General features: G+C 40.2%; 3 protein-coding genes across 5 annotated transcripts; 2 read left to right on the top strand and 1 right to left on the bottom strand.

Moving 5' to 3' along the window:
- The first annotated feature begins 66,627 nt into the window (after positions 1-66,627).
- On the top strand, positions 66,628-216,574 carry DENND4C (DENN domain containing 4C). Of its 3 annotated transcripts, XM_047767590.1 has the most exons (33): positions 66,628-66,751; positions 105,692-106,013; positions 118,808-119,060; positions 120,100-120,169; positions 122,101-122,270; positions 126,424-126,662; positions 127,675-127,741; positions 129,794-129,852; positions 130,337-130,481; positions 134,794-134,969; positions 150,376-150,476; positions 151,332-151,550; positions 157,171-157,316; positions 158,649-158,684; positions 158,773-158,903; positions 161,623-161,755; positions 164,339-164,545; positions 170,770-170,898; positions 171,085-171,229; positions 171,505-171,651; positions 176,742-176,864; positions 177,706-177,852; positions 180,396-181,552; positions 189,979-190,156; positions 190,859-190,968; positions 191,256-191,431; positions 203,166-203,348; positions 204,385-204,580; positions 207,213-207,458; positions 208,033-208,150; positions 212,949-213,099; positions 214,727-214,791; positions 215,001-216,574. In XM_047767590.1, the coding sequence occupies exons 2-33, from the start codon at positions 105,709-105,711 to the stop codon at positions 215,135-215,137; spliced, it is 5,865 nt and encodes a 1,954-aa protein (XP_047623546.1). In that variant the 5' UTR covers positions 66,628-66,751; positions 105,692-105,708; the 3' UTR covers positions 215,138-216,574. The 3 variants fall into 3 exon arrangements, with proteins under 3 accessions (XP_047623546.1, XP_047623547.1, XP_047623548.1); XM_047767592.1 differs by lacking the exons at positions 66,628-66,751; positions 105,692-106,013; positions 120,100-120,169 and having other exon boundaries at positions 119,025-119,060; XM_047767591.1 differs by lacking the exons at positions 207,213-207,458; positions 208,033-208,150; positions 212,949-213,099; positions 214,727-214,791; positions 215,001-216,574 and adding an exon at positions 207,075-207,206.
- A 2,189-nt stretch (positions 216,575-218,763) lies between these two features.
- On the bottom strand, positions 218,764-222,028 carry RPS6 (ribosomal protein S6). Its single transcript, XM_047767589.1, has 6 exons — positions 221,939-222,028; positions 221,287-221,418; positions 220,542-220,752; positions 220,217-220,363; positions 219,004-219,161; positions 218,764-218,898 (listed from the first exon to the last, which is right to left on the bottom strand). Exons 1-6 carry the CDS (start codon positions 221,942-221,944, stop codon positions 218,803-218,805), a joined length of 750 nt encoding a protein of 249 aa, XP_047623545.1. The 5' UTR covers positions 221,945-222,028; the 3' UTR covers positions 218,764-218,802.
- A 29,853-nt stretch (positions 222,029-251,881) lies between these two features.
- ACER2 (alkaline ceramidase 2) lies at positions 251,882-281,894 on the top strand. The gene is made up of 6 exons (XM_047767588.1): positions 251,882-252,145; positions 261,624-261,738; positions 262,487-262,628; positions 269,186-269,323; positions 273,412-273,549; positions 277,715-281,894. The coding sequence occupies exons 1-6, from the start codon at positions 252,038-252,040 to the stop codon at positions 277,899-277,901; spliced, it is 828 nt and encodes a 275-aa protein (XP_047623544.1). The 5' UTR covers positions 251,882-252,037; the 3' UTR covers positions 277,902-281,894.
- The last annotated feature ends 1,739 nt before the right edge of the window (positions 281,895-283,633 follow it).

Genomic DNA, 283,633 nt, shown 5'->3' with positions numbered 1-283,633 from the left:
CTTCATAAAAGTGTTTTTATATCACCATATTATTTTATAACTTACTTTTTTCACTAAATATATCACCAACATTAAATATTCTGTAATTGTGTCCAGGTTGACTGTTTACCCAGATACCCACATGACTCCAATCTAAGCAACATGAATCTTTTTTTTGCTTCTTAGGGCTGTGCTAGGGGCTTATGGAAGTTCCTAGGCTAGGATTCAAGTTGGAGCTGCAGCTGGCAGCCTACACCACAGCCACAACACCACCATATCCGAGCAGCATCTGCAACCTACACTGAAGCTCATGGCAACACCAGATCCTTAACCTACTGATCGGGGCCAGGGATTGGAACCCGCATTTCATGAATACTAGTTGGGTTCATTACCACCACCGAGCCAAAACTGGAACTCCAACATAACTCTTTATTTGAATATATCTCTGAAGACAAAATACCTACAAACACTCAAAGAGGAAGTACAGAAACAACTCAGTTCGAAATTCAAAGTCTACAAATGTCAAAGCCCATTTAAGGATCAAGATAAAGCAATCCTAATCAAGGTCCCAGGACTTTGTTCCATGTTTCAATAAAAGGCTCTTTTTTAAACACAAATTTCCTCAAAAAACGTGAGTAAAAAAGAATGCCATCTAACAGAATGTGTGCTTAAATAAGGGAAGCAAACTCATTTATTATTTGCTTCTCAATATGTAGTCTACAGAACGCATTTTCATACTTTCATAAAGAAACATCATTGCTCTATGTGTCTTTAACCAGAAGATAAAGATACAGATGCCTAAAACCCTCAAGTTGCCATCAGGATTGAATAAAAGTAATTCATAGTCAAATGCCTTTGAGAAATACCAATAATAGAGCACCTATGTGAAGAAAAAAGAGAACCATCATAGTTATCTCTAAGTTGAAATAAAATGAGAAAGCAAAACTTTCTTATATAACTATTTCATATCTATTTTTATTGTATTTTATTATTTTATTTATTTTATAGCTGCACCTGAAGGATATGGAAGTTCCCTGGCTAGGGACTGAATCCTAGCCAATTCAGTCTGATTAGGTAGGAAATTGGGCAGATATAAATCTTGGAAAAAAGCAGAAGTCCCCTGGCTTCCTCATCCTGTGACTCCTTCTCTTGAGTCTGCAGGTACTATCTTCACCCATCAGAATGAAAGGTTTCCCTTCAGGTCCTCGCCCTCTTCCCCTAGTAACTTATTCCCATCCCTCATCCCCATATTTGATTTATCTTTGATTCCCCAGCCTACTCAGAAAATGGCTGATGGCCATAGGGGTTTAATCTAGTATTGACTCTTGTCAGGGACAACCTTCATTCTTAGTCAAAGACATGTGTTAGAACAGGACTGTTGGGAGTTCCCGTGGTGGCGTATTGGAAATGAATCCAAGTTAGGAAACATGAGGTTGTGGGTTCGATCTCTGGCCTGGCTCAGTGGGTTAAGGATCTGGCATTGCCATGAGCTGTGGTGTAGTTCGCAGATGTGGCTCAGATCTTGCATTGCTGTGGCTCTGGCGTACGCTGGAGGCTACAGCTCCAATTAGACCCCTACCCTGGGAACCTCCAAATGCTGTGGATGCAGCCCTAAAAAAAAAAAAAAAAAAAAAGACAAAAAGACCAAAAAAAACCAAAAAACAAAAAAAAAAACCCCAAACAAACCCTGAACTGTTACGCAGACCTCTCAAAATGTGGCTGAAGAATGTTGGAGGTGAAGTGAGGAAATTTTGTGCTCTTGAGCATGCAAATAATTTAGCAAAGTGCATATTGCCAGGGAGCCAAGAACCCATTTTCCAAGATGCACAAAGAACAATGCACTCACTATTCAGGGAGGCCCTGCCATGCAACAGACTTAAGAGAGGGAAAATTTATGACCCATGCTCTTGAAGAGATCTAAATATAGTTAACATCTGAGGATTTTTACTGTAGTAAAGGGACAAGGTAACAACACTCCGTCTCTCATTCTCTCTTGCTCTCTGTGAATGTACCTGCACACATAAGGTACAAATTCTCGCTAATCACCAGTCCGTCTGCTTACAGACATACATAGCTCCTTAATGATATTCTTCATTTCTTCACCAAATCAAGCACTGCTGCTCAAGCTCCCACTTTCTTTTGGCCTTTCTGGCTTTGGTATCCTCTACCTACTCTCCAGCCACACTTCCTGTCTCCACAGGGGCAAAGTAGCAGGAGGGGAGCATGACAGTGCTCCAGTCTGCTGCCTCTGAAGGTCACTTCCACAAGCCTCAGTTTTTTCATGTTGCTTCAAAATCTTCTCCACCATCCTTACCCTGCAGCCCTTCTTCCATGCATTACTTCTGGATCAACCATCCTAGAATATTGGCCCCTGAGGGCTTCCTGGTTTCTTTCCCAGTCAAGCACACATAAAAGGAACACCTGATTGTTTTGACAAGACATTCTCTCCGTTGAGGATAAACTCCTGACAGAGTCCTGGAAACTCATGGAAAAAGCCAGCCAAATCGCTGCCAGCCAATTCCAGGAAGAACAAAGCAAGAGCCTGCTCATTCCTCTGCCTCCTCACTGTCCTGCTCACAGCTTACAATGTCCCCATTCTCCTGATGACACCATTTCAACAGACTTGTAAACAGCTTCCTCCTTAGACTGGCATCTATGTGTTTATTATATTCCCTGCCAAACCATAGGGGTGACCTGAAGAAGGTGGTTTTTTTGGCCTGTGTAAATTCTGAGAATCTCCAGGCTGGCCAGCATAAAATAAACCCCAGAGCTGTGTTCACCCTGTGGTGCAGTGGGTTAAGAATCTGGCATTGCTGCAAGCTGTGGCATAGTTTGAAGCCATGGCTCTGATTTGATCCCTGGCCTGGGAACTTCCATATGTCTCAGGTGCAGCCAAAAAAAGAAAAAAGAAAAAACAAAACCCAGAGCCTTAATAAGGACAATGAAAAGTAGAGATGGAGAATGGTAGAATACAAATTATTTTAAACAAATTATTTTAAAAAGAACAAGAGTTTTCTTTTGTTCAGAGGGTTAAGGACTTGGGTTGTCACTGCAGTGGCTTGGGTTGCTGTTCTGGTGCGGGTTCGATACCTGGCCCAGGAACTTCTACATGCCTTGGTCACGGCAAAAAAAAAAAAAAGTAAAATAATTTCTAACACTGCTAAGAAAAAGTTCCTCAGAGAGCACCTACTGTTCAGACTAGGCTAACGTTACTATTTTTCTTTTTGGCAACACCCTCTGCATGTGGAAGTTGCAAGGGGCGGGGAGTGGGGGTGGGGGCAGAGATTGAACACATGTCACAGCAATGACCCAAGCCAACAGCAGTGACAACACCAGATGCTTAACCAGCTGAGCCACCAGAGAACTCCATAGGCTAATAGGCTAATGCTATTTAGATACATCTACTATGTTCTAATTTATCCCATTTCTACCTTCTGGAAACACTGAGAGGTAGAAAACATAACTTTTTCAACATTTTACTGTGAAGATTTTCAAATATACAGGGAAGTTGAAAGAATCTTTCACTGAAAACCCACCACCTAAATCTGCTCCCCTGCCTCACCCTATGGACGTTCCTAGACCAGAGATTAAACCAGTGCTGCAGCAGCAACCCAAGCCGCTGCAGTGATACAATACCAGGTACTTAACCCACTGTGCCACAAGAGAATTCCCCTACTACCTAAATTCTGTCACTACTAATTTGCTATATTTGCTTTAGATTTTATTCCCATTTTATTGCTGGGGGAAACTGTGTTAAATGGTGTAGGTAGTTTTGTTTCTTTTTTAAATTTTTTTCTTTTTAGGGCTGCACCTGCAGCACTAGGAGTTCCCAGGGTAGGAGTCAATCAGAGCTGCAGCTGCTGGCCTATACCACAGCCACCATAAGATGGAATCCAAGCAGCATCTGTGACCTATGCCCATAGGTTGTGGAAAATGCCAGGTCCTTAATTCACTGGGGGAGGCAGAGATTGAACCTGCATACCCACAGAAACTACATCCGGTTCTTAATCCGCTGAGCCACAACAGGACTCCAGATTGTGTAGGTAGTTTTTCTTTTTTTTCACTTCTCTTTAGGGCCGCACCTGCGGCATATGGAGGTTCCCAGGCTAGGAGTTGAATCGGAACTACAGCTGCCAGCCTATGCCACAGCCACAGCAACATCAGCTCCAAACTCAAATCCCACTGAACGAGGCCAGGGATTGAACGCATGTCCTCATGGATACTAGTCGGATTCATTTCCACTGTGCCACAATAGGAACTCCCTCTAACAATTCTTTTCTATTTCTTTTTTCTTTTTGGGGGGCCGCACCTGTAGCACATGGAAGTTCCCAGACTAGGGGTCACAGCTTTCTTTTCGAAAGCTCAGCTTTTATAAATGTGAGGAGAACAGACCAGACATCCAAGCAGACCCACCCTCTTCCTTTATCTCACCAGCCTATGTGGACAACCACCTTGCTACTCACAGTCGGATTCATGGACCAGCAGCATGATATCATAAATGTCCAACTTCAGGGAGTTCCCACTGTGGCGCAACAGGATCAGCTCTGTCTCTGCAGTGGCCGGTAGTGGGTTCAATCCCCAGCCTGGCTCAGTAGGTTAAAGATCCAGTGTTGCCACAGCTGTGTCATAGTTCACAAATCCAGCTTGGATTTGATCCCTGGCCCAAGAACTCCATAATATGCCAAGGAGCATCCAAAAAAGTAAAAGGGAAAAAAAAATGTCCAGTCTCAGGCCCATCCAGAACCACTGAATCGAAAATTTGCACATTATGTCCAGATCCCAGTGCCCAGTAGGGTAAGAACCATCCCAGCATATACTGTAGGTGAATAACAAGCCATCTTCCTAATCCAGACACTGTTCTGGAGTTTAAACCAAGGCTCTCTCTATTTTCCAGGATGGGGCTCTCATTTCAGAAAAATTCCGTGTACCATTAAAAAAATATTTTTAATTAATCCAAAAAAAAAAGTCTGCATTTTACCAGCTCCCTAGGTGATTCTTATGCACATGCCAGATCCCTACACTCTCACTTCCGCTATCATTAAAGTGAGGCCAATATGATCTGCAGGATAAAACCCAGGTGGAAATAAAAGAGCAATTAATGTCATGACTTTTAAGAACTACTTTTTCCTGTTTTCATTTTGTTTGCCTCTTCACTCCCCTTCTTTACTACCTATCCCATTTGTTGAACTCCTTCTCTGTACCAGAGACATTATTTCTAATGTCAAAAGATATTTTTATTCTTTTCTTTTTTCTTTTTAGGGCTGCACACACCCACGGCATATAGAAGTTCCCAGGCTAGGGGTTGAATTGGAGCTACAGCTGCCAGACTTCACCACAGCCACAGCAACTTGGGATCTGAGCCTCGTCTGCAAACTACACCACAGCTCATGGCAATGCTGGATCCTTAACCCACTGAGTGAGGCCAGGGTTAAAACCCACATCCTCAGGGGTACTAGTTTGATTCATTTCCGCTGAGTCACAATGGGAACTTCCTAAAGATATTTTTATTCTTTTTTTTTTTTTTTTCATTTTTGGCCACCTCATGGCATATGGAATTCCCAGGGCAGGGATCAGATCTGAGCCCTAAGCTGCAGCTGTAGCAACACCTTAATCCACTGTGCCAGGCCGGGGATCAAACCTGCATCCCAGCACTCCCAAGATGCCACCTATCCTGTTGTACCACAGCGGGAACTCCTGATGTTTTTATTCTTAATGTGCAGATGAGGCTCAGTGGGTTCGAAATCCACTCAAAGTTAAACAGCCGTAAATTTGAAGCACAGTCATAGCTCTTTTAAGGCCCACTGCCCTCTTCCCAATGAATGACACAGTCTCTTCAAACCCTGGCAAAAGTCTCAACCTAGACCTTGCCCACCTAGGCCATCTGTCTTAAGTTTTCCTGTCACCCAAGGCTTTTAGACTTGTCTCACCCTCTAAACCTTTTCACTGCTAGTTGATTGGATCTTGTTCTCTCAGCTCCCAAGCATCAATCAGGTACTCTAGTCATCTAAGGATAATGAGTGATACCTGTGCGTTGTAACTATGGTCTTCCATAGGCGGAGGTGAGAAGATGGCAGGCAAGTGAAGAAATATTTGGGCAGGTGGGAGGTACCCTGCCAGGGCATGCCCTGTTTCAATCCAAATGTTGCAGAAACTCGGCTTCTGTCCACCAGTGGTGAATAGAAACATGGAGACAGGGTTTTGGGAAAGGAAAGAAAAAAAATCCAACACTTTATTACTTTGCCAGGCAAAGGAAGCCACAGGATATTAATACCCTAAAGACTATGCCCTCCCTCAGGGGAGATTAGGAGGTGGTTTTATAGTTCTAAGAGTGAGAAATTTGGCCACAGAAAAGGATCAGGGTAGGCACAAGCTTGTATTTCTTATTCAAAGCTGGTCTTGGCATTCCCGTTGTGGTTCAGCAGTAATGAACCCAACCAGTAATCATTACGTCGAGGGGAGAACATGCAAAGACAGAAGGGAAAGCATTTGGGGGGAATGTCATATGTAGAGTTCTGTGTGGCTAATCTAGAAGGTGTGTTAGAGGCTGGGGGAGCAGGGGGTGGGGGGGAGATTAAGGAGGTAGGTTGGAAACGAGATTAACTGAAGTATGGGACTTGATTTGGTCAGAAGTAGGCAACTATTTTGCTACTTTGGCAGAGAAGACAGATCAAAGCAGACAGTGACTGGCATGAGAGAGGTGACAGATTCATACTGAGAATTAACCTCCGAGGACATGAAGATAAGTGGCTTTCAAACATTTTCGGTCATGAAATTCACTGTGCAAATGAGATCTTACTCAGCTGCGTAAACACAATGGATTCACGTTAAATTGTTCTGAGTGAGGAAAGCACTCAGTTGCTCCTCCCCTCTCATTTTCTTTCTGAGTGGATGCTGAAGATGCTTCTTTCTTGGAAATCTGTGATTAGTAGGGATCAGCAAACCATAACCAAATCCTGCCTGCCTCTTGTTTTTGAAAATAAAATCCTGTTAGAACACAGCCATGCCGGAGTTCCCATCATGGTGCAGCAAAAACGAATCCGACTAGAAACCATGAGGTTTTGGTTCTATCCCTGGCCTCATTCAGTGGGTTAAGGATCCAGCATTGTCGTGAGCTGTGGTTGCAGATGTGGCTCAGATCCTGAGTTGTGGTTGTGGCTGTGGCTGCGGCTGTAGCTCCGATTCAGACCCTGGCCTGGGAACCTCCATATGCTGCAGGTGCCGCCCTAAAAAGACCAAAAAAAAAAAAAAGGAACACAGCCATGCCCATTCGATTACATGTTATCTGCAGCTTCTTTCATGCTGCAATGACAGAGTTGAGTAATTGATGCAGAAACTATCCTGCCCTTTAGAGAAGAGGCCAAGCCCTCATCTAGAACATTGCTACTAAAAGGATGGTCCTTAGACCAGCTGCATAGGTCTGCACACATTATCACATATGCAAAAGAGAGCTCAGAGTGGAGAAAGTTGATTCTGGAGTCATTACATTGGAGGAGATAACTGGAACTCATGTGATACGACTAGGGGTCCAGGAAGAGAGTCCATCCAGAAAGAAAAGAAAGGAGGGTTGGAGAAAACCTTGAGCAGGCTGAAAGAGTCAGGAGAAATCACTTGGAAAATAACAGCCCTGGAGATCCTGTGGCACAGCAGGATCAACTGTTGTCTCTGGAGTGCTGGGACACAGGTTCAATACCCCAGTGGGTTAAAGTTTCCGGCATTGCCCTATCTGTGGCTTATGACAAAACTGTGGCTTGGATCTGACCCCTGGCCTTGGAACTGACCCCTAGCCTGGGAACTCCATATGCTGCAGGGCAGCCAAAAAAGAAAAAAAAAAATTTTAAAGTACCAGCCCTCGTTGGTATCAGTAAATCATGATACATTGAAAGATTTTTCTAAAGTTTTTAATGAAAAACCTGAAATATCCTACTCTCCTTCAATTGTCTTGAAATTTCACAATTTAGGAATCCAGGACAAAAGATACAGGATGGGAATTACAGTCTTGGCTCAGCAGTTAACGAACACAGCTAGAATCCATGAGGACTCAGGTTCGATCCCTGGCCTCACTCAGTGGGTAAGGATCCAGTGTTGCTGTGGCGTAGGCCAGAAGCTGTAGCTCTGATTGGACCCCTAGCCTGAGAACCTCCATATGCTGCAGTTGTGGCCCTAAAAAGGCAAAAGACAAAAAAAAAGATACAGGATGTGTGTATATCATCTTGTTTCCCATTGCATACAGCGTCCCTGTATACATCTTTCTTTACCTTCTTCAAAGCATTTTTTGAAGCCATTGAAATTTATTCTTAAAATGCAAATTCCTGTCTAAGAAGAAATGTACATAATGATGTGTATATCAGGTGGTACCATTCCAGAATCCCTGAGCCACACCTGAAAAAAACCCCACTTCATTTATTAAAATGTTACTTTAATTTACCTTATAAATAAATGATTTAGCAAATATTGTCTGGTATTTCCTTTATTCATAAGAAATAGACTATTCAGGGCATTCTCCACTATATACATGCCAGATAGGGATGCACTTCAGCATATGGATGTTTCCAGGCTAGGGGAACATAGCTACAGCCTGCTGGCCTACACCACAGCCACAGCAACACAAGAGCCACATTTGCAACCCACACCACAGCTCATGGCAACGCCAGATCCTTAATCCACTATTGAGGCCAGGGATCAAACCCGTATCCACCTGTATGCTAGTCAAACTCGTTTCCACTGTGCCACAATGGGAACTCCCTACATGCCAGATACTTTAATAGAACCCACAAAGGCATAAAGAAATGAAATAGATATAGTGGCAGTCACAATCTCAAGGAGCCTAAAACCTCTTGGAGGAAAAAGGATTGTAAACAACCAAATGCTCTATATTGCAGATACAATGTGACCTAACAGAGAATCATGCCCTGAGGACATAGCTGAAGGGGCAGCTCAGTGAACCTGGGTGTGGGACTGGAGCTGGTTGCAAGGAAGCTCTCATAAAGGAGGTGGCACTGAAACAGGACCTTCAAGAACGAGGAAGCTCTCATAAAGCAGGTGGCACTGAAGCAGGGTCCTCAAGAACAAGTGATGCGGAAGGGAAGCATGATGGTGAAGTGCATGATATACTTGGGAAAGCTTAGTCTAGTGAGGCTGGGACAAACGGTACATTGGAAAATGGTGGGAGATAAGGTTAGAAGGATAGATCTGGGAGATCCTTGAAAAGCTTGCTAAGGGGCTGAGCTACAGCAAAACTTCCCTGTTTAATAGCTATCCAGTATTACCTTAAGCAAACTACTGGACTTCTCTGAGCTTCAGTTTCTTTAATTATAAAAAGGTGATGACAATAATAATAATAGAACCCATCTCTTGTGAGTAACCCCAAAAAGGCTTGTAATAATAATACCTAGCATGTAGTAAGGGTTCAGTAAGTATTAATCATTAGTATTGCCACAGGATAAAAAAGATAGACAAGTGCTGTTTTCTTTGTCTGAGATGCAAGAGTGGTTTTAACTTTAAATGTATCTGCTAATATTTATCATGTATTCAAATATCTCAAATATCAACATACTAAAAATAATCGTTATACTATTCTGTCTGTAATACTATCAATAATTTCAGGGAATCACATTTCTAGGTGAAAGTTCACAGAGGAGCGTTACGTTCTTGCAACACAAACTAGACCAAAGTTCAGAGCTAAATAGAGTGGCTAAGATTTCCATTCATGTTATCATACCACCACTAAACCTTTTTACACCACAGAGTGGATGTAAAGTTTAACAGGAAATGACTCAAATTTAGAAAAAAGTTCATCCCATCCACAATGAAAAGTTGTGCAAGATAAAAATGTTGAGTGTTGGGAGTTCCCGTTGTGGCTCAGTGGTAACGAAACCAGCTAGTATCCATAAGGGCTCGGGTTTGATCCCTGGCTTTGCTCAGTGGGTTAAGTATCCGGCATTGCTGTGGCTGTGGTATAGGCCAGCAGCTGAAGCTGAAGCTCCAATTCAACCCCTATCCTGGGAACTTCTGTATGCCACTGTTTAGTTTAGTGTTAAGTGTCAATGCAGGATGTGGTGATCTACAGCTCATAATAATGGTGTGAAATCAGCCTTTGCAGGGGTCAGATCATCAGCTCACTTTAGAAAATCCTTTTCACTTGCTCTAGACACTTTCACCCTCCATGTTATTTCCTGAAGCACATTTACCTTAAACCAACAAGGAAAGAAAAACTTCTGAGTTTTTATATATATATATATATATATATTTTTTTTTGTCTTTTTGCCATTTCTTGGGCCGCTCCTGCAACAAGTGGAGGTTCCCAGGCTAGGGGTCCAATCGGAGCTGTAGCCACCAGCCTACGCCAGAGCCACAGCAACGCAGGATCTGAGCCGCGTCTGCAACCTACACCACAGCTCACGGCAACGCCAGATCTTTTAACCCACTGAGCAAGGGCAGGGATCGAACCCGCAACCTCATGGTTCTTAGTTGGATTCGTTAACCACTGCGCCACGACGGGAACTCCCTATATATATATATGTGTGTATATATATATATCTTTTTTTTTTTTTTTTTTGGCCGCACCCTTCACATGCACAAGTTTGGGGTCAGGGATTGAACCCATGCCGTATCAATGACAAACCTGCTGAATCGTTAGCCCAATGGGCCAACAGGAAACTCCTCAAGTGCTCTGAGTTTATTATTCCCTTTTTCTAGACTCTATCATCAGGGACATGGGAGCGTGGAAGAGGTTCCCAGCATCAACTAAAAAAATACAACCTGGAGTTCCCACTGTGGTGCAGCAGAAATCAATCCAACTAGGAACCATGAGTTTGTGAGTTCGATCCCTGGCCTCACTCAGTGGGTTAAGGATCTGGCATTGTCGTGAGCTGTGGTGTAGGTCGCAGACGCAGCTTGGATCCTTCGTTGCTCTGACTGTGGCCTAGGTTAGGCTCCTAGCCTGGGAACCCCCATAATCCGTGGGTGCAGCCTTAAATAAATAAATAAAAAATAAATTAAAAAATACAACCTGAAAGTTGATAGTTAAGTTTTATTTGGGGTGAAATTAGGACCTAAACCAGGGAGACAGCATCTCAGGTAGCCCTGATAAACCAATCCGAGGAGGTAAGGGGGGGAAACTAGGATATATATGTTTTTGCAACAAAGGGAAGGTATTAGGAAAAAAGATTTACAGATAACCAGATTTACAGAAGAAGATTTACAGAAAACTCTTTCTGTGGGAAGACTTAAAGGTCTGGGCTTACAGGAATCACTCCTTTGATATGCACCTCACACAGGAGCAACCCAAGCTGCTGCAGTAACAACATGGGATCCTTAACCTACTGTGCCACAAGTGAATTCCAGTTTATATCTTTTTATACTGTGTATCAATTAATACTGTGGCTATGGTTATTCTAATTCTTTTGTCCTTTAACCTTTACGCAAGAGTTAAGTGAGAGATGGGATTAAGATGGCAGAATGGAAGGACTGGAGCTCAACTTCTCTCCTAAAAACAACAAAATTCACAACTAAAGGCTGAGCAATCTTCAAGCAAATGGACCAGAAACCTTCAAAAAGATATCCTACTCCAGAAGACAAAGAGGAGGCCACATCAAGAGGTAGGAGGGGCGATTACATGATATAATTAACCCCATACCTCCCGGGTGTGAAGCCCCACAGACTGGAAAGTAACTGTATCACAGAGACTCAACTAGAGGAGTGAGAGTTCTGAGCCCCGTGTCAAATCCCCATGCCTGGGGATCTGGCATTGGGAGAAAGAGCCCCCAGAGCATCTGGCATTGAAGGCCAGTGGGGCTTGTGCGCAGAAGCTCCACGGGACCCAGGGAAACAGAGACCCCTTTCTTAAAAGGCACACACAGGAGTTCCCGTCGTGGCGCAGTGGTTAACGAATCCGACTAGGAACCATGAGGTTGCGGGTTCGGTCCCTGCCCTTGCTCAGTGGGTTAACGATCCGGCGTTGCTGTGACCTGTGGTGTAGGTCGCAGACGCGGCTCGGATCCTCCGTTGCTGTGGCTCTGGCATAGGCTGGTGGCTATGGCTCCGATTAGACCCCTAGCCTGGGAATTTCCACATGCTGCGGAAGCGGCCCAAGAAACAGCAAAAAAAAAAAAAAAAAAAAGGCACACACAGATTTTCATGTGCTCTGGGTCCCAGGGCAAAGCAATGTCTCCATGGGAATCTGGGTCAAACCTGACTGCAGTTCTTGGAGGACATCCTGGGAAAACAGGGGTGAATGTGGCTTGTTGTGAGCTTTGAAACCAAAGCTCTTGGAAATATTCAGCAGCGTGCCTTTCTCTGGAGGTGGCCATTTTGGGAAAATCTGGCCCCTCCCATCAGTGCTGAGAAGCCCCAGGGCAAACAACAATCCAGGTAGGATCAGTCCCAGCCTTCAGTAAACTTGCTGCCTAAAGGCCCCCAGGCACACAGCTGCTTCTAATCTCAGCCAGAGACAAAGCCCCACCCACCAGAGGGATAGGAATCAGCTCCACCTGCTAGTGGGCAGGCACCAGTCCCTCCCATTTGGAACCCTACAGCAAGCCCCCCGTAGCAACTTCAGCCACCAGGGGCGCAGCCGCCAGAGGTAAGAGAGGATACAACTCTATTATCTGTAAAAAAGGTCACCACACCAAAAACCTATAAAAATGAAAAGACAGAGAACTATAAGGGATAAGGGAGAAAGAAAAAAATCCAGAAAAACAGCTAAGTGATCAGGAGATTCTCAGCCTCCAGGAAAAAGACTTGAGACTGTTGGTGCTGAAGATGGTGCCAGACCACCCTGGCCCAAAACATCATCTTATCTTGCCTGGCCTTCTAGTCTATTAACCAGTCTCGTATGGAACCCCCCTCCACACCCCCCTTTCCTATTCTCAACACAGCATCCGTGTGATCCTCTGCTCACATGCTTCTAAGATGGTTCAACTCACTCATAATAAAATATAAAGACTAAAAGATTGGAATTTTTGTCATGGTTCAGCAGGTTAAGGACCCAATGTTGTCCCTGTGAGGGTTCAGGTTTGATGCCTGGTCTCAGTGCATTAAGTATCCGGCATTGCCGCAAGCTGCAGTGGAGGTCGCAGATGTGGCTCTGATGCAGTGTTGCCATGGCTGTGGCATAGGCCTCAGCCGCAGCTCTGATTTGAACCCTGGCCCTGCTGCAAGTGTGGCTGTAAAAAGAAAAAAAAAATCAAAAGACTTTAAGACATGGTATGGCTCCACTGCTTCTTTGATCTTAACTCCTACTCCTTACTGTTTGAAACACAGTGGCCTCCCTGCCATCCCAGAAGCATGCCAAGCTAGAAGATTGTAATGTATATCTCAAAAAAATGAGAACTCAAGCCAAAAAATTGTTTTGTTTTGTTTTTGTTGGTTTTTCTTTTCTTTTCTTTTCTTTTTTTTTTTTTTTTTTGCTTTTTAGGACCACACCCGTGGCATATGGAAGTTCTCAGGCTAGGAGTCTAATTGGAACTACAGCTGCCAACCTACACCACAGCCACAGCAACACGAGATCCAAGTCACACTGGCAACCCACACCGCCGCTCACGGCAATGCCAGATTCTTACCCTGCTGATCAAGGCCAGGAATCCAACTCGCAAGCTCATAGCTCCTAGTCGGATTCGTTTCCGCTGCACCACGAGGGGACTCCTAAATGTTTTAGGAGTGTGAAATTTGTACAACACAAAGTACTTCCTCAAATGATTGATTTAATAGAACTCTGAAACCAACAATTAGGAAAAAAACATTTTTTAAGCACAGGAAGCTCCCTTAATAAAACTGACAAGGTACTAAGCCAAAGAAGTTATCCAAAAATTAAAAAACCAGTGTTATATAAACCAGATCCTCAAGTAACAATAGGATAAAATGAAAAATCAATAACAGAAAAATAACTTAAGAATACAAACCACCCAACATTATATAGACTTAGATTTTCAAGGAAGGCATCAAAGCAATCCAAGGAGTAAAGTTATTTCAATAAATTATACTGAATAGAAAGTTCTTGCTTTGGTGTAGTGGGTTAATGATCTGTTGTTGCTTCTGGCGGCCTCAATCTCTGGCCAGGCAGCTTCCACATGCCACAGGTATGGCCAAAAGAGAGAGGAAAAAAAAAAAAAAAGTCACCCTTAAGGAAATAAAGAGGCAAGCCACACAATGGGGAAAAAAAATATATCAAAATATATATCAGATAAAAATCTGGTTTCTAAGGTATATAAGGAATTACTACAGCTCGATAATATAAAGACAAACAGGGAGTTCCCTTGGCTCGGTGGTTAATGAATCTGACTAGCATCCATGAGGACACAGGTTCAATCCCTGGACTTGCTCAGTAGGTTAAGGATCGGCATTGCCATGACCTATGCAGCTCAGATCCTATGTTGTGACTGTGGCGTAGGCCGGCGGCTACAGTTCCTATTTGACCCCTTGGCTAGGATTTTCCATATGCCACAGGTGTGGCCCTAAAAAGCAAAAAAATAAAAATAAAAAAATAAAAAGGCAAACAGCTCTTTGAAAAAAAAAAAATGGGCAAAAGAGTTCAGTAGACATTTTACCAAAGAAGGTAAGGGAGTGGCCCATGAAAAGACTCTCAACATCAATAGTGATCTGGAAAAATGAGATACCAACACACACACACACCTACCAGAATAGCTAAACTTTTTTTTTTCCCTCCATTTTAGGGCCGCACTCGCAGCATATGGAAATTCCCAGGCTGGGGGAGTTGAATCAGAGCTACAGCTGCTGGCCTACACCACAGCCACAGCCACACAGAATCTGAGCACCATCTTCGACCTACACCACAGCTCACAGCAATGCTGGAACCTTAACCCACTGAGTGAGGCCAGGGATCAAACCCGCATCCTCACGGATCCTAGTCAGGTTCGTTAACCACTGAGCCATGAAGGGAACTGCTAATAGCAAAACATTTTTAAATGGTGAGGCTGTGAAGCACCAAAAACTCATACATTGGTTGTGGCGACTAGACCTTAAAAGTATTTTAAGATCACCTATCTGTGAGTTTCCTCTAAATGTTCTTCGCATTGATCAACATACACAAAAACAGGTAAAAAAGAAAAAGATGAGGGAGGGGTGGTCACAGATGAGAAGTCGAAAATTTCCCAAGGACAGAGTGATAAAACAGAAAAACATCAGCAGCAGAGCACCTAACAGAGAAAAGGAGTAGCGATGTATAAGTGCCCACAATAGTGCCTGGCACAAAAGGCTGCATAGTATCTAAATACATTTATTAGCTGTAAAACAGGAGGAAAACTAAAGGAAAGGCCAGGTGTTCAATAAATGCTTATTAAATAAATGTCTAACTGCTTTAGTGACATATTAAATTAATTGGTTATAGATACTCTGTGCTAAATTCACAGTGCTGGCAGTTCCCGTAGTGGAGCAGTGGAAATGAATCTGACTAGGAACCATGAGGTTGCATGTTCAATCCCTGACCTTGCTCAGTGGCGTAAAGACCCGGCATTGCTGTGAGCTGTGGTGTGTGTCAGAAGACGCAGTTCAGCTCCTGCATTGTTGTGGCGTAGGCAGGCTGGCAGCTGTAGCTCTGATTCAACTACCTAGCCTGGGAACCTGCATATGCCACAATCCTAAAAATAAATAAATTCACAGTGCCTTTTTTTCATAATTCTATTTTTATTTTAGCCCGCTATTGTTTTAGTCCTATTGTTGAGGCACAAGGAGTATTCAGGATGTAATTGGATTCCTCATTTTCCGGGAATAACCACATGACAGGAAAATGAGAGTCTTTTACTGAAGGGCTTTTTAATGTGTGAAAATGAGAGCAAGGAGTTCCCATTGTGGCTCAGTGATAACAAAGCCCATTCGTATCCGTGAGGATTCAGGTTCAAGCCCTGGCCTTGCTCAGTGGGTTATGTATCTGGTGTTGCTGTGACTGTGGTGTAGGCCAGCAGCTGCAGGTCCAATTCAACCCCTAGCCTGGGAACTTCCGTATGCCACACACGTGCAGCAACCCCCCTCCCCCCTCAAAAAAAAGAGAAAGAGAGCAAATATGAGGGAAATTTTAAATTTCCCCTTGTGGGAAAATCTCTGTGCCTCATTTCCCCTGTGCAGGTTGCTAATTTGCTGAATTAGTTTATCCGATCTAGAGTTTTTGTGTGGTGTCTTTAGCATTTTTTCTATATAGTGTCCTGTCATGATCTACATAATGTGACGATTTTACCTCTTCCCAATTTAGATATCTTTTACTTCTTTTTCTTGTCTGATTGCTGTGGCTAGGACTTCCAATACTATGTTGAATAAAATGATCTTAAAGCTCTCCTTAAGAATGAAGGGAACTGGGAGTGGTGAAAGCCAGGAAAATATATGACAGAGGATGCCAGTACAATGCTCAAGAAGAAGTCACCTTCTGTGGGGGGTGGGGAGACCAGTTGCAGGTCTTGTGCACTGCAAGTGGCCCCAGCTGCCAGCTGTCACACTTAGCACCACCCCGCCTCCCTCAGGCCTATATTCCCTTCTACTCAAGACTGCCAAAATTGCATCATGCCACTTTTACTCATCCTAATAACAAATCTTATCAGTTTATTAACCTAGGACCTATAAATCATTTACCTGGCATGAACTTTTCTTCTCCTAGTTATCAGGGATGTATCCTACTTTTGTCCCTAGTAAATCTTTCACTGGAGTTTTCTGGAAAGCCCATCTTTAGAAGTTATATGTCAAGAAAATAGAGAACAGAATTGTTACTAATGAACTTAAATCATTTCTGAAAGTATTTTATGTGTAAACTGCTAACTGCTCAGAGTTGAGTATTGTGAGATCACAAAGATGTTTTTGTGCAGATGTGATATGTGTCAACCAGGAAATAAGTTCTCCAGAGATCTGTGTCATAAGACACAATGCTCTCTATGAGATTCTTTTTAAAGTAACACATGCTATTAAAAAAAAAAAAAAAAAAAGGAGTTCCCTTTGTGGCTCAGTGGTTAACGAATCCGACTAGAAACCATGAGGTTATGGGTTGGATCCCTGGCCTTGCTCAGTAGGTTAGGCATCCAGCGTTGCCGTGAGCTTTGGTATAGGTTGCACATGTGGCTCGGATCTGGTGTTGCTGTGGCTCTGGCGTAGGCTGGTGGCTGCGGCTCCAGTTAGACCCCTAGCCTGGGAACCTCCAAATGCCGTGGGTGTGGCCTTAAAAAGACAAAAATTAAAAAATAAAAATAAAAAAAGTCAAATAGTTCAAGAGTTTTAGAAAGTAGTAGGGTTTTTTGTTTGTTTGCTTGCTTTTTGGCCACACCTGCAATATTGGAAGTTCCCAGACCAGAGACTGAACCCACTGAACTACTGTGGCTCTGGTCCCACACCAGTGACCAGAGCCACAGTAGTGAAAATGCCTGATCCTTAAGCTGCTATGCCACAGGGAATGCCCTAGGAAGTGGTTCTTAATGCCAGCTTCATGTTAGAATCACATGGGAAGCTTTGAAAACAATGCCAGTGCCTGTGCCCTTCTCCCAGAGTTTCTCACTTAATTGACCGAAACTGGGCCCAGGTAACAGAAGTTTTAAAAGTTCTCCAGGTGATTCTAATATGCAACCAAGGCTGAGAACGACTTGTGTAGAATGTGGAAAAAACTCTCCCTTCTACCCTGATCCATTGGCCCTCAGTTCTCCTGCAAGATACACCCACAGTTGCCTGGCTGTCAAGAATCCATGTGATGTAGATAATTACCCTGCCTTTAAAAAGTATCTAGGACACTTATATATATATATATATCTATTCCCTGCACATGAATGTGATATAGTGAATAAGAGCGAGGGCTCTGAAATTCAGACTACCAGGATTTAAATCTTAGTTCTTCCAAGCGGTAGCTAGAAGTTGAACAACAGATTTAACTTCTCTCTGCCTGTTTTCTCATCTATAATGTGGTGAGTGAGTGCCTATCTCTGGGGTCTTTAGAAGATTAAATGAGAAACTCTATTTTAAATGGCTCAATAGGAGTTCTGTCGTGGTGCAGCGGAAACGAATCTGACTAGGAATCATGAGGTTGCAGGTTTGATTCTTGGCCTCGCTCAGTGGGTTAAGGATCTGGCATTGCCCTGAGCTGTTGTGTAGGTCACAGACATGGCTCCGATCCCGAGTTGCTGTGGCTCTGGCGTAGGCCAGCGGCTACAGGTCTGATCAGACTCCTAGCCCGGGAACCTCCATGTGCCACGGGTGCGGCCCTGGAAAAGACAAAAATAAATAAATAAATAAATAAATAAATAAATAAACTGCTCAATAAATGGTAACTGTTACAACTTGCTTCACTTTTCTGCATCTAGCAATTTTCTCATAATATATTTTACAGATAACTTTTATCAGTACCTATAAACATACTCCTTTTAACAACTGCATGGTAATTCACTGTAAGATGTATAATTTAACCAGCGCCTATTGACAGACATTTAGGTCAGTCCTAGTCTTTCGCTACCACAAACAACTGTGCGGTGAACATCTCCTTACACAGATATTTGTTCATGTGTTTGAGTACCCTATATTTTTAGGGAAAATGTCTAGAAGAATTTCTGTTTAAAATTTTGACAGAGTGCCAAATTGCCTTCCAGAAAGTATAAACTAGTGTACACTTCCCCTAAGAATGTATGAGGATGCCTATTACCCTAAACCAAATATGTTATCAAATTTGTGGATATCTGCCAATTTCCTACAATTTCGTGGGTTTTCTTGATAGTTTTAGTGTGCATATCTTTTTTTTTTTCTTTTTTTGGGGGGGAGGGACAAATGTGTGGCATATGGAAGTTTCCAGGCTAGGGGCTACACCGGAGCTCCAGTTGCCAGCCCAAGCCACAGCCACAGCAACTCCAAATCCAAGATGCATCTGTGACCTATGGCACATCTCAAGGCAACTCTGCATCCTTAACCCGCTGAGCAAGGCCAGGGATCAAACCCGAATCCTCATGGATACTAGTCAGGTTCTTAACTCTCTGAGCTACAAAAGGAACTCCCAGTATACATATCTTTTTTTTTTTTTTGGTCTTTTCTTGGGCCGCACCTGGGGCGTATGGAGGTTCCCAGACTAGGGGTCGAATCGGAGCTGTAGTGGCCAGTCCACGCCAGAGCCACTGCAACACGGGATCTGAGCCACATCTTTGATCTACACCACAGCCCATGGCAATGCCAGATCCTTAACCCATTGGGCAAGGCCAGGGATCAAACCCACAACCTCATGGTTCCTAGTCGGATTCGCTAACCACTGCACCACTATGGGAACTCTGCATATCTTTTATTAAATAGGAGATTCATAACCTTTTCTAGAATTTGGGGAGATGTTTGTAAATAAACACAATACAAAAGTATTGTGACAAAGATTTTTCTACAGTCCCCTGGGTTAGGAAGAGGGTCAGATAAGTCTCCACAGAAGAGTTGGCATTCCAGCAAGCCCTTGAAGGATGAGTGGGAATTCTGCCATGAAGTGCTTTGATCATAAACCAGATGTTCAACAACTGTATGTTGATGTAATTGGCAGAACGCATTTTCTAGATGGTTGAGGGGATTTGGGGCTACATATGGCAAGACACTGACGCACAAATTCCAATAAATGACTAAGCAAACCGCTGCAGACAGTGAGAAGGGCCAGGACCTGGAGGACCAAGCAGTAGCTTTATGATGAACAGCTGGTTTCTTACACTTCCTGGATGTTGAGTGACATCTAATGGCCAAATAGGAAAAAGAAGTCAGTATTTTCAGTATTTTATTTTCAAGGAAATATCCCTTGAAGAAACATAAGTGCTAGGAAGGGAGTAGGCACAGGTAGTTGTAGAAGTCCTGATAAAGGACCATAGATAAAGAGGGAAACTTAGGGGACATTGGGAGATCACTGTAAGTTAATAACAGTGCAAGAAAGCCATCAGCACAAGGCAGGCTTGCCTGACTAGTGGAGGCAAGAGAATTGCCTCAGGTCTTTGGGTGGGGGGATGGAAGGAGGCCTGCATTCAGAGTCAGACCAAGGGCAGGAGTTTGAGGACTCACCTTCTGCTGATTTGAATACACATCTTACCGGACACCAAGGAAGAGCTAGTGCTCCCAGAAAAGACGAGGCAGGCTTTTCCAACCCCCACACCCCTTGGAGGATAAAGCTGTGGCCCCTCCCCCACCCGGATGCTCCAGGCAGAGCTTCCATGGCTACCTGCTTGCACCTCTCACAAGCATCCTATCTTAAAAAATTTACTTCTTGCCTATCACTTTGTCTCTCACTGAATTCCTTCTCCGCAGAGACATGAAGAACCTGAACCTCAGTGAGTCCAGACACAGGGTGAGTGATTCTAATTTAAAACCATGGGTTTAAGTCCCAATCTGGCTTCAGGCTGTGTTCGAGTCCCAGCATGTGGGTTCAAGTCCCTATCTGTGTTCTGGCTAGGTTCAGGCCATTAGTGCTGTCAGTTTCATAAGCACAATGAAAAAAGAAAGTTTACCCCTAGACTTATGGAAAGACAGTCTTATTTTTTTCCCCTGTGAACAGAGCGGGGAGATTGAATAAAAAATTAATTCATTCTATGTGGTGCACTGAATGATAAAGGGAGAAAAATATTAGAATCGGAAGAAATCTTAGGCCAGATTCCAGCTCTTCATTTTATCAATGAGGAAATTTACTTCCTGAGAGAAATGATTTGCCCAAAGCTACATAGCTGGCGAGGAGTTCCCCTCCTGGTGTAGTGGGAAAGAATCTGGCTGGGAACCATGAGGTTGAGGGTTCGATCCCTGGCCTCAATCAGTGGGTCAAAGATCTGGTGTTGCTGTGAGCTGTGGTGTAGGTTGCAGACGTAGCTCGGATCCTGTGTTGCTGTGGCTGTGATGTAGGCTGGCAGCTGTAGCTCTGATTTGACCCCTAGCCTGGAAACCTCCATATGCCACAGGAGCAGCCCAAGAAATGACAAAAAGACAAAAAAAAAAAAAAGACCGGAAAAAAAAGAAGTTCTCTAATCCTCACAGAAATCCTATAATAGAAATTCTTTTTTTTTTTTTCCCGTCTTTTTAGGACCACACCGGTGTCATATGGAGGTTCCCAGGCTAGGGGTCTCATTGAAGGCTACAGCTGCCGGCCTACACCACAGACACAGCAACACTAGATCCGAGATGCATCTGCAACCTACACCACAGCTCAAAGCAACGCCAGATCCTTAACCCACTGAGCAAGGCCAGGGATCAAACCCAAAACCTCATGGTTCCTAGTCGGATTCATTTCCACTGAGCCACAACGGGAGCTCCCTTTAATACAAATTCTTTATCCTAATTTATAGATAAGAAAATTGAGAAACAGGCTTTTTAAAAGATTTTTTGTAGGAGTTCCCATTGTGGCTAGGAACCATGAGGTTGCAGGTTCGATCCCTGGCCTCTCTCAGTGGGTTAAGGATCTGGTGTTGCTGTGAGCTGTGGTATAGGTCGCAGATGCGGCTTGGATCTGGCATTGCTGTGGCTCTGGCATAGGCTGGCAGCTACAGCTCCATTTAGACCCCTAGCCTGGGAACCTCCATGTGCTGCAAGTGTAGCCCTCAAAAGACAAAAAAAAAAAAAATCTAATTTTATTTAAAAAATTTTTTATTACAGTATAGTTGATTTACAATGTTCTATCAATTTCTGCTGTATAGCAAAGTGATCCAGTCATACACATACATGCATTATTTTTCTCATATTATCCTCCATTATGTTCTATCCCAAGAGACTGAATATAATTCCCTGTCTTTTTTTTTTCCCGTCTTTTTAGGACCAGCAGGACTTCATTGCATATTCATTCTAAACATAATAGTTTGCATCTACTAACCCCAAACTCCCAGTCCATCCCACCCCCTCCTCCTCAGCAACCGCAGATTTTTCAGACTTTTAAGAAAGTCTTTTTTTTTTTTTTGGTCTTTTTAGGGCCACACCCACAGCATATGGAGGTTTCCAGGCTAGGGGTCAAATGGGCCTACACCACAGCCACAGCCACAGCCACAGCCACAGCAATGCTGGATACTTAACCCACCCATCAAGGCCAGGGATCAAACCTGTGTCCCTATGGATACTGGGGTTCGTTAACCACTGAGCCATGACTGGAACTCCAAGAGGGGTTTTTTTGTTTGTTTGGTTTTTGTTTTTTAAAGACCTTTAAGAGAGGCTTTTTAACTTGCCCAAGTTTACACAGATGGTTAAGTGTGTCCTTGTCTGTGTATTTTAACAAAAAGAAAAAATCAGGGAGATTTAACCTAGTCAGGAGATTCAGGCTGTATGTAAAAAAGAAACATAATTATTATCCATTGAATACAAGCTTCTGATCCATAAATGCCTCAGACCAATGCCATCTGCATGTCCAATAGGCACCTCAAATTCAACACATCCAGGGTCCCTGCCATGGCACAATAGTGTGGGCGGGCATCTCTACAGCACTAGGATGCAGGTTCTATCCCCAGCCCAGTGCAGTGGGTTAAGGTATAGTTGCAGCTGTGGCATAGTTCGCATGGCAGCTGGGATAGGAACTCTTCATGCTACAGGGCAGCCAAAAAAAAAAAAGAAAAAACAAATCAGCAGGTCCAACATCAAAGTCTTCCCTTCCCTTAGGCTATTCTTCCTATGTTTTTTTAATCTCAGTAAATACACCACTATTCACTAAATTACTCAGGCCATCAATTTTACCCAACATTGATTTTGGACAATGAGTGTAAAAGTCAACATACAAAAAAGGCAAATAAAAGCTTTGTATTGATATAAAAACATTTTTGATCTTGCAAAGCTCCTGGAAATTCTCAGATGTCACACAGTTTTAGAAACTACACTTTGAAAACTGCTCTTCTGGCTGTGAAATCTTCTGTTAGTGGTGGACGTTGCAAATGTCTTTCTTTTCCGGTCTATCATTTTCTCCAGTACATTCATTAAACAAGTAACATCCTGGGAGTTCTCTGGTGGTGCAGCAGGTTAAATATATGGAGTTGTCACTGCTTTGGCTTGAGTTTGATCCCTGGAGGCCAAAACCAAAAACAAACACACACAAAGAACAAATGATATCCTAATGTCCCCCCAGATCAATTTGCATTAGAATCACTTTAGGTGAAACAAATGCAGGTTCCCAGATACCCCACCCCATCTCTGCACCAAATGTACTTAATCAGAATGTGGAGAGGGGGTGATTTGCATTCTGAACAAGCTATGCGGGTGATTCTTAAGCATTCTGGTCCATCACTTCTAAAATCAGTCCTTTTAGAAATGCCTTTTTCTTTTTTTTTTTTTTTTTTTTGCCTTTTGTCTTTTTAGGGCTGTACCCATGGCATATGGAGGTTCCCAAGCTAGGGGTCTAATCGGAGCTGTAGCCACTGGTCTACGCCAGAGCCCCAACAACTCCAAATCCGAGCCGCGTCTGCGACCTACACCACAGCTCATGGCAACGCTGGAGCCTTAACCCACTGAGGGAGTCCAGGGATCAAACCCGCAAACTCATGGTTCCTAGTCGTATTTGTTAACCACTGAGCCACAACGGGAACTCCAGAAATGCCTATTTTTAAAGCATCTATGAAATCATGTTTTTTTCTTTGCCCAAGTTAAGTGGCTTTATTATTATTATTATTATTTTTGTCTTTTGTCTTTTTAGGGCCACACCCATGGCATGTGGAGGTTCCCAGGCTAGGGGTCTAATCAGAGCTACAGCTGCCGGCCTATGCCAGAGCCACAGCAATGCCATAATGGAGCCTCATCTGCAACTTATACCACAGCTCACAGCCAACGCCGGATCCTTAACCTGCTGAGCGAGGCCAGGGATCGAACCTGCAACCTCATGATTCCTAGTCTGATTCGTTTCTGCTGTGCCAAGACAGGAACTCCTTAAGTGGCTTTATTAAAGAACTTTAGGATTACAAAGGGCTTAAGAGTTGGCACTGGAGTCCTTCTAGACAAAGGTGAGCAAAATATTGATGAAACACTGGAGGTACTGTACCTGGCTAGAACTGTCTTCTTTTTTTCCTGTTTGGCCACCTAGGAAGTCTGACCTCTCACATTTCCAGCACAGGCCAGGAAACTATGGACAAGGAACATCACCTACCATTCCAGTAAATAAAGAATGTTTACAACCCAGTTCTACAAGCATCAAGCCATTAGCCACTGTAGCCACCCACCACCAATGGTGCACCAGTTAGGGGGAATTTAGGACAGAGAAAGACAGGAAGCATTCTGTGCTTTGGATCTGGCCCTAGAGAGTTAAGATGCACATCTAAGGAATAATTTCAATGAACCTAGGTCCTTGCATCTTCCCATATGTAGATTCATAGAAAGGCACTAAAATTGTTAACTTGAGATTTCTGATCTTTGTGATTAACAGTAATCTTTTGAGGAGTTCACATTGGGGCTCCGTGGAAATGAGTCTGACTAGTATCCATGAGGACACAGGTTCAATCCCTGGCTTCCCTCAGTGGGTTAAGAATCCCATGTTGTTGTGAGCTGTGGTGTAGGCGGCAGATGAGGCTTGAATCTGGTGTTGCTGTGTAGGCCAGAGGCTACAGTTCACCTCCATATGCCACGGGTGCCACCCTAAAAAGACAAAACAAACAAACAAACAAACCCAAAAGAGTAATCTTTTGATATTCAACTACATTTTTTTTCCAGCCAAAGACTCCTATATATTCTGACTCCTCCTTCTCCTTTACCTCTTTTTTTTTTTTTTTTAATCTTTTTAAGGCCTCACCTGCGGCATATGGAATTTCTCAGGCTAGGGGTCAAATCGAAGCTGCAGCTCATGGCAATGCCAGATCTGAGCTGCCTCTATGACCTACACCACAGCTCAAGGCAACACCAGATTGTTAACCCACTTAGCGAGTCCAGGGATTGAACTCATATCCTCTTGGATACTAGTTGAGTTCTTAACCTGCTGAGCTGCAACGGGAACTTCTCCTCCCTTATGTCTTTGGAACAGAGCCTTAGAGCTGAGAGGTTGTATCCTGGGTTACAGTCCTCAGTAAGATCCCCTAAATAAAACTTAACTTGTAGAGTTCCCTTATGATACAGCAGGTTAAGGATCTGGCATTGTCACTGTCACTGCCGTGGCACAGGTTTGAACCCTAGCCTGGGAATTTCCACATGCTGTGCTATAGCCCAAAAAAAAAAAAAAAAACCCACTAAACATGGAGTTTGCTTCGTGGCTCAGTGGTTAACGAATCCCACTAGGAACCATGAGGTTGCGGGTTTGATCCCTGGCCACAGGGGGTTAAGGATCTGGCGTTGCCGTGAGCTGTAGTGTAGGTCAAAGATGCAGCTCGGATCTGGCTTTGCTGTGGCTGTGGCGTAGGCCAGAGGTTACAGCTCCGATTACACCCCTAGCCTGGGAACCTCCATATGCCTCAGGTGTGGCCCTAGAAAAGACAAAAAGACAACAACAACAACAAAAACTTAAAAAAAAAAACAAAAACAAAACACAAGAAGTTCCCAAGTGGCACAACAGGTTAAGAATCTGGCTTTGGAGTTCCCGTCGTGGCGCAGTGGTTAACGAATCCGACTAGGAACCATGAGGTTGCGGGTTCGGTCCCTGCCCTTGCTCAGTGGGTTAACAATCCGGCGTTGCCGTGAGCTGTGGTGTAGGTTGCAGACGCGGCTCGGATCCCGCGTTGCTGTGGCTCTGGCGTAGGCCGGTGGCTGCAGCTCCGATTTGACCCCTAGCCTGGGAACCTCCATATGCCGCGGGAGCGGCCCAAGAAACAAGAAATAGCAACAACAACAACAACAAAAGACAAAAAAAAAAAAAAGAATCTGGCTTTGCTGAAGCTGTGGCACAGGTTCGGTCCTAGGCCTAGGAACTCCATATGCTTTGGGCACAGCCAAAACCAAAACCAAACCAAACTTAATTTGAAATTTTTAGGTTGAACAGAATCATTCCCATATCAGGACAATTGAGAGACAACACTGCTGTTTCCTTAACTCTTCTGTCCTTTATTTCCTTTTACAGTAACCCTGCAATATTTCAGAAATGGCATTTTGGCAGAAACAGGGGAAAATAAAGAAGTGAGGTCAGGGTAGGTATTAGCAAAAACTCTCTTTCCTAGGATGGTCTTCTTTTGTGTCAGCAACAAAGGTTTGCGAACTCTGATTTAGATGAATTAATTTCAAACATAAAAATTAGTTGTAGGAAGTAGATGGGCCCTGCGCTAAGAACAGCAGTGACTTGTGGGAGTTTTTTGTTTCTTTTTTTTCTTTTTAGGGCCACACTCATGGCATATGTAAGTTCCCAGGCTAGGGGTCCAATCAGAGCTACAGCTGCTGGCCTACACAGCAACACAAGATCTGAGCCACATCTGTGAACCACACCACAACTCACGACAACACTCCACCCTTAACCCACTAAGAGAGGCCTGAGATCGAACCTACATCATCATGGATGCTAGTCAGATTCATTACCACTGAGCCAGTAATTCTGGCACTTGTTAAGCTGAGTTAATTAGGCCTTGCTTCTCTTTTACACCTCAGGGAGAAAGTTAATGACAGGAGCTGAACTCTGCTGGAGTAAAAAAAAGATAACATGACCACATCAATCACTCCTAGGGTCAAGGATACCTCCCCAGTTACACATGTTCAGAAAGAATCCTAGGGTCAAAGAGGGAGGGTACACCAGGCCATAATAAGTCCTGTTAGATGTCCCATAACACTTTGCCCTGGAATCCATCTTGGCCAAAAGAGGCACATGCATATCAGGGAGGGCCCTGGGTGGGATCGGATATGAGAAATAAAAGAAGATAATTGGCCAAAGGAAAACGAAGACCCAGAGAAACTGTCTTATATAAGTGATTTAAATGCATTCCTCTTTTGGGTGTGTATTACTGTTTTGGTCATCCCCTGGCATCTGGAGTTCCTGGACCAAGGATTCAATCCAAGGCACAGCTTTGACCTATGCCACAGCTGAAGCAACACTAGATCCTTTAACCCTCTGTGCCAGGCCAGGGATTGAACCTATGCCTTGGCACTGCAGAGACACTGCCAATCCCATTGGACCACAGTGGGATTAAATAAACTACCCCTCTATGTGCTCTTCCACATGTTGTACTATGTCTCTAATAATAAACTTTGTACTTATTTTTACAGTTTTTGCCTCCTTGAAACATTCTTGCTTTCAACAGAGGGCAAGAATTAAGGCAATTCTTCTTTTAGCCTCTGGCTGTTCTACTGGCTAGGATTCCTGGTTTTCACCCAGGCTGCCCAGGTTCAATTCCTGAGCAGGCAATCAAGATCTTACTTCAAGCCATCACTAGCTGCTGTCTCTCTGAGATCAATAGCGCTAGTTAAAAATCACAGATTAGGAGTTCCCGTCGTGGCACAGTGGTTAACAAATCCGACTAGGAACCATGAGGTTGCGGGTTCGGTCCCTGCCCCTGCTCAGTGGGTTAAGGATCCGGCGTTGCCGTGAGCTGTGGTGTAGGTTGCAGACGCGGCTCGGATCCTGCGTTGCTGTGGCTCTGGCGTAGGCCAGTGGCTACAGCTCCGATTCGACCCCTAGCCTGGGAACCTCCATATGCCGCGGGAGCGGCCCAAAGAAATAGCAAAAAGACAAAAAATAAATAAATAAAAAAGTAAAAATCACAGATTAGGGAGTTCCCATTGTGACTCAGCTGTAACAAACCTGATTAGTATACATGAGGATGAGGGTTCAATCCCTGGCCTCGCTCAGTGGGTTAGGATCTAGCTTTGCCAGGAGCTGCAGTGTAGGTCACAGACTCGGCTCGAATCTGGTGTCTCTGTGGCTGTGGTGTAGGCTGGCAGTTATATCTCCAATTTCACGCCTAGCCTGGGATCTTCCATATGCCACAAGTATGGCCTTAAAAAGAAAAAAGAAAAAAAAAATCACAGATTACTGGATCCTTCTCTAAAGATAACAATTCCCTAAGCTTTATGATTCTAATGTTGGTCTAAACAATGACTTAAACTTGGCCAAGAAAAACTGCAAGAAACTGTAAGGATGTGTGGTCTCTTTTGAAATCTAGAGGCTGGTTACTGAATATTGACAGCTTTGTTTTCCCAATTACTGAAAATTATCCCTGATAGAAGGAATCGATTCATTTTGGAAAGAGTGTGTTCAGTAACTTCTGGAGCATGGAAACATTTTTTCCATTCTTGGTGTGCAAACAGATTGTTGGCCTTCTTCAGGGATGCAGGCCCAGACAAAATCTCAGCAGGCCCTTCCGGACAGCATTTTTCCACAGATGAAACTAGGTCAAGGAGAAAATTCAGAGCAGTTTGAGGAAGAAAAAAAAAAAAAAATAGAAATGCAACATAAAGCTGAGGAGGGAAGGGGGAGGAGAGACGTCCACCTGCTTTGTCTGCCCTGGTAAAGGCTGACGGCTTGTCACATGAATCTCTGGTCTTCCTGTTCTCTGCAGCTGCCTTCTGAGTCACTGCGGGTGGCCAGGGAGGGCCCTCTCACTGTCAGGGAACGTAAGAACAACTAACCACAGGACTTTAAGGTGAGGCCATCATGCGAGGCCAATTTCAAAATCAAAGAGCAAAGACATCATTGCCTATTCTTGTTTAAGAAGTTCTTTAATTTTGCCTGTGACTACAAATCAGCAAAAGGCACAAAAAACAAGACGATAAGTGGAATTTGCATCTGGTAAGGGAGAACTGGTGCCAGTCCTATTAGTCACTAAGATCATTTAAGGGTGGAGTGCACTAGCAGGATAAACATTAAACCAAAAGCAACACTTCCTTGTAACAGTTGAGGTTTCCTAAGAAATCTTTAAAATCTTGCTGCCTAGTCAGGCAAGTACTATAGTTAGAAAAGTCAGCCTTTACTTTTCTCTTTCCTTTGGCCTCAGCTTTTGCAGAATAACATTGGATATTATACTTGTGAATTAAGATTTCTCTAGTAAATATGCTTACATTGTATGAAGACCTCTACAAATTTTAAAATATTCAGTCTTTTTTTTTTCTTTTGGTGGCACCATGCCACCTAAGCCACAGATATGTGACAATGCTGGATCCTTAACCCACTGCACCAAATGGGAACTCCCACAGACATTCACTCTCTTAAATGGAAGCATTCAGGAACCACTCCAAGTAATAGAAATAGCACCAAGATGTAAAGCATTTGAACTTGGAGTCTTGCCTCTACTCCTCAGCCCAATGCCTAGATGCAAGAGGTGCTCTATAAAGACCTCACTATGTGATCAACCTATCAGTAGAACAGAGTTATAATAATTGATTCACTTCTCTTAGCCCCCACTTCCTTCCTTTCTTTCTTGCTTCCTTCCTTTCCTTCTCTTTCTTTCTTTCCTGGCAGCCCAATGGCGTATGGAGTTCCTGGACCAGGGATCAGAGCCAAGCACAGTTGCTGCAGCTGCAGCCAATGTTTGATCCTTAACCAATTGTACCAGGCTGTAGATCAAACCTGCGTTCCCTTGTACCACAGCAGGAACACCTCAGCCTCCATTTTCAATTCTGTGATCAGGAAGGAATCTTCTTCTATTTACCTAACAGAATTTTTGTGAGGATCAAATAAAATGTGTATTGAAGTTTTGCTTTCTTATATCAGAAAAATGCATTAAATATCTCTGAAAGGATAAGTAAGAACCTGGTCATCTCCAGTTAGGGGAATGGAGATACAGGGGTTATGGCTAGGCAAAAGATTTCCTTTTGATTGTATATAGTACTCTCTATTATATGAAAAAAATACATATGTAAGAATGACTAGTATGAAATTTAGGGTTCAGTAAAATCTCCACGAAAATTCAGAGGCATGTTATTTCATTTACACTCAGATCTGTTGTGCTGAATTAGAGTCTGAAATAGGTGCCTTCTATGTGAGAATTGAAATTACTCAGAAGAAAGCTGCATATCCTTCAGAGTTAACTTTCTTCTTTTTCAATTGAGGTATGATTGATTTACAATATTGTGTTAGTTTCAGGTGTATAGCAAAGTGATTCAGTTATATATACACACATACACATATATATATATATTCTATTAAAGATTCTTTTCTAAGAGTTCCCATCATGTCATAGCAGAAACAAATCCGACTAGGAACCATGAGGTTGCAGGTTTGACCCCTGGCCTTGCTCAGTGGGTTAAAGATCTGCCGTTGCTGTGTGCTGTGGTGTAAGTTGCAGATGCGGCTCGGATCTGGCATTGCTATGGCTCTGGTGTAGGCTGGCAGCTGTAGCCTTCGATGAGACTCCTAGCCTGGGAAACTCTATACCATAGGTGCAGCTCTAAAAAGCAAAAAAAAGAAGAAAATGATTCTTGGAGTTCCCGCCATGGCGCAGTGGTTAATGAATTCGACTAGGAACCATGAGGTCGCAGGTTTAATCCCTGGCCTTGCTCAGTGGGTTAAGGATCCTGCGTTGCCATGAGCTGTGGTGTAAGTTGCAGACATGGCTCAGATCCTGAATTGCTGTGGCTCTTTCATAGGCCGGTGGCTACGGCTCCAATTAGACCCCTAGCCTGGGAACCTCTATATGCCAAGGGAGCAAAGGCAAAAAGACAAAAAAAAAAAAAGTTTCTTTTCCATTAGAGACTATTACAAGATACTGAATATAGATCCCTGTGCTATACAGTAGGTTCTTTTATCTATTGTGTATATACAACAGGGTATATCTGTTAATTCCGAATTCCTAATTTATCTCTTCCTGCTCCCACTGTTCCCTTTAGTAACCATGAGTTGGTTGTCTGTGTCTGAGTTTGTTTCTGTTTTTTAAGAAACACATACATATATGTCACAAATTCTTTATCCATTCATTTGCCAATGAACATTTAGGTTGCTTTCATGTCTTGGCTATTATAAATAGTGCTGCTATGAACAGTGGAGTGCATGTATCTTTTTGGATTAGTGTTTTTGTTTTTTCCAGATATATATACATATGGAAGTGGAATTGCTGGATCATATGGTAGTTCTATTTTTAGTTTTTTAAAGAACCTCCATACTGTTCTCCATAGTAGCTGCACCAATTTACATTCCCACCAACAGTGCAGGAAGGTTCCCTTTTCTTCACACTCTAAGATCAATTTAATAGATGAGAAAAGTGAGGCAAAAGAAAATAACTAAACTGCCCAAGGTCACACAGTTACTATGTTGTTTTCCTAGGCTTCAGTTACTTCATCTGTAATGAGCTGGATAAGATAATAATTTCTGAAATGCAAGCTGGTGTGAGCCTCTGAAATTCTATAGTCTTAGGATTCCAAGTTGTGAGACAGGTTCTTCTACCATGAATTGTTCCTTCAGAACCAATTACATTCCTCTGAGACTCTTAAATATTTGAGGCCCACAGAAGGGCTTTAAAAAACAAAAAACAAAAAAATTTTTGACCATGTTCACTGCATGCAGAAGTTCCTAGGCTAGGGATCGAACCCGAACCTCAGAAGTGATAACCCCCACCCCCCGCCCGGGGTCCTTAAGCTGCTGCACCACCAGGGAATTCTCAGAGGGACATTTTAAGATGCAGTTGTTGGAGTTCGCATTGTGGCTCAGCAGTAGCAAACCAGCAAGTAACCATGAGGACAGGGGATCGATCCCTGGCCTCGCTCAGTGTGTTAAGGATCCGGCATGGCCACAAGCTGTGGTGTAGGTCGCAGATGCAGCTCTGATTTGGACCCCTAGTCCAGGACCTTCCATATGTGGCAGGTGCGGCAGTAAAAAGAAAAAAAAAGATGCAATTGTTTCAATTCACCAGTCAGGTGAGTCTGATAACCTTCCACCTATGTTCAACTACTGCCATTGACCCAGTGTTTGTTGATGTAATAAATAGTTTGGTGGTGGTTGCTTTGTAGTCAGAGAACAATGAGGTGATGGGAAGAGGTGAGAAAAAAATTTCCTTTGAGAAGATTATTTAATGGTGGAAGTAGCAAAAAGATACTGATTGTGCTTGTTCAATTCCTGTGAGTTTAAGAACAGGCAGGTTGCAGAAACAGCAGGTAATGACTGACTCAGTCAATATAATAGTGGTAAATTTGGAGCAATTTGTTCTTTTTCAAATGACATAAATCTATTAACAATATACAATTTTTTTTTGGTCTTTTTGCCTTTTCTAGGGCCCCTCCATGGCATATGGAGGTTCCCAGGCTAGGGGTCTAATTGGAGCTGTAGCCACCGGCCTATGCCAGAGCCACAGCAACACCAGATCCAAGCCCTGTCTGCGACCTACACCACAGCTCACGGCAACGCTGGATCCTTAATCCACTGAGCAAGGCCAGGGATCGAACCCACAACCTCATTGTTCCTGGTCAGATTCGTTAACCACTGAACCACGATGGGAACTCCAACAACATAACAAATTTTTGTTTTACAGTTAATTTGGTTTAAAGCATAATTTTTTGTGTAAAAAAACAAATCATTAGCCAAATAATTCTGGGATCGTTGTACAGACCTTGTAAACAGTAGAGCAATATTTTTTATAAAGATAACCAGTTCTTGAACTCTGACCAATTTATCATACACAGAGATGATTGCATCTCACATCAAAGAACAGGACTCCTTAATCTTCCTTATTTTATTGTTTCAAATAACATTTAAACTCAAGGATGGCTCACAATTTCCCTTGGTTTGAATTTCCCACACACATGGTTAGATTTCTTACCTCTCTGTGTATATAGCCCAACCTATAGAATGTGTTTTTCACTTAAAGAGAAAAAATTACTATGATTTTTAAAATAGGAATTATAATTTTGTTCTGCCTCTCATCTTTTCCTCTCTTTCAGCTTTATCCTCTCCCCCATTCACAATGTATCCTTTGCTTCAGTAATTCCCATTTCTTATTCCATAATACAGCAGAACTGTCACATCTCTATTCCTTGGTATATGCTGATTACCCTAACTGGAACACCTTCTCCTTTCTCTATCTCCAGCCCAAAGGCTAGTTTATTCATATTCACCTTTTAACAATCTGCTCATATATCGCTTCCTCCCAGAGTTTTTTGCTATTATAAAACTGCAATGATTATCACATATATATCCTTTATATATATGTTTGTGTGTGTGTGTGTGTGTATATATATATATATATATTTTTTTTTTTTTTTTTTTTTTTGCTTTTTAGGGCCACACCTGGGGGATATGGAAGTTACCAGGCTAGGGGGTGAATCGAGCTGCAGTTGCTGGCCTACACCACAGCTCATGGCAACGCTGGGTCCTTAACCCACTGAGCGATGCCAGGGATCTAACCCACATCCTCCTGGATCCTAGTCGGGTTCCTTAACCGTTGAGCCACAAAGGGAATTCCTGTCTTTTTTTCTTGTACATATCTTTGCACGCATTTCTGACTGTGCCCTGATTTGTGGAAATTATTAGAAGTGGAGAAGTTCCTGTCGTGGCTCAGTGATTAACGAATCCAACTAGGAACCATGAGGTTGCGGGTTCGATCCCTGGCCTTGCTCAGTGGGTTAAGGATCCAGCGTTGCCATGAGCTGTGGTGTAGGTCACAGACGCGGCTCGGATCCTGCATTGCTGTAGCTGTGGCGTAGGCTGGCGGCTACAGCTCCAATTAGACCCCTAGCCTGGGAACCTCCATATGCCATGGGAGGGGCCCTAGAAGAGGCAAAAAGACAAAAAAAAAAAGAAAGAAAGAAAGAAAAAAAGAAGAAGTGGAATAACTGGCATTCCCATTATGGCTCAGTGGTAACAAACCCAGCTAGTATCCATGAGGAGGAAGTTTCCATCCCTGGCCTTGCTCAGCGGGTTAAGGATCCAGAGTTGCCGTGAGCTGTGGTATAGTTCACAGACTAGGCTCAGATCCCTCCTTGCTGTGGCTGTGGTGTAGGCTGGCAGCTATAGCTCAGATTTAGCCCCTAGCCTGGGAACTTCCATATGCCATGGGCATGGCCCTAAAAAAAAAAAGACCAAAAAAAAATTTTTTTTAATTACTATAACAAAGATTATTTACTTGTGCACGGATCTTAATATATACACGATCTCTTTCTCTTAAAATAGTCAGGAATGATAAAATGTTTATAAAGTCGATCAGCTCCTAACTTGCAAAAGACAGTGCAAAAAACTGGCCCCTTCTGCTTCACCCTTCTTGTCCTGTATCTCCTGGTGCTGAACTGCTTCTTTTTCATACGTGGCTCTGTTCCTGTTTCAGCGAGAGCCTGTAAAGATCTGGCCCAGCTTCTTTTCTTTCTCTAGAAACCTCCTCTTCTACCTCCCAGTTGCCCTGCAGCTGTCCACCCATCTCACCCATCTCCTATCATTCATGCCAGATGGAGGTTTCAGGTTGTAGAATATAAGTGTAAGAGAAGCCAAATGGTCAGATTTCAGGAACTTCAAGGGGCTCTGGAGCTATGGTCTACTACATCAGTGGCTTTCAAAGTAATGCTGTAGGATTTTTCAGAGATGTTCAAATGGTCTCTAAAAAAAGAGAGGGAAGGGAAGAAAAAGCCAATGCTCCAGTTGCCCTGTCCTGCATGTCAACCAGGGTCCAGTTTGTCTGTTTTATATGTACTCTGCTCAAATAAGTTTTCATTTAAAGGAAAAATAAACATCCAAATACTCCAATGCTTTTTAAAAGTGTTAATATAATTTATAAGTTTGCCAAGCTTTGATGGACTGGACTAATAACCTCACCTCACCATCATGTTTCAACTTTGGTCTCTTTTGGAAAATGCATTCATTCATTTATTCTTAATGTGACATATTTACCCTGGTCTGCCTGAGACTTCCTTGGTTTTAGCAATGAAAGTTCTACGCCCTGGGAACCTCACTGATCCCAGGCAATGTTGCCCTATTCCATTCATTATTTCCATCCATTTGTTAAAAAAACAACATGGAGTTCCCGTTGTGGCACAGTGGGAACAAATCTGACTGGTACCCAGGAGAATACCGGCTCAATCCCTGGCCTTGCTCAGTGGGTCAGGGATCCGGCATTGCTATGAGCTGTGTTATAGGTCACAGACGAGGCTCAGATCCTGCATCGCTGTGGCTGTGGTGTAGGCCGGTGACTACAGCTCTGATTTGACCCCTAGTCCGGAAACTTCTTTATGCCACTGGTGCATAAAAAAGCAAACAACAGCCATTGCAATACACTGAGCTCCATAGAGATAGCATTGGGGCAGGTGAGAGCCAGATGGGTACTGGACGACTCTGCTTAGTTGAGGACAAATAATTAAACATGGGCAAAGGAGATCCTAAGAAGCTGAGAGGCAAAATGTCATCACAAGCCTTCTTTGTGCAAACTTGCCAGGAGGTGCACAAGAAGAAGCACCCAGATGCTTCAATCAACTTCTCAGAGTTTTTAAAGAAGTGCTCAGAGAGGTGAAAGACAGTAAGGGGGTTGTAAATTGGCATGGAAATTTAAAGCAGATTCTTATTGGTGCACAGCATAAACTGGTTATATATATGTGGGGATGGCACTTTTTTTTTTTCATTTTCAGTTGTCTCTGAAGCAGCTTATACAAAATTATTGTTGTTCTATTAACTGAATACCACTCTGTAATTGCAAAACAAGAAAAAAAAATTGCTGTTTTGTTGACATTCTAAACGACTCTAAGTAAAAACAAAACAAAACAAAAAACCGCTGGGAGTTTCTACCATGGCACAATGGGTTAAGAATCCAACTGCAGTGGTTCAGGTCACTTCAGAAGCACAGGTTTGATCCCTGGCCTGGTGCAATGGGTTAAAGGATCTGGTGTTGTTGCTGCTGCAGCATAAGTTGCAGCTGTGGCTCGGATTCAATCCCTGGTCTGGGAACTTCCATATGCTACCATAAAAACAAACAAAAAAAATACACATACACACACACACACACACCAAAAAAACCCCACAGATGCCAAGGCCAAATCCTCCCTAATCAGAATTCCTTGGACTAGGACTTCGGAATTTGTATTTTTATAAATTTCCCCAGATAACTCAGCTTGGCCAAGTTGGAGAACTAATACTCTGAGAGTTCCTTTTAGTCTCTCTGTTCAATGAAGGTTGATATTTCACAAAGGTCTATCGCCAGTCATCTCATCCTATGCACCGTGTCTGGACCATCTCATTAGCTTCAATAACCTCAACTATCATGTGACTATTAAGGATTTCCAAATATAACCCAAGCCTTTCTTCTGACCTTCATCCTATATTTCTACTCTCAGTCTGAACATCTCTACTGGGATATGCATTGACATTACAGAAGTAGGGAAAACCCAAATAATACCATACTTAATGGTAAAAGCCTGCTTTTTCCCTAACAGCAGAAGCAAGACAAGGATTTTCCACTTTTTTTTTTTTGTCTTTTTGTCTCTTCTAGGGCTGCACCCACGGCACATGGAGGCTCCCAGGCCAGGGGTCCAATCGGAACCGCAGATGCAGGTCTATGCCACAGCCACAGCAATGCCAGATCCCAGCCTCGTCTGCGACCCACACCACAGCCCATGACAATGCCGGATCCTTAACCCACTGAGCAAGGCCACGGATCAAACCCAAAACCTCATGGTTCCTAGTTGGATTCGTTAACTACTGAGCCACGATGGGAACTCCAGGATTTCCACTTTCGCCACTGCAATTCAACGTTGTGTTGGAGGTTCCAGCAATGGCAATTAAGCAATAAAAAGCAATGAAAAGGGATCCAGATTGGAAAAAAAGTAATATAATTCTGGTTTGCAGATGACCTGTTCTTATATATATAGCAAATCCTAAGAAATCCACTGCAAAAACTATTGAAACTAATAAATAAGTTCATTAAGGTTGTAGGGGAAAGATCAATTAGAAACAAAATCATGCACCAGTAAGGAACAGTCCAAAAATGGAATTAATAAAACAATTGCATTTATAATAGCATCAAAAAATAAAATACTTAGGAATACATTTAACAAAAGTGAAAACTACAAACATTGTTGAAAGAAATGTTAAAAGGCCTAGATAAATGGAAACACATCACATGTTCATAGATTGAAAGACTAATATTATTAATATGGTAATACTCCCCAAACTGATCTACACACTCAATACAACTCCTGTTAAAGTCCCATCTGTCTTTTTTGCAGAAATCAACAAGTTGATCCTAAAAATAATATAGAAATTCAAGGCATCCAGGATAGCTAATACTATATGGAAAAAGAAGAACAAAGTTGGATGACTCACACATCCTGATTTCAAAACTTAGTACAAAGCTATAATAACCAGTGAAGGCAGTGGCATAAGGATAGATACATAAATAAATGGAATAAAATTGAGAGTCTACAAACCTTGACATCTAGAGTGAATTGCTTTTCAGCAAGGATGCCAGACTATTCCATGGAGAAAGAAGAATTTTTTCAGCAAATAAAGTTGGGATGAATGGATATTACATGTGAAAGAATAATGCTGGACCCCTACCTCACACCATATACAATAATTAACCTAAATGTAGGAGCTAAATAAAACCCTTAAAAGAAAATATAGTGTAAAATTTCAGGACCTTAGTTTAGGCTACGGTTTTTTATTTTTTATTTTTATTTTTTGCTTTTTAGGGCCACACCTGCAGCATATGGAGGTTCCCAGGCTAGGGGTCAAATTGGAGCTGTAGCTGTTGGCCTACACCACAGCCACAGCAACACCAGATCCAAGCTGTGTCTGCGACCTACACCACGGCTGGTGGCAACATGGGATTCTTAACCCACTGAACACGGCCAGGGATCAAACCTGAATCCTCATGGATGCTAATTAAATTTGTTAACTGCTGAGCCACTACAGGAATTCCCAGATTAGGTGATGGTTTTTTAGATATGACACCAAAAGTACAAAAAACTAAAGTAAATATAGATATATTGAATATTACAAAATGTATAAATTTTTGGCATCCAAAGAACCCTTCAAGAAAGTGAAAAGACAGATAAGCAACATGAAATATACTGTATAGCACAGGGAATTATAGCCATTATCTTGTAATAACCTATAATGCAGTATAATCTACAAAAATACAGAATCATTATGCTATACACCTAAGACTAATAATTTTGTAAATCAACTATGCATCAACTTAAAAAAACAAAGTTAAAAGACAAATCACAGAAAGAAAGAAAATATTTGTAAATCTTAATATCTGATAAGATTAGAATATGATAAAAGAATGCCATTCTTTATATATTCTAGATATATGGCAAAAATGTAGGAAAATTGAAACTCTTGTACATTGCTACTAGGAATGTAAATTGGTACAGCCACTGTAGAAAACAATTTAGCAGTTCTTTCAAAAGTTAAACATAGAATTAGCGTATGACCTAGCAATTCTATTCCTAGGCATATACTCAATAGAAGTGAAAACAAGTGCTCCACAGAAACACTTGTATGCCATCGTTCATAGCAGTATTCACATTAGCCAAAAGTTGGAAACAGTTCAAATATCCATCAACAAGTGAAGAGATAAACAAAGTGTGGTATAACCACAGAATAGAATACTATTCAGCTACAAATAGGATTGAAACACTATTAAGTGCTACCACATGGATAAACCATGAAAACATGCTAAGAAAACACGCTAAGTGAAAGAAGCCAGACATGAAATGCCATATATTATGTTTCCATTTACATGAAATATCCAAAATAGGCAATCCACAAAGATAGGAAGTAGATTAATAGTTTCCAGGGGTTGGGGAAAGGGGAACAGGGAGTGACAGCTAATAAATATAGGGTTTCTTCTTGGGATGATGAAAATGTTCTGAAGTGAGCTACTGATGGTGGTTGTACCACCCTGTAAATACATTAAAAGGCATGAGTTGTATGCTTTGGACTGGCAAATTACCTGATGTATTAATGGGGATTCTCCAGAGAAAAAGAACTAATAAGAAGGAGTTGTCATTGTGGATCAGTAGGTTAAGAACCCAACTAGTATCCATGAGGATGCAGGTTTGATCCCCGGCCTCGCTCATCGGGTTTAGGATCTGGCTCCACAGGCTGTGGCGTAGGTTGCACATGGAGCCAGGATCCTGTGTTGCTGTGACTGTGGTGTAGGCCAGCAGCTGCAGCTCTGATTTGACCCCTAGCATGGGAACTTCCATATCCCACAGGTGCGACCCTAAAAAGAAAAAAAAAAAAAGACTAAGATATATATGTTGATATATATAAGAGGAAATTTATGATAGGAATTGGCTCAAGTATTTACAAGGGCTGAGAAGTCCCATTATCTGCCATTGCCAAGCTGGAGAACCAGGAAACCTGGTGGTATAATTCAGTCTGAATCTGAAGGCCTGAGAATCAGGGTCCTAGTCTGGGCAGCCCAACTCAGAAAAGGAATTCACCATTTTCTTGTCATGTTTTATTCCAGCCCTCAACAATTTGGATGGTGCCCAACCACACTGGTAAGGGCGGATCTTCTTTTCTCATTCTAATGATTCAAATGCTAATCTCTTCCGGAAGCACCCTCACAGACACACCCAGAAATGTTTGGCCAACTATCTATGCATCCTTTAGCCCAGGCAGGTTGATGCATAAAATTAACCATATGAGGATAAACAACAAGGTCCTACTGTATAGCAAAGGGAACCATATCCAGTCTCCTGGGGTAGACTATGATGGAAGAGAATATAAAAAAGAATGTATGCATATGTATAACTGAGTTCACTTTGCTGAACAGCAGAAATTGGAACAACATTGTAAATCAACTATACATTAATAGAAAAAAAATTTTTAATTAACCACATCGTGGTTTTGCTGTAGCTGTAGCATAAGTTGAAAACTGTGGCTCAGATCTGATCCCTGGCCTGGGAACTTCCATATGTCATGGGGCAGCCAAAAAAGAAAAAAAGTTAACCCTATGGTGAATGAACTATATCTCAAGAAGGCTGTTAAAGTATATTTTCAAATTTGGGTGAAATCAGAATAGTTATGTATAAGTTCTAGTGTAAAGGCTGGAGAAGAATCAACAGAGATTGGATAGGATAAGCAAGTTCTATCTTTCTTTCTTTTTTTAGGCCCAAACCCATGGCATATGGAGGTTTGAATTGGAGCTGGGCGTAGAATTGCAGCTGGCCTATGTCACAGCCACAGCAACTCAGAATCCGAGCTATGTCTTTGGCCTATGCTACAGCTCAGAGCAAGGCCAGATCCTAAACCCGATGAGCGAGGCCAGGGATTGAATCTGTGTGCTCAGGTTCATTACTGCTGATCACATGGGGAACTCCCTACAAGTTCTATCTTTCTAAGTGTAAAATTTATATTTTCAAAGCATTGAGTTGATGACTAACATAAAATTCTACTATTAAGGAGTATTTAATATTTAATTTATTTTATACTAATTTACAACTAAATAAAAATAGAGAATATGACTCCTTAAACTATAGATGTGAATTTAGACTAATTTGCAGGCAGCATGGTGAAATAAAATGGTTTAACCTTTTCAGTAGATCTAAAACTCATTCTTCAGGTCACATCTAAGTTGGAAGTCTAGCATGTGGAAGAGATTAAAATATTATAAATGGAGCTCATTTGGTTGAGGCATGGAGGAAAGAAAGCCTTTACCTCCACTCCTCCAAATAAAAGCAGCTCAGCACAGCCAGGTCTATGCACCATGGAGCATAGTTTAAATGGTGTGGAGACTCTGCATTCCACTCTCTGGAAGGGTACAAAAACTCCATAGGCTTCTGTTTCCTATCTGTCAGATGAAGGAGTTGGACTAAAACTTTAAATCTCCTTCATAGTCTCAAAGTCTAAATGATGTGACCCTAAAACAGCTAACACAAAGTATAATAGCTAGTGGTTTCTAAAATATTTACCAGTCACCCCAGAGCTTAAAGAATTCCAACAGAGATCAAAACAAGGCTTGAGCTACACCCACCTTCCAAACCTATAAAATAAACAGCAAACCTTGGATGAAAATAGAGAGCAGGGCAAAGGCTTATATCAAAGTCAGTGAAATAGTCTGAACAAAGGGCAGCTGGTTTCCACTGATCTTTCTTATCTCTTAGATAAAGGTAGTTAATGGGCCATAAATACAAACAAAGGAAGGAGAGAGGTGGTACAGTCCTCCCTTCCAGGCGACACACCTCAAGGAGAAGCAGAACAAAGGGTTTCTCTGAAATAAGGAACTGGCCCCTAGTCAGACAGCTATAGAACAGGCAAATCTTTGAAGTCCTAAGGATCCAGTTGAAGAGCTGGGGGGAGGGGTTAGATGGAGAAGAGACTGCTGGCTAAGGTGAAGCCAAGAATACCTAGATGGAGGGGGGCTGTGTTGAATGAGGGACATGGAAACCCTCGAAAAGAAACAACTGAGAGCAGAGCCTTGGCAGATCTACTGTTAGAAACTTGGTCTAGGGAGTTCCCGACGTGGTGCAGCAGAAATGAATATGACTAGTATCCATGAGGATTTGGGTTCGATTCCTGGCCTCGATCAGTGGTTAAGGATCCGGCATTGCCGTGAGCTGTGGTGTAGGTCACAGACTTGGCTCGAATCCCAAGTTGCTGTGGCTGTGCTGTAGGCTGACTGCTGTAGTTCTGATTTGACCCCTAGCCTGGGAACTTCCTTACACCTAAAAAAGAAAAAGAAAAGAAACATGATCTAACTCCTTGGTACTCAAAGTGGGGTCCATGGACCAGAAGTGTGAAAGCACCAGTGCACTTATTAGAAATGCAGAATTTCAGGTCAGACCCACATCTACTGAATCACAATCTGCACTTTAACAAGACCCTTAGTGACCTTGCATAAAGCTTGGGTGTAGCTGGAATAGTAAACTTCACAAAGATATCAACTATGCTGGCTTTACACCTAGTAATAGGGAGAACTGAGTACTCAAACTACTGTATCTGAATTCCATCAATCTTAATAAAGAAAAGGCTAAATAAAAAAAAAAACATGCTAAATGACTAAAATTATCCTTCAATTCTGGGAAAAGTCAACATAAGCATAGATTAATTCTAAATAGTTCTGATATATGATAGGTAAAGATGATATAAGATTAACCAATCCTAAGAGTTCTTTTTTGGTCATGTTAGGGCCGCACTCACGGCATATAGAGGTTCCCAGACTAGAGGTCCAATCAGAACTGAAGCCGCTGGCCTATGTTACAGCCATAGCAAGGCCAGATCCAAGCCATGTTTGCAACCTACACCACAGCCCAGGGCAACACCAGATCCTTAACCCGCTGAACAAGGCCAGGCATGGAATCCACGTCCTCATGGATGCTAGTCCGGTTCACTAACCACTGAGCCAAGATGGGAACTCCCTAAAACTTCTTATCACAAGGAAAAAAAAATTTTTTTTCTTTTTTTTTGTATTCTCCTTTTATTGTAGCTATATGATGATAGATACTAACAAAACATTGTGGTAATCATTTCATGATATATGTCAGTCAAACTGTTATGCCGTATACCTTAAACTTCTTCTTCTTTTTTTTTTTTTTTTTGGTCTTTTTGCTATTTCTTGGGCCGCTCCCGCGGCATATGGAGATTCCCAGGCTAGGGGTCCAATCAGAGCTGTAGCCACTGGCCTACACCACAGCCACAGCAACGCGGGATCCAAGCCGCGTCTGCAACCTACACCACAGCTCACGGCAATGCCGGATCATTAACCCACTGAGCAAGGGCAGGGATCGAACCCACAACCTCATGGTTCCTAGTGGGATTCGTTAACCACTGCGCCACGACGGGAACTCCCCTTAAACTTCTTTAGTGACACTTGTCAATATCTCAATAACATTGCGGGAAAATGATTAATCAATGTGAATAAAGAAACTGAATTCTAGCATTTTTACTATCTAGTAAATATTTCCTGTACAGCTCTTGAGGGTTGGGTCAATACCTGTTTCACTTACCTAACACACTGCCTTACATGTTACTAACAGTAAATAAATAGTTAAATAAAAGGAAGAAGATAAAATAGATACTTTAAAGATAAATTTTATGGTATGTGAATTACATCTCAAAAAATTTCACCGAAAAAGCAATATATAATTGGTAAGGTTGACATGCCAGAAATACACTGGAGTATAAGCTCCATGAGGGCAGGACCCATGTCTGGTTTGTTCACCACAATATTCTTAGCATGGCATTAGCATATGCCTAGCACGTTGCTCAGGAACTACATGAGTATGTGAATGGATGAATAAGTGAATGGAAGACTGTTTTCTTTTCTTTTCTTTTTTCTTTTCTTCTTTTATGGCTGAACCTGCAGCATATGGAAGTTCCCAGGCTAGGGGTTGACTTGGAGTTGTAGCCCTGGCCCATGCCAAAGCCACAGCAACACAAGATCCAAGCCTCATCTGCAACCTACACCACAGCTTATGGCAACGCCAGGGATCAAACCAATTCCTCATGGTACTAGTAGGATTCTTTTTTTTTTTGTCTTTTTGCTATTTCTTTGTGCCGCTCCCGTGGCATATGGAGGTTCCCAGGCTAGGGGTCGAATTGGAGCTGTAGCCACCGGCCTACGCCAGAGCCACAGCAACGCGGGATCCGAGCCGCATCTGCAACCTACACCACAGCTCACGGCAACGCCGGATCCTTAACCCACTGAGCAAGGGCAGGGACCGAACCCGCAACCTCATGGTTCCTAGTCGGATTCGTTAACCACTGCGCCATGATGGGAACTCCAAGATACTAGTAGGATTCTTTACCACTGAGCCACAACAGGATCTCCAAGATAAGACAATTTTCCATAAATATACCCCAAAATGGAATAGATAATTAAGTACTCTTGGAGGAAACTAAACTGTCTTTAAATCCTTGGATTTCCATAAAATCAAGCATGAATTTATGTGAGATTGAAAAGGAGTGTTCATCTGATGTGAGTAAATATCAGATGATGCTTAACATCACAACTTTATAGTTTAAATTTTACTGTAAGTTGGGGTAAACTTTAGCTTAATGTGGGTCTGTCTTACACATTCTAAAATATTTTTTAGAATCTCTACTTGTATAGCAGTGTTTTCTAGAAAGAAGTCCCTCTGCATGAATTCTCCCATGGCAGGCCTGGGAAATAGTGAGAAAATAGGAAGTTTATCTTCAACACTTTCAGGACTTTTTTAACTTTGAAAAATATTTTAGGGTGATATTTGATACGTACAAAAGGATATGTTTCATAAGAATGTGTGTTCTGTTTAAGAACATTATCAATATCAGGATTTACTTCCTTTGGGATCTTACACCAATTTCTTTTTTTTTCTTTTTTTTTCTTTTTTTTTTTTTTTGGTCTTTTTGCCATTTCTTGGGCCGCTCCCACGGCATATGGAGGTTCCCAGGCTAGGGGTCGAATCAGAGCTGTAGCCACCGGCCTACGCCAGAGCCACAACAACTCCAGATCCAAGCCGCGTCTGCGACCTACACCACAGCTCACGGCAATGCCGGAACCTTAACCCACTGAGCAAGGCCAGGGATTAAACCTGCAACCTCGTGGTTCCTAGTCGGATTCATCAACCACTGAGCCAAGATGGGAACTCCCCTTACACCAATTTCTGAAGGAGTCTGTCTACTAGCTACCTAGCAATAATGTAGACAGTCTGAGAAACACATATTGAATAATGCTGAGAATAGCTTTAGATTTTTACCATCCTGGGGTGTATAAACATTTTTATAGCATTTTTTTTCTGATAACAAAAGAATACATATTCAATAAAGAAATTTTTGAAAATAGGGAAACATATGAGAAAAGTAACCAGTAACAGTCCTATTGCCTCCAGATAATTATTAACATTTTGAAATACACAGGTGCACGCATGCACACACACACACACACACACACACACAAATACATTTTATTAGATGTTTTTGAGTTCCTTTTAAGACATAAAGATATGAGTCCCTAATAGTGGAATTTCAGGCCTAGTGGCAGGTCGGTGGGAAACTAATTTGATCATAAGTTTTTCTCAAATAGTACCAAAGAAAACATCTGCATTTCCAAAATTATACACTCTAGCATTATAGTGATACTGTCAGATATTTGGTTATTAAATAACCTAAATAGCTCTAGGCCCATGAAATGGCTGTTAATAATTTAACATTATAATTCAAATTAATTGGCATCAGATTTATATAGTCACAATAAACTACAAGTATTCAGCCAAATTCATGCCAAGTAACCATATACCTAATGCCTCATATGTTCATATGTTCATAGACATAAATTTATCTGGATTGATGGGTGGTGACAAAATTAGACTTTTTAAGAATCTCTTGTTTTGCTTTTTTATATTTTATTTACAAATTTTTAAAATTGAAGTATAGATGATTTACAATGTTGTATTAGTTTCAGATGTACAGCAAAGTGATTCATTTACACACACACACACACACACACACACACACACCAAACATTAGTTCCTTCTAGTGAACTATCCATGCACCAGACAAGCTATTCAGGCAAGTGTGTCTGTATCCAGAGAGTAAATGAGGAGATGAGCATTAAATAAAAGACAGATAGATTTCAAGTGTGTGTCGTGAATGTCTTTTCTAATTGAGTGATGGCAACTAGTCTAGCAAGTTCTTCTTGTCCCCTTGGGGGAAAAGCCTGTACGAACAGATAATTCTTGCATAATGTTTTTTGGATTAACAAATTTTGGTTATGTGCGGACCCTCCACCTAAGAAGAGATCATATCCAGAGACTAAGATGCTTTTCTAGCTGAGCCAACATTTCCCCTGTGGTTTTAGTCTCTAGGACTTAGGAAATTATATCTCAGTTTAAGAGGTGTGTGGGTGGAGCTTGTGGATGGTGTCAAGTTCAGGAATTTGAACTAAGATACCACCTCAGGGGGAACAAAAGTGAAAAAAATATGCAAAAGGTAAGATCCGGAAAATGAGGAGCCAGGAGTTCCCGGCTGTGGTGCAGTGGGTTAATGATCCAGTTTGTCTCTGTGGCGATGCCAGATTGATTCCCCCCCACCCCCAGAGCAGTGGGTTAAGGATCCAAGCTGCTGTTACAGCTATGGTGTAGGTCACAGCTGCAGCTTGGCTTCAGTTCCTGGACTTGGAACTTACATGTGCCACAGGCGTAGCCAGAAAAGAAAAACAAACACATAAACAAACAAACAAAAAACGAGGAGCCAAATAAACTAAAATCAGAATCCAAAGCTAAGCTCACAAATCACAGTGCCAAGATAGAAAACACCAAGAGTAAGATTCAGACTGCAAAGAAAGTACAGGAAGACTGGTGTCAAACAGTAAGCTTTTGTATATTTTTCTAAAGAGGATTAAAAATGTAAACAATTGCCTACATGAGTGGATCTGGCAAGACGAGACCACATCATCCCTCATGAAGCCAAAAGTTGCTATCTGGCAGCCACCCTTGATACCTGACTATATGTTATGGATGCTATAGATTAAATCAGCCATTTAGCAAACAATGTTAAGCAAATAAATCAGTACACCTCACATTTGTTTAAATTACTATATCAAGGAGGTAATCCAGAGAATTTATTTTCAGTTGTGATGTTTGTAGGTAGTAAAGACTGTGGCTCAGTGGAAAGAGGTATACAAGGAAAGACTCACTAGTAGGAGTCCTCGTTGTGGCTTAGTGATTAACGAACCCAACTAGGATCCATGAGGACTGGGGTTTGATCCCTGACCTCACACAGTGGGTTAAGGATCTGGCGTTGCTGTGAGCTGTGGTGTAGGTCACAGACACAGCTCAGATCGCAAGTTGCTATGGCTCTGTCAGGCCAGCAGCTACAGCTCCAATTCAACCCCTAGCCTGGGAACCTCCATATGCTTTGGGTACAACCCTAAAAAGACCAAAAGAAGAGAAAAAAAATTCATTCATAGATGTATCAAATAGAAAGTTATCATTTGCATGCTATAACAAGCTATCGGAAAAATCTAAAAATAACAGCCCAGTCCTGTAAAAGCCACTTGCCCATTAATCATGTATGTGCTTAATAGTTTTGCTGCATTTGGTATTCTCACTATAGCTTTAGGTTTCAAATTTAGCATTCTGGTCATTGTTTATTCCTTTGTGTCATAAATATAAATAATGTTTGGTGACGTTCCCGTCCTGACTCAGTGGTTAACGAATCCGACTAGGAACCATAAGTTTGCAGGTTCGATTCCTGGCTTTGCTCAGTGGGTTAAGGATCCGGTGTTCCCGAGAGCTGTGGTGTAGGTTGTGGATGTAGCTCGGATCTGGTGTTGCTGTGGCTGTAGCATAGGCTGGCAGCAATAGCCCCGATTAGACCCCTAGCCTGGGAACCTCTATATGCTGTGGGTGCAGCCCTAGAAAAGACAAAAAACCTACATCCTCGTGGATATTAGTTGCGTTGTTTCCCCTGCGCCACAACAAAAACTCCCATATATAGGGCCATTGTTTTTTTTCCTTTTTTCTTTCTAGGGCTGCACCCATGGCGTATGGAGTTTCCCAGGCTAGGAGGCTAGGGGTCGAATTGGAGCTTCAGCTGCCAGACTACACCACAGCCACAGCAATGCAGGATCTTTGCCGCATCTGTGACCTACACCATAGCTCATGGCAACGCCAGATCCTTAACCCACTGATGGAGACCAGGGATCAAACCCGCAACCTCATGGTTCCTCGTTAGATTCGTTTTAGCTGCAGCACATCAGGAACTCCTAGGGCTACTATTAAACTATGTTTGGATGATACCACATTAGGTAAGATTTTACTGAAATCATACACATAAGCTAAATATAATACTTTACTACATTTCAAAATATATTACGTTTTGGTTTTATGCCCAGACCAAGTAGGAAGGCTTCTTTCTAACTGACCCTGAGTAGAAATCTTATAAAAGGTCTCTTGCCAAGGGAGTGTCTGTCGTGGCTCAGTGTATTAATAACCTGACTAGTATCCATGGGGATGCATGTTTGATTCCTGGCCTTTCTAAGTGGGTTTAGGATCCGGTGTTGGCGTAGGCTGGCAGTTGCAGCTCCTATTTAACCCCTCGCCTGGGAACTTCCATATGCCACAGGTGTGGCCCAAAAAAAGAGGGGGAAAAAAGGTCTCTTGCTGTTCCCCCAACTTGAGGCCAAACTAATCTCAAAATTCCTCTGGTAACAGAAGCTCAGTGAGATTTTTCTCTAGCTTAATGGAGTCCATACTATTTTGTATGCAAGAGCTACACAATATTACTTTAAGAACTAATTCAGATTTAGTTTTCTTAGTTCTTATCATTTTTTTTTTCTGACTGCTTTGTTCTCTTTTCACTTCACTTGAAGATAAAGACATGAGAGTCTTAAACACACATCCTTATATGACAGCAGGAGCTATAAATCCACAAGGAGTCCTTTGCTGTTCTCTTAAAAAGAGAGAAAAATTTCCTTTCCTTGCCAAAGTTCTGTTTGCTTTTCTTTCCTTCACAGTCAACTTCTGGTAGAATGTTTTATTTCTTAACTTATACTGAAGCTTAATCTTTGCTTTTGGCTATGCCCGCGGCACATGAAAGTTCCCAGGTCAAAGACTGAACCTACACCACAGCAGTGACCAGAGGTAGCAGTGACATGCTGGGTCCTTAACCCCCTAAGCCACAAGAGAACTCCCCAAAGCATACTCTTCATTTAAATATTTTATAGCTTTTGTTAGGTGATTGTGATATGTGTTAATTGAAAATATAGTTAAGCGAATTGAAGAAAATAAATTCTCCCTGACCTCACCAACCTCAGTGGCAGTGTTTTTCTGTACATATGGGTGTGCATATGGATATTCACACTAATTTAAAAAGCAATCATCTATGCATATTATTTTTTAGCCTGCACTTTTCCATACAAAAATATTATCAGCATCATTCTTTTTTTTTTTTTTGGCTGCATCTGTGCATTGCAGAGCATGCCTTAACCTGCTAGACACCACTGTAGCATCATTCTTAAAATGATGGTTAGGTGTCCATCTTATAAATCTTCTACAACTCAGTTGTTGAATATATTTTTTTGTGTGCCATCTGTAGCGGGCAGAAGTTCCTGGGCCAGGGATTGAATCTGTGCCACAGCATCAACCCAAGTGGCAGCAGTGACAATACCGGGTCCTTAACAGCTGAGCCACGAGGGAATTCCAGAATATATAATATCTTAAATTATTTTTAAACTGTTGGATTTAAACAATCCAGTAATTACCTTTTGGTGGTGCCTCTGGCATGCATAAGTTCTGGGGCCAGGGATCGAACCCATTCTACAGCAGCTGCTCAAGCCACAGCAGTGAAATACTAGATTCTTAACTCACTGGACCACCAGGGAACTCCAGTTTGGGTGTCTTTTTTTGGTGTTTTTTTTTTTTTTTTTTTGGTCTTTTTGCTATTTCTTGGGCCGCTCCCGCGGCATATGGAGATTCCCAGGCTAGGGGTCCAATTGGAGCTGTAGCCACCGGCCTACACCAGAGCCACAGCAACGCGGGATCTGAGCCGTGTCTGCAACCTACACCACAGCTCACGGCAACGCCAGATCATTAACCCACTGAGCAAGGGCAGGGATCGAACCCGCAACCTCAAGGTTCCTAGTCGGATTCGTTAACCACTGCGCCACGACGGGAACTCCTGGTGTTTTTTTAATAGCAGTTTGCATTAAATATTTGAATAGGCTTATAATGAATGATCTTCTGAGATCAGAAGGACATACTGAGGATTCTAGTGTGTATAAAAACACAGTTGTCAGGATTAAAGAATATTCATTTGTTATATAAATTACAACTAATAATAATTTTAAGTAAAGAGTGGCGGTTTCAGGTATGCCAGCTTTGGGATAGATGGGAATAACCTGTTTGTTCAAGATCTCTGCTTTCACACAAAATGTATCACACTCTCCCCAAATCTCTTGCCAATTAATTTCTTCTGCCAGTGTTTAGCTACTTCATAAGAGAATGTTCTTCTCTAGGAAAACAATACTGATAATGAGCCAGGCAGAGTAAGATAGACCTGGGATCAAATTTAGGCTCAAGGACTAGAGCAAGTTAATCTCTCTGAATTACAGATTCATTATCTGTATAATGGAGGAAATAATAATACCTACTTCATGGAGTACTTATGTCTTAACTGAATTAATCTATCAAAACTTAAACAGGTTAATATACATATAAAACCTCCTGGCAGCTATTATAATCATTATTTATCGTTTTTATTCATGTATAAACAACACAATACCATGGTCCAGAAGAAAAAAAGAAGTTGGCCTAAATTCATTTTAACATAAATTTTCTAGTTCTCTAAAGCCATTCAATTTTAAATAAGGAGTTCTCATTGTGGCTCAGTGGTCAACGAACCCAGCTAGTATTCATGAGGAGGTGGGTTCCATCCCTGGCCTTGCTCCATGGGTTAAGGATTCAGTGTTGCCATGAGCTGTGGTGTAGGTCACAGATGTGGCTCAGATCCCACATGGCTATGGCTGTGGAGTAGGCTGGCGGCAGTAGCTCCGATTGGACCCCTAGCCTGGGAACCTCCATACGCCATGGGTACAGCCCTAAAAAGACAAAAAGACAAAAAACAAAAATAAAAAAAAATAATTTAATCGAAACTAATATTTCTAATCAAACTAATCAAACTTAGGCAAATTAATCTTTTCTGCATTTAAAAATCCACTTTGATGTAAATTATAAATATACAACAGATGGCCAACAAACACATGAAAAAATGCTGATTATAAGAGAAATGCAAATCAAAACTACCATGAGATATCACCTCACACCAGTCAGAATGGCCATCATTAATAAATCCACAAATAACAAGTGCTAGAGGGGTTGTGGAGAAAAGGGAACCCTCCTGCACTGTTGGTGGGAATGTCAACTGGTACAGCCACTATGGAGAACAGTTTGGAGATACCTTAGAAATCTATACATAGAACTTCCATATGACCCTGCAATCCCACTCTTGGGCGTATATCCGGACAAAACTCTATTTAAAAGAGACACGTGCACCCGCATGTTCACTGCAGCACTATTCACAATAGCCAGGACATGGAAACAACCCAAATGTCCATCGACAGATGATTGGATTCGGAAGACGTGGTATATATACACAATGAAATGCTACTCAGCCATAAAAAAGAATGACATAATGCCATTTGCAGCAGCATGGATGGAACTAGAGAATCTCATCCTGAGTGAAATGAGCCAGAAAGACAAAGACAAATACCATATGATATCACTTATAACTGGAATCTAATATCCAGCACAAATGAACATCTCCTCAGAAAAGAAAATTAGGGACTTGGAGAAGAGACTTGTGGCTGCCTGATGGGAGGGGGAGGGAGTGGGAGGGATCGGGAGCTTGGGCTTATCAGACACAACTTAGAATAGATTTACAAGGAGATCCTGCTGAATAGCATTGAGAACTTTGTCTAGATACTCATGTTGCAACAGAACAAAGGGTGGGGGAAAAAATGTAATTGTAATGTATACATGTAAAGATAACCTGACCCCCTTGCTGTACGGTGGGAAAATAAAAAAAATTATAAAAAAATAAAATAAAAAAGAATAAAAGGAAGAATTTCTACAAAAAAATAAAATAAAATAAATAAATTATAAATATACAGAAAGAGTTTGATACATGTTCTTAATGAAAAACATTCTTGGAGATTAAAGACTCATGTAACTCAGTCATAACATCCATTTTTTTTTTTTTTTTGGAGGCATGTGGAAGTTCCTGGGCCAGGGATCAAACCCACACCACACCACACCACATCACCGACTGTCAGAGCCACTGCGGTTTCAAAGACAGATCCTTAACTCTGGCACCACAGGGGAAATCCATTACATCCGTATTCTGTTTAATTCTTACACAAAACCTAGTTTCATAGTCTTAGCCACATATATTTACTTCCTGAAACAAAAAAGGAAGCTATATTTCATTTAAGTTTATGTAATTAATGACTTGAATTGATTAAAAGAGGAAGAATCACAGCACTTTATAGTTTCTCAGCTGAGGACCTGATTCCGGTTTCCCAGGTAGTAAGTAGTGGTATATCTGGTACCCCAAACCCCAAACTCTTGACTCATTTCTTTCTAGGACATTGGACTATATATCCAATGGAGAAGAATTCCAAGGTGGAGTCAGTGATCAGTTCATACACAAGAGCAAAAGCTAAGGGAATTTTGCTTTTATATAGTTTCCATTTCTAGATCTCATCAGAATTTATAGTTTATTTTTTATTATACATGTATATTTTTTGTCTTTTTGCCTTTTCTAGGGCCACACCCATGGCATATGGAGGTTCCCAGGCTAGGGGTCTAATTGGAGCTGTAGCCACCGGCCTACACCAGAGCCACAGCAACACAGGATCTGAGCTGTGTCTGCGACCCACACCACAGCTCATGGCCACGCCAGATCCTTAACCCACTGAGCAAGGCCAGGGATCGAATCTGCAACCTCATGGTTTCTAGTCGGATTCGTTAACCACTGCGCCAGGATGGGAACTCCAGAATTTATAGTTAAAAAAAAAAATATCAGGCTCAAAATGCAAGCAAAAAGAGTTCTTGCACTCCCCACACCCCTTCTCTTCACCTTAATTGGGTAAATTAAAAGCAACTAGGAGTTCGCGTCGTGGCGCAGTGGTTAACAAATCCGACAAGGAACAATGAGGTTGCGGGTTCGGTCCCTGCCCTTGCTCAGTGGGTTAATGATCTGGCGTTGCCGTGAGCTGTGGTGTAGGTTGCAGACGCGGCTCAGATCCTGCGTTGCTGTGGCTCTGGCGTAGGCCGGTGGCTACAGCTCCGATTCAACCCCTAGCCTGGGAACCTCCACATGCAGCGGGAGCGGCCCAAGAAATAGCAACAACAACAACAACAACAATAACAACAACAACAACAACAACAACAATAACAACAACAACAACAAAAAGACAAAAAAAAAATTAAAAGCAACTAGCAGGGGAGCAGTGTTAGTGGAAGTGAAGACGACAGGAAGGGCTGGGATGGAATAATGTTCTGGCTGCACATAAGGTCTTAAGTAATCAGATAATTGGGCAAGCTACCACGAGTCCCAATTCCTGTCTCTTGGAATGCTCTTCAAGCTTCCAGATTCATGTCTTGTGAGCCCCAAAGCATTTTAAAGAATAATTAGGCTGTTCAAAGCTGACTGGAGTCCTTATTAAGAACTGTAAAAAAAAAAAAGAAGAAGAAGAAGAAGAAAGAAAAAGATTTCCTGTCATCGTGGCTCAGCATAAACAAACCCAACTGATATCCATGAGGATGTGGGTTCAATCCCTGGACTCAGTGGGTTAAGGATCCAATGTTGCCTCAAGCTGTAGTGTAGGTTGCAGACAAGGCTTGGATCCTGAGTTGCTGTGGCTGTGATGTAGGCCAGCAGCTACAGCTCTGATTTGACCCCTAGCCTGGGAACTTTCATATGCTTCCATAGGGCTTCCAGTGCAGCCCTAAAAGATAAAAAATAGAAGAGAGGAAATGTAAACTCCCCATCCCCAACAGCCCTCTTTCCCCTTCTCAGGGTAATTTTTCTTCTTACATTACCACCTTCTCCCATATTCTGTATTTTCCTATTTGTTTATTGTCTGTCTTCCCTAACTAGACGATCTACTCCTTCTGTTACAAACATTCTAGAGCCATCACTGCTCTTGCTTGTCTGTTACAAATCTTTCCACTCTGCCTCCTGAGATTTTCCATGTTAAGTAGATTTCTGCTCCACATTCTTATACTTTCTATCTGGCTCTCCCCTCATAACGCTCATAACTGAATTCTAATTCTTTCATGAGCACTTGTTTGCTGCTTTCTGTATTGGAAGCTGCTTACTCTGCAGTAGGCAATGTATCTGGAAGTTACAAATTAGGGCCTCTATTCACAACTGTTTCTGTTATTTATTTATTTATTTATTTAGTAAAAATCTTTGCTTCCTTGGAACTAGTCATTTGTGACCCACTCTCTAGCTCTGCTCTGCTTTATTTTTCTGGCCTCCTGTTTGGATGAACTTTTCTTGGTCTCATAGTATTAGAGTTGGTGAACTTTTTCTGTAAAGGATCAGATAGCAAATATTTTTGCCTCTGCAGGCCATATGTTCTCTGTCAGGACTTTTCAATTCTGCCATTACAGTGCAAAAGCAGCCACACAACAGTAAACAAATGGGCATGGCTGTGTTCCAACAAAACTTAAATTATAAAAACAGGTATCAGGCTGGATTTCACTCAATGGTTGTAGTATGCCAACCCCTGTCCAAGTACATTCCAGTCACTATGACTGAGGCTTTGCATACATTATCCCATGAAAAACTACAGTGACAATTCCCCTATGGAGCTGGAGTAGTAGATAATGCAAGTTAAGCACATAGCATAGTGATTGGCCTAGAGTAAATGTGTGATAAGTAGTTGTTGCAAATCAAGATAATTAATCTTAAATGCCTCTGCAAGACGGATATTTTATGCATGAGGAAATAGACTCAAAAAGGGCCCAGAAGCACGTGTGAATTCAGGTGGCTGTGGGTGGGGCAGTGATGACATCTCCTCAGGAGCTCCAAGGCAGTGGGCTCTCCCTCCCCTGCCCCTCCTGGGCTGCAGGCAGGCAGTTAGTTGGTCTTGTCTATCCATCTAGGTCATTGTTGCTGGGAATGCCCCCATGTGTGCTCCCTGGTCACCTGTATCTTCCTCAAAGATGTTTTGCTGCTGTGGCTTCTGTGCCTATGTCCCTCCTGTTCCATCTTTGTGCAGCCAACCATGTAACTGCCTGTCCTCCTTTTGTAGTTTCTGATATTTGTAACCAGACCTAGCCAAGTCATTGAGCAGACTCATTCTTCCTGAATAAAAAGAAAGAAATAGACTCATAGACACAGAAAACAAACCAAAGGGGAGAGGGATAAATTAGAGATCTTGGATTAACAGATACACACTACTATATATAAAATAGATAAACAACAAAGACCTATTATGTAGCACAATTGAATTACAGTCAATATCTCCCAATAACCTATAATGGAAAAAACTCTTAAATCACTATGCTCTATATCTGAAACACTGTAAATCCACAACATCTCAATTGAAAAAAAAAATACTAGGGTTCAAAAGCCATAACTGACTGCTCTATTCATTCCCACTGAATGCATTTTTTGTTTTTGTTTTTTTGACCACGCCCATGGCATGTGGAAGTTCCCAGGCTAGGGGTCAAACCCACACCATAGCAGGGAGCCCAACAGCTGCAGTGACAATGCTGAATCCTTAACCCACTGCACTACAAAGGAACTCCCCAGTGAATGTAGTTTTGACTGAGTTTGATTTGACTGTAGAAATCTATGTGAAATGATTTGTAAGTCCTAGGAAACATGGATCTGAAGTTTAGGGGTAGGGGAGTCCTGGGGATAGATTTAAACTTTTTGTAAAATCTTACTTTCTCCATTTAGTTTCTTTCTTTCTCTCTTTCTTTTCTTTCTTTCTTTCTTTCTTTCTTTCTTTCTTTCTTTCTTTCTTTCTTTCTTTCTTTCTTTCTCTCTCTCTCTTTCCCTCTCTTTCTTTCTTTCATTCTTTCTTTCTTTTTTTTTGCTTTTTAGAGTCGCATCAGCAGCATATGGAGGTTCCCAGGGTAGGGGTCGAACTGGAACTACAGCTGCAAACCTACACCACAGCCACAGCAATGCCAGATCCAAGCCAAGTCTGCGAATTACACCACAGCTCCCCTCAACGTGGGATCATTAACCCACTGAGTGAGGCCAGGAATCGAGCCCTAAACCTCATGGTCCCTAGTCGGATTCATTTCCACTGTGCCACAATGGGAGTTCTCCCCTTTTAATTTCTTAATTAACAATCCTTTTAGGAGCTATTATCACATCAAAGGAGTATTAAAATAGCAAATAATGTTATGATTAAACTAAACACAAATATAATTTTCCCTTTGTGAAGCTCAAAGAAAATGCTTTAATAATTTTTTTTTAAATTTTTTTTGGCCATGCCTGAGGCATGTGAAAGTTCCTTGGATCAGGGATCAAACCTGAGCCACAACAGCATCCAAGTCATCTGCAGTGACAATGGTATATCCTCAACCCACTGTGCCACAAGGGAACATCTGCTCTAATAATTCCTTTTTTTTTGTCTTTTTTAGGGCTACACCCTCAACATATGGAAGTTACCAGGCTAGGGGTTGAAACAGAGCTGTAGCTGCCAGCCTACGCCACAGCCACAGCAACATGGGATCTGAACCACATCTGCGACCTACACCACAGCTCATGGCAATGCCAGATCCTTAACCCACTGAAAAAGACCAGAGATCAAATCCACAACCTCATGGATTCTAGTTGGGTTAGTTAATTGCTGAACCATGGCAGGAACTCCCTAATAATTCTTGAATGCAGCAGTCATCAGCAAACAAACCACTTTGTTGAGAATTAATGTGTCATTCAAGTCAGTTAAGAATTTGCTAACTTGCTCTTCTCTTTTAGACATTATTCGTTATTGCTATTTGCTATTATTTTCGACCATACTGAATGCTTTGAACCCAACTCAAAGAACCTGCTTCTATAGATTGCACAGGGAAGAAATACAGGTAATAAGAATCCTAGAGATTTCAGACATGCTACAAGACTGGATTATTATTATTATTATTTTTGTCTTTTTGAGGACTGTATCCATGGCACATGGAGGTCTAGGGGTCTAATCGGAGCTGTAGCTGCCAGCCTACACCACAGCCGCAGCAACGCCAGATCCGAGCTACGTCTGCAACCTACACCACAGCTCACAGCAACGGTGGATCCTTAACTCACTGAGCGAGGCCAGGGATTCAACCTGCAACCTCATGGTTCCCAGTAGGATTCATCTCCACTGTGCCATGATGGGAACTCCAAGACTGGATTATTGAAGCCATGGCTTATCTGCGCTAGGGCTTCAATGATCCTAAGGATAGAAAAACCAGAAGTATAAAGGCTAAAAATTGGTGGGAAGAACAGACACCTAAAAGGGCTGCTTAATTTTTTGATTCAGCATCAAGTATTTATAGAGTATTACTGCTGGTCTAGGTACCAGGAATAAATTTCCTACCCTTATGGAGATAGTAAACACATAAGTAGATAGATGATAAATGTCAGTGATCAGAATTTGGGACAACTTTAAACAGGGCAAGATGATATAATGTGAGTGCATTTTGTTTTGTTTTTTCCCCATACCCATGGCATGCAGAAGTTTCTGGGCCAGGCCTGGGCTTGAATCCATGCCACAGCAGTGACAATATTAGATCCTTAACCCACTGAACCACATGGGAACTCCTCTGAGTGTTGTTTTAAATGGGATAGGCGGACAACGCTGAATTAGCCCACAATTCAACTATTGTTCCTAGTGGAAATAAATGGTTAGGTTTTTTGTTTTTTAGGCTTCACCAGCAGCATATGGAGGTTCCCAGGCTAGTGGTCCAATTGGAGCTACAGCTGCTGGCCTATACCACAGCCACAGCAACATCAGATCCGAGCCACGTCTGCAACCTACACCACAGCTCACAGCAATGCCGGATCCTTAACCCACTGAGTGAGACCGGGGATCAAACCTGCATCCTTGTGGACACTAGATGGATTTGTTTCTGCTGGGCCGAAATGGGAACTCCTATGTGCTTTTTTTTTTTAAAGACACTGCATTTACTATCACTGATTCATTAACATTCAACTCAAGGCCAACAGCACTGTAACTCATGCCTGAACATCAATTATCTAACACATTTTTCTCTGTAAGATGGTAGTTTCATCTCTGCCCAGTCCTTCCCAAGTGTTAGTGCTATGGCTTTTCCTTCTGTATTATCACTACTCCTGTGGGTGTCAAGTCGCCCTGGCCTGTATCCTGAAAAACTAAAACAGGGTAGTTGTTTACACAGGCAATGAAGATAGGGGTTCAAGTCTCAGGACACAGGCTTACCATTTTTTAAGTCAATAACCATAGCAATGTGCAGGCTGCTGTCAGTGGAAGGACCACATACCCCTCAATGACCACAGACACACAGCTAAGGCAACAGCTTCACTTGACTTCACATGGCTGCATGTCCTGCACCACCGAATGGCAATCAGTGCTCTGTAGACATTGATCCTTTTGTGGCTACCTGGCACTGGCCCCTGAAAGTGCTGGACAGTTCTTCCAATGTTGACCCCTGCTCCATTTCTCCTCTATCTTGCCAAATGATATCCTCCCTAACCTCTAGTTCAGGTGATCTGCCTTTGAATCTGGTGATTGAAGAGGACATTATTTGGTAAGATAGAAGAGATAGTGGTACCATATAGCAGAATAAGGTAGCTTAAAAAAGGAATAGTTTTTGGGAGGAGATGCAAGACAGGGAGGAAATTAAGAGTTGTGTTTTGAATGTGTAAAGTGTGAGATGACATTTAGACACTGGAGGTAGTCTGATGGTTGAATCCATAGCATTGGGAAAATTGGAGGTAGAGCAGTAAATTTGAAAATGAATAACACATGGATAGTATTAATGCCAGTGAGTTGAATGAGATAAGGATGAAGAAGAAGTTTAGCCTAGAACAATAAAAAGGGGTTGAAATAATTAGTTTCTATTGATTCTTTTAGAGACAGCTTCTAGAATTGACTTTAGTTCATTTTCTCCTTTTCTGTGTTAAAGGAACTATAATATCAGGGCAAAATTTGAATAGGTATTAAAGGGTATCAGCATCAGATCCCAATTCTTTTCTTTTCTTTCTTTTTCTTTTTGACTGTGATTGAGACAAGCGGAAGTTGCTGGGCCAGGGAGTGAACCATAGCAGTGATCTGAGCCATGGCAGTGACAACACCAAATCCTTAACCTGCTGTGCTACTGGAAACTTCCACAATTCTTTTTTTTGTCAGGGCATGTCAAGAAATACTTAGTCTATCATACTCAAGTTAAATATAAGTCAGAAACTATAATTTTTGAGATTTTTGGGTGGTTTTTGATTCTTATGCATTATGGAGTCTTTGAACTGAATAATGAATTTTTGGTCCCCCCCCCCCACTTTTTAGGGCCACACCTGAGGCATATGGAAGTTCCCAGGCTAGGGGTCAAATTGGAGCTGTAGCTGCCAGCCTATACCATAGCAACAGCAACGTGGGATCCAAGCTGCATCTGCAACCTACACCACAGCTCACAGCAATGCAGGATCCCTGACCCACTGAGCAAGGGATCTAACCCTTATCCTCATGGATTCTAGTTGGATCCATTTCCACTGCGCCACAGTGGGAACTCCAATGAACCATCTTTAGGGAGGAAAACTTTAAAGAGAAGGGTCCTAACCCTATATTCTCTGAAGCATGGAAGAAGCTAGAAAAAAGTTGGGAAGTAACATACTAGTTCATCAATCAAAGAAGAATATGGCAAAATCAGACCCTCTGGGCAGGAGTTATATCCAAGGTAATAGATCCATGTGGAACAGGAATAGGTGAGAGAGGATGCAATAGCAATATTTTTAGGTTCTTTGTCATTTAAAAAAATTAACAAAATATTTAATAAAATAAAATGTTAATTTTTAATTGGCAAGAATGAACTTGTGGGTATTTTTTTTAAAAGTCCTTATCTTTTAGAGATACATGGTGGGATACTCACAGGTGAAATGAGATGGTGAGTATTTGCTTCAAAACACTCAGGAGGGAGTTCCCATCGTGGCGCAGTGGTTAACGAATCCGACTAGGAACCATGAGGTTGTGGGTTCGATCCCTGCCCTTGCTCAGTGGGTTAAGGATCCGGCGTTGTCGTGAGCTGTGGTGTAGGTTGCAGACGCGGCTCGGATTCTGAGTTGCTGTGGCTCTGGCGTAGGCCAGTGGCTACAGCTCCGATTCGACCCCTAGCCTGGGAACCTCCATATGCTGCAGGAGCGGCCCAAAGAAATAGCAAAAAGACAAAAAAAAAAAAAAAACAACAAAAAAACCCCAAAACACTCAGGAGGGGAAAGGGGTCAGAAAAGCACACATGAAACAAGATTAACTATGAGCTGAACCTGGATGATGGATACAGAAGAGTTCATTATACTACTATTTTTGTTCATGTTTATAATTTATTGTTTTTATTGTTTCTGTAATGAAATGTTCTTTAAATTAATCCTTGAAATAAAGAATACATCTACTTTTTTGATCTGTGGTCAGAATAGTTAGCAAAGACACTGGTTTCCAAGAGCAGGAGAAAGACTGAGTGAGGGTGGAGGACTATTTCCTCCACTTAAAATACTTTGGGGAGGAATTCTCTTGTGGTGCTGTGGGTTAAGGATCCTGCATTGCTACTGTAACGGCTCAAGGTGCTGCTGTGGTGTGGGTTTGATCCCTGCCCTCGGAACTTCCACATGCCACAGGTAAGGCCAAAAAATAAAAAACAAACCCCAAAACTGTAGGGAGCATGCAGAAGTCAGTCATGAGCAGCAGGTTTTGTGTCTCAGATACTCACATAGACTATCTTTCCACTCAACCTCTCCGCCAATTATCCTTCTGCTAATCCCTCTCTTCTTTATGATCTGTTTGGACACTGTTCTCAGGAATACTCTCCTCTGACCAAGAGCCTTGTGTCGTCTTTCCCACTCCTGGTCCAGCCATGTTTAGCCTGCAGGCCCAGAAAAGAGAGCTGGATAAAAAATGTGCTGAGTAACTCCAAAAGACTCTAGATGAGCCCATCCCGATAAAGTTGAGACAGAGTTCCCAGCCAGATAAGATACTGGAGTGGAGCACAAAGAGAAGAGAGTCTCAGTCCTCCCTGTGGAGAGCAGAACACAGGGAGTCCTTTAGATATCATATGAATAAAGCAGATCTAGTGTTTGTTGATGTCATCCTGACTAAAAACTCTTTTGAAAAGAACAACTAAGAGTGCCTACTGGTGTGAAGCACCAGGCCTTCAGATTCTATGTTTGTGAAAATTGATCATGAGGGGCTGGACCCTAATAACTTGTCAGTCTACAAGGTGTGAATTATACGGAAAGTGGAGAACAGATTCAGATGTTCATGCTGTGGAGGCTCTCCTAGGAAATCTGGAGAAAATTATTCTGTTTGGGAAAATTAAGAGTCATGAATTTTGTACAGTTGACCCTGTAACTTATGTAACATCATGTAGGTTGGGGGCACCAAATCCCCTCAAGGGGCTGAAAATCTGCATATAACTGCAGTTGGCCCTCCATATCTGCAATTCCACATCTGAAGATTCAACCAACCACAGATCATGTAGTATTGTAGCACAAGTTTACTGAAAAAAATCCACATATTAAGTAGGCCCGCACAGTTCAAACCCCTGCTCATCATGTGTCAACTGTAGTTTCTACTCAATACTCAACTACAAAATCACCAAAACAGACTCTAGGTAAGTCAATAAACTGCTGGACCTCAATTTCCCCATCTACTAAATAAGTTAATTAGAATAGATGATCTCTACAGATTCCCCTCATCTCTATTTTTAAAATTTTATTTTATTTTATTTTATTTGGCCATGTCTGTGTCATGTAGAAGTTCCTGGGCCAGGGAACGAAACTGTGCCACAGCAGTGACAACCCTGGATCCCCAACCTGTGTGCCACAAGGGAACACTTTCCCTCAGCTCTAAACCTAAAATTCCATGAAATACATAAAACAAAATAATTTTTTATTATGAGAAATTTCAAAAAGACATAAAAAATAGAGAACAACATAAAGAACCTCAAGTACCAATCATTCCATCTCAACATGTGTCCAATTTTATTTTACTTAAACCTCCACTTACACTCCTGCTCCCACTGTATTATTCTAAAGCCTAGACATCACATGAAACACATTTTAATCATTCTCTTGAAGCAAACTTAGTTTAGAGATAACAGCTCAAAGTCAGTCTCTCCTCTTTTCTTAGATTTCTTGATGTAATTGTAAACAGTTTCATTTAACTCAGCATTATAGGATGCTAAGTATCACATGGTGAATTTAGACCTATTCAGTAAAGGAAGAGCTACCATTAATGAGCACTTGCTATCTTCCAGGTATTACTGGGCTTTATTTGTTTATTTATTTATTTATCTTTTTAGGGCTGCACCTGCAGCATATGGAGGTTCCCAGCCTAGGAGTCCAATCAGAGCTGTAGCTTCGGGCCTACACCACCGCCACAGCAATGCCAGATCCAAGCCGCAACTGCCACCTACACCACAACTCATGGCAATGCCTGACACCTAACCCAATAAGCAAGGCCAGGGATCAAAACTTTGTCCTCATGGATGCCAGTTAGAGTCTGCTGAGCCATAACGGGAATCCTGTGGTACATTGTTTAATCTGTTGCTCTGTAACAAATTACCCAAATATTTTGCAGGTGGAAACAAGAACTTTTTATTATCTCATAGTTTCTGAGAGTAGTTTGGCTGGATTTTGGCTCAGGGTCTGTCAAGAGGCTGCAATCAAATTATTGACTGTGGTTGCAGTCATTTCAAGTCTCATCTCAGGGAGGGTCCACTTCTGAACACAATGTTGCTCAATGACAGTGGCTGGGTTACTCCAGAGTGAGGCAACCCAAAAGAATCAGAGAGAGAATTCAAGACTGAAGACCCAGGCTTTTTTTATAACCTCATCTTGTTAGAGACAGTTCATTGTTTCTGATGTATTCTACCTGTAAAGTCTAGGCAATAAAATCATCCCACACTCAGGGGAAGGGGATTACAGAAGGATGTAAACCAGGAGGCAGGGATCTTGTAAGCTACAATGAGAGGCTGTTATATATACCAAGTATTGATTACTGGTCTATTTGATAATTATAATTTATTATGAATTAATGAATGAACTTACTTATGAATATCATTCCACCCACTATAAAGATAGGAAAATCAAGTAATCTGCTTAAGGACAAAGTAGAAGAAAGAGAGAGAACCATAATCTGATTTATTTCAGTCATTCATCAGTTTTTTTTGTTTTGTTTTGTTTTTTGTTTTTGGCTGTGCCTGAGGCATGTGTAAGTTTCCGGGCCAGGGACCTAGTCCATGCCACAGCAGTAATCTGAGCTGCTGCAGTGAGAATGCTGGATCCTTACCCTGTTGCTCCTCAAGGAAACACCCATGATCGAATATTTTTTGAGAGATATCATATAGTGGTTACTCTGCTAGGTACTGGGAATTTGGAAAAGAATGTGCAATGTGAATACACATAAACTCTCACAGGCTGTTCCTGAGAATGTAAATTGTGTAGCCACTGTGGAAAACAGGATGGAGTTTCCTCAAAAAACTAAAAATAGGACTGCCATATGATCAGCAATTCTACTACTGTGTATATATCTGAAGAAAATAATAACGGCTAATAAAAAAGATACATGTATCCCAATGTACAAAGCAACATTATTTACAATTGCCAGGATATGGAAGCAACCTAAGTTGCCATCAACAGATGAATGGATAAAGATGTGAGATATATGTATGCGAGTGTGTGTGTGTGTGTGTGTGTGTGTGTGTGTGTGTGTGTGTATACACATTGGACTACTACTCAGCCATAAAAAAGAACAAAAATTTGGAGTTCCCATCGTGGCTCAGTGGTTAACGGATCTGACTAATACCATGAGGTTGCGGGTTCAATACCTGGCCTCGCTCAGTGGGTTAAGGATCCGGTGTTGCCATGAGCTGTGGTGTAGGTTGCAGACATGGCTCAGATCCTAAGTCGCTGTGGCTGTGGCGTAGGCTGGTGGCTACAGCTCCAATTAGACCCCTAGTCTGGGAACCTCCATATGCCACAGGTGCGGCCCTAAAAAGCACAAAACGACAAAAAAAAAAAAAAGAAATTTTGCCATTTGCAGGAAAGTGGATGGACTTAGAGGGTATTATGCTTAGTGAATTGTCAGGTAGACAAATCCTTTGTTATTGCTTATATGTGGAATCTAAAAAATTAGTGAATATAAACAAAAAAAGTATCATGGTCTTTGAATATTCCCATGAAAACCAATGTTTCATGGGAATATTCTTTTGAAGAAAACAGCTAGAAAGATGAAAATAATGTGGTTGCTGCAGCACTAAAGATGGCTGCCAAAAAATCTTAGTGATTTTAAGAAAAATTTCAACATTTCCATTCAACTCCTTTGCATTGCTGATCCACAGAAGTCTGCAGAGAGTGACCGTGCCTATTTTAAAGTCTATATTCCCCTCTTCAATGGGCTGGGTCTTCTGTGCATTCTTGAATTTACACAGGCTCAGTGGAAACTGATACTCTCACGATTGTAACAATTACGTTATATATTATGTTGGGCTCTCCAGCTCCTCTCCCATTTTTTTTTTTTGGTCTTTTTAGGGTACATGCGGCATATAGAGACTCCCAGGCCAGAGATGGAATCAGAGCCGCAGTTGCCAGCCTACAGCACAGCAACATGGGATCTGAGCCATGTCTGCGACCCACACCACGGCTCACAGCAACACTGGATCCCCAACCCACTGAGGCCAAGAATCGAACCCGTGCCCCCATGGACACTAGTCGGGTTCATTAACCACTGGGCCAGGACGGGAACCCCTCCTCTCCCATTTTTTGAACTGTCAAATATTTACATGTTAAGAATTAAAATGAACTTATTTCAATCCTGGGCCCAGAAAAGTGCTGATGAATCAAAGGCTTTCAGACTTAATAGCTACCTTAAACAAAAAATTAGGCCCCAAACATATGTTCATTCCCTGAAATTTTTCTATGAAAAATAGCAGTGGAAATCTTTGGCAAATCTACAGGACAATTAAAATAGTAAAAAAAAAAAAAAAAAAGACATTCTTTAATCCTACATTGCAAATTGAGGAAAATTTGTCAATCAAATGTAAGAGATATACTGGCTTCCATTTTTCATTTCTGTGGATGCAAAAAATTGTGAAAAGAGGAAGATAATTCTCAATCTATGAGTGTTAATAAAATGTACCCACTACAAAATCTTAAATTTTTTCAAACTATTAATTAATTTGCCCTTGAGAAAGAATGGGCAACAAGTCCATAAGCTAAATTTATAAGTTATTAGTTCCTTTGTAAACTTCTGTCCCTGTCAAAGACTGGTTTCGACTGGGCTCAAGATGACTGCAAACTATTATTAAATACGCCTTATTTTTGTTGATGTGTATTACTGAATCAATTCTTACTGCTCACATGATTAGGGAAATAGTTTGCTATCAGCTGCAAAATTTATTTTAATTATTTTTATTTTTTTGTATTTTTGCCTTTCCTAGGGCCTCTCCTGCGGCATATGGAGGTTCCCAGGCTAGGAGTCTAATCGGAGCTGTAGCCACTGGCTTACGCCAGAGCCACAGCCACGGATCCCAATGCGTCTGCAATCTACACCCCAGGTCACGGCAACACCGGATTGTTAACCCGCTGAGCGAGCCTCATGGTTCCTAGTCGGATTCATTAACCATTTCGCCACGACGGGAACTCCTCAGCTACAAAATTTAAACTATCCACATAGGCAATAAACTTCAGAAGTAAATGGACAACAGGCTCCTCATGACTGAGGTTTAATCTCATACTTCTCAGCAAAAATACAGATTTAATGAGGATAGCAGTAATTCTCAGGAAAATGATCATTATGTATGTGGATACTCATTACATACGCACAAATCTTGACAGTTCTAATTCCAACCCGCCAAGGAATCTGTGGGGACACAAATTTTTTGTTGTCATTCAGAAGTAAAAAAGTTCTCCGAATTTGTTTCAAACTATTTGCTTCTTTCAGAATAACTAGATGTTATTTTTTTCATATATAATTACATATATAATTATTTCAAAACGCAGTTAATATCTTTCAAAATTTGTATTTAGGTGACTGACGATGCAGGCTACCGCGGAGATCAGGAGGCTACATTTACTCAGGAGGCAGGAGAAGACTGAATTTTTTCTTTTCTTTTTTTTTCTTTTTTTGCTTTTTAGGGCTGCACCCAGCGCATATATGTAAGTTCCCAGGCTAGGGGTGGAATTGGAGCTGTACCTTCCGGCCTAGGCACAGCAACTGAGGATCGGAGCCCTGTATGCGGACCTGCACCACAGCTCCTGGGAACGGTGGATCCCCCACCCACTGAGCGAGGCCAGGGATTGAACCTGCGTCCTCATGAATACTAGTCGGATTTGTTTTAGCCGCCTGCGCCACAATGGGAACTCCAAGACTGATTAAAGAATCATGTCCACGTTCCAAGTTTCATCCCCAAATCTCGGCCGAGACAGAGACACCAAGCCCTGCCAAAGGCTCTCATGGGTCGCTGCAGCCGGGAGGCGATTTTGGGAAGAGCCAGTCGCCTGGGTCTCTCTCCGGCCTAGGAGGCCCGCCCCTAGTCCGAGGTACGCATCCCAACTCCCACCCTGGGAAGGAAACTTCTCGTCCAGAAATTTGCATCCCTCTTGGCACTGTCCTCAGTGACTTTGAGCGACTCTGTGTCACCTTCGTGGTCTTTGAAAAACCTTACAGGAGTAGCCACTACCTGCCTGAGGCCAAGGCAATAAAGCCATACCACACAGCGGGAGTCTGAGCCCCGCAGAAAGGGGGTGCAAACAGTACCCGGCGCCTTTTTCCCCCTAGCTCTGTAACGGCTGGGACTCGCCGCGTGGATGCTCGCAGGCTGGCTGGGCTCTGACCCTGCGCTCCGCAGGAATGGGGAGGTAGGTGCTGGGGGAGGGGAGCAGTGACCAAGCGGCTTAAGCCCTCCTTGGGGGCGGGGCTCGAGCGTTGCCCCGCCCCCAGCGTCCTCCCATCCCCACCCCTCCCCCACGCCCTTTTCCACCGCCCCCGCAGTAGGAAAGGGAGAGGGAGGGGTGGAAGGAAAGTGCGGTTCTGTGGAAGGGGCGGAAGGAGGGGGAGGAAAAAAAGAAAAAGGGAACAGAAATATGGCCGTCAGCTGTCGGGGTGGCAGCGCAGCACGCAGCTCCTAGGCAACCCACTGCTCGCACCGCCAGCCTCTGGTGAACCGAGGCGCCGTAGCGAGCTTGCGCTCCCAGCCATTACCCCTCGCAGCAAGCGGCGCCCCTCGAAACCCAGCCCGAGAGGCGGCGCAGGCGCAGTTCGGGCCGAGGTGGCAGCGGCGGCGGCGGCAGCCGCCGCGGGAGCACGTCCCCCTCGCTGCCCTGCGGAGAGCGTCCAGGCCCGAAGCCGGTTCTTTCATGCCCCAGGAATAGGTTGTGCCCGGGTGGCGCTGAAGGAGGAGCGGGCGGCAGGTGAGTCTGCGGCAGAGGGCCTTTCGCAGAGGAGTCCTGTGCCGCGCGTCAGCCGGGCCCGCGCTCCCGGGCCGGGAGGGCGTTGGGCAGGTAGCAACTCGGAGGGCTGAGTTCCGAGGGCCAGCCAACGGGGGGTCGCCAAAGAGGCGGAGAGTGGCGAGGGTTGGCATTCCCGGCCTCGTTTCTCCGCGATTTCCGGAGGCGTGGAGTCCCCGGAACCTGCGGAGTGTGAAGGGGAGAGGCTGCGCCAGGAAGGGCCTCCCCGGGTCTCGCCCGGGCTGCTGAGAGCCCTGGCGGTGCAAGGAAGCGCGAGGGGTTCGGGCCTTCTGGACAGCCAGGGAGACGGCCGCCTGGATGGGGGCAGGGGGAAAGGGGCTGGGACTGGGGCTCCCGAGGGGGTTGACATAGAGCGGATGAAGAGCTAAGGTTGGGGTCTCGAGAGTTGCTGGAAGACCGAGCGGGGCACCTGGGGACCTGGGCAGGTGTCGCAGGTGGATTGAGGACGTTTCCTTCTCCGCTTTAGCGTGGCGGATTCTCAGGGCTTCTTTGTTGGGGATGACTTTTAGGAAGGCAGGTTCCATTCAACTCCGAGTGACAAAACACAAATAAAACCAACTAAGGAGTCCCTAGTGCAGAAAAAAGCTGTAACTTTTTTGCATTGAGGATGCTGTCTTGTATCACTGAACTCTTTTTTCTGATTCATAGACCTTTTCCTTCTTGGAGATCGTGCCTCATCAGAATTAATAAGGAATGACCCGGTTTTTAAATACCCCCCCCATGTTTGTTTCACAGGAGGAAATTTAGATCAGTTACCCGAAGTTACTTGTGCAAACGTGAGGGAAAGAGTCATCTCCAGTAATGAACCCTCAGCTGTCTGTGTTTTTGCTTCAGAGAGATTGTCAAGCATTGTAGTCTGGGTAATTGATTTACTGAGCCTGCTTAATTGTGTGCAAACTCGTGTTAAGGTGTTCTCCCTAGACCTCAATTTACTGTAGGAGTAGGTCTTCCTTTCCCGTCTCCCAATTAAGAAGGTGAATGGTATAGTAAGATAGAGAACGTTAGTGCTAAGGCTATAAGTTTTCAATAAATACTTGATTTGAGGTGATCATATTATCTGAAATGCGAAGCGTTGTAGGATTTTAAGTGTACACGTGATAGGAGCAAAACTGGTTGTAAAAGACTTTCTGAACATGGAAGGTTATCTGCATTTACCATGAAAAAACCCGCTCTATTTTATTTTTTGCCTTGTTCTTTGTATTACTGTTAAAAATTCGATAAACTGCCTTCTTGGTGTGAGACTGGAACTCGAAGATGAACTTAGATTTGTGTGCATGAGGTTAATCTCTCATATAGGCTTTCTTTGACTTGTTTTTCTAGTAATGGCCAACTCAATTCACACTTTCCCTTCATTGGCATCCCCTGTGGCCACTTTGTGCCACAGATGATTGCGATTAGGGGTCTATCTTTTGTAGTAACTGATTTTACTGAACTGATAATGTCACTTGACTGGCCCTAGTACCTCATTTAGTCTACTGTTTAGACTTGTTTATTTGAATAATGGAAAAACTGTGATGTCAGAAATTTTGAAGTTGTATGTTGGAGTAATTTATTCTATAATTTGTAAAAGAGTCCATTCTATTGTTGAGAGTAAATATAGTATTTTGTAGTAAAAACTTGAGCTTTCAGCTGGAAAAGCTGGCAGCAGGGTTGGTGTGTGGAGACAGTTCTTAAAATGCAAATGTTTTAAATTTCAAGAACTGCAGTGGTGTGTAAGCTGTAACAATTCACGGTACCAGACTTGGAAGATTATTTGGTTGAGGCTCTCTATAAAGAAACATGTTAAGTGTCTGCAGTAAAAGCTAATTTGTAGTTATATACAAGGGATTTTGCGTGATAATTAATAACTCAAGGAGGCACCTTTGCTGTTATATATCTGCCTTTTGAGACCAAAACATTTCATGTTTTCATTGGAGTTTCCTGACAAGGCAAGTTGGTTTTGCTGCTCAGTTTGAAAGTTAGGTTTCAGTCTTATCCTTGCAGCTTAAGTACAGGTTGTAAAGTAAAAAAGAAAGCTGCTGAGTCAGAGGCAGGTTGTCTCATTTGGTCTTTTTGATTTGTGAAACAGAACTTCTGTTATAATTTGTACTTCTCATGTAATATGTCTGCTGAAATTTATAGTATGGGCAAATAAGCTTTCCTAGTACATGAATTAAAATTTTATCTTTGCTATGTTGGTGCTACAAGTTGTACGTCTTTTTTCAGATTGTCATGAAATCTGAAAGATTGACAGATTTGTAGTAATGGGATGCCTTGTTGGAACTGGAGTTTTCCTTTATATGAGTTAAAAGTTGGGGGATGAATTTCGATGGTGTAGCTGGTGTAAAACAGTAGGTCTTCAACATCAGATTTTAGGAAATGCCAAAATCAGATAATTTTATTATTTGAAATTCAAAACTTAGTATTTTGAGGGTAGAAATAATTTTTTAAACTTATGTTAGTACATGATACTTACAGATAAGTAACAGTAATAGAGCTTTGCGTGGTATTTGAAAAATTTTTATTGGAAAAGATTATAATGAGTAAAATTCAAAAGAAAAAATTCTCACCTATCTTACATTTATAATTTTCTGTATTCTAGTTTTATTATACTTCTGTATTAGTATATACTATATATTACATATTAATTAGTATATGTTATTTATTAATTGGTATAATACTATACTAATCCTGTCTATACTTGTGCATAATGCTGTGGTTAATGTTCATACAATTGTCTTTTTAAATATAACATGTTGCTGCATATTACTGTTATTTTATGGTTTTGTAGTAGTCCAGAGTTTTACTGTCATAGTTTCTTTCTTTCTTTCTTTCTTTTTTTTGGTGTGTGTGTGGGGTGCCCTGCAGCATATGGAGTTTGTGAGCTAGGGATCTGAGCCTCAGTTGCTGTGACCTATGCTGCAGCCTCCACAACATTGGATCTTTTAACCCACTGTGTGGGGACAGAAATTGAACCTGTGTTGTGGTATTGCAGAGATGCCAACAATCCCTTGAGCCACAGCAGGAACTGCTGTCATAGTTTACTTAACCATTATCCTATGTTTTAATATTTTGTAATTCCACTTTTTCACTCTTAAAATAATGCTATAATGAAATCATTTTGCTAGTTTGATGGTTCAGGCCAAATTAAACTTTAGAAAATATAAACATTCTTTGAACTACTTCCTTTGCAGTCGATAATAAGGGCTCCTATAATGTATTTGATTGAGAACTGAAAGCAAGGTAAAAACTATAGATGCACATGTGTGACTTGAAGTCATTGAGTAGGGATCAAAATATAAATTCTTTTTTTTTTTTGTCTTTTTGGGGCCACACCTGAGGCATATGGAGGTTCCCAGGCTAGGGGTCTAATCGGAGCTACATCTGTGACCTACCCCACAGCTCATGGCAACGCCGGATCCTTAACCCACTGAGCGAGGCCAGGGATCGAACCCCCAACCTCATGGTTCCTAGTCGGATTCATTTCTGCTGTGCCATGACAGGAACTCCAAAATATAAATTCTTAATTCTCTCTGCTACTGACTTGCTACAAGTTTCTGTGTCTATGAATTTTGCATTTCATTGTAATAAGTAATATTGTTATGAAGTTCTTAATTCTTAAGAATTAAGTAGTTTTGTGGGACATGGATATTTTTTTCTTTCTTTTTTTCCTTTTTTGGCTATACCCATGGCATACGGAAGTTCCTGGGCCAGGGACTGAATCTGAGTCACAGCTGTGACCTACAGCACAGCTGCAACAGTACCGGATCCTTAACCCACATCACTGGGCCCAGGATTGAACTGGCAACCACAGAGACAAAACTGGATTATTAACCCACTGCCCTACCACCAGAACTCCCATGTGGGACATAAATATTTCTAAGTGGACCCCATTTCAACCAAATTTAGTATTTACAAATCTAGATTTATAATCATTTGACTTTTGAAAGAATCATTTTATAAGATTTTAAAAAATCTTTGAGATATTTTAAAGGATTCCTTGAATTTAGTGTGTCATTGTGTATGTGTGGTTAAATTATATCTTTGTTTAGGAATGCTTAGATCCTAAAAGCATAAATGTTAGGAGTCTTTTTTTTTTTTTTTTCTTTTTAGGGCCACACCCACAGCATTTGGCGGTTCCCAGGCTAAGGGTCAAATTGGAGCTGGGGTTAATTAGCCCAGGCTAGGGGTCAATCCCCCAGCCTATGCCACAGCCACAGCATCGCAGGATCCTTAACTCACTGAGCAAGGCCAGGGATCAAACCCATGTCCTCATGGATGCTAGTTGGGATCCTTAACTGCTGAGCCATGACGGGAACATCAGGAGTCTTTTTCTTTTTTTTTTTTCTTTTTTTTAGGGCTGCACCCTCAGCATATGGAAGTTCCCAGGCTAGATGTCTAATCAGAGCTACAGCTGCTGGCCTACACCACAGCCATAGCAATGTGGGATCTGAGCTGTGTCTTCAACCTACAGCATAGCTCACAGCAATGCTGGTCCTTAACCCACTGAGCCAGGCCAGGGATTGAGTCCTTAACCTCATGGTTCCTACCTAGTCATACTTGTTTCTGCTGCACCATGACAGGAACTCCAGGAGTCTATTTTTTTATCATGGAAAAAAGCATCTGTTAAATACGTACTGTACTGTCTGCTAGGGGTAAAAAGATGAATGATAGTGTGAATATTAAAGTCTAGCAGGATAAATAGTCTTGTAGGTAAGCATCATAACTGCCACATGGCAAAGTCTAGAAAAGAGCCAATGATTCTCTAGGAACTGAGGGAAGTACCTAAGTGTGTGGTGGTATGGATTAGAGATAGTTTACATAGGAGGTACTTAATTTTTTTTTTGTCTTTTTTTGCTATTTCTTGGGCCACTCCTGCGGCATATGGAGGTTCCCAGGCTAGGGGTCGAATCGGAGCTGTAGCCCCCGGCCTACACCAGAGCCACAGCAACGCGGGATCCGAGCCGTCACGGCAACGCCGGATCGTTAACCCACTGAGCAAGGGCAGGGATCGAACCCGCAACCTCATGGTTCCTAGTCGATTCCTTAACCACTGCGCCACGACGCGAACTCCAGGAGGTACTTAATTTTAAAGTCAAAGGAGGAGTTCCTCTCGTGCCTCAGCGGCTAGGGAATGTGACTAGCATCCATGAGAACGTGGGTTCCATACCTGGCCTCTCTCAATGCGTTGAGGATCCGGTGTTGCTGTTTCTGTCAGCTGTGGTGTGTGTCGCAGACGCTGTTCGGAGCCTGTGTTGCTGTACCTGTGGCGTAGGCTGGTGGCTATAGCTCTGATCTGACCCCTAGCCTGGGAACTTCTAAATGCTTCGGGTGCTGCCTTAAAAAGACAAAAAGACCAAAAAAAAAAAAAAAGTTGAAAGAATGATGTGAAAAGGCACAAAGTAATGAAAGAATGTGGTGGGTTTTTATTAAAATGCAAATAATTTAGTGTGGGGGCACAGGTATTTTTGGAGGGAAGTGGGGAGTTAGCTGAAGGGGCTATGTCATGAAGAGTCTTAAAAGTCGGGTGAGAAATTAAGACCATACATTATAGGGAACAGGGAGCCATTTAATGATTTTTAAGCTGTTAAATATCTTTGGCTCTGTTGTGAAGGATGGACTTGGGAGAGCAGCTTGAGTGAGCCCACTAGAAGATCTTGTAGACATCTAGGTGAGAATTCAGAACAGCAGTGGTAGGGATGGGAAAAAGATGGATAGAATTAAGAACTATTATGTAATACAAACATTTTCCTCTGTTTTTTTTGTTTGTGTTTGTTTGTTTTGTTTTCCTCTGGCTGAAAAGTCCTATCTCTATAGCCTTATCTTCTCCTTGCCCACTTGGTGTGCACCTGTCACACCAGCCTACTTTTAGATTGCTTCCCTTTGAGCCTTTGCTTGTACCGTTCCATTTACATTTTACTTTTCTGTGAGGTCTTTCCTGATCATACTGTCTAAAGAGATCAGTTATTATCATAGCACCTTGTTATTTTATTCTCTAGAGTTTTTTTTCCCCTCTCTCCCTCCTTTCCTTCCTTCCTTCCTTCCTTCCAAACTAGTAAGAGGGTACCCCTTACTAGTTCGGAGGTTATATGTGATTTGATTCCTTTTTATTTTTATTTTTTAAAATTGTGGGTCTGTTTTTGGTCTCTTTCTGTTTAGTTGGTGTAGATGTCTATCCTTATACCAATACTATATTGTCTTCATTACTGTTTGTTTATAGCAAACCTTGCAGTCAAATGTTTGTCCTTCATGTCCTTCACTATTATCTTTTTATCATAACTGTTTTGGTTGTTTTATTTCCTTAGCATTTTCTTATAAATTTTAGAATAAGCTTGTCAGTTTCTACAAAAAGCTTTATGGGGAGAATAGATATCTCAATAATAGTGAGTCTTCTGAAAATACTTTAACGTGGCATATCTCTTCATTTATTTAATATCTTTAGTTTTTTCCACAGTTTTGTAATTTTCATTTTATAGGTCTTGCACATATTTTGTTTATCCTCAAATATTTCATGTTTCAATGCTGACTATTGTCAGTGATACTGTGTTTAAAATTTTTTTTCTAGATAGTTTCTTTTTTTTTTTTTGGTCATGCCCATGGCATGTGTAAGTTCCTGGGCCAGGGCTTTGTCTGCAGCAGTGACAACACTGGATCCTTAACCATCTAAGCCATGTAGGAACTCCAGTATTGATACACGGAAGTCTATTATTAATGAAAGTCTATAGTTAATTCAGATTTCCTTAGAAAATTTAGAAAATGTCATTTTTCTGTTCTAGGATCCCATTCAGATACCACATCATTACATTTAGCTGTTGTGTAGGCTACTTTTGCGTATAACAGTTTGTTAAGCTTTCCTTGTTCTTGATGACCATGACTTTTTGAGCAGTGCTGGTCAGGCATTTTGTAGGATGTCCCTCTGTGATATTGTTCTTTTTCTTTTTTTAAAATTAGAGGGAGTTCCCATAGTGGTGCAGTGGTTAACGAATCTGACTAGGAACCATGAAGTTGCAGGTTTGGTCCCTGGCCTTGCTCAGTGGGTAAAGGATCTGGCGTTGCCATGAGTTGTGGTGTACATTGTAGACTCGGCTTGGATCCCGCATTCCTGTGGCTGTGATGTAGGCGGGTGGCTACAGCTCCAATTAGACCCCTAGCCTGGGAACCTCCATATGCCTCTGGAGCGGCCCTAGAAAAGGCAAAAAGACCAAAAAAAAAAAAAAATTAAACTGAGGTTATGCGATTTTGTGAGGGAGAATGCAGAGATAAAATACCATTTTCATTACATCATCTCAAGGGTGCATACTATCAACATGATTTGTGATTGTAATATTGGTCATGATTACCTGACTTACTGTTTGTCATGTTTTCCACTGTAAAGTTATTCTCCGCCCTTTTCCCATTCTGTACATTTTGGAAAGAAGTCACTGAGCTCATCCCATACTTAAGGAGTAGGGCATTATACACTCTTTGAAGACAGAATATCTGCATAAGTTATTTTGGAATTCTTTTGCATGGAGAATTGTCTCTTCATTTATTTATTCGTGTCATTAATTTATATAAGTTTGGACTTAATAGGTATTTTATACTTGGATTACAATCTAGTACTACTTTTTGTGTGTGTGTGTGTGTGTCTTTTGTCCTTTTAGGGCTGCACCCGCAGCATATGGAGGGTCCCAGGCTAGAGGTCTAATCAGAGCTGTTACTGCCAACCTTTGTCAGAGCCACAGCAACACCAGATCTGCGCTAAGTCTGCGATCTACATCAGAGCTCACGGCAATGCTGGATCCTTAACCCACTGAGCAAGGGCAAGGATTGAACCTGCAACCTCATGGTTCCTAGTTGGATTTGTTTTCGCTGAGCCATGATGGGAACTCCCAATCCATTATTTTTTTTGTTTGTTGAAATTGTGCCAGCTTTGGCTATTGCGAACTCTTTTAGTTGGCTCCTATGCTCCTTTGCCATACACCTGTAAGTGTGAGTTTGTTATCTTTTTTTTTTTTTTTTGTCTTTTTAGGGCTGCACCCACAGCATATGGAGGTTCCCAGGCTAGGAGGGATCAAATTGGAGCTGTAGTTGCTGGCCTATGCCAAAGCACCACGGGATCTGAGCTGCATCTGCAACCTACACCACAGCTCACAGCAGCGCCAAATCCTTAACCCACTGAGCAAGGCCATGGATCACACCCTTGTCCTCATGGATACTAGTCGGGTTCGTTAACTCTTGAGTCATGACGGGAACTCTGTAGACTTTTTGCTGATGGCCATTCTGGCTGGTGCAAGGTGGTACCTCATAGTAGTTTTGATTTGCATTTCTCTAACACTTAGTGATGTTGAACATCTTTTCATGGGTTTTTGGCCATTTGTCTGTCGTCTTTGGAGAATTGTCTGTTTAGATCTTCTGCTAATTTTTTTGTTTGTTTGTTTAGGGCCGCACCCACGGCATATGGAAGTTCCCAGGCTAGGGGTTGAATTGGAGCTACAGCTGCCACCCTCCACCAGAGCCATAGCAACATGGGATCTGAGATGTATCTGTGACCTACACCACAGCTCACAGCAATGCCGGATCTCTGACCCACCTATCGAGGCCAGGGATTGAACCCACATCCTCATGGATACTAGTCAGATTTGTTTCTGCTGCAACACAATGGGAACTCCATTCTGTCCATTTTTTGATGGAATTGTTTGTTTTTTTGGTATTGAGCTGCAGGAGGTGTTGATGTATTTTGGAGACTAATCTGTTGTCAGTTGCTTTATTTGCAAATATTTTCTCCCATTCTGTGTGTTGTCTTTTCGTTTTGTTTAGGGTTTCTTTTGCTGTGCAAAAACTTTTAAGTTTAATTAGGTCCCATTTGTTTATTTTTATGTTTATTGTCATTACTCTAGGAGGTGGATCTGAGAAGATTGTGCTATGGTTAATGTCCAAGAGTGTTTGGCCTATGTTTTTCTCTAAGTAAGACTTTTATAGTATCTGGTCTTATGGCTAGGCCTTTCATCCGTTTTGAGTTTATTTTTGTGTATGGTGTTTGGTAGTGTCCTATTTTCATTCTTTTACCTATAGCTGTCCAGTTTTCCCAGCACCACTTATTGAAGGGGCTGTCTTTTCTCCATTGTATATTCTTGCCTCCTTTGTCATAGATTAGTTGATTGTAGGTGCATGGGTTTAAATCTGGGCTTTTTATCCTGTTCCACTGATGTATATTTCTGTTTTTGTGCCAGACCATATTGTTTTGTTTTGGTTTATTTTGTGTTTTTAGGGCTGCACCTGCAGCACATGGAGGTTCCCAGGCTAGGGGTTGAATAGGAGCTGTAGCCCCCACTGGCCTATGCCACAGCCACAGCAATGGAGGATCCGAGCCGCATCTACGACCTACACCACAGATCATGGCAGTGCTGGATCCTTCACCCACTTAGCAAGGCCAGGGATTGAACCTGCGTCCTCATGGATGCTAGTCAGATTCGTTAACTGCTTTGCCACAATGAGAATGCCCAGACCATACTGTTTTAATGACTGTAGCTTTGTAGTATAGTCTGAAGTCAGGAAGCCTGATTCCTCCAGCTCCTTTTTTCTTTCTCAGGATGGCTTTGCTATTCTGGGTCTTAAACTTTAAAATATTTTGTTCTAGACTTCTGTAAAAAATGTCCTTGGTAATTTGATAGGGATTGTATTGAATCTGTAGTTTGCCTTGGGTGGTATAATCATTTTGACAATATTGATTCCTGCAGTCAAGAGCATGGTATATCTTTCCATCTGTTTGTGTCATCTTTGATTTCTTTCATCAGCATCTTTGTAGTTTTCATAGTACAAGTTATTTGTCTCTTTAGGTTTATTTCTAGGTATTTTATTCTTTTTGATGTGATGGTAAATGGGATTGTTTGCTTAATTTCTCTTTCTTATCTTTCATTGTTAGTATATAGAAATGCAGTCGATTTCTGTGTATTAATTTTGTATCCTGCAACTTTACCAAATTCATTGATGAATTCCAACAGTTTTCTGGTAGCGTCTTTAGGATTTTCTAAGTATAGTATCATGGCATTTGCAGACAGTGATAGTTTTACTTTGTCCTTTCCACTTTGGAATCCTTTTATTTATTTATTTTTCTTTTGTGATTGCTGTGGCTAGAACTTCCAAAACTATGTTGAATATTAGTGGCGAGAGCAGACATCCTTGACTTGTTCCTTATCTTAGTGGAATTCTTTCAGCTTTTCACCATTGAAAATGATGTTAGTTGTGGGTTTGTCATATATGGCCTTTATTATGTTGAGGTAGGTTCCCTCTATGCCCCCTTTCTTGAGGGGGTTTTTATTAGAAATGGGTGTTGGATTTTGTCAAAAGCTTTTTCTGCATCTGTTGAGGGTATCATATGGTTTTTATTCTTCAGTTTGTTAATGTGGTTTATTACACTGATTGATTTGTGGATATTGAAAAATCCTTGCATCCCTGGGATGAATCCTAGTTGATCATGATGTACAATCCTTTTAATGTATTGCTGGATTTAGTTTGCTAGTATTTTGTTGAGGATTTTTGCATCTATGTTCATCAGTGATATTGGTCTGTGGTTTTCTTTTTTTGTGGTGTCTTTGTCTGGTTTTGGAGTCATGGTGATGGTGGCCTCATAGAATGAGTTTGGGAGTGTTTCTTCCTTTACAGTTTTATGAAATAGTTTTAGAAGAATAGGTGTTAGCTCTTCTCTAAATGTTTGATAGAATTTGCCTGTGAAGCCATCTGGTCTTGGACTTTTGTTTGGTGGAAGTTTGTTTGTTTGTTTGTTTGTTTGTCTTTTCTAGGGCTGCATGTGCATGTGGAGGTTCCCAGGCTAGGGGTCAAATAGGAGCTATAGCTGCCAGCCTACACCAGAGCCACAGCAATGTGGGATCTGAGCCGCATCTGCGACCTACACCACAGCTCACAGCAATGCTGGATCCTTAACCCACTGAGTTAGGCCAGGGATTAAACCTGCAATCTCATGTTTCCTAGACAGATTCATCAACCACTGAGCCACGGTGGGAACTCCTGTTGGAAATTTTTTAATCGCAGTTTCAGTTTCATTACTTGTGATTGGTCCCTTCATTTTTTTCTCTTTTGTCTTGGTTTAGTCTTGGAACATTGTACTTTTCTAAGAATTTGTCAGTTTCGTCTAAGTTGTTCATTTTATTGGCATACAGTTGCATGTAGTAGTCTCTTATGATCCTTTGCATTTCTGTGATGTCTGTTGTAACTTCTCCTTTTTCAATTCTAATTTTATTGATTTGATTCCTCTCCCTTTTTTTCTTGATGAGTTTGGCTAAGGGCTTTATCAATTTTGTTGATTTTTTCAGAGAACCAGCTTTTAGTTTCATTGATCTTTTCTCTAGTTTTTTTCCTTTCTATTTCATTTATTTCAGCTCTGATCTTTATGATTTCTTTCCTTCTTGTCTGTTCTTCTCTCTAGTTGCTTTAGAGGTAAATTTAGGTTGTTTATCTGAGTGTCCTCATGGATGCTAGTCAGATTCGTTAACTGTTGAGCCATGATGGAACTCCCTGAAGTGGGTCTCCTAAAGATAGCATATATATGGGTCTTGATTTTATATCTATTCGTCCAGTCTATGTCTCTTAGTTGGGGGATTTAGTCCATTTACATTTAAGGTAATTATTATTATTTTTTGTTTTGTTTTGTTTTGCTTTTTAGGGCCACACCTGTGGCATATGGAAGTTCCCAGGCTAGGGGTTGAATCAGAGCTAACAGCTGCCGGCCTACAGCACAGCCACAGCAACTCGAGATCCACACTGCATCTGTCACCTACACCATAGCTCAGGGTGATGCCGGATCTGTAACCCACTGAGCGAGGCCAGGGATCTAACCTTCAACCTTATGGTTACTAGTTGGATTCATTTTTGCTGCACCACAATGGGAACTCCTAAGGTAATTATTGATATGTATGTTCTTATTGCCACTTTATTAACTTTTTTGGATTTGTTTTTGTTAGTCTTTTATCTTCCCTTCTCATATTCTCTTGTCTTGTGGTTTGATGACCATCTTTAGTGTTGTTTTGGGGTTGCTTTTTCTTATTTGTGTGTGTTACCTATTGTAGATTTTTGGTTTGCAGTTACCACGAAGTTTTTATATAGAAGTCTATATATATACAAGATGGTTTTAAGTTGTTAGTCTCTCTCTCTCTCTCTCTTTTTTTTTTTTTTGTCTTTTTGCCATTTCTTGGGCCGCTTCTGTGGCATATGGCGGTTCCCAGGCTAGGGGTCTAATCGGAGCTGTAGCCACAGGCCTACGCCAGAGCCACAGCAACGAGGGATCTGAGCTGCATCTGCAACCTACACCACAGCTCTCAGCAACACTGGATCCTTAATCCAGTGAGCAAGGACAGGGATCGAACCTGCAACCTCATGGTTCCTAGTCGGATTCGTTGACCACTGAGCCACAACAGGAACTCCAAGTTGTTAGTCTCTTAATTGCAAGTATATCTGCAGTGTCCTGCATTTGTACCCTCCTTTTCTCATGATTTCTGGTTTTGGTGGCATATTTGTGTGTGGATCATTCCTACCTTTACTATATGTATGCCTTTACTGGTGAACCTTGTCATTTGTATTAATTTTGTTTCTAGTTATGGCCTTTTCCAACCAGAGAAGTTCCTTTAGTATTTGTTGTAAAGCTGGTTTAGTGGTGTTGAATTCTCTTAGCTTTGGCTTGTCTGTAAAGCTTTTGATTTCTCCTTCAAATCTGAATGAGAGCCTCACTGGGTAGAGTAGTATTGGTTGGAGGTTTCTTCCTTTCATTACTTTAAGTATATATTGTGCCACTCTCTTCTGGCCTGCAGAGTTTCTGCTGAAAAATCTGCCGATCACCATATTGGGGTTCCGTTGTATGTTATTTGTTTCTTTGCCCTAGCTGCTTTCAGTATTTTCTCTTTAATTTTGGTCAGTTTGATAAGTGTCTCATGGTATTCCTCCTTGGTTTTATTTTATGTGGTATTCGTGCTTCTTTGGTTTGAGTGAGTAACTCCTTTCCTATGTTAAGGAAGTTTTTGGCTGTTATCTCTTCAACTATTTTCTCTGGCCCATTCTCTCTTTCTTCTTCTGGTACTCCAGTAGTGTGGATGTTGGTGTGTTTAACATTGTCCCAGAGTTCTGTTGGACTGTGTTCATTTCTTTTCAATCTTTTTTCTCTTTTCTCTTCTGTATCAGTGATTTCCACAAGCCTTCCACCTCACTTATTCATTCTTATACCTCCTGTATTCTGCTATTGGTTGCCTCTAGTGAATTTTTATTTCAGTTACTATATTTTGCATCTGTTTAATCCTTAAATCTTCTATTTCTTTGCTCAGTGTTTCTCGTAATTTATCAATCTTTTCCTCCAGTTTATTTCTAAGGTCTCGAATCATCTTTACTATGATCAGTCTAAACTCTTTTTCGTGGAGGTTTTTTTTTTTTTGCTTTTTAGGGCCACATCTGCGGCGTATGGAGGTTGTCAGGCTAGGGGTAGAATCAGAGTGACAGCTTCCTGCCTACGTCACAGGATCTGAGGCACATCTGCGACCTACACCACAGCTTATGGCAATGCTGGATCCTTAACCAGCTAGGGATTGAACCCACAACCTCATGGTTCCTAGTCGGATTTGTTTCCACTCTGCCACAACAGGAACTCCTCATGGAGATTTGTAATTTCCAGATGACAGCTGTTTTTCTGGGGTGTTTTCCTTGCCTTTTCATTTTGTTTAGATTTTGGTATGGTCTCCTTTTTGCATACAATAGGGTTGTAGCTTTTCTTGCTTTCTTTTTTTAAAAAAATTAAATTTTTTTTTTTGTCTTTTGTCTTTTTGTTGTTGTTGTTGCTATTTCTTGGGCTGCTCCTGCGGCATATGGAGGTTCCCAGGCTAGGGGTTGAATTGGAGCTGTAGCCACCGACCTACGCCAGAGCCACAGCAACGCGGGATCCGAGCCGCATCTGCAACCTACACCACAGCTCACGGCAACACCAGATCCTTAACCCACTGAGCAAGGGCAGGGACCGAACCTGCAACCTCATGGTTCCTAGTCGAATTCATTAACCACTGCGCCACGACGGGAACTCCTAAAAAATTTTTTTTAGCTGTTTAGGGCCGTGTGCATGGCATATGGAGGTTCCCAGGCTAGGGGTCAGATTGGAGCTATAGCTGCTGGCCTACACCACAGCCACAGCAGCACAGGATCTGAGCCACATCTGTGACCTACACCACAGCTCATGGCAATGCCAGATCCTACACCACAGCTCATGGCAAAACCAGATTTGCTGAGTGAGGCCAGGGGTTGAACCCACATCCTCATGGATACTAGTTGGCTTCATTTCCACTGCGTCATAAAGAGAACTTAGCCTCTCTTGCTATTTTTTTTTTTTTTTAACTTTTTAGGGATGCACCTGTGACATATGAATGTTCCCAGGCTAGGGGTGCAATCTGAGATACAGCTGCAGGCCACAGCCACAGCAACACCAGATCCTTAACCTACTGAGCGAGGCTAGAGATCAAACCTGCAACCTCATGGTTCCTAGTCTGATTCTTTTCCACTGCACCATGAGGGAACTCCTAGCCTCTCTTGCTTTTGATGTCTGCCCTCCTTGTGGCTGAATTTGGCTCGGGGGCTTGCTGCAGGCTTCCTGATGGGAGGGACTGGTCCCCCCCCCCATAGATTCTTATCCCTCTGGGGGCTGAGGCTTTACCTTTGGGTGAGATTAGAGTAGTTCTGTGCCTGGGGGCGTCTTTAGACAGCCTGTTTGCTGATGGGTAGGGCTGTGCTTCCGCCTGGATTATTGTTTGGCCTATGGCTTCTCAGCCCTGATAGGTGGGGCCAGATTTTTCCACGGTGGCCACTCTAGTGGAGCACAAGCTGACGAATTTTTTCCCTAGATCTTTGCCTCCAATGTCCTTCCCCCACAATGAGCCATAGTCACCCCCCGTCTTCTCAGGAGATTCTCCATGAACCACAGGCAGTTCTGACCCAGATTCCTGTGGAATCTCTGCTTTGCCCTGGGACCTAGTGCCCATGAAAGCCTGTGTGTATCTTTCAAAAATGGAGTCTCTGTTTCCCCCAGTCCTGTGGAAGTCCTGCATGCAAGCCAAATGCTCTGGGGGCTCTTTTTCCCAATGCCAGTTGTCCAGGCATGGGAGCCTGACCTGGGGCTCAAAATTTTCACTCCCATGGGTGAGCCTCTGTGATAATTACTTTCCATTCTGTGGGCCACCCACCTGGCGGGTGTGGGGTTGCTTATATTGTGTAATTGCCCCTCCTACCTTCTTGATGTGGCCTTCTCTTTGTCTTCTGGAGTAGGATATCTTATTTGATAGTTTACAGTCTATTTGGTTGAAGGTCTTTTGGCAGTTAGTTGTAATTTTGTTGCTTTTATGAAGAGAGTGAGCTCCAGTCTTTCTGTTCTGCCATCTTAATCACTATTTTCTTAATATGCTTTTTCTCTTCAGCTTGATCTAGGCTGTCTCTTCCCCACCTGCATCAACTAAAACCACTCTAGTCAAGGGTCTCAGTCTTAAAGTTATTCTGCTTATAATATTTGACACCTTTGATTAGTTCCTATAAAACCTCACTTGGTTTTCTGGGTAAAAACCTGATTCTTTTCTGATTTATGGCAGTTCATCTCAGTTTTGTTTTCTAGTTTCTTTTCTCTTACCTCAAAATCTGGAGTGCTCTCTGCTTAGGCCTTATACCTTTTCTGTATCGGTATTTGTCACTTTTTAGGGTATTTTATTTAATTTTGTAGTCGTTAAGTGTCATTAATTTTCTCTTTACTCCATCCTTGATATCTTATCAAGCTCCACACTATGTTGGACTGCCTTCTCTGCTTGAATGTTTTAGTAGACATCTCAAGTATAATTTGTTAGATACAGAATTTTGGATTTATTTCCCCAAATTTATGGTTTCCTTACACTTTACTGTCTCAGTATATGGCACCACCACTCACTCGGTTAGGCCACAAACTGGATGTCATTCTTTCTTTCTCTTTTTCTCTCATGCCTCCAATCCATCAGTAGCAGTTTCACCTTTAAACTATATCTCAAATGTTGCCATTTCTTGTCACTCTCATTCCTTTGCTTTAATATAACCTGTTATTATCTCCCTTTTGGTCTGTTGCAGTTACTTTCTAACTGCTCTCCCTGCTTCTACTCATTTCTCCCTCTACTCTGTTTATAGCGGCTACTGTGATTTTTTTTTTTTTTTAGACATAATTAACAACACCTCATTTTCATCCAAAGGCCGCTAGTAGCTTCCTAGCACACTTAAAATAAAACCTTAAAGACTCGGATTTCCTGATGTAGTGCAGTGGGATCAGTGGCATCTCTTGAGTGCTGGGATGCATGTTCGATCCCTGGTCTTGCCCAGTGTGTTAAGGATCTGGCCTTGCTGCAACTACTGCTCAGATCTCATCCCTGGCCCAGGAATTCCATATGCCACGGGGTGGCAACTCCCCCACTAAAACAAAACAACAACAACAAAATAATACCTAAAGACTTTACCTAGCCTAAAAGGCCCTATTTTATTTCACCCTTCACTGATCTCATCTCTCACTGTTCCCCTAAGTTTCAGAGCCATGGCTTTCTTGCTGTTCCTTAAAGATCAAGTTATTTATTTGCCTTAGGCTTTTATTTTTCTTCCTGTTTGGAATATCTTGGGATATTTTCTGTCACCATGATTTACTCTTATCATTTCAACCTCTGCTGAGATTTTTTTTTTTTTTTTTAAGGCTGCACCCATGGCCTATGGAAGTTCCTAGGCTATGGGTCGAATTGGAGCTACAACTGCCCTATACTACAGCCACAGCAATGCAGGATCTGAGCTGCATCTGTGACCTGCACCACAGCTCAGAGCATGGTGGATCCTTAACCCACTGAGTGAGGCCAGGAATCAAACCCCCATCCTCATGGATCCTGGTTGGGTTCTTTAACTGCTGAACCATGAAGGGAACTCCTCTGCTAAGATTTTAATTCCTTACTTCTTCAAAGATGTCTTCCTTGAGTACACTAAAAATAAGCACTTCCAGGAGTTCCTGGTGGTGCATGAGTTAATGATCCAGCACTGTCACTGTAGCCCCTTGGGTTGCTGCTGTGGCATGGGTTCAATATATGGCCTGGGAACTTCCACATGTCATGGGAGCAGCCAAAAAAAAAAAAAACAAAAACAAAAAAACACTTCCATTATCACTTTCTTTCCATTTTGCTTTATTTTTATTCATAGCATGAATGCTTTCAGAAATTATATATTTGTAAGCCTATAGTTGTTTACTGATTGTTTCCCATCTATAATATAAGCTCCATAGAGAGAATGTATTTGATATTTTCATTTCTTTAATTCCCAGCATTTAGAGCAAGGTCTGAAGTGTGTTTACCTCTCTTCCTTTTAATTTGTTATTACTTCCCCTGTATATTTAGTACTCAGATATACTTAACAGAATTTTTTTAACAAGCTGTCATTAAACAGACTCAATGAGAGACCAAAATGCAGAAGGTATGTATGTTTTGCTGCTTTATGGTATATGTTGAAGCTCTTTTTTTTTTTTTTTTTGGTCTTTTTAGGGCTGCACCCACAGCATATGGAGGTTCCCAGGCTAGGGGTCTAATCGGAGCTGTAGCTGCTGGCCTATGGCACAGCAACACCAGATCCGAGCCGTGTCTGCATCCTACACCACAGCCCACAGCAACGCTGGACCCTTAACCCACTGAGCAAGGCCAGGGATCAAACCCTCAACCTTATGGTTCCTAGTAGGATTCATTTCCACTGTGCCAAGATGGGAACTCGTGTTGCAGCTCTTAATGCTTGATTCTTGGCATATGTGTATTGGTGAAGTTGCCAGATGGCTGAATTTCAGAAACTTTTAAAGTGTTATTTTATTCTTTGTTCCTTGTGTTCAAGTGAATACAGTTTAGGAATGATGATTTACCTTTTAATGAAAACAAAGGAAAAAAAAAAAACAACCCTGGGGAAAAATGTTAAATTTATCAGGTCTTCATATTCTCTCTTTCTTATTCTATCTTATTTCACTCTTACTTTCTTACTTTTCCCACTTTCCTCCATTTCCCCCCATACTTTTGTTGCAATCTTAAAGGATAGGACTCGCTTAAAAAAAAAAAAAACTTCTTATTTTGAAAAAAGCTCAAACTTTATCAAAAGTTAGGAATATTGTAATGAGCTCCATTATACCTTTCACTTATTATACCGATATTTATCTTTTGCCACATTAGCACATTCTCTCTGTGCATATTATTATTTTTATTATTATTTGTCTTTTGTCTTTTTTTAGGGCTGCACCTGTGGCATAGGGAGGTTCCCAGGGTGGGGGTCGAATCAGAGCCTGTGCCACAGCCACAGCAAGACAGGATCTGAGCTGCATCTGTGACCTGCACCACAGCTCATGGAAACATGGGATCCCTAACCCACTGGGCAAGACTAGGGATCAAACCTGAGTCCTCATGGATACTAATTGGGTTCGTTAACCACTGAGCCATGATGGGAACTACTGTGCGTGTTATTTTTGATTAAATCATTTAAGAATAAATTCAGTATATATTTCTTAAGAGCTAAGTCATTCTTTTACATAATGATACAGTGATCACATTAGGAAAATTAGCATTGTTACAGAGTTATCTAATACATAGTCTACAGTTAAATTTTTCCAGAGCTATACCTTACAGCAATCTTTTTTTTCTGTTCCCAGATCTATTGTAGGATCCCGCATTGAATTTAATTGTAATTTATTTGGTAGATTATTTGGAATTTCTGCATAGATAGTCATGTTGGCGAATAGGGACAGTTTTATTTTTTCAATTCCTTTATTTCTTTTTATTGTGTATTACTTTCTTGCTTTTGGTTTCTTTGGATTTATTTTGCTGTTCTTTTTCTAGTTTCTTATGGTCGAAGCTAAATTAATATGAGACCTTGCCTTACCCCCCACCCCCCACCAAGGGCTTATTGCTGCATATTGCCCTATGAGCATTGCTTTAGCTGCATCCCACAAATTTTGATATGGTGTCTTTTACTCTTGGTTTACTTCAGAGTATTTTGTAATTTCCTTAAACTTCCTCTTGAACCATGAATTGTTTAGAAGTATGTTTAATTTCTAAGTATTTGGAGATTTCCTGTTGTGTTTCTTTTTTTTTTTTTGCCATTTCTTGGGCCACTCCCCCAGCACATGGAAGTTCCCAGGCTAGGGGGTGAATTGGAGCTGTAGCCGCTGGCCTACGCCACAGCTACAGCAACGAGGGATCCAAGCCATGTCTGCGACCGACACCACAGCTCATGGCAACGCCAGATCCTTAATCCACTGTGCAAGGCCAGGGATCGAGCCCATGACCTCATGATTCCTAGTCGGATTCATTAACCACTGGTTAACCACTGAGCCATGACAGGAATTCCTCCTGTTGTGTTTCTTTTGTCAGTAGTTTTGATGCTGAGATTTTAATCTTCTCTAATCTGAAACACCATCTTGGACTTGTTTTCCCCTTTTATTATACTGACTTTTTTGTCCTCTAAGAATTCTGTCCTTTAGTTTGAGTTTGTTAGCCTAATTTCTAATTATTAGATTCAGGCTGTGTATTTTTGTCAAGAATACTACTACATAACTAATGTCATAGTCGTCTTAGTTTCACATCAGAAGGCATGTAATATCAGTTTGAATAGTTGTTAGTGATGTTAACTTTGGTTACTTGGTTAAAGTAGTGGCCCCCAGGTTTCTCCAGTGATGTCTATTTCATCCCTTTGTAATTATTAGTATTTGTGGGAAAAGATTTTGAGGTTGTATAAATATCCTATTTCCAATGTCCTTGTACCCACTGGATGGCTTGATTGATTGATTTTTTGTGTTTCATTTTATTGAGATATAATTGACATTTGTCAGTTAAAAGTCACTGTGTATGTTTAAGGTGTACCACATAGTAATTTGACTTACATACTAGATCAAGAAACTATTACCATAGAAATCGGCCATGGCATGAGGAAGTTCCCAGGCCAGGGATCAAACCTGAGCCTCATAGAGACCCATGCTGACAATGCCGGATCCTTAACCCGCTGAGCCATCAGGGAATTCCTAGAAAAATATTTTTCTTTATGAGAATTTCCAGGTTTAATTCTCTTACCAATTTTCATATACATATATAGCCATGTTAATTAAACTTATGTTGTACATTACATTCCTTGTACTTATTTATCAGATAACTGGAAATTTTAACCTTTTGACTATCTTCATCCAGTTTCCCTATTTCCAGCCTCCTACCTCTGAAAACCACAAATCTGATCTCTTTATGACTTTGGTTTTGAAGTCTTATAATACTATGTTAGTTTTTGATGCACAGTATTGTGATTTGATATTTCTATGCATTTCAAAATGATCACTATGATAAGTCTAGTTATGATATTCACCATACAGAGATATTGCATAAATTTTGACTATATTCCCCATATGGTATATTTCATACTTGTGACTCACTTCTTTTCACAACTGCAAGTTTGTACCCTTTTTTATTTTTTATTTTTTTTTGCTTTTTAGGGCCCCCCTGATGGCTTAGGGAAGTTCCCAGGCTAGGGGTCAGATTGCAGCTACAGCTGCCGGCCTACACCACAGCTCATGGTAACGCCAAATCCTTAACCCACTGAGCAAGGCCAAGGATCGAACCTGCAACTTCATGGTTCCTAGTCAGATTTGTTTCCAGTGGTCCACAATGGAAACTCCTGGAAGTTTGTACCTTTTAATTTCCCTTACTTGTTTTACTCATCCTTCTACCACCTCTCCCCCTCTGCTTTTGGAAACTACCTGGCTCTCCATCTATGACTCTCTATTTTGTTATGCTTTTTCATTTGTTTTCATTTTTAGATTCCACATGTAAGTGAAATCTTAAAATATTTGTTTTTTCTCTGACTTTTTTAAGTCGGCATAATACCTTCTAGGTCCATCTGTGTTGTTGCAAATGGCAAGATTTCATTCCTTTTTATGGCTGAGTAATACTTCATTAAATATTTATCACATCATCTTGATCCATTTATCTATTCATGGGCACTTAGGCTGCTTCCATTTCCATGTCTATTGTAAATAATGCTGCAGTGAGCATAGGGATGCGTATATCTTTTTGGATTAGTATTTCTGTTTCCTTCTGATAAATACCCAGAAATAGAATTGCTGGATTGTATGGTAATTTTATTTTTAATTTTTTGAGGAAGCTCCAAACTTTTCCGTAGGGGCTGCAGCAGTTTATGTTCCCACCAACAATGCACAAGGGTTCCCGTTTTCCACATCCTTGCCAACATATGTTATTTGTTGTCTTTTGGTGGTGGCTGGTCTACTAGGTGTGAGATGATAGATATCTTGTTGTGGTTTTGATTTGTTGCATTTTCCTGATGGGGATAGTGTATTGAGCGTCTTTATTTATCTGTTGGCCATCTCTATGTCTTCTTTAAAAAAAAAAAAAAAGTCTATTCAGGTCCTCTGCCCATTTTAAAGCCAGGTTTGAGATTTTTATTATTTCCTGAGGTAAAGCTTGTATAGCCATAAACTTCCATCTTAGAACTGCTTTTGCTGCATTCCATAGGTCTTGGATTGTTGTATTTTCATTTGTCTCCAGGTTTGTTTGTTTTTTTTTTTTCTTTTTTTTCTTTTTAGGGCCACATGCACAGCATATGGAAGTTCCCAAGCTCAGGGTTCAGTCAGAGATACACTTGCCAGCCCATGCCATAGCCATAGCAACGTGGAATCTGAGCTGTGCCTGCAACCTACACCACAGCTCACAAAGCTGGATCCCCAACCCACTGACCGAGGCCATGGTTCAAGTCCACATCCTCATGGATACTAGTAGGATTCATTTCTACTTCACCACAATGGGAACTCCTTTCCAGGTGTTTTTTGATTTCCTCTTTAATTTCCTCAGTGACCCATTGGTGTTTTGGTAGCATGTTATTTGGCCAATACGTGTTTGTGCTTTTTGCAGTTTTATAACTGAAGTTGCATTTTAGTCTTATACCATTGTGGTTGGGAAAGATGTCTGATGTGATTTCAGGCTTCTTAAATTTACTGATGCTTATTTTGTGGCCCAGCATGTGATCTGTCCTGCAGAGTGTTCTGTGCCAACTTGAAAAGAATGTGCGTGCTTCTACTTTTGTATGGAATGTTCTCTATATGTCTATTAAATCCATCAGGTCTAATGTGTTGTTTTAGTCTAATGTTTTTCTTTCTTTTTTTTTCTTTTTTCTTTCTTTCTTTCTATCTATCTATATCTATCTATCTATCTATCTATCTATCTATCTATCTATCTATCTATCTACTTTTTAGGGCTGCACCCACAGCATATGGAAGTTCCCAGGCTAGGAGTCTAATTGGAGCTATAGCTGCTGGCCTATGCTGCAGTCACAGCAACACCAGATTGGAGCCATGTCTTCGACCTACACCACAGCTTACGGCAATCCTGGATCCTTAACCCAATGATTGAGGCTAAGGATTGAACCTGAAATTTCATGGTTCCTAGTTGGATTCGTTTCTGCTATGCCACAATGGGAACTCCTAGGCTAATGTTTTCTTTTTTTTTTTTTTTGGTCTTTTTGCTATTTCTATTTCTTTGGGCCGCTCCTGCAGCATATGGAGGTTCCCAGGCTAGGGGTCTAATCGGAGCTGTAGCCACTGGCCTACGCCAGAGCCATAGCAACGCGGGATCCAAGCCGTGTCTGTGACCTACACCACAGCTCACGGCAACGCCGGATCGTTAACCCACTGAACAAGGGCAGGGACCGAACCCGCAACCTCATGGTTCCTAGTCGGATTCGTTAACCACTGCGCCACGGCGGGAACTCCTTTTTTTTTTTTTTTTTTTTTTCTTTTCTCTTCTTACAGCCGTATCTGTGGCATATAGAAGATCCTACGTTAGGGGTCAAATCTGTAGGCCTCAGCCAAAGCACCTTTGGATTTAAGCTGCATCTGTGACCTATGCTGCAGCTTGCAGCAGTATGGATCCCATTGTGCAGTCAGGGATTGAACCCGCATCTTCACAGAGACTATGTCGAGTTTTTAACCCAGTGAGTTACAGTGGGAACTCCTGGCCATTGATTTAAGTGGGGTCTTAAAGTTAACTGTGTTAATGTCAAGTTCTCCCTTCATGTCTGTTGATATTTGTGTGTTTATGTTGGGTGCCTATGTGTTTATAACTGTTGTGTATCTTCTTCTTGGATTGTTATGTAATATTTTTCCTTTTTTCTTATTACAGTCTTTGACTTAAAGTCTTTTTTGTCTAATATGAGTATTACTAGCACTGCTCTCTTTTCATTTTCATTTGCATTTCTGTCCCCTCACGTTACGTCTGTAGCATCTTTAGATATGAAGTCAGTCACTTGTAGGCAGCATATATATGAGTCATGTTTTTAAATCTTTTCAGCCATTCTTTGTCTTTTGATTGGACCGTTTAGGCAATACACACTTTAAGTATTGATAGGTATGTAACTTCCTGCCATTTTGTTCACTGTTTCCTGGTTTTTGTGTAGTTCTTTTTTGTTCCTTTATTTTTCTTTTGCTCTCTTTTGTGGTTTTATGACTATTTTAGTGTTGCGTTTGGATTCCTTCCTATTTTTGTGTGTGTGTCTATTATAGGTTTTTGGTTTTTGATTACTATGACATTTATATGTATCAGTGTATATGTGTATGTATATATATATTAATGATTATTTTAAGTTGCTGATCACTAAATTTTGAAAGCATTTGAACAATGTTGCATTTTTATTTCAACTCCCTGTTGATGTTTCTTGTTTTTGACATCATATTGTACATCTTTTTTGTTTTCTGTATCCCTTAACTAATTGCAGATGTAGATGATTTTAGTCCATTTGTCTTTTAACTTTCCTACTAGCTTTAGAAGTAGTTTATTTACTACCTTTACTTTATATTTGCCTTTACCAATGAGGTTTTTCCTTTTGTAGTTTTTATTTTCCACTCTAGAGAAGTCCCTTTAACATTTCTTCTAAAGATGCTGGATCCTGGACCCTCTGGTGGATGGAGCTGTGACCTGGTGTGGATAGGTCTAAGACAACTGGCCTGCAGATTTGTGGGGCTGTGTACCCACCCACCTGGTTGCTTGGCCTAAGCTTTCCCAGTACTGGTGCTAACAGGCTGGTAGGCTGGGCTAGGTCCCAGAACCAGTAAGTTAGAGGGAGGATTCCAAAATGATGCTTACCAGCCCTAGTGTACTTGTGGTAGAATGAGCTTCCACAAATGGTTGCTGCTAGCATCTGTGTCCTCAGGGTGAGCGCCAGTTGCCTACAGCCTCTTCAGAGGTTCTCTAGGATTACATATGGGTCTGACCCACGGTCCTTTTAGATTACTGCTTCTGCTCTGGTTCTCAGAGTATGTGAGATTTTAGGTGTACCCTTAAGAGTAGAGTTTCTATTTCCTGTAGTCCTGGCTCTCGTGAAAGTAAGCCCTACCAGCCCCTTAAAGCCAATTGTTTTGGGGGTTTATCTTCCTGGTTGCAAGATCCTTGGGGTGAGGAGCCTGATGTGGGGCTCAGACCCCCTCGCTCCTTGGGGAGAACCTCTGCAGTTGTAATTATCCTATTTGTGGGCCGCCCACCTTGGGATATGATTTTTTTTTTTTCCCTGTCTTTTTAGGGCCACACCCATGGCATATGCAGGTTCCCAGGCTAGGAGTAGAATTGGAGCTGTAGCTGCCGGCCTAGGCTACAGCTCACAGCAACGCTAGATCCTTAACTCACTGAGTGAGGCCAGGGATCGAACCTGCATCCTCAGGGATACTAGTCAGATTCATTTCTGCTGAACCATGTCAGGAACTCAGGGATTTGATTCTTTATTGCATCTTTGCCACTCTTACTTGTCTCATTGTTCTTTCTCTTTTTTTTTTTTTTCTGCCCCTGTGGCATCATTGTTACTTGTTTATATTTTCAGTTGTAGAACACCTTTTCTGCTAGTTTTCAGGCCGTATCAATAGTTGCTCTGTAAATAGCTGTAATTTTGGTGTGCATGTGGGAGGAATTAAGCTCAGTTTCTTTGTATTCTGCCATCTTGATCACTTATCTCCCAATAGTTTAAGCATCTCTTGGTAATTCTTGCTTGAATCTGAATTGTAAAATAGTTTTCTATCACTTTTTCTGTTTTTAGTTTGTATTCTGTTGTGAAGATCCTTTCTTTGCTTCTTTCACATTCATTCATTTCTTTTATAACATCAGTGTGTACGCAAAGCTTAAAAGAAAGTCAGTGTTTTGGTGTTCTGAGCTCAGTGGAAATGAATCCAACTAGTATCCATGAGGCTGTGGGTTTGATCCTTGGCTTCGCTCACAGGGTTGGGGATCTGGCATTGCCGTGAGCTGTGGTGTAGGTCACAGACGCAGCTCAGGCCTGGCGTTGCTGTGGCTATGGTGTAGGCCGGCAGCTAAAGCTCTAATTCGACCCCTAGCCTGGGAACTTCTATATGCTGTGGGTGTGGCCCTAAAAGCAAATAATAAGGTCAGTGTTTTATAATCCATTTTGTCACTTATTTTAATGCTGAAATTGTTTCCAGTTTGGCCAGTGGGAGACTCTTCAAGCCTTTGTGATAAGACCCTCATTGGTCTTTGAGCAGTGCTCCCCCTCCCCCCACTTTCATAAGATGTTCTAGGTGCATCCTTTGCTTTTTTTTGCCCAGCCTTGTAATTGGACCATTTCTCTAAGGAGCTCTTTTATCTCTTGGTTGGGAATGACTTTAAGAAACAAAGATTTAGATGCTGGATTTGTTTGTCGCTGGTGGGGTGACACAGCTTCTGAGTTTGCTTTTTGTAGGTAGAAGGAAATGATATACCCACTCACACATACATATTTTATAGTTTTAATGAGCTATGTAATTCATGCATAACACAGTTGACCCATTTAAAGTATGTAATTTATTTGTTTTTAGTGTTGTCACAAATTGCTCAACTATCACCACAATCAATTTTAGAACATTTTCATCACCTCAGAAAGAAACCCGATACCTTTTAGCAGTCATTTCCCATTTCCCCCAACCCTCAGATTTGGCCGCCAACCATTTCTCTTTCTGCGGATTTGCCTGTTCTGCACATTTCATGTAAGCAGAAGTATACTATATGTGGTCTGCCATGACTGACTTTTTCTACTAAGCATGTTTTTGGGGTTCATCCATGTTGTGGCATGTATCAGAATTTAATTTTTTATTGCTGAATGATAGTTCATTGTATGGATATACTATGTTTTATTCATCTCTTTATCATTTGGACTGATAATACTTTTCCTCTTATCAATAATGTTGTCACAAATGTATTTAAACTTTTTTTTTTTTTGCTTTTAATTGCCTCATTGACAACATATGGAGATTCCCAGGCTAGGGGTCAAATAGGAGCTACAGCTGCCGGCCTACACCACAGCAACAGCAACACAGGATCCGAGCCACATTTGTGACCTACACCACAGGATCCAAGTCACGTTTGTGACACACTGAGTGAGGCCAGGGGTTGAACTTTCGACCCCATGGTTCCTAGTCAGATTCCTTTCTGCTGTGATATGACAGAAACTCCTGAATCATTTTAGGTTTACAGAAAAGTTGAGAACATAGGACAGAGATTTCCTCTATTTCTCTATGGCTAAAATTTTATGTAACCACAGTACATTTCTCAAACCTAAGATATCAACATTGTTCCAGTGCTGTTAACTAAAGTCTAAATTTTATTTTAATTCCTCCAATTTTTACATTAATAGAAATGTGATTTTTCTGTTCTGTGATCCAATTTATGGTACCACATTGCCTTCAGTATATACATTTTAAAATCTTGAGTTCAGGAGTTCCCCTCCTGGCTCAGTGGTTAACGAATCCAGCTAGGAACCATGAGTTTGCGGGTTGATCCCTGGGTTAAGGATCCGGCATTGCCGTGAGCTGTGGTGTAGGTCACAGATGCGGCTTGGATCCCGAGTTGCTGTGGCTCTGGCATAGGCTGGCGGCTACAGCTCTGATTAGACCCCTAGCCTGGGAACCTCCATATGCCTCAGAGTGGCCTTAGAAAAGTCAAAAAGACAAAAAAAATAAATAAATAAAATCTTGAGTTCATAGTGTTACTTCTTTTTTCCCCTGCTAAGTATAATGTCTTTTTTTTTTCTTTTTTTCTTTTCAGCACCACACCTGCAGCATATGGGATCGAACCTGCAACCTCATGGTTACTAGTCAGATTCGTTTCCGGTGTACCACAATGGGAACTCCAGTATAATGTCCTTGAAATCCATCCAAGTTGTTGCATATATCCATTCATTCCCCCCCCCTTTTTTTTGGCAGCCCTGTGGCATATAGAGTTCCCAAATCCGAGCTGCATTCGGGACCTAAAGTGCACCTTCAGCAGTGCCAGAACCTTAACCCACTCTGCGTTCCAGAGCTACCAAGACACTACTAATCCTGTTGCTCCACAGCAGAAACTCCAATAGTGATACTTTTAGTTCCTTTCTAAAACAGAGATTCTTACTTAGTCTTCTCCCATCCCTTATTGATGTCTCCTTTTTCTCATAGCAGGAACTCTGGCTTCCAACAATTATTCAATCAAAGAGTACATAGAATAATTTCATAATTACTATAAACACAGCAGTTTAAAAAAACAGGCCTTTCAAGTAAAGGTTAGAATTTCTTTTCAGATTTTCTTCTTAAATTGTTCAAAATTTACTCGAATTAGTTTTTTCCTATCCTTCTATGTGATTATATAATCAATTTGATATACAGTTAGATTCATTGACATATCTTTCATGGTGAAGTTAGGTCTTTAACCAGGTAAAAAAAAAAAAATGTGTGTGTGGAGTTCCCATCGTGGCGCAGTGGTTAACGAATCCGACTAGGAGCCATGAGGTTGTGGGTTCGGTCCTTGCCCTTGCTCAGTGGGTTAACAATCCGGCCTTGTCGTGAGCTGTGGTGTAAGTTGCAGATGCGGCTCAGATTCTGAGTTGCTGTGGCTCTGGCGTAGGTCGGCAGCTACAGTTCCGATTCGACCCCTAGCCTGGGAACCTCCATATGCCGAGGGGAGTGGCCCAAGAAATAGCTAAAAGACAAAAAAAAAAAGTGTGTGTATACACACAGAAACACACACACACACACAGGTTGCACCCGTGCTATGCAAAAGTTCCCAAGCCACAACAGTGACAACACTGGATCCTTAATCCACTGAGTTACCAGGAACTCTGGGTCAGGTCAATATTTTTTAAAAATGATATTTAGAAATTGTTCTTTTTAAGACACTTAATATTTAGAATGAATACAGCCTGCTTATGCATTTTGCTTGAACTTACTAGTGTTTAAAGATTTTGAATTATTTGCTGATATTTTAAAACTTGGAGATGTACATAAAAATCTGAATTATTTCTGGCTTCTCTTAAAAAGAAAAAAGTTCTGATTTTGCTAAGTCTGTGTGGCAACCGTTGGATGGATCTGACTAGTCATGGCTGCCTGTGTCCTCTAGTTCCCACAACTCTTTTATGACCCATTCAAAGCATTTGTGTTTTCAGCCTTTCTCTATAATCCTCCTTTTTTAAATAAAACTTTCAATTGTAGGTGTAACAGTAGAGAATTATACTGCTTTGTGTTCTGAAAAAGAAACTGATTTTATCTGAAATGACTTTTTCAATTTTGTAGTTCCTTGACCCAGCCAGCATAAATGATCTTGATAATGCTTCCTAAATGGAATCAGTAAAGCTCTACTTTAAATTGCTTAAATGTAGCAAATAACTTTGGTAATACTATAGTTCTTTTGTGGTTTTTTTTTTGTCCTTTTTTTGCTATTTCTTTGGGCCGCTCCTGCGGCATATGGAGGTTCCCAGGCTAGGGGTCGAATCGGAGCTGTAGCCACCGGCCTACACCAGAGCCACAGCAAGTATTTTTATACTTTTCAAAAGCTTTTGTTAACATAAATTTTTTACTGGAGATAAGGTCATTTCATAATGATAAAGGGGTCAGTTCATCAAAGGGACATAGTAATTCTAAATATTTATGCCTTTAATAGCAGAGCTTCAAAATACACAAATCAAAAACTTAGAACTGAAAGGAGAAATAGACAAATTTGAAATTATAGTCAGATTTCGTTACCACTCTGTTTTTGTTTTTTGTTTTGGCTTTTTGTCTTTTCAGGGCCACACCTGTGGCATATGGAGGTTCTCAGGCTAGGAGTCTAATCAGACCTGTAGCTGCTGGCCTACGGCACAGTCACAACAACGCAGGATCTGAGCCGAGTCTGCAACTTACACCACAGCTCATGGCAATGCCAGATCCTTGACCCACTGAGCGAGGCCAGGGATCGAACCTGCACCCTCATGGTTCCTAGTCAGATTATTTCTGCTGCACCACGATGGGAACTCCGCTCTGTTAATAATTGAACAAGTGGTCAGAAAATCAGCAAGGATATAGTAGATTAAATCACACTAGTAACCTTCTTGATCTGATACTTGTTGGGCTCTCTGTCCAACAATAATAGAACACATAGTCTACAAAATGCACATTGTATAATTATCAAGATAGACTATATTCTTAGCCATAAAACTAATCTCAATGAATGTAAAAGATCATAGTATATCCTCTGACAACAGTGTAATTAAGTTAGAAATCAATAACTTTTTTTTTGTTTTGTTTTATTGTTTTGTTTTTTGCCATATGCTCCCGCGGCATATGGAGGTTCCCAGGCTAGGAGTTGAACCAGAGCTGTAGCCGCCGACCTACACCGCAGCTCACGGCAATGCCAGATCCTTAACCCACTGAGCAAGGCCAAGGATTGAACCCGAAACCTCATGGTTCCTAGTTGGATTCATTAAACACTGAGCCACGACGGGAACTCCAGAAATCAATAACTTAATTCCCAAGTACAAAATTTGAAAACCAGAAAACATACTTCAAATAGCCCATTGGTCAAAGAAAATACTTTAGGAATAGGAAACTTGAAAGTATTTTGAACTTAAGAAAACCCAGCACACTTGAATTTGTAGGATGCCACTCAAACATTGTTGGGCAGGGGGGAGTGTATTTTAGCTCTAAAAATCTACATTGGAAAAGAAGAGGGGCAGAAGCTAACCTGACTAGTATCCATGAGGATGTGGCTTTGATCCCTGGCCTTGCTCAATGGGTTAAGGATCTGGTGGTGTGAGCTGTGAGATAGGTTACAGATGCATCTTGGATCCCATGTTGCTGTGGCTGTGGTGTACCAGGCATTCATAGCTCCGATTTGATCTCTAGCCTTGGAACTTTCGTATGCCGCAAGTGCGACCCTAAAAAGACCAAAAAAAAAAAAAAAGAAGAAGAAAAATGTCAAATCAGTGACCTCAGCTTCCAGCTTAAGAAACTAGAAAAAGAAGAGCAAATTAAAGTCTACATAAACAGAGGAAAGGAAGTAATGAAGATCAAATATATTCTACAGATGATAAATGGAATAATAAAGGAACATTACAAACAACTTTATGCCATTACACAGTTTTAATGAAATGGACAAATCCTTGAATGACACTGCCATAGACTGAATGTATGTGCCCTCCCTGCATTCTTAGGTTAAAACCAAATCCCCAATGTGTTGGTATTTGGAGGTGGGGCTTTGGGAGGTGCTTTGGTTATGTGGGTGAAACCCTCATGAATAAGATTAGTGTCTTTCTAAAAGAGACCCCAGAAAGATCCCTTGATCCCTTCCACTCTGTTAAGTTATGGTAGAAAGAGAGCCTTCTGTGAACTAGGGCACTAACCATCGCTAGACATTGAATATGCCAGTGCTTTGATCTTGGACTTCCCAGCCTCAGGAACTGTGAGAAATAACTTTTTGTGATTAATAAACCACCCAACTGATGGTGTTCATTAATCTTCTGATTGAGACCAGGGATTGAATCCACATTCTCACGGGTACTAGTCAGGTTCTTAACCCACTGGCTACAATGGGAACTCCAGGTTAGTTTAGTGATTTGAGGTTTTTCTTGTTTTTTGAGGAAGGCTTGTGTTGCTATGAACTTCCCTCTAGGAACTGCTTTCTCAGCATCCCATAGATTTTTGTATGGTCATGTTTTCATTGTTGTTTATCTTGAGATATTTTAAAATTTTCTTTTTGATTTTTCTCATTGAACCATTGGTGTTTTAGTAGTAGCATGTTGTTTGGTCTCCATGTACTGAATTTTTTCTTGTTTTGTTTCCTGTGGTTGATTTCTAGTTTCATCCTTTTTTGCGCCATATGGAGGTTCCCAGGCTAGGGGTCTAATCGGAGCTACAGCTGCTGGCCTATGCCACAGCATTGCAGGATCTGAGCTGTGTCTGACCTACACCACAGCTCACGGCAATGCCAGATCCTTAACCCACTGAGTGAGGCCAGGGATTGATCCCTCAACTTCATGGTTCCTAGTCGGATTTGTTTCCACATGCCATGACGGAAACTCCCTAGTTTCATCCCTCTTTATTTTCAGAGAAGATGTTTGAAATCATTTCTATACTCTTCAATTTGTTAATGTTAGTTTTGTGCCCCAAGAATTCACTTCTCAAGAATGTTCCATGTGCACTTGAAAGTAATGTATGTTCTGGTTTCGGTTTTTTTTGGGGGGAGGGGGACACATAATATCCTGAAAATATCAATTAAGTCTAACTATTCCATTGTGTCATTTAGGGTCTTTGTTGCCTTATTTTCTGTCTAGAAGATCTGTCCATTGATGTGAGTGGGTGTTAAAGTCTCCTACTATTGTTTTCCCATCAACTTTTTTTTTTTTTTTAATTGTTATCGCAATACAGTTTTTTTTTCCCTACTGTACAGCATGGTGACCCAGTTACACATACATGTACACATTCTGTTTTCTCACATTATCATGCTCCATCATAAGTGACTAGACGAAGTTCCCAGTGCTACACAGCAGGATCTCATTACTAATCCATTCCAAAGGCAATAGTTTGCATCTATTAACCCCAAGCTCCCCAACCACCCCACTCCCTCCCCCTCTCCCTTGGCAACCACAAGTCTGTTCTCTAAGTTCATGATTTTCTTTTCTGTGGAAAAGTTCATTTGTGCCATATATTAGATTCCAGTTATAAGTGATTTCATACAGTATTTGTTTTTCTCTTGATTTCTCCTTTTATATCTGTTAGTATTTGTTTTATGTATTTGGGTGCTCCTATATTATTATGGACAAGTGTAATATTCTCTGTTTTTTTTTTTTTTTGGTCTTTTTAGGGCTGCACTCACAGCATGTGGAAGTTCCCAGGCCACGGGTTGAATTGGAACTGCAGCTGCAGGCATATGCCATAGCCACAGCAACACCAGGTGATAGTGATTTCCTCCATCTTATATCTCCTTTTTTCCTATTTAGGGAGACCTTTCAATATTTGTTTTAGATTAGGTTTAGTACTGCTGTATTCCTTTAGTTTTTGCTTGTCTGAAAAATTCCTTATTTCTCCTATTTTAATGATAATCTTGCTGGGTAATGTAGTCTAGGTGGCAGATTTTTTCATTTTAGAGCTTTGAGTGTATCTTGCCACTCCCTTTTGGCCCATAGTGTTTCTGATAGCCTTTTTCCCTTTTAATTACTTTTGATTCCTTTTAATTAACTCTTTGTTTTTCTCTTGCTGCCTTCAAAATCCTCTCATTAATTTTTGCCATTTTAATTGTGATATGTCTTAGTGTAGATCTGTTTGGGTTCACCTTGTTTGGGACTCTTTGTGCTTCCTGTATCTGGATATGTTTCCTTTTTTAGATTTGGAAAGTTTTCACCCATAATTTCTTCAAGTACATTTTCATTCCCCTTTTCTCTTTCTTCTTCTGGAACTCCTGTTATGTATCGATTGCACCTGTACCTGTAGCCTCTGCAAGAGGTGCACTGCCATCTGAGAGCCCAAGAGTGTGCAGAGAAAGAAGGTCCAATGGTGGTTCTCCCCTCCCCGTTCTCTCCCCAACAATAGCACCTTGATTCTCTGGGGGGCCCATGGCTCTGCCTGCTCTCACTTAGCTGTGGCACACTGCTCTCTAGCCCTCTCAACCTGTTTCTACACAGCCAACCCTAGCTAGAACTGACCTCTGAATCCTAAGACTCAGCCCCTAGCCCCTGCCTGAGTGTCTTAGGTTGTGGTGCACTAGGCAGTGATACTGATTGCCTGTGTGGCTCTCTCTGTGGCCTCCTCAGATCTGCTGCTGTGTTTTTCTCTGATGCTTTAAGGCTCTCCCTCCCACCAGCTGATCTCCCAGTCAGTTAAGTGGCCTCCCAGTGTGTAAATTCATTTCCTCTTTTAGAGCTCCCTCTCTGGAATGCTTGCCCTGTCCTCATTCCATTTTTTTCTTCTCTCCCTAGCCCCATTTTGTTTGTTTGTTTTTCTTTTGTTGTAGTCATGTGGAGGTTTTCTTGTGCTTTTTGGAAGTCTGAGGTCTTCTGCCTGAGTTGAGTAGATGTTCTGTGCAAATCTTTCTACTTGGAGGGTTTTTTTTTTTTTTTTGATGTGTCTGTGGGAGAAGGTGAATTCCTCTGCAGTCTTGATTCTTGGATCAACAGTGTTTTCTTTCTTTTTTTTTTTTAGCTAATTTTTTTACAAAATAAAATACATATATTTAAACATAATAACATTCATACAGATTATTATATCATGGATCTTAAGAAACAGATTAAGTGACTCCCTCTGGAGAAGTGGAATGGAAAATATGCTGAGACAAATAGGAAATTTATTCTATACTTTATCCCATTTTGTATGGCTTTCATCCTTACTATTTAGTATTATCTATTACATTTCAATTTTTCCTTAAAAATTAGCATTATATTAGAATTGTATTAGCATTATATTATATTATGCAACTAAAATTTATGAAGAAGAAAGCCTTATATACCATTAAATATTTTATATAGCATAATAAAAAGAATAACAACTGGTAAGAGTAACAAAAATAATACACCCTCTGAAAACAAGTAAAATATAAAATGCATAAATGGGTTAGAAAACAGTGTAACTATATAAATATGTCCTCACAATTTGTTACATCTTACTGATTCTTCAATAAAGGCATTACAACATTCTAGGTGATAAGACATTATAGACTTTACATTGTACTATGGAGAGAAATGGTTATTAATAATACAATTGTATAACTATGTTATTTAATTGTACAGTTGCATTATTTAATTATAATTATCATACATTCTTTGATGGAGAGGAAATCAGAATCAGATGTAAGAAGACTTCAGCATTCCAAGAGTGATGTCAAATGACTCCCTTCATGGTGGATTATGCACTTATTTACTATGAGATATATTTCTTCTCCAGAAATTCCTTGTTTGTGTATCATTTGTAGATTTTTGGTTTGCAGTTCTTCTGAAGTTTTGATATACGAGTCTATATGTATATGAGATTGTTTAAAGTTGTTGTTCTCTTAATTGCAAGTTCATCTCCGGTGTCCCGCATTTGTACCCACCTCTTCTCATGATTTCTGATTTTGGTGGTATAATTGTGCATGGATGCTTTTGTATCTTTACTGTATATGAGCCTTTCCTGGTGAGCCTTGTCATTTGTGGCATTTTTGTTTCCTGTTGCTGTCTTTTCTGCCTAGAGAAGTTCCTTTAGTATTTGTTGTAAGGCTGGTTTAGTGTTGCTAAATTCTCTCAGCTTTTGCTTATCTGTGAAGGTTTTGATTTCTCCTTCAAATCTGAATGAGAGCCTTGCTGGGTAGTGTAGTCTTTGTTGGAGGTTTTTTCCTTTCGTCACATTAAGTATATCATGCCACTCCCTTCTGGCCTGCAGAGTTGCTGCTGAAAAATCTGCCAATAACGTTATTGGGGTTCCCTTGTATGTTACTTGTTTCTTTTCCCTAGCTGCTTTCAAGATTTTCTCTTTGTTTTTAATTTTGGCCAGTTTGATTAGTATGTGTCTCAGTGTATTCCTCCTTGGGTTTATTTTATATGGTACTCATTGTGCTTGCTGGATTTGAGTGAGTGGTTCCTTTCCCATGCTAGAGAAGTTTTCGGCTATTATCTCTTGGAATATTTCTTCTGTCCCCTTCTCTCTTCTCCTTCTGCCACCCCATAATACGGATATTGTTGCATTTCACGTTGTCCCAGAGTTCATTTGTTTTCAATCTTTTTTCTCTTTTCTGTTCTGCATCCGTAATTTCCACTAATCTGTCCTCCACCTTACGTATTCGTTCTTCTGCCTCCTGTATTCTGCTGTTGGCTTCTTCTAATGAATTTTTTATTTCAGTTATTGTATTTTACATCTCTTCTTGTTTAAGTTTTATATCTTGTATCTCTTTGGTCAGTGTTTCCTGTAAGTTATCCATCTTTGCCTCCAGCTTATTTCCAATGTCTTGCATCAACTTCAGCATCAACAATCTAAAGTCTTTCCTGGAGGCTAAGAATCTCCTCATTGCTTAGCTGATTTTCTGGGGTTTTTCCCTTCTCCATCATCTGAGTTATAGTTCTCTGTCTTTTCATTTTTATAGGTTTTTGGTGTGGTGACCTTTTTTACAGATAATAGAGTTGTAGCCTCTCTTACTTCTGGTGTCTGCCCCCCTTGTGGCTGAAGTTGGTATGGGGGCTTGCTGTAGGCTTCCTGATGGGAGGGGCTGATGCCTGCCCACTGGTAGGTGGAGCTGATTCTAATCCCTGTGGTGGGTGGGGCTTAGTCTCTGGATGGGATTAGAGGCAGCTGTGTGCCTGAGGGGTCTTTAGGCAGCCTGTTTACTGAGGGGTGGGGCTGTGACTGAAGGGTGGGGCCAGATTTTCCCAAAATGGCCACCTCCAGAGAAAGGCAGCTGCTGAATATTCCGGAGAGCTTTGCTTGCAATGTCCCTCCCTCACAACAAGCCACATTCGCCCGTTTTCCCAGGAGATCTTCCAAGAACTGCAGTCAGGTTTGACCCAGATTCCTATGGAGACCTCACTCTGCCCTGGGACCCAGTGCTCGTGAAAGTCTGTGTGTGCCTTTTAAGAATGGGGTCTCAGTTTTCCCCAGTCCTGTGGAGGCTCCTGTGCACAAGCCCCACTGGCCTTCAATGCCACATGCTCCAGGGGCTCTTTTCTCCCAATGCCTGATTCCTGCACATGAGAGTTTGATGTGGGGCTCAGAACCCTCACTCCTGTAGGTGAGCCTCTGTGAACCAGTTAGTTTTCAGTGTGGAGCTTCCCACCTGGGAGGTATGGGGTTGTTTATATCGTGAAATTGCCCCTCCTACCTCTTGATGTGGCCTCCTCTTTTTCTTCTGGAGTAGGGTATCTTTTTTAAGGTTTCCAGTCCATTTGGGTGGGGATTGCTCAGGTTTTAGTTGTGAATTTTGTTGTTTTTAGGAGAGAAGTTGAGCTCCAGTCCTTCTATTCCACCATCTTAACAGTGTTTTCTTTAATATGACCCCACAGCATAATATATTGAAGAACAGATTGATAAGTTGGTCTTCATCAAAAAGAAGAACTGCATGTCAAAAGGCACTATAAAGAGAATAAAAAGAAAGCCACAGATTGGGAGAAAATATATCCAAACCATGTAATACCTCATAAATGACTTGTCTTTAGAATATATAAAGAACTTTAAAAACGCTGTCATGAGGAAACAACTCAGTTAAGCAGTATGCACATGATTTGAAACTTCACAGAAGAAAGTATATGGGTGGAAAATAAACATTTCAAAAGGTGGTCAACATCACTCGTCATTAGAAAGATGCAAATTAAAACTAGAGCTAAGTATCACTACACACATAGTACAGTTAAAAAGCCTAATTTGGAGTTCCCGTCGTGGCGCAGTGGTTAATGAATCCGACTAGGAACCATGAGGTTGCGGGTTCGGTCCCTGCCCTTGCTCAGTGGGTTAACGATCCGGCGTTGTCGTGAGCTGTGGTGTAGGTTGCAGATGCCGCTCGGATCCCGTGTTGCTGTGGCTTTGGCGTAGGCCGGTGGCTACAGCTCCGATTCAACCCCTAGCCTGGGAACCTCCATAGGCAGCGGGAGCAGCCCAAGAAATAGCAACAACAACAACAACAACAACAAAAAAAGCCTAATTTTACTGAGTGTTGGAGAGGATGTGGAATAGCTGGGACTCTCATATACAGATGATAGGAATGTAAAATGGTACACTTATTCTGTAAAACTATTTGGCACTTTTAGAACTACACATACCTACCATGTGATCTGGCCATTCCAACTTGGAATTTACCTGAGATAAATGAGAGCACATGTCCATAAGGCTTGTACATGGGTATTCATGACAGCTTCGTTGTAATAGTTCCAAGCTGAAAATAACCAAAATGTTTATTAATATAAGTGAATGAATGAACATTTTGTGGTATATTTAGCAGTGGAGTACTCCTCATCAATAAAAAGGAATGAACTTGAGTTCCCTGGTAGCCTAATGGTTAAGGATCTGGCATTGTTGTTGTGCCTCGAGTCACTGCTGTAGCATAGTTTTGATACCTGGCCTTGGGGCTTCTGCATGCTGTGGTGCAGCCAAAAAAAAAAAAAAAAAAATCCAAATGAAAAAATAAAAAGGAATGAACCATTGATATAAACAACACCTTGGATGAATCTCAGATTAATTACAATGAGAGAAAGAAGCAAGATAAAAAAGTATATACTCTGGAGTTCCCGTCATGGTGCAGTGGTTAATGAATCCGACTAGGAACCATGAGGCTGTGGGTTCGATCCCTGGCCTTGCTCAGTGGGTCAAGGTTCCGGCGTTGCCGTGAGCTGTGGTGTAGGTCGCAGACACGGCTTGGATCCCACGTTGCTGTGGCTCTGGCGTAGGCTGGCAGCTACAGCTCCGATTCGACCCCTAGCCCGGGAACCTCCATATGCCGCAGGAGCGGCCCAAGAAACAGCAAAAAGCCAAAAAAAAAAAGTATATACTCTGATTTCATTTATGTAAACTTTAGAAACTATAGTGACAGGAAGCAGGTCACTCATTGAATTGGGAGGGAGGGAGAAAGTGTATAAGAATATTTTGGATGTTGTTATATGTGTTCACTGTCTTTTTTTTTTTTTTTTCCTTGTCTTTTTTGGCCACAACCAAGGCATATGGAGGTTCCTAGGCTAGGGGTTGAATTGGAGCTGTAGCCGATGGCCTATGTCACAGCCACAGCAATGTGGTTTCTGAGCCTTATCTGCAACCTACACCACAGCTCATGGCAACGCCAGTTCTCTGACCCACTGAGCAAGGCCAGGGATCGAACTCGTGTTCTCATGGATGCCAGTCAGTTTTGTTAACCACTGGGCCACAGCAGGAACTCCAATGTTCACTATTTTGATTGTGATGTGGTTTCATGGATGCATGCATTTCTGAAAACTTACCAAATTGTACACTTTAAAAATGAACATTTTATTGTATATACATTTCACCTCAATAAAGTTTTTTGAAAAGTACATAGGGAGTTCCCATTGTGGCTCAGTGGTAACAAACCCAACTAGTAGCCATGAGAACTTGGAGTTTGATCCCTGGCCTCACTCAGGGGGTTAAGGATCCGTTGTTGCTGTGGTGTAGGCCAGCAGCTACAGCTTCAGTTCAACACACACACACACACACACACACACACACACACACACACACACACACACACACACAAACCCAAAAAACATAAATCCATTGAAATATTTAAAAGCTCAGAAACTTAATTTCATTTTTAGATGTACTGAGTTTAAAGATAAAAGAAATCTGGACTCAGCATTTATTCCCTTCGGGTATCTATCGTATATTGTCTCTTAATGTGATTTTATATAATTTTGTCTTCTTTGGTTATGGATTTTAATGCTCCATCTGGTATTTATATATGAAATAGTTAATGATTCCTAAATGTGCTTAGTTTTACATGGTGTTTTCAACTATTGGTGACAGACTTCTGACAGGATTAAGAGACTGGTTTAATTATATTTATTACTAGTATGTGCTTATTGGTCACTGTTAACACAGGAGTACTTTAATGTAGTGAATCAGGATAAAGCATTTTGATTAATGTCCTTCCCCCTCCTCTCTTCTAGGGAATATAGCAGCAGCCATGATAGAAGACAAAGGGCCAAGAGTGACTGACTACTTTGTTGTGGCAGGTCTCACTGATACATCTACTCTCTTGGATCAAGAAGTAAATCGTTTAGATACTAAGTCAATTGGACCTAAAGCTCCAATTACAGACATTGCAGTTATTAACAAATCAGCTGGGGAAACAGTGCCTGAAGGTTACACCTGTGTTGAAGCCACTCCATCAGCTCTCCAAGCCAACTTGAACTATGGAAGTCTGAAAAGCCCTGAACTGTTCCTCTGTTATAAGAGAGGGAGAGATAAGCCGCCCCTTACCGACATTGGGTATGTTGACTTATTTTCTTTTGCTGTAGTGAAGGGAATAAAATTGAAGGCGCATGAGAGTAGAAATTCAAAATCCTTGATAGTTCTATTATTGTTACTTCAAGATCAAGTGTAGTAAGATAATACATATTTCTGTTAAATTTAACTGAATTATTGTGCATCGTATTGAATCAGTAGATTATTTTCTTTCAAAAGAATATTGAATTCCTGCTGTGGTGCAATGGGATTGGTGGTGTCTCTGTAGTGCCAGGACACAGGTTTGATCTCTGACCCAGCACTGTAGGTTAAAGGATCCAGTGATGCCACAGCTTTGGCGTAAGTCACAACTGTGGCTTGGATCTGATCCCTGGCTTGGAAACTCCAGATGCCAAGGGGATGCAAAAAAAAAAAAGGAATATTGAAATGAAGGCATTGGCATTGGAGCCTGAAATGTGACTTCATCTGTTTTTACATATCAGATAAACTTATTAATTAAAAATAAAAGAACAAAAGTTACAGACAGTATATTTTTAAGGAGCTTGGGTTGGGTTATGTCATGAGTTTTCGTGACACCCTGAACTCATTTAACAAAAGAACATTCCTCTTTTAAAAAAGACAGTTATACTGTGCTGGGAGGAAAATATTTACAGTTTGGAAGTGTAGTTTTTATGAGGTATTTAGTGTCTAGTCCATAGCCAATGAAAAATCCTTCTTTGTAAAAGCCATTTTCCCAAAAACATCTATATGTACTTTTCTGTAAATAAGACATTCTTTTAGAATACTTGTAATACTTTACCATATATACATATCATGTGTTAAGCTGTTCTGCTTATTACAATTACCTTCAGTTAGTAAAAACATATGTATTTAGATCATCTTAGGAAATATTTGGAATCAGTTTGTTCATTTATGCAAAACATGCAGTTAGACTTTTGATGGGGATTGCATTTAATATGCTTATCAGTTTGGGGGAGTATTGCCATCTTTACAATATTAAGTCTTCCCACTTATGTATATGAGTTGTCTTTCCATTTATTTAGGTCTTCTTTAATTTTTTTTAGCAGTGTTTTATAGTTTTTAGTGTATCAGTCTTTCACCTCCTCAATTTTATTCTTAGGCATTTTGTTCTTTTGGATTCTATTATAAATGGGATTGCTTTCTTAATTTCCTTTTTTTGGATTGTTCATTGTTGGTATAAGGAAATACAACTGAATTTTAGGTGCTAATCTTATATCCTGCAACTTTGCTGAATTTGTTAGCTCTGATAGCCTACTTGTGGATTTTTGGGGGGGCTAAATATATAGGATCCTGTCATATGTAAATAGAGATAGGTTTACTCCTTCCTTTTCACTTTAATTTGTCTCTTCACCCACCCTTTCTTATTACTCTGGCTAGAACTTACGGTACAGTGTTGAATAGCAGTGGTGCAAGCAGGCACATCCTTGTCTCATTCTTGATCATAGGTAGAAGGCTTTCAGTCTTTAACCATTGGTATGATGTTAGTTGTGGGATTTTCATATATGGTATTTATCATGTTAAGAAAGGTCCCTTCTATTCCTGGTCTTGTGAGAGATTTTTATTACAAAATTTGTTGGGTTTTATCAAATGCCTCTTCTTTGTGAATTGAGATGATCATGTGGATTTTTCCTTAATTCTATTAATGTGATGTATTACATCGATTTTCTTATGTTTAGTGTCTTTTAATGTCACCATAATATCATACCTAAAAAAAATGAATAATTCCTAAATACCATCATATATCCAAATTTCCCTGATTGTCCCATGAAGCGTTTTTGTTTCTTTTTAAACAGTTGGTTGTTGGTTATTCTGTTGATAGTTGTTCAGATTTTAAGAAAGGTAGTGAGGGGAGTTCCCATCGTGGCTCAGTGGTTAAAGAATCAGACTAGGAACCATGAGGTTGCGGGTTCCATCCCTGGCCTTGCTCAGCGGGTTAAGGATCCGGCGTTGTCGTGAGCTGTGGTGTAGGTTGCAGACGCGGCTCGGATCCCGTGTTGCTGTGGCTCTGGCGTAGGCTGTCAGTTGTAGCTTCGATTCAAACCCTAGCCTGGGAATCTCCATATGCCGCGGGGGTGGCCCAAGAAACGGCAAAAAGACAAAAAAAAGAAAAGAAAAGAAAAGAAAAGTAGTGAGGAGTTCTCCTGTGCAGTGGGTTAAGGACCTGGCTTTGTCACTCAATGGCATGGGTTGCTACTGTGGCGCAGGTTCAGTCCCTAGCCTGAGAACTTACACAAACACAAAAAAAGTTGAAGAAAGTTAGTGAGCTGCTGCGTTTGACCACCACTTGCTCTGCTCATCATTTGTTCTGCTCTCTCAGTAGAGCTCTGGTGAAATTTTCCTAAGGTCCTCATTATGGTCAAATTTCCAAAGCGAAAGAATGATTCCGCCTTATCTTATTTTTTCTGCAGCATCCATTTAATACGTTTAGTATGTAGTCTACCCTGTTTAGCTTCTGTGTTTTTCCTTAAAGTCAATACATTTGCAATGGGGGTCATAAAACTTTGTAAGATTATTGGACGTAGGAGCAAGGTTAGAAAGGGCTGAGAAATGTTTGGGAGTTAGGGTAATGAAGGCTTCTTTTTGAAAGATTTACTTTAAGAGAAAGAGAAGATAGTTATGGGCCTTGCTTTTTGGTCCTGGACCAGTATTGTCCATATGGCCTGGGAGTGTGTTAAAAAGTCAGAAACTGTATTTTAATAAAATCCTTAGAAGCAGTGGTTTAGGATATTTTGAGGTGAGGGGATGCAGAGTCAAGGGCTACATTTAAATGTTTCTCCTTAAGGAATAACCTCAAACATCTTTATTTGAAGCGAAGAAACCAATGGAGGAATTCCCATTGTGGTTCAACGGGTTAAGAACCCAGTGTAGTGTCTGTAAGGATGTAGGTTCTATCCCTGGCCTTGCTCAGTGGCTTAAGGATCTGGCATTGCTGCAAGCTGTGGCATAGGTCTTGGATGTGACTCAGATTCTGCATTGCTGTGATTGTGGTGTAGGCCAGCACCTGCAGCTCCAATTTGAACCCTAGCCTGGGAACTTCCGTATGCCACAGCTGCAGCCCTAAAAAAAGAAAAAAAGAAAAAGAAACCAATGGAGAAGAAAAGGTTGAAAATTAAGGAATAAGAGATATTTGATAGAATAAAATTATGAAACTCAGTGAAGAGGTAATATCAACCACATAGGTGACTGGGAGGGGCTTTTCCTTTGAGAAGGAGAATGGAGGTTAAAATGAGCATGGATATAAATTATTGATCTCAGTGTAGTGGTTTTACTGTCATTTCTTTTCACTATGATTTTCTTAAGAAGATAGGTAATATCCATAGTAGGATGGGTATAGGATAAAATTTTGATAATACGCATGTCAGTTGAAGGGAAACCAACCCCAGGGACTTACCTTGTGTTCCAGCTCTCACTGTTCCCTTTGTTGGGCATCCTTTAAAGGCCATCTGTTCACACCCTCATCCCCAAACCTCCCACCATATAGTTGTAATTAAAAGGATGTAAATCTTGGAGTTGCCTGGTAGCTCAGTGGGTTAAGGACGTGGTGTTGTCACTACTGTGGCTTGGGTTACTGCTGTGGCGTGTGTTTGATTCCTGGCCCAGGAACTTCTTCATGCTGCTGGCAAAGACAAAAAAAAAAAGAAAAGGATGTAATTGCTGGAAGTTGTTTCTTGTGATTCACAAGCATAACTTAAAATGGTGACTTAGATAATTAGATGTTTTCAGGTTGCAGCTGGCTCTTTCATACATATGTCTGATCCAGGTTTGCTTGAGTGTGTGGTTGTCTTATAGCTGATCATGATGGTAAATGTTTCTCTCCAGATCAAATGATTGTTAATATCTAGCGACTTAAATGTTTTGGCCTGTTCTCCCCACTTTCTCCCCAATTAAGAATAGTAGTGAGAATTTTTTTTTTTTCTCTTTAGGGCCACACCTGTGGCATACTACTAGTGGGAGTTTCCACTGTGGCTCAGTGGGTTGAGAACCTGACTAGCATCCATGAAGATGCGAGTTCGATCCCTGGCCTCACTCAGTGGATTAAGGATCTGGTGTTGCCCTGAGCTGTGGCATAGGTCTCAGACGTGGCTCAGAACTGGTGTGGCTGCGGCTGTGGCTGTGTCTGTGGCTGGCCACTGCAGCTCTGATTCGACCCCTAGCCTGGGAACTTCCATATGCCACAGGTGCAGCCCTAAAAAGAAAAAAAAAAGAAAGAAGGAAAGAGAAAAAAAAGAATACTAGTGAAATTTGGAAAACCTGTCAGCCCCTATGAGACAGGTATCCATCTCATTCAACTAAATGTGAAACAGAGTTGTCAGACTTTTCACCTTTTTGATTGTTTTGTAAATGAGATGAAATATTGATAGAAATGTTTTCTTTTTTTCTGGAAAATGTATTAAGTTAAAGTATGTAAGATCTGGAGTTCCCATTGTGTCTCAGTGGTAATGAACCTAACTAGTATTCATGAGGATATGGGTTCAATCTCTGACCTTGCTCAGTGGGTTAGGGGTGTGGCGTTGCTGTGAGTTGTGGTGTAGGTCACAGACAAGGCTTGGATCATGCGTTGCTTGGATCATGTCTGTGGTGTAAGCTGGCATCTGCAGCTCTGATTTGACCCCCATCTTGGGAACTTCTATATGCCACAGGTACAGCCCTAAAAAGCAAAACAAGAAAAAAAGAAAAAAAATATGTGTGTATATATATATATTTATAAAATATATAAAGATAGGATATTCCTTCCCAATGTCAAATACTCTATAAGGTATAGTTTTAACAGGTCACTATATTATTGTGTGTGTGTCAGATGTGTTTATTGAGATAAAGAATCACAGACTATTATACAAAGTTCTTATCTTTCTTCACTTACCAGATTGACTTTCAAATGAATTTTTACAGTACTTTTGTTTTTTGAAAAATTTCAAACATACAGAGAAGTCAACAGAATATTATAATAAACATCAGTATGCTTTCCTCCTACATGGTAAGCTGTAGTATGATGAACAATATACTTTCCACCTTGATTCAACAAATTCACATTTTTCAGTATTTTTGTTAAACTAGTTGGAAGGAGGCTGAAGCTATCGTAACAAATCTCCCATGAGTACTTTATCACATATCCCTCAAGGCATACTCCTATATAACCATAGTATATAGAAAACTAGTAATTCCTTCATATTTTTCAATATCCATTTCCTAACCAAATATATGCACTTGTCCCAAGAATGCTATTTATAGCTTAAAAGAAAATCCAGGATGTTGGCATAACTCACCTGTTGCATTTAGTTATTATGCCTCTTTAGTCTGTTTATTTAGAACATTCTCCAACATTTTTCTGTAATATATAGACTTTTTGAAGAGTCCGGGCCACTCATCTTATAGAATGCCATATATTCTATAATTATCTGATTATTTGCTCATTATGTCATTTAACTTGTTGCTTTATTTATTTTTATTTTTATTTTTTGTGCTATTTCTTGGGCTGCTCCCGTGGCATATGGAGGTTCCCAGGCTAGGAGTCGAATCAGAGCTGTAGCCACCAGCCTACGCCAGAGCCACAGCAACGCAGGAGCCGAGCCGCGTTTGCAACCTACACCACAGCTCACGGCAATGCCGGATCCTTAACCCACTGAGCAAGGGCAGGGACCAAACCCACAATCTCATGGTTCCTAGTCGGATTCTTTAACCACTGTGTCACGATGGGAACTCCTAACTTGTTGCTTTATTGTCAGTATTTTTGAAAAGTCCAGGTCACTCGTCTTATAGAATGCTATATATTCTAGATTTATCTGATTATTTGCTCATTATGTCATTTAACTTGTTACTTTATTGTCAGTATTTCCTATAAACTGGATGTTAGGTTTCAAGTCTTGATTAAACTTACATTAAATATTTTTGGCAGGAATACGTAATACGTAGTGCTAACATTAGGAAAGCATGTAGAGACAGATTGTCCCAAAATTAATGATGCTAGGTTCAGTCACTTATTCAAGGTGGTAATTGCTGGATATCTATTGTAAAGGCATTTTTATTTTTTCTGCTATTTAAGTAATTTGTGGAGCTGTGGGCATTGTTGATAAATATCTTGTTCTCTAACACCTTTTTGCTTAAATTTAAAAAAATTTTTTATTACTCAGTGAATTTATTACATTTGTAGTTGTACAATGATCATCACAATCTAATTTCATAGGATTTCCATCCCACAATTTGCTTACTCTTTTAGCATCCATTGATGATTGCCTGAAATAGATCTTGTATGGGGGATATAAAATGAGGCTTTTCTAATACTCTTATTTAAAAAATGAATTTTACTGTTATTGTTACTTCAAATCAGGCTGCCAGGATTTAGTTTGATTTTTTTTCTTTCTATGGCTGTGCCTGCAGCACGCTGAAGTTCCCAGGCCAGGGTTCAAACCAACATCACAGCAGCAGCCCAAGCCATGGAGTGACAATGCAGGGTCCTTAACCCATTGAGCCACCAGGGAACTCCTGTCTCATTCTTTTAAGGGAGGCAAATTTTAACATTTGTTTTTGTTTTTACTTTTTAGGGCCACACCCTCAGCATATGGAGGTTCCCAGGCTAGGTAGGGGTTGGAGCTACAGCTGCTGGCCTACACCATAGCCATAGCAATGCAGGGTCCAAGCCATGTCTGTGACCTACGGCACACTGCTGTGTCAGTCAAAATCTGGAGTTATACATATTCATTGTTCCTGAGATATCTATTTTCTAATATATAAATGTATATAGATATATAAATCATGACTTTATACTCATACTTCAGCATCGAACTTTAATATTACAAAACTTATGAACTCTTTTCAGATTGTGTCTTGTTTCTTTTATGTTCAAAATCTTGCTTTCTAAATCATAAATGTTACTTATTGCTTTATATAAAGTTATCTCAAGTTACAATATCAGTATTACTACCAATAGTAATCCTATTTACTGAGTTTGTTGGCCCTTGAATAAAACCCATTGAGCATTTGGAGAGTACTATGTTAAAAATTTATGTGAAATAGTTTTTTCTCTTTGTTGTGCAGTTAGTTTCATCTGGTCCCTGTTGTGTTTCATTTGTTTTAAAATCGTTTCCTTTTTTTTTTTTTTTCTTTTTAAGGCCACACCCGTGGCATGTGGAAGTTCCCAGGCTAGGGGTTGAATCAGAGCTGTAGCCACTGGCCTACACTATAGCCACAGAAACGCCAGATCTGAGCCGCATCTGTGACCTACACCACAGCTCATGCATGGCAATGCCAGATCCTTAACCCACTGAGCTATGCCAGGGGTCGAACCTGTGTCCTCATGGATGCTAGTCAGATTTGTTTCTGCTGAGCCATGACAGGACCTCCAAAATCTTTTCCTTTAATACAGAATATATTGTCACAGTTCAAAACATGTAAGAAGGTACATTTGGAGAAGTATTGCTTCAGTTTCTGTTTCTTTTACTCCTTTCTCTGTACTTTCTGCCTTCCTCTTTTGTTTAATTTCTGATTTCTTTCATTGTATATTTTTATAAAAATAAACACATGTGGGAGTTCCTATAGTGGCACAGCAGAAACGAATCTGAGTAGGAACCATGAGGTTGCGGGTTCTATCCTTGACCTCGATCAGTGGGTTAAGGATCTGGCATTGTCATGAGTTGTGGTGTAGGTCGCAGATGTGGCTCGGATTCTGTGTTGCTGTGGCTGTGGTATAGGCTGTCAGTTGTAGCTTCGATTAGACCCCTAGCCTGGGAACCTCCATATGCCAAGGGTGCATCCCTAAAAAGCAAAAAAAAAAAAAACCCAAAAAATCACATATGTATGTAGTTTTATTTGTTCCTCTTAAACAAAATGTAGATACTGTGTACATGATATTAGACTTTGTTTTTTCACTTAACAGTATATCCTGGGAATCACTCTGTATCTGAAAGTGGGGATATTTCTTATTTTTTTAAATATAAAGTTCTGTAGTACTTAATTTGTGTGGATGTACTATACTTTATTCAGCAAAACCTCTTTTTTTTTTAAGCGATGCCCAAGGCAAGCATAAGTTCCTGGGCCAGAGGTCATACCCATGCCACAGCATTGATAACGCCAAATCCCTAACCACTAGGCCACCAGGCCCTCAGCCAAACCGCTATTGGTGGATATTTGGATTCTTTGCAATATTGTGCTATTACAAGAATGCTTTGGTGGATAATGTTGTGCATATACTGTCACAAATTTACGGAGGTATATTTTCAAATAGATCCTAGAAAGGAATTGCTGGGTTAAGATAGATATGTGCATAGTTTTTTGAATGTTACCACATTTCCCTCCATTGTGATTGTATCCTTTTATACTCCCATCATCACTGTCTATGAATGATTCTTTCCTCTCAGTCACATGAAAAAAGTGTGTTCAGATTTTTGAATTTTTTGTCAGTCTCACAGAGAAATGGTATTTCAGTAATTTTAATGAGGTTAAGTATTTCTTCATGTTTTTTCTTTTGTGAATTGTTAATGTGTTTTGACATTAACTGTTTTTTAATGTATTTTTTTTTTTTTTTCTGTCTGCCCTGCGGCATATGGAGTTCCCGGGGCCAGAGATCAGATTTTGAGCTGCAGTTGCAACTGAGCCACAGCTGTGGCAATGCAGGATCCATAACTTGCTGTGCCAGGCTGGGGATTCCACCTGCTTCCCAGCAATCCTGTTGTGCCATAGTGGGAGCTCCTGTTAAGTTTTTTTTTAAAAAAAGGTTTTTGGTCTTTTTCTTGATTTTTTTTTTTTTTTAAAGGAGATTTCTATATATTAAGATGAGATTTTTGTAAAATCAAGCACCAAATATTTTTGTTAAGTTTATAATCTGTCTTTTTTTTAATTGAAGTATAGTCAACTTACAATATTATGTTACTTTAAGGTGTAAAATTTGTGATTGAGTATTATGGATTATACTCCATATAGTTATTATAAAATATTGATTATATTCTCTGTGCTGTACATTGCAACTTTGTAACTTCTCAGAAGTAGTTTGTACTTCTTAATCCCCTTTACCAGTTTTTTCCCCTCCCCCATCTCTCTCACCTTATAATTTGTCTTTTAACTTGGATTATTATATATTTTTTGTTATGTGAAGGTTATTTTATGAAATTTATTTTCTTCTTTGATTGCCTCTAGATTTTGAGTCATAGTTATGCTTTCTCCACTGTTAGTTTTTTTTTTTTAATTTAACTACTAGTATGGTTTTATCATTACATTTATATCTGTGATCCACTGGGAGCCCTTTCTAGTGTATAGTGTGTAGTATAGATAAGAGTCTTATTGTTTTTTCCCCAGGTAGCAATTAGCTTATTCAGGCATTGCTTGTTAAGTTAAAAAGTCCACTTTTACCTCTGTATTGACATACTACTTTTATTATATATGAGATTTCTTTTGTGTTCATTTGTTCCTTCTGTTGACGCATTTGCTAGTATTTTGATTTAAATATGAAGACTTTATACTCTTTTTTAATATTTAGTTGGGCTTTAACAGCTTCATTGAACTATAATTCATATATCATACACTTTGCTCATCTGAAGTGTACATTTAAATAAATGGTCTTTAGTATATTCACAGAGTTGTGTAGCCAGAGTCCAGTTTAGAACATTTTCATCACCCTAAAAGGAAACCTCATGTTCTTAGTAGTCATTCTTAAGTATCCTTTCCTATTCCCTATCCCTAGGCAACCACTAATTTACTTTCTGTTTCTATAGATATGCCTGTTCTGAACATTAGTGTAAATGGAATCATACTATATGTGATCTTTTTTGTCTGGTTCTTTTCACATAATATGTTTGCAAGTTTCATCCATGTTGTACTATATATCAATTCTTTTTATTTATCCACAGTATTCTGTTACATGGCTATATCACATTCTGTGTATCCATTCATTAGTTGATGGACATTGGATTGTTATTACTTTTTGGCTCTTATGGATAACGCTTTATGAACATTTATGTACCAGTGTTTGTGTGGATGTACGTTTTCATTCCTCTTGGGTATATGCCTAGGAGTAGAATTGCTGGGTCACATGAAGACTCTTTATCCTTTTGAGGAACTGTCAAACTGTTTTCCAAAGCTGTTAATTTCCACCAGCAGTGTATGGGGATTCCACTTTTTCTACACCTCCCCAACTCTTATTATAACCTTTTTTCGTTATAGCCATCCCCATGAATGTGATTTGTACCTTCACATTCATTGTGGTTTGTTTTGCAGTTCCCTAATGGCTAGTAGTATGTTGAACATCTTTTTATGTGCTTTAGGCCATTTGTATATCTTCCTTGGACAAATATCTCTTTAGGTTTTTTTGTCCATTAAAATTTTTTTTTATTTAAAATAATTTACTTCTACATAAAAATTATAAAAATAGTACAGAGAATTCCCATATATCCTTTACTAGTCCTGTACTAGTTTTTACATTGTATTATTTGAAGTTCCTGTTGTGGCTCACCTGGTTAAGGACTCAGCGTTGTCTCTGTGGAATGTGGGTTCTATCCCTTGCTTTGCTCAGTGGATTAAGGACCCGGCATTCCCGCAAGCTGCAGTGTAGATCACAGATGTGGCTTAAATCTGGTGTTGCTGTGAATGTGGCATAGGCTGGCAGCTACAGCTCCATTTGGACCCCTAGCCTGGGAACTTCCATATGCCACAGGTGCAACTGTAAAAAAAAGTTTGTTTTTTTTTTTTTGTATCAACTCGAAAGAGTTCTTAACGTATTTCTTTTCTTTTTTTTTTTTTTGTCTTTTTGCCATTTTCTTAGGCCTCTCCTGAGGCATATGGAGATTCCCAGGCTAGGTGTCCAATTGGAGCTGTAGCCGTCGGCCTACACCAGAGCCACAGCAACACAGGATCTGAGCCGTGTCTGCGACCTATACCATAACTCACGGTAACGCCGGATCCTTAACCCACTGAACAAGGCCAGGGATTGAATCCCGGGATTGAATCCACAACCTCATGGTTCCCATTCGGGTTCGTTAACCACTAAGCCATGATGGGAACTCCAGTTTTTATTTATTTATTTTTTTTGTCTTTTTGACATTTCTTGGGCCACTCCCGTGGCATATGGAGATTCCCAGGCTAGGGGTCTAATTGGAGCTGTAGCCACTGGCTTACGCCAGAGCCACAGCAACGTGGGGTCCGAGCTGCGTCTGCAACCTCCACCACAGCTCACGGCAGGGCCAGATCCTTAACCCACTGAGCAAGGCCAGGGATTGAACCTGCAAACTTATGGTTCCTAGTCGGATTTGTTAACCACTGAGCCACGACAGGAAGTCCTCCAGTTTTTAATTTTAATGAAGTCTTTTTTTATCTGTTTTTCTTTTGCCACTTGTGCTTTTGGTGTCATATATAAGAAGGCTTAGTCTAACACCAGGTTACAAAGATTTATTTCTATGCTTTTCCCTGAGATTTTTATGTGTTTAATTCTTACATTTAAGTGTTTGATCTATTTTTTGGTTTTCTGGAGTGTAGTGTAAGGAGCGGGTCCTACTTTGTTCTTTTGCATTTGAATATCCAGTTGTCCCAGCACCATTTGTTGAAACGACTGTTATTTTACCATGGATTTATCTTGCCACTCTTGTTGAAATCAAGGACTGTGAGTGTATGGGTTTAATTCCAGATTGTCCATGCTATTCCATTGATCTGTATGTTTAGCCTTATACTAGTACCACTCTCTACTGATGACTAAATTTGTAGTAAGTTGAAGTGAGTATATGTGTGTGTGTATGTGTGTGTGTGTGTGAGAGAGAGAGAGAGAGAGAGAGAGAGAGAGACTTCCACCTCTGTTCTTTTTTTCCAGATTGATTTGCCCTGTACTGGGTCCCTTGCATTTCCATGTGAACTTTAGGATCATGCTGCCTGTTTGTACAAAAGGAGGTAGCTAGGTTTTAGATAGTAATTGTGTTGTGTACATCTGTTTGGAGAATATTGACGTCTTAATATTAACTCTTTTTATCCATTACTCATGAGGTAACTTTTTATTTATTAGCTCACCTTTAATTTTTTTTTTTTTGCTTTTTAGGGCCATACCTGCTGCATATGGAGGTTCCCAGGCTAAGGGTCAAATTGGAGCTGTAGCTGCCAGCGTATACCAAACCACAGCAACAAAGGAACCGAGCCACGTCTGCAACCTACACGACAGCTCACAGCAATGCCGGACCCTTAACCCACTGAGCAAGGCCAGGGATCGAACCTGTGTCCTCCTGGATGCTAGTCTGATGCGTCAACTGCTGAGCCACAATGGGAACTCCACCTCTAATTTCTTTAAACAGTGTTTGTTGTTTTAGTCAAAGAATTTTTAAAGGTAAATTTTTGACAGGGATTACGAAGGTAAATTTTGTGAAAACTTTTAAGTACTTGATAAAGCTTCTAAGAATTGACCTGAGGATGTTTGTGGTGTTGCCTCTTTTCTGTTTCATATGTTTCTTGAAATACGCAGTAAAAAATTATGTGTTTTTTTTTTGGCTGCGCCCATAGCATATGGAAGATCCCTGGGCTAGGGATCAAACCCATGCTACAGCAGTGACCTAAGCCATTTCAGTGACAACACCAAATCCTTAACCTGCTGCACCACAAGAGAACGCCACAATTAAGTTGTTTGATCCTAGTTATTCTTCTAAAATTGTATTGTAGCTGTTAAAACATAGTAGTTAAGGGATTTATAATTCTCAAAGTAATTTAGTTTTGGTTTGCAAGATCTGAGAAACAATAGGGGAGACCAAAAAAATATGTATTTCTTTTGTTCTTAAGGAGAAAACCAGCATTAACCTGAAATGTGTTTACTTATCTATTTATTTCTCCCTGCCATGCAGAGTTTTATATGATGGGAAAGAAAGGCTTATTCCAGGATGTGAAGTGATCCAAGCCACACCTTATGGTCGCTGTGCCAATGTCAACAATAGTTCAACTACTTCACAAAGAATCTTTATCACTTATCGAAGGGCTCCTCTAATTCGACCCCAGAATTCCTTGGCTGTAACTGATATCTGTGTTATTGTAACCAGTAAAGGAGAAAGCCCTCCTCATACTTTCTGCAAAGTTGACAAAAACTTAAATTGTGGAATGGTAAGACTAAAGTTTCATTTTTATCACAGGTGCAGCACTTAAAAGCAAAAAAAAAAAGAAAAAAAGAAAATTTTCATTTTAGAAATTCATATGAAAGTTAAAAATACTTTATCTTTACTCCTTTATTATTATTGGGCTTATTACTTATTCTGTTTATAATTTCATGGTTATCTCGTTTTTAGCTCTCTAATTTTTATGGCTCAAAATAACTTAAACAGTCCTTAGCTATCTGATATTTTAGAATAATTTTATCCAGAAAATAGATACCTAAGCCAGGAATGGTATATATATATATATATTGTGTGTGTGTGTGTATATATATATATATATATATATTTTTTTTTTTTTTTTGCATATACTTATACTGCCTATGTTACACTAATGTAGAGGTTTTATTAACTTTTGGCTTTCAGTGGTGTCTTCAAGGACAATTGCATGGATATTGGGTTGAGACTCCCCTTACATTTATTTATTTATTTTAATTATCGTAGTTTTGCCTATTTATTTTAAAAGGACTCTAATGAAGAAGAAAATGTAACATACGTATTTGATCTATAGTTTTATGATGCTAAAGTTTACTCTTGGGTTAGGATTGTTTTGAAAATATCTTAAACTAATAATAGCTTAAATGAGGTATAGGTAGAGAAGACCCATGCACCCAAGGCTATTAGTCAAGACAGGTTTACCGCTGGAGGTAATGACTTCATGGCACTTAGTTGTCCCAGTCTTCCTTAGTTTGGGCTCCAGAAACCATTCAATTTTTTGCTGTCTCTTTCAAATAGAGGCAGCCTCTGGGTTATTATAGAATTCTAAACTTCACATCAGTTTAGTTTATGTGGCAATGTTTTTTCACTCCTGTCTTTTTTTGTGTGTGTGTCTGTGTCATGTTTTGCTGTATTTTATACTGTATAGTCTGTTTGATAAACATATGTTTTAAATAAATAGACTTCCTTGAATAATCAAAATTTTAAGCAGACATTCCACTAAATCAATTTATTTTCACTCTTTTGTCTTTTTAAACCTGATTTATATTTTACAGTGGGGTTCCAGTGTGTTTCTGTGTTATAAGAAGTCTGTGCCAGCTTCTAATGCAATAGCATATAAAGCTGGTAAGTAAATTAAAAAAAAAAAAGGTATCTATTACTATCAGAACTGTTATACATTAACTTTTGATTAGAAGAGACAGTGTACATTCCTTTATGCAGTTTGTGGAATTTATCTATTCATACATTGAATTAGCTATAACTTGAGCATGTAAACGCATATGTTTTCTTAAATATATAACATACTACAAGATATATTAATAGTACCCCTCACCAACAAAAATACACTGTTAATTAAATAGAAAATTTTATTCCAAGCAAGCATTTGGATAAGCTTTTAGTCCATACTAATAGATTTAACAATTGAATGGAAAACTGCTTACTCTCTGACCTTTTATATTTTGGCAATCAGAAAGGTGTCAAACTACATCTTTACTTCTTATATTTCCTTCTCTTATCTCTGTGTGTCTGATTTGAAACCACATTACTTGCCATGAAAGGTGGACTTGCTTCCTTTCTCCCTTGTTGCAAAGAATCAGCTATATGGAGGAGAGGAGGGCCTGAGAACCTTTTCTGCCATGAAGTGTTTGAGAAATCTATCGTCACATTCTTACTGCACAGTAAAGTGTCAAGGGCTGTAAAGATTTAAGTGTGACCTCTTCATCCCACTGGTATGGTGGGAATAAAACTGAAAATACAGGTACGCTCCAGTTGTAATAGAACAGATACTGGAATACTTCTTTGTGAAAAGAAGCAGTGTCAATTACTTTTTATCATGCACGATTTCTGGAATAAAGTTTCACTTCAGGGAAGTCAGGTAAATCCATATCTGAGAAATCTTAATTGTCCTCATAAAGACATTCATACAAATGAATCAAACCATTTAATTTATAATGAACAGTAATGGCTGCAACTAATAGTTATAAATTTCAGTATCACTTTAACATGTAAAACTGTTGGAGTTCCTGCTGTGGCCCAACAGGATTGGTGGTGTCTTGGGAGCACTGGATGAAAGTTCCATCCCTGGCCTGGCACACTGGGTTAAGTAGCCTGCGTTTTTGCACATGCGGCTTAGATCTGATCCCTGGCAACAGGAATTCCATGTGCTCTGGGGTGGCCAAAAATGAAAAAAAAATAAAAAATAAAAAAATAATAATGCTGTTAATATTGCTGTAATGTGTTGATTATATGAGATTTCCTTAAATTTTATTTGGTGGGGGAGAAAGTATCACTTAAAGAAAACTTACAGAAACAAGTTTTGTGGAAGTATTCAAGCATTTGATACAGGACACATATTTTAGAATACAGAGGTTTAGAGACTGATTTTGGGCTCAAAATTCTGCTACTGATTTTCAAGTGTTTAACCTAGAGGTGGTCTGTATATTAGAAACATCAGAGGTTAATGAATTGATATCATGTAGCTACTTTATTAAGAAGGGGCTTTGTTATGCTTCTCAAAGTGCAGGGCTGCTCCTACATCGTTGATTTCACAAACTATACTTAGTCACACGAGTTTGTCTCATTTACTTTTCATGTTGCATGCCTTTTACACTGCTTCTCTCTAAAGACGAATTCGGGGGCTGTGATAATTTCTATTGCTTTGGCATTATATCATAACACTTGTCCCTTCCCTGTTTTTTTTTTTTTTTTAATGGAAGACTAATTGAAATAGTTGGTAAATTTTCTTGTATGGTTCTTGCATTCTCTAAGATGTTGGCAGTGTGTAGGGAAAATACATTAAGATCGATGGTCTTATTGAATAGAGTTTTAACAGGTATATCTAATACATTTTAATGTTACAGTGAACTATACATCCATGGGTTAAAAATAAATGGAATATTGTTTAATTTCTTATAGGGCAAGAAAAAATTGACTTTGAATTTTCACACAAATATTTCTGTAAAACTTGCCATTAAAATATCCTATTAATGTGTATCATGTAATTTATGGAACAGTAACCATTTTAAAAATGTATTATTATCTCCTTTATCTACAAGGTTTAATTTTTAGATATCCAGAAGAGGACTATGAGTCATTTCCGCTCTCAGAATCTGTACCTCTCTTCTGCCTTCCGATGGGAGCTACTATTGAATGTTGGGATCCTCAAAGCAAATACCCACTTCCAGTTTTTTCAACCTTTGTCCTTACAGGCTCTTCTGCTGAAAAGGTATATTTTTTCCTCTTTTATTAAACTTATTTTGTCCATGTTTTTATCCCATAGAATGAGTAACATGAAAAGTTTTATTTGTTAGGATTATTTGGACACAATACATTTTGGTTTACATTTGTACTGTAATGCCCAAAGCGATATGTCAACATGAAAATTGGTATCAGTATGCTTATACCCCTGGAGTATCTATAGGAACAAATATAAAGTTTTTGGAGAGACACCCTCCAAAACCCAGGCCTTGAGATGAGATTCTCATAAAACTTAGAAGACATAGCTACCATCGGAAGAATCAACAAGACATAGTACAGAGCTGGATTAGACCCGTAAGGAACTGAAATGATAGAATGACAGTATCGAAAGTATTATAAATTGAATATATAGTTGAAATGATTCAAGACATAATAGAGAGGCTCAAAATATCAATGAAAGAATAGGATAGCTTGAAAAATGAGTACACACATTGGAAAAAGAATCAAATATGTAGAAATGAAAACTATGGTCCTTTAAATTTTAACAACATATAAGACATACATGAAGGAAGAATTAATGAAATGGAACATAGATTACCTCAAATGTGGCACAGAAAGACATAAATCATAAAAGGAGTTTTAAAATATTGAGGATAGAATCAATAGATACTTAATTGCAGAAGGAGAGACTAGAAAAGGGAGAGACAGCATTTTAAGAGCTAATGTTTGAGTTGCCGCCATTGTGGCAAAGCGGAAACAAATCTACCTAGTATCCAAGAGGATGCGGATTCGATCCCTGGCCTCGCTCAGTGGGTTAGGAATCTGGTGTTACCATGAGCTGTGGTGCAGGTTGCAGATTCGGCTCAGATCTGGCATTGCTGTGGCTGTGGCGTACTACTGCTCTGATTGGACCCCTAGCCTGGGAACTTCCATATGCCACGGGTATAGCCCTAAAAAGCAGAAAAAAAGAATGTTTGGTTGCAAGTATTTCAGAGTTGAAAATAAGAGTTTTCAGGTTAAAGATATACTCTGAACTTTCAGCAGAAAAAAACCCAGAAAATAATCACTTCTTTCATATTATAGTAAAGTGGTGGAACACCAAGACAAAAAACAACCAGAAAGAGAAGACATGTTTACTTTCAAAGAAATAACCATTAATGACTTAATTTCTCAACAACAATGAGGTCAGAAGACACATAATATATTAAAATTGAAGGAATGGAAATTCCTTGATGGCCTAGTGGTTAAGGACTGGACGTTATTGCTTTGGCTCAAGTTCTGTCCCAAGCCTGAGAACTTTTGCATGCCACGGGTACAGCCAAAAAAAAAAAAGAATAAGCAAAGATTGTTTAAACTGTGCAGGAAGCACCAGCTATAAAAGAAAAGATGAGGAATGCACACTGGAGACGAATCTGACTAGGGACCATGAGGTTGCAGGTTCGATTCCTGGCCTTGCTCACTGGGTTAAGGATCTGGTGTTGCTATGAGCTGTGGTATAGGTCACAGACATGGCTCAGATTGTGTGTTGCTGTGGCTCTGGTGTAGGCCAGCAGCTACAGCTCTGATTAGACCCCTAGCCTGGGAACCTCCATATGCCATGGGTGCAGCCCTAAAAAGACAGAAAGGACCCCCCCCCCCCAAAAAAAAAAGAATAATAGTACCTCACTGGAGTTAAGAACATCTGTTCATTCAGAGATACCATTAAGAAGGTGAAAAAGCAGATCCCAGACTGAGAGAAAGTGATGTGATACTACATATATTCTATAAGGGCCTTGTATTCAGAGTATTTAAAGAACTTCTACATTATCAGCAAGGAAAAGAACTCTGTAGACAAACTATTATTCTCCTGTGCATATCCCAAGACAAATGAGTGTATATGTTCTCCATAAGATATGTATACTTGTATACTTTTATTTGTAATAACCAAAAGTTCAAAACATGTATAAAGTAGTAATAATGACATAGAATGATAATGTAAAATAAAAAGAGATGGGGAAAAAAAACACTATTAGGAAATAAAGAGATCTGGTAAGAACTTAAAAATTGAAAACTGGAGTTCTAGTTGTGACAAAGTAGGTTAAGAACCTGACTAGTATCCACGAGGATGTAAGGTTGATCACTGGCCTTGCTTGGGGGTTGAGGATATGGTGTTGCTATGAGCTGTGCCAGCAGCTGCAGCTCTGATTCCATCCCTAGCCTGGGAACTTCCATATGCTGCAGGTGCAGCCCTAAAAAACAAACAAACAAACAAAAACTTTCTTAGGAAATTTGATAGTTTTTTTTTTTTTTTGAAAAGTATAATTAGCCAAGGTGGACTCTGCTGGAGCAAACAAAAATACATCTGTTTCATTCTACAGTTTGCATGTCTACTGCCAGTGTATTTAAGACAACAATGAAGGTTAAGTGTCCAGCACAGTATCTGGAACATAGTAAAACACTCACTGAATGTAGGCTAATGTTACATTAATTGGATTACTTACAATGAAGCTCACTCTTTAGCTTAATAATCATTTATAGGAGTTCCCATTGTGGCTCAGCTGGTTAAGAACCTGACATAGTGTCTGTGAAGATGCAGGTTTGATCCGTGGCCTTCTTCAGTGGGTTAAGGATGTGGTGTTGCCAGAGGCTGCAGCATAGTTCACAAATATGGCTCATATCTGGCGTGGCTGTGGCTGTGGCGTAGGCTAGCAGCTGCAGCTCCAATTTAAACCCTAGCCTGGGAACTTCCATTATGCCATGGGTGTGGCCATAAAAAGAAAAAAAATAATTTGTAGTTTCTCTTGCTGAAAGCAATAAATATAAAATGAATATTTTAAGATCTTCAAACACTTGAGTTAATAATTTACTTACCAGTAGAGAACAACAAAGCCTCATTGAGATGCTTTTGTCATATTGTTCATTAAACACCCCTGAGATAACTTAGAAATAATTGTATGCGAGAGTGTTTATAAAGACAAGGGTTAATGTGATATGTATACATACACAAATATATACACATATCTTCTGCAACTCTGCAGCCCTAAAAAAAACAACAAACAGGAAATTTGATAGAATAGTCATTTTTTGAAAAGTATATTGAAAAGTATGTATATATGTATATATATATATATATATATATATATATACAAACATGTACACACACACACAATGACTAGTTAAAAGTTTTATGTGAGTTCCCTGGTGGCTCAGTGGGTTAAGAATCCAGTGTTGCCACAGGCTGCAGTATATGTTGCAAATGCAGTTTGGATTTAGTGTTGCAATGGCATAGGCCAACAGCTTCAGCTCTGATTCAACCCCTAGCCCAGGAACTTCCATTTGCCGCAGGTGTAGCCCTAAAAAGAAAAAAAAAAACAATGAAAGGAAAATGAAAGAAAATCATTCCTTGTTAAGGAATGTTGAGGGAATATACACTTAGCCCACCATACCCATGGATTTGAAACCTCTGAATATGGAGGGCCGACTACACATCATTTTATGTAAGTTACCTGAGCATTCATATTTTTTGGTGTTTGCTCAAATACTGAGGGATAACTGTACCACATTTTATTTATCTATTCGTCTGTTGATGAACATTTAGGTTGTTTCTATCTTTTGTTTATTGTGAATAATGCTGCTGTGAACACTGGTGTACAAGTATTTATTTGAGTCCCTGCTTTCAGTTCTTTTGGGTGTATACCTAGGAGTAGAACTGCTGGATCCTATGATAGTTGTTTAACTTTTGGAGGAGCTGCCAAACTGTGTTCTACTATAGCTGCACCATTTTTTTTTTTTTTTGTCTTTTTGCCATTTCTTGGGCCGCTCCCGCTGCATATGGAGGTTCCCAGGCTAGGGGTCCAATCAGAGCCGCAGCTGCCAGCCTTCGCCGGAGCCACAGCAACACAGGATCCGAGCCGCGTCTGCACCCTACACCACAGCTCACGGCAACACTGGATGGTTAACCCACTGAGCAAGGACAGGGATCGAACCCGCAACCTCATGGTTCCTAGTCGGATTTGCTAACCACTGCGCCACAACGGGAACTCCAGCTGCACCATTTTATACCCCCATCAGCAATGTTTGAGATTTTTTTTTTTCATTTATCTGTCATATGCACTCTAAGCAAATATCTCTTTTGGATTAAGAAAAAAGAAATTAATTTTTTAAAGCACTTAAATTTATAATGGAATTCTTTTACTCTCTAGGTATATGGAGCTGCCATCCAGTTTTATGAACCTTATTCCCGAGAACTTCTAACAGAGAAACAGCTTATGCAGCTGGGCCTATTGACACCTGTGGAGAGAAAAATGGTCTCTAAATCCATCAATTCAAACAAATGCATTTGTTTACTCTCACACTGGCCTTTCTTTGAAGCTTTTAGAAAATTTCTCATGTTTATCTACAAACTTTCTGTGTCTGGACCACATCCTCTTCCCATTGAAAAGTATGTATAACGACTTGAAGGATGTCTGGTAGAAAAATTCGGTGTATTTATATGTTTACTTTTTATTGTTTGCCTGAGTTTAACCATCAGAGTTGAAAGGGGAGTCACAGTCACCCTACTTTTTACTTGCTCCCTTCTTCACCTGAATCAGTGACTTTGAATTTAAAGTTGAGAAGTGGGCGATGAGGATGACCAAATAATAATCTTTTGAGAATTTGGCTGAGGAAGAAACTGATGTACATTATATTGTATGTGTTCTTCCTGTTTATTCTCAAGTAACAAGGGGAAAATAGCTGTCGATATGCATATACCCCAGCCATCCAAATGACCATTCCAAGTTAAAACATCTCTAAACTGATGTAGAAATTTATAAGGGTGAGTTATTAAAAGTAAGATGTTGGTTTTAGCCTTGATAGAACTGCACATTTCCCCTTTGATTTTTAATTCTCTTCATTATGGAAATGTTTTGTAAGCAAGAAAAATATATGTGGTGCCACTGTCTTTTTAAACCCAAATCTTTTCTAGAGTTTCCTCGTAGCTCAGTGGGTTAAGAATCTGGCATTGTTACTGCTGTGGTGCAGGTTTGACCCCTGGCCTAGGAAATTCTGCATGCTGCAGGCGTGACCAAAAAAACCCCACATATTTTCTGACTTCTAGTGGCACGTTGACTTTTGTTTATTATTGTAAATAACTTGGTAATATACCCTACTAACCAGGTAAAAGCTTCATGGAAATTTATTACACTGTGCTAAAGCATAGATTTTCCAAAATTTCACATTATAGCAGAAAGAATATCAGTGAAGCATACTTATTAGCGAGTAAGAAGGGGCCAGTTACCTGTAGGTTTTAAAGTAATGCTGCTCAGAAATCAACTTTAAAAAGTGGTAAAGTACTGTGCATAAACTTAGCAAAATTTGGTATGGAAATATGGTTTCAGCTTTCATGTTATATGATTGGAATCTATTAAGTATTTTAGAAAAGTAATTGTCTTTATTTCAAAAATTTCTTCCAGGCACATTTCACATTTTATGCAAAACATCCCTTTTCCTTCACCACAAAGACCAAGAATCCTGGTACAGGTAATCAGAAAAGAGTATGTTTGAGGGGAGTGCCGTGTATTCATTCCAGGCATTGGAGTAGGGATTTTTTGGCCCTTTGTGTTTGAGGCAGAGCAGTACATGTCCATCAAATCCTTGAATTTCCTGTATTTTATATTTTTAATGAATATTGTTTTGAACTGGTTTTGTGAATTTTGGGTGTGCAGAATTGGAATAATTGTAATACTTGGTTCATGACATCATCATTGGTTCACACGTGGCCTTTGTTTAGCTGATTTAAAAACATAAAACCTAGAATTATGTTATGGGCTTGTTTTTAATATCGGAATGACTAATAAATATTAAATGTGAAGTGGGTTATGATTGGAGGGCAGAAGTGGTCTATAATGGTGCTCCTTAAACTGTCAAAGAACCATGCACTTTTTATGTCCAATTAATGGCAGACTCATGTAAGTATACAGCTTGTGACTAAAGCACCTTACCATGTGAGATCAGTATAGACATGAACAGGTCTGTACCCTGCCCAAAGGTATGAGTTCACTAATCATGTACTAGGGTATATGAGAGCAGTGTTAGATTGCCATAAAAGTTTCTAAATGGTTCACTTTCTATTTATAAGCCCAATAACTGTCTGTAGACTGGCACTTTGAATAGCATTGATTTTTTTCTGAGATGGTTAAAACATTATATGTGTGAGTCAAATATTGTTAATCTTGAGTCTATTTCAGTTCAGCAAGTACTGATATATATTAAGCAGTTGCCAAATACAGAATAAACAATTTGAGGCTTTTAAAAAGTAATTATTGGAGTTTCCGCTGTGGTACAGTGGGTTAAGAATCCAACTGCAGTGGCTTGGGTGGCTGCAGAGGCGAGGGTTCAATCCCCAGCCCAGCGCAGTGGGCTAAAGAACCTGTCACTGAAACAGCTGCAGCTCAGATTCAGTCCCTGGCCCAGGAACTTGCATATGTGGTAGGTACAGCCATAAAAAAAAAATTTTTTTAAAGTAAAAATAAACAAATTAAAAAGCAATTATTCCCTATATTTTAATTTTCTTTTCTTTTTTTTTTTGTCTTTTTTGTTGTTGTTGTTGTTGTTGTTGCTATTTCTTGGGCCTCTCCCGCGGCATATGGAGGTTCCCAGGCTAGGGGTTGAATCGGAGCTGCAGCCACCAGCCTATGCCAGAGCCACAGCAATGAGGGATCCGAGCCGCGTCTGCAACCTACACCACAGCTCACGGCAACGCCGGATCGTTAACCCACTGAGCAAGGGCAGGGACCGAACCCGCAACCTCATGGTTCCTAGTTGGATTCGTTAACCACTGTGCCACGACGGGAACTCCTCTTTTTTTTTTTTTTTTTGTCTTTTTGCCTTTTGTAGCGCCGCTCCTGTGACATATGGAGGTTCCCAGGCTAGGGGTCCAATCGGAGCTGTAGCCACCGGCCTACGCCAGAGCCACAGTAATGCAGGATCCGAGCCGCGTCTGCAACCTACACCACAGCTCATGGCAACACTGGATCCTTAACCTATTGAGCAAGGCCAGGGACCGAACCCGCAACCTCATGGTTCCTAGTCGGATTCGTTAACCACTGTGCCACGACGGGAACTCCAATTTTCAATTATTTTTACTCTTTATATTTATTTTTTGCTTTGTAGGCCCTCACCTACGGCACATGGAGATTCCCAGGCTGGGGGCTAAGTAAGAGATGTAGTTCCTGGTTTGTGCCATAACCACAGCAATGCGGGATCCAAGCTGCGTCTGTGACCAACGCCACAACTCACAGCAATGCTGGATCATTAACTTACTGAGCAAGCCAGGGATCGAACCTGCATCCTCATGGATACTAGTTGGATTCGTTACCACTCAGCCACAATGGCAACTCCTATTCCATAATTTTTAAACAGCTGTTTAAATTAACCATTTAATAAAAACTATAGTTCTTGTTTATATTTGTCTTGTTTCCAAAACTGTATTAGTCTTCGTATTAAACTGTTTTCCATTTCACCTTTGATTTAAATATTTTGGTTTCAAAATTGGCTTGTTTAATTTATCTTTTTTTTTTCATTTTTTTTAAGCTATCGGTTCATGATGCATTAATATTATCACAGCCAGTTTCTACGCCTTTACCCCTAAGGTAAATAATGCTATCGAAAATAATGTATTTACTCATTTGGAGCAGAATGCTTTAAAATGCTTTAAGGGTTAGGATAATAAAGTTTTGATTTTTGCAAACTATGTAAGGATAGCATTAATGTTTCTAACTTGATAGCTGGATGGCTGGCTATCCAGCACAGCCATCCACCATTTAAAAAATGAAACACTTAAAAAGAAAGTTGTAAGTTTGGATGTAGGGAGTACCTTCCTTTCTTTTGAGCTCAGCTCAAATGGTTGTTCCTTAGGAAAATCTTTCCTGATAAATGCCTCTTTGTTACCAAAGGATGAGTTTGAATCATTCTGTTTTATTCTCTCATTAAATTTGCTACTTTTTTTGGTGATAAATAAATCAGGATAGGAAATTAATATTAGATTTTTAATTTATTAATAGTAAATAATTTAATAAGCAAATCTTAACACGTTTTGGCAAAATAGTTCATAGTCACTTTTTTTTCTTTTTCTAGTGGTGCCAACTTTAGCACCTTGTTAATGAATCTGGGTCCTGAGAATTGTGCAACACTACTGCTCTTTGTTTTACTTGAGAGTAAGATTTTGCTGCATTCTCTTAGGCCAGCTGTGTTGACTGGAGTAGCTGAAGCTGTTGTAGCTGTAAGTATAGAATTTTCTTTTTCGAGTAGAATTGTTGGCAAAAAATTTTTACTCTAGCGAAATTTTTCTCTGCAATTTCATTGAAATTTCCTTCAATGAAAGCAACTTTTGAAATTACCACTAAAGGTTTAACATAAATGTAATAGTGTGGCAAAGAGAAATACTAAATATAAAGAAAAAGTGATTTATATTTGAGAGAAAATTTCAACTTCTAATTTTTTATATTTTAGAGTCCTCAGAGAATCTATATGATCACATAATAATAGAACTCGTGAATGATGCTTATTGTATTAAATGAGAAGCTCTGGTCAGCTTCAGCTGCCCTAAAGTTTTTTTTGGGGGGAGGGGGTGCACTCACCCTAAATATGGAGGTTCCTAGGCTAAGGGTTGAACTGGAGCTGTAGCTGCTGGTTTACGCCACAGCCACAGCAATGTGGAATATGAGCTGAGTCTGTGACCTACATACACCACAGCTCACCGCAATGCCGGATTCTTAACCCACCAAGTGAGGTCAGGGATCGAACCCACATCCTCATGGATGCTAGTCAGGTCTGTTAACTGCTGAGCTACACAGGAACTCCTGGCTTAAAATCTTATGCACATGAATTACATGACTGATTTTTCCAAACTTTAATTTTGAATCACTGTGAGCCAGCAACATAAAGGAAAATCTAGGTACTTGTGAAATTCAGTAATATACAAATGCATAGCTATTTTATAAATCATAAATAAAAGTTAAATCAAGTCCTCTCCTGTTTAAAGCCTTTTGATGGCTTCCCATTGCAATTAGAAAGTTGTGTGATCATGTAGAGCTTTATAGTTGATAGTAAAGAATTTTGGATGTTCCATTTCTCTAGTCCTATTTTCCATTATTTGTTTTTAAAATGCTTGTCTCTCCTCTCTTCCCTTCCCCATTTTACTCTATTGGAAGTAAGGATCTGGGTCTTTTTTTTACTCCTGTGTCTTCAACACTTTTTCACAGTTAGCATAGAATAAACATTTTTTTTTTGTCTTTTTTTGTTATTTCTTGGGCCGCTCCCACGGCATATGGAGGTTCCCAGGCTAGGGGTTGAATCGGAGCTGCAGCCACCGGCCTGCGCCAGAGCCATAGCAACACGGGATCCGAGCCACTTCTGCAACCTACACCACAGCTCATGGCAACGCCGGATCCTTAACCCACTGAGCACGGCCAGGGACCGAACCCGCAACCTCATGGTTCCTAGTCGGATTAGTTAACCACTGTGCCACGACGGGAACTCCTATTATAAACATTTAATAAATACTGGTTAGATCCACAAATGGGATATGTCTCCAAGATCATAATCTGGCCAGAGAAATGCTGCCAGAAAAGTAAGAACCATTTGAGATGGTTTGGGGGCAGGGCGGAGGGCGGGGGGGTGCACAGATATCCTCATTATGTACTAATTTTCCAAGTTGCATGTGAAAGCAGAAGTTGTTATAACATGAAAATATTTGTTAATGAACTGACTAATTTTAGATCGTTCCCACACAAATATTCCTTCCTTTGGTGTTTATCCATGCCCCTCTATCTGAATATTTGTGGCCCAGTCTCCTAAAACATGAAATTGGAAATCTTACTAAAATATGCAGGATCCCATGAAATTTATGTAACTAATGTTGGAAAACTGCCTGAATTGCTTGCAAAACTATGGATAAATGAGTATTTGATAATAAGGCAGTTTCCCATTAAAAGAGGAGAAAATTGAAAAGAATGGTGGAGTTCCTGTCATGGCACAGTGGAAACGAATCTGACTAGGAACCATGAGATTGCAGGTTCCATCTCTGGCCTTGCTCAGTGGGTTAAGAATCCAGCCTTAGCATGAGCTGTGGTGTAGGTTGCAGATGCGTTGCTATGGCCCTGGCATAGGCTGGTGGCAACAGCTCCGATTAGACCCCTAGCCTGGGAACTTCCGTATGTTGTGGGCGAGGCTCTAAAAAAGACAAAAGACAAAAAAAAAAAAAGAAAAGAATGGTGACAGGATAAATTTCTCAATAGGAGAATGATTTGAATGTCAAAGAATATTGAAGAGTTAATGGAGTGCCATAGGAAAAATTGATGGAATCAATGAGTATTTTTGTAAAATTGACCCTATTTAAGGTGTGCTGCAAAAGTCAGCAGTGAAGACAAGGGTGTCATGTTTTGCTGTCCTATAGTTTTATTCTGAAATTTCTTAATTTGAAGATAGAGTGTACCTTTTGTTGAATGGAAGTTAGTTTTCACTAGAGGAAATCTGAAGTCTTTATAACATCCTTTGTGAGTAGTTCTGTCCTTCTCCTCTCTGATCTCTTTTCTCCTTTTCTTCTCTTTCTCTTCCCTTCCCTCTGCTCGAGCCACACTGGCTTCCTTGCTACTTCTGGAACATATTAGGCAGGCCCTACACTTTAAGGCCTTTGCTCTAGCTGTTCCTTTTCTTCAAAGCATTCTTCTCCTAGAGATCCCCTGGGCCAAATCCCTCTCCTTCAGGTTTCCTCTCAGTGTCACTTTCTTTCTTTGGCTTTTCTTTCTTTCTTTCTTTCTTTTTTTTTTTTGGTGTCTTTTTAGGGCCACACCTTCGGCATATGAAGACTCCCGGACTAGGGGTCGAATTGGAGCTGTAGCTGCTGGCCTACACCACAGCCACGGCAACACCAGATCCAAGCTGCGTCTGTGACCTACACCACAGCTTATGGCGATGCCAGACCCTTAACCCACTGAGTGAGGCCAGGGATTGAACCTGTGTCCTCATGGATACTAGTCAGATTTGTTTGTGCTGAGCCATGACGGGAACTCCTCTAATCCTCTTTATTTGGCTTTACTTTCTCTATTTTTTCATAGCACTTAGCACTTTCTTACATGTTATATATTTATGTTATTTACTATGTCTTCTTTTTATTTCCTGTTCCTTCCTGCTAGATCAGGTGTTGGCTAACTATAGCCTGTGAGTCAAATCCTGGCTGCCACTTTTTTTTGTAAATAAAGTTTTATTGGCACATAGGACATACTGTCTATGACTGTTTTCATATATGAAGACAGTTAAGTATTTGTGGCAGAGACAATGTTGCTTGCAAGGAATAAAATATTTCCTATCTTTTACAGAAAAAGTTTATTGATGCTTTCACTACACTGTAAACTTCATGAAGGTTAGGGATCTTTTTTTTACTTATTGTTATAGCCCCGTCATCTAGAACAGTTCTTGGTATATATTAAGTGCTCGAATATGACGTAAGTGAAAAAATGATTGCAGGCAGAATTCTAATTCTATGTAACCATTTGGAATAACTGGCAGGGGTTGTAAATGCCATAGGCAGTTATTTGGAGTGAATGATGATGAGTAAGGTAAGAATACTAGAAAACTAGACCTTGGAGTTCCCTCCATGGCTCAGTGGGATTGCTGGTGTCTTGGGAGCTCTGAGATGCAGCTTTGATCCCTGGCTCAACACAGTGGGTTAAGGATCTGGCCTGTGGCTGGGATCTGATCTCTCCTAGAACTCCATATGCCATGAGGTGGCCCCCGCCAACTCCCCCCCCCCCAAAAAAAAAGAATTGAACTAGACCTTGAAAGATGCAAGGATTTTTATAGTAGAGGCAGAATTTTTATTATCAGTGATTAAAATTTTAGTATTAGCTGGCTATTAAAATTAAAATTTTAGTCTTTTTTTTACTTATCAGAACTTTTTTTCTTTTAAAAGACCACATTGATACAATTAAAGTAGAGCTTTATCAAGGCAAAGCTGTAAACATTGTTGAGGTTATGTTTTATATTGACTAATATTTGAAGACGTCAAATTTCACGAAGTTGGTCATATATTATTTGGTCAGTTAGGAAATTTTTTTGTTAAAATTTTCTGTTAACCATTACTGCCTATTACTATTCCCAATAGAGTCATTTAAATTTTTTCTAGTTCTTGGTGCTCTTAGTTGGATTTTAGTCAGAGGTTATTTTGAAAATTAATAAGAGATGAAATGTGTAAGAGTTAATAAATAACATGAGTTTGTTTTATATAATATTTTGGGCAATTTTCTCTCTGATTTTCTCCATAAAATGGGAGTGTGGATTTTCTATAGGCATTAGAAGGATTGACATGCAAAGAGCTGTTAGCATTTTTATTGTCATGCTTGAAGATTTTAATAACATTAGTTCGTAATATTTCTTAGTAGTGTTTTATAGTCATTTAGTTTTTGGAATAAAGTTTAAGGTAAAAGAAACTAGACTTAACGGCTTTTAAATGCTATTCTTCAGTAATATTAGTTAATTACATAATTCTTACTGCAAATTAAAATTTGGTTAATTTTTTAAAACTTTTTTCCCAGATGATCTTTCCATTTCAGTGGCAATGCCCATATATTCCCCTTTGTCCTCTTTCACTGGCGGCAGTGCTTAGTGCACCTTTACCATTTATAGTTGGAGTTGACTCAAGGTATTTTGATCTTCATGACCCACCACAGGATGTTGTTTGCATTGACTTGGATACAAACATGTTGTATGTGTAAGTTGATTCTTTTTATATTATCTCCATTTATAGTTTTTGCCACATGTAGTTATGGCTCTTAAAAGCATCTAGAAGTTGCTACTTTTCAAAGTTATTAATAAGTCTTTGTCTTTAATATAATGATTGTCAACCAGGGCAAGTATCTGAATTCTGGAATGCTGTGTGGTTTGAAAAAGAATGTGTTCAATATTATAATAGTTTATAATGGACAATAATGTTAACATTAGGAGATATTTATGTTTATTGGAAGAGTATATGGATTTTTTTTTTGAAAAAAAAAAAAAAAAGGTTACAGGAGTTCTCTTTTAGTGCAGTGGGTTAAGGATCCAGCATTGTCACTGCTATGGCAAGGTCACTGCTGTGGCAAGGGTTCAATCTCTGGCTTGGGAACTTAGACATGCTGCAGGTGCAGCCAAAAACTAACTAAATAAATAAAATAAAAAATAAGGTAAAGGTTATACATTGCTTTCAGAGCTCAAGAGATGAGATGTTATCTAGGTTTAATTCAAAATCTGTGTGTAAGCTTTTAAAAAATGGGTTTACCTGTTCGAGTTTAGTCACTCACAATGTAGTTTATAGCAAATATGAACTATATGATTGATTTTTAATATTTATGTATAATCTTGATAAAACTCATATCTTGACAGCAGTATAATGGCAGGATTTAATTCCTTTTTTTTTTTTAAAGAAGTTGCCTTTTTTTTCTTTTTTTTGGTCTTTTTTTTTTTTTTTTTTGCTATTTCTTGGGCCGCTCCCGCGGCATATGGAGGTTCCCAGGCTAGGGGTCGAATCGGAGCTGTAGCCACTGGCCTACGCCAGAGCCACAGCAACGAGGGATCCGAGCCGCGTCTGCAACCTACACCACAGCTCACGGCAATGCCGGATCGTTAACCCACTGAGCAAGGGCAGGGACCGAACCCGCAACCTCATGGTTCCTAGTTGGATTCATTAACCACTGCGCCACGACAGGAACTCCTGTCTTAGCAATTGTAAATAGTGCTGCTGTGAATAATGGGGTGAGAGTATCTTTTTGAGTTAGTGTTTTCATTTTTTCTGGGTTTATACCCAGGAGTGGAATTGCTGCATCATATGGTAGTTTGATTTTTAGTTTTTTTGAGGAAAACTCCATACTGTTTTCCATAGTTTCTGCACCATTTACACTTGCACCAACATTGTACAAGGTTTCCTTTTTCTCCACATCCTCTCCAGTGTTTTATTTGTAGACTTTGTGATGATAGCCATTCTAACAGGTATGAGGTGATGTCTTGTTATTTCGCTCTGCATTTCTCATACTTAGCGATATTGAGCATCTTTTAATGTACCTGTTAGCCATCTGTTTGTGTCTTTGGAAAAATGTATGTTAAGATCTTCTGCCTATTTTTTGATTGGATTGTTTGATTTTTTTTTTTGTCTTTTGTCTTTTGTCTTTTTAGGGCCGCACCCGCAGCATGTGGAAGTTCCCAGGCTAGGGGTCTAATTGGAGCTGTAGCTGCCAGCCTACACTACAGCTGTAGCAATGCCAGATCCAAGCTGCGTCTGCAACCTATACTGCAGCTCACAGCAACACCAGATCCTTAACCCACTGAGTGGGGTCAGGAGTCCAACCCACAACTTCATGGTTCCTAGTCAGATTTGTTTGGATTGTTTGATTTTTTTGATATTGAGTTGTATAAGCCCTTTATATGTTTTGGATAGTAACTTCTTGTTGGTTGCATCATTTGCAAATATTTTCTGCCATTTCATAGGTTGTCCTTTCATTTTATGGATGGTTTCCTCTGCTGTGCAAAAGCTTTTAAGTTTAATTTGGTCCCGTTTGTTTACTTTTGCTTTTATTTATTTTGCCTAGGAGATAGATCAAAAAATGCTGCTATGATTTATGTCAGTGTCTTGCTTTCTTTTTTTGTGGAGTCTTATATTGGTTTTAGGTTCAGTTTATTTTTGTATGTGGTGTGAGAAAGTGTTCTGATCTCATTATTTTACCTGTAGCTGTCTGGTTTTCCCAGCACCACTTGCTGAAAAGGTTGTCTTTTTTCCATTTTATATTCTTGCCTGCTTTGTGGTAGGTGCATGAGTTTATTTCTGGGCTCTTTCTCTCTCTCTCTCTTTTTTTTTTTTTTAGAGCTGTACCTGTGGCATATGGAAATTCCCAGGCTAGGGGTCAAATTGGAGCTACAGCTGCTGGTCTACACCACAGGCACAGCAATGCAAGATCCGAGACACGTCTGCAGTCTACACCACAGCTTATGGAACACTGGATCCTTAACCCACTGATCAAACCCACATTTTCATACAACCTGGTTGAGTTCTTTAACCGCTGAGCCACAAAGAAAACTCCCTCTGGGCTCTCTTTTGACATTGATGTGTCTGTTTTTGTGTCAGTACCATGCTGTTTTGATTATTGTAACTTTGTAGTATAGCCTGAAGTCTGGATGGTGATACTTCCAGCTCTGTTCTTTTTTCTCAGGATCGCTTTGGCAATTTGGGGTCCTTTGTGGTTCTTTGTGAATTTTAGAATTATTTTTTCTAGTTTTGTGAAAAATGTCATGGGTATTTTGATGGAGATAGTGTTAAATCTGTAGATTGCTTTGGGTAGTATGGCCATTTTAACAATATCAATTCTCTCCAAGAAGAGTATGGGATATCCTGGACTTCCCGTGTGGCTCACAAGAGTATGGGATATCTTTCCATTTCTTTGTATCATCTTCAGTTTCCTTCATCAGTTCAGGGTATATAGATCTTTCACCTTCTTGGTTAAGTTTATTTCTAGGTATTTTATTCTTTTATGATGTAATTTTAAATGGGATTTTTTTTTTTTTTTTACTGTATGAGAGTTCATTATTTGTGTATAGAGAAGAAACAGATTTCTGTGTATTCATCTTGTATCCTGCAACCTTACTGAATTCCTTTGTTAGTTCTAATAGTTTTTGTGTGAAGACTTCAGGGTTCTCTATATAGAAAATATCATGTTATCTGTAAATAGTGACAGTTTGACTTCTTCCCTTCCAATTTGGATACTTTTATATCTTTTTCTTGTCTGATTACTGTGGCTGGGACTTCCAATGCTGTGTTGAATAGAAGTGATGAAAGTGGACATCCTTGTCTTGTTCCTTAATTTAATGGGAAGGCTTTCACTTTTCACCTTTGATTATGATGTTAGTGGTGAGTTTGTCATATATGGTCATTATTATGTTGAGGTATATTCCCTGTGTACCCACTTTGACTAGAGTTTTTATGATGAATGGATGTTGAATTTTATCAGTTGCTTTTACAGTGCCTATTGAGATGATCATGTGGTTTTTGTCTTTTGTTAAGGTGGTATGTCACATTGATGGATTTGTGTTATGTTAAACCATCTTTGTGTTGCTGGAATAAGTTCATTGATCTTGGCGATGATCCTTTTTATGTATTATTGGATTCAGTTTACTGATATTTTGACATTTTTGTGTCTATATTCATCAAAGATACTAGCCTGTAATTTTCTTTTTTTGTAGTGTCTTTGGTTTTGGTATCAGAGTAATGGTAGTCTTGTAAAATGAATTTGAGTGTGTTTCATCCTCTTTAGAAGGATGAAATAGTTTTAGAAGGATAGGTATTAGTTTTTCTGTATATGATTGATAGAATTTCACTGTGAAACCATCTGGTCTGGACTTTTGTTTGCTGGGAGTTTGTTTGTTTTTTAAATTACAGGTATAGGTTGCCTAATTTGTTGGCATAAAGTGTTCTTAGTATTTTCTTACAGTTTTTTGTATTTCTGTGGTATTTGTTGTTATTTCCTCCTCTTTTATTTCTTATTTTGTTAGTTTGGGTCTTCTTTTTTCTTCTCAGTGAGCCTGGCAAGACATTTGTCAATTTTGTTTATTTTTTCAAAATACCAGTTCTTGGTATTGATGATCTTTTCTTTTCTGTCTGTGGCTGTGCCTGCAACACATGGAAGTTCCTAGCCTAGGGGTTGAATTGGAGCTGCAGCTGCAGGCCTATGCCACAGCCATGGCAACACCAGATCCAAGCCACATGTGCAACCTGCCCCACAGTTTGAGGCAATGCCGGGTCCTTAACCCACTGAGAGAGGCCAGGGGTCAAACCCACATCCTCAGAGAGACAGTGTTGGGTTCGCAATTTGCTGAGCCACAATAGAAACTCCTCATTGATCTTTATTGTAGTTTTTTACATCTCTTTCTTATTTATTTTCCCTCTGATATCTATTATTTCCCTCCTTCACCTGACTTTGGGCTTTGTTCTTCCCAGTTCTTTTAAGTGGTAGGTTATATTGTTTTGTTTGTTTGTTTGTTTTGTCTTTTTGCCTTTTCTAGGGCCGCTTCCCACGGCATATGGCAGTTCCCAGGCTAGGGGTCTAATCAGAGCTGTAGCCACCAGTCTACGCCAAAGCCACAGCAACACAGGATCCTAGCCGTGTCTGCAACCTACACCACAGTCCATAGCAACGCTGGATCCTTAACCCACTGAGCAAGGCCAGGAATCGAACCCACAATCTCATGGTTCCTAGACGGATTCGTTAACCACTGTGCCACGACTGGAACTCCGGTTATATTGTTTATTTGCAATTTTTGTTTCTTGAGGAAGGCCTGTATTGCTATAAATTTACTGCTTTTGCTGCATCCTATACATTTTGGAATCTAGTATTTCCATTTTCATTTATTTTTTATTTCTTTTATTTCCATTTTCACTTATTTTTATTTATTATTATTATTATTTACTATTATCAGTATTATTTCTATTATTATTAATTATTTTATTATTTATTATTATTTATTTATTTCATTTTTTATTTCTTCTTTGATTTCTTCATTGACTTCTTGAGGTTTTTTAGTAGTGTGTTGTTTAATTTTCCATGTAAACATGTGTTTGTTCCTTTCCTGTTTACTTTGTTTAGTGCATTCCTATTTCGTACCATTGTGGGAAAAAAATACTTCATATAATAATTTCTGTCATTTTAAATTTGTTGAGACTTGTTTTGTGACCTAGTATGTTATCTCTCCTGGAGGTCATTCCACATGCACTTAAAAAGAGTGTGTGTTCTGCTGGATTTGAACGTAGTGTCCTGTAGGTATCTATTAAGTCTGCTGGTCTGTTGTGTCATTTTAGACTGCTATTGGGTTATTTTTGTTTTATTTATTTATTTATTTAGTTTGGGGGGGGGTTGGCTACAGCTGTAGCATGTGGAAGTTCTCGGGCTAGGGATCAAACCCACTCCACAGCAGTGACCTGAGCCACTGAACTAACAACACCAGATCCTTAACCCATTGAATCACAAAGGAATGCCAAAATTTATACCTTTTGTTGTTGTTGTTGTGCACATGGCATGCGGAAGTTTGCAGGCCAGGGATTGGATTGGAATCACAGCAGTGACAATGCTAGATCCTTAACCTGCTGAGCCACCAGGGAACTCCTGCTATTACATTACTGACTCTCCATTGATGTAAGTGGGGTGTTAAAGTACCCTACTATCATTGTATTATTGTTAGTTTCTCCCTTTGTGTGTGATTATTTGCTTTATATGTTTAGGTGCTCCTATATTGAGTTCACATCTGTTGAGTATAATACCTTTTTCTTGTCTTGATCTTTTTATCATCATATAGTGCCCTTCTTTGTCTTTTGTTACAGCCTTTGTTTTAAAGTTGATTTTCGGATAGAAGTATTGCTATTGCTACTTTCTTATCATTTCTGTTTGCATGAAATATCTTTTCCCATCCTTTCACTCTCAGTCTTTTTGTTTCTTTAGCTCTGAAGTGAGTCTCCTGTGGATAACATCTAGAAGGGTCTTGTTTTTTAATTGAGTCAGCTACCCTGTGTCTTTTGATTGGAGCATTTAGTTCGTTGACATTTAAAGTAATTATTGGGACTTCCTATTGTGGCTCAGCAGGTTAAGAACCTGACTAGTATCCATGAGGATGTGGGTTTGATACCTGACCTTGCTCAGTGGATTAAGGATCCAGTGTTTCTGTGAGCTGTGGTGTAGGTCGCAAATGTGGCTCAGATCTGGTGTTGCTCTGGCTATGGCGTAGGCCAGCAGCTGTAGCTCCAATTTGACCCCTAGCCCTGGAGCTTCCATATGCTGCAGGTGTGGCCTTAAAAAAAAAAAAAATATTGGTAGGTATGTACTTACTCCCATTATATTACTTGTTTTCCATTTGTTTCGGACTTCTGCTCTGTTATTTCTTCTTTTTGTTTCTTCCCTTGTGGTTTGATGATTTTCTTCAGTAGTATGCTTTTGTTCTTTTCTTTTTAGTTTCTGTGTAACTATTATAGGTTTTTGATTGTGGTTAACATGATATTCTTATATCATTGACCTATAACTATATCTACTTTTTTAAACTGGTAGTCATTTAAGTTCAGGCATATTCTAAAAGATCTATATTTTTTACTCCCTTCTCCCACATTTCGTGTTTTTGATGTCCTATTTTATATCTTCCTGTTTATTTAGTTATTTTTTGGCTTTCTAGGGCTGCACTCACAACATATGGAAGTTCCTAGGCTGGGGTCAAATTGGAAGTGTAGCTTCTGGCCTATGCCGCAGACATAGCAGCACCAAACCCAAGCCACATCAGCCATCTACCCCATAGATCATGGCAATGCTGGATCCTTAACCCATTGAGCAACTCCAGGGATCCAGTCCACATCCTCATGGATACTAGTCAGGTTTGTTACCACTGAGCCCCAAAGGGAACTCCTTCATGTTTATCTTTTAACTGTTCACTGTGGAGTTCCTGTCGTGGCGCAGCATAAACAAATCTGACTGATGCTGCGGGTTTGGTCCCTGGCCTCACTGAGTGGCTTAGGGATCTGGTGTTGCTGTGAGCTGTGGTATAGGTCGCAGACATGGCTTGGATCCCGCATTGCTGTGGCTGTGGCATAGGCCAGCAGCTGTAACTCTGATTCAACCCCTAGCCAGGAACCTCCCCATGCCACTAGTGCCGCCCTAAAAAGCAAAACAAACAAACAAAACCTGTTTGTTGTAATTATAGTTACTTTTACAATGTTTTGTCTTTTAATCTTGGTAATGGTTTATTTAAGTGGTTGATCATCAGCTCTTACTATGCATTTGCCTTTCCTAGTGGGATTTTCCCTTTCCTATAGATTCTTAAATTTTTTTTTTTTTTTGTCCTTTCTAGGGCCGCACCCGCAGCATGTGGAGGTTCCCAGGCTAGGGGTCTAATTGGAGCTGTGGCCACCGGTCTACACCAGAGCCACAGCAATGTCAGATCCGAGCCACTTCTGCGACCTACACCACAGCTCACGGCAATGTTGGATGCTAAACCCACTGAGTGAGGCCAGGGATTGAACCTGCAACTTCATGGTTCCTAGTTGGACTCGTTTCTGCTGCACCAAGATGGGAACTCCAAGATTCTTAAATTTTTGTTCACTTAGACCTTTTCACATTTCTTTTAGAGTGGGTTTAATATTGATGAACTCTCTTAATTTTTGCTTGTTTGAGAAGTTATTTTTTTTTAAAGTAGAGTATAGTTGATTTATAATGTGCCAATTTTTGCTGTACAGCAGATTGACCCAGGCACACACACATACATTTTCTCATACTATCTTCCATCAGGTTCTGTCTCAAGAGATTGCATATAGTTACCTGTGCTATACAGGGAAATTCTTTATTTTTTATTCTAAATGATAATCTTCCTATCCTACATTGCTGATTTTTCTGTTCAGCACTTTGAATATATCATTGTTACTCTCCCTTCTGGCCTGCAAAGTTTCTGCAAGGAAATCAGCTGATAGCCTTATAGGGGTTCTTTGTATATGACTCTTTGTTTTTCTCTTGCTGCCTTTTAACTTTTGCCAATTTAATTATGATGTGGGTCTGTTTAGGTTCATCTTCTTTGAGATACCCTGTGCTTCCTTTACCTCAAGTTTGGGAAGTGTTCAGGCATAATTTTCTCAAGTACATTTTTGATCCCCTTCTCTCTCTCCTGGGGCCACTATAATGTGAATGTTGGTATAATGTTATTACAGAGATCTCCTAAACTGTTTTCTTTTTCTGTTGGCCACACTGTGGCATGTGGAAGTTTCTGGGCCAGGAATCAAGCCTGTACCACAGCAGTGACCTGAGCCACATTAGTAACAATGCTGGACCCTTAACCCACTCAGCCACCAGGAAACTTCTGTTTTCATTTAAAAATTTTTTTCTTTTTGTCTCCTGTTAGTCCCAGTGGTCTTCCAACCAGCCAAGGGGGCTCATCTCCCCCACAGGATTCCAGGACTGGGGTGCCCCGTCTATGGCTCTCACTGCTTAATCCCCTGGGCGAGTATCCTCCTGTTTATTCTCCCTTTTCCTCAGGGTCCCCTCCTAGGGACACAAGTCCCAACCTAATCACTTTTCTTTCCTCCCGTGTATATCTTTGTTTCTCACAGACTTTGTTGTATAGTCCTTGTGCCAATTTTCCGTTAGTTTTTTGTGAGAATTGTTTCTCATGTAGATGTAGTTTTGATGTGTTCATGGGGGGAAGTATGGTCCATGTCCTCTTAGGCTACCATCTTGATTGCTCTCTGCAATGTATATTTAGATTTACCTATAGCCTAGAAATAGTGAACTGCTTGCAAGAGCTAAGCATTTATTGTAGCACACATTTTGTTTTTCACTAATGATCCCTGAAAAACAGTTATTTCAAGGTTGTATACATTGTGGTGCTTTTGGAAATGATTATAAAGTAAGTGAGATGTTTACCTCATTTTGTTTACTATTCCATTGGGGATTCTGAATTTTGCCCAATTTAAATTTAAATAATTTCTAAAATATCTTTGAAATCTTTGATGAATTGTACTTACAGAATTATGAAATGTTCTAGATACCCAAGAATTATAGAGATACCCAAGAATTGTAGAGAATAACAAATAACTTGCATGAACCTATCACCCAGATTGAGAAATTGAATATTACCAATAAATTTGAAACCCTTGGAACTCTGCAGTGTTTCTTGCTTTTAGTTAATTTAACCATTATCTCGAATTTGGTTTTTATCTTTTCCATGTGTTTCAGAAACATATATGTGTATTAGTATAAGTTATATTTTGTTTTAAAAAATTATATTTTGTTTTGCATGCTTTAAAAATTTTTGTTTTCTGTGAGTTGCTTTTTTACTCAGCATTCTCTATGAGGTTCATCCTTGTTGATACATGTAGCTTTACTTTGTTTTCATTGTTTATCAGTGTTGATGGATATTTAGATTTTGGTTAGATTTTTGCAGACATGAACAGAACTGCTTTGATCATTTTTAGGCATATTTCTTTGAGTACATGAATAAAAATTCCTCTTAAGCATATATCTGGAAGAGCTAATGTTGGTTGGTAGACATAGCTAGTGCCATATTACTCTTTCCCCTCTTCACCAGCAAATGAAAGTTCTCTTTGTTTCATAATTACCCTTGTTATGATCAGGCTATAAAATTTTTGCTAATTTGATGACAATGGGATCTCACTGTCACATTAACTCATATTTCCCTGAGTAGTAGCTAATGAGGTATTTTAATTTGTTTTTGGCTTTTGGTTTTTCCCTCCTTTTTTGGTGCATTTTCCTGTTTGGTTGTCTTTTTCTTTTGATTTGTATAGGTTCTTCATACAATCTGGAATTAATTCTTAGTCTGTTATATACATTACAAATAGCTTGTTGCACACAGTGACCTGTATTTGCATTCTGCTGTGTCTTTTGATAAACAGAAGTGTATATCGATTGATTAAATTTATTGGTTTCTCTTTATGGATTGCCATTTTTGGTTCTTGTACATGAAATCCTATGCCTTGAGGTCATGAAATATTATCCTGGATATACTTTTTTTTTTTTTTTTTTTTTTAGTGCCACACACCTGACATATGGGGGTTCCCAGGCTAGGGTTGAATTGGAGCTGTAGCCACCAGCCTACACCACAGCCACAGCAACGCAAGATCCAACCCACATTTGTGACTTAGACCACAGCTCATGGCAGTGCTGTATCCTTAACCCACTGAGCGAGCCCAGGGATTGAACCTGCCTTCTCATGGATTCTAGTCAGGTTTGTTTCTACTGAGCCATGATGGGAACTCCCTGTCCTAGATATTCTTTTTTTTGGAGGGGTGGGTGTAAAGGAGGAAAAAGATAGCTTTATTGCCTCACCAGACAAAGGGGGCCATAGCAGGCCTTAAGGATTGTGCCTCCTTGGAAATTCTTAAAGTTGTAAGGTTTTGGCTTTTTCACTTAGATCTTTTTTTTTTTGGTCTTTTTGCCATTTCTTGGGCCACTCCTGCGGCATATGGATGTTCCCAGGCTAGGGGTTGAATCAGAGCTGTAACTGTCAGCCTACGCCTGAGCCACAGCAATGCGGGATCCAAGCCATGTCTGTGACCTACACCACAGCTCACGGCAACGCTGGATCCTTAACCCACTGACCAAGGCCAGGCATTAAACCCGCAACCTCATGGTTCCTAGTCGGATTCGTTAACTGCTGCACCACGATGGGAACTCCCTCATTTAGATCTTTAATTTAGCTAAACTTGGTATCAGTGTCATATAGCACTATTTTTTATTAACATATAATTGATGCACAATGTTGTGTTAATTTCAGGTGTACAGCATAGTGATTCAGTTTTTTATATATATATATTCTTAGTCAGATTTTTTTTCTCTTATCAGTATTACAAAATGTTGAATATAGTTCCCAGTGCTATACAATGGGTCCTTTTTGGTTATCTCTTTTAAATATAGCAGTGTATATATGTTAATCCCAACCTTTTTATTTATCCTCCACCCCAACACACTTCTCCACCCCAACACACTTTCCCATTTGGTAATAAGTTTATACATGTATATATATGTATATACACACACACATACATATGCCACATCTTATTTATCCATTTATCTGTTGATGATCATTTAGGTTGCTTCCATGTCTTTAACTATTGTAAATAGTATTGCAGTGAACATTGTGGTATGTGTATTTTTTTTTAAATTATAATTTTTTCTAGATATATACCCAGGAATGGGATTGTAGAATCATGTGGTAACTCTGTTTTTAGGTGTTTTTTTTTTTTTTTCTTTGTCACCTGCACCCACAGCGTATGAAAATTTCCAAGCCAGGGATTGAATCAGAGCTTCAAATGCAACCTATCCCCCACAGCTGTGGCAATGTCAGATCTTAACCCACTGCACTTGGCCGGGATCAAACCTTGCCATTGCAGACATAACGCTAGATCCTTAACCCCCTGTGCCACAGCATAAATTCCAGTAATGCTATTGTTAGTTTTTTAAGAAACCCCCATACTGTTCTCTAAGTAGCTGCACCAGTTTGTGTTCCCACCAAGTGTAGGAGGGTTCCTTTTTCTCCATACCCTAGCACTATTTGTTGAATAGTCAGTTCATCTCTTCCCCGCCTGTCTTCAGTATTAATACCACTAGCAGTTTTTATATTTGTATGGATATGTATCCAGGCTTATTATTCTGTTCCTTTGGTTTGCTTTAGCCTCTTGCCAATGTCAGACTCTTAATGACTTTAAAATTAAGTTGTTCACAACATAGATGAACCGTGAGAACATCATGCTGATACTTTATATGATCCCCATATATATGAAATGCTGAAGTCAAATCTGTAGACACAGAAAGTAGATTAGTGGTTACCTTGGGATGGGAGGATGTGGGAATTGTGGTTTGGTGACTAAAGAGAGAGGGTGTTGGGTTTCTTTTAGAGGTGATGAAAATATTCTAAAATTGTGGTTGTTAAATGATTCTGAATATACTGAAACCCATCAAATTGTACACGCTAGATGAGTGAATTGTATGGTATACAATTATAACTCAACTTTTTTTTTGTCTTTTTGCTATTTCTTGGGCCACTCCCTCGGCATATGGAGGTTCCCAGGCTAGGGGTCTAATTGGAGCTGTAGCCACCGGCCTACGCCAGAGCCACAGCAACGCGGGATCTGAGCCACATCTGCAACCTACACCACAGCTCACGGCCATGCCAGATCGTCAACCCACTGAGCAAGGGCAGGGATCGAACCCACAACCTCATGGTTCCTAGTCGGATTCATTAACCACTGCGCCGCGACGGGAACGCCCAACTTTTTTTTTAAAAAAAGATGTGATGTTCCTGCTGTATAGCACAGGATGGATGAAACATGGAGTATAATGTGAGAAAAAGAATGTGTGTGTATGTATGTATGTATGTATATATATATATGTGTGACTGGGTCGCTTTGCTGTACAGCAGAAATTGAAAGAACATTGTAAATCAGCTATGATAGAAAAAAAGTGAAAAAAAGAAAAGATGTGATGTGAAATGGCAAGTTCATTTACTCCCTGTTTTTTAAAATTGTTTTGACTCTATTTGGTCTTTGCTTTTCCGTATAAATTTTAATAAGTTCCATGCACAATTTTGTTGTGATTTTGAATAGAGTTCTTTTGAATTCATAGAGGACTAATTTGGGGGCAAGTAACATCATTTTGGCATAAAGTCTCAGTACCCATGAATGTGGTATTTTATTTCATAGATGTTTTTTTTAAGTTTTAAATAACTGTTTCAGTTTTTTATGTAAAGACCAGGCACAGTTTTGTTAAGTTTACTTATTGCTAAGTAACTTGTGTTTTTTATTGCTACTGTAAATGTTATTTTTAAATTACATTTTCTGCTTGTTAGTTGCTGGAGTATAGACATGTTGAGTTTTATATAGTAATCTACCACCTAGCAACCTAGTTGAATTCTCATATTTTAATTTGTTTGTAGTTTCTCTTCAACTTTCTGGCTATAAACAATCACATCTTCTACCATCCTTATATATTTAAAGTTTTCTTGTCTTAATTCTCTGGCTACTATCCTAGTATAGTGTTGAAGAGAAATAGCTAGAACTGGTATCTTATCTTTTTCCTAATTTCAAAAGGAATGATTTGAGCAGTTCATCATTAAGTATCTTTATTGCTTTACAACAAGAATTGCTATCTGGGAGTTCCTGTTGTGGTGCAGTGGTTAATGGATCCGACTAGGAACCATGAGGTTGTGGGTTCGATCCCTGGCTTGACTCAGTGCGTTAAGGATCCGGCATTGCTGTGAGCTGTGGTGTAGGTCACAGATGTAGCTCGGATCCTGAGTTGCTGTGGCTCTGGCGTAGGCCGGCGGCTATAGCTCCAATTAGACCCCTAGCCTGGGAACCTCCATATGCCGTGTGTGTGGCCCTAAAAAGCCAAAAAAAAAAAAAAAAAGTATTGGTGTCTGGTCCAAGGCCTATTTTCATACATAAAATTTTATTGCAGCATAGCCATGCTCATTCATTTACAGTCTGAGGCTGCTTTCATGCACATTTGAATAATTGTTAACAGAGGTCCTGTGGTCCTCAAAGCATGAAATATTTACTCTCTGACCCTTTATAGAAAAAGTTTGCTAGCCCTGCTTTAGGATTTTTATTGCTTAATAATAAATTAAGGAACTCGCTGGAGTTCCCTCATAGCCTAGTGGTTAAGGATCCAGTATTTTCACCGCTGTGGCTTGGGTCACTGCTGTGATGTAGGCTCAATTCCTGGTATGGGAGTTTGCCATGAGCGTGGCCAAAAACAAAAAAGGAACTTGCTTTCTGCTTCTAGATTAAAGTTGTTTTTATTTTTAATCATAAATAGGAGTTCCTGTTGTGGCCCAGTAGGTTAAGAAACCAACTAGTATCCATGAGGTTGTGAGTTCGATCCTTGGCCTTGCTCAGTGGGTCAAGGATCCAGTGTTGCTGCAAGCTGTGGTATAGGTTGCGGATGTGGCTTGGGTCTGGCATTTCCTGTGGCTGTGGTATAGGCTGACCACTATGGCTCTGATTAGACCCCTAACCTGGGAACCTCCATATGCCACGGGTGAAGCCCTAAAAAGGAAAAAAAAAATCATAAATAGGTGTTGAAATTTATAGTGCTTTTGTTCAACTATAGAGATAAGCGTTTAGTTTTTCTCCTTTAATCTTCATGTAGTAAATTGCATTATAAAATCAGTTAGTAGTAAACCTGTTGGGTTGTTTTTTTTTTTTTGCTTTTTAGGGCTGTACCCATGGCATATGGAGGTTCCCAGGCTAGGTGTCCAATCAGAGCTGTATCTGGTGGGCTACACCACAGCCACAGCAACACGGGATCTGAGCTGCGTCTGCAACCTATACCACAGCTCATGGCAACACAGGATCCTTAACCCAGTGAGCAAGGCCAGGGATTGAACCTGTCTCCTCATGGATGCTAGTCAGGTTCATTAACTGCTGAGCCATGACGGGAACTCCCAAACCTGTATTTCTCAAAAAAAAAAAAAATTTGCTCATTTCTTTATATGCTAGTGGATTACATTATCTTAAGAATTTAGGAATATAGCATTGATGCGCATAAGTGATGTTAGCCTGATGTATATAACATTAACTCCAGCCCATCATTTGTACATAGTGCTTTCATCTTTGTAGAGTTTTAATCAAAATATTTTATATGGTTCATGCATTGTTTAAACGTGTTCTTTGGAGGAGTTCCTGTCATGGCGCAGTGGTTAACGAATCTGACTAGGAACCCCGTGAGGTTGAGGGTTCAATCCCTGGCCTCACTCAGTGGGTTAAGGATCCGGCATTACTGTGAGCTGTGGTGTAGGTTGCAGACTCCGCTGGGATCCCGTGTTGCTGTGGCTGTGGCGTAGGCTGGTGGCTACAGCTCTGATTAGACCCCTAGCCTGGGAACCTCCATATGCCACAGGAGTGGCCCTAGGAAAGGCAAAATGACAACAAAAAATAAAAAATAAATAATAAAAAAGTGTTCTTTTGAACTTTCACAGTAATTTCTTTTTCTTAAGTGCTGAGTTGAATTGTGATGGGAAATGCTCTGTGTGTTACTGATTCTGATTTGTGCTGAGATTTGCTTCTAATAGGTAGTTTGAGGTTTCAGGTCAGTTAGGTTTGATACTTAAAATACTATAATTTTAAAATGTAACTTAGAAATAAGACTTAACTGTTGTATTCAAAATTCCAGCAATTAAAATTTATTTACTTATTTATTTTGAGGAGATTTTATAATGATTTTTATTTTTTTCTGCTATAGCTTATTTATAGTGTTTTGTCAGTTTTCTACTGCACAGCAAGGTGACCCAGTCCACACATACATGTATACATTCTTTTTTCTCACATTATCATGCTCTATCACAAGTGACCAGACATAGTTCCCAGTGCTATACAGAAGGATCCCATCAACAATGAAAATTTATGTTGGAGGTTTAGAATGAGATGACCAGAATTGACTGAGGTTGATTGAAATGAAAAGAAAACTACCTTTGAAACCATTTATTCAGATTGTGCTTATCAGTTGTAACTTCAATAAAAATATCCCTTCCATTTTCTTTTTTAGTTTGATGTAAGGATTTTGTTTAAGTAAAAATAGATTGTAATTGACTTTATCAATTATGTTGTTATTTAATAGATCAGATGAAAAGAAGAACATGAACTGGAAGCAGCTTCCCAAAAAGCCATGTAAAAGTCTGATTAGCACCTTGAAGAAATTATATCCCCAGCTATCTTCAGGTAAATATGAGGAAAAAGGAAAGGGATATTTTTATTTGTTAGTTATTTACTTTTTCTTCTTAGGGCCGCACCTGTGGCATATGGAAGTTCCCAGGCTAGGAGTTGAATTGGAGCTGTAGCTGCCCACCTACATTGCAGCTTGCTGCAATGCCAGATCCTTAACCCATTGAGCAAGGCTGGGGATTGAACCCACATCCTCGTGGATACTAGTTGGGTTCTTAACCCCCTGTGCCACAGTGGGAATTTTGGAAGGGTTATTTATTAATTTTTTTGGTATTTTGTCTTTTTAGGGCTGCATCCCAGCCATACGGAGGTTCCCAGACTAGGGGTCTAATCGGAGCTGTAGCCACTGGCCTGCACCACAGCCACAGCAACACCAGATCTGAGCTGCATCTGTGATGTACACCACAGCTCACAGCAACGCCAGATCCCTAACCCACTGAGCAAGGCCAGGGATTGAACCTGAAACCTCTCATGGTTCCTAGTTGGGTTCGTTTCCACTGTGCCATAATGGCAACTCCATCAGAAGGGTTATTTTTAAAGAGAGAATATATATAAGAAAATTCTTAAATTGAAACAATTTTTTCTGCTTAAAGGGGGTTTCATTACAAAGCAAAATTCCCAAAGTTAGAAATTACTATTGTGGTTTGTGGGTTTTTTTTGAGCCTATGAGCATGTTTTCTGTGCCCTATCAGAGTCTCCCAGTTAGCCCCTGCCATTGATCTCCTCACATTAATGGAAAGAGGAATGTCAGGAAGTCACGGGCTTTATTTTGACAATTTCCTTAATCATTGAATGATTTCATATGTAACATTATATATTAATGCCATTTTCTCTTCTTTCTTCATTTGTCAGTTCACCGAAAAGCTCAAGAAGGTTCAGCAATTGAGATGACTCCAATTGAAGCAGATTTCTCCTGGCAAAAGAAGATGATACAACTTGAGATGGAAATTCAAGAGGCATTTTTGCGCTTTATGGCGTCCATTTTAAAAGGATATAGAACATATCTCAAACCAATCACAGAGGCTCCTTCAAATAAAGCCACAGCTGCTGATTCCTTATTTGACCGACAAGGTGAGTGGCACTGAAAATATAAATACTTTTTAATGAAGTGAGAAATATTTCTTATTTGGCACTGCTACCAAGAAATATTCACTATATAAGTTCTTAGAAATTTATATTAAAATATGATGATCTTGGGAGTTCCTATTGTGCCTCAGTGGGTTAAGAACCTGATATTGTCTCCATGAGGATGCAGGTTCAACCTCTGGCCTTGCTCTGTAGGTTAAGGCTCCAGCATTGCCTCAAGCTGTGATGTAGGTGAGATGTGGCTTGGATTCGGTGTTTCTGTGATTGTGGTATAGGCTTCCAGCAGCAGGGGTTCAGCCCCTAGCCCAGGAACTTCCATATGCTTCAGGTGCGGCTGCAAAAAGGGGGGGGCAAAAAAAAAAAAAAACTAGCTCAGTGGGATACCCAGTGGAAAATAACCAAAAGCGTTTTTAGAAATGGAACAGATTTTACATAATCATTCAGTGAGAGGATATAAAAATTCAGAAAAAGGGAATGTTCTTCTAAATGAGTGTTTTGGAAGACTGCATGGAAGAAGTATGACTTTAAAGAATGGGTACAGTTTAAATGGAGATGAGCAAGAAGACTTTCTGAGAAACAATAGGCATTAAAAGTCAGATCTGGATTAAAATATCTACTTTGCTATTCACGAAGACTTTCTGGGGTTCTCTTTTCCCACTAACAAAATGGGGATGATACCTACTTCATGCATAGTTTGGAAGTTCAAATGAAATGTATTTGAAGTAACTAGTAGAAGTACAGTGCTCATGGTAATAGCTATTGTTGTTAGTGGTAATAATGAAATGGGAGAAAGCTCAAGAACAAAAGCACAATACATGTGTTAATTTTCCAAAACTGCCAGAAAGAAATGCCATAAATTGGATGGTTTAAACAATAGAAGTCTTATTTTTTCTCAAAATCTACAGGCTAGAAATCTGAGATCGATGTGTAGCCAGCATTGGTTTCCTCTGAAGCCTTTCTCCTTGGCTTATAGATGGCAGTCTTCTCTCTGCATCTTCACATGGTCTTCCTCTGTCTTAATTTGTGTCAAGATTTTCTCTTCCTGTAAGGACACCAGTCATATTAGATAGAGCCCACTCTAGTTTAATCACTTCATGTTTACTTAATTCTTTAACGACCTTATTTGCAAACACGATACAATTTGAAATCCTGGGAGTTAAGACTTCAACATAAGAACTTTGGGCTGACACAATTCAGCCTATGGCATTTTTTGGGAAAAAAGATTAAAGGGTACAATTTGACTAAGTGAGGCACCTAAGAGGTTTTGTGGAAGATAAAGTGGGAAATAAGATTAGAGCTCAGATGATGCAGACTCTTCAATGCCAGAGTAAGAATATGGAATAGTGGTAGGGAGGTAATGGGTCACTAGTTCTTTCTCTTGCTCTCATTCTAAGTAGGAGAGTAGCATTACTAGTGGGATTTAGAAAGATAGATTTTTAATTAGTCTCTGAGGCCTAAGGTTTTTGTTAACAGGATAGCATTTGGTCTAACAGGAGTGCAGACATTTGACACAAAGTAACACAAATACTAATTACATTTTACTAAGTGGGTTGTAAAGGACAGTGTTGATTACAAAAAAAAAATTCCCTGAATAAGAAACATTTAAGCTTATTGAAAAAAGAATAGGATTTAGCTTTTGGGCTGTTTTTAGGGATACTTTCATAAACATAAAATTAGAATGATATAATGTACCTTCATAGAGCCATCATCCAACTGCAGTAGTAGTAGCAATCAGCATTCTGTCCTTGTAGTTTCATCTATCTTTAGCTTACCCTTCCTTCCTCCCTTTCTCCTCCCCTTGCCCACCCATCCCTTTTTTTCTTTCTAAATTCCAAATAGGACATCATTTCATTTGTAAGCTGTGTTTAGAATTTTCTGAATTTATATGTGTTTTTAACTGTGTCCCTATGATATTATTTAACCTTTCCTCCATCATCTGTATTTACTGTAAACTTGTGGTTGAATTAAGAGCCACATTGTTCAATAGAAATATAAGGTGAACATGATGGAGGATAATGTGAGAAAAATATATATATGTGACTGGGTCACACTGCTGTATGGTAGAAAATCGACAGAACACTGTGAACCAACTATAATGGAAAAAATAAAAACCATTAAAAAAATGTAAGGTGAGCTAATATAATTTAAGATTTGCTGGTAGAAACAGTTTTTTAAAAAGCAGTAGGGGAAGTTAATTTTAATATGTTTTCTCTAACATATCTAAAATAATATCACTTCAACATGTAATCAGAGTTTAAAATTTTTATGAAGTATTTTACGTTATTTTTCTGTACTATGGCCTTGAAATTGATCTATATTTACAGCACATCTCAATTTGGACCAGCCATATTGAAATTGCTGAATTGCCACATGTAGGTAGTGGTTACTCAGTTAAACATTACTGACCTAGAGCTTGATTATATTCAGTTTGTTTTCTTGACAAGTGGTATTAAAACACATAATGCCTGCTAATTCTTACTGCATATTGGTCTTTGTCTTATTTTTATTGTTCTTAAGATTGATCTGTGGGTATTGTCATCCATTCATTTGTTACAGTTTCCCCATCAGTCTTTCAATTAATTGTTCTAGCAGTCTTTACTAATCATTGCTTAGATCCATTAGAAGATCCATTGGAAGAAGAGAAAAAGACTTTCTAACCCCTCTCCCCTTCCCTTCCTTCACTGGTAACCACGAGTTTGTTTTCTGTATCTGTAAGTCTGTTTCTTATGGGTTATATTCACTATTTTTATTTTCTTTGATTCTATATATATATGATAACATATTTTTCATTCTGTGCCTCATTTTCACTAAGCATAATAGTTATCCATGTTTTTGCAAATGGCAGAATTCCATTCTTTTTTATGGATGAGTAATATTCCTCTGTGTGTGTTTATCTCACAACTTCCTTATCCATTCATCTCTTGACCACTTAGGTTGCTTCTGTATCTCACCTATACAAATAGTGCTGCTATGAACATTGGGGTGCATGTATCTTTTTGAATTAGTGTTTTTATTTTATCCAGATATATACCCGGCAATGGAATTTCTGGATCATATGGTAATTCTATTTTTAGTTTTTTTAAGAAACTTCCTGTGCTGTTTTCTCAGTAACTGGACCAATTTACATTCCCATCAGCATTGTATAAGGGTTCCCTTTTTTCTGCATCCTCACCAAAGTTTTGATTTTTTTTTTTTTTAAATGGCCACACCTGTGGCATATGGGAGTTCCTGGGCCAGGGAATTCCTGAGCTGTAGCTGCGACCTATATCACAGCAATGCCAGATCATTTAACCCACCATGCCAGGCTGGGGATTGAACCCACACCTCTGCAGTGACCCAAGCTGTTACAGTCAGATTCTTTTTTGTTTTTTTGTTTTGTTTTGTTTTGTTTTGCTTTTTAGGGCCACACCCGTGGCATGCGAGTTCCCAGGCTAGGGGTCGAATTGGAGCTACAGCAGCTGGCCTACACCACAGCCCCAACAATGGAGGATCTGAGCCGCATTTGCAACCTACACCACAGCTCATGGCAGTACTGGATCCCTGACCGGCTGAGTGAGGCCAGGGATAGAATCCATATCCCTCATGAATAATAGTTGGATTCATTTTCTCTGAGCCACAATGGGAACTCCCTGCAGTTGGATTCTTAACCCACTGTGCCACAGCGGGAATTCCAGCAACATTTGTTATCTGTGTTCTTTTTGATAATAGCCATTCTGACGCATGTGAGGTAATACCTCATGTGGTTTTGGTTCATATTTCTCTAATTAATGATGTTGATCATCTTTTAATGTGCCCTTTGGTCATCTGAATGTTCTCTTTGGAAAAATGTCTAAAGAAAGATTTTTTTAAATGAGAGGGACTCAAGAGTTCCCCGGTGGGTTAAGAATCTGGCATTGTCAGTGCAGCAGTTGAGGTTGCTGCCAAGGCACAGGTTCCACCCCTGTCCCAGGAATTTGCACATGCCATGGTCATGGCCAAAAACAAAACAAAACAAAAACAAAACTTGAGTGTGCTGAAAGCTAGCTAATAGGGAGAATTGCCCAAAGACTTTGAAAGGGCTGGAGTCCAAGGCTCATGAGGTGGCTTTTTATACTCATTATAAAATAAGGTAAGGAATAAATGATAGCGGCAGAGAGTTATAGATTTTATAGTGAGATGATGTAGTTCTCATTTAATAGTTTTTATTTTCTCCGCAATATAAAGTATGATCATTCAGGAATGGGGGAAAGCACCTGGAGGGAGAGCATTTAAACACTGGAAGTAACTGTAAAAACATGGGTAAAGAGAAATCATTTGGCTCCAGAAATGTAGTGTGGTTGCTGGAAGTGGCTCTGATCCACCTAGCTAAGGAACTTCCCCCCACCCCTCAGCCCCCACCCTCAACCTTTAAATTGTGCTCAGTGGAGTTCCTTTTGCCGCTTAGTGGGTTAAGAACCTGATATAGTCTTAGGTATCGATTCCTGGCATCATTCAGTAAGTTAAGGATTCTGCATTGCCACAAGTTGTGACATAAGTTGTTGATGCGACTTGGATCCAGTGTTGCTGGTGTAGGCCCCAGCTGCAGCTCCAATTCCACTCCTTTCCCAGGAGCTTCCATATGCTGCAGGTGTGGCCATAAAAAGAAAAAAATTATGCTCAACCACACTGGTGCCAGTCTAAAGAAAGCAGGCAGTATGTTGTTCCACACTGTATGTTGTTATACTAGATGAGTTTGACAAAAAAGACAAAAGGGCGTAAGAATTGAGAGTGTTGACAACAAAGTAATTAAAATGATGTACATGTACATGGAATCAATATTAGATAGAGAAGTGAAGATAGAAGGGTATATATAGAATGCAGAAGGGCAAATGGGTTATGGATTTCAATGAACCTGTCTCCTTCTTCCCCCATCCTCACCCCCACAGAAGTCTTGGTGGAAGGAACTTAAGCATACCACATAAACAGGGAGAAATATGTAAAGTAGAGATTTGGGGGCAGAACTGTTCACAGTGCTGCCAGGAAAAGTCCAGGGAGTGTGTGACTGTGTAGAAGTTGGTGATTGAGGTGGGATAGATCAAAGATCCCTGGAAGTTAAGAAATTAAAAACTCATAAAATGTTGGATGGTTGGTACTTGGCGGGTGTTGAAGAATGTAGATGGTAGGAATTGGAGAGGAGAAAACTTCAAATTAGGTGCCCTGCTCTTCAGTGAGTGAAGGAGAGAGTGTCTCTGAAGTCAGTAGGGAATGGGTGGACTAGCCAGATGCTCGAACCTTCAGTGAGCAGGAATTTTTACAAGATGATACAGAAATAATTGTTTGCTGGCATTGCAGAGCAAGGACTTGACCTTTCCTGCTTGAGATTATGCGGAGTGTTGGAATTTCTCCTTGAGAGCTGTAGGACTCGAGGCTCCTTATAGGAGATTCTTATTTCAGGAAAAGGTTAATGGTATAAGTTAAGTTTTTTTTGTGGTTGAGTCAGGCAAAACAGACTGTGGTTACTAGAGGCTTCTGTAAATGTGCAGAGATATATATATAGAGAGAGAGAGAGAACGAAAGCAGTATAGATTACATAATATTTTGTTCCACCTTAAAATCTGAATTTAATTGTAATTTTTTTTTTCTTCAGGATTTTTAAAAAGCCGAGATCGTGCCTATACAAAATTCTACACCCTTTTATCCAAAACACAGATTTTTATTCGTTTCATTGAAGAATGTAGTTTTGTAAGTGATAAAGATACTGGATTGGCTTTTTTTGATGATTGCATAGAAAAGGTAAAAATTTGTCCTATATAATAATGTTAAGGAAAATTTTAATAGTTTGTTTACCTTTATAGTTATCATTGTTATTATTAGCCCAGATGGTCTGAGGAAGGCCCTATATGTGGGAGGGGGTGGGTGGGTAAATGTGCACACATACACATATGCAAATGTCCCATTCTGAGCTTAATCTAAGGATTATGTTCCTTTGAGGTATCTAGTGCAATTAGTACAATCCATAGCTAATTTTTCTTTTTGAATCTCACTTTCATTTTGTATTAAGTACTGAGAACATTTCATTGAACATCCTAAATATTTATTTTTTTACAAGAATAAGATTTAGTAGTTCATTTAAGAAGTTTAGTTTTCTGAGTAATGACAGTTTTCTGTTACTTTATTTTAATGTCTCTCCAGATACTTTTTCTAATATGTTTCTTTTGTCCTAATGGGGGGTGTTTGGAAACATGATAAATTTTAATAAAGCTTTACTCACCTATCTTAAGCAAGTTTAAGTTGATTTTTGACAGTGATGACTCATTTTTTTCCTCTCTTTTTTTTTAAGTTGAAGTATAATTGATTTACAATGTTGTGTTAATTTCTGTTGTACAGCGAAGTAACTCAGTTATTCATTTATATATACATTCTTTTCTGTGTTCTTTTTCTGTTATGGTTTATCTCAGGATATGGAATATTGTTCCTTGTGCTATACAGTAGGACCTTGTTGTTTATCTCATTTTTAATAGAGCTCTTATTTTTGCTAAATGGGTCTTAGGACTGATTGTTTATGCAAACTATTTATTGTGTAAAATTTGAGATTGTATCCAAAGAAGGTGGGATATTATGATAATGTAATTTTTATGGTCTCTTAATGATTTGTATCTTTTAGAAAACTTGAATAATTCCGTCAGTGTGGTCTAAAACTCCAGGAATATGATTAAAGCTATTCAACATTTTTGTTTATTTATAAAATTGGTAGACTAGTATCGTCCAGATAGAAGCTTTGATAATGTCAGTCATTAATATAGGGATTTAGTAATAATGAAATGTTTGATTTGAAAAAACAGATTTTCTTGTGATGGCCCATCTTTTGCTTGTGAGGGATTTACGAACAAACAAATCAAAATGAATAGTTTTCTATTTTAATAGCCATGCGAAAAATATTACACTTTAACTTAATAGTGTAGGGCCCCCAAAATATATTGTAAAGTGTTTCATATCTGCCTAGTATTTAAAAAGTGTAGTTTTTTTTAACACTAGGCAGATACTTTTTTAAGTAAGAATTTTAACTAATTTACAGTACACATTTTTACTAAGAATTCTTTTCTTTCTTTCTTTTTTTTTTTCTAGTTGTTTCCTGATAAAGGCACAGAGAAAACAGATAAGGTATTTTTTTTCTTAAATTTCAGTTTTGACATTTCAAAATTAGATCTTGCTAATATGCAAATTAATTGGAGTAAATAATTATTTTTAGGTTGATTTTGATTCAGCAGAAGATACCAGATTGATAGAGCTAGATGATTCACAGAAAAGTGAGCACACTGTATTCATAATGCCACCTGAGCCCCCTCCTGATGATGGAAAGGATCTGTCACCAAAGTACAGGTAGCAGGAATTTTTTAAAAGAGCTGGTTGGGCACAGATGTAATAATTGAGCTCTTGCAATTATTAGTAGATAATTGTAAAGATCATTTTAAAAATGTATTCAGTGAACTAATGGAGATGAATGTTTTATGGAAATATCACCAGATAGTGTAATTTAAGAACTGTATAGCCCTGTTGGAAGGGAAGCCAGATGTTGATTACTATTAACCTAAACATTTACATATTTAGATATTTACATATTTAAAACATTTATTACATTAAAATAAACATCTTTTAATCTTAAAAATTTCATTTATGAAGAAGAAAGCATTTGCCTTTGTGACCCCCTCCCTTTGGGGGGTTTTGTTGTCAGTATAAGGACCATGAAATTCTTATGCATTAGTAAAACACCAGAGAAATCTTTTTTTTTCTTCTCCTTTTTAGGGCTGCATGTACAGTGCATGGAAGTTCCTGAGCTAGGAGTTGAATTGAATCGGAGCTACAGCTGCTGGCCTACTCCACAGCCAAAGCAATGCCATATCCTAGCTGCGTCTACAACCTACACCACAGCTCACACCAATGCCGGATCCTAACCCACTGAGTGGATCCTAGTGGGGTTCTTTAACCACTGAGCCACAAAGGGAACTCCAAATATCAGAGAAATCTTAAAAGTAGAGGGCCAAGAATCATTCTTTTTTTTTGTCTTTTTGCCTTTTCTTGAGCCACTCCCACAGCATGTGGAGGTTCCCAGGCTAGGGGTCTAATTGGAGCTGTAGCCACCGGCCTACACCAGAGCCACAGCAACACAGGATTCTAGTTGCGTCTGCAACCTACACCACAGCTCCTGGCAACTCCAGATCCTCAACCCACTGAGCAAGGCCAGGGATTGAACCCGCAACCTCATGGTTCCTAGTCGGATTCATTAACCACTGGGCCACGACGGGAACTCCAAGAATCATTCTTTATTAAACTTGAAGAATAGGATTTGGAAGGGAATCTTTTAAGAAAGTAAAATGTATTTGATTGTTTATTAAGATCATGATAATACATGATGACAGTTTAATAAATTTATAAATTGAACAAAAACCTAGAACATCATTTTAGTACCACTACCTAATGCCTGTTAACAATTGTATGTATATATTTTTTGTCTTTTTGTATATAAATTTGCATTTACTCTTTTTTTTGACCACACCTACAGCATGTGACACCTGGGCCAGCAATCAAACCTGCACCACAGCTGCAGCAATGCCAGATCCTTAACTTAATGAGCCACAACGGGAACTCCTTGCATGCCTTTTTTGTGACTTGTTTAATAGTCTCCTGTGGGTTTATTTATAGTTCTTTGCTGTCTATATTTTTGTGTGTATACATAATTACTTTCTTAGGCTGTATTCCTAAAAGAATTTCTAGGGCAAAGGGAATATAAAATCAGTGTTTTCTAAAAATATAGAATTAATATATAGTCTCACCAGGACTGCATAAGAATGAAAAATTTATACTTGAGAGTGAGTTGTTTAATTAAATACTATTTTGATCGCATGTTAATTATAGAACTTTTTTTTTTTTTTTTTTTTACTTTGGCTTAATCACTGTGCATTGGAATGCAGGTATTGACAAACATGGTAAATAGGGAAAGGCATTGTATTCCAGAAGAAAATTGGCCAAAGGAAACATGTTAGCAGTTTCTGAGAAGAAATTCCAATAGTCAATAATATGAAAATGTTCCTGTTGTGGCTCTGTGGTAATGAACCCAACTAGTATCCATGAGGATGGGAGATCGATCCCCGACCCCACTCAGTGGGTTAAGTATCCGGTTTTGCCATCAGCTGCAGTATAGGTCTCAGACTTGGCTCCCATCTGGCATGGCTGTGGCTGTGGCTGGCATCTGCAACTCTGATTTGACCCTTAGTCTGGAAACTTCTGTATGCCGTGGGTGTGGCCATAAAAAGACAAAAAATAAAGTTTTAAAAAAAGAAAAAAAAAGAAAATGTAAACTTTCTAGTATTTAAGGAAATGCAAACCAAAATGATGAGTAGAAGCATTTTTAATGTATCGGATTGAGGATAGGCTATCCCACCAGTAGGATGTATTTAGAGTTTATGTAGGTATAACCTTCTGGAAGTAATTTGATAGTGATTATAATAATTTTTAATTCTTTTGACAAACATTGACCATAGAAAACTCTGTTATTGGGTATTATCCTAAGAAATTAAGTAAAAGTATTCACAAAGATATATGTACAAAGATGCTTAACTGTAAACATGGAGAAATAACCTAGAAATGTTCAAGAGTAAAGAATTGATTAAAGTATGGCATATCCCTAATATAAAAGTATTACGGATTTTTCCTTTTAAATATGAATGCAAAATACCTTTAAAGGGAAACAAAATTACAGGGTATACTAAATGTTACTTTTTAATATAAATTATCATTGAACACATGGGTTCTCTTGAAAAGGGTATTAATTCCTCTGTCACGTAAGATATCAGAGTTTTCTGTGTTACAGGAATTGGTTGAAAATAACATATGGGATGAGGAGGAGTCAAAGTTTCCATATAGAATGTCTGTGTATCCTATAATTACCTCATCTTATATTTTTGAAAAAAAAATTGTATAAGAATTTTGAAGAATAATATTGGGTGCATTTGAAATTTGAAAATATTCACCTAAATTCTAGCCTAATATGAACAGTTAATGTATTTTAAATCAGCAGTTCTATTTTTGCTTTTTATTTTAGTTACAAATACTTTCCAAGACTGGACCTTAAGCTTTTTGACAGACCACAGGAGTTGAAACTTTCTTTTAGTAGACACCCTACTGGGAGTAGCATTACAAACAGTCCAGCTCTCATGGCTAAGAGAACTAAACAGGTCAGATATTCTTTATCTAATACATGTTAATTTAAAATGTAAGCTATGTATATGTGATATGCAGCTCATAGTTTAGAATTATCACCCACAGCAATCATTTCAAAACCCACTGTGCTTGTTAATGAATTAAAATAGATTTCTTGCAGCCCTACTTATAATACTGAGGCTGAAGTTTTGGAATGGTTTTGTTTTAAGGGAACCTTGGGATCTAAATACTCTTTAAAAAATATCTTTATTGAAGTAAAATTCACATACCATACAATTCAGTCATGTAAATTATACTCACTGGCTTTCAGTGTATTCACCGTGTTGTACAACAAACACCACGATCAATTATAGAACATTTTCATCACCCTAAAAAGAAAGCCCAAACCCCTAAGCTGTTAACTTCCAGTTCCTCAATCTCCCACAGCCCTAGGCAACCACTAATCTATTTTCTGTCTATAGTTTTGCCTATTCTGGGCATTTCATAAAAACGAAATTGTACAAGATGTGGCTTTTTGTGACTGGCTTCTTTTCACTTAGTGTAATGTTTTTAAGTTTCATCTATGTTACAGAATGTATCAGTATTTCATTTATTTTTATTGCTAAATAATATGCCATTGTGTGGAATATTTTATTTATCCATTCGTGTACATGTGGGTGAGTCCTGCTTTTTGGCTATTGTGCATATAGTGCTGCTATAAACATTTTTGTGTGTTATGTTTTGGATATATGTTTTCTTTTCTTTGGGTATGTGCCTAGAAGTGGAATTGCTATGTCATATTGTAACTCTGTTTAATCTTCTGAGAAACTGTCAGACCTTTTTCTGAAGTGGGTGAATACACCATTTAAAATTCCCACCAACAGTACATGAGGGTTCCACATTCACCACATCCTTGCTATTTTTTGTTAACTCTTGTCTTTTTTATTATAGCTATCCTAGTGGGTATGAAGTATATATATACTATTATGTGTATATATAATATATACTGAATGTTACATTCTAGACAGTTAACTTAGGATAACCTATACATCTTGCTTTAATACTGTATCTGATCTAGATATAAAGAATTAAACCTATGGTTAGGTGTGAGTTAAAATTAAACATTCTTTGTACATATACTGACATTTTGGGGGTCTGCAAAACATGGGAAATATCAAAATGAAATTCTTAGTTCAGGTTTTGCCAACTCATATACAATCCCTTAACTCCTAGAGGTAACCTGAGGTGATCCTTAATTTCATACAGTAGTATACTGTTAGCAGCTTAATAAAGGCAAGCTTTGGAATTCCCATTGTGGCACAGCAGAAACAAATCTGACCAGGAGCTATGAGGTTGCAGGTTCAATCCCTGGCCTCACTCAGTGGGTTAAGGACCCGGTGTTGCCGTGAACTGTGGTGTATGTCACAGATGTGGCTCAGATTTGGTGTGGCTGTGGCGTAGGCTGGCAGCTATAGCTCAAATTATACCCCTAGCCTGGGAACCTCCATATGCTGCGAGTGCGGCCCTAAAAAAATAAAAATAAAAATAAAGGCAAGCTTTTTATTTTTATTTTATTTGTCTTTTTAGAGCCACACCCATGGCATATGGAAGTTCCCAGACCTTGGAGTCAAATTGGAGCTGTAGCTGCCGGCCTACACCATAGCCACAGCAATGTGGGATCTGAGCTGCTTCTGCAAACTATGCCACAGCTCATGGCAACGCCAGATACTTAACCCACTGAGCATCAAACCCCCATCCTCATGAATACTAGTCAGGTTCGTTACTGCTGAGCCACGACAGGAACACCAGGGGCAAGTTTTTTAAATGGAGAATTTTGCTTCTAAGTTTTTAAATTTTACTTTAACCAGAATTTTTTTCAGGCACGATCTCTTAGAAATAGAGCTTATAAGAATGTGTTTATTTATAACTCATCCCAGCAGAGGGATCTTTAGTGCAAGGCATATCAGGCTGACCTGTCTGGAGGGCTCTTTAGTTTCTGGGAATATATAGAGTTTGCTAAAACTCACCGTGTGATTTTGATGCCTTTCTCTCTTCTGTTTAAGTCAGAATGACAATCAGAAATAGATAACATGACTATCAAAAACTATTAGGTAGGAAGATCTGTGATCTTTCTCAGACTACAAAGACCTGCAAAGGAATAGGTCTTTTTTAACAAATCACTCAGTGAAGAAATTAACCCAGAGGATTGAGTGGAAATTTTTGTGCAGAATAGTCTAAGGCATCTTAAACTTTAGCAGGAAGAGTGAGAGGACTCTGACTTTTCAAGAACGATGTTGTAGAGCTCATAAATGGTTAAATCCTTTTCATTTATCAGACAGGAATGCCTTCTATGTGAAGGGCACCTAATTTATGATTATATTAAAGAATTTCTCGTCTATTAGACACATGCTTGCCAACAAATAGTATAAAGTGCTTCTGTAGAAAGAACCATGTGGCACTAAGTAGTAGGAAGCCATTTACAGCAGCAAAACTATGAAATACTTGATTTTAGAGTCAAGTTTTGCATTAAGTTCTTTTCTCCTTTTTACATCTCATTTTTTCTATCATCTCAATTAATTTTAGTAAATGCCATGATGTTTTATTTATTCTCTTTCTAGGAGATAAAAACAGCTCATAAGTTGGCGAAAAGATGTTATACAAATCCACTACAATGGGCCAAGTGTCTCTTCAGTCATTGTTACAGTTTATGGTTTATTTGTCTCCCAGCCTATGTTAGAGTTTCTCATCCTAAGGTCAGAGCACTTCAGCAGGCATATGATGTACTTATTAAGATGCGGGAAACAGATGTGGATCCTCTAGATGAGGCAAGTATAACAAATTGTTATTGTTACTAAGATAAATTTTATTTGTATTTTAAAGAAAATTTAGTTCTCAATTGCTTTCAGATATCCTCAGGTATTTTCTTTAAGTAGGAAAGGTAAAACTGTTAATTCTATTTCATAGAGCTAATGCTTATTATTTATTTTAAAATACATTTATTTAGGGAGTTCTGTCATGGCTCAGCAGAAACAAATCTGTCTAGTATCCATGAGGATGCAGGTTTGATCCCTGGCCTTGCTCAGTGGGTTAAGGACATGCCATTGCTGTGAGCTGTGGTGTAGGTCTCAGATGTAGCTGGGATCCTTCATTGCTATGGCTGTGGCTGGCAGCTATAACCCCAATTTGACCCGTAGCCTGGGAACTTCATTTGCCACTGGTGCAGCCCTAAAAAAGACAAATATATATATATATTTACAGAAACTTTTTTACTTAGACCAAATTGTTTGCCCTTGATAAATAGAAAAACTACTGACTTTATTTTATTCTTAAGATAACTTTAAGTGGCTCTTCACTTAGGATCTGTGTCCTAGAGTGAGTTACATAACCTCTGTGTTTCAGATAGTGTATCTGAAAATACAGATCTGAGTTTCTCAACCTTGGCACTGTTGACATTTTGATGAGCATCTTTATTTATTGTGGGGTCCAATCCTGTACATGGTAGGATGTTTACCGGCATCCCTGGCCTTTACCCATTAGATGCCAGTAGCACTGTGGAATCAAAAAATGTCTGCAGACATTGCCAGATGTCCCCTAGAGGATAAAGTTGCCTCATTGATGTAGATAATGATATTTAGTTCCTTTCCTCAAATGGTTAATTTGAAGGTTAAATCAGTTCATGTATATAATGTGCCTAAGATTAGTCCCTGGCTGATAGTAAGCACTCAGTGAACATTGTGCTGAATCTCTTAAACCTCAGAACCGCCTTCAAAGATAGTGTTATTATCCAGCTAATGGTTAAAGAAACTGAATTACTTATTCAGCCCTTCTCTTTGCTGTTTTTCCCCTTTAAATTTTATTTTTTGTGTTAAAATAACTATAAATGATATTTAAAATGTAGTTGGAATAAAAATTCAGAATAAAGGGTGTTTGTGAAGGAGGAGAGCACAAAGTTAGAAGAGATATGGGGAGTTCTCATGTGGCACAGTGGGTTAAGGATCCCATGTTATCACTGCAGCAGCTCAGGCCCAGGAACTTCTGCATGCTGTGGGCATCGCCAAAAAAAAAAAAAAAGAGAGAAATGGGATTGAAGAGGAAGGGCCATATGATAGGCCTAAGCAGTAAATATAATTTTCTTCTCTTTTAAAATAAAAAAGATCCAAAACCAGTAAAGCATGTACATTATTAAGATGTGATAATGCTTGTGGCCACACTCAAACTCATTTTTCTCAAAGTATGATCTGTATGTATAAACTTTTCAAAAAGATAAAGTTAAAAAACAAGTAATAAAATATCCATGCTCACATTTGATTACATTTTCTTCTCTTGTTTATAAAACTATTTGGAAATTAAGTGCTTGATTAGAATTAGTGTCTTGTACTTCATGCATTTTAATGTTTTCAAAAACTTGTTCTGATAGTTTTTATATTTCAGATATATTTTAAGATGTGTTTTAACTTTGTGAAAGCATAGAATTTTTTTTTTTTTTTTTGCCATTTCTTGAGCTGCTCCCACAGCATATGGAGGTTCCCAGGCTAGGGGTCTAATCGGACCTATAGCTGCCAGCCTACGCCAGAGCCACAGCAACGTGGGGTCCGAGCTGCATCTGCCACCTACACCACAGCTCACGGCAACCCCGGATCCTTAACCCACTGAGCAAGGGCAGGGACCGAACCCGCAACCTCATGGTTCCTAGTCGGATTTGTTAACCACTGCGCCACGACGGGAACTCCCCAAGCATAGAATATTTTAAAAGTGCTTTAAAATGTGTTCTGTCAGAGAGAGCTAGTTTTAATTATGTGACTGCATACTAAACTCAAAGCACGATACTTAAGTTTCTTTGATAAGTTCATAAGACAAGCTGGCCTGAAAAATAATTCCGTCTACAGAAATTAAGGTTCTGTGGTAGTCTTTGTTACAAGTAATTACATTCTTCTGCTTTTTTTTTTTTTTTTTTTTGTCTTTTGTCTTTTGTCAGCCACACCCACGGCATATGGAGGTTCCCAGGCTAGGAGTCTAATTGGAGCTGAAGCTGCCAGCCTACGCCACAACTCACAGCAACTCCAGATCCTTAACCCACTGAGCAAAGCCAGGGATCGAATCTACAACCTCATGGTTCCTAGTCGGATTTGTTTCCTCTGCGCCACGACGGGAATTCCATTCTTCTGTTTTTCTAACGTGCAACAGTTATGACTAGTAAGCTAAAAAACTTTTTTAGACTATTTCCCCAATGAACACTCTGATAGGAGGTTTAAAATTTGGAGGTTAATTTGTTGTATTCCTGCTTCTGATAAGTTTATTGACAGATTTGTGGTCACCTGAAGTGACTGTATCTCTACAAGTAGAAGAAAGAAATGTTTATTTTAAAACTTAAGGATGCATATTTGGCATATTTGATACATTTTGTTTATTGATTTCACATAGAATAGCACATTAAAATTTTCACAGTATTTTTATGTGAATTATTTCCTTTGGTATTCCTAGCAACTTTACGAAGTAATTTATTTATTTATTTATTTATTTATTTATTGGATTTTTAGGGCCACACATGTGGCATATGCAGGTTCCCAGGCTAGGGGTAGAATCAGAGCGGTAGCCAACCTATGCCACAGCCTTAGCAACACAGGCTCTAAGCCACATCTGTGACTTATACCAGAAGTACATGGCAATGCCAGATCCTTAACCCACTGAGTGAGACCAGGGATCAAACCCATATCCTCATGGATACTAGTCAGATTCATTTCCACTGAGCCACAGCGGAAACTCCTATGAGGTAATTTATATATTAGCTAACATTTTACAAAGAAAAAAATTTGAAACTTAAATGACCCACATATAAGGCCACTCAGCAAGTAAGTGGTTTTGATTTTTAGGTTCATACTCCATTAGAACTCACTGTAATGCTTAATGTTTTTTTTTTTTGACAGCTTTATGTTCTATATATTATGTTTATAAAAGTTGTAATAACCTAGATTTTAAAATAAAACTCAGAGAAGACCCAGAAATAGCATATAGGCTAAATTAAAATGCATAATGTGTTTTTGCTTTTAATACCATTTACTAAATTTTTATCAAAATGAAATGTCTGTGTCAAGCTTATTTTTTCCCCCCAACTTTTTAGGGCTGCACCTGTGGCATATGGAAGTTCTCAGGCTAGGGATCAAATCAAAGCCAGGGATTGAACCCGCATCCTCATGGATACTAGTAGGGTTCATAATGCACTGAGCCACAACATGAACTTTGTTTCAGGCTTAATTCTTACATTGTCTCATCAGTCTATTTATATAGATGTTGTTGTACAATATGTATATGTAACAAACCACCCCAGAATTTAGTGGATTAAAATAACCATTTTATTAAATCTTATTATGTTATTTTTGGAGAATCTGGAAAGGATTTTGGGTGATTTTTCCAATCCATATTGCATTAACTAGAAACACTTGGTTGTAATCCGTTGCTAGTTGGTCTGGTCTGGAAGGTCCATGATAGCTTAACTCAAATGATAGAGGGGTACCTTGGTATCTAGAAGGCTGGGCTCAAAGGGACCCCTCTCCTTTCCATGTGTCTCAGGACTTCTCAATGTGATACTTGGGCTTTTCTTATGGTAGTTTAGCATTCCAAAAGCATTTGTTTCAAGAGAGAGAAGGTGGAAATTGATCTTCCTTAAGGCTTAAGCCAGGAAACTGGTCACTTGAGGCAAATTCTAATGATCATGCACTCTCAGAGGCCCTTCTCCCTCAATTCAAGGGAATGGACTTGGACTTCTTAATGGAAGGGGTAGCAAAGAGTTTGTGGCCGTCTTTTATCTACCTTAGATAGCCGTAAGGTTTCATGTTGTAGGCAACAAAATGCTGCAATTGAAAAATCGTATCCTTGACATTGTTACTATTTTTCTAGTTTGGTGTCTTGCTCTTAGGCAGGTAAGAAGGAAGGTTGGAGGAATACTTTGTAAATGTCAAAATAAATTAATTGTTAAGAATGGTTTTGGAAAATTCAGATTAATCCCAATTTGACATATAAAGTGACTTTTCATGGCTCATAGAATCTTAGAGTTGAATAGGACTTCAAGATATTTTGGCACAACTTCAAGCTAAACCTGAGATGTTAAAGTCTAACACCTTGAGACCTTGCCTTTGCTTGAGTAGGAGCTAACTGAGAAAGTGCATTTTATGCGAGTTCCATCTATCTCCTTATGGCTTTTTTCCGATTGCACAAGACTGCTTCTTTTAAGTGAAAACTCTTAAGATATTTGAAGAACTCTCTTGTGCCACATTCTCCTTAATCCTGTCATGCATCTTACCTAGTTCCCCCATTTATTCCTGATTAATGTAGTTTCCAAACACTTATTTAACCTAGTCATCTATCTATGAAGTTGCTCTAAACAGTTCCTGACCACCTCCTGCTCCTAAAGTAAACTCGCCATTTCTAGTTTCGTAATACTCATCTTTATAGTCCTCTGCTCCTTCACATCTCTTTTCTCTTTGCGTCTCTTGAATAAAATATCCTTTCTTGCATCTTTCTACTTTCCTCTTTAATAGAGAGTGCAGCTTGGCTTTATGGTATTCACAGAGCTGTTTAAGCTCTGTCAAAAAGCAGTTTACAAGTCCCAAGAAGAGTGTCTTCATGTATATTTTCTTATTCTCAAATTAAGCTGTAGTAGTCTATGGCTGCCCTGTTCACTACTTCAGTAAACTTCCTCAGCTCTCTGCCAGGGATCCTTGAGATTCCTGTTTCATTCTTAATGGTTTCTACTCTTGTCTTCCAAATGTGAGATTCTAACGTAGTAGTTCCTAATTGACTTGTCCTTTTATGATGAAATCTAGCCCTCTTCAGTAAACGCATTTTCAGAAAAGCCTTTGCTGGAGTTCCCGTCATGGTGCCGCAGAAACAAATCCGACTAGTAACGATGAGGTTGTGGGTTCGATCCCTGGCCTCGCTCAGTGGGTTAAGGATCTGGCGTTGCCGTGAGCTGTGGTGTAGATCGCAGACGTGGCTTGGATCTGGCATTGCTGTGGCTCTGGTGTAGGCCGACAGCAACAGCTCCAATTAGACCCCTAGCCTGGGAACCTCCATGTGCCACGGGTTCGGCCCTAAAAAGGACAAAAAGACAAAAGAAAGAAAAGCCTTTGCTAATAATATTACAGTGTTTTTAATTTTCTTCTCATGCTTTTTTTTTTGTCTTTTTATGGCTGTACCTGCAGCATATGGAAGTTCTCAGGATTGGAGGTGCATCCATAACCTACACCACAGCTCACGGCAATGCCAGCTCCTTAATGCACTGAGCAAGGCTAGGGATCGAACCTGCAGTGTCATGGTCCCTAGTCAGAATCATTGCCACTGCGCCATGCAAGCAACTCCCCCTTCTCATACTTTTTAAAGACTTGGATTTACAGAAGCTTTTTTGTTACGCAGGCATCCTAGAGATGCTATCTTTAATTCCTTTGGCATAGAATATAAAACATGAATTTGAAGAGAGCCACTTTTAAATCATGCTTATTTTAAAAATGAATTCCTTCTCAAATTATGGAGACTAATAATCATTCTCTTTTGTGTAAACTTGGTTACTGAAACAAATGGTACACACACACATAGATCTTATGTGGAATAGTTAACAATCCTGGTATTTCAATAATGAATAAGTTTTGAAAATAGTTAACTGAGGAGTTCCTATTGTGGCTCATTGGATTAAGAACCCAGCTTAGGACCGGGAGGATGTGAGTCTGATCCCTGGTCTCTCTCAGTGGGTTAAGGATCCAGCATTGACACAGGCTGTAGCGTCGGTCACAGACGTGGTTTGGATCTGGTGTTGCTGTGGCTGTGGTATAGGACTGCAGCTGCAGCTCCAATTTGACCCGTAGCCCGAGAACTTCCATATGCTGCAAGTGCAGCCGTAAAAAACAGAAAAAAAAGTTTACTGAGACTCTCAAACCAGAAAAAAAGAGAAAATAGCGCTTAATAACTTTGAGAAGAATTGAGTAAAATCATTTAAAAATCTCTACCAGTCATAGACTAATATGTTAACTATTAATGCTTTGATGTCATTTTTTGGTAGGTGTGCTATCGAGTAGTAATGCAGCTTTGTGGACTTTGGGGTCATCCTGTTTTAGCAGTGAGAGTTTTATTTGAAATGAAAACTGCTAAGATAAAGCCAAATGCTATTACTTATGGCTATTATAATAAGGTAAGTAGGACTGACATTAGGCAATATATGCCGCTTATTAAGGTTGATAATTTTTTATCCCTGTTATTACTTAAACTTCTTTTGGAGGTTTTGGGGTAGAATTCTTGTTATATATTACATGAGTGTATTTTTTAAAAATTCAGATATTCCTAATAATCATTATTTTAACCTTTATTTTACCTTTAGGTAGTTTTGGAGAGCCCGTGGCCTAGCAGTACCCGCAGTGGTATCTTCTTATGGACGAAGGTACGGAATGTGGTACGTGGCTTGGCACAGTTTAGGCAGCCGCTTAAAAATACCGTGCAAAAGTCACAGGTCTCCTCAATATCAGGTAATACATGTAATTGGAAAGATACTCTCTTGCTGAACCATAATCTTTATAGGCATATGAATTTTTAATTATATGAGGCAGAAAATGTAAATGAAATTCTACTTGTTATTTTCATATACTACTAAAGATAGAGGTTGCCTTAGTCCAAAATTATTTTCTTCTCTCAGAAGTATAGAAAGTGTTCTGCAACTTTAAATGAACTGTGAGTCACTCATGTTTAGTTTCAGAGATTATCAGCGCATGAGTTATTGAACTGCTGTTGTCCTTATCTTTAGCTCCTCAGAGAGCCACAGGTGGAAGTGATGGGGACACGGTGAGCCACGGTAGCATGGATAGTTCTAATGATGTTAATGGTGGGGAGCACACGGTCTTCGTCAGAGATTTAATCCGACTGGATTCCACTGATAATCATTCTAGCACAGGTACTAAAATCTGAATTTTGCTAACCTTCACTTACTCTCATGTTAAGGCTTTCTTTCTTTTTTTTTTTTTTTTTTTGCTTTTTATGGCCACACCTGCGGCATATGGAACTTCCCAGGCTAAAGGTTGAATTGGAGCTACAGTTGCCAGCCTACGCCACAGCCACAGCAACACAGGATCTGTGCTGCGTCGGCGACCTATACCACAGTTCACGGCAACACCAGATCCTTAACCCACTGAGTGAGGCCAGGGCTTGAACCTGTGTCCTCATGGATCATAGTTGGGTACATTAACCTCTGAGCCACAAAGGGAACTCCAAGACTTTGATTTTTTTTAAAAAAAGCTTTTTACCTTCCTCTCTCAAGTTTGTGCAATACGAGTATGTTAAATATAACATATATAAATAAGGGGAGAAAGTACACCTCTGATGGCAGATCACTTCTCCTTATTTAGGATAGCATAAAATTAACTTTGGAGTGTGGTGCAAAAGGCTCTTACATGTTGCTTTTTTGTGTTTGTTCATCATTAATTTGTGAAAAAATATATAATTGTTAGGAAGTGTAAAATGAGGAACTTGACTCTTAGTGACACAATTTTTTATTAAGTGAAAAATATTTATTAAAGATTTGAAGTTATAAATATTAAAGAGGGAAGAAAACAAGTCACATGCCATGAAAAAAAGTATTCTTTGCATAGTCATTAAATGGCAGTCTTTAAGATCTGAGAAACTACTCAAACTACTTTTACATACAAAGCTATGGGCATAACCTCTGTCCTTTGAAGTTAGAAATAAGTGTAATTAAAGTAGTATGTCAAACAGATATGTATGTGTTGCACATCCTTCTTCTTGTGTTTTTCTTTCTGGTTGTTGTTATTGTTAATATCTCAAGCTTTTCTTTAAAAGGAATTCTGAGTCTAATTCCTATGCTTCATCTGATGAACTTGTCTCAATGACTGAAGTTTCCTTTTCTCTGCTCTTTGTTGCTCTGCTTTTTGCTCTGTGCTGTTTCTTGGTGCTGCATTTGTCCTTGGCTGTCATGGTGTGGGGTGCAGACAGACTTGTATGACGTGGAGCTATGGATACACGTGTGCGTTAATTCTACCTTTGAATGTTAACCACTTCAGGTAATTTCCTATTTATTAGGTTAAATTTTGCTGACATGCAGGGGTGGGGGAGAGAGCTTTTAAGTATTGTTACAGATGGAAACAATTTTAGTTTTCTTGGCCTTTTCTCCTTTAGATAGATGTAATCATATATGTATATTATTGAAAATTTCCAACTATCACTTTATGATTAGTTTGTAAACCTTATTTGTTGTCTTATTTGAAAATATACTATGTCTTGTTACAATTCTTATTTTGAGGCTGGTACAGCATCATTGTGTCAAATAGTTTTATGGGCGTTAAAAATTTTCAGTAATTTAGTTGTTAAGGCGGTTTTTGCTTGCTAAAACTGATCTGCTGACTTTTGTATTAACAACTACTCCCTGGGAGTTCCCCTCATGGCTCAGTGGAAGTGAATCCAACTAGAAACCATGAGGTTGCAGGTTCGACCCCTGGCCTTGCTCAGTGGATTAAGGATCCGGTGTTGCCGTGAGCTGTGGTATAGGCTGCAGACATGGCGCAGACTTGGCGTTGCTGTGTCTCTGGCATAGGCCGGTAGCTATAGCTCTGATTAGACCCCTAGCCTGGGAACCTCCATGTGCCATGGGTGCGGCCCTAAAAAGACAAAAGGCAAAAAACAAACAAACAAAAACTACTCCCATAATTACAGAAAAATTATGAATTGGTGAAAATCAACATAAAGCTATAAGTTACAGTCCTGTATGTAAATTAAATTTCTTTGAACATGTAGGAATTTTTACAAGGCTTTCATTTTAAAACCACTTTATTTCCTCCTGTATTTTTCCTAATGCTTATAGAAAAAATTGATTTCATATATTAAAAAAAATAAAATAATTTTATGGTATGAAACCATTTCGCCAGGAATAGTAATATTGATGATGACAGTGATGATGATAAACACTCTCCTTATCCCTTGGGTTTTTTTAACTTGTCTCCTTCAGTGGGAAGAAACTAGTAATTCTGGAAAATTGCATTAAGACTCTAAGAGTTGAGAAAGAAACTTTGGATCCCTTTTCAGCTACATTTCAAATGAGTGAAGCCCTGATACTGAATTTACAGTGATTATGTATCTCTGTGGAGTTTCTGGTGATGTCACCTGATACTTTTGGAGACTTCCAGGCCAGATGCTTAAGTTACTCTTTTCATTAAAGATTATCTTACAGCATCTTTCCACTTGGTACCTGATACTGAGTGGGGCATATCTGGGTTTGATCGGTTTACTCACTTCCCAGTCTAGTGTCCATCATGGCATTGTAATGCTTTACTAGACTTGATGAAGTATAATTAATTCTTTTGTTATATGGCAAACCCAAAGTTTGAATGGCAGTTTAACAAGTGTAGAAAGTGGAAGGCACTACATTTTTTGTAATATGTGCTTTTCATTGACATCCTTCATAACGATCCCCTAGTAACTCAGTCTTAAATGACAGAACATTAAAGCTAAAATAGACTTTTAAGAAAGTATTTTGAAATAATTTTAAACTTACTAAATGTTTCAAGAATAGTGGAAAGAGCTCTTGAATAACTTTTATCTAGATTCACTCAGTTCTAGTTTGACACATTTGCTGTATCACTTTCTTTCTGTGCACATGCACACATTTTTTTCCCTAAATTATGTCCGAACAGGTTGTCTACATCTTTGCCTTTTACCTTTTACTTCAGTGCTATTTGCTCCTACATAACCGCAGTATAGTTTCCAGATTCAGGGAAATGTTGATATGTTACTTTAATGTGTAGTCTATATTCCAGTTTTGTCAACTGTAATGTCCTTTGTGGGACTTTTAACTCTTCCTTCTCTTTAGTCTCCTTTAATCTGGAACAGTTCCTCACCTTTTCTTTGTCATGAAATTTCATGACCTGGACCTTTTTGAAGAATGTCTAGTTATTTTGTGCAGAGCTCCCAAATTTGAGTTTGTCTGATGTTTTCCTGTGATTAGGTTATGCATCTATGGCTGTGCTACAAAAATGATGTTATATCCTTCTGAGATTATCACATCCTAGAGGCACACAATGTCTGTCTGCCCCCATTGGTGTTAATTTCGATCACTTGGTGTCAGTATTTGGCTTCTGTTAGTTACTATTATCCCTCTTGCAGATAATAAGCTATCTATGAGGAGACATCTGAGACTATGCAATAATATCTTCCTTTTAATCACACTTTCTCTTAAATTTAGCATCCATTGATGATTCTCGCCTGGACCAGCCTTTACTACGATGGTTAAAAGGTGGCCATCTTGCCAGCTCTATCTATTCTCCTCTCACATTTGTGAGATGGTATTGTGTTTAATGTTGTTTAGACATGCCCCTGTTATGTTTTTGAACACTTCCTTTCTTGCGTAACAAAATGTCCCTGGCTTATACCTTCCCTGCCTGAGATCTGGAATCAGCCATTTTTTCAAGGATCCCAGATTCCTTCTAATGGGCAGTAGATTTTAGAAACCAAAATCTGGGCTCTGGGAATGCTTACTGCCTCCGGTTGTTTTTGTTTAGACTTTTTTTTAACAGAGCTAAAAAAAAAAAAAAATGTCTATATATTTTAGAAATACTTCTAATTCCAAATCTGCCCCACAGGTTTTTCTTTGCCTTCCTTCATTTCATTTAAAAAAAAAAAAAATCTGTCTTCTGGGAGTTCCCACTGTGGCTCAGTGAGTTACAAACCCAACTAGCATCCATGAGGATGTCGGTTCGATCCTTGGCCTCACTCGGTTAAAGATCCGCCGTTGCCATGAGCTGCCATGAGCTGCGCTGTTGCCAGACGCAGCTTGGATCCCATGTGGCTGTGGCTGTGGCATAGGCCAGTAGCTGCAGCTCCAATTCAGCCCCTAGCCTGGGAGCTTCTATATGCCCAAGATGTGGCCCTAAGGTGTTTAAAAAAAAAAAAAAAGTGTTTGTTTTTTTTTTAAATGTGTTTTCTTCCACAATAAGAATCTTAGCTCCCAACGTCATCACATATACTCATTTGCTCAGTCCCACAGTCCGCATAAAACCATTTCAGAATTGTTACACCCTGTGAGAAACAAACTAAGGAGGAGTTCAAGACTTGACTATTATCCCTCATGTTTAGGGTATATACTCAAAACAATGTGTTAAAAGTTACTTTGGTATGGTCCTAAGGAAAAAAAAAAAAAAAAGGTTACTTGGGGAGTTCCCACTGTGTCACAGTGGGATTCCCCAGAGTCTCTAAAGCATGGGAATGTAGTTCCATCAGGTTTAAACCCCAACCCTGCACTGTGGGTTAAAGATCCAGCTTTGTCCCAGCTGTGGCTTAGATCTGATCTTTGGCCCAGGAACTCCATATTCCTTGGGGCAGCCAAAAATTAAAAATTAAAAAATTATTTGGATTAGTCCTCCCCTGTCCTTTCAGTGTGGTTATGTTATTCATAAACAGTTGGTTCCGTTCATTTCTGCATGCATTCAATTTTAGTTACACCCCACCCCTCAGTTTTATTGATTTAATTTTCTGAATATATGGAAATTAATACATTGCCAAAAATAAAAACAATACAGTAACCATATTTAGAGAAGTTTCCTTTCTCCTTATCCCTTCCATCCTGTTTTTCCCCATTCCTGTTTCATAGTTTTCTAATTTATTCTTCTTTCACTTTCTTTTGCAGAAATAAGCAGATATATGTTTATTTCCACTTCTTTCTTATGCAAATGTTTCATTCTATAGGTGTACTCCAAAAGAAACTTTCAAAACATCTTATCCAAATCTATTAATTTTATAGATGAGGAAATTAAGATTCAGTGCTTCAAAGTGTATAATGGTTTTTAGTCTTTGATTGTTTCTATTTCTGCTCTTCTTTACTTCTTATCATTATTTTAAAATGTTGTGTGTCCTTTGTGAGCTTTCTTCTTTTGCTACAAGTTTAATTGTATATATTGGTGGAATTTTCTTTTGACATTTTATAGCTGGACTATAAACATATAGAAATATTTATATGTCAGCTTTCATTCTTCTTAACAGGTGGTCAGTCTGACCAAGGCTATGGGTCTAAGGATGAACTCATAAAGGATGATGCAGAAATTCATGTGCCTGAAGGACAAGTATCAGGAGACTTGATAACTAAAACAAAAGTGCAAACAGAAGGTTAAGTACTGTTATTTACTTACTAGCTTTACTTAGAAAAATACCTTTAAAGTCTTATTTGATATGTTTGGTAATAATTTCCAGAAATATAGTCTTAGCTTATAAGATATTATGTACTATTTTTATGTGATAGATTTTGGTAGTCCCTTGAATTTTAGAATATAAGAGACCTTTAGAGACTCTGTAGATCAGCCCTCAGTTTTGTAGGAAGCTGCAACCCATCGAGATACTCATGTCAGCGTTAAATAACTACTTTGTGACAGAACCATGACCAAACTTTGAGCCATCAAACTTGTATTCCAGGGCCCCTTTTATTTTAAAATGCTCTTTCTCTAGAAGTCCTTCAAATATCTATGTGGATCTTGTTCATTGGTAGGTTCAAATATAGTCTGTGTTGTTTTTTGTTGTTGTTTTTTAGGGGACTCATTGAGATAGATACGTAGTATTTATTTTCTGGAAGTATGGAGGAATGTTTTGGCTTTATGATATAAAATGCTCTTTCTATCCTCTTAACAAAAGTACACTTTAATGATGTCATTTATCTCTAGAATTATGCAAAAGCAAGTCCCTTTCCTACCTGACAAGTGATGAGGAATGTGACCGAAGGCCAAAGCCTTCATTTATTTGCTTAGAAATGTTCAGGTTAGGATTATGAATGCTAAAATAAAGCATTTATTTCAGTCAATACTGATAACATTTGTGGAATAAATCAGTAATAAAGTAGTCACATATTCATCCTCATCTAGAGAAAAAATATATAAAATATATTTTTAAAATATCTGATTTATGTTTAGTATTGGAAAAAATAGGAATGTTAACATTCAAATATTTTTTTTCCTAGAAGGGTGTGATGTCTCTGCTGTTGTGGTTAAATCTTCACAACCTAGTGCAGAGCCACAGAGTCCAACTGATCCTCCAGCATGGGGCAGCAGTATTGTGAAAGTTCCATCTGGTATATTTGATGTCAAAGGCAGGAAAAATAGCACTGGTGAGTCTTTATGTATTGGTTATTAAATATTTAAAATATACTTCTATAGATAGACACGTGTCTTAATGACTTTAAATTGCTGACTTAATTGTACTGGATATGTTAAAGAACCAGGAGTAAGTTGAATCCTTTTAGAAAAGGTGTGAAGCAGGAATTCCCGTTGTGGCTCAGTGGTTAACAAATTCGACTAGGAACGATGAGTTTGTGGGTTCCATCCCTGGCCTTGCTCAGTGGGTTTAAGGATCCGGCATTGCCGTGAGCTGTGGTTTAGGTTGCAGATGCGACTTGGATCCCACATTGCTGTGGCTCTGGTGTAGGCCAGCGGCTACAGCTCCGATTAGACCCCTAGCCTGGGAACCTCCATATGCTGTGGGAGCAGTTCAAGAAATGGCAAAAAGACAAAAAGACAAAAAAAAAAGAAAGAAAAGATGTGAAACAGAAGTTAAAAATAGTTATTTAAAGAGGTTTCACTTGTAAAAGGAAGGATATTAAGTGTGTTTTGTTGTTACTTGGATACCTTTTCTTACTGTAGTGCCTGCTCCAGGTTCGGTTCTTCTTTCTTATGGTTGACAAGGAGAGGGGACTGTAGGACAGCCCTCCTATACTTATTCGGAATAGAGAGGCAGTGATGTGACCAAATTCCAGAGGGTTTCTGCATGGCAGGGTAATTCCAGTGCCTGAAGGGAAGTGGAAGAAAAAAATTCACATCACTTATGTTCCACACAAAAATAGCAGTGGGTCTTTTAATTTTGGCCCATTTATTATGGATACCCTGAGCCACTTCTTAATTTAAAGATTAAGTATTTTAATGAATAATTCTATTGTGTGATTCCCATGAATTTATTACTTTCGATTATGTTGTAGGCCTCCCAGGTTACCCTTAAGGTATACATCCAAGTATATGATTTTAAAAGACAATGAAATTGGCCTATGTCATTTGCCCTTTGTTAGTAGTAGCTACAGTCACTTCTCTAAAGTCACCTGCCATATCTGTAAGTGTATCTGTTGTATGACCTTATTTGCTCAGCTTTTTAAATCAATGTGGAAAAACTCCTTATTCCTAGAGTCTTTTTCTCTTTGTATTGTCGTGATACCACCTTTAGTTCTTTTGCAGGAGTGTTTTGCTCAAGAGGTGGCGCTAATTGTTTTTAGAAAAAATAATTAATATCTATTTTCTGTATCCCATTTTCCCAGCCTATTGGGGCAGAGTTTTCTTCATTAAACCTTTATAATCATCTCAATAAGATGGACATGGTCTGGGAACTGGTGTTTTTCCTTCCCTTTTTATTGATCTTATTTCCATGTTACATCTTGATATGGGAAGATTTTTTTTTTTACTTTTTGCTTTTTATTTCTTTTCTCTCTTGTCTTTTTAGGGCCACACCCGCGGCATATGGAAGTTCCCAGGCTCAGGGTCACATCAGAGCTACAGCTGCAGCTTACACCACAGCCACAGCAATGGGGAATCTGAGCCGTGACTGTGACCCACATCACAGCTCATGGCAACTCTGGATCCCCGACCCACTGAGCAAGGCCAGGGATTGAATCCGCATCCTCAAGGATACTAGTTGGATTCTTTCCTCTGTGCCACAATGGTAACTCCAGAAGATTTATCTTATTAAGATAGGAGGAGGTGGTAATGAGGCTTTTGCCAATATATCAGTCAATTTTACTTTAAAATTGAACTAAATGTGCCACGAAATTCTTAGAAATAATATGAGAACAAGCAAATTGCAAAGATCTTTTTCTCAAGTATTGGTAAAAGATTTCAAAGCAGCTACAAACTTTAGAGTTACAGAATAGGCTAATTTAATTCCCTTAAAAGCTTTAAAAAATACCTTTAAATGCTTATTTTAATTGGAATTATTATGATTACTAGTAGATAACAATTTGGATTTTTTTTTTTGTCTTTTTTTTCCATTTCTTGGGCTGTTCCTGCAGCATATGGAGGTTCCCAGGCTAGGGGTTGAATCGGAGCTATAGCCGCTGGCCTACACCAGAGTCATGGCAACTCGGGATCCGAGCTGTGTCTTCGGCCTACATCACAGCTCATGGCAACGCCAGATCCTTAACCCACTGAGCGAGGCCAGGGATCGAACCTACAACCTCATAGTTCCTAGTCAGATTCGTTTGCCACTGAGCCATGAGGGAACTCCAACACAGAATATATTTCTTAAATTGAATGTAAAATTCTTAAAATATAAGAAATGTTTATAGATGTATACTTACTGATAAATGTGAGATCTTTTACTGAACAGTGTGGGTATATACTGCATGATCTTTTCTTAAAATGTGTGTGTATGTGCATAGAGGATGAAAGGCAGATGGTACATTAAAATCTCTGAGAGGCAGGGTTGAATGGGAGTTTTTTTGGTTTTGGGTTTTTTTTTTTTTTTTGCACTTTTTCTGTATATCATCTCAACTTTCTGAATATTTTTACTCTGAGTATGTATCACTTTCAAAAATCAGAAAATAAACATTTTTATTAAAGTTACATCAGAAAGTGAAGGTTTATTTTTAATATTGTACGTCCTCTTTTTCAGGTAGTACATCAAATGTATTGTTTTCTACTCAAGATCCAATTGAGGACACAGTCTTTGGTGAAGTTGCTAATCTCAAGAAGAATGGTGAAAGAGGAGAAAAAAGACAAAAACATTTTCCAGAGAGAAGTTGTAGTTTTAGTTCTGAAAGTCGAGCAGGAATGTTGCTTAAGAAGAGCAGTTTGGATTTGAATTCAAGTGAAGTGGCTATCATGATGGGAGCAGATGCCAAGATTCTCACAGCAGCATTGAGGAGTCCTAAGACGTCTCCACTTCATGTTGCAAGAACCCATAGCTTTGAGAGCGTTAGCTGTCATCCAGCTGACACTAGGACTCGTGTATCTGAGAGCACTTGGGATTCTGAGCACAGATCTTTATCCGTGTTAGAGATGCTTGAGGAAAGCCAAGAGTTGCTGGAACCTGTGGTTGATGAAAATGTAGCTAAAACTACTATGACAAAGGATACTTGTGATAGCCTACAACAGGATAGTAATCAGTCCAGAGACTTGAAAGCAGGATCCAAAGATCTAGTAAATAAAAGAGGTAGTTTATATGGTGTTGCTAAAGCTGTTGAGAGGGAAGATGTTGAAACTGGGTTAGATCCTTTGTCGCTTTTAGCCACTGAATGTGTAGGAGAAAAAACTGATTCAGAAGAAAAGTTACTTTCTCCAGTTATTGCACGTAATCTGGCTGATGAAATCGAAAGCTATATGAATCTCAAGAGTCCCCTGGGTAGCAAGTCTTCTAGTATGGAATTACATGGAGAGGGAAACAGAGAGCCTGGCACTACCGCTGCATTTATTCACCCTCTGGAGAGGAGATCAAGCCTACCTTTGGATCATGGTTCATCAGCACAGGAAAGTCCTGAAAGTGAAAAGACCTCCCCTGCAGTGTCTAGGTCTAAAACTTTTACTGGGCGTTTCAAGCAACAAACTCCCTCTCGAGGTCATAAAGGACAATCTACTTTATCAGCGCTGATGCGTTCTTCACCACATGGCTCATTGGGTTCTGTGGTAAATTCTTTGTCAGGGCTAAAGCTGGACAATATCCTCTCAGGGCCCAAGATGGATGTGCTAAAATCTGGTATGAAACAAGCAGCAACAGTAGCCAGTAAGATGTGGGTAGCCGTAGCATCTGCTTATAGCTACTCAGATGATGAGGTAAGAATGTTTTATGTGCGTCATTTATTTGATATTGCAATGTTTGGGGTTTTTTTTTGTTGTTTTTACTTTTTAGGGCCGCATTCATGGCATATGGAAGTTCCCAGGCTAGGGGTCTAATCGGAGCTATAGCTGCCAGCCTACACCACAGCTCACTGCAACGCTGGGTCCTTTACCCACTGAACAAGGCCAGGGATCGAACCTACAACCTCCTGGTTCCTAGTTGGATTCTTTTCCAGTGCACCACAATGGGAACTCCCGGAGTATTTTTATGTATAAAATATCATTTAGAGATTTCTGGAAACTTTTGTTTTTTATATTTCAAGATGTATATCTAATTTCTTTCTTGAAATTACTTGAATATACTTATTTATAAGGAATTAATGAAGGAATAGAATATCAGGACTGCTTTATAATTCCACAGATCAGCTTAAACTAGCACATTGTCTCTTTCTTTGAAATAACTAATGATTAATGTTTGACTTAATAATGCCGTGTTATATTTGCATAACACTTCATTTTTTATGTAACTTTCATTTGTGTTATCTCTTTAATATATATGAAGTCCCCACAACTTAATTGATAAATTTCAAAGTTCATAACAAAAACTGACTTTTTTATTGAAGTACAGTTGATTTACAATACTGTATTCGTTTCAGGTATACAGCGTTGTGATTCAATTTTTGCACATTATATTCCATTATTGATTAAGATAATGAGTATACTTCCCCATGCTAGATAGTAAATTCTTACTGCTTATCTATTTTATATATAGTAGTTTGTGTCCATTAATCCCATACCCATAATTTGTCTCTCTCCACCTCCTCTTTGGTAAAACCATAGACTCTACTTCTGAGTCTGTTTCTGTTTCATATATATATATATTCATTTGTATTTTTTTAGATTCCACATATGAGTGGAGTGGAATCGTAGAGTATCATATAGTGTTTGTCTTTCTCTGTATGACTTTTTCACTAAGCGTAATATTCTCTAGATCTATCCATGTTGCTGCAGATGGCAAAATTTCATTCTTTTTAATGGCTGAGTAATATTCATGTGTGGGTGTATGTCATCTTCTTAATCCATCTGTCTGTTGATGGGCACTTGGGTTGCTTCCATATCTGTGGAATACATGGCTATTACATGTGCATTGCTATGAACAGTGGAGTGCATGTATCTTTTTGAAATAGTGTTTTTGTTTTTTCTGGATATGTGCCCAGGCGTGGAATTGCTAGATCATATGATAACTCTATTTTTAGCTTTTTAAGAAACCTCCATGCTGCTTTTCTGTAGTAGATGTACCAGTTTACTTTTCCAAAAACAGTGTATGGGGGTTCCTTCTTTGCCACATCCTGTACAACATTTGTCATTTGTAGACTTTTTGATGATGGCCATTGTAGCACATATGAAGTGATACCTCATTGTGGTTTTGATTTACATTTCTCCAATAATTAATGGTAATCGGTATCTTTTCATGTTCCTGTTAGCCATCTGTATGTCTTTTTTGGGAAAATACCTATTCAAGTCTTCTGCCCATTTTTCTATTGGATTTAGTTTTACGGTATTAAGTTGTATTAGCTGTTTGTATATTTTGGGTCAATTGCATCATTTGCAAATAATTTCCCCTGCCCATAGCTTGTCTTTTCAATTTGTTGATGGTTTCCTTTGCTATGCAAAATATTATAAGTTTGATTAGGTCCCATTTGTTAATTTTTGCTTTTATTTCTTTGCCTTGGGAAAATGAGCTAAGAAAATATTGCTACAGTTTATGTTAAAGAGTGTTTAACCCAAGTTTTCTTCTAGGAGTTTTATAGTGTCATATCTTATGTTTAGGTCTTTATAAAACATTTTGAGTTTATTTTGTGTATGATGTGATAGAATCTCTAATTCCATTGTTTTACATGTAGCTATCCAGCTTTTCCAGCACCATTTTGTTTTTTCTTTTCCCATTTTAAAAAATTTTATTGAAGTATAGTTGATTTACAAGTTGTGACAATTTCTGCTATACAACAGGGTGATTCAGTTACACATATACATACATCCATTCTTTTTCAGATTCTTTTCCCATATAGATTATCACAGAATATTGATTGGGTAGAGTTCCCTGTGCTGTACAGCAGGTCTCCATTGGCCAGTCATTCAATATACCACAGTGTGCATGTGCCAGTCTCAAATCCCCAGTTCACCTCTACCCCTACCCCACCTATCTCTTTTGGTAACCATAAGTTTGTTTACAAAGTCTATGAGTCTGTTTCTCTTCTGCAATAACAGAATTCTATTGTTTCACATGCAGCTACCCAGCTTTCCCAGCACCACTTGTTGAAGAGACTTCCCCACTGTATATTCTTGCCACCTTTATCATAGATTTTTTTTTTTGTCTTTTTACTATTTTTTTGGTCCACTCCCGTGGCATGTGGAGGTTCCCAGGCTAGGGGTCTAATCGGAGCTGTAGCCGCTGGCCTATGCCAGAGCCACAGCAACGCGGGATCCGAGCCGCGTCTGCAACTTACACCACAGCTCACGGCAACGCCGGATCCTTAACCCACTGAGCAGAGGCAGGGATCGAACCCGCAACCTCACGGTTCCTAGTCGGATTCGTTAACCACTGCGCCACGATGGGAACTCCCTTTATCATAGATTAATTGGCTTGTCAGTGCATTGGTTTATTTCTGGGTTCCCTACTCAGTTCCACTGATCTTTGTATCTGTTTTGAGGCCAGTACCATGATGTTTTGATTATTGGAGCTTTGAGGTTTGGTCTGAAGTCTAGGATGTTTATACCTCCCATTTTTTCTTTTTTCTCAGGATTACTTTGGGAATTCTGGGCCTTTTTATGATTCCATATAGATTTTAGGATTATTGGATCTATCTCTGTGAAAAATTTCATTGGTGTTTTGATAGGGGTTGCAATCCGTAGATTGCTTTGGGTAGTACGTCCATTTTGTTTGTTTGTGTCTGTTTTTTGTTTTTTAGGGGTGTACCCATGGCATATGGAGGTTCCCAGGCTAGGAATCTAATCAGAGCTATAGCTGCCAGCCTACGCCACAGCCACAGCAATACAGGATCCAAGCCACATCTACCACCTATACCACAGCTCATAGCAAAGCCAGATCCTTAACCCACTGAGTGAGGCCAGGGATTGATCCTGAATCCTCTTGGATTCTAGTTGGGTTCATTACTGCTGAGCCAACTCCTGGATGCAGTTTGAAATGGGATTGTTTTTTTAACTTTCTGGTATTTCATTATTAGTGTATAGAAATGCAACTGATTTCTATATATTAATCTTATATCTTGCAACCTTGCTGAATTCACTTATTCTAAAAGTTTTAGAATAAGGGCTTTATGGAGTTCTCTACATAGAGTATCATGTCATCTGTAGATAGTGACAGTTTTACCTCCTCCCTTCCAATTGGATACCTTTTTCCCTCCTTTTTCTTGCATGATTACTGTGGCTATGACTTCCAATACTATGTTAAATAGGAGTGGAAAGAGTGGACATCCTTGTCTTGTTCCTTAATTTAACAGAAAGGCTTTCACCTTTTCATCATGGAGTATTATGTTGGCTGTGGGTTTGTCATAAATGGCCTTTACTATGTCGAGATGTGTTTCTGTTATACCCACTTTGATGAGGTTTTTTTATGATGAATGGATGTTGAATTTTTTAAGATGTATTTTTACTTTTATTTTTTAATTACTCAATAAATTTTATTACATTTATAGTTGTACAGTAATCATCACAACCAAATTTTATAGCATTTCCATCCCAAACCCTCAGTGCATTCCCCCACCCCCTGAATGGATGTTGAATTTTGTCAGATATTTCTTCAGTGTCTACTGAGATGATCATTTGGCTTTTGTTTTTCCTTTTGTGGTGTGTCACATTGATGGGATTTGTGTATATTGAACTATCCTTATGACCCTGAAATAAGTCAAGCTTGATCATGGTGTATGATCCTTTATATATACTGTTGGATTTGGTTTGCTAATGTTTTTTGGTTTTTGTTTTTTTGTTTTTTTGTTTTTTGTTTTTTTTTGTGTTTTTTTTTTTTGCTTTTTAGGGGCGCACCCACAGCATATGGAGGTTCCCAGGCTAGGGGTCTAATCAGAGCTGTAGCTGCTGGCCTGTACCACAGCTGCAGCAACAAGGGATCCGAGCTGCATCTGCAACCTACACTGCAGCTCACGGCAATACCGGATCCTTAACCCACTGAGTGATGCCAGAGATCGAACCCGAAACCTCATGGTTCCTAGTCCGATTCATTTCCACTGCACCATGACGGGAACTGCTGGTTTGCTAATATTTTGATGAGGGTTTTTGCATCTATACTCATTAAAGATATTGGCCTGTACTTTTTTTATAGAGTCTTTGTCTGGTTTTGGCACTAGAGTAATGGTGGTCTTGTAGAATGAATTTGGGAGTTCTCTCTCCTCAGAATAGTTTGAGAAGTATAGGTATAAGTTCTTTCTATGTTTGGTAGAATTCCCCAGTGAAGTCATCTGGTCCTCAATTTTTGTTTTCAGTTAGTCTGTTTTTGGGTTTTTTTTTTTTTAAATTGTTACCAATTTTATTTCGTTTTTACTAAGTCTGTTAAAATTGTCTGTTTCTTCTTGACTCAGTCTTGGTAGTGGTATGTTTCTAGAAGTTCGTCTCCTTTAGATTGTCCAGTGTGTTGGCATAAAAATGTCCTTCATATTCTTTTATGATTTGTTTGTATTTCTGTGTAGTTATTGCTATTTCTCCTCTTTCATTTCTTATTTTGTTTATTTGGGTTCTTACTCTCTTTTTTTCTTGGTAAGCGTGGCAAGAGGACATCAGTTTTGTTTTATCTTTTCAAATATCAGCTCTTGGTTTCTTTATCTTTTCTTTCTGTCTTTTTAATCTCTATTTTATTTATTTCCTCTCTGATCTGTAGTATTTCCTTTCCTCTGCTGACATTGGGCTTTGCCTGTTCTTTTTCTAATTCTTTGAGGTGGTAGGTGAGGTTGAGATTTTTGTTTCTTGAAGAAGGCCTATATTGCTGTCATTTTCCCTCTTAGTATTGCTTTTGCTAGGTCCCATAGATTTTATTTTGGCCATGTGTGTGGCATGCAGAAGTTCTCAGGCCAGGTGTGGAACCTTCACCTCAGCAGTCACAATGCCATATCCTCAATGCACTGAGCCACCAAGGAACTCCCCATAGATTTTATAAAGTTACGTTTTCATTTTCATTTGTCTCAAAGTGTTTTCTGATTTATTTTTATCATTGACCCATTGGTTTTTTTAGTAGCATGTTGTTTAGTCTCCACATGTTTGTTCTTTTTCCATTTTTCTTTCTGTAGTTGATTTCTAGTTTTATACCGTTGTAAGAAAAGATGCTTGGTATGATTTCTCCTCTTAAATTTGTTGAGACTTGTTTGTGACTTAGTATGTGGTCTGTCCTGGAGAACCTTCCACGTGCACTTGAAAAGAATGTGTATTTTCTTGGTTTTGGATATCCTTTAGGTATGAATTAAGTCCGTCTGGTCTGTTGTGTCATTTAGGACTTCTGTTGCCTTATTGATTTTTTTGTCTGGATGATCCGTTCATTGATGTGAGTGGGGTCTTAAAGTTTCCTACTGTTAGTATCAGTTTCTCCTTTTGTATCTGTTAGTAGTATTTGTTTTATTTATGTGCTCTCGTATTGGATGCATTTGTTAAAGAGTGTGTAATATCTTCTTCCTATATTGATCCCTTTATCATTATATAATGCCTTCTTGTCTTTTCTATAGCCTTTGAAAAACTGCCAGTTCTTTTAAAAATCTTCATAAAGAAAATTAATTGTTAGATATTTTTATGAAAATAGGAATTGGGAAATTTTGCTTATTTGTTTTATAGAAGTGTAATTCAAACTTAACCTTTGTGTTCAAAGAATTATATAGTACTTGGATACTTTAGTAGAAAATAAAGACATCTGTAATTGTTCACTATTATTATAACACTATGTTCTAGGTACTGTCATAAGCTATATGTCTATTCTGATATATGAATATGTATGTATACAGATATATTTATTCAATTTTCATAAAAACCCTGTAAATTTCTACTATTTCTATCCCATTTTATAGATGAAGTATCTTGAGATTTAGAGAGATTAGCTTCTCCAAGTCACACAATTAGCAAGTGACTGAACTAGAACTTGAAGTTTGGGACTCTAGGGTCTATGCTCTCTTCTTAACCACTATAGTAACAAAGAAGGGAGCAAGGTCTTAGAAGAGGTTCCAGTGGGGGTCTGTCCACAAAGGGCAAAGCAGGTGATATCTAAGTTGAGTTTTTATGGATAAGTTTGAAATTTGGGGTTAGTCATAGTGATAAAGCAGAACTTGTATCTGAAAGAATAATGTGAAAAAGGATGGAGGCTTAAAAATATTATGCATCTTCAAGATAGTATAATCAGTTTCAGAGTGCTAAAGTTCTAAGTAGGAACTGGAGACCCAGGAAATGAAATTGAACAAATAAGAGTTTGTATACCATGCAAAGGAAAACTACATAGACAAACTATTATTTGAATTGAGTACAATATTGAGTATTATAAGACAAATAGTAATAAAATTTAAATACAAATTTTGTTTTTAAAGAACTTACAGGGTCAGTTCATGAAAGACAAAAGTAAAATAGGTTCAAAAGCATCTTAACCTGGTATTATGTTAAACAAAAAAACACAAAAAAAACAGTGAGCCATTTCATTTTTGAAATTATATCTAACAGTGTGGTGTTTTTTGTTTTTATGGGTTTTTTTTTTTTTTTTTGCTGTTGTTTAAAAGCTTTTTACATGGTAATTTGGACTTGCAATATATTATTCTGAATTCCACTGGTTGCTGATCTTTATCTTTTCATCACTATAGCCCTAGTACCATTGCCTGCAAATGCAAATAGGATATGACCTAATAAGTATTTTCAAATGAATGAATAAAAAGTTTATAAAATGTTTATAACTTTTATGCAGAGGAAATGATGTGGGATAAGTATAAAAATAGCTCAAGGGAATTCATCAGTGTAACTCATAAAAAATTTACAGGATTCTGAATGTTTAAGCAGCGGAGGAATTACTAAATACTAGTATATTAGATGAGGTTGCAGTGGTTTAAATAATGTAGAAGATTTAATGACAAAATAAATTACATTAGTAAATAGGTTAAAAAATCCTATTTTATTAAAATGTCTTATGGATGCATATTTTTAAATAACTAGAAAGATATACAAGATTTTTACTATACTCTATGGATATTGGTGTTATAAGTGATATTTCCTGTTTTGCACTTCTATTTAAATTTTTTTTAATGGCTGCACCCATGGCATATGGAAGTTCCCAGGCCATGGATTGAATCTGAGCCTCAGCTGAGACCTACATTGGGGCTCAAACCCATGCCTTCATAGCAACCTGTGCTGCTGCAGTAGGATTCTTAACCTATTTCACCACAGTGGGAACTCTGCATATCTATTTAATTTTTTTAAATGACTTGACATGGTTTTTTAGTATGGAAGACACAAGCCTTTCTATTTATTTATTTATTTTTGCTTTTTAGAGCCACACCTGTGGGATATGGAAGTTCCCAGGCCAGGGGTCCAGTCGGAGCTGCAGCTGCTGGCCTGTGCCACAGCCACAGCAACCCAGGATCTGAGCCATATCTGCGACCTACACCACAGCTCACAGCAACACTGGATACTTAACCCACTGAGCAAGGCCAAGGATCAAACCCACATCCTCATGAATACTAGTCAGATTCATTACCCACTGAGCCACAACGGGAACTCCTAAGCCTTTCTCTCTTAAAGCAAAAATCTAAAAAGAAAATTGCTTATTGAAATGTTTTCTATCTAAAGCACCAATGGTCACTCATAGTTGTAAGAACTACAGTGTTCAGAACTTTGTTCATGTTTTGGTCTTTTAATAGTGAAGGTTGTTATCCTGAATAATCATATTGCCAGCTAAAATTCTCACAAAACCTTATTTTAATGTACTCATATTATTCACATTTTTCAAGTAATAAAAGACAGGGAAGTTAAGTAATTTCTGCAAGGTCATATACCTAATATGTGGTGCCAGAGACCAAGCCACAACCTGGCTCTTAAGCCCTTACTCTACTTGTCCTGGGGCCCCTGAGTCCAACAGATGTAGAGAGCTCCTCAAGTTCCTTCACTTTATGATTTTGAATATTGGAATAATCACCGTACTCCTAATGTATGTAGGGGCACAGCATAATGTTAAAGCATAGATCACTGTTTAAATGTCTTTATTAGAGTATGGATGAGAAATTCTGATAATAGAAGAGTCTATGGTTTTGAAAAATATGGGGATGATGATTTAAGGATTGTAAATGAGTTTTAATTCTGAAAAGGGTAGAGTAGTTATATTCTCATTGGAGAAAGTATTATTAATGTATCTGGGATTTTATTCTTTTCAATTAAAGGAGGAAACAAAAAGAGATTATAGCTTCCCAGCTGGCCTTGAAGACCATATTTTGGGGGAGAACATATCACCTAACACGAGTATATCAGGGTTGGTCCCTAGTGAACTTACCCAGAGCAACACAAGCCTTGGTAGTAGCAGCAGCAGTGGAGATGTAGGAAAACTTCATTACTCACCAGGTAAGAGAAAGGATTGTCCTCTCTTCTAATTTACATGCCCATACTTTTTCCTCTTTGTACCACACACACAATAAGCCAGCCCCGTTTGTTGAGATGATCTGATAGATTTTTAATATAGCCACACCATACTATCATTGTTATTTTATATGATCTGCAAGTACTGTAGTCACCTACTGAATTTATTTTGAGTTGTGTATGTTTTTAGATTATATCATTAGTTCTCAAACTTTAGTGTTTTTCTGAATCACTCAGGGAATTTGTTTAAAAGTATGTACGAATATCCAAACCCTAGGCTAAAACTTTTGAGACTGAATCTGTGGGACGGGACCTTAGGAAAGTATATTTTTGACCAGTTCTCTGGGTGAATCAGATGATCTTTTCCAGAGTTTGAGAATTCCTGTATCACTGAAATTTCCCAGTTCTATATTATTTTTTTAATTGTAGTTTTATTCATTTTCTCCAATGTTCTATTAAAAATTTCAAATGCCCTAAAAAGTTGAAAGAATCATAGTAAACAATCACATTCTCCTCTTAGATTTAGTTAACTATTGTTAACTTTCTCTGTGAATACATCAGTACATTTTGATACTAAACCATTTGAAAATAAATGCAAATTTCATGGTATTTCTCCCTAAATCATGCAATTCCTAAGAATAAGAACATTTTCATTTGTAATGTGTAATGATGTTTACTTCCCTCTAGGTGAACTTCCATTTCCAAGAGGCATAAAAGGGCAGGACTTTGAAAAGTCAGATCATGGTTCTTCTCAAAATACCAGCATGTCTAGCATCTATCAGAATTGTGCAATAGAGGTAAAAGTTCTGTATTCTGCCTATGATAAAGAGGCATGTTTCAGAATGCATTTAACAGAATTCTATATCTTTATGAACAGGATTATAAAATAAGTCATTTTGTTGAATTTGCTTGATGTCTTATGTAAGCAAGGCAGTCATCTCTTAGTTTCACCTGTAAACTACTTGGAACTGTGATTATTTCCAAATTTGATCAACGCAATAAATAAAATTCTTTGAAGAGGATGGCCTATTAAGACTGATTTTCACTGGGGAAGTTCTCAATGTGTGTGCTTTTCTGCTCCTAGGTTTTGATGTCAAGTTGTTCACAGTGCAGAGCTTGTGGAGCTCTGGTTTATGATGAAGAAATTATGGCCGGATGGACAGCAGATGATTCAAATTTGAATACCACCTGTCCCTTCTGTAAAAGCAACTTCTTGCCTCTCCTCAATATAGAATTTAAAGACTTGAGAGGCTCTGCAAGGTTAGTATTGTAAAAAACTCCTTTAAGAAGTGAGTGCCCCCAAAAAAGGCATGACTCCTGGGGGAAGAGTGAAATAGTTACAGTATGCTCCAGGTGTTCTTTCCTCGCCCTCCTTCACTTTCAGTAGTTAAGTAGAAAAATACTCAATAAGAGACTGCATTTCCACTTTATTTAACAAATGATTATCATAGTAGTTAATTCTAGGAGCTGAACTTTATAGATTATATAATTATTATAGATAATTCTAAACTTTAATGTTAGCCATTATTTTAATCTTTCTGGCTCAGTGACCTTAATTATGTGTTCTGGAAGCTCCCCAACCCCCTAAAAAAAGGTGGAGGGAGCTTCAACTCTTCTCTTAACTTCTTGCCCCTTTGTGGTGGTGCTAGGTACTGTGAAATGGCCAAATTCAAGGCCTTAGAAAGGAGATAAGCTGATCTGTAATAGTAAGTAATTGAGAGTTTAGTAACTATATGCTGACTTTAGTACTAATGCTTAATAGCCTATTCCTTTTATGGAAAAACAAACTTCATATTATTGTCTACCTTCATCTGCTTTTAAAAAATCTCCAATTGCAGAAGTGTTTCCTCCTTATTTTTCCTTTTAACTTCAGCGAGGAGCTGAGTGAAATCAGACTCTAGTTCCTGATGCACTGTCATCATTGGTTTGTGCAAGAGCCCTCTTTTATTATCTACCTTCCCTCGCCATTCCCATTCTCATTTTTTTTACCCAACAACAGCATTGACTCTGCTGTGTGTGATATATCCTTGAATGTTTATCCTAATAATGATTATGTATTTCTAACTTAGATGATTAGAATAATGCTGTAAATCTCAATTTATATCTTTTTATCATTCAGTTTAAAATCTGGGATGCTATATGTACATCTAGTTTATTCCCTTTCTCCTACAGGAAGTTGATATCTCATTTAATTACCCACGTCCTAGTGTTAGATACTTCAGTTGCTTCTAGTTCTCTTTTACTACAAACATCACTGTACTGTTGCAGTGCACTGCAAAATATGTCTCCTTCTGAACTTATGAAGTAATTTCTCTCAGAATAATAGTCTTAGGCATGAGATCATTGGCTCATTTTCATACATGATTTCATATGGCTCCCATATGGTTCCCATATGGCTACACTTCTGGAGATATTGCCCAAGAATTCTTGTTTCTGTACATCTTTACCATCATTTGGTATTATCACTCTTCTAATTTTGCATTCTAATGATATAAAGTACTATCTCATTTTGGTTTCACTGTCTCTGAATATTACTGAGTTTGGGTATCTCTTCACATACATATTAGTTATGCCAGCATTTTCTGTGAATTGCTTGTTTATATCTTTTGCCAATTCTTAAAACATTTATTTTAATATTTTTTATTGAGGTAACTTTGGTTTATAACATTTGTAAATTTCATGTGTACAACATTATATTTCTACTTCTGTATATGCATTACAGTATGCTTAACATTGAAAATTTACTTTCCATTTGTTACCATATAGTTGACCTTTATACCTATTTCATCCTCCCTACACTCCACCTCTGGTGAGCACTGCTCTGTTGTTTGTGTCTACATGTTTGTTTTCCTTTGGTTTGTTCATTTATTTGGGGCTTTTTAAAAATCCTACCTATGAATGAAATCATATAGTATTTGTCTTTCTTCATCTGATTTATTCACTTAGCATTATACCCTCAAGGTCCATCCACGTTGTTACAAGTAGAAAAATTTCATTTTTTTAATGGCTAAGTAGTGTTCCATTGTGTGTATATACCACAGATTCTTTGTTCATCTGTTAATGGGCATCTAAGTTGTTTACATGTCTTTGTGATTGTAAGTAATGCTACAGTGAACAGATGTGGTGCATGTGTATTTTTGAAATGATGTTTTCATATTCTTAAGATAAATACCCAGCAATGGGCTGGACCATGTGGTAGTCCTCTTTTTCTTAATTTTTTGAGGAATCTTCATAGTATTTTGCATAGGGGCTGTACCACCAACAGTGTATGAGGGTTCCTTTTTCTCCACATCCTCACCAACACTTGTTATTTCTTGCCTTTTTGATAACAGCCATTCTAACAGGAATGAGTTATTGTTTTATTGTGGTTTTAATTAGCATTTCCTGATGATTAATGATGTTGAGCATCTTTTATGTACTTGTTGGCCATCTGGATGTCTCCTTTAGAACAACACCTATTCAGTTCCTCTGCCTATTTTTTAATTAGGTTGTTTGCTTATTTTTTTATATTGAATTGTATTAGTTATTTGTATAATTAATGTTAACCCCTATCAGATAATGTTGTTTGCAAATATCATCTCTCATTCAGTATGTGGTTGTTTTGTTTTGCTAATGGTTTCCTTTGCTGCGCAGAAACCTTTGAATATGATGCAGTCCCATTTGTTTATTTTTGTTGCCCTTGCCTGATGAGACTTTTTAAAAAGATATTTCTAAGTCTCACATCAAAGATTGTACTGTTCATGTTTTCTTTTAGGAGTTTTATGGTGTCATGTCTTATATTCAAGTCTTCAATTCATTTTGAGTTGATTTCTGTGTGTGGTGTGAGATAGTTGTCAACTCTCATATTTTTGCATATGGCTGTCCAGTTTTCCCAGCACTATTTAACAAAGACACTTATTCTTTCTCCATTGTATGTTTTTTGCTCTGTTGTTGTAAATTAACTGCCCATGTATGCAGGGATTCACTTCTGGATTGTCAGTTCTGTTCCATTGATCTGTGTATCTGTTTTTCTGCCAAACCAGGTTGTTTTGATTACTGTGGCTTAAAAATATATAATACAGTTTGAATTCAAGGAGTGTGATATCTCTAGCTTTGTTATTTTTTCTCAAGATTACTTTGATTCATCAGGGTCTTTTGTGGTTCCAAATAAACACTAGAATTTTTAACTTACATAATTAGAGTAATGCTGTAAATCTCAATTTATTTCTTTTTATTACTCAGTTTTAAGTTTTTTGTTCTATTTGTGTGAAAAATATTCTTGGGATTTTGATAGGGATTGTACTGAATCTGTAGGTTGCTTTAGGTAATATTTAAAAAGTTAGGTAATCAACAAATATAAACTTTTTAACAATGTTAATTCCTCCAATCCATGATGGAATATCTTTCCATTTATTTGTGTCTTTGGTATCTTTCAACAGTGCCTTATAGTTTTCAGTATACGTGTCTTTCAACTCCTTGCTTAAATTTATTCCATTTATTTTCTTCTTTTTGTGGTAATTGTAAATGGGATTGTTTTCTTTATTCCCTTTTCTGCTCATTGTCAGTGTATAGAAATACAGTAGTTCTTTGTTGGCTTTGTACTCTGCAACTTTAATGTATTTGTTTATTACTTCTAATAGTTTTGGTGGATCTTTAGAGTTTTCTATATATAAAATCATGTCATCTGCACACTGTGAGTTTTGCTTTTCCTTTCCAATTTGGATGCCTTTTATTTCTTTTTCGTTAACATATCACATTGATTGATTTCCAGGTATTGAACCATCCTTGCATTCCAGGGACAATCAATTGATCATATTATGTGGATCCTTTTAATGTATGGTTGGATTTGGTTTGCTAGTATTTTGTTGAGGATTTTTGCATCTATGTAATATCAGAGATATTTACTTGTAGTATTCTTTTTTTTTTTTTTTTTTTGGTCTTTTGTCTTTTTTGTTGTTGCTCTTGTTGTCGCTATTTCTTGGGCCGCTCCCGCGGCATATGGAGGTTCCCAGGCTAGGGGTCGAATCGGAGCTGTAGCCACCGGCCTATGCCAGAGCCACAGCAACGCGGGATCCGAGCCATGTTTGTGACCTACACCACAGCTCACGGCAACGCCGGATCATTAACCCACTGAGCAAGGGCAGGGACCGAACCCGCAACCTCATGGTTCTTGGATTCGTTAACCACTGCGCCACGACGGGAACTCCTACTTGTAGTATTCTTACTTTGTGTGGTCTTTATCTGGTTTTGCTGTCTGGGTGATGTTGGCCTTGCAAAATGAGTTAGGCAGTGTTTCCTCCTCTTCACTTTTTTTTTTTTTTTTTTTGCCATTTCTTGGGCCACACCTGTGGTATATGGAGGTTGTCAGGCTGGGGGGCGAATCAGAGCTTAGCTGCTGGCCTACGCCAGAGCCACAGAAACGCAGGATCCGAGCTGCATCTGCAACCTACACCACAGCTTACAGCAACGCTGGATCCTTAACCCACTGAGCAAGGCCAGCGATCAAATCTGCAAACTTATGGTTCCTAGTCAGATTCGTTAACCACCAAGGCACAATGGGAACTCCCCTCTTCCCTTTTTTAGTGTAGATTGAAAAGGATAGGTGTTAAATCTTTGAATGTTTGGTGGAATTTACCTGTGAGACTGTCTGGTGCTGGACTTTGGGTTTTGGGGAACTTTTTGATTACTGCTTCAGTCTCTCTACTAGTTATCAGTCAGTTCAGATTTTCTGTTTCTCAATGATTCAGTCTTGGAAGTTTGTATGATTCCAAGAATTTGTCCATTTCTTCTAGGTTATCCAATTTGTTATAATATTCTTATAAAGTTTTGTATTTCTGTGGTACCCATTGTTGTTTCTCCTCTTTTATTTCTCTCTCTCTCTCTCTCTCTCTCATCTTTTTTTTTGCTTTATAGAGCTGCACTCATGGCATATGGAAGTTCTCAGGCTAGGGGTCCAGTTGGAGCTGTTGCTGCTGGACTACACCACACCCAGATCCGAGCTGCGTCTGCGACCTACACCACAGCTCACGGCAACACCGGTTCCTTAACCCACTGAGCGAGGCCAGGGATCAAACCCACAACCTCATGGTTCCTTGTCGGATTTGATTCCACTGTGCCAAGATAGTAACTCCTCTCCTTTAATTTCTTCATTGAACAAAGAGTTGTTCAGTAGCATGTTGTTCACTCACATATTTGTGATTTTTCCACCTTTCTTCTTACTGATTTCTAGATTCATACTGTTGTGATCAGAAAAGATGATTTACATGACTTAAGTCATCTTGTATTTATTGAGCTTTATTTTGTGTCCCAACATACAGTGCATCCTTGAGAAAGTTCCATATGCGCTTGAGAAGAATATGTATTCTGATGCATTTGGATGGAATGTTGTGTACAAATTTATCACACCCATCTGTTCTCATATTTCGTTTTAGGCTGCTTTCTTTTTTGACTTTCTTCTAGATGATGTATCCATTGATGTAAGTGGAGTGTTAAAGTTCCCTACTGTGTTGCTGTCACTTTCTCCCTTTAGATCTGTTAATGATTGTTTTATCTATTTTGGTGTTAATAATTTTTTATCTATTTTTTCTATCTTAGGTGCATATGTATTAATAACTTATGTCTTCTTAAAGAATTGTCCCCTTCATCATTATATAATGTCCATTTTTTTCTCTTATCTTTTTTGTATTGAAGTCTCTTTTGTTTAATAAGTGTATGACTTATACCCACTTTCCTTTGGCTGCTATTTTCTTGAAGTATCCTATTTTTTATTCCTCCATATTTAGCCTACATTTGTCCTTAGCACTACGTTGAGTCTCCTGGAGACAGTGTATTGTTAGATATTATTTCTTTGTGGGGGGTTTTTTGTTTTTCTTTTAAGATTATTTATATACAATTAAAATTTTTTATTTTTATGCAATTTTTATTTTCTGTTTACAGTTACTGCAGAATATTGGCTATATCCCCCATATTGTGCAGTGCATCCTTGAGCCTCTCTCACACCCAGCAATTTGTACCTACCACTTCCCCACCCCTATGTATTCCCTACCCACCTCCCCACTTGTATCCAGCCACTCCTGTCTTTTGATTGATCAATTCAGTCTATTACATTTAGGGTGATTATTGGTCGATGAGAAGATAATACTGCCATTTTATCTTTTGTTTTCTGGTTGCTCTGTATTTGCATTGTTTGTTTTTCCTGAATTTCCATCTGCCATTTTGGTTTGGTTATTTTCTATGATATTTTTCTCAGTTTCCTCTTTTTTAAATTTTTTTTTGTCTCTGCTCTAGATTTATGTTTTATTTTATTTTATTTTATTGGTCATTTTGTCTTTTTTTAAGGCTGCACCCATGGCATATGGAGGTTTCCAGGCTAGGGGTCTATCAGAGCTGTAGATGCCGGCCCACACCACAGCCACAGAGATGCCAGATCCAAGCTGCTCCTGCAACCTACACCACAGGTCACAGCCTGATCCTTAACCCACTGAGCCAGGCCAGGGATCAAACCCACAACCTCATGGTTCCTGGTTGGATTAGTTTCCACTGCACCACAAGGGGAACTCCTGGATTTATATTTTATAGCTACCATGAGGTTTCTGTAAAACAGATCATCAATAAACAGTCTTTTTTTCTGCTGATAGCATCTTACCTTCATTTATCTACACAGGTTCTATCCTTTTCCTCTGCCCTGTATGATGTTTTTGTTCTCTCTAAATACCCTTTTTATCTTGTGAGTTTGTTAGCAAATTGAAGTAGCTGTAGTCATTTTTTTTTTTTTGCCCTTCCTCTTTGAACCTTTATGCTGTAATAAAGTGTTTAAAAACCTATTCTGAGTTATGATTTTCTGAGGGTATTTATTACCTTACTGAAACTTTTGTGTACTTTGGCTTTTTTGTTTCTGGTGAAAGAGCATCTTTCAACATTTCTTATAAAGCAAATCTAGTGTTGATGAACTTCCTCAGCTTTTAGCTGCCCTACAAAATCTTTATTTATCCTTCATATATGAATGATAACTTTCTGGATAGGGTATTCTTGGGTGATAGTTTTTATCTTTCAGTATTTTGAGGATGTTATTCCACTCCCTCCTGCTGAGAAATCTGCTAATAACCTAATGGGTGTTCTTTGTAGGTTACCATTCATTTTTTTTCCTGGCTGCCTTTAAGATTCTTTCTTTATGTTGACTTCTGACAATTTTAGTGTAATGTGTCTAGGAGAAGGTCTTTTTTTTTTTCTATTACCATTATCTGATGGACTTCTTTTTTTTTATTATTCACATGAATTTATCACATCTGTAGTTGTATAATGATTATAACAATCTGATTTCACAGGATTTCCATCCGACAGCCCAAGCACATCCCCCCACTCCCCAAACTGTCTCCTCCAGAGACCATAAGTTTTTCAATGTCTGTGAGTCAGCATCTCTTCTGCAAAGTTCAGTCTGTCCTTTTTTCAGATTCCACATGTCAGTAAAAGCATTTGATATTGGTGTCTCATTGTATGGCTGACGTCACTTAGCATGATAATTTCTAGGTCCATCCATGTTGCTAAAAATGCCGGTATTTCATTCTTTTTAATGGCTGATTAATATTCCATTGTGTATATATGTACCACATCTTCTTGATCCACTCCTCTGTCGATGGACATTTAGGTTGTTTCCATGTTTTGGCTATTGTGAATAGTGCTGCAATGAACATTGGAGTACATGTGTCTTTGCAAGTCATGGTTTTCTCTGGATAGATGCCCAGGAGTGGGATTGCTGGATCAAATGGTAGTTCTATTTTTAGTTTTCTGAGGAATCTCCATACTGCTTTCCACATTGGTTGCACCAATTTATAATCCCACCAACAGTGTACTAGTGTTCCTTTTTCTCCACACCCTCTCCAGCACTTATTGTTTGTAGACTTTTTGATGATGGCCATTCTGGCTGGTGTAAGGTGGTACTTGGAGAAGGTCTTTTTGCATTGAGGTGAATGAATGTTCTCTTAGGTTCATTGACTTGTATATTCAGTTCCTTCCTAAGGTTTGGGAAGTTCTCAATTGTTACTTATTTAAATAAACTCTCTTCCTCTTCTTGCTCTCTTTTCCCTCTGGGATATCCATTGCCCTAATGTTCTTCCTAAAAAGATGTAGATAGCTCTCACAGAATTTCCTCATTTTTAAAATATCTTTGTTCTTTTACCTTTTCCACTTGTGTTTTTTCTAGATTTCTGTCTTCAAGGTCACTGATTCTTTCTTCAATATGGTCTGCTCTATCTCCAGTGCATTCTCTGTCTTGTTTATTGAGCTCGTTAGCTCCAGAATACCTTTTTGGTTCTTTTTAGAGTATTCCTCTGTTCATTAGTTTATTTCTGAGCTCAATGAACTTGCCTTTCTGAGTTTTCTTGTAGCTCGTTGAGTTTCTTCATGACAGCTATTTTGAATTCTCCGTCAGATCACAGTATTTCGTGGCTTTAAGTTTGGGTTCTGGAGAATTGTAATTTTGTGTGTGGGGAGAATCATGTTATTGTAATTATTTGTGATGTTTGTCAAGTTGTCCCTGTTGGTGACACATTTGAAGTGGTGAAAACCTTTCTGCCTGATTCTAACAATTCATCAGATTGGAAAATAGAGGCCATTTGATTTCCAATAGGTTCAAATTTTTGGTTTCTCTTAACCGAGCTGTCTCTGGTTATATTTGAGCATCTGCACTTTCCACTCTTCACTGCCTCTGTCAGAGGTGTGGTCCGATACCCTCATAATTGTTTCTTGCTCCTTTGGGGCCATTAGTGTCTTGATGCTGCCAGTGTTTTTGGCCTGCAGTCTGGTGCATTGGGATAGTGGCACTTCCCTCTAGTCTGAGATCCCATGAGTTCCCATCCCCAAGGCATTCACTGTTGCTCAGGTGCCTCTGCCATGTCCGATATTTAAAGTTTGTGGGCTCTACTGTTGTGGAAGGGAAGGGCGGGAGGCCAGAGCTGTAGGTATCTCAGTGGCCAGAAGGATGGGGTTTTGGGTTCCATTGTCACTGTTGCCCAGTTACCTGTGGCCATCAGTGCTGCTGCGTCTGGGAGACTAAAGTTGTGTGTATCACCTACCATGCTATTACCAGGTTGTCTGAGCCTGCAGGCTCAGCTTGCCACAGCAGAGTGCCAAGATTGCAGGTACTATTTTTGTTGTTCCTTCAGTTCCTGCTCCTCTTTGTGTTCTAGTCCACTCACCTTTAGGTGTATAGATGTGGGAGATTCTCCATTGTGTGGGGCAGAGGCACCTTTGTTGCATTGTGGATGTTTTACTGGTTGTAGATTAAAGGGACACAACAAAGGTAACTTTCTACTTGCCATTTTGCTGATATCACTCCTCTTTTTTGCCAGTTTTTATTTTGTTTTCTTTATCTTGTTGGTCCCTGTCTTAAATATTCTTTTTTTTTTTTTTTTTGTCTTTTTAGGGCCACACTTGTGGCATATGGAGGTTTCCAGGCTAGGGGTTGAATCAGAGTTATAGCCACTGGCCTATGCCACAGCCACAGCAATGTCAGATCCAAGCCTTGTCTGCAACCTACACCACAGCTCACGGCAATGCCAGGTCTTTAACCCATCAGGCAAAGCCAGGGATTGAACCTGCATCCTGGGTGCTAGTCAGATTCATTTCCACTGAGCTACGATGGGAACTCCTTAAATATTCTTAATATTAATTCCCTGAAGAGAAACAATTAATTTTATGTTATCATCCATTAATTTTCCACCTTATGATTTGTGCTTTTGAAATCTCATTTTAAAAATTGTTTCCCATCTGTAGTGGAAGAAATTTTTTTCCTGAACATTCTTTTGTTACCTTTGTATTTGACCTTTGATATTCAGGTCTTAAATCTGCCTGGAGTCCACCTTTGTGTATGATGGTAGGAATTCAGCTTTATTTTTCTACATAAAATGAGCCAGTTCCTTCATTGATACATAGTATGACTTTTATCATGTATCACATGCCTGTTTATACTTCACTCAGGTTCTTCTGTTTTTTTTTCAGTCAGTACCATATTATTTTTATTATTCTGTCTTTATGTTATGTCTGGTTGACAGGGTAAATTCCCCCTTGTGAAATTTTTTTTTCTGTTTTTTGGTTTTTTTTTTTTGTCTTTTTGTCTTACCTTTTCCAGGGCCACACCCACGGCATGTGGAGGTTCCCAGGCTAGGGGTGCAATCAGAGCTGAGCTGCAGGCCTACGCCACAGCCTCAGCAACGCAGGATCCCAGCGGAGTCTGCAACCTACACTACAGCTCACGGCAATGCCAGATCCTTAACCCACTGAGTGAGGCCAGGGATTAAACCCAAAACCTCATGTTTTCTAGTCAGATTCGTTAACCACTGAGCCATGACAGTAACTCCAGATTTTTTTTTCTTATAGTTATTTTTGCACATAAAATTTTAGGGTAGCTTTGAGTTCCTGAAAAAACCCCAAAAAATCCAGCTGGAGTTTTCATGGGACTGAATTAGATTTATAGATTAATTTGGGAAAAATTGACGTCTTTAGTATTATTCTGTGGACATGACATGTATCTCCGTTTTTTAGATCTTTTATCTCTTTTAATAGAGGTTTAAATTATTCTCCATAAGTTTTGTACTTTTTTGTTGAGTTGTGTTTCTTAAGCTGTTGTGGTAAGCAACTTACGTTATGTTTTCTAGTGAAATATAAATTGATTTTCCTCCTCTGTCATTATGGAAATTTTCAAATTTATGGCTAAGTTTAAAGATTTTTTTTTACAGTAACACCCAAATATCCACCCCTGCATTCTACAATTAATGTTTTTACTGTACTTGTTTTATCACCTATCTATCCCTTCATCCATCTACCCATACATCTTTTATTTTTATTCATTTAAAATAAGACGTAGATGTTAAATACACTTTCCCCCAAAGACATGAGTGTTCATATTTTTAACTAGCGTCCAGCATTTATTTACAATTTTTTCTTTTATCTTTTTCAGAGCCACACCCATAGCACATGGAGGTTCCCAGGCTAGGGGTCTAATCGGAGCTGTAGCCACTGGCCTACACCAGAGCCACAGCAATGCAGGATCCAAGCTGAATTCTTTGTTGGATTTGTTAACCACTGAGCCATGACGGGAACTCCAACAATTTTTTCTTCTAAGGTAAACTTATATACAATAAAATGTACATGGAGTTACCTTTGAGGCTCAGCAGAAACGAACCTGACTAGTGTCCATGAGGATGCAGGTTCAGTCCTTGACCTCAATCAGCGGGTTAAGGACCTAGTGTTGACATGAGCTGGTGTAGGTTGCAGACGTGGCTCAGATTTGGTGTTGCTGTGGCTGTGGCATAGGCCAGCAGCTATAGCTCTGATTCAACCCCTAGCTTAAGAACTTCCATACACCTTGGGTATTGTTCTGAAAAGCAGAAGGAACCCCCCCCCCAAAAAAAATAGTACAAACCTTGATGTGTCATTTAAAGAGCAAAGGCATACATTTGTGCAAATCAAACCCTTATCAGGATAGAAAATTGCTATTACTTCAGAAAATTCTCTTAATGTCCCTTGCAGGGCCCAGCCCTCACCCCATCCCTACCCTGAAGGAGGAGAGAGGAAGGTGAAAACTAAAATAATGAATAACAGGGAAAGGAAATGACAGAAACAAAAATGGAGATTTATAAGGGGGGGAAGATATTATTGACAATTATAGGTTAATACATGTTAAAATGCTGTTCTTTTTTTTAACTAAGAAAATTAATGAAATATTTTGCCTTCCATCTTCCTTCATAGCTTCCTTTTGTGTTTCTTAAAAACTGAAAGGATCTTATGTTGAACGATAATGATGCTATAGACCTTTTCATTCGAAAGGTTTTGGGACAAAAGAAGAAGAGCGAAGGAGAGTAGGAGTCTGTGTGTGTGTTTGAAATTCTGTAGATTTGTATAATTCATTAATGACTACTTTTACTATAATGAGATTCTAAATATGATGAAATTTAGTGGATTCTAGGATTTTTAAAGACTTTTTTGATTTTTTTTTTCCTTTGGACTGATCCATATTTAGCTTTTTCCTGAAACCAAGTACCTCTGGTGATAGTTTACAAAGTGGTAGCATTCCCTTGGCAAATGAACCTTTGGAGCACAAACCCATATCCAGTTCAGCAGAACCTGACTTGATCAACCTTATGGATTTACCAAAACCTAACCAGACTATAACTGAAGAAGCAAGCTCTGCCGTTGAATCAAGGTAACATTGGATTCAGGGAATTTGGATACCCTTGTAAAAATTCCGTCTTTAAATATAACCTGGCTTACATAAGCATTAAGTTTTGGCATTTTAAAAATTACCCTTAAGTTATTACTACCATATATTGTTTAAATATTTAATGAGTGAATCTGATAATAAACCTTTTTTTTTTTTTTTCCTTTTGCAGCCACACTTGTAGCATATGGAAGTTCTTGGGCCAGGGATTAAATCAGAGTTCCAGCTGCAGGCCTACACCACAGCCATAGCAACACCAAATCTGAGCTGCACCTGTGACCTGCGCTGAAGCTTACAGCAGTGCCAGATCCTTAACTCACTGAGCAAGGCCAGGCATCAAACCTGCATCCTCAGAGAAAACATTGGGTCCTTAATCCACTGAGCCACAATGGGAACTCTGTTTAATACTATGTTTAATGTTTGACAGTGGTCTTTTACAAAAATGAACTTCTCAACAGTAAAAAGTATTTTCCCTTTAGTGTAATTATTGCCAGTTTCCAGACACATACTTTCTTTACAGTGAGGTACAGCTTTTACTCTTAAATATTGATTCAGACATTTTTTGAGAGCCTATTATTGTATGCTAAATGTTATGCTTAATACTAAAAATAAATAAAATCTGAGCTCTCACCTTAGGTGGCTCATGACCTAGTAGGGATTAAATACTTGTCAAGGAACCTACATTACTTATTTGCAGGCATTATATATACTCCTAGGTGATTTTGTTTAATAAAAATGAAATAATCTTTGAACAAAGCAACTGAAAAGAAACTTATTCTTTTTAAAATAATATCTGTTGTCTACCATATCATCTTCCTACCCTTCAGCAGCGTCATTCACTGTATCCTGTTTCTGACCAATTTTATAAAATACCTAAAGTAAATTAATTCACATAAGGTGGTACTGACTCTTCTCAGATATATTCAGTACATTTAAAATTCATTGTATGAAATACTCTAGCTCTACAGATTTAGATTGTTTAACACAATCTAAACATAGCATTTCTTCTTCATTTTTTAAGTGATGAAATAATGGAAGCCAGTGGAGATGTCCAAACTGTGAAAATTTCACCTGTGCCTAATAGTTTATCAAAACGAAATGTGCCTTTGACAAGAAGTCACAGTGTTGGAGGTCCCTTGCAAAATATGGACTTTTCCCAGCGACCATTTCATGGCATTTCAACAGTTAGTCTTCCAAACAGTCTTCAGGAAGTTGTGGTATGTAATAACATTATAATTATATCAGTGTGTTCATGGAAGTACTAAAACAGCATGTAATTTCTTTTGTAGTAGGTTTATTTTAATCACATGAAAAGTGACAAGATTTTTTCATAAACACAGAACTTTAAAATTTCAAATAGGTACAGAAATAAACAGAAGAGTGGAATGAGCCCCTTTGACACATCATCTAGCTTTAGTAATTTTTAGCTTATGACCATTTTTCTTTCATGTATTCCCTCATTCAGTCTTTCCTAGATCTATTTGAAGCAGATTTCAAACATCATATATATATACTATTTGTAAATATTTCAGTATTTATCTCTGAAAGATAAGGACTTTTAAAAATACAGTGCCATTATCAGACCCCCCAAATAACAAATAATATCAGGTTATTCAATCTTTGTTCAAATTTCTTATGATCTGAAAAATGTCAAATGTTTGTTTTGTAGTTCAAGGAATCAGGATCAAATAAGGTCCATGCTTTGTTATTGGTTGGTCTGTTTTTTAGTCTTTTTAAATCTAGACTCTTTTATTCCCTTGCAATTTATTTGTTAGTTACAATCCTATAAATTGGTAATTGCAGCTAGAAGCTTGATCAGACTCAGATTTTTTTGTTTTATTTTATTCATTTGTTTAGTTTTATAAGACAGCTTTATCAGTAGTGGGATGTCCCTCCAATAGGAAACATGAACTATATTTGTGATGTTAGTAGCTATTAACACCTCAATACCTAGATCAAGTTGTCCATTGGAAGCTATAAAATGATGATACACTAATTCTGTCATCTTCTGTGTATATGAAAGATAAAGAGAAATTCTTGATGGTTTTTGTCTGGTTTTTCCAAAGATGCAATTTCTGTTGGGAGGGCAGGATAAATAATTTGATTCTCTTTTCCTTTTATCTATCAATGTTCTTTTTTTTTCTTTCTTTTTTTTTTTTTTTGTCTTTTCAGGGCCGCGTGTTCACCATACAGATGTTCCCAGGCTCGGGGTCAAATCAGAGCTGCAGCTGCCAGCCTACACCACAGCCACAGTAATGCCAGATCCAAGTTGCATCTGTGACCTAGGCTGCAGCTTGCAGCAACTCCAGATCCTTTATCCACTAAGCAAGGCTAGGGATTGAGCCCACATCTTCATGGATACTAGGCAGGTTCTTAAACCCACTGAGCCACAACAGGAACTCCCTATCAGTCAATTTTCAAAGTAACACATTGGGTTCCTGGCATTCTCCAGGGTGATCCATTATCTGGTGGAATAGGTTATGATTATGAACTCATTGATTTAAATGTTTATGTCTGTTGCTATTGTTAACCTTATTGATACTTACATTATTCCATCTTTGGCAAGCTAGAAGTCTCTATAGGTTGGTGTCTTAGTCCTTTTGACACAACTCTTAGTAGCCTTTGTATATAATTTTTTTAAAGCTTCTTTGCTTTCTTATATTGCAAGATGTTTCATGTTCACGTTACATATTTCCTTATCCAGACCTAGAAATCAACCATATCTTTAAGAAACCATGGCTCCTCTTAGAGGAAACTGATATTTGGAGACCTCCATCTGGGTACTGTTTGTACCTGTTAATATGGGTTGTAAACAATTTATTCTGACTAAAGTATGCAGAAATGTATGAAGTCTAGGTTGGTGGGGTTTTTTTTTTTTTGCTTTTTATGTCCCCATCTGTGGCATATGGAGATTCCCAGGCTAGGGGTTGAATTGGGAGCTATAGCTGCTGGCCTACGCCACAGCCACAGCCGTGTAGGCTCTGAGCAGTGTCTGTGACCTAGCCCACAGCTCATGGCAATGCCAGATCCTTAACCCACTGAGCCAGGCTAGGGATCAAACCTGCAACCTCGTGGTTCCTAGTCTGATTCATTTCCACTGCGCCATGACGGGAACTTAGGTTTTTTTTTTTTCTTCATTATTTCATTTAATTTATGAAATAGTTCTTTAACTTCTTTAGTTTTTGTTGCAATCAAATGTGAAAACAAATTAGATATGATTTTTAAAATAGTCATCAAGGAATATTAATACAAAACAGTTGCCTCTTCTGTTTAAAGTTTTAGGAGGAAGATAAAGTTATATTTTTTTGCTATCATCATAAAACATCAGAACTGCAAATATTTCTTATAAAAAATTGCAAAGGAGGAATTTCCACTGTGGCTCAGCGGGTTAAGAACCCAGCTTGTATCCATGAAGATTCGGTTTTGATCCCTGGCCTCACTCAGTGGATTAAGGATCTGGTGTTGCAAGCTGCAGCATAGGTTGCAGATGCAGCTCAGATCTGGTATGGCGGTGGTGTAGGCTGGCAGCTGCAGCTTCAATTCAACCCCTAGCCTGGGAACTTCCATATGTCATGGGTGTGGCCCTAAAAAGAAAAAAGTTTCTCTATTGCCTTTAAAATAGGATGTATTATATGAATTAATAGTTTTCATCTGTAATCATTTAACTTAAGTTTATAATAAAGTGTTTTTCATTTTTTATGTTTTCTTTAGACTATTCTACTGCATGTAGCAATTGCCCTGAAATAACTGAATTTGAAAGGATAGATGGAAGAGCATAATCTCATTGGGACATACTCTGAAACGTAAATAATTAAATAGATCAATTCATTTCTTTTTGTATTTTTTAAGGATCCTCTAGGAAAAAGACCCAATCCTCCCCCTGTTTCTGTGCCCTACTTGAGTCCTCTAGTGCTTCGTAAAGAACTTGAATCTTTGCTAGAAAATGAAGGTGATCAGGTGATTCACACGTCCTCGTTCATCAATCAACATCCAATCATTTTCTGGAACCTTGTTTGGTATTTCAGACGTTTGGACCTTCCTAGTAACTTGCCAGGACTTATCCTCACATCTGAACATTGTAATGGAGGTGTACAGGTAGGGGCTAACTTCTATACTTATACTGGTTAGGATTCTGGTTAGGATGAGGCTTAACTTCAGGTAACAGGAAATACACAACAATAGTGGCTTCAGTTGTAGTTTATTTCTCTCTCACTTAAAAATTTAGATAAATGGTACAGGGATTTTATTTCATTTTATGATAAGGAATGTTGAGAGATAGGTACCCTGCTCCCCAAACATTTAACAGGGGCATAACAAACTCTTAGGTATTAGAAAGGCTATTTTACTCATTTAAGTAGTAGCCTACACAACAAGATAGTAGAAATGGTTGCATTTTCTCTTACCTTAAAATTTATTATGATGGAGGTTAATCTTTCAAATGGCAGCTGTGCTAGCTACCAAGTTATCATGCAGTCCTTGAAAGTTAGAATGAAAAACATGTACCTCAAAATAAGAATATTCATAATCACATATAAATTAAAAATTAAATGTTTTTCTCAGAATTTTAGGTCCAGAGTTTTGAAAGAACTCATTTGTTTTATATAATCAAGCTGTGCTAGTAATTACTATTATGCTTGGGTTACTAATACTATCTATTGATCTCTTTTAGCTTCCTCTGTCGTCTCTGTCCCAGGATAGCAAACTCGTGTATATTCAGCTGTTATGGGATAATATCAACCTTCATCAGGAACCAGGAGAACCTCTCTATGTCTCATGGAGGAATTTTAGTAAGTAAAATAGAATTAAAGACTGTAAAAGATTCAAACTAAAAACAACACAAAAGTCCATTCACGGGTGAATGCATAAGGAAAATTACGGTATAATCCATCCACTCAGTGGAATACTTCTTAGCAGTTTAAAAAAAAAAAAGAGAGAGAGAGGGAAATAGATGAAGGAAGTTATTATATTTTTCATTTTTAGTATCTTAAGATTTTTTCCATTTTTGTTCAAATTTATATACTGTTATACTGACCCATTTATCAGGTATTTTTTGTGATTTAACTCTCAAATACCAATTTGGTTAGTTTTTGGAGAGTTAATTCTATACAGTAGATATGTAGGTATAGACTATAATTTCAGTTATAAGAATTCTAGTCTCAAAGATTGTCAAAGATTTTATTTTTAGTCTTTTATATTTAGAACATATTTTTACAAAGGGTATTCAGAAGCCCTATGAGTCAATAAGAAACCACAGACAATCCAGCAGGTAAGTGAGCAAATGGTATCAATAGACAGTTTGTGGAAGAAACTTTAAGTGCTTATATAGGAGTGGCGCAGCAGGCTGTATTAGTTTGCTAGGGCTACTATAACAAAATAACACAGAATGAGTGGCTTAAACTACAGAAATTTATTTCTCTCTGTTCTGGAGACAGAAGTCAAAGATCAAGGTGATGGCAGGTTTGGTCTCTCCTGAGTCCTTGCACCTTGGTTTGCAGATGGCCTTTTTCCTGTGGTGCCTGAATTCTTGGTTTCCTTTCATCATTTTATAAGGTTACCAATCATCTTGCATTAGGGCCTCTACCCTTATGACCGCATTTAATGTTAATTACCTCTTAATAGACCCCCATCTCCAAATATCACATTGGGGGTTAAGAGTTTCGATATGTTAATTTTGAGCAGATATAATTCAGTCCATAACACAAACATAAGAAAAAAAATGTTCAGTCTCATCATTATTTAGTGAAATGCAACTTAAAAATAGGGGATTCCCCTCATGGTTCAGCAGTTAATGAACCCAACTAGTATTCATGAGGATGCAGGTTCAGTCCCTGACCTCACTCAGTGGATTAAGGATCTGGCGTTGCCATGAGCTGTGGTGTAGCGGCTCAGATCTGGAGTTGTTGTGGATGTCGTAGGCCAGTGGCTACAGCTCCGATTCCACTAGACCCTTAGCCTGGGAACCTCCGTGTGCTTCGGGTGCAGCCCTAAAAAAAAAAAGGAAAATAGAAACTTCGACACATCAGAATGGCAAAAGCACAGGTGAGAGAAAGTAGGTAAACCTTCATGCTGAAAAATAAACCATCAAAAAGTGAAATGTCACCCCATGGAATGGGAGAAGATATTTGCAAATAACATAGTCTTTTTCCCTAGTTTTATTAAGATATAATTAACGTACAACATTATTATAGTTTAAGGTGTACAATGTGATGATTTGACACAGGTATATATTGCTAAATGATTACCCCAATAGGGTTAGTTAACACTATGATGTAATTATCTTTTGTGCATATATGATGAGAACAGTTAAGATCTAATATCAATTTTTAAAATGCTTAAAAGTATTGTTAATAATAGCATGCTCTACATTATATCCCTACAGTTTATTTATCCTATAGCACTAAGTTTGTACTTTTTGACCCAACATCTCCCCTTTCCCTACCCCACCCTCCAAATCCCTCACAACCATTATTCTACCGTTTCTGTGCATTTGGCTTTTTTTTCTTTGGGACTTTTTAGGGCCACACCCATGGCATATACAGGTTCTTAGGCTAGGGGTGGAATCAGAGCTACAGCTGCCAGCCTATGCCATAGTCACGTCAGATCTGAGCCAAGTCTGCAGCCTACACTGCAACTCATGGCAATGCCAGATCCTGAACCCGCTGAGAGGGGCCAGGGATCGAACCTGCGCCCACATGAATACTACTCAGGTTCATTACTGCTGAGCCACAGCAGGAACTCCCTTTTTTCTTTAATTTTTAAATTTTTCAGTTGCACTTGTGGCATGTGGACATTCCAGGGCTCAGTATCAAACCCAAGCCAAAGCAGTAACCAGAGCCACAGCAGTGACAACAGCAGATCCTTAACTCACTGAGCCACCAGGGAATTTCCATGTTTGGCTTTTTTATGTATAAGTGATATTACACAGTTTTTTGGGGGGGGGGGGTTGTTTGTTTTTATTTTTCATTTTTGGCTGCCCTACAGCATATAGAGTTCCCAGGCCAGGGGTCAGATCCAAACTGCAGTCACAACCTAATCCACAGCTGCAGCATTGCCAGATCCTTAATCCACTCGGCTGGGCTGAGGATCAAACCTGCGACCCAGCACTCTCAAGACATCGCTGATCCTGTTGTGCCACAGTAGGAACTCCTGTCACACAGTATTTATCTTTCTCTCTGCTGACTTATTTCACTCAGCATAATGCTCTCAAGTTCCATCCATGTTGTCACAAATGGCAAGACTTCCTCTTTCTTATGGCTGAATAATATTCATATATATTGTAGCTTCTTTGGCCATTGATGGACACTTAAGTTGTTTATGTATCTTGGTTGTTATGAATAATGCTGTAATGAACAAGGGAGTGCAGATATTTCTGAGGGATCCTGATTGCATTTCCTGTAGCTACATAGTCATTCCTTGGTATCCTTGGGGGATTGGTTTCAGGACCCACAAGGATGCCAAAACCTCAGGATGCTTAAGTCTCTTACAGTCAGCCCTCCATTTCTGCATTTTCCACATACATGGATATAGAGCCAATGCGAATAAATTATTTTTTCTTTTTAGGGCCATACCCACGGCATATGGAGGTTCCCAGACTAGGGTGTATCAGGGCTGTAACCACTGTCCTACCCCACAGCTACACCAGATCCAAGCTGCGTCTGCAAGCTATAGCACCCCCATGGCAATGCCAGATCCTTAACCCACTAAGCGAGGCCAGGGATCAAACCTGCAATCCTTACGGATGCTAGTCAGTTTCTTTTCCACTAGCCACAACAGGAACTCCAAATAATGTATCTTAAAAAGGATCTGTATTCAGAATATATAAGAAGGTCTCACAAGAAGCCAACCATTTTATTTATTTTTTCTTCTTTTTATGGCCACTCCCATGACATATGGAAGTTCCCTGGCCAGGCATCAGATCCAAGCCAGCACTGCGACCTACGCCACAGCTGCAGCAATGCCAGATCCATAACCCACTTTGCTGGGCCAGGGAAGGAACCAACAATGCCAGAGAGACAAGCCAGATCATTAACTTACTGCACCATAGCGGGAACTCCCTGTGCTATTTTGTTATAGTGGCCCAAACAGATTAAGACAGATCCAGTGCACATTTATATGTATATTTTGTCTTTTTAGGGCCACACCCGCAGCATGTGGAGATTCCCAGGCTAGGGCTCCAATCAGAGCTGTAGTCGTCAGCCTATGCCACAGCAACAGGGATCCACGCTATGTCTGCAGCCTACATCACAACTCATGGTAATGCCGGATCCTTAACCCACTGAGCAAGGCCAGGGATCAAACCTGCGTCCTCATGGATGCCAGTTGGGTTCGTTAACTGCTGAGCCACGGCAGGAACTCCCAGTGCCCATTGTTAAATGGAGTGAGAGGAGTTCCCGTCATGGCTCAGTGGTTAATGAATCCGACTAGGAACCATGAGGTTGCGGGTTCGATCCCTCGCCTTGCTCAGCAGGTTAACGATACAGCATTGCCATGAGCTGTGGTGTAGGTCGCAGACGCAGCTCAGATCCGGTGTTGCTGTTGCTGTGGCTGTGGCATAGGCCGGTGGCTACAGCTCCGATTCGACCCCTAGCCTGGGAACCTCCATATGCCTCAGAAGCGGCCCTAGAAATGGCAAAAAGACAAAAAAAAAAAAGGTTGTGAGAGTTCCCACTGTGGTGCAGTGGGTTAAGGATCCAGCATTGCCACAACTGTGGCTTGGATCCAGTCCCTGGCTTGGGAACTTGCATGTGCTATGGCTCAGCTGAAAAAGGAAAATAAGTCAAAGTAGCACAGACTGGGTAGCTTGCTAGAGGTTATTATTAGCTTATAAAAATGTTATTTCTCACAGTTCTGGAGGCTGGAGGTCCAAGATCAGTGTGCTAGCATGGTCAGTTATGGGGCCTCTTCTGACTTCTCATTATATCCTTACATGTTAGAAGGGGTGAGGGATCTCTCTGGTGCCTTTTTTAAGGGCATTAATCATGACTCTTGCTCTCATGATCTTACCACCTCCCAAAGCCCTCACCTCCCAACACCATCGCAGTGGGCATTCATTTGAATACACAGACACTTAGACTATGGCAGGAACTGAATATACAGTTCTCCAAAGATGTGCAAATGGCCAAAAGCAAATGAAAGGATGCTCGATATCACTAGATACCAGGGACATGCCAATCAAAAGCACAAAGGGATACCACTTCTAATTCACTAGATTGGCTGTAATCAAAGGGATAGATACTAGTAAGTAGTGGTGAAGATAGAAACTGGTGATACAAGTGGTGAAGATAGAAACTGGAACCCTGCTAATTGGAATTAAAAAAAAAGTGCAGCTACTTGGTGTAGTTTCAGTTCCTCAAAATGGTAAATAGAATTACTGTATGATACAGCAGTTGCACTCTTAGGTATATACGCAAGAGAAATAAAGATAGACATCCACAGAAAAACTTGTATACTCTTTTTAGCAGCAATTTTCTTAATATCCAAATAATGAAAACAACCTAAGTGTCCATCAACTGATGAATGGATAAAATACCCATGTTTTAATAGAGTGAATAAATGTATTCTTTATTACCGTGTTCTTACTTTTAGATTCTGAAAAGAAATTGTCTCTCCTGTCAGAGGAACAACAAGCAACAAGCACTTTAGTAGAAACCATCAGGCAGAGTATTCAACATAATGATGTTCTTAAACCCATCAACCTGCTTTCACAACAAATGAAGGCAGACATGAAAAGACAAAGGTAATAATCTGTTATTTTGTGCTTGATGCCACTCCAAATAATTTCACGGTTTTGTTTTTTTTGGTCTTTTTAGGGCGGTACCTGCAGCATATGTAAGTTCCCAGGCTAGGGGTCAAATCGTAGTTGTATCCACTGGCCTCCACCAGAGCCACAGGAAAATGCAAGATCTGAGCTGTGGCTGCAACCTGTACCACAGCTCATGGCAACACCGGATCCTTAACTCGCTGAGCGAGGCCAGGGATCAAACCCGTGTCCTCATGGATGCTAGTCAGGTTTGTTAACCGCCGAGCCACGACTGGAACTCCCTAATTTCATGTTTTTTAAAAATTATTTTTTAACTATCTCTAGTTGTAAAAGAAACACACATTCATTATAAAACAGCTGATTGTTTTAAAAAGTTCTACCCAAATGTACACATTCATACTTGAGCACACAAAAAAATGTCTGTCTGGGGGATAGATTAAATTTTAGGAGGTAATTCATTCATGTCTAAAATATACATGAGTCTTTAGAAAACATTACTGTTACTGGAAAGCTATAAATTTGTTAACATTCATGTTAAATGTACTGCTTGTTCAGGCCCTATCACATATTTTATTTTGTAGGACATAAAAAATATGGGTTTAGGAGTAGAAACAATTTAGGAAAGTGATGGAAGCAGTCAGTGAATTACAAAGGATATGGAGCTATCCTGATGCTCTTAACTATTTATCTGCTAGCGTGCTTATTTGATCAGTATTCATCCCAGCCTTGGCATAAGTGAATTTTGCAATGGAAGCTTTAGCAAAGGGAACATAGTACATTCTGTCAAACATTAACAAGCATTAGAATGTACATTCCAGATGCTCTTCAAATTTCTTCTATCTTTGGGGATAGTCTGAGAAGTGATAGGGCAAGAATTCATAATGAAAATGAATAGGTCCTTTTGTAATCTCAACTTTGAGATAGAGATTATCTCCTTCACAGACTAAAGAGCAGCTCTTTTCAAGCATGTGTAGTTTAAGGGCAGGAAAGGAATATTAGAAGCTTCTAAAGAAAGTTATATGAATGAGCATTACACTTTTTTTCTATGTAAATAAATCAGTTCATTAAGTTTTACCCTTTTTAAACAGCCGAGCCACAAATCTCATTTTTAAAGCTTTGTTACATTTTTTATGTTCACAAACCAAATAAAGGTGATTTATCCTTTACTGTTGGGTTAAATAGCAGAGACTGTAACACCTTTCATACTGTTTGTGCCCAAGGGTCTTTGACTCCAGACTTACTTAGAAATTCACCTGGTTATTTTGTCATGTGGCAAAAGATTGCTTTTGCAATTTCGCATAAGAAATTAGAATTAAAAATTATCTTGTTAGTTATAACAAAGTTAAAGTAAGTTAAAATAAATGAAGCGTTTATGCCCATAACTTTTTTCTTCTTAATATGAAATGTTTGCAAGAAATTGCAAAGAGAGTAGTTCCACGGACCCTTCACTCAGCTTCTCCCTCTACATCTCCTAACTGTAGTATATATAATACCAGAACCAAGATATTGACATGAATATAGTGCTTATTTACTACAGAATTAAGAAACCTTAAAAAATGTATTTTTTGTTCATTGTCTGTTAACTTTAAAATATGTTTTCTAGGAGTTTATACAGAGAAATCCTCTTCTTATCATTAGTGTCTCTTGGAAGAGAAAATATTGATATTGGTAAGTTGGTCAATTGGGGATTACTAAAGGGGGGATATTTTATATCCTAAAGTAAATTTTTAAAATTCTAATTGGTATCTTTTTAATCCTTTAAAAAGATTTCTGCCTTTAAATATGCAGTTTAAATATGTATAGAAAATTGACTACCATTTTTAAATGCATAGCTTTTATTAACAAATTCCACTTGCACTTTTGAAAATATCTTTCAGAGGCTTTTGACAATGAATATGGACTTGCATACAACAATCTGTCTTCAGAGATTCTTGAAAAGTTACAGAAAATTGACGCTCCACCAAGTGTCAGTGTGGAATGGTGCCGGAAGTGTTTTGGAGCACCTCTCATTTAAATAAGCTTCACCCTCTGACAAAGTTAGGGGCATAGATTCAGTCTGGAGACATTCAAGGTTTGTTCCAAATTATGATTTGCTGAACACTGAAATGAAGTTAAAACTCTTTAGGACAAAACATAATGAAATGTGTTTCATACTGAATCATCTCACAGTGGAAAAAATGCCATTAAAATGCCCCAGGGTTCATTGATGGCAAAGATTTACAACTTCTGAACTGTTTTATCTGCTGAACATTGGCTTTGCATTTCTCAGTAATTGTGGTAGTTTGATAATGAGAAATCAGTCATTCTTGGCATCTTGTTTATATTTGAATCTATTGAGTTTGGGGAATGGCAAATCAATGTAAACTTGCCTAACACCAAAACAAATGAATTATCTCAATTATTAAGAGCAACTATTTGTGTATTTGTGTACATATGTGTGGTTGTGTAGGTTCGTGTCCACACAGCCATGTTATATTTATTAAAATTCAGATTGCATGTTGCAATAGAATTTTCTGAAAGGGGTCTCCCAACTATTAAATGACTACTAAACTCATCTGTAGTCATTAATCTCAAATTTAATGACAACTGCCTAGCCTTTGAAATTAATATATATTTTTACCCTTCATGTTATGTATTAGCTCCCTTAGTAGAGACTATCCAGTTATTTTCTTTCATCCTCTTCCCAGTACCATGTTTATTTGCAACAGCTTTAAAACTGGAGTAAATGAGCCGGACAGTTTAAGTGAAATTAAATCAGCTTCATAATTTTACAGAACTAAAACATGCTTAAAATTCTTTTGTATAGTCCTTTTTACATGAAATTGTTCAGGCACATAAATTGTTGCTGTTGGTCACTTTTAAAAACCTGTGGGATAAACTTGCACTGCACCGAAGTTTTATTCTTGTGTATAATATTTAGATTTGTGCATTTGTAAATAGTTTTCTAGGTTGAATCAATTAAGTCTTAAAACATTAAAGCTTATTAAGCTTGTTGCTGGTAGGTTTAAGAAAATCATGACCTCAGCTGCCTCACTCTGACATTTATCATGCTTTTCATTAAAATACACCTTAGGGATAGTGAATTTGCCTTACCTTCTGCATGGTTTGAAGAGCCAATGGCTGTGTGCCCACTTTTATAGTAATTATACAGATGACTAAATCAGAACAATTATTTCTAGATGGTACAGTTAATAGCACACAAGGCTTTTCTATCATCTTTTTAAAACTGTGTACCAATCTTGCAGAATTCTAGTGAAAGAACTTACCAGGAATGTACAGTTCTCATTGCCTTAAAAACAGATCTTTTGCACTGTCTCAGAGTATATATTTTTGCAACTTAAGACTTGGTACTAATTTTAATACTTAACACTTGTTGCCCCAACAGAAAGAATGGAATTACCTTGCATTAAAAAAAAAAAAAATCAAGATTGAATAAAGTGAAAGTTCTCAAGTTTGCTGTGCTTGTTTCTTACATTTTCAAGGCTCCTGAAATGTGTAGTTTTTGTGATCTCTAGAATTGCAAATTGTTTCTCCTCTTCTTTAGTTTTTCATTAACTAAATTAAAGTATTTCCCACTAAAAAAAACCTTGAGGTTTTCCTCCTTGCACATTTATCGGGATACAGTAAATTACAAAGTTTCTTCTAACTTCTTACTTTAACCTAAGTAACTTGGATATTACACACTGTAAAGCTTAGTCTGTGGCTGTCAGAAGCTTATTTGTATTAACATTGCTGAAAGCCCTTTTCTAACACCTACCACAGAAAGGGCATTAAAAACAGACAAAAATCACATACCATATCATTTCAAATTAGTACTAAATCCAAAACTTTAACATTGGTTTTGGATTTAGTATGAACTGATGAGTTGCATTTTTTAGGTTGACTATAGCAACCTGCATGGTTAATTTAAAGAGTTAACTAATGACCAAATATAAGCCTGCCGTAACTTAGGGCTATTTAGTTGTTGCCAGTACACACTAGTAATTTTGTCTTTTTTTAATACTGCATCTGAGGACTATGTTAGTTCCCAGGCTAGGGTGGTTATCAGAGCTGCAGCCTCCGGTCTATACCACAGCCACAGCAATGCTGGGTCCTTAACCCACTGAGCAAGGCCGGGGATCAAACCTATATCCTCATTGAACCTGATCCTGGTCAGATGCATTTCCACTGAGCAGCATAACTCCTCTTCCTCCAATATCCCTTTCTTATACCTGCCAGAATTCCAGAGTGAGTGGCCTAGGGACTGTCCATGTCAGTCCCTTGAAATTAGAAAGCAGGGTGGTTCTCATGCTTTATGCATTGGAATCAATTGCTTAATTAAGAATCCTGGCCTTTTGGAGTTCCCATTGTGGCGCAGTAGTTAACAAATCTGACTAGGAACCATGAGGTTGTGGGTTCAACCCTTGCCCTTGCTCAGTGGGTTAAGGATCTGGCATTGCAGTGAGCTGTGGCATAGATCGAAGATGTATGTGGCTTGGATCCTGTGTTGCTGTGGCTCTGGTATAGGCCAGTGGCTACAGCTCTTGTTAGACCCCTAGCCTGGGAACTTCCATACGCCCCAGGAACAGCCCTAGAAAAGGCAGAAAGACAAAAAAAAAAAAATTCTGGCCTTTTAAGCTACTCTAATAGTCAGTCTTCGGTTTGGGGTATCCTTTTGGCTGTGCACACAGCATGGGATTGAACCCACAGCATAGCAGCAACCCAACTCACTGCACCAAAAGAGAATGTCTTTTTTAAAATGCTTCAACTTCTAACTTCACCTGTCTTAAGACTTCAATCTTGCTAATGTAGACTGTAGAGCCCAAAACTATTGAAGTCACAAATCTACCTTTTAGCCAAATCCCCAAGTGACTCATGCACTTTAATCATAAAGCACTTCTTCAGATTGTACGTTAGTCACTTGAAAATTTTACTCACCTGTGGTTAATATATTCCAACAAAGACATTCCCTTTAAAGACTAATGTGCCTTTTAGGACCCTTCTCATCTATATAGTTTGAACTAAGGTTCTAACTGCAATTATTATAGAAACTGTTCTGTGATACAGTAGAAAAAGTACTTTCTGTGTATCCTCCATTTATGCAAGAGTGTATTTAAAAATAGGCATAGCCAACTCCTTTACAGAGTATGAAATACAATGAAAACACAAGTAACCATTTCACTAGTTAACCTGTTAATGCATTAAATTTGCACTGGTTTTAAAAGTCTTGTCAACTATTTTTGGATGGTATCCATTAACTATGCTTTTAACAAGTTATCCTTTCTACAACAAATGTCCATCTTCACAAGAGCACTTCTGTATTATGTATAGCTCTTTAAGAAAAACTATTACTCAGAATAAAGTATATCAAAGATTAATAGTCCTAGTCATTTATTTCCCCTATATTGCTCCATGCCTTGCTGAAAAAGCAATAAATGCTTTATGCTAAGAAATCTTTTTCTGAGCCACTTCAAAAGAAACTGTCCTGGCCACCCCTTCCACTTGGTATCACAACATGATCTCATCAGCTTCTGAATTTAAGGAGTATAAACTTCAAATTTACATACTTTATCCAGCATTAGATTACACAATATCTCCTTTTCTGTGACCTGTCTTTTGACCATCATTTATCTGTTTTTATCAATTAAGAGTCAACAGATGGAAGATTTGATGTTATTTATTGGTTACTCTCAAAACATCTCATTTTTGACTGGACTCAGACTTAGAGGTAGATGCTCTCAGAGAGGATAGCCTCCGTCTCTTGGCAATCTGTTCCTGACGTTTTTCTTTGGCCTCCTAAAGAAAAGGGAGGGGGGGAGAGTAGTTAAAGCTTGTCTAGATTAAAAAATTCAAATCCAAAGCCAGGCCTTACCACCCCACCTCCATCTTCTCAAAACTTACCTTCATTCTCTTGGCCAAAAGTTTAGCATATTCTGCAGCCTCTTCCTTATTTTTCTTAGTACGTTGTTTCTTCAGAGCAATACGGCGACGTTTGTGTTGCAGAACACGTGGAGTAACAAGACGCTGAATCTTGGGTGCTTTGGTCCTAGGTTTCTTTCCTGAAAGTTGACAGTGATTCAATCACTTCAATACTCTTTGTTAACAGAACCCATATTTACATTTTTAAAACATTAGAAACAAAGGCAAAACTTAATTTAGTAGCTCCTATGAAAACTTACTTTTATGAAACCCACTGATGACTAGGTACTAGTGTTTTCCTAATTAACTTGTTTAATCCTCGTAAGACAACTCAAACCATAGCAATAATTAGGAGTCAGGTTCAAAATCATGTAAATTTCCATTATTTTGCTCAATAGTAAAGTCATACCAATACTTTTTTCCTACTATGAATTCCTCCCCACAATTAGATTATCTTGGTAGAGTATTTTATATCTCTGTACCATTTAAGACACAGGAGCATTACTTTAAAACAGTATTACCTGTACACATTTAACACCTCTGTGAAAACTAAGTACATGAAGTGTTATGTGCAGCACTATCCCACCATGCTCTGAAGCCCCAACTGGTGCTCAAATCTCTATTTTCCAAGACAGAGCTTGTTGGTCTGGGCAGCGAAACCATTACCATTAGAAAACCCTCATCTAGCCTGTCTGATTTATAACCCCAAATAATCTGACTGAAGACCAAATCTCAATTATTCAGGTTCTGCTAAAAGTTAACTAAAGCAACTTCAACTGATGAAAGTCATGAGCCATGTATTTTTTATAAAAAAAAAAAAACAAAAAACAAAAAACCACTGACATGCAAAGAAACCAAAGTGTGGAGCAAGAGTACATTCAACCATGCTCCAAGAAACTCCTACCATTCTTTCAACTCCTAACCCCAAAACAATGAACTTTAAAATGTCTGATAAAAGTATCTTTGAACAAACTTATACATCAATGACTCAAGGGCAATTTCCAATATTCTAACACTCTATAGAGGGCACAAGATAAAAGGAGTAATACCAACTGCGTATCTTGTCTTTCTCCCTATTTTCCTAAAGCTCAGATTCTAGGTCAAGAGTAGGTACAGATTTTTATTTTCTAACCACAAAACGCTATGACAACTCACTGAAATTAAGCAAACCCTAAACCACATAATCTCCCATTACCTTCTTTGTTTAGGGGCTTTCTCACTACATACTGACGGACATCGTCTTCCTTAGAGAGATTGAAAAGTTTGCGGATCCTGCTAGCTCTTTTAGGCCCCAGGCGGCGAGGCACAGTGGTATCGGTGAGTCCAGGAATATCCTTCTCCCCTTAAAAGTGATGAAAGTTGTTTAGTTCAACAACTCCTTTACAAACAAGTAACCGAGATTGTTCAGGCATTGCTAAAAGAAGCCCACTGGTCAAACTGTGGATACTACAAATGAAAAAAAATTGGACAATCAGCTTTAAGTTAGTGTCAACGAAAATTATCTCAAGAACAAGTCTCACCTTTTTTTACGATGACCAAATTGAGAACACTTAGATTGGCATCCACAATGCAACCCCGAACTGATTTGCGCTTTCTTTCTCCAGTCCTCCTTGGTCTGTAACAGGAATGCCCCTTACTGAGTAGCAGGCGGACTCGGCCATGGGTCAAGACACCCTGCTTCATGGGGAATCCTTGTTTGTCGTTCCCACCACTGATTCGGACCACATAACCCTGGAAAAGAATACAGCAACACATTACAGGACAAAGGATTGTGGCTTCTTAGAAGTACACCTTCAATTTTACAAGTACAGTTCATTAAGACCAATTTCAAACTTAATCTTTTGCTCTGGTCACTAAATTTTGGCTATACTTCCAATTTGCCAAGTTCAGTTAACAAATTCCTTTCAATCAGTTAACAAATTCCTTTCAATCAGGTCGTATTTTTAACCTGTGCTTTACTAGAACAGCTCCTGGGGACAAAATATGTTAAAAAAAAAAAAAACAAAGTACCAAAGAGCAATAAATCAGGAAACAACCGTTCTTGGCACTTTCGAGGATACCCTTTGGACAACTTTAGTTCGTAGAGCAAGAACTGTATTTTTTAATTTGACCTACGTAACCCCTCCAGGTGACAGCTCCACCTTGTAAAAGTGACATTTGGAACTAACCATCTCAAGATCAGAAGACAGAACCCTACTGCGTTTACCAATTACCATTCTTTGTCTTAAATAGCTCTAACAATTCAATTCAGCAGTTAACTTTTACCTTCCATTCTTCACCCAGAGCGTCAGCAGCAACTTCTGTGGCCATGCGTTTCTCATAAAATGTACGAAGTTTTCGCTCATCGTCCACTTCAATGAGTTTTTGGCAGCCAGTGGCCGGGAAAGAGATGTTCAACTAATTATAAACGAGAGGAAAGGAACTTCATGAAAATCGCAGAACCGACACAAAAAGCATTTCATGTCACCCCTACAAAAACTGCAGAAAGGTTTCTCACCAATTTTACTCACTAAAGCACGTGTGTGCATAATCACCGTAACACCGTACTAAAAACAGGACACATTTTTTAGGCCTAGCGAAAAGAAGCCCGGGCGAAAGCGGCTCCGTAGCCGTTCGCTCTCTCAGAGCAAGGAGGCCGACCTACACGCCGCCAATAGGGCAGCAGCGCCGTCTCTATCCCGGCTTGGCGGCAGGACGCCACCATGGCGCTCCTCGAGCCCGGCACAGCTCCAGCTGCAATCGCTCGCCATCCGCTCTCCCAAAGAGCTCCAGCACCAGAAGAGCGATCCTTCTCCTTCCTCAGACCCTTCTCTATCTAGACCCAGAATTTTGAAGAGCTAAGACTCCGGCAACGTTGTGTCCGGGAGTTCGACCCACGTTCTTCAAGCCTGGCCCAACACTCTTCAGCAGTTTCTACCTTCATCCTCAAGCGACCGACCGCCTCCGAGGCGCCACGAAAAAGAGATCCAACTTCCGCTTAGCCCAGGTCACATAGGCGCTTCCAGTTCTCGCGAGATGGTCGAACGCTCAGGATAGCGGAAGTGAGCGTGAGTGGGCGGTACTTCTGGGTGGGGGCTAAAGAGCGATTGGAAGATAAGCTCCGCGGGCGGCTCTAGTGAGGCTTCCGGGTTTAGTTCTGAAGGTTAGAATCTCCACCACCTCTACTTTGCAGTGTTCTCCTCCCGTGGAGGGGAGACCTGCTCCGTCCCAGGCACTGCTTCTGATGATACCAAAGGAGAGCAGGATCTGGGCTCTCCTGGACCTCAGCCTCCTTCGGAAGATTTCCTCTTTAGGAGTGTTCCCTGCCCTGGTGCCGGCTGTTCAGAGCAAGACGCTTTGAACGCTGCCATTTGTTTTTTCCTTAAGCACTCGATCATCCGCTAATCCTCTAACCGCTCTGCAGTTATCGTTCTAGCATAGCAGATGTACTCTGCTACCCCGTCGCGCAAGCGGGTAACCTTAATTACCAAGTCCTGGTGCCTCTACATAAAGCATGAAGTCTCCCTGCTGTCTTGCTTCTGCGATCCTTTTAAAACGCAAAATTCTTTCACTCCCTTGCTAGCAATGCACCGTTTTCCGCTGCAGTGCTTTTCAAATTTCTTAACCTGACTTCACTGAAAATTTCCGCAGTCCCAAACTCACCTGTCGCTATTCGTTAATGCCCTACCAGTCTTAAGATTAGATGTCCTTCCTAAGAGAAGCCTTTCCTAATCTCAATTAGAAATTGTATTCTCTAGTATAGCACTAGTTCCGTTTACAGTAGTGTGTACTCATGATATATAAATGGTTTGCTTATGGTCTCTTTCGCCTACTAGATGGTAAATTAGCCCAGGCTTATGACTTACCTTCACTGTGGTATACTCAGGAGGCGCCAAAGTGCATGGCACATAATAAGTAAGGCTCAGTAAATATGTGTTAAATGATCATAACCCTAGCTGTGATATGCATTAGTCTAGCAGAGTGTGATAGTATGGAACCGACCAGCAGAGGGAGAATAAATAAGTGTATTACAGTAAATCTTGAATCAGTAATGATACAACTCTTAATAGAAGACAGATGTGGGAAAGACACAGTGCATTTGATAGTCCTCCAGAACATTCCTGGGAGAATGAGAACCCAGATCTAACGTCTATTCAGTACCCTGAAGGAATATTTATTATCTATTACATATTTACTTCATATTTTTTTCTTAAAAGACCTCTTGCATTCAAAATAATTTTCTTTCCAAGATTACATCCCATCTCAGATTTTATCAACTCATCTGTCGATGAACATTTGGGTTTTTCCTACCTCTCGGCTTTTGTGAATACTGCTGGTATTAACGTTAAGTGTGCATATATCTCTTCGAGACCTTGCTTTCAGTTATTTTGAATATATACCCAGAAGTTGGATTGCTGGATCATATGGTAGTTCTATTTTTAATTTTTTAAGGAACCTCCATTCTTTTTTCCATAGAAGTTGTACCGTTTCATAATCCCACTAGCAGTGCATAAGAGCTCTTTTCATGTTTTGAATTGGCTTGTCTTGATATTGAATTTTAAGAATTCTTTATATATTCTGAATACTACACCCTTATTAGATATATAATATACAAATATTTTCTCCTATAGGTATTTTTCCACTCATAATCTCCATGGGTGTACATTAGTTTTAAATTTTAAGTCCAATTTATCTTTTTTGTTGTTGTTGATACTGCTTTCATTGTCATATGTGAGACAAATCCATTGCCAAATCCAAAGTCCTGATTTTTTGTTTTTTTTATTTTTGCTTTTTAGGGTCACACTCACACAGCATATGCATGTTCCCAGGCTAGGGGTCAAATCCGAACTATAGCTGCTGGCCTACACCACAGCCACAGTAACACCAGATCCAAGCCACATCTGCAAGCCGCATCTGCAGCCTACACCACAGCTCACGGCAATGCCGGATCGTTAACCCACTGAGCAAGGCCAGGGACCAAACCCGCAACCCCATGGTTCCTAGTTGGATTCGTTTCTGCTGCGCCACGATGGGAACTCCCCAAAGTCCTGATGTTTTATACCTATATTTTCTTCCAGTAATTTTATGGTTGAGTTCTCATTATTTAGGTCATTGATCCATTTTGAGTTATTTTGTTAATATGGTATGAGGTTGCATTCTTTTGCATGTAAACATCCAGTTGTCCCACCACCATTTGTTGAAGAGACTGTCCTTTCCCTCATTGAATGATCTTGGTAGCCTTGTTGAAAATCAGTTGGCCATAATATATGGATTTACTGCTGGCCTTTCAGTTCTATATGTCTATCCTTATATCAGTACCACACTGTTTTGATTTCTAGCTTTATGTTTCAAAATCAGGAACTGGAGTACTTGACTTTTTCCACATTTTTTAGTTCTTTGTGGTCCCTTGTAATTCCATATGAATTTTATGCTCATTTATGCAAAATATGTTCTTGGAATTTTGGTAAGGATTACCCTTAATCTACAGATCAATTTGAGGAGTATTGCCATTTTTACAATGTTAAATCAGTTCATGAACATGGCCTGTCTTTTCATTTATTAGGTCTTCTTTAACTTATTTCAGCATTGGTTTGATGCTTTCAGTGTGCAGGTCTTACCTCTTTGGTTAATTTTATTCCTAGGTAGTTTGTTCTTTTGGATAGTATACACTAAATATCATATACACACAATTTTTTTGAGCCATTTGGAATTTAAATTTCAAACACCATGGTAGCTCACCCCTGAATGAATACTTCAGCTTGTATCTCCTAAGAATAAGGATATTCTGCCACATAGTCTCAATAGCATTATCACATCTAAAACTAACCTGAGTTATGTTGGGACATTCTACTACATAGCCGATATTTAAATTTTACCAATTGTCCACAGATCTCTTTAGTTTTCCCTTCCCAACCCTCATCCTATCCCAGAGCTTTTTCCCTTCCCCACCATCATATTATCCCAGAGCTAATCAAAGTCCCTGCATTGAACTCGATGATTAAGTCTCTTTAGAATCTTTTAATTAAGAGCAATTACCCCTAGAACCACAGTCCTTGTTTTGCTTCTTAAGACATTGATTTTCAAGATTCCAAGTCAGTTGTCTTGTACAATAACTCTCATTCTGGATTTGTCTAATGGCTTCCTCATATTTTTATTTAAGATAACTTTAAGCTATCTCTTTGTCTTTTGACATAAATCCATTAGTTTTTGAGACATTTCTTCTTTCTGACACAGATATTCTAGATTCATTTTGTTCTTATTTTTCTCCAGATCTACAATCAACCAATTTTCTCTAGAACTCTGTTTCCCTTGAATGGGTCATGGTATTTACAAACCAAGATCTGGGTGTTGGGTGTGCTTATTGTTACTAAGGTGTCACTGCTGCTAGACCCTATCATTAGACAAACTAAGGTGTATAAATATAAATCTGTATATTTCAAAAATATCAATACACAGATACCTCCATATCAAATCAAATCTAAAATCAAATCTAAAATCGCCACAAGATTTTTCTACATTTTTTTCTACTTTTTTTTTTGTCTTTTTAGGGCCACACCTGTGGTATATGGAGGTTCCCAGGCTAGGGGTTGAATCGGAGCTGTAGCTGCCAGCCTACACCACAGCCACAGCAACACCAGATCTGAGCCATGTCTTCTACCTACACCACAACTCACAGCAATGCTGGATCCTTAACACACTGAGCGAGGCTAGGGATTGAACCTGCATACTAGTCAGATTCGTTTCCATTGCACCATGACAGGAACTCCTTTTCCTACATTTTAATATCCCATTTTAAAAACCTTGGTTCCCAAGACAGCAATGAATTTATTTGCTCTATATTATTTTACATTGTACACAAAGTCTCAGAATTATGAAATTAATACAACTGTTATTAGCAGACATACTGAATAAAGTTTAAGATCTCCTTGCAGTTCCTTTGGTCCTTAGAATAAATCCCCCACTAGGAATGTATAGCTCAAATCCTGTACTCAAATGGATGCAATTAGAGATTCTCATACTAAGTAAAGTTAGAAAGAGAAAGACAAATACCGTATGATATCACTTAGTTGTGGAATCTAAAAATATGGCACAGATGAGCCTATCTACAGAACAGAAAGAGACTCAGAGATAGAGAGAACAGACCTGTGGTTGCAAAGGAATGGGTGAGGGAGTGGGATGCACTGGAAGTTTGGGGTTAGTAGATGCAAACTACTACTTTTAGAATGGATAAGCAATGAGGTCCTGCTGTATACCAAAAGGAACTCTATCCAGTCACTTGTGATAGAACATGATAGAAGATAATATGAGGAAAAGTAAGTACATATGTGTATGACTGGGTCTCTGCTGTACAGCAAAAAGTGATAGAACATTATAAATCAACTATAATTAAAAAAAAGAATTCTATATTCAAAAGTTTTTTGAAATTGGAGATCCCATTGTGGCTCAGCAGGTTATAAACCCAACTCATGTCCAAGAGGATGGAGGTTTGATCCCTGGCCTCACTCAGTGGGTTAAGGTCCAGCATTGCCACGAGGTGTGGTATCATCTCAGATCCTACATTGCTGTGGCTGTGGCATAAGCTGGCAGCTGCAGCTGCTCCAATTTGACCCCTAACCTGGTAACTTACATATGCTGTGGGTGCAGCCCTAAAAAGAAAAAAATTTTTCTTGAATTAATTTTGATCCAATTATATTTCAATTTGATGTACAGTCTTAGGTTAATTTGTTTTGGTTTATGTTTTGCAGATTTTTTATCCTTTTGATTTATTTCAAACAATTATTTATGGTGAGGTATGTGGCCAAGATGGCAGAGTTGGAAGACCCTGAGCTCACCTATTCTCATGGACACACTAAAATTATAACTATATAGAGAGCAACCATGTATGAGAACAACCTAAATACTAGCAGAAAAGATATTCCACAACTAAAGAAGGAACCACAATGAGATGGTAGAAGGGACAGAGACATAGTAGAGTCCAGACCCACATCCTGGGGAGATGACCCACAAATGGGAAGATAGTCACAATTGTGAAAGGTTTTCCCGGTAAGTGAGGACTCCAAGCCCCATATCAGGCTTCCCAGCCTGAGGGTCCTGCAATGGGAAGATGAGTCCCCCTGAGAATGACTGGCTTTGAAAGCCAGTGGGGCTTATGTATGGGAGACCCAGAGGGCTGTAGAAAGCAAAGACTTTGTTCTTAAAGGCACACAGAAAATTTCATACACTGAGTCCCAGTGCAGAGGCAGCAATTTGAAAGGAGCCTGGGTCAGACACACTTGCTCTTGGAGAAGTTACTGGAGATGCAAGAAGTAGCTGGGACTTCCCCTGGGGACAGAGATGCTAGCAGTGGCCATTTTGGGAAGCTCATTGTACCAGGAGGACATTGGTGCTGGCAAACACCATTTCGGAGACTTAACTCTTAGCCCCAGGGCCTGGCCCCACCCATCAGTAGGTGGGTACCAGCCCCAGCAACCCCTGGGCCTTGTAGCCAGCCATGATGGGATCCACCAGTGGATTAGCAGCCACTGCATGAAGTAGGGCCTGGTAGCCAGTCAGGTTAGCCAGCCTCACCTTCAAGCATGCCCACAGTGGTTAGCACCTGCTCTAATAGAAAGACCCAGCAGCTCCCATAGGGGGCACCCCAGAGCATATAGCTCTGGTGACCAGCAGCAAGTGTTCTGCTGGGCCCCACAGCACATCTCCTATGCAAAGTCACTTCTCTAAGATCAGGAAAGGGAATTGACTACTTATTATGTAGAAACAGAGAATTAGGCAAAATGAAGAGACAGAGGAATATATTTCAAACAAAGGAACAAGACAAAACCTCAGAAGCAGAACTAAACCAAGTGGAGAGAAGCAATCTACATAAAGAGTTCAAGGTAATGATCAGAGTGAGAGGTTCAACAAAGTTAAAATATATAAAGAAGAACCAAGCAGAGCTGAAGAATATAAGACTTAAGTAAAAAATATATTAGAGATAATTAATTCATACTACTGAAGACAATCCAAAGATTCAATGCAATCCATATCAAAATGCCAGTCATTTTTCACAGAACTGAAAGAAGTAATTCTAATATTTGCATAGGAACATTAAAGACTCTAAACAGCCAAAAAAAAATCTTGAGAAGAATGGAACTGGAGGAATCAGGTTTCCTGACTTCAGATTATACTTTGTACACAAAGCTACATTCATCAAAACAGTATGATATGGCACAAAAACAGACACATCAATCAATGGAGCAGGACAGAGAGCCTAGAAATAAACCCAAGTACATATGGTCAATTAATCTATGACAATGGAGGCAAGACTATACAGAGGAGAAAAGACAGTTTCTTCAATAATGGTGTTGGGAAAACTGGACTACTTTCTCACACAATATACAAAAACAACATCAAAATTAATCAAAGACCTAAATGTAAGACCTGAAAGCATAAAACTCTTAGGAAAAAACACAGGCTGTACCGCTCTTTGATATCAGTCTTAGAAATATATATTTTTTTGGATGTGTCTCCTCAGGCAAAGGAAACAAAAGCAAAAATAAATACTGCATCAAACTAAAAAGCTTTTGGAGTTCCCGTGTCATGGCTCAGCAAAAATAAGTCCGACTAGTATCCATGAGTTTGTGGGTTTGATCCCTGGACTTGCTCAGTGGGTCGGGGATCCGGTGTTGCCATGAGCTATGGCGTAGGTCTCAGATGTGGCTCCAATCCCTCATTGCTGTGGCTGTGGCGTAGGCCAGCAGCTGTAGCTCTGATTTCAACCCCTAGCCTGCCTGGGAACTTCCATATGCCTCGGGTGTGGCCCTAAAAAGCCAAGATAAATAAATAAATAAATAAATAAATAAATAAATAAATAAATAAATAAAAATAAAAAACAGAAAAAAACAAAAGTAAAAAGCTTTTGCATATTGAAGGAAACTATCAACAAATTGAAAAGGCTGCCCACTGAATGGGAGAAGATATTTGCAAATGGTATATCCTGTAAGGAGTTAATATCTAAAATATATAAAGAACTCATTCAACTCAATATTTTTTTTAAAAAATTGAAAAATGGCCAGAAGACATAAATAGACATTTTTTCCAAAGAAGACATACAAATAGCCAACATGAAAGCTCTTCAACATCACTAATTATCAAGGAAATGCAAGTTCAAACCATGATGAGACATCATCTCACACCTGTTAGAATGGCTATTACCAAAAAGACAATGTAAAACTATTGTTGGCGAAGATGTGGAGAAAAAGGAACCCTCGTGCACTGTTGGTGGGAATGTAAAATGGTGCAGCTGCTATGTAAGTTCTTCAAAAAATTAAAAATAGAATTACCATATAATCCAGCAATTCCTCTTTTGGATATTTTTCTGAAAAAAAAAAAGAAACCCACTAATTTGAAAAGATATATGCATCCCTATGTTCATTGCAGTGTTATTTACAATAGCCAGGATAGAGAAGCAACCTAAGTGTCCATTGATAGATCAATGGATAAAGAAGATGGGAAAGATGGGCTACACACATGAAGAAATATTAGTCAGCATGGATGGCCCTAGAAGGTATCATGCTAAGTAAAATAAGTCAGATAGAGAAAGACAAATACTACAGGATTTCATTCATATGTGCTATCTAAAAGACAAAACAAATGAACCAACATAAAACACAAACAGACTCATAGATACAGAGAGTAAATTGGTGGTTGCCAGGGTGGAGGTGGGTGAGAGGGATGAGTGAAATGGGGGAGGGAGATTAAGAGGCTTAAATTCCAATTGTAAAATAAATAAGTCACAGGGATGTAATATATAGTATATGGAATATAGCCAATAATATTGCAATAACTTTATATGGTGATAGCTTTTCATGGTGATCATTTTGTAAGGATAAAAATATCGAATTACTATGTTATACACATGAAACTAATATTTTAAGTCAATTATACAGTTAAAACATTTATATAAACATCAAACTTTATAAAAGGAATACTCAAAGTAGTAACGTCAGCAAGATAAGTGAACAGTAATCTCTTGCTCATATCCCTCCCACCACCAACAATAATTCAGTATCTATACAGGGAGAAAAATGCCACTGTGCTACCTTTGGGACCAGGTAGTCGTGAACCCATGGTGCAATCCAAGACCGAGGAGAGATGCTTTGAGGAGGCAGGATGGAACACAGGCTGCTGACTTTGCCAATCACAGTGGCAAAGTATAGACCCCAAACATGTCCGTATCTGAGGACTGGGCTATAGCCCCATTTGGCTTTAGCTCTGTCACCAGCACCATATGCTAAGAAACTGAGGAGGAGTCACGCCCACCCATGCATTGGACAATAGGCATGCAGACCTCAGTCTTGGCTGTGGATCCTGAAGTAGCCTGTGAACTGGCTCCAGCCACTCTCTGATGTGATCCAGGAGCCCTTGAAAGTAAGCCTGCCAAACTCAAGCAAACTGAACATTTTGAAACCCCCCTTATACTGGGCTCTAGCCCATCCTAGCCACAGTCAGTGAACCATCCTACTGACACAGGGACCCAGCAGTAAACACTCTGTGCCCCAGAGATCCTGACGAGCTCCATACCTGGTTCCAGCCTGTCTGGCCATGGTCGTTGAGCAGTCCAGTCCACCCAGGAACCTGTGAGAGGCCTGCTAATCCATACCTCCAGAGCCATGTCTGCAGACCACAGTTTCAGCTGTGAAAACTGAAATAGCCCTGGGTCTTGATTTCAGCCTTTCTCAGCCACAGTCCAGAACCAGTCCTGCCCACATAGGGATTCACTCAATTACCAGGTCCTGGGAACTAGCTCCGTGCACCTGGTAATAGACTGCTGAGGACCCAGCTGTGGAACCAGAAGAGGACACTTCTCCCAGCACCACCCTTTTGAACAAGGTACTGGAGGCAGTCCTATATCTGCAGGGACCAGACAGGATCCACACCTGCCTGAGCCCCTGGTAAAAATTCCATCAATCATAGATCCCCTTATAGACCCAGCAACATCCTCATAACTGGCTCCAACCTAATGAGACTGCAATTCTGATGGTAATCCAATCAGCCCAGGGAACTGACAGGACCCTCAGGAAATATCTACACCCCCATGTTCACCGTAGCACTATTCAAAATAGGCAAGACATGGAAACAAGTGTCCATTAACATATGAATGGATAAAGAAAATATGTTATTGGAGTCCCTATTGCAGCTCAGCAGGTTAAGGACCCAATGTTGTCTCAGTGAGGATGTGGGTTGTATCCCTGGCCTTGCCTACATGGCTGTGGCCCTGTAGGTCACAGAAGCACCTCTGATTTGACCCCAGCCTGGAACATCCATATGCTGCAGGTGGAGCCCTAAAAAGCAAAAGGAAGGGAGGGAGGAAGGAAGGAAAGTATTTATTTATCTATCTATCATGGAATATTATTCAGCCATAAAAAGAAGGAAGTTCTACCATTTGCAACAACAAGAACAGAACTTGAGGGCATTATGCTAAGTGAAATAAATAAAAGAAAGACAAATACTGTGTGATCTCACTTACATGTGGAATCTAAAAATAAAAAAAGAGCTGTGGGGAGGTCCACTGTGACTCAGCAGGTTACCAACCCAACTAGAATCCATGGGGATGTGGGTTCAATTCCTGGCCTCGCTTAGTGGTTAAAGATCCAGCATTGCCATGAGCTGTGGTGTAGGTAGCAGACATGGCTTGGATGCTGAGGTGCTGTGGCTGTGGTGTAGGCCAGCACCTACAGCTCTGATGAGACCCCTGGCCTGGAAACCTCCATATGCCACAAATATGGCTCTTAAAAAAAGACAAAAAAAAAAAAGAAATAGGATCAGATTGATGGTTGCCAGGGGCCGAGGGGTGGGAGAAATGGGGGCACACTGAGTGTTAAGCGTCTGTGGGATATTCAAGTGGAGATATATCCAACAGTCTATGGCTCCACAGGTTTGGAGGCTGAATATTTGCTACAGTGGGGAAAGCAGGTTTTGAGCTGGGGCTCATATTAATTTGCTAGGGCTGCCATGACAAAATAGCAAACCCGGGTGGCTAAACAGCAGACATTTATTTTCTCACAAGATGGAGCTAGACACCTGAGACCAAGGCATCAGCAGGACTGTTCTCTTCCGAGGCCTTTCCTTGGCTTGTGTACTGCCATCTTCTCTCTCTTTCTTCACATGGCCCTTCCTCTGTGTGTGTCTGAATCTTAATCTTTTCTTCTTATAAGGACACTAGTCATACTGGATTAGGGCCCATCCTAATAAACTCATTTTTACTGAATTACTTCTTTAAAGATCCAGTCTCTAAAATACAATTGGTTCTGAAACACAGGGGATTAGGACTTGAACATTAAAATTTGCAGGTGATGCACTCCAACTCCTAATGGAGCCCAAAGGTAGAGTCCTCAACCCTGAGGATCCTGAGTGAACAGACCACATTTTGTATTTAACAGCACTGACTTCCAGTAAACCTGAGAGCCATCAGTAAAGGGAAGCTTCCCCTAATGCACCGAGTAAAGGAGTATTTCATGTGTGTTTGGGAAAAAAGACACTTTCCAAAGGGAGGTATAAACACAGAAAGGAAGACAAGTGGGAAGGGCGGAAATGAGCTTGAGCATTTCGGCTGTCTCCTATTTGGCTCAAGTCAAAAAAAAAAAAAAACAAAACAGGAAAAAAGATCATTTAGACAGAAGAAACTACATTTCAAGGGCAATTTCTACTTGTTGGAAAAAACTAATTTTAAAACATTCCAGGCCATGTTTGGGAAAGGAAGTTAAATCAAAGAGGTGAAGCTAGGAACACTCCTTGCCATTATTTCTGTAACTATATCCAGGAGCAAGAACAACAATGGATTTCTCACCCCTTGGGTCTAAGGGCTGTTTTTAGAGTTATGGAAAACAAACTCTGGCATTTATTAATGAAAAATGAAACATTTGGTGATGGGTGGGAAGGAAAGAGAATGATAGGAAAAATGCAGGAATAAATCTTTTTTAATCAGGTCAAACCACTCTATCAGGGCAATTTTCTTTTTGTCCCATATTTTCATCATTCCTTAAGAGCTATGTGACCTTTGCTAATTTATTCCCCCCCTCTGTCCCTTAGTTCCCCCATAAATGGTGGGGAAAATGTAAAATGGTGGTAAAGTCTTCCTCATAGCATTCTTATCAAGGATAAATGAACTAATGTGTAAAAAAAATTCAACAGTTCTTGGTGCACAGTAGACCAGTAGACTCTCAGTGAACGTCGCTTATGCTTACATCCCTACCACCAACTCACCGTCTGTCATTACCCATGTCCCTCAACTTTGCTCTTGTCATTCTTGCTCCTCCTTTCCCATCTCCTCAGTTGTGCTGCTTTTGGGGAGGCTTTCCCTGAGGATTCCAACCCCGGCCAACCTTGCTATGAGGACGAGGTGGAAGACTGAACTTGGTACTGAGGTGGTGCGGCTTGTTTCAAAGGGTGGATGGATAGCCTTAGGGAGATTTTCCTCCACATTATTCAGTGAACATGTGGTCAGCACCTACCTTATGTCACCTGTCTAGGAACAAGAGATACAGAGATGAAGAGAGACCGTCCTCACTTGTACGGAGATTTTTATCTGATAGAGAAAGAAACATAAGCAGACAGCTGACAAATAGAGATACAAGGGAGATATTTTAAAGGTTCAATAATATAGCAAAAGGCAGGAAGAAATCTAAGTGTCTGGATCATCCCCATCAGCCTAAAAACACTGCAATACCTCCTAGCTTAAGAAATCCCGGAGTTCCCGTCGTGGCGCAGTGGTTAACGAATCCGACTAGGAACCATGAGGTTGCTGGTTCGGTCCCTGCCCTTGCTCAGTGGGTTAATGATCCGGCGTTGCCGTGAGCTGTGGTGTAGGTTGCAGATGCGGCTCGGATCCTGCGTTGCTGTGGCTCTGGCGTAGGCCGGTGGCTACAGCTCCGATTCGACCCCTAGCCTGGGAACCTCCATATGCCGCGGGAGCGGCCCAAGAAATAGCAGCAACAACAACAAAAAAGACAAAAGCCAAAAAAAAAAAAAAAGAAAAGAAATCCCGTATTTTTAAATTTAATGTAATTTAATTTTATTTGCTTTTTAGAGCAGCACCCATGGCTAGGGGGTCTAATTGAGCTACAGCTGCCGGCCTACGCAGCTAATCAGCTTAATTGGTCACAGCAATGCAGGATCTGAGCCATGTCTGTGACCTACACCACATCTCATAGCAACGCCGGATCCCTGACCTACTGAGCGAGGCCAGGGATCGAATTGGCAACCTCATGGTTCCTAGTCAGATTCGTTTCTGCTGCACCAGTACGGGAACTTCAGCAGTCCCATATTGTCGGCACAACTTCTTCTAGCTAATGTTTCTTTGCAAAGCCCCACCCCTTCCTTTTCGAAAATCTATAGCTAATCGTGCTATAGTAAATGCTTGTGTCTTCTCCAAATTCGCATGTTGAAATTCAAACCTCCAATGTGATGACATTAGGAGGTAGGGCCTTTGGGAGGTGATTAAGTCATGAGGGTGGAGCCCTCATGAATGGGATCAGTGTCCTTATAAAAGAGGCCAGAAAAATCTCCCCTTTCACCATGTGAGGACACAGTGAGAAGACAGTCTATGAGGAAGTGGCTCCCATCAATCACTGAATCTGCCGTTGCCTTGATCTTAGATTTCCTGACCTCCAGAAGTATAAGAAATAAATTTTATTGTTTATAATAGAATAATTTCTGTTCTCCCAGTTTTAGCATTTTTGTTATAGCAGCCCAGACTAAGATAATTGTTATACTTATTTCCATTTTATCTCATCTTCCCTTTTTTCTGAAAAATATGCTTAAAGTTTTAAAAAAATGATAGAGGTATGCATACAGATTTCTCACCCTATCTTCCTGTTTCCTCCCCTCATCCTGCACAGTTACCTAGTGTTATTCATTTCTTTGTTTATACATTCACAGATTTTGGGGGGTTGCTACAAAAATATTCTACCATCTTTTATGTAATTTGCAACATACCTCATATATCATGCTGCACCCTGAATTTTTCTCTTAACAACATATCATGGGGAGTTCTCGTCGTGGTACAGCAGCAACAAATCTGACTGGGAACCATGATGTTGCAGGTTCAATCCCTGGCCTTGCTCAGTGGGTTAAGGATCTAGTGTTGCCATGAGCTGTGGTGTAGGTCACAGACGTGGTTTGGATCTGACGTGGCTGTGGCTGTGGCGTGGGCTGGCAGCTACGGCTTTGATTAGACCCCTAGCCTGGAAACCTCCATATGCCACAGGTACAGCCCTAAAAGGACAAAAGATAAAAACAAACAAACAATTTCTCTTTTAATACCTGAAGGGTTTCCTCAGTGGTTTTTATTGGTCTCTTCCTAATGGCATGTAAGTTGTTTCCTGTTATTTGCTGTTACAAAAAAGCTGAAATTATATGAGTGACCCTGCATGTAAATCATGTCCCAGGTATGGAAGTTAGAGTGTAGGATAATTACTAGAAGTAGAAATGCCTGGCTGAAGTATATATACCTATATAATGTTGATAGATACCGCTAAATTGTTCTCTGTAGGATTGTTCTGATTTATACTTTCTGGTAACATATGAGAGTACATACACATTTTCCCAAAGTCTTGCCAAGTGTTATCAAAATTTGGGATTTTATCAGTCTGATAGATGAAATAAATGTTATTTCAAGGTAGTTTTAATTTATAGCTCTATTACTAGGGGTTAAGCATATTTTTTTACACTCTTATTGTTTTGTTTTTTTCTTCCTGTTGCATTACTAACACTTTCTATATTAAGGAAATCATCCCTATATAAAAGTTCCACATTTTCCCCCAGTCTGTGTCATTTTCTTTCCCCTTCCTTTTTGAACAGCTTTGTTGAAGATAATTCACATACCATAGAATTCATCCACTTAAATGTACAATTCGATTTTTTAAAATATCTCAGTTGTGCAACCATCACCACAATCTAAAGACATTTTCATCACCCCCAAAAGAAACCTCATCCCCATTAGTAGTCACTCCCCATCTCCATTCCCCCCAGTTGCCCCACACCCCCAGCCCTAAGTAACCACTAATTTACTTGTCCTCCAGGTTGGGCTATATTGAGCATTTCACATAAATGGAATCATACAATAGGTGGCTTTAATAACTTGCTTCTTTCACTTAGTTCCCATTCTTTCTCCAACTTTCTCTAGTCAGGATTTTGTCCCAATTTAAACATCTTTTAAAAAGACCATTGACCACAGCCATCTTGCCATCTTCTGTTTTCCCTCCTACCTCGCAAGCTGTGCCTTCTTAGCTTGCATTCTAGCTCTTCCTCCTCTTCCTACTAGACAGAGGAGTCCCTGGGACTCAGTCATTGCTCCTCTTCTCTTTTCTATCTGCACTCCCTCTCTTCAACTCATCTGGTCCCTTCAACTCATCTGGTCCCTTAGGATTGGACACACTACTCACTTGCTGCAAAAGTCTGCTCCCATAGAATTCTGCTTCCAGGAGCATGCAATAAACATACTTCCTCTGCTAAGGAAAAAACCCCAGACATTATGTATAAATCAAGCATCTGCAAAGTGGAGGGAACAAGACAGACTGGCTAGAGACTTCAAGAACTGAAGAAATAGCATGGTAGAGCATTCCCTTGGATTTCTTTCTTGCCTCTGATATTATATATTTAGAATTGGAGAAGCCAGCAACTCAAAGTTTCAAAAGTCATAGACCAAAAAAATCCCCAATAAAAGCCTGCTTTCTCTAGTCAGAGTACCAGGAAAGGGGCATTCTAGCAAGGCAAAAACTTTCGGGTAAAACAATTTACTCTAGCCAAACACCACAGGGGGAAAAAAAATATATGGCCCAACCCAAACCACAGAAGCAAAGGCTGAATGGAAACCTAGACCTCACCCTTATGAGGCTGTAATGAGGTTTCCCAGCCATCTTGCCAAAGTGGTATCACAGAAAGCCAAGTGGAGAGTGGAACACTCTTCCCAGCTGGTTAATAATAAGCCTCCCCCCATCTGGCGTGTGGTCCATGGATATTACATGGAGAGCTTTGACTTCCACCCCCACCATCAATAAAGAGGAGTCTCCTCCTGGGTGTCAAGTGGGAAATCTGGCTGTCTGTTCCACTTGGTAGAAGAAAGCATCTCCCCTCTCCACCAAAGCAGCATCAGAGAAAGCCAGCTAACACAGAAGGTTTAAATAAGATCCAGAGTTGCATAACATAATACAAAAACATCCAGGTTTCAACAGAAAATCACTCAATCACACCAAGAACAAGGAAAATCTGAAGCTGAGTGAAAAAAGAAAAGAGATGCAAATATGGAGATGACCGAGAGGTTAACATATCTGACAGTGAAAGCAACCATGATTTTTCCTTTTTTTTAAAATCTTGTCTTATCTTTTTATTATTATATTTAGGTTAAATCTACATTTTTGAATCTATGTCCTTATGGAGTTGAATTTATAGGATTCCTCTTCTTTCCTTGCTTCCTTCCTTGAGAAGGTATGTAGATGTTATTCAACCTATTGTAAAGATGTGGAAACCAAGGCCCAGAGAGGGTAAGTAACCTGATGTAGCTTATAAGTAACAAGGTTGATCCTGGAATCTAGAGTTTCATGAATCCAAATACCTGTGTTCTTTTTTTTTTTTTTGTCTTTTTTGTTGTTGTTGTTATTTCTTGAGCCGCTCCCTCGGCATATGGAGGTTCCCAGGCTAGGGGTTGAATTGGAGCTGTAGCCACCGGCCTACGCCAGAGCCACAGCAACGCGGGATCTGAGCCTCGTCTGGCAACCTACACCACAGCTCACAGCAACGCCGGATCGTTAACCCACTGAGCAAGGGCAGGGACCAAACCCGCAACCTCATGGTTCCTAGTTGGATTCGTTAACCACTGCGCCACGACGGGAACTCCATACCTGTGTTCTTAACCATCATGTTATGAGGTACACAGACAAGTAATTTGAAAAGGGCTGTTTTAGATAAAATTACGTTGATGTCTTCATTGTAAGACTTGTCAGAGCTTCTATTATTATGCAAACACTGGGAATTTCCAAGAGGGGAAAAGAGTATATAGCATCTTCTTTTTTTTTTTTTTGGTCTTTTTTAGGGCCACACCCATGGCATATGGAGGTTCCCAGGCTAAGGGTTGGAGCTGTAGCTGCTGGCCTATGTTCTACGTACATATTTATATATACTATCTAGGAACTAGATAAAATATCAAAATATTTCTTATTGTGCACTACAGTGAAAGTGTTTTCAAGTCACTGCCCTAATGATGTGCTGGTCATTCTGATCATGGGAATGGAATTCAGGTTCTGATCTTAGGAGAACTAAAAATCTTTCAGGGATAAGGGGAAAACAAGACATTCTCTGGATCTGAGCCGTGTCTGTGACCTACACCACAGCTCATAGCAACGCTGGAACCTTAACCCACTGAGCAAGGCCAGGGATTGAACCTGCATCCTTGTGGATGCTAGTCAGGTTTGTTTCCACTGAGCCACAACAGGAACTCTTGCAGCATTTTTTTTTTTTTTGTCTTTTTGCTATTTCTTTGGGCCGCTCCTGCGGCATATGGAGGTTCCCAGGCTAGGGGTCGAATCGGAGCTGTAGCCACCGGCCTACGCCAGAGCCACAGCAACGAAGGATCGGAGCCGCGTCTGCAACCTACACCACAGCTCACCGCAACGCCGGATCGTTAACCCACTGAGCAAGGGCAGGGACCGAACCCGCAACCTCATGGTTCCTAGTCGGATTCGTTAACCACTGCGCCACGACGGGAACTCCCAGCATTTCTTAAATTTGTACTCACAGAACACTTTTCCCCGACCTCCTATCTCTCAGAATGCTATGCAGTGCTCTTTGTAAACACTGGACTAGAAGGTGGAGTATCTATGGCTTGAAGAGGGTGAAGTACAGAGCTGTGGTTGAAAAAGCAAGGTTGAAGAATGGCCAAGGGAGTTGTAGCTTTTACAAATGAACGCTGGCCTGTGTGCTCTAAGCAGCCATCTTTGCACTGTTTCCTGTCTCCTTTTGCTTTGCTACAGCTGTCTACACCCCCACTCTTCCTGCTGTTGCAGCTAACACAGCTTTCAGGAAAGTTCTATACTTGTGCTTAAAGTGTTGACTCAGGAGTTCCCTAGTGGTATAGCAGGTTAGGGATCCAGTGTTGTCACTGCTGTGGCTTAGGTCACTGCTATGGCATGGTTTCCATCCCTGGCCCAAGAACTTCCACACGCTATGGGCACAGCCAAAAGGAAAAAGAAAGCCAACTTAGAGTCAAGTGAAAAGAAATGAAATTTGGGAGTTTGAGTTTTTTGAGCACAAGCTGACCATTTTCCTTGCTCTGTCCCGCAATAAACTCCCTCTGCTCCAAACTTAGAGAGTGTGTGTGAGAGAGAGGGAGAAGGGATGGAGGAAGGGAGGAAAGAAGAGAGGAAGAAAAGAAAGAAGAGAAATTTGGGGAGAAAGAAGAACTCTACCAGGTAACATGGATGCTCAGGAGGAAAGTGAGGGCACTGAGCGGGATAAGGAATATGAAGAGGAGGAGGAGAGGGGATGGCAAGGAAAAGAATGGAGATGAGTTAAGAGGGCTCCAGGGGCCAAGAACACAAGATGACAAAGCTGATGACTTTCAATTGCAGAAAGAGAAAACTTGAGGGGATGATCAGACAGCATCAAAAGGAAATGAAATGAGGGTTTCTTAAAAGGGCAGAAATGTCAGGGGCTGGAGGAGGAGGGAATGGGGAGTTGTTTAATGGGTAGAGAGTTCCAGATTTGAAAGCTGAGAAGAGCTCAGGAGACAGGTTGCCCAGCAAGGGGAATGCATTTGGAGCTACTGAACTGTACACTTAAATGTGGTTAACATGTAAAATGAAAGCAACCGTAATTAAAGTGCTTCAAAAAAAGCCATAGACTGAACACGTCTGATCTCATCCGAAAAAATACTTGAAGAAATAATGGCTGAAAACCTTCCAAATTTAGTAAGAGACATACTACAGATTCAAGAAGATGAGCAAATGCTAAATGGTCATGAACCTCCCCAAATTCACGACATGACATAATTAAATTTCTGAATACCAATGACAAAAAAAAAATCTTAAAAGCAGCCAGAGAAAAACAACATCTTACATGGGAAAAACATTCTGAATGACAGCGGGCCTCCTATCAGAAACCATGGCAGCTAGAAGGAAGTGGCATAACATTTTTTTAAGGCACTGAAAGGAAAAAAACAAACCCTGACAACCCCAGAATCCTCATTCAGCAAATAATTGTACTTCAAAAAAAAAAAAAAATCTTTCAGAGATCAGGGGAAAACAAGACATTCTCCAATAAAGAAAAAATGTTTTAAAATTGTTGCTAGTAGACTTACTCTAAAAGAATGGCTAAAGGAAGTTCTTTAAACAGAATGAAGCTCAGAATATGAGGATGAAAGAACAAACCAAGCAAAAATGTGAATAAATAACTTTCCTTTCCCTCTTGAATTTTCTAAATTATGTTCGATGATTGAAGCAAAAGTTATAACACTGTATGATGTGATTCTAAATGTATTTAGAGAAAATATTTAATATTGTTATATGATAAATGAGAGAATAAAAGGATGAGAATAAAGACAGTAAGGTTTCTATACTTCACTTGAACAGGTAAAAGATGACACTAGTTAATTGTGATAATTTATGTATAGATAAGTGTATATAACATAATACCGTCGAGCAACTACTAAAAGAACTATACAAAGAAATATGCCTAAAAACACCACAGATACAGGAGTTGCTTGTGGTACATTGGGTTAAAGATCTGGCATTGTCACTGCAGCGGCTAGAGTTGCTGCTGTTGGCACAGGTTAGATCCCTGGACTGGGAATTTCCACATGCCACCGACATGGCCGAAAACACTTTTTTAAATTAAAAAAATTTCAAAACACTATGGGTGAATCCAAGAGGAATTGTATAAAATGTTCAGGTTAGCCCACAAGAACTTGGGAAAATAAAACAAAAAGAATACAAAAGGGTATAAATAAGCCCTAACATAACAATAATTACACTAAATGTACCTTTGTTCTAGGTACATATTTATATATACTATCTATTGATATTTTATCTAAAATATTTCTTATCGTGCACTACTGTGAAAGTTTTTTCAATTCACTGCCCTAAGGAAGTGCTGGTCATTCTGATCATGGGAATGGAATTCAGGTTCTGATCTTAGAACTAAGGCTGCATCTAGCTAGAGGCTGGGGGATGACCCTTCTGCTAGACAATTCTGGCAACAATTGGCACTGGGGTTCCAGCAGTTCCTTCCATGGGTGGAAGTAGAGGGTGGGATTTAATCTAGTTGAGCTCCTCCTCCAGTAGGAAATCAGACCCCAGAAACACCACAGAGAGGGCAGGGAGAGCTGTGGCTCAAAACAGCCTGGGCCCCATTCACCTTTTTTTTTTTTTTTTTGATGCACCCATAGCATGTGGAAGTTCCCAGGCCAGGGATTGCAGTTAACCCACTACCCAGCAAGAGAATTTCCCATCCACTTCTTGTTTCTAATTGACTGGCTGGAAAGGTATCTCGGTGAAAATCCATGAACTGTTTGTAGTTAGCTGGTATCTGCAAGGAGATGCTCAAATTATTCTCTAAAATTGTCACTACAAATCCTGTCTAAGATTTCTTCAAAATGCTCATCTTAAAGTACATTAATAACTTTTTCATGTAAAGAGAAATTCCAGTCCTTGTGGTGGGTGCATTCATTTTGGGAGTTGTCAAATGTTTCTCAGATTAAATTTCTTTAAATTTTCACACTTCAGAGGAATGTCAAGTGTCCCCAGGCTGCATTGCTAATGAGAAAGAATAAGGATCTGTGGCTCTTTTTGATGTTTAGTGGTGGTTAGTGTGGAAATTTCCTGGCAATGATTATTTTCATCTACAGAACAAACTACTTTTCAGATCCTTATAATGATAAGAATTATAACTATTATAAGACTTATAAACTTACAGCTATTATAATGATTAGAGAATTTAGTAAAAAAAAAAAATCTCACTTGCCCAAATCTTCTCCACTTTCTTTAAAGCCCCCAACTTCTTACCTGGACCTCTCATTTTCAATAGACAACTTTCTGAAATGCTTCAGTCTTCTCTCATCATCAAAATGGTTTCAGCTGTTCATATATATTCTTTACATTCCCCTCTTTCCTACATAGAGTTCTGTTAGGACACATGGTTTTAAGTCATACAGATCCTATCTAGTCTGGCTTACATAAAAATGTGATTTTATTAAAAAGGTTCCAGGGGACCTTGGGAACATTTTTCATGGCTAGATCCTTGGGCATAGCTGGAATCAGGGACTTCTTTTCCATCTGGACTGTCTCTTGTCTAAACCGTTCTCTCTGGGACTGCTCCATCATTCTCTTATGGTGTGTATCAGTTCTGTCTACTCCTCCATCCATTGGAACAAGTCACTAATGGTGCCTCAGTCCAAATCTCCATTCCATCGAGCAGCCAGATAGACGGAAGAGCTCAATTCTGATTCCAAATTCCCATGGATGCATTCTGATTAGCCGGCTTGGGTCAAGACCCACTCCTAGACCAACGAACTCTACCCACAGGGTTGGGTCACAGTGTTTTACCACGGCTGTTCCTATGGCAACCATCTGACTGGAGTTGGGGGTGGGGAAGGTGGAAGGTGGGCAGTCCTCACTGAAGGGGCAGAAGGTTCCACAAAAGGAAATGATTCTGGAATGAAATATGTGGATACACCATGCTATCACTTCCCTTATCTCCTCTTTCCATCTCCTTCGGGATCTAGTTTCACTAATTAGTCTTTTGTCCTTTTACATTTTCAATCTGTTTCTTACCTGGGCATTGACCTTTGCTCAAGGCCCCCCCCCCCATATTGGAGCACCATCCCATAACCATTCTTTAAGCTCCTGCTCAATCATGTAACTTTTTTCTCGATGCCAGATAAATTTCATCTGTCCCTCACATTTACCCCAATCTGGTCTCCTCCCCCTTGACTCCTGCCACCTCCATTTCCCTGATGCATTTTTTGGTCTCTGAAAGGCTGAAGACAAGGCAGAGAGAAGTGATCATGATGTGTACATGCCACTTGAGTGGATGTGATGTCTCTGATATGCCAGAGACTCCATCACAGCACATCCCATAGCCATGGAGTTCAGCCCCAGGGGACCCCCCTGGATTGTGAGGTGTGGCACTGACCAGCCCCTGACCTTTTGAGCCTCCTGGTCCCAGAAAGTCTGTGGCCACAGCACCATCTGAACTCCACCCAGGCTGCTGATAGCTTGTTTGCAAAAGCCTCCCTTGGTGAAAGAGCCTGGGAGGGTGTTCTTCAAGCGATTTGCTATTGGCTTCATCAGGTGAGGGTGCCCTTTGGAATGAAGGGGACAGGTGGCAATCACAGGTTTAACCAGAACTGCTGCTTTGAGGGTACCCACTAAAGGACGAGCCCCCAGCACAAGCTCCCCAACCTGCCTTTCTGGTGCTCTGGGCTACATGGTGTTTAAGGGGATACCCTACTGAAGTCTTTGCTGCTTTAGTTTTAAAAAATCTTTCTGTTATGGAAATTTTTAAACACATGCAAAGCTGAGAGACTAGTTTTATGTCTCTCACCCAGGTTCAACAGTAATCCATTTAAAGCCAATGCCATTCCAGCTACACCACCAAAACTTCTATACCACCAAATCGAAACTCTTCCCCATGATCTCAAACAAATCTCAGATATATTTTGTTTGTAAATATTTGAGCATGTATCTGTAAATAATAATGTCCCTTTTTTGGTTTTGACCTGATTTATTAATCAAGGTCTGATGTACATGCTGTAAAATTTACCATTTGAATGTAGTGTTCTGAGGTTTTACAAACCCATTCAGTCATGTAACCATCAATATCAGGATACATAATAGTTCTGTCACTCCTCAAAATTGCCCTGTGCCCCTTTGCAGTGAACTCTCTCTCCCATCCTCAAGCAACCATGCATCTATTTTTATTCCTTAGTTTTATCTTTTCCAGAATGTCATAAAAATGGAATCAAAGTATGTAGCCTTTTGAAGAATCAATTTTTAAAACATAATCATGCCATCATCACATCTCCCCTATCATCAATAATACCCCAATATCAAATACCCAGTGTTGACATTTCCACAATTGCTCTAAAAATTGTTTATACTCTGATTTAGGATCTAAACAAAGACTATACATTGCAATTGGTTGTTACATCTCTAGAGAAAATTAATATGTTTCTTGTTCCATTTTTTTTCCCTTCAGTTGTTATTAAGAAATTAGGTTGTCATGAAGGGTTTCCTTGAATCTGGATTTTTTTTTTTAGGGCCACACCCACAGCATATGGAAGTTCCCAGGCTAGGTGTCAAATTGGAGCTGTAGCCGCTGGCCTATGCAGAGCCATGCCAAATCCAAGCCACGTTTGACCCACACCACAGCTCATGGCAATGCCAGATCCTTAACGCACTGAGTGAGGCCAGAGATCAAACCTGCATCCCCTTGGTTGCTAGTCAGATTCGTTTCCGCTGAGCCACAATGGGAACTCCCTAAATCTGGATTTTATTGATTGCTTCTGCGCATTGTCTTTTCTTCCATTCCTGTAGCCTGGCTTCTAAAATATGGCCCATGGACCAGCAGTATTTGTATCACCTGGGAATTTGTTAGAAATGCAGCATGTTGTATCTCACACAAGACCTACAGAGTTAAAATCTGCTATTTGTTTTTTTGTGAGGACTTTTTTTTGGCCACACCCACAGCATGTGGAAGTTCCTGTGCCTAGGATTGAACTCATGCCACAGTAGTGAAAATGCCGGATCTATAACCACTAGGCCACCAGTGAACTTCCTAGAATCTGCATTTTTACCAAGATTCCCAGGCGATTCACCTCCTGTAAGTTGGAAGTGAGACCTGGAGTTCTGATCTGGTTTAGTTTCACTATTTTGAGGGGGCAAGGCTGCTTTATGGGTGGTGTTTCTACGTTAGCCCAGCTTGCCTGCTGCTCTCCATGTCTCTTTGAACACTCAGCACTCAGGCCTCTGAAGATGCAGGCACACTCAAGATGTGTCCTCTGCCGGTCTCCACTCTCTTTTCCTCCTGAGTCCCACTGAAATCACTTAACCTAGGTATCAGTTTTATACTCATGATCCACAAATCTTTCTCTCTAATCCTGACCTGTCCTTGGTCTCCTAATTTGCCTCTCCAGTTTCTGAGAGAATACATCTTCTCAGATGTTCAGTCTGCCCCTTTAATTCAACACATCAAAACCTAAACCATTGTTTTCCCTCCTATCTTCCCTTTTGGGTTAGTAACCTTGCCGTCTTCTGATCACTCAGGCTATACACTACTTAAAGTTTTGTTTTTTCCCCCACTTTTTTTTTTTCTTTTTTGGTTGCCTTGCAGCATGTGGAGTTCCTGGGTCAGGGACGGAATCTGAATTGGAGCTGCAAACTGTGTCACAGCTATACAGGCTATGTTGGATACTTAACCCACTACCCCAGGCTGGCGATGGAATCCACTGTCCCAGCTGCTGCAGAAACAAGGTCGATCCCCTTGTGCCACAGTGGGAACTTCGTATTTCTTTCCCACTCTTTCATGTCCTGCCTCTAACTAGTAGTTAGGCTTTATTCTCCTTCTGTATTTGTCAGCCTCCATTAGTTATTCTGTGGTAAGAAAATGTCCCCTCCTCCCCAATTTCAGTGGTGGACAACACAAAAGTTTTATTTATTGCTCAAGTTATGAGTTGGCCATGGGTTGACTCCAGCCCTCTTTGGTTCTGCGTGTCTTCTTCATCCTGGGATCCTGGCTGAAGCAGAAGTCCCAATCTGGGGCATGGCAAAGGGCAGTGAGGAATGGCAGGATGAGGAATTGCTTTCAGAGCCTCCGCTCAGTCACCAGAAGATCAATTCCATGCACATTCCATTTGCCACAGCCCCATGTCCATGGGTTGGAACAGTGTGTCAAATATCTGGAATCAATCGTGCCACCTGTCACACTCCTAGTCTGTATCTCTCTTGCATCCTTTATTTCAATTCCTTGTACGTCTGCCTCTGCCTTCACTTTCCTCAGCTGAGAATTCACTTCCTTGGGGAAGCCTTTTCTCAGATACCCTCAGATGAGCTCACAGCCGCTGCTCTCTGCTGTCACAGGACTTGTACTTTTTCACAGCATGTGGCACAACTGTAATGAATTACTTACGCAATGTTTAATGTCCAACGTCCCCCCTAGACTGCCAGCTCCGTGAGAGCAGAGACAGCATCTGCTTTGCTCACTCTTTTATCATGGGCCCACAGAAGAGTGTCTAGGGCACACGGCATGGTCAATAATTATGTAAATGTTGTAAAAGAATGAAAGTGTGTCTTAGGCCCTTATCACCCCACACCTGGATAATTGAGCGATGTTATCAATAGTTCCTGACATCTACTTTATTCTTTGGCCATCAAGGTATCCTTTCTAAAGACCTATTCTTTTCACATCATCTGTTAGTCTTTTAACTCGGCCTCCTCTTCTGCCACTTTTCCAGCTGAAACATAGTATTGACATTTCCTGAATTATCATGCTTCTCAGACCTCCATCCTTGTGCAGACACTTTTCCTTTTTTTTTTTTTTAATTTTTTTATTTGGGGCCACACCTATAGCATATGAAAGTTCCCAGGCCAGGGGTCAAATCAGAGTTTCAGCTGCTGGTTGAATCACAGCCAAAGTAACTCAGAATCCGAGCCGTGTCTGCAAACTGCACCACAGCTCATGGCAATGCTGGATCCCTAACCCAATGAGCAGGGCCAGGGAGCAAACCTGTGTCCTCATGGATACTAGTTGGGTTGGCTACCACTGAGCCACAACAGGAACTCCCAACACTGTTCCTTCTAAAGCATTCCCCCTCCTCAGTGCTCTGTCTGCTAAAATCCTATTCACTTTGTACATCTCACCATGGAGCCTGCCTCCTCTGCTGAGCCCCACTTGGCTCTCAGTTCCAACTTACACCCACTCATCCCTCTGCTTCTGCATTCTATACCTGCACCTCCATTTTAGCAATCATCTTGTATTCTAATGGTTTGTGTGTCTCTACTGGACTAAGCTCTACTAGGCCAAGGTTAATATTTTGTCTCATATTACCCAGCACTTAATACAAAATCCAGCACAAAGCAGGTGCTCAAAATTGCTGCTACACTGTTGCAAGCTCCAGTTATCCAACAAATGAACAGCTTCCCTATCCAGAAGCAGCCCTCAAAACACACTTTAACAACTTTCATGCACTTCAGGCCTGGGCAAAGCCTAGGACTGCCAATCAGAATAGACTTACTTTTACTATACCCCCAGTCCTAACATTGTTTGTGGTTTTCCAGTGCAGATTAGAGAAAGGAGAGAGGCACTTCTAAAGAGAGGCCTAGTGACAACTTCAGGAAGTGGCCTTTGATGGCCTATCAGAAAACAACCAGAAAGCACCCACTCCAGCAAAGGTGCCTGCTCTCTTGGAGTGACTGCAGTTGTTTCTTCCTGGAGAGATCCTGCTTCCTGCAGCCCTCTCCCACAATTCTCAGCCTGGAGATTGTTTTATATTAGAAAAAAAAAAAAATCTTGGTGACGCTTCGTTTTCCTCCTACCTGGAGGAGAGGGCCAGTCTCTGAGCCCCAGTTCCTGGTGATGAGCCTGATGGAAGGATGATTTTCTTTATTGGGCTCCTCTTTTCTTTGGTAGCTGCAGCATTTTGGCTTGGATTTGGCTTTTCAGGAAAACAGAGTGTATCATCCAGAGTGAATTTTTGTCCCTCCACATATTGGTTAAAACGATGATTCTTAAACTTGAATGTGGGTTGGAATCACCTGGAAGGCCTTGTTAAGCCAGAGCTTGTTGGACTCCATCCCCGGAGTTTCTGATTCAATAGGTCTGGGGTATGGACCTCAAAGTATGCATTTCTAACAAGTTCCTAGGTCATGCTGACGCTGCCAGTCTGGGGACAATTCCTTGAGAGTAACTGGCCTAAACAATGAGACTCTAGCATGACTAATGCTGAAAAACTCTGGCCAAACAAGTAAATGCAGAAAATGTCATCTTCGCTATATACGGCCCTTCTCGCTCCATTTACACAAGTTTTGCATTTTTTCCCCCCAAGGCAGACCTTGTGACTAGATGTTTCCTCTTGTGAGACCAGTTGAACTGGATATTATCAGATATTGACTTAGATGAAAAAACAATATTGTTATAACTTTGGAAAAAATAAAAGATGCTGGCATCTTGACTTCCCTGCAAGGACAGTTCTCTGAAACCTGCTTTCTCCTAGATCTGTATCACTGACTCATATTTAAGCCAAAGGCACCAGAAGCAAACACATCACTAGAACTCCTCAGTGCCCTGTTCTCTGCCGTTACACCCTGCACCCCCACCTTATTCCCCTCTCTCCATATAGCAGATTATGTATTAAAGCATTAACAGTAGTTGCTAAGGCAACATACTATGACTATAAATCCATTTCGAAGTTAATTACCTAATGATAGGTTGTGATGTTAAATTACTAAGGTTATATTCATTGAAAAAGTGTAAGCAATGGAGAGAAAGGATGGAAACATCAGAAAAACATTAAAACAGTTGCAAGACGACCAACACAGGCATATTTGGAGGAATATAACTTGCATCCTTTATGCCACTCACCAATGGCTTTTAGCTTGAGCACTGTCTGTGAAGTTGTAATTAGATGGAACTCAAGTGGTCACCTTTAATTAGGAAAAAGAAGTGTAATCGACTTTAAGAGTTCTTGTGTAGGAGGTAAACTCTCCATCATTCTCTTAGCAGGACTTGGAGAGAAGAATGAATTTAATGCAGTGAATTTCAATTTTCATTGATGCGAAAACTCACATTGTTTTGCATTGTGACATCTCTGGAATTTAGGTGCCTGTTACAATGAATGGCATTTTATAATCAAGGGTGGCCAGGTGGCAGCTGAGATGTTTTTCACTGCCTGAAAGTGCACAAACTCAGTGGTTATTTCTGGTGGGATGACTTGGCAACTGTCATCTCCATGTTTCCATCAACAAATCATAGAAGGACCATCTGGAAAAGAAACATGCTGTCTGTTGTCTGAAAACCTCCCGTTGACACCTTCAGCTAAGATTAAGAACATGCCAGCATCAAAAGATGTACACAGGGTGGGAGTGGCTTGAAAACAAACCAAGTGAAGTACTCCTAAGAAATGCCTCAACACTGGCAACTGGTAATTAAGGACATCAACATGTTTGAGTTGAAAAATGGTTCAGAAGAGGAATAGAGATTGAGCGTGAAGAAATTATAGGAAATCTTTAATGAATTGCACTTATTTTGCTTATATTTTCCTTTTTATGTGTGTATAAGAATGATGTATAACAATGTATGTTTCATTCAATAAATATTCTAAAATTCTAAATGATTAAAAAAAGCATTTACAAGTGATGTAATTGGGGGTATCTTTCTGGTTTTTTTTGTTTTTTGGGGGGTTTTTTTTTTGGTCTTTTGCCATTTGTTGGGCCGCTCCTGCGGCATATGGAGGTTCCCAGGCTAGGGGTCGAATCGGAGCTGTTGACACCAGCCTACGCCAGAGCCACAGCAACGCGGGATCCGAGCCGCGTCTGCGACCTACACCACAGCTCACGGCAACGCCCGATCCCTAACCCACTGAGCAAGGGCAGGGATCCACTGAGCAAGGATAGGGATCGAACCCGCAACCTCATGTTTCCTAGTCGGATTCATTAACCACTGTGCCACGACGGGAACTCCCTGTTTTGTTTTGTTTTGTTGTAGGACCACACCTGAGGCATATGGAAGTTCCCAGGCTAGGGGTTGAATCAGAGCTGCAACTGCCAGCCTACACCACAGCCACAGCAACATGGGATCTGAGTCATGTCTGTGACCTACACCACAGCTCACATCAATGCCAGATCCTTAATCCACTGAGTGAGGCCAGGGATTGAACCCATATCTTCATGGATACTAGTCAGGTTCTTAACCTGCTGAGCCACAACAGGAGCTCTGGGAGTATTTTTTGATAGTCGCTCTCAACCATTTGATCTAAGGATCCTCTATTACTCTTAAAAATTACAGAGGAATATAAAGAACTTTTGTTATTGTAGTAATACATATCAATATTTACCACATTAGAAATTTACACATAGACTTTTAATACTGAAGAATACATAAGCACACATTCCATTAACTGTCAGAGAAATAATGACATCACACAAAATGTAGCGTCTGAAGAACTTCAACTTACACTGGTGAGAGAATGAGAAAGGGTAGATAATGTCACAGTATTAATAAGGCAAAGATCTTTGACCTTTGGATCCCCTGAAAGGGGACTCACACTTTGAGAGCCACTGGCATATGAAATGATGGTGTATTTTACACCATTAGAGTTAACGAGCATGCACATATTTCCACTTAAAATATTGGAAAGAGTAAAAACTTGACAACGTGGAAAACTACTGTCAGACAGTTGGTATAGCAGTGTTGGACACTGAGAAACTAGCTGATGTATTTTCTTTTGTGTTTGTGGGAAATATTTTCATCCTCCTACTTAAGGGGCCACCTCTCACTGAGTATCCTGCAGATCTGGGTAATTCTGACCTTAAGAGAAAGTCATGGAACTGGCTGTCCAGGAGGACAGGATAGGAGTTGAGACAAAGTTGAAAGAACTGTAGTCTGACCCCCAGGAGAGAAAGCTGGATTTCCTGGATACAGGGGAGCTGGAGTATCTGCCAGTGATGGACATCTGGAAAGACAAGCAAATGGCTGTGCTAATATCTATGGAAGATGGACTCTCCTGGAGGCATAAGGCACTGGAGCACCAGCCTGGGTCCAAAGTGGAGAGTCAGGCCAAAGAGAGGTCAGAACTGCCTTCAGGGATATCATGCAGGCTGGTGCAAGGAGATCCTAGTGACAGTCACCTGGCCAGGGCTTTCTGCCAATGCCATCTTGACCTGGAATCCGAGACCTGCCCAAGGAAGAAGGACCAGAGCTGCAATCAAAATTGAAAAGATTGGTTTTCTCTTTCTCCAGGAATCAGTGGGATCAGCTAAGCTTCAATTTAGAAACTACAGAATAGTTAGATCAGCAAAAGCAAAAGTGGTTATGAGCATATCTGAGATCATCCCGAATTTGATTTCTAGCTTTGGCACTACCCATAGAACCCACTTCACAGGATCCCCTATGGGAGCACTAAGTGAGAAGCACCTAGTGTTCTTCAAACAGCACCTGGCACATAGTGCAATATATATACTGGGATCTTCTGGAGGTGTCAGACCAGCCACACTACATCCTTTTGGAGGTTGGGATAGCTCAAGTTTGACCTATGTGTAAATCGAAGACTAAATTAAATTCTGATGCTGGAGTTCAAGGGCCCAAAGGGGAGGAAAGTATTCAAAATTGCAGAAGCTCTCTACTCAGGAGTGGGTGGCAGAGGCTGTGTGGGAGAGTCTTCGGCAGAGACTCCAGCCCCCGAGGTCTCCCTGCCCCAGCCTATGGCACCAAGCAAGCCCTTACTGGCTTTGGAAGGACTGAGGACTTTTCTTGGGCCCGAGCCGTCCCAAGTGAAATGCAGGATCGCAGGAGCAAAGTCCTGCAAGATTCCGTGGGAGCCCAGGTCCTCTTGGGTTTCTCCTTATTTTAAATTTTTGCCAGAGTGGCCTCTGACTCTTTTTGCACAAGGGGCGGGGGTGCCTGCTAGTCTGAGCTGGAAAGTGGGCGTGGGCAGGCGTGGGCAGGCCCGTCAAGACCTTTGCCACCTGCTGGAAACAGGAGGGTCTAGAGACGTGGGGACCCGTGCTCCCTCCCCACCCCCCTCCCCCCTCCCCCCCCACACCTCCCGCCTCTAGGCGTGGCCATCTCTAGGCTCCCCTAGGGGGCGGAGCCGAGGGAGGGGTCTGCCAGCGAGTCACGTCCTACAGGGCAGAGCAGAGCCCCGAGAGGCTGGCCTAGAAGGCGCCACATCCGGCGGCTGTCCCGTGGTGCATAAAGCCGCCGCCACTGCTGCCACCACCACCGTTGGCTTCCAGCAGTAGCGCTGGCCTCCTCTTGGCTGCGGGAGCAGCTGCTCCAATGCTCTGGAGCGGCCATGAGCGCCCCGCACTGGTGGGACCAGCTGCGGGCTGGCAGCTCGGAGGTGGACTGGTGCGAGGACAACTACACCATCGTGCCTGCCATCGCCGAGTTCTACAACACGGTGCGAGGCGTGGGAGTGGGAATGGCAGCCGGGCTGGCGGGAGGGGTCTGTCCCCAAGCACCGCTGCGGCTGGAGCCTGGGACCTGGATCTCTTCGTGTATCCGGGGCATTTTCGCTCCAGGGCCAGATTCGACCCACGCCTCCTTCCCTGCTCGCCTTCCATTTCTTCATCTGTCCTCCTCTCCTGTCCCCGTCCCGGACATCTGGGCTCATCCTCCTCCTCTGGTCATGTCTTTCTGTTGATTCTATTGTCTTGTCTGATCCTCATCCCTCGCGGAGCCAGTGCTCCGTGTAACCCCATTCTTCCAGTCTGGGTCAGTTGGTGGCGGTGAACTCGCTGGGACAACTCCCTTCCTAGCTTAGGATCTCTGTGGTGTGACGCACTCGGGTCCCATTGTGCGGTTTTTGCCCCGAGTACCTGCTCAGGGAGTCCGGGGAACAGGGGGAGACCTCCAGCAGGTCTCCGGGGCAGGGCCCACGCCGACTGTGCTGACTTGCACCAGTAGTAGGTCGAGTTACTTTGGGCCAGAATCAAGTTAATTTCGACGAGTTCTAGTAGGAGTGTCACACCAGCCCCAAATTCAGCTCCCTCAGGTCTGTGACTCTCCAGTTATTAAGCCTGGAAGGTGAAAGGGAAACTCTTGAGTGATTGTGTGTGTTTTCTGGACTTGCCTAGGTCTCTAGATGTGGACCAGTGGAAACTTCCCCACTGCAGAATCCTGTGCGCTTTTAGTCTTTGTGGCAGGGAATGCTTGCAGTTGGGAAGGAAATGCCTCCTCTTTTCGCTGTACCCCTGCCTCAGGATTCTGGTACCAAATTTAAGACTTTGCGTGGTCATTTCTGTGGCTTCTCTTTTCATTCTGCTAACGTGGAAAACAGAACTCCTGATTTAAGAATCACTGTGTATTTGAAGTTGTTCTTGAGGATTTTCTTAGATTTGCTGGAGAGAATGCCCTTGGCTTGAGTTGAATGCTTATTGCCTGGAGGGATCTCCCATGTGGGGATCCCGTCATCCTTCTAGTCTTTGACAAAGGGAGATGACCTGCACACAACTCTGGTACTGTTGGGGCCACGATCCAGTCTGCACTCTCCTTCCCCTCAGTGCTGAAATCAATGGCTGTCCTCCCAGCAAATGCTCCTGCTTCTTTTTTTTTTATGACCAGGTTAGTTCCTCAAGGAAACCTGGCCCTCTGCTATCCCTAGATGCTGCGACAGATGCAGTTAGTGGAGGTGGCCACCCTTCACCTACTCTACAACTTGTTTCAGAGGATGCTATCAGGCGTAGATGGGTGCCCACAGAGGATGAGCTGGACCAAAGCTGGCTGCTTTCATCTGCAGTAACTCAGTTTCTCATTTGTAACTGGAGAATACTAAGGCTTTCACCAGAGTTAAAGAAGAAATGACAGCTTGGGGACAGGTTCTCATATACCCAGCAAGGTAATGATCTGTGGAGTCTGAGGCCAGCAGAGTCAAACTGGGTTATTTGGCCAAAAAAGTTAGTGTATCATGGTTTGGAGCCTGCTTTGAAAAACCCCAGAATAAGTCACTTTGTTGTATAGCAGAAATTGGCACAACATTGTGAATCAACTGTACATTAATTAAAAAAAAAAAAAAAAAAAGGAGTTCCCATCGTGGCTCACTGGAAATGAATCTAACTAGCATCCATGAGGATGTATGTTCCATCCCTGGCCTTGCTCAGTGCATTAAGGACCCGGTGTTGCCATGAGCTGTGGTATAGGTCATAGACGTGGCTCAGATCCCATGTTGCTGTGGCTGTGGCATAGGCCAATGGCCACAGCCCCAATTCCACCCCTAGCCTGGGAACCTTCATATGCTGTGGGTGTGGCCCTAAAAAGACAGAAAAAAGAAAGAAAGCAAGCAAGCAAGCACAGCCCAAGGTGCTGGATGAGGGGGAAAGCTTATTTTGTCTTTACTTTTATTTTATGTTTTTGCTTTTAATCTAGTCCTGTTCGAGCTGATATTTTAGTGAGTGCCAAAGTCCCTTTTGGAAATGAGCTGTTGATCTTCAGCTCAGCGTCTGTGGCTGATTAGCCCAGCTGGGCTGCCTGACAAACCTTATTCTTTAGAATGTTTGTAAACCACAGAAATTACTTAAGTGGAGATATTAAGGGTCTCAAAGACGTAGTTGGCCACCAAACTTTGTTGAGTGTGGGTCTAAAGAGTTTAGTGAAAATCGTTTTTTCCTCTTCTTCCCACATCCCAGTTATCTTCTGATCCTTGTCACAGGACAGAACCGTGCTTATCTTATCCTCTATTGAGGAAGACGGTGAGCTATTTGGTGATAAGTATCTCCTTAAATCCTCATGGTAAGGCAGGAGGTGTAATTAGCTACTTCATAAAATAATAATAATCCTTACTAATTTTAAGGAAAAAATTTAAGGAATAAAGATGTAAAATCTGGAGAAAAGTGAGGGGGCTCTAGGATTTTTTTTTTTTTTTTGGCCTTTTATGGCCGAATCCACAGCATATGGACTTTCCCAGGCTAGGGGCCCACTCGGAGCTACAGCTGCAGGCCTACACCACAGTCACAGCAGTGTGGGATCTGAGCCACATCTTCAACCTACACCACAGCTCATGGCAACGCCACATCACCAAACCCCTGAGCAGGGCCAGGAATCAAGCCCACATCCTCATGGATACTAGTAGGATTCAATTCCACTGTTCCACAATTGGCCATGACACATCACTGCTACAACTTCATTTACTACTGGCTTCCACTAAATTTTTGCTGTGTGTTGAAGCTCTGGTGGGTACTCTATAGTCATCTTCGGCAGTGGGTACTATTTATTACACCTATTTGACAAAGGAGGAAACTAGGGCCCAGAAAAACAGACTTTCCAACTTACTTAGGTCAAGAAAAGGGTAGAACTAGAGCTCTAACTTGGATGGTCCATTTGACCCTACTGAGATCCTGCTCCTGAAGATATAAGTGCCACTGTAGCTACCTTGGTTTTATTTATTTGGCACAGTACAGGTGTTTATCATTCTTTAACTTCAAATGCCTACATTGGGGCCATTTGCTCTCTAGGCTAATCATGGTATTTGATAGGAGGAAAAAGGTTTTGTTTAAAGTAGTTTTTGCGGAGTTCCCATCATGACTCAGTGGTTTATAGGTCCGACTAGGAACCATGAGGTTGTGGCTTTGGTCCCTGGCCTTGCTCAGTGGGTTAAGGATCCGGTGTTGCTGTGAGCTGTGGTGTAGGTTGCAGGTGCCGGCTCAGATCCCACATTGCTGTGGCTCTGGCTCTGACACAGGCCGGTGGCTACAGCTCTGATTATACCCCTAGCCTGGGAACCTCCATATGCTAAGGGAGTGGCCCTAGAAAAGACAAAAAAAAAAGTTTTTGCTATTGTTGTCATTTATTATACAAATAAATGGTTAAAAAACAGAATATGCAGGTTATAAAGTGAAAAATACTCTTTCTTCTGTATCTTTTAAGACATTTTCTAGGCATGTAAAAAACACATGTATTTTGCATGACCATAAAATATGCATGTATAGTGTATATACATACCACAGCCCTAGTTTTTTTTCAATCCAGTTGAAGTCATACTACAGAAACTCTTCTATACTTTGGCTTTTTCACTTAACAGGTCTTAGAGATTATTCCATATTGGATCATATGGATATGATCTTCTTTACAATGTCTGTACAGCATTCCATTTAGTGAATTGACCACAGTTTATTAAACCAGTCAGTTCATTATTAGTGGATGCTTAAGGCGATTTCTGTTTGTTTTGTTTTCGTTTCGGTTTCTGAACAATGATGCAATGAATTTCCTCAAATAGGCATGTGGATGTACTTTCCCAAGTACTAATTCTAGATGGGGGATTGTTGTGTCAAGGGGAATATTCACTTAGAACGGTGATAAAAGTTGCTACATGGCCCAGTAGAGAGTGTACTCTGTTCTTTGTTCCCACTAACAGTGCTTGGGAGTGAGAGCATGTTGCTTTTGGTCCCTGAAAACCTCCATTGCTTCAAATCTTGCCATCAGCCTTTGCGTCAACCAAGCTCAGTATCTCTTCCGAGAACACATAGAGCCCTTCTATTGCCTTTTTCTTGGGCACATTTTGTACTGTTTCTTCTAAATACCGGTTTAATGGGACTGAGTTCCTTTTCATAAGTTTTAAGGCCCAGTCACACTAAAGAGAAAGACTGCAGACTGAGCTGCTTTGGAGGAGAGTGGGGTCTGCCTTTTAATCACTGCTCTGGGCCTTTGGGAATTCTGTTAGGGACCCAGGGAGACAGAAGGAAGTCAACTAGTGCTGAAAAAATAAAAGTAATAATAAAAAAAAGTCTTGCAGCAAAATACAGGCCTAAATCATCCTGTCATCTATCATGTCCTCCAATCAGCTCCACTCCTCATCATTAAGATAAGGAGAGTTCTCTATCTATGCCATACAGATAATGAGCGGTGGGCTTTGGCAGAGTTGTCTATCAGTCTCTCATTCTCTCTATCCATCCATCCATCAATCCACTGGGCACCTACTTGTGCCTATCACAGAAATCAGCCCTACAAACTGTCGTCTGGGGGTGGGGGCCATTGCAAAGGTGTGTACATGTCACCGAGGTGTTATGAGTACCCGGCTTGGGGTTGGTGTACGGTGGGAGGTGGGGTGGGGGGATTTTGCAGGAAAGTTTTTGAGTAGGGTGACCAATTTGTCCTGGTTTGCCTGGGACTTTCCCAGTTTTAAAACTGAAAGTCCCATGTCCTAGGAACCCTCCTCAGTGCCAGGTGTACCAGGAGAGTTGGTCCTCCCAGAGGTAGAAAGGGAGCAATGGAATGGATAGTTAGGAATCTGCATACAATTAAGATATGTAGACAGTCTGCTCAGCCAGGGTAATGCCCCTTAGCTGTTATGAACTTGCTGTTCAGAAAAACTTACAGCCTGCTGCTTTGTCCATATTTACCCTTTGTCCATATTTACCATATTTACTTTTGCGTGCATCAGGGTGATATTGCACTATGTTCCTGAGATGACTGGGGCACAAATGTCTTGTAGGAATCCATAAAATGAGAAACTTTCTAAGGAAATAGTAAATTTTAAAAATGCGGTTTCCTTTTAAATAAAAAAAATCTTTTCTGCAGGCATTAGACAAACCAATTCTCCAAAGGATAATCCAACAATAGGCTTTAAAAAATATTCCTTGGCTGAACTCTTCAACTTTAGTGACCCACACAACTTGAGGGGAAGTTTCATTTCTCAGGAGAGATGGAGCCATTGAATCTGTCTTTTAACCACAACTCGTTTGCTTTTCCGTATTTCTTTAGGAGTTCCTTCCTCTTTTTGTCTTGGGGAGCGTCTCCCTCTAATTTGGTCTTTTCCTTTTCATAGATTGATGTCTTTAAAAGGCATGCCGGAGGCCAGCAGGCATTGGTAGAAAGGTCGTGCAGAAACAATAATGTGATTTCAGGATTATTTGGGACTGCATGTTAAAATGGCACTTCTAAATGAGACTCTTTAATATGTGCATTAAAAATGTTTGGGAGTTCCTGCCATGGTGTAGAGGAAATGAATCCGACTGGGAACCATGAGGATGACAGTTCGATCCCTGGCCTCACTCAGTGGGTTAAGGATCTGGTGTTGCTGTGAGCTGTGGTGTAGGTTGCAGATGTGGCTCAGATCCCGCATTGCTGTGGCTGTGGCGTAGGCTGGCTGCTACAGCTCCAATTGAACCCCTAGCCTGGGAACCTCCATGTGCCGTGGGTGTGGCCCTAAAAAGACAAAGGCAAAAAAAAAAAAAAAGTTTGAACCATCAGGAGCTCCCTGGTGGCTCAGCTGGTTAAGGATCCGGCACTGTGACTGCTGTGGCTTGGGTCACTGCTGTGGCACGGGTTTGATCCCTGACCCAGGCACTTCTGCATGCCACAAAAAAAAGTGTGAAGTATAATTTTACCACAGGTGTTCATAAATGATCTCATGTTTTGTGATTGGTGCGTAAATACATTTAAAAGTGATTATTGTGTACATTGCTAGTGGTAATATAGATTGAAAAGGACATTTGAGGGACAGCTTAGACCTAGATAATTGCACTTGGCTGAAGAAAGGGAGGTTAAGGGGGCAGAGGCAATGAGTGTATGCAATCAGCCCCCCATTCATGGTTCTGTATCTGCAGATTTAATCAACAGTTGAGCGAAAATATTTGGAAAAAAAATTTCAGAAAGTTCCAGAAAGCAAAACTTGAATTGCTTTGCTGTACACCACCAACTATTTACATAATTTTGATATTGCATTAGTAACTATTTATATTGTATTAGGTATTATAAGTAATCTAGAGAGAATTTAAAATATGAGAGAATGTGAATAGGTTATATGCAAATATTATGTCATTTTATATAAGGGACTTGAGCATCCAGCACAGTTTGGTATCCAAGAGGGTCCTGGAATCACTCCCTGACAGACCCCAGGGGGCACCTGTCCTGGGGTAAAAAACTGTGTTATATTTCCCAGCATTGTAGGTGGGGCTGTAAACCAGTGCTCCTCCCACTGGGGAGGGGAGGGGCTCCATAAACTTCTGCCATCTGCAGCAAGAGTGACAGATCTTTATGAACGAAGACAAAAATGTTTGCAAGGTGTATTGTTGAATAAGAAAAGGACGTTACAGAATGATAATGTTGCACTATATGATATATACATAGTCACGTAATTGCAAGGAATTGAAGATTGTGAATCTGAGAAGAGTGGGTATCTCCAAGGAGGAGGATAGAAAGGAGATTTCAGCTTTGTCACATTCTTTTTCATACTAGAACACATTCCCATACCTGAAAGAAGAAAGATGGGGTTTCAAGTTACCTATAGAATAATAATTGCACTTTTCTCCTCCTTGTCTCCCTTCACTTCATTTTATTCCTTCTTAGTTCATGTTTAACAAAAAAAAAGAGCCCTGCTTAAATCACATAATGGGTCATAAGTGTACAGTGTGTGATGCAGTTAAGAATTTTTAGATGCCAGCTGAGGCATTAAAGCTAAGGAGGTCAGAATGTGGTTGGGTGGACTGGAGGTGAAAAAAATCAGCTTGGGGCCGTGGAAGAACACAAGGCAGCCAGGCAGCAGCGGGATGCTGGCCCCAGCTTTGTGGGCGACTCCCTCTCTGACCTTGGCTAGCCTGGGAGACGTTCTGGGCCCTTAATTATATTCCCTTGTAAAACAAGGATGGTCTTAATAGCTTTCATTTTGACTCTTAAAGATCTGATTCTTTAAATGATTCCATGAAAAGTGAAAAGCTGTGATAGATCCTTGTCCTGATTCCTCCTTATCTGCTTCTTCATAAGTAAATGAGAGTTGGCCATATCTCCAACACTGGAGAACACATACCACCTGGGACAGTTGAGGCCATTTATCCAAATTCTTACCTGAGGGTCACCAGTAGCTCATAGGGCTCCTAGTGGGGAGAGACAAAAGGGTCCCCATCAGAGTGGGCCAATAAGAACAGGGTACACCCTTCTAGAAAATGATGGAGCCCCACAAGGAGTTTTAGTCTTGAACTTGAATCAATGGCAGCAGCCTTGTTGCTATTCCACCCCTGACAAAGGATCTTGTTCTGTTTTATTTCTCTCCTACTCCATCCTACTCTCCTTTTGAAAGACGGTGTCACTCCCAGCCTGTCTAGTTCTTAGAAGGTGACAGGTGTGCATTGACCACTGATGTTGCCTACCTATACTGCACCTCAGATTTGGGTTTGCTGATGCCTTTCGTTTAGCTGGGCACCAGTGTGATTCCCTAGGTCTGGAAAAACCCTTCTATCAGTTCAGGCACTCACCCTCATGGTTCCTTCCGAGGAATTCCATGAGGCCTCCTCTGTTTTGGCCAACATGGGTGACCAGTCTTTTCTTTTGAAAACCCCATGCCTTTGGTTTTCCAGACTTCACCCACCCCATCCTCCTATCTCTGAAAGATTTGTTTTAGTCTTTTTTTGACCCCTCCCCCCTTCCTTCCCCATTGGTATTGTTCGTTTAGACCCAGCTGTTGTCTAAAAATTCTGCGTGTTTCATCTTCAAGCACAGTCATTTACAAGGAGCACCTTATTCCTCAATTAGAGGTGAAACTTTTAAAAAGCTTATCGTTTCATGCCTTCGTGGATGGCCTTGATTACACAAATAAAACAAATAACTCCTCAGAAAATAACAAGCGTTGGTAAAGATGTAGAAAAATTAAAACTCTTGCATGCTGCTAGTAGGTATATAAAATGGTTCAGCCACTGTGGAAAAGAGTTTTTTGGTTTCTCAGTAAGTGAAACATAGAGTTACCATATGATCCAGCAATGTCAATCTGGGGATATACCCCAGAGAACTGAAAATAAGGACACAACACAAAACCTTCTACGCCAATGTTCATAACAGCACTATTCACAATGGTCTGTTAAAGGATGAACACTGGATAAAAAAAAAAAAAAAATGTGGTATCCACACATGTAGGTTCCCAGGCTAGGGGCCATAGCCACAACAACGCTGGATCCGAGCTGGGTCTATGACCTATACCACAGCTCATAGGAACCCCAGATCCTTAACCCACTGAGAAAGGCCAGGGATCGAACTTGCATCCTCACTGATACTATGGGAACTCCTGAAATGACTTTGAATGTGTCACATTAGATAAGACACACATATATATTTTAAAAGCCAAATGCCCTGTGGCAAGATAAGAGGCTCAACTCCACACTAAAGTCTGAAAAATAAAATGATACCATATTAAAACTAGGAAGGAACTTACAGATTTGATCTTTAATTAAAAGTAGGTTTTGATTAGGGTGAGAAAACTGACAAAGTGGGACATAGGGAAAAGGAAGAGAATCCTGCCTTCACATGGGCCCAGGGGAAGGGGCTGGCCTAGAGGCTGACCAGAATAAGTCTAGTCCTTTTCTTTCCTCATTAAAACTTTATTTTTACCATTATTTAGTGGAGGCTTTCTCTTTTAAAATGATTATGATTATGCCAGTAAATTAGGATGCTTCATAATTGATCTGTGCAGAGAAAGACTTGGGAGTCACTGATTCTTCAAATCAAGTGGGGAACCTGCGCAGCTCTCACAGACGGCAGTGTTTTTACAGCTGCTCCTATGACCAAAGAGGTGGGAAGGAGCCCCTAAATGGTTACTGAAGAAGTTGTAAGTTTTCCTGGTTGTGCATCTGAAATTAAAAAAAGATATATGAGGTTCCCAATGTGTACAGTGGGTTAATGATCCGCCTTGTCTCTGTGGTGGGGTGTGATAGTGCCTGGTGGGTTAAGGATCCAGCATTGCTGCTGCTGTGGCATAGGTTGCAGCTCCAGCTGGGATTCGATCCCTACCCTGGAACTTCCATATGCCACAGGCATGGCCAAAAAGGAAACAAAAAAAGATACATGGAGGCATTCCTCTCCACTGACAAAGGACTGACTGGCAACAAGCTGCTTTATTTTTTGGTCTTTAACTTAGTATTTATCTTTTCATTTTACTTTTTTTTTCTCCCCCCTCCCAGATCAGCAACGTCTTGTTTTTCATTTTACCACCCATCTGCATGTGCTTGTTTCGTCAGTATGCAACATGCTTCAACAGTGGTATCTACTTAATATGGACTCTCTTAGTTGTAGTGGGTAAGTGGATTCATTTGCGAGCATGGGCTGAAAGGGAGGAAATGGAATTTCGCACACTCCCTAACCCCTTTGAACATTATGTTTTATAAACCAGAGTCACTCTGACGTCTTTGCAAACTTTTATGTTGCTTGCTAGACGCCAGCAGGAGGACTCTTTTGAGAATAGGCTTAATAAGAAGGTTGACCATAATTATCACTTAATTGCATTCAAGAATTCCTTTATGTAATAACCACTGGTGTTTATTACATAAAGTGCAAATTTCTGAGAACTTCGGAAGAAAGTCATGTGAAACAATTAAACTCTGATGAAACTGATTTCTAATGGACTAAAATAAAAAAAAACCCCAACAAATTCTAGATGTTTGATCCTCCATTATTCTGGGAAACACTTGTATAGTTTTCATTTCCTTCCCCAGGCAGATCTGGAATGCTTAACAGTGAGAGAGTGTTGACTTTTATTTACTGCCTGTTCCCATGAAGGCTCTGGATGAAGACAGAGTGTGTTTAACTGTGGACTGATTAAAGTTCTGACACTGCTGGTGTTTGAGCCTTACTTCAAATTCTCTTTCTAGAATTGAAGTCTGCGTGCTTTAGCAGTGTGAGTTTGTAATCTCAGTTTCTTTTCTCAAAGAGAGACAGCAATCCAGTGATTGTGCTAGCTGTTCATGAAAGGGCTATCCTTAAGCAGTGTAGTGAATTTAAGTCTGTCCTTCTGTGTGACTTTTTTATTGGTTGTAATTGATTCTAGGAATTGGATCCGTCTACTTCCATGCAACGCTTAGTTTCCTGGGCCAGATGCTTGACGAACTTGCAATCCTTTGGGTTCTGATGTGTGCTCTGGCCATGTGGTTCCCCAGAAGGTATCTGCCAAAGATCTTTCGGAATGACAGGTAAGCTTGTATGGAAATTTTCCATTTACTCCTAGGTGCAGTGCCCACTATCAAGGGGTATGTATGGAGAAAATTACACCCTATTGAGTCTAACCTAGTGATGAGCTTATCATAGATTTGGTTAATATCTGCTGATTGTTTATGGCCTGACAGTATAAATAAACTGCCAGATTAAAGAGGTAATTTTATTATGCTTAGGGAAGAATTTATCTGACATTAGGGACAAAAAGTCAAACATCTCCCTTATTGATACCAACAAAACCAGAAAGATTTTTGGTGGAGAAAAGATAGAATAGTAGTTCAAAGACGTTTCATTTCCTGCTTGGACATGTCCTCCAGTCCAACCCAACTCCACTAGTTTTATATGTTTAAAGTAGAATCCACGCTGAGGGATTAGTTCTTGGAGCTACTATAGTATTTGATTTGTATCAGTTTTACTTCTGATGAAACCTCAAAATCCAGAATTTCAGGAGGGGATGCATTTTAATATCCATTGTGTTATACTTGTACGGTTATTTATCCAGTAAAAGTTTTTTGAGCTTACTGTTTACTATGAAGTTTTCTACACACTAGGATATAGCAGTAAATGAAACAGCAAGGTTTCTGTCCTCAGTGAGCTTACACTGAAGTTGGGGAGATTATGAATCAATAAACAATCAAATAATAGCATGTTGGGGTGTGATAGTGCTATGATGAAAAATGAACCTGGTAAGGGGGTAGTGGTTACTTGGAGTGCTGATTTAGAGTTTGGTCAGGGAAGGTCTTTCTGAGGCACTCTTGTTAACACCTGAAGAGAGGAGAGTCAGCATCATAAAGAAATGCTCCCAGAACCTATTACCCATATATTTCTCTGCACATGTTGTGTTCTATTAAAAATATATATGGATAAATAATGTAAAATATGGATTCAGGAATTCTTGTTGAGACTTAGTGGGTTGAGAACCTGACATAGTGTCTTTGAGGATGTGGGTTTAATCCCTGGCCTCACTCAGTGGGTTAAGAATCCAGCATTGCTGCAAGCTTCGGCTTGGATCCGGTGTTGCCGTGGGCTGTGGTGTTAAGTCCAGCAGCTGCAGCTCCGATTTGACCCTTAGCCTGGGAGCTTCCATATGCCTCAAGTGTGGCCATAGAAAGAAAAATAAAAATGCGGATTCAATCAAGCAAGCTGTGTGTGCCAGGGAAGAGCTATATAAAGAAAATAAAAAAGAATTCATGACAGGAGTTCCCTGGTGGCCTAGTGGTAAAGGATCCAGCATCATTGCTGCTTTGGCTCACATTCGATCCCAATTCATTGGTTTTCCTAAATGGGAATAGAAATTGTGCAGCTATTAGAGATGAAGGCTGTTCTCTATGTTTGGAGGTGGAGGAACGTCCATGAGACATGCTGGCTGCGAAAAGCACATGGTAGAACTGTGTGTGCAACACGTAATTTTAGAATGAATGCAGCCTCTTTGAGTGTATGTCTTTCTATTTGCACAAAAGTGCCTAAGAGGTGAGGATTGCAACTACTACCACTGACTATTCTTCAGAATAAGGGAAGAGAGATCTTTCACTTTTACCTTTAATCTGTACTCTTTTTTTTTTTTTTAATACAAAGAGCACATGTTAATTTTTAATCCTAAAAATGTATTTTTATATAAGGTAGGGAGAAAACACTCTCTAAGTGGATTAGTGGTGTAGCCTTCATCCTGAGCTGCAGGATTTGAATTTAATAGTATTATTTCTGAGTACCACTGAGCAGATAGATGTATCCTCAAAAAGTTTCTTATCAAAAAAAAAAAAAAAAAGAGAGAGCAAGAGAAGCTGTTTCTAAGTAGAGTGAAAAGGAGGGTGTTCCTGGTCTTGGAATGTGGTCTCCAGTGCACCGAGACCTTTCTCCGGGTCGGAACGTGTACTTTAGAACCCAGAAGTAGCCTGAACCAACCCTACTGCAGTTTAGTCTTGTGCCTTGTTTCCTGGTTCGGCTTTAGGAGAATGACTTGGGGGTGATCAGAAAGCCTGGGGAGGTGGGGCAGGGATGAGGGCAAGGGTGCAGGGGATGCCACTCGGTGGCAAGGGCATGAGGGGGCTTGGCTGGCGGGGACTTCCCCCCCCCCCCCGTACTTGAGAAACACACCCCTTACCTTTCACTTTTCCTGTTTCCTCAGCAGGTGCCCCCTTCCCACCCCCTCCATGCTTTCTCTGCACTAGTGCCTTAGGCTGAGAGCTGAGGAGCCACTTTGCTGTTCAGTCTGATTGGGTCGAGCCCTGGGATCTGGGTGAGAAGCTGACGAAATGGCAATAAGGGTTTTGTTTATTGTTTGTGGTGCTCTCTAGGCCTGGGTTTGAAATTCTTCAGGACAGTTTTTAACATGTCCATAATAGAGAATTATTTTCTCTTGTTTCTTGAGGGTGGGAGCAGGCGAGAAGAAAACGGGGCGAGGCTGTAGCAATGAAAGTTTACCAACTTTAATAATGAAACACACTGGGCAGCAGGGTGGTCTCTGACCACAGGGGACTTTTCCATGGCCAGTTCTCTGCGGCATTTCTCCGGAGAGCGCGGGGCCCTTCCTTCTGTCTTCAGTTTGGGAAGAATCCTTTGGAGGCACTGAGCACCCTATATGTCTATATCCATGGCCTTGGAGACGACCTGGGTTTGAATCCTAGCTTCCCTGCTTACCAACTGTACAACTCCTCTTGAGTCTTGAACTATCTATTTCCTCATCTGTAGAGTGGGGTGACTAATTGCATTCACCTCAGGGTTCTCGAGAGATGATTGTGATTTTGTCTAGTACTAAGAATGTGGTGGGTGCTCCAGATTAGTTCTCGTGACTACCAACAGCGTGAGGTGATGTCTGCCTAGTACTTCTGAGATGTGCATACAAATTGAAGGAGGGAATGAATATCGATAATTTTAATGAGCTAAGAAAGAAAAGGTGTATATTATAGGAGGAGGAGTAGTTCACTGTAAATAAGAACTTCAGCTCCATTTGTCTACCCTGTTTGCCAGAACTTTCTGGAGAGTCAGAAGGCATGAAGGCCAGACCCCTCTGTGTGGGCTTCACTGCCCATGGTGTGGAAACAGGCCGTGGCTCTGCCCTAGAGTGGCAGGCCAGGTCACAGATTTTCAGGTCAAAACCAGGATTTCTAGAGACTGAGGATTAGCTGCTTGAACTTACAAGATAATTAACATTTCTCTCTTTTTTTCTGGAATGTTTCTAAAAAAAAAAAAAATGCTAGGAGTAGTTTCAGTGTGAGATTTCTGGAGAAGAGAGGGGACAGTGTGGTGGCTAAATGACTTGGGTCAGACAGAGATGGAGTCGATAACAATCCACTTTTTTGAGCTCTGATACCTCATCTTGCGCATCTGTAAAGTGGAAATAGTAAAAGTATCTACCTCAGAGGTTAGAAATAGATGGGAAAATCATATAAAGTGTATAGTAGAGTCTCGTACAAAATAAAGGCTCAATAAGTGCTAGCAGTTATCATGAATGGCTAATATGGATAAGCATTTTGAAAATAAAGATATCTAGAACAGCAGGGAAATTATTAAAGTTCACCGTGTAAGTAGGAATAATTGGTGGGATTTTTCAAAAAGCGCCTTCTCTCATCTTGCCTAGACTGTCCTAGGAATTGTCTGGCTTTACACTTAACTGTTGATGGTTGTTAGTAATTTGACAATTTTGTTTTGAGGAAAAAAACATGAACTGTTATAGGCTAATTATTTTCTGGAGAAATTATCCTGCTATGGTTTTTATGAGGTTGCATCTACCAAATTTAGGGACAGCCCTCACTTTATGATCCAGTTCATTTTTTTGAATTCTGAATAGCCAAGGTTGCAGGCTGGTCTGCCTGTCTTGCTCTCTCTGGCTGATGACCTGGGGCCACTGTCTTGGACTCTCTGGGCCATATCAGTTCCTCTCTTACAAAATGACAGGGGTGGACCTGCCAGGACCGAATGCGGGAGTCCTGTGACTCTCAGGGGTTGTTTAGAAAACACCCTACTGGGGCCCCTTGCTTTCCAGATATTTCCAGCTTTCTCTATCTCCAGGGCCTCTGGTGACTCCGGGGTAGGCTGGGCTGGCCACGTGACCCCTGTTGACTTCTGGTTGTAGAATCGTGTATTCACAGGATGTCCTCTCTGGGGAGTGGTGGGGAGGTGTCTGCCCACGTTCCCCTCAAAGAAAGCATGTTTCGTCAGGCTCACTGCCTTTGAACTCTTTGGCAGTACTCTCTAGTGCCTTTGGTGACTGCAGCACCAGCTCAGACAGGTTTTTCCCAAGAGTGTGATATTATCAACAATAATATTTAAAATAACATTTATTCTAAATAATGGTCATGATAACAGTAAGAATGGATTTTATTAGCACACCCCATGTACTGGCACTGTGTGGAGTGCTCTGATGCTTGCAAGACCACCTCGAGGCAGGTGTCTTTTTTTTTGGCTTTTTAGGGCTGTACCCGCAGCATAGGAGGTTCCCAGGCTAGGGGCTAAATTGGAACTGTTGCAGCTGGCCTACACCACAGCCACAGCAACGCAGGATCCGAGCCGTGTCTGCAACCTACACTACATCTCATGGCAATGCCAGGTCCTTAACCCACTAAGTGAGGCCAGGGATCGAACCTGTGTCCTCATGGATACTAGTCAGATTTGTTTCTGCTGAGCCACAACAGGAACTCCGAGGCAGGTGTCTTGATTTCTGTGGGGAAAACCTGAAGCTGGAAGAGTATTAGTGACTGGCAAAAGACCCCACAGCTGCTAAGTAATGCGGGCAGAATGTGAACATACACGGGTCTCCCTGGAACACCTGTGCTTTGAATCACTCTGTTGCTCTGTATCCTGTGTCTGAAACGGAAACCACTGGATATAGGGAGGTGATGCAATCTGGAAGTATCTCATTATGTGTTTTTCCAAACCCCAAAGGCCAGAAAGCCTTGACATGTGTCACAAAACCTCCAACCCAGTGATAGAGTTACTGTGGATCCTCAAGGGCCATGTGCATGATGGGGGTCAGGGGTCACATGAGGCTGCCATCCTCAGGCTGAGGTGCAGGAGGATGCCAGCCAAGGCCAGGAGGAAAATATGATTCTCCTGAGGATTTGCTGCCTGGACTCTTTCCCACGTATATGTATATACATTTTCCCTCCAGCCAAAGTTCAAGGCTACAATTCCTGTTCATTCCAGTCAGAACCTTGGCAGCTTGATCAATGATATCCTGTACCTTGATGATAAGTGGTTTTCCTCTTTAAGAGATACTTTTGTATTTTGAAGGTTTCCATGTACTTTGATTTCTTTTTAGTGGAATTTCATTTAGATTAGCTTCCTAACTGTGATCCTTTCAGGGCTCTTGGCCAAAGAAAATTGTGCTAATGAGAAATTACAGAAACTTCAGGAAAATCATGTGCTTCTCATGTTCAGTTGTGGATGTGGCCTTAGAGACGGTCTAGTCCAGACCTCTTGTTTTAAGGAAATGGAGTCCCTGGGAGAGAAGAAGGAGCATGTCCAGGGTCACGTCACCATTTCTTACTCTTTCTACTAAAAGTACCTTCACTGAAGGGTGTCAGGATGTTATCAGTTACTTTTCTAGACTTGTCCTGTCACAAACTTAACACGGAACTCCAATGCCTGCTGGCCTATGGATTGTCAGTAAATATAGATACTAGAATTATAGACTTTAACTTTTTTTGGAGCGTGGTCTTTTTAGGGTTGCACCCAAGGCTCATGGAGGTTCCTAGGCTAGGGGTTGAAATGGGAGCTCTAGCTGCCACCCTATACCACAGCTACAGCAATGTCAGATCTGAGCAATGTTTGTGATCTACACCACAGCTCATGGCAATGCTGGATCCTTAACCCACTGAACGAGGCCAGGGATCAAACCTACATCCTCATGGATGCTAGTCAGATTCGTTTCTGAGCCACGGCTGGAACTCCCCTAGACTCTAACTTTTGTGTGCTGGACACAAAGGGCATTTTCTTTTTCTTTTAAACTAGGAAGTTTTATGGTTTGTAAATAGTCTCTGTTTTTCTTATAAAAGTCCTACAAGGTGAACATGTATAACAAGGCTTGACAGACAATGTTCTACAGCCAAATGGGCCCCTTGATTTTGCAAATCAAGTTTTATTGGTGCACTGCCATACCCATTCCCTTACTTCTTGTCTACAATGGCGGAGTTGAGTAGCTGCTGCAGAGACCCTTTGAATGACAAAACCTAAAATATGTACTATTTGACCCTTTACAGAATGGGTTTGACCAATCGTGCCGTCAAACATCTGAAGGAAATGCCAAAAAGTAATTCTAAAAAACCAAGTATCCATCTCTCACCCTTAGGGACTTAGGTTGATTCTAATTTTACCATTTTCATGGCTAGATATTTAAAATTTTTCTGTTTATTTCCTAGGTATACATTGCTAGAATTACTGAGCTAGTGAGTAAGAGTGGTACTGAAAATCCTGGTACTTAGTGCAGAGTTTCTTTTCAGCTGGCAATCCCATCAGCAGTGTCTGGACTTTGCCAAGATTCAAACGCACAAACAAGACCGCCTTTGCTAACGGATGTCCTTTGCTTTCACTCGTATAGGGGCAGGTTCAAGGCCGTGGTCTGCGTCCTGTCTGCAGTTACAACGTGCCTGGCGTTTGTCAAGCCTGCTATCAACAACATCTCTCTGATGACCCTGGGTGTTCCTTGCACTGCACTGCTCATTGCAGAGCTAAGGAGGTGGGTGCCCACCTGTCCCCAATGCCGTCCTTGTGACAGGGGCACATCAGCTCCTGATTCTTTTACTGCCCTTGAGTGTGGAAGAGGAGTTAGTCCTCACAAAGGGTAATGCCTGATGCTTGGATTGCATCAAGTTTGATGGTTTGCTTCAAAATGTTAATGGTCTCATTTTCAGAAAGAGAGGAACAGTAAATGCATTGCATCTCCTGAACAAAGCTAGCTGAGGAGGAACTTCTCAAGCACCTGGTGAATGCCTAGACCAAGCTGCCTCAAGTTGAGCCTGTAGGAAGGAGAAGAGAAGTGTTCATAGGCCAAGAATAAGGAGAAAAGAAAAGCCCCCCAAAGGCTATTGCATTTACATGCAACAGGAAAAAGATATGAATGATTATGTACAAAGCAGTGTTTGCTGCTTTCTCTGAGGCCTATTTTCTTTTTTACTATCAGGTAAAGCCTTTGCTATTTTTTTCCCCCAATTTTTGGCTACCCTATGGCATATGGAGCTCCTGGGCCAGGGATCAGATCCAAGCCAAGGTTGAAACCTAAGCCTCGGGTGTGGCAATACTAGATCCTTAACCCATTGTGCGGGGCAGGGGTATCAAACCCGTGTCCCAGTGCTCTGAAGAGGCCATCCTGTTGCACCACAGTGGGAGCTCCAAGCCTTTGCTGTTTACGTAAGCCTTTTCTTTTGGGAACCCGTGTGTGCAGAGGTCAGATTGACATCTAGAAACATTTTAGTTTAGCCCTTGTATGTTTATGACTGTCTTAATCAGCCCCAACTAATATACCTCTAACCACTGCCCTTATTGTAATCCTCTTTGAAAATGCTTCTTTTTCTCTGTCTCCACTTTTAGAAATCCATTTTAATTCATGACTCATTGTCTTGGACATATGGATGGTTTTAAGTGAAGTCTTAAATTTATCTCCCTTTGTGGGAGTTTCTCTGTGTAATGTGTTATCAGCTTTCTCTCGGTCTTTGTTTTGAGTGGAGTTGTGTTATGTATTTCCTTCCATTGCTTTGCTCTGGGTTTTTTTTTTTTTGCTTGTCAGCAATATCAGGCAGGGTCAAGGGTGGTTGAAGAGGTATTTAAACTTGCTGGCTGGCAGTGGAAAGACTCTCTTGTCCTATTGGCTTTGAGTAGCCTTCAAGGACTGAGGAAGCAAGAGACCCATTTCAGAACACTAACAGATCTGGGAGCGCTTTGGGAAAGCCATTAAATTGCCCACAGGGACTCTCACCTCTCTGCTTGTTCCCTCTTTACTCCCCCCTAAAGGTCCCACCTCCTTCCTGGCTTTAATTCTGATACATAGGCGGACGGCTCCCAGACTCCTGTCTCCAACCCAGTCCCCTTCCTTTTACTCCTCCACTGTGTATCTAGCTGCCTGCCTGCCTGACTGTCCCAACTCTACGTGCCATCCCCTCTGTGACCAGCTGTCTGACATCCCGCCTCTCTTTGACATGTGCACCGCACCTGCAGCTGTCTGGGCTGGTGTGGCCCCGAAGCCACAAAATGAGTGTGCATAGCTCCTCTTATACCAGGCTCATGGTCTATGCGTTTGTTGATACTTGTTTTTGTCAGTTTTCATCTTACCTTGTAAAATGGCAGGGCCAGAGGCCTGCTTATTTTGCCTTTCACTGTGCCTAGTACGGATTCTGAGAATTTGGTACCCAGTCAGTAATGGTTACTGTTTTTTTCTTTTAATGTTCTGCTCGGGTCACTAGTTTGCAATTAAAATCATCCTTTCTTTCCTTATTTCTTATTTTGTCTATTCTTTCAGCAAGTTTTTTTTTTTTTTTTTTTAAATAGTGCCCATTTCTGGACCAGGCACTGTTGTTAGACACTAGATATACATTGGTAAAAGAGTAGGTATAGTCCCTGCTCTCGTGGGTCTCACAGTTTAGTTGGATACTAGATACTGAACAAATAATTACACAGACAGATGCACAATTAGTTTGTGATGAGCATTTTGAAGGAAAATAGCAGGGTACCAGGAGGGAATGATGGGGGGTTAGATGGTGCTGGGGGCTGTCATAGAAAATCTGCTGTAGGAGTTCCCGTTGTGGCGCAGTGGTTAACAAATCTGACTAGGAACCATGAGGTTGCGGGTTCGGTCCCTGCCCTTGCTCAGTGGGTTAACGATCCTGTGTTGCCGTGAGCTGTGGTGTAGGTTGCAGATGCGGCTCGGATCCAGCGTTGCTGTGGCTCTGGCGTAGGCCAGTGGCTACAGCTCCAATTCAACCCCTAGCTTGGGAACCTCCATATGCCGCGGGAGCGGCCCAAAGAAATAGCAAAAAGACAATAAATAAATAAATAAATGTCTTAAAAAAAAAAAAAAAAAAAAGAATCTGCTGTAGAAAATGCCCCCAGACCCACAGAGGCAGAGAAAGATGGGTGGAGTGAGGAGAAAGGGCTCTGGGAGAGGGGAATAGAGTCTGAAGGTGAGCCATTCAGAGTAAAGCAATGCTGAAGACAGAGGGGAAAGTGGAAATTGTTCACCTTTTTGTTTTCTTCTCTAAACTGGAAAGTAGTCCTTTATATATTCTGGGCCTCTATTATTTCTTTCAAAAAATATTCAGGGGTGCATTTAGCCCTTCCCTTCACAGGGTCTTTCAGTTTATTTTCTGAGGTCTTTTTGAGCCTGCTGTCCATCCTGTTTTCATCAATGCTTTTGCTGATGTTTCTGTCAGGCAGCTAGGAAAGGTACCAGCAAGTCAGACATTTGGCACCGTTTATCTCTTCAACACATATCACTAAACATGACCCCTTCTTGGGAGCAGATGTTATGTTGGCCACTGACTGAGAGTGAGCAGGCTTGACTGATGAGGGGTGGTCCTTTAAGGTAAAGACACCCCAAGGGAGGCTTTAGAAGGACCCTCAGACACCAACTGCCTCTGGGCATTTCCTCCTAGGAATAGAAGTCACGCACTTTGTGAGCAGTTTGGTAATGAGAGAGAAAACGGCAGTTGAAATTTCCTTTGAGCTGTTGGGCTTTGTTCCAGAAAACATTTTGTCCCAGTGTAAGAGCTCATGCCGTCACTCAGGAATATTCTGTTATCCTGGCACCATTCCAGGGACGGGAGATGCAGCAGGGAGCAGCTTCTCTGCTGGTGGGGAAGACAGGCCATGAATATATAAGTAAAACATGGAGGATGGCGGAGGGGCTGTAAATGCTATAGAGAAAACTAGAGAAGGGAAGAAGGTGACAAAGAGGTTTTCTTAGCGGGTGTGGACATGTGCTGTGATTGTTAGAAACAATGGTCAGCAAAGGGCTCACTGAGTAACATTTGAGCAAAGACTTGGAGGAGGGAAGCCACGTGGACATGTGGGAACAGCATTCCAGGTGGCAGGAACAGCAAATGCTAGGGCCTGGAGGAATGTACTGGGGGGTTTTGAGGAATGGCTAAGTTCCCAGCGAGGTGTGGGGGACTTTGATGTATAGGGGCAGTGAGGGCCAGAGTATGGAGGAGTGGGGTGGAGGGCAGAGGAGAAGCCAGCACGTTAAGGCCTTGTGGTGGCTGTGAGCACTTTGGCTTTCCCTCTGGGACACGGGAAGTTGTGGGAGGCTTTGGGGCAGTGTTGAGAGGTGACCGGGGCAGGGCCAGACAGGCAGGCAGGAGATGATGCTGGCTTGGACAGGTGGAGGTGATGGGAAGAGGTTGGATTTTGGAGATATATTGAAGAATTGATGGGTTGGATGTGAGGTACATGAGTCCAGGTTTCTTAGCCTGAGCGCCTAAAAGTATGAGGTGGCCTCTTCCTACGAGGCCTGGGGAAGAACAGGTTCTGGGCAGAAGGAAGGGTTAGGAGTTCAATGTGGGCAAGTTTGGATCAACACTGGACATCAGGTGGACGAGTCAAGATGTGACAAGGGCTGTGTTAGTCTGGAGGTGGGGAGAGCCTAGGTGAGGAGTGTGGCTTTGTGAGCCACCGCGATACACACGGTATTCACATCCATGAGCTTGTGTGTTGGGGTGGGAACAGCCAGTGCCAGGGGCTGGGGTGGGGGGTGGGAAGAAGCAGAGAGGATGCGGCCAGTGAGGTCAGAGGAAACCAGAACTGATGGGGGTTGTTCTCTGCCTCCCCCGGCAGGTGCGACAACGTGCGTGTTTTTAAGCTGGGCCTCTTCTCGGGCCTCTGGTGGACCCTGGCCCTCTTCTGCTGGATCAGTGACCGGGCCTTCTGTGAGCTGCTATCTGCCTTCCACTTCCCCTACCTGCACTGCGTGTGGTGAGCCACGCTTCCAGAGGGGGGCGGGTGGCGAGGCAGGGTCTACACTTGCTGTCAGCTTCATTCTCCCTGAAGGGCGCACAGGTGTGCACAGGGAACAGAGCAGAGCCTGGGTGCCGCCCCCACCCTCCATAGATAGATGGTCAGGCATTTCAGAAGCAACACCAAATTTGGAGTGGAAGCGACTCCAGGGAGCGGGCTTAGCCAGAACAAAAAAGACCTCATTGTCTGTGCTTCACGCCTGCCTTCTCTTACCTCTAGCTCCATTATTAAGGCAGAGAGGAGCTTGAAAATCAAATACATAACCTGAGCTCTAGCCAGGTCTCCAGGGTTGGGGAAGGTGGAGAAAGCCTGGGACAGATGTGACATGGGGACAGGGCAGTCCTGCATAGGAACCAAGGGTGCCTTTTGGGCCCAAGCAGGTGAAGGCGTGGGTCTCACAGCAGGTCACCTGGGTACAGTCTCACTCATTCAATTGACAAGTGAAGAGAGAAGCCCAGACAAGTGACCTGTTCAGAATTGCCCATCTGGTTATAGAAAACCGGCCTGGGAGCTCAGTAATAGGGAACTGGAGCATCATTAGTTTAGAAGGTCAGGATACACACTGTTAAGAAGGTTACATGCAGAATCCTCACGTCAGAGGACCAAAATTGATTGGTTTTCTTCCTGGAAACTGCTTCGGCTCCAAACCCAGAGTCGTCTCTCCCTGCCCTCTAGGACTTCTGATTGCAACAGATAGCAAGGAACCAGAGACATCTGTCTTTGGATATCCCCTGTAAATTGAGGGCTCCCGGGGAGGAATTCTAGTGGTAAAGAGTTGGAAAAACTGTTCGGTCCAGATTCAGAAGAAGCTTGACTTCTATCAGGAGATGCCTAAAACTATTTGGTTTGAGAGAATTTGCTTCAATTTCCCTGGATGTTTGAACTTGTGTATTATCTACCATAAGGTCCAAGCTGCTCTCCCTTTAAGAATAGATTTTCCAAGTTGTTTGCAGAAGGCAAGAGAAAGTAAAACAGTACGCATGGGGGACTCCAGTCTTAGGTTCAACCTTGACTCACTTTAGTGAATTTATACTCACTTTATACATTTGGGTTATAATTTACAGACAATAAAATGCATGGATTTTAAGCCTATACTTTGACAATTTTTTTTTAAAATCTTTTTGTCTTTTCAGAGCTGCACCTGTGGCATATGGAGGTTCCTAGGCTAGGGGTCCAATTGGAGCTGTAGCCTCTGGCCTACACCAGAGCCACTGCAACACGGGATCTGAGCCGCATCTGCTTCCTAAATCACAGCTCACAGATCCTTAACCCACTGAGTGAGGCCAGCTATTGAACCTGCCATCTCATGGTTCCTAGTTGGATTCATTTCTGCTGTGGCACAATGGGAACTCCTTTTGACAAGTTTTGATAAATATATCCACCTGTGTAAATAGGACCTTGTTCAAGATATGGTATGTTTTAAATTGATCCAAGATTCCTGATCACACAGGAATTTAAGTAAAATTCAAAGAGTAGACTTGGTTTAAACTTGTTTTTAAATTTGATATACATTCTGAGGGTTTTTTTCTCCTTAAAATCGAACACTTTATGTCCCAGTTATAAAGAGACTTTTTTTTTTTTTTTTTTTTGCTTTTTAGGGCTGCACACACAGCATATGGAGGTTCCCAGGCTAGGGATCAAATCAGAGCTACAGCTGCTGGCTTACACCACAGCCACAACAATGCAGGGTATGAGCCTCGTCTGTGACCTACACCACAGCTCATGGCAATGCCAGATCCTTAACCCACTGATGGAGGCCAGGGATAGAACCCAAAACCTCATGGTTCCTAGTCAGATTCGTTTCCTCTGCGCCATAAGGGGAACTCCTAAAGTGACATATTTATTAGAACAAATTTGAACAGCGAAGTATATAGGGAGAGGGTCTAATAATTCTGTTGAAAGAGAAAGAACAATTAACAGCTTTTATATCCTTCCAGATGTTTTATATGCATAGTTCCCTAATTCTACTTTTTTAAAAAATAGAATAAATTCTAAAGGATGCAAACCAGTCCTTTTGTTTTTTAAACTAAATACTTGATCATGGATGGCTTTCCTTACCAATGCATATATATTCTCTTCAATTTTTGTGTTCAAGTGTAATACTTTACAATATGGATGCTTTATCATTCACTTAACCAACCTCTCTATTAATGGGTATTTAGGTTATTTCTAACTTTTCACTTTTACAAGCAATTGGCAATGAACCTCTCTATTTGTTCCTATACCTGCATATTTCCTTAAATTGAAACATGTTGACAAACCAGAGATATCATTGAACACTTTTTACCAAAAATCTATTAAGATAGTGCCTTTTACCTACACTTTTACGTATACTGGATATCAGTAACTTTAAAAAAAACTTTGCTAATCTGGTTGAAAAGATTTTTTTATTTTCATGTCTTTTTTAAGAAATAATTTTGTTGAGCATTTTTTCAAATGTAAATATACTGTGTATGTCCTTTTGAAATGTACATTTTAAGTTTCTTTATCATACCCATGGAATGTTTGTTTTTAAAACTTTATATCTAGTACCTAGTGCCTGACACATAGTAGAAAATCATTACTGTCATACACCTGTGTGCCATTTTTTGTGCACATTTGCAACATTTTCAAAAGTACAGAGCATAATACATGGAGTCCCCAGGTATGCAGCCCTGAGCTTCAGTATGATCTGCCTGAGGCTAACCTTGTTCATGGCACCCTCACTCACTACCCACCCCACCCTGAGGATTATAAAGCAGACTCCAGATAGCCTGTGAAATTATTTGTTTTTTTAGGGTTCTTTCTAATACAGGGATTTTAACCCTTCATCACATGGTACAAATATTTCCCCTTAATATGTTAATGATATTATTTATTGGTCATTTTTGGCCACCCTGCAGCCTATGGAGCTTCCAGGCCAGGGATCAGAGCCACAGTCACACCCTAAGCTGGATCCCTAACCCACTGTGGTGGTCATGGAACCGGCATCCTAGCAGCTCCCAAGAGTCTGCTGATCCTGCTACGCCACAGCAGGAACTCTGCCACACTGGTTTTAAATTTTGTGTGTTCACCTCTCTCAGTCTTTTCCTTTAGGTTTTCTCCCGCCTCCCTTCTACATGCATCAAAGTATGGCTGTGACAGCCTTTAAATGCCACTGTTCCCAACTAAGCAAACTGGTAGGACTCTTTATTACACAAGTTTTTAAACATGTGTTACATGTGGCTAACACATCCATTCCCTTTAGGGTTTCTGAACTTTGTGTCATTCTAAGAAAAGCCTCCCCCAAAGTATATGAAGAAAATATTTTCTTTAAATATGTTTTTAAAATGTATTTTAAATCTCTAATTCATCTGGAATTAAGTTTCAATATAAGGTACAAAGTAGGATGACATGCCTTTCAATGGTCCCTTGCATGATAAATATGAAAACTTATAAGCACAGTGAAGATAATAATTTAAAATAGTTTCCTACTTCTAAACTGCAGAAGTAGATGAATTAGTATAAAGTTATTCCTAATGAAGGGTGTGAGGTACCTAGAGCCAATTATTAATGTGAGAAGGTAGAACTCAGTCCCACATGCTCTTCAGTCATTTACATCCTCTTAGTGCGTTTTTTTTGTTTTGTTTTGTTTTTCCTTTTTCTTTTTCAGGCCTCACCCTCAGGCATATGTATGTTTCCAGGCTACGGGTGCCTTGCAACAGCAACTTGGGGGATCAAGCTGGATATGCCACCTACACTGCAGCTCACAGCCATGCATTATCCCCAACCCACTGAGCACAGCCAGGGATAGAACCTGCATCCTGAGGGAGACTATGTGGGGTCCTTAACCCGGCTGAGCCACAGAGGAATTCCAGCGCCTCTGTTTCAAATCCTTAGGCCTCAGTCTTTTTGGTTAAGAGCCAAAGGCACTTGTAATTTTGCCTATCAAGCCAGAATATTTTAGAAATTTCCACAAGAGACCTTGCTGGAACAGGATTTATCCTTCTCCTATTCCAGATTATTGGGCACCTTCACCCTTTGTTACCTGGGCTCAGCAATTGGCCATAGCTGGCGGGTGGGGTGCGGGGAGGGTTGAGGAGCAGATTCCTTCCAGCGCTTGCAGCCGCAGCGGCCACTTCTCACTACACGTCTCCCTCCACAGGCACATCCTCATCTGCCTTGCTGCCTACTTGGGCTGTGTGTGTTTTGCTTACTTCGATGCTGCCTCCGAGATCCCGGAGCAAGGCCCCGTCATTAAGTTCTGGCCCAGCGAAAGATGGGCCTTCATTGGTGTCCCTTACGTGTCCCTCCTCTGCGCCAACAAGAAATCGCCCGTCAAGATCACATGATGGCAAGGCGGAGGCTGGTCTCTCTAAGCATTTTCCCGCGTGCACCTCAAAGTTCATTTGCCAGCCAGGACAGCTGGGGACGTCCCCAGAGTCTGGGGTGGGGGTTTGTCTTTAAAATTCTGTTCCCTTGGGTTCTAATTAGTGTGTCTGTGGCCCGCCAACCCTCCACGGTGCGTGGGAGCAGCAGGCGACTTCCCTGTCCCGAAGGGGAAGGAGAAGGTTGAGGGGCACTGGGGATGCCCTTTCAGTGTCCCCTCCAGCTGCAATGCTGTTGGGCTGCGTTGTTTATGGTAATGGCAGGGCAGTGCCCGGCGGGACCCAGCGCTGCTGCACGAGCCTGGCTTCCGGGAGAGATTTTGCTCAGATGCCACAGTACCCACGTGCTGCTCTCGGAGTGGCTTTTGCTGTGACAGAGTCTGCTGCCAGACAAGAACCTCTGATTGTGTGATGGAAGAGGCCAGAGAGTTTCATTTGGGGAAATTGTCGGAAAACGAAAGCAAACAAGTGGCACCCACACGGGACTTGTGGCAGTTGGAGAGCCGATTTTCCCCTCACAGGTCTCCATGATCTAGATTTTGTTTTACATACATGTGTGAATCTTTTTCCGGCTACCTCCGCTGAGAGATGGAGACTTGCCTTCAGATCAGGGGGAAGCTCATGAGAAAAACCCTCTATGCCAAAAATGACTTTTAAGCTATTCTTGAAGTCGAGCACAATTTTAAGTGCTAACATTATCTGCTGCCCCCACCTCCGCCCCAGCCCAGTAAGCATCAGATACACAGAGATTAGATACAGTGTGAGCATTCTATACACAGACCCTCCACCCCATCCCCTTCTTACTGCTTGACCTCTGTGACATTGCCAAAGGCCTGGGACAATCGTGGTGGGGGTCCTGTTTCAAAATTTGGAGCCAACATCAAGTTTTCAAAGCTTGTTCTCATTGGAAGCCTCCTATAGGCTGTTCTAGTCTGGAAACTACTCTCTAGAACCTTGCCTCTTCCCAGTATTTACTGTGGGAATTACACTCCAGATTCTCACAGGACAAGGTGCTTCCTGTGGTTTTCTCCAGGCATCTGACCACTCGCTTTTCTTAAGCGCTGGCGGTAACTACACACTGGCCGCTGTGGGTGCAGCAGGGCCAATCTCTTGCCTTCTGAGTTCTTCTCACCTACAGTGACACTGGCTACAACTCATATTTTCATTGGGCTGAAGGGAAGACTGCACAGCTGTCCTCAAGGTGTGAGGGGAAATTCATGACCTCAGGGATACTCATTTTAACTCAGGCATCTCTTGCTTTGCAACATTCCATTATGGGAGAGGGCAGGACAGATGTGTCCTCCTTGTGTGGACAGGAATCACGTCATCATCCTAAATATTTAAGAGTTGGGCAGTAGCAGTTTGGGCCACATCTGGGAACTCTTTACTGTAGTTAGAATTTGCATAAGATCTAAGGCAAAAAGTCCAAGGAGCAGCTAAAGTTAAAGAAACAAAATGACTTTATTTCTGTGGTTTTCCAATTATTTTAGCAGCAGAAACCTGGTAGCAGTAAGAAATCTTATGGAACCCTATTGTGTGAAATAAGTTGTATTTTATTAAATTTATTTTGAGGTTAAACTTCTAGCATTTCCTGAATTATATACAAGGCAGTGAAAAATGCCAATTAACAAACTTTCCAGGGTAGAAAAATTTAGTATTATGTCAGTGTACATGACAATATTTGAATTAAAATATTTGTGAAACCTCTAATGTACCTCTCTGAGATCTAGGTGGGTCATGGAACAAAATTGGAAAAAGGCTAAGTCCTTTGGGTTTAGAGGAAGTACCCTAACTCCCAAGGCTATTTATGTCCTTCTAGAAGACAAATGACTAACTTTCAGAAGGAATGCTTTTGCTATGAAAAACAGAATGCCCTTCTAGAGGCTGATTTTAACAGGATGAGGGCTGAGAGGGAAGTGTGGAATGGGATGTATTTGAGGAAGACAAAACATAACTACTTTTTTTGGTCTTTTTAGGGCTGTACCCATGCCTCTGGAAGTTCCAAGGCTAGGGGTCAAATTGGAGCTGCAGCTGCTGGTTACGCCACAGCCACAGCCACGAGGGACCCTAGCCACATCTGTGACTTACACCATAGCTCATGGCAATGCCAGATCCCCGACCCACTGAGCGAGGCCAGGGATCAAACCCATGTCTTCATGAATACTAGTCGGATTTGTTGCCAGGGAACACCAATATAACTACTTTTGAACAGAAATCACTTTTGGACAGAAATCACTATCACTTGATGGTGGAAATCAACAGAGTAGGAATATACCAATGTTAAGTTAGATTTATGGTATCATTCATATTTATATTTACATTTATATTTATAATTTTTATAGCACTACATGCTTTGTAAAGAAAATGGGGATCTTACAGAAAAGTTGGAGGAGAAGAAAAAAACGTAATCGTTGGTATTTCTCTAGCTCAAGGACAACTGTTGTATATATATTTTGATTTATTTCCTTCTGGTCTTCCTCCTCCACAGTATAGTTGTAAATAGATGTCTTTCAGAGCTGACAGCTGACCTTGTACTTTGAATGGAATATAAATGCCAGTGGTATATTGTTCATGAAGAGCAGGTTTGGGAATATACTAGAGTTAGCTACACACTTGATTATTCATCACTGGATTCTAAGACTTACTACTGAGTCTGCCCTTGTAGTTGAACCTCACATGAATGGGCCCTAGGAAGTCATGAACTGAATTCTACTTCTTGGTATGCTTCTGCGCTTAGATGCACAAGTCAGAGAAAACAGCTGTTAAATATATGGTTCTACATGTTTTGATGTTCTTGGGTTTTTGAAAAAAGTGACTAGCTTATTTCATTAATTGATATGCAATCAACAATCTCTTTTCCTCCCCTGATAGTTCAAGGACATGGACATTTGACACTGGGGAGTTAGGTCATGGCAGTTACTCAACATGGCTATTAAATTATTCTGGTTCAAATTTACCTAAGATCAATACTCAGCAGGTACTGGATTTAGGCTATTAAAAAAAATTAATGTTACTAACTGATCATTTAAGTCAATGATTCTTGCTTTGTAGTGTTTGATTGATGTGTTTTAGAAAAAACAGTATTTTCTCCCCCTTTATTATTATAATCAAACAAGCACCTCTGAAATATTTTAAAGGTGTTTGGGGGTGGGATATCTCAATCTACTTGATAACAGGCTACATTTTGGGGAACTCTGCCCATCTCTCAGAAGAATGCCTAAAACATTAATTATGGAACAAAGATGTTCTGTTGAGGGATGAAGTGTGATGGTTGTCAAGCACAGGCTTTGTAAAAATGCTGTCACCTACTTATTGGATTTCTCAGGTGTGCAAAAACTTCTCACCAGTTCATTATGCTTACGTGAGCTGGTGCCACGTGGGAGGTGGCAGAACTGGGAATTGAGCCTTCCTTGAACCTTGATCCCTTGAGGCTGACATGGAACCATCTCTAGGGGACAGGTGGGGGCAAAAACCAAGGCCCCTCTCATAGCTCCTTTTCTTCAAATGAACTTGGAGCCTTTAATAGCCAGCTCTGCCTGGGTGCTGCCATTCCAACTGGTCAAAGACAAGCCTTGGGCCAGGTTGGGCTTCTCAATGGATTTTATAAACATCATTCTCCTACAGATTTTTTTTTTCCAATCTAATTTAAACTAATTGTTTAAATTGTTCCTTTCCCTCTATGCTAAACCAGATTGAAGACTATTTTGTAACCACAACATGTAATCAGAGCAAATAGAGTATTTTCAGATAGATACCTTGTTTTGTACTTCTTGTAGGGTGTGCCGTGTAAGGGTGGTAAATTCACTGGCTGTGGTAGCATTGAATCTCCATTGCTTTGGGAGGGATTGAAGGCCTTTTGAAGTGGAGCTTTTGCACTTTATGCTCTTTTGGTGAACCATTGTGGTGGCTAGGTGGCTACCTTTGATATTAAAGCCTTAAGTGGCATTTTTCTGTGAATGATCATTTGTGTTTGTGTTTATTTCCAAACCGATTTCTGTCCTATTTGTAGTGGAAAATGCATTTAATGGATTGGAAAGTACATTTGCTCAAATTCATTTATTATTGAGTTATTAAACACACTTAAAATTAGTATAGTTAATTGTCAGCTTCTTCCCAGAGCTATGAAGTTAATACACCCATGTATTTTCAGTGTCAAGTACCTAGAGGCAATTTTTATTGAAATTTCTATTATGTCATTTGGATATAAACTCTCAGAGAAAACAACTCATCTGGGCTGGAGTTCATCCAGTCACTGGAAGCAAGACCGTATGACAATACAAAATAGTAAATTAGTCTAACAGGAAAATTATATGTTTACTTATTTTTTTAATTTAAAAAAATAGGTCACAGGAAATTTTTTTCATTTTAATTTTTTTGGCCACTCCTGAGGCATGCGGAAAGTTCCTGGGCCAGGGATTGAACTGCGCCATAGCAGTGACAATGCCAGGTCCTTAACCTGCTGTGTCACCAGGGAACTTCCTATGATTTTTTTTTTAAATTAAGGGATTTTGAAAAATTAAGGGACTTTTTTTTTTTGGTCTTTTTTTCGCTATTTCTTTGGGCCGCTCCCACGGCATATGGAGGTTCCCAGGCTAGGGGTTGAATCGTAGCTGCAGCCCCCGGCCTACGCCAGAGCCACAGCAACACCAGATCTGAGCCGCGTCTGCGACCTACACCACAGCTCACTGCAACGCTGGATCCTTAACCCACTGAGCAAGGGCAGGGACCGAACCCACAACCTCACGGTTCCTAGTCGGATTCATTAACCACTGTGCCACGACGGGAACTCCAAAAAATTAAGGGACTTTTAAAAAATTACTAAATAATATAACAATCAAGAGGAGAAAGTGTGGGTTAGCAATGTGAGTATCCTCACAGTGGCTTTTTAGACTTTTTTCCTGGCCAGGGTGAGGGGACGAGGGTGGGCACAGAAGTCTGATATTCTGTTGTAAGCAGTGGCCTTCTCCCTAGGAAAATGCCCAGAGTTTTCTGTATATACAGATGTCCTCAGAGGCCACTAGGTAAAGAACTGTGACAGGAGCCTAACCCATCCTTTCAGATGAAATTGGCTATCTCCACAGCTCTGATTTCCCAATGCCCTTAAAGACCGTGCCCCAACCCCCCGCCCCTTCCCTTGAGAGAACTTTGCAGAAGGAGGGCCGGAGGGGGACCGACCCAGGGGGCTAGAAACTTACTCCTTAGGCGTTAAAATGAATTTGGAAGTGCTCTCTTCCTCAAGACTCTTTCCTGGTTTATAGGTTCAGGCACTCCCTAAAATCCTAACTGTGTCTGTTATACTACTCTATTTTGCATTGTTGAAGTTTTCCGTAATAAAATTTTTTTAAAATGGTATTTTGGTTTTCCTCCTCTGTTCTCTCGGGGGGCGGGGCTCAGCTTCCTCCTCTTACTCCACCTTGTGGGCTGGCGGCCCCTCTCCCCAGTTTAAGGAGTTATCTTTGTCTCTCAGGCACTTCGGTGTCTGACCACCTCCAGGTTTGGCACACCCGGCTTACCTTGCAAGTCTCGCTGGGTATGAGCTCACTAAAAGAGTAAGATCAACCTCACCTGGGCTTTTGTTGGCTTATTTTTGTATCTCTCATTAAAACAGAACATTTGGATCAGATGCTTTTACAACTGAGCACAGAGATTCCAACACTAGTTTTAAAAAAATGTAGCAGCGAAAAAAATTGGAGTTT

Source organism: Phacochoerus africanus, chromosome 2 (genome assembly GCF_016906955.1).
Source record: "Phacochoerus africanus isolate WHEZ1 chromosome 2, ROS_Pafr_v1, whole genome shotgun sequence".
Taxonomy (NCBI): Eukaryota; Metazoa; Chordata; class Mammalia; order Artiodactyla; family Suidae; genus Phacochoerus; species Phacochoerus africanus.
Note: the sequence above shows the minus strand (reverse complement) of the source record. Positions and strands in the feature narration are given on the sequence as shown.

Coding starts and splice junctions, on each gene's coding strand:
- DENND4C (XM_047767590.1), top strand. CDS start 105,709: ATGATAGAAGACAAAGGGCCAAGAGTGACTGACTACTTTGTTGTGGCA. Junction 171,652..176,741: donor TGATAATCATTCTAGCACAG/GTACTAAAATCT, acceptor TCTTCTTAACAG/GTGGTCAGTCTGACCAAGGC. Junction 203,349..204,384: donor AGCTCTGCCGTTGAATCAAG/GTAACATTGGAT, acceptor TCATTTTTTAAG/TGATGAAATAATGGAAGCCA.
- ACER2 (XM_047767588.1), top strand. CDS start 252,038: ATGAGCGCCCCGCACTGGTGGGACCAGCTGCGGGCTGGCAGCTCGGAG. Junction 261,739..262,486: donor GACTCTCTTAGTTGTAGTGG/GTAAGTGGATTC, acceptor AATTGATTCTAG/GAATTGGATCCGTCTACTTC. Junction 262,629..269,185: donor AAGATCTTTCGGAATGACAG/GTAAGCTTGTAT, acceptor TCACTCGTATAG/GGGCAGGTTCAAGGCCGTGG.
- RPS6 (XM_047767589.1), bottom strand. Junction 220,753..221,286: donor CTCTGGGTGAAGAATGGAAG/GTAAAAGTTAAC, acceptor ATTCTTTTCCAG/GGTTATGTGGTCCGAATCAG. Junction 220,364..220,541: donor TTTGGTCATCGTAAAAAAAG/GTGAGACTTGTT, acceptor ATCACTTTTAAG/GGGAGAAGGATATTCCTGGA.